The 288,358-nt window shown below is 37.3% G+C and overlaps 1 protein-coding gene and 1 pseudogene across 1 annotated transcript; both read left to right on the forward strand.

Annotated features, from left to right (window-relative positions):
* The first annotated feature begins 31,963 nt into the window (after window positions 1-31,963).
* On the forward strand, window positions 31,964-227,431 carry LOC149180606 (beta-galactosidase 8-like; annotated as a pseudogene).
* Window positions 227,432-242,825: 15,394 nt separating this feature from the next.
* Window positions 242,826-244,945, forward strand: LOC149180607 (NAC domain-containing protein 72-like). The gene is made up of 3 exons (XM_089416200.1): window positions 242,826-243,124; window positions 243,222-243,508; window positions 244,166-244,945. The coding sequence occupies exons 1-3, from the start codon at window positions 242,845-242,847 to the stop codon at window positions 244,652-244,654; spliced, it is 1,056 nt and encodes a 351-aa protein (XP_089272326.1). The 5' UTR covers window positions 242,826-242,844; the 3' UTR covers window positions 244,655-244,945.
* Window positions 244,946-288,358: the final 43,413 nt, after the last annotated feature.

The raw sequence follows: 288,358 nt of genomic DNA on the forward strand, positions 1-288,358 counted from the left end.
CTTCTAACGATGGATCATATGTGTCAAATGAAGATCGTATGCCAATGTTACGACCCTGGGAGGTTGATAAATGAATTTACCCCATCGAGGCCCACAAACTTTTGGCATTTCATCTCCTAGGTTTATGTTTCTTGATGTTTATGGATTTTTGTTGTTTCTCAGATAAAAAATACACCTTTGAGCCTCATTGTAACACATCTCAAAATGCATGTAGTCACCACATCTCTTCTCGCATATAAGCTACCATCTCTTAAGCTAGTTTATTTCCATTTTTCATGTAAACAATTTTCAGTACTTTGTTCATTAATGAATTGAAGTTTTATTTTTGTTGTATCTCTACGTTCTATTTATATTTTTTTTCCATTTTGTTCCTTCATAAATTTGGATCAGTGGTATGAGATTAGTTTTCTCTTTATTTATTTTTCTATGCATGTCCCCAACAAGGTCAGGGTATAAGGATTTGGGAATTGAACTGGTTGAGCCTTTGCAAGACTGTCCCTACCGACACCAAAGGCCTCCCATGGTGTAAGAAAGTAAAATTGAGGGAGCAAGAGATATTATCAAATTTTTGCTCGAAGAAGTCCTTGAGTGACAAAGGAATGAGATGATGGACAACTTTTCCCATATCCTTCGGTGAATGCCCACCAGCGATGCATCTTCCTTTGCATCCACTTCGTAGGCACCGCCTCATTCAAGGTACAAGTGAACTTTAATATCCCATATTCGAAGGTCAAATAAAAGAAAATGTTGTAGGTAAATGGATAAATCTAATGGAAGGTTATTTTTTGGTCCATAGTTTCTCTGATTGGGAAAAGATTACTTTTTCACTACTTAAGGCTGCCCCCCATGTCAAGGACTGGTAGGAAACTTACAATGAGAAAAGGCATAAGGAAACCTCCATGTTTATAGTCTACCTCCATGTTTATAGTCTCCCCATCTTGGAACTCTTTCTGAGATGTTCTTAAGGAACAATACTACCCCGTGGGGAGCTATGAGGACAAGTACATACAATGGACCACACTATGACAGCAAAGGGACCAAGATGTGCATGAGTTCACATATATTTTTCATACTCTGTGCACGAAGTTGGGTGTAAAGACTCTAAGTGACATCTAAGGTTCATGTACCATGATTGTCTCCATAAATACATTCAATAAGAAATGGAGTTCCTAGACATCTCTTTGCTTTGTGTGGCATACCAATATTCAACCCAGATTAAACAAAAAATTAAACAAAATATGTGTGACTTTGGATCTATCAATCAGAAGCAGGGAAAGAATTCCCCCAAACCGCAAAACAAAGGGTAGAGCCAAGGTGGAGTGGCCCAAGACAACCCATCAGCTACAAGAAAACAATGGCACCACGAAGACAAAAAAAAGGACACAAGAAAGTGGTGTGAGTTCCATAAATACCCCACCCACAACACAAATGAGTGTTGTGCCAAGTAGTCATTGGTGGAAGAGCTTGAAGCTTTAGATTTAGATGCATGTTTTGATTCTGATCCAGAACCTGACAAAGGGAATGACAAGGGGAAGAAGATTATTCATGCAGAACCTAGTGCCACTATTTCCACCACTAAGGTCCAAAAGACTAAGCCCGAATATCTAGAGGAGGGGGAGCATATCTTCCACTCACAGATGTGGGTAAATTTTTCTCTGTTGTAGTGCATTGTCGATAGTGAAAGCTAAAATAACCTAATTTCAACAAAGTCCATGAAGAAGTTAGGCCTATTGACCACACCACACCCATAGTTATACACCATCGGGTGGCTCCACCAAGGACAAGATATCTACGTCAACCAGTAGTGTTGCCTTCCCTATAGCATGAAATCCTTCATGTATGAGGTACTTTGTGATGTTTCTCCTCTTGAGGTTTTTGGTTTTATTAGGCCAACCATACTTGTGGAAGAGTCATGGTGTTTCTGAGTCTAGGCATCGCACTGTTATTACTAATTTGTGGAATATGTTATACAGGATATTGGAGGTAGCCCCACCTACTGCCATCTCTTTGATCTCTACTCATTAATGCAGTAATATCATCTTCCATCCGAATAAATTTGTTTTATTTTTTATTCGCACTCAAAGTAAGGGGAAGATAGTGGCCACATCGATGCCCCCCCGGAAGGGTTCCCCCACATAGGAGAAGCAGGTGGATAAGGCTATGGAAGAATACAGGGACATATTCTCCTCACCCACGAGGCTACCTTTGCACTGATAGGTCAAGCATTTGATGGATCTGACTCCTGGAGCACCTCATTGCTCCATTATGGAAAATGAAGAAATAAAGAAGCAGATACAGGAGTTGCTACAAAGAGGGCACATCCGACCATGTTTCTCACGTTGTGGGAGCCCAATTGTACTTGTACAGAAGAAACATGGAACCTGGAGGCTTTGCATTGATTATTTGGAATTAAAAAAAAATCATTGTTAGGAACGGGTATCCAATCCCACATATTCATGACCTTCTTGACCAGCTCAAGAGGGCCAAGTATTTCCTCAAGATTGATTTGAATTTTGGCTATCACTAGGTACCAATAGAACCCACGAATGTATGGACGATAGCCTTCAAATCCAAGGAGGGCATTTTTTTAGTGGTTTTTCATGCCTTTCGGATTGAAAAATGCCTCTGCAACTATAGAAATATGGTGATAGAATTTCAACTGCTCAGGAATTTAATCTAGATCAAGAGACGCAATTCTATTCTATTTCTCTGTGGAAATTAATTCACAATTTAGAAAAATAGTCAAAAACATGCATCAATCACATACACAATTACACAAATTTATTTAGGGGAAACCAACTGGTAAAAACACCTTAAGCCTGCTTATATTAATCAAACAAATAGAGAATATATTACCATTACTTTCTCACACTGATCTTAGGGATGGCCAACACAATTGAGGGCTATGAATTTCAAGGTAATTTTAACTCAGGTTGAACTTCTCCTGAACATATTGGTGACATGACATTTTAACTTGGTAGCATTTGACTCAAACATAAGGCCCAAAACCAGTTTGAAGACTTTCAATGAGGTATGATCAATTCAGAGGCAAATGGATTTCAAACCCAGACACAAAGGTGCTGAAGTGTCATGTTCAATAGCGACCTATTGTCTTCAATCACCTCAACCATCCCCAGTATGGTTGCCAATTTTTTAGACTGAGAAATCCATTCTTGCAAACAAGGGGGATCTCCCTAGATTTCCAACAACACCTAGTAACAAACATCAAAAGAATTTCTACCTTTCCTTAGCTTATAACTAAAACATGAAACATGTAGTATGCGAAGAATCACTTACCTATTAGCAATGTGCTTGTAGAAGGCTTTCCCAATTCTTTCCACATCCATATTTTCCTCAATGCCTTAGAGGATTTCCCAATTCTTTCCACAGCTTCTCCATGATGCTCCAAAAGGGATATGCATAGAAAAAAAATTCAAAGGGATAAAATCATCTCCCATATAAAATCAAAGGTAAATGAAATCCCTAACTTAACATACATCATATAGTTGAATCAATAATCAGTTATAGACCATGTCAGTGATCAAGGAATCTCGCAAATAACGTCAAAATAGACGCAAATAGGAAAGAACAACTACTTTGTATTAAATTCAAAGGAGAATAATCTTACAAATTTTTTTCCTTGATGTCACAAGCCTCTTCCAAGGGTCTTCATTCCTTCCCTTGATGACAAGCTCTTCAGACCCAAAATAAAAAACATAAGTTTAAAAATCCAAGTCTCTCCCCTTCCTCTTGTCTTATGCTCAATTTATAGACAAGAGGAGGAGGTTTCTAGTTCCTCTTCTTAAAGGATATGATGCTTAAGAGGAGGAGATTAGTTCCATGAACCAAGGGATGAGGTGCAGGTATGTAGTAGTTATAATTTTCTAATTTGGATACGATTCATCCATCAAAGCTTCTAGAATTTTATTTTTTATTTTTACTTGAGTGAATAGGATTGTGCAGTTTATAGTGGAAGACAACGCACAGAATTGTGCTTGCCATAATAGTAAAAACTGCACATATGCAGGTAATGGATAGGAAAACTAAGCAGATACTCAAAAATGGTTTTCAAGAAGTGCAACCCAAAATTCCTTTTGTCCCTGGTATTATTTTACTTCAAGCTTCATAGGGGATTCACTTGAGATGCTCATAGCATGGCGAGAGATCTAAATCAACAATCATGGTGACAAAATTTAGTGTAACACCCATAAATGATGATACTAGATATCTATATGCTTGGATCAATCATGAAATACCAGATTCTCAAAGAGATTAATGCAACTACGATTATCATAAAAAATCACAATTGGATCCATCTCTCGACCAAATAGTCCCACAAGTATGTTTCTCATCCATATCACCTCACATATTTCTTGTCTTGCAACCATGTATTTAGCTTCTACTGATTTGAGTGCCACTGACCTCTGCTTCCTATTGTACTAGGAAACTATTGTGGACCCATCACTAAAAATTCCACCTAATGTACTCTTTCAATCGGATGGGTTCCCTACCCAATTTGAATCTGTGAAGCCACACAACTTCACTCCCTCTATCTGTATGTACCATCATCCATACTAGGTAATGCCTTTTAGGTACCATAAAACATTGTTAGCTGCCTTCCAATACAATTTTTTCAGCCTAAACATAGCTTGTCTTAGTTGGTTGACTTAATAGCACATATTTGGTTGTGTGTTCACAAGATAAAAGGGCTTCAAAGGATTAGTTGGTAAACCTTTTTCAGTTCAGTTTTGTAGCTCTCTCATTATCTCTCTCTCTCTCTCTCTCTCTCTCTCTCTCTCTCTCTCTCTCTCTCTCTCTCTCTCACATACTCTTAGAGACTTATAGTTTTCTTGGAGCACTCTTGTAGGGTGTGGAATACTTGGATTTTTGGATCAAGAAGGAAAAGGAAGAGCAGGAAATCACAAGAGGTCATCGAGATCAGTAGCTACATCATATTTTCTTGTAGGTACAGAGTTGCATATATGTTTCCTTCACTGGTTTTGGCATGCATGGCATATGCATGTGTATTTTTGGTTTTGATCTTTCATTGGCATGGAGGATGGACGGTATTAACAGTGGATTTCCTAGCCTTTCCAATTCCTGGATAGCCATGGTGATTGTGGGTTTACTTCCATTGTTTTGTTTTTTCTAGTTCTCATGTTTCATTAGCTTGGGTTGAGTTATTAAACCTCGAAGCCCTGGTTGGCCAAACGCTCTGGAATCCCTGTAACATCTTGGGTTGAGTTACTAGTCCCGGAAGCCTTAGTTGGACAAATGCTCTGGAAGCCCTTGGTGGGTTGAGTTACTAGTCCTGGAAGCCTTGGTTGGACAAACGCTTTGGAAGCCCTGAACAAATTGTGGGTTGAGTTACTATTCCTGGAAGCCTTGGTTGGACAAAGGCTCTGGAAGCCCTGGAAGGCTTAGATGGAGACCAATCTGATGATGGTTTTGTGATGTCTGACCGTGAGGTGGAATCACTATTTGATGGGTTGAGGTGGATGGCCTCTGGAAGCCCTAGATGTTTTTTTATTGATGTGTTCTATGAGATCCCACATTCATCCTTGGAATATGGAATGGGGGTGAATGGTTGAAGAGACATTTCGCTCAGCAATTCTACAGTTGGGTGGAACGTGGAAGTCCCATCCTGGGTTTGGATTTTTCATCATTAATGACAGGTTATTTCTCCTTGTATTTCTATGAGAATTTCGATGGATTGTATGTGGTCTATATTTCTATACTTTCATGAGTATTTACGTTGCTATATTGTTAGTTATGTATGTGTTTTATGACAACAACTAGGTATGGCTTTCACCATGTTTTTACTTGTAAATGAATGGTCAATGTATCTATGACTTAATGGATGGAATGGCAGTTGATGTGTTGAGGCATGAATGGTTTCTTAGTGATTCTCAACTAAATATGGTATCCCTATTCTCAAAATGTAAGATTACACTTATATAATACACATTTGCAATATGTTTGACGAAATTCTTTTCATGGCTAATAGGGGTCCAATCAAGGTCTTGAATAAGTATTTTCTTTAGTACTCTCATTTCCATGCTATTTGACTGATCTGAAGAGATGGTTCAATTCTAGGTAGTGACCTGGGCTCTGGGCCTGAAAATATGGCTCAAATACTAGAGTCGGTGGCATAATACTAATAGATTTGGTCATTGGTCACTGGCAGGCAAGCCTCTAAAAGCGACTTTGGATTGTTGGTCGCAATCATGCCTATAACATGGGAGTGACTGAGCCTTAAATTGTCCAAAAGCTCATGGCAACCCCAAGGCATGTTGTCTAAAGTATTGGATTGGTTCCTAAGGGTCATGCAACTGATGATTAGTCTATGTATGGTGTGCTTCCATCAGTTCCACTTCCTTAGCATGAATTAGGAGGTCAAGTCATATCATAGTGGCCTCTCATCGTATTTTTACCCTGAGAGGCCAGCTTTTTGGGTAGATGTTGGAAGAGGGTGTTGAAGCTAGGTTCTAGGCATCAACTAATTCTAGTTTTGGAATGTTTGTCTTGACATATTCCAGCAATACATTGTGGTCAAGCATTGCCTCCATGCAATCCTTCTAGGAAATTAAGTTCGAGCTGCCTTCCAAGGCATAGTCTAATCTTAGTCCATTGAAGGCCATTCTCCCAACTCTGAAGAAATCCGGCTACATTGAAGCTACAAATTCGAACCTCTTGAGGAACAACTTCAAAATTCTTATTCTAATGTGAATCTTGCTTTGATACCATGTGAACATATGGTGATATTTTTTCAACTTCTTAAGAAATTTAATCTAAATCAAGAGACACAATTCTACTCTACTACTCTGCATAAATTAATTCACAATTTATAATAACATTCATAAACATTCATCAATCACATATACAAGTACACAAATTTATCTATGGGAAACCAATTGGTAAAAAACCCTTAAGCATGCTTGCATTACTCAAATGAATAGAGAATGTATTACAACTTCTTTCTCGTTTTGAGCTCAACCTGTAAGTGAGTAATTATTCTCTCTGCTCAATGAAAAGCTCTGATCCAGACTTAGTAAATTTTTTCCTCCATCTTAGCTCCTATTTAATTGCGTAAATCCTGAGGAAATTGGCCCCTATTATTGAGGAATTTCCTCCAAATTTATTTCGCAATTCCCAAGGATTGATCACTAATTGCATGCAACACTTGTATAGTCAACACTAGTCTACAATTGATGTTACACTGCCTTGGAATATCCAACGCGGCTAAGAAATTTGAATTCCTTGCATGAACGAAATATGTTTGGTTGATTGATTAGTTAACTGGATGATCTCTAAGTTATACTATTATCCCACTACACAACTGACCTCCAACTAGTTATATTAACTCTTCTAGCTAGTTTAACTGAGCACAACTAGAAATAACTGAATTGGATTTCTACAAATTCGAAATCAACACATGAAAACTAAAATCCAAGCCCACTAACTCAAATTTACTGAGCTAATTGAGTGACAAGGGCCATGTCACCTTAGTTAACTACCTCCAAATCGTCTGTTGATGTGGAAATTTCGAATTTACTCAATTTGACCAAGGCTAAATCAAATTGAGCCTTTCTTGATACACTTCTCAACATTTTGTGAGGTTTATGGATGATATCTTATGGCCCTTCACCAACTCATTCGTGGTTTTATATCTGGACGATATCCTCATCTTTAGCAAGAGTTGGGAAGAGCACCTAAAACATATGCAACGGGTCCTTCAAATCCTGTGGCAGCACAAACTTTGTGCCAACTTGGAGAAATTCACCTTTGGCTTGAGCCAGGTCCAATATTTGGGCTACAACATTAATGAGCAAGGTGTGCATGGGGATTCGGCTAAGATCCAAGTCATTCAAGATTGACCAGTCCTGACAACTCTAATAGAGCTTCACAACATTATGGGCCTTTCCCATTTTTATCGGAGGTTTTTGTTGGACTTCTCTCATATGACTTGGCCTCTAAGTCAGGTTACTAAGGGAAAAGCATAAGAAAATATTCTCTGGTCTAAGTCCTAATAGAAGGCATTCGTTGAGCTGAAGCACCACCTCTACTCTTCACTTGTACTCACCTTTCCATACCGACAACAACCATTTGAAATTGAGACAAACAACTCCGACTATGTTATTAGTGTAGTTCTCACGTAGCAAGGGAATTTGATAGCCTATCACACTAAGACACTTTCTGAGACAATTCAGAAATAACCCACATATGATAAATAGATTTATTATATCATTCAGTTCACCGACAATGGAGATATTACATTCTGGGGATGGAGAGGGCCATCCACACAGATCATCGACCTCATTAGTTTATCCAGACACAAGGGAAGTTGCAGAACGATCAACATTAGAAGTGGTCTACATATATGTAACAATTCGACTTCAACATTAAATACAAGGGAGACAACAATCATGCTACAAATTTCCTCAGTCAGCCCCCCATTGCAGCACTAACCACTGTTCTTAATTCTTGTGGCTACAAGACCACTGCAAGGTTGCAACTGTATAAAATGATCTATATTTTTCCACCACATACCAGATGCTACTTGATGGAAAGAAAGTTACATATTTCCACCTCCAAGATGCATTATTATGCTGGCTTGGGCCACCCTTGTGTTCCTTTAAGTGAGCATTCCAACCTAATTTGGGAGGCACACTATAATCGAGTCGCAGGACACTTTGGTGTGGAGAAAATTATGGTCGTAATACATAAGTATTTTTATTGGGAAAAACTCTGACATGACATTGGAAAATATATCATATTTTGTGTTGCTTATGCCATCGCCAGGCCAACCATCAAGAAGCAAGGAATGTATACTCCTCTGCCTACTCCTAGCTAGCCTTGGGAATCCATCTCCATGGACTATCTGTTAGGCATCGTTTCTACCAAGCATGGTAATGACTATGTATTTGTGTTCGTGGACAATTTTTCTAAGATGGCTATATTGGCAGCTTGCAAGAAGATTATCACAGTAGAGGACACTGCCATATGCTTCTTTTAAAGATTATGGGTACATTTTAGGATCACAAAGACCATTATATCATATCAGAATAGCAATTTCTTGAGAACATTTTGGTCGAGCCTCTAGACATTATTGGAAACCAAGCTCACCAAGTTGGCTACAATCCATCCACAGACTAATGGCCAGATAAAGGTAATCAACAGGACGATAGTTCATACACTACGCATGTACAACTCCAAGCATCTACTAACCTAGGATGAGATCCTTCCTTATGTGTATCACAGTTATAAGAGAGCTCTCCATAGCTCAACTGCCCACAATCCTTTTGATATGGGTCTAGGATTTCAACCATTGTGTCTGATTGATGTTTCCAGGCCTCATGCAACTACACAGAAATCAAAGACTCTTAGTTTCCATAGTTTCTTCGATAGGGAAAATATTACCTTTTCACTTGTTAAGGTTGGCCCCCATGTCAAGGGCTAGTGAGAAACTTACTGTGAGAAAAGGGCTGATGAAACCTCTCTGTTTATAGTCACCCCATCTTGGAACTCTTTCCAAGATGTTGTTAACAAACAATACTACCTTGTGGGGAGCTATGAATACAAGTACTAGTGGACCACACTACGACAAAAAAGTGACCAAGATGTGCATGAGTTCACGAATATTTTTCATACTATACACACAAAGTTGGGTATAGAAGACTCTGAGCGACATCTAATGCTCAAGTACCATAGTTGTCTACACAAATACGTTCAAGAAGAAATTGATTTCTTGTACACCTCCTCACTTGGTGTGGCATACCAATATGGTGCAAAGATTGAACAAAAAGTTAAACAAAAGAAGCGCAACTTTGGATATGTGAATTAGAAGTAGGGAAAGAGTTCCCCAAAACCGCAAAACAAATGAAAAATCCTAGGTGGAGCGGCCCAAGATAACCCATCGAAGCTACAAACAAATAATTTCACCATGAAGATGATGAAGGACACAGGAAAGTGGTGTGAGTTCCACAAGATCCCCACTCACAAAAAAAATGAGAGTCGTGCCAAGCAATCATTCGTGATCAAGCTAAAATCTTTAGAATATGATGCATGTTCTAATTCTGAACCAGAACCCGACAACAAGAAGTAGATTATTGGCGTAGATATTAGTGCCATTATTTCCACTACTAAGGTCTAGAACACTGAGCTAGAAGACCCAGAGGAGGGGGGGAGTATCTTTAACTCACAGATGTGGGTAAAGAGTTCTTTGCTACAGTTCATTGTTGACATTGGAAGCCAACAGGACCTCATTGGGCCTAGAAATCACACCACACCCACATTCATACACCATTGGGTGGCTCCACCAAGGACGTGATCTCTGCGTCAGCTAGTAGTGACACCCTCCCTACAACTCCTCTTGAAGATTGCAATTTGTTATTAGGCTAACCATACTTGTGGAAGAGTCATGTTTTGTATGATTCGAAGCCTCACATTATTATTACTAATTTTGGCATTAAGTTATACAGGATACTAGAGGTAGCCCCGCCTACAGTCATCTCTTTGATCTCTGCCAATTAATGTAGCAAGATCATCTCCTAGAACAGGAAATTAGTTTTCTTTCTTATCTGCTCTCAATGTAAAGGGAAGATAATGGCCACATGCATGGCCCCCGAGAAGGGTTCCCCCACCCAATAAAAGTAGGTGGATAAGGTGGTGGAAGAATACAAGGACATATTCTCCTCACCCAGAGGGGTACCTTTGCACTATCAAGTCAAGCAATCAATCTATCTAACTCCCAGAGCACCTCTACCCAATGGATCAATATACCATTGCTCCATTCTGAAAATCAAGAAATCAAGTGGTAGATCCAAGTGTTGCTGTAAAAGGGGCACATCTGACCAACTGCCTCACCTTGTGGTGGCCTGATTGTACTTGTACAAAAAAAGATGGAACTTGGAGGCTCTGCATTGATTATTGGGCATTAAAAATGATCAATGTTAGGAATAGGTATCCAATCCCATGGATTGATTATGTTCTTGACTGGCTCAAGTGGGGCAAGTATTTCAACAATATTTATTTGAATTTTAGTTATCACCAAGTGCCAATAAAACCACGATGTATGGAAGACCACCTTCAAATCCAAGGAGGGCCTTTTCGAGTGGTTGGTGATGCCTTTCGGGTTAAAAAATTCCCCTAAAAGTTTTATGAGGTTTATGGATGACATCTTGTGGCCCTTCACCAAATTGTTTGTGGTTGTATATCTAGATAACATCCTCATATTCAACAAGAGTTGGGAAGAGTACCTACAACACATTCTTTAGGTCCTTCAAATCCTTCGACAACACAAACTATGTGCCAACTTGGAGAAATGCACTTTAGCATGAGCTAGATCCAATATCTGGGCTACATCTTTGATGAGAAAGGCATGCATGTGGATCTAGCTAAGATCAAAGTCATTCGAGATTGGCTAGCCCCAACCACTCTAATAGAGCTTCGCAACTTTTTAGGTCTTGCCAATTTTTATCGGAGGTAAGTGTTGGGATTCTCTCACATCTCTTTGAATCTAAGTTAGGATACCAATGGCAAAGAAAAACCAATTTATTTTTCGTCTAAGTCCCAACAGAAGGTGTTCATCGAGCTAAAACATCACCTCTACTTTGCACCTATACTTACATTGCCAAACCTACAACAACCATTTGAAATTGAGACCGACGCCTCTAACTATGTTATTGGTGCATTTCTCACTAAGTAGGGGCATCTGGTGGCCTATCAGAGTGAGACACTTCCTGATACAATTTTAAAATACTCCACTTATGATAGAGAGATGCATTCTATCATAGAGGCATGTTGGAAATGGAAAAATTACATTCTAGGGAAGGATAAGGTCATCCACACAGATCATCGACCTCTTCGGCTTATCCAGACATAAGGGAAGTTGTAGAATGATTGAAATCATAAGTTGTCTACATATCTACAACAATTCCACTTGAAAATTAAATACAAGAAGGGAAAAATCAATCATGTTGCAGATTGCCTCAGTCTTCCACTAGTTGTAGCACTAACTATTGTTCTCAACTCTTGTTGCCATGAGACCTCCATATGGCAACAACTGTACAAATTGATCCAAAGTATTCCACCAAATACCAAATTCTAGTGCATGGAAAGAAATTTCCATATTTCCACCTATCGGATGCATTATTATGCTACCTAGTCCACCTTTTTGTTCCTTCAAGTGATCATGCCAAGCTAATTTGGGAGGTGCACTACAATTAGGTAGCATGACAATTTGGTGTGAAGAAAATTGTGGTCATACCATAGAAGTATTTTTATTGGCCAAAACTATGATAGTAAATTAGAAATTATATCAAATCCTACATTACTTGTGTCATCACCAAGCCAACCATCAAGAAGAAAGACCTGTACACACCTCTTCCTACACCCATCCAACCTTGGGAATCCATCTTCATGGACTAACTATCAGACCTCCATCTACCAAGAATGGTAATGACTATGTATTTTTGGTCGTGGATATATTTTCTAAGATGGCTATATTGGAAGCTTGAAAGAAGAGTATCGCAGCAGAGGACACTGCCAAACTCTTCTTTGAATGAGCATGGGTACATTTTGGAATACCATAGACCATTATATCATATCAGGATAGTAGGTTCTTGAGCACATTCAGGTCGATCCTATGGATAAGATTGGACACCAAGCACACCAAAACGATTGCATTCTATCCGCGAAATGATGGACAGATAGAGGTTCCCAACATGATGATAGTTCCCATACTATGCATGTACAACTCCAAGCATCCACAAACCTGGGATGAGAGCCTTCCTTATGTTTAGCATAGTTATAACAGATATCTGCATAGCTCAACTAACCACAATCCTTTTTAAGTGGATCTAGGATTTCAACCATTGTGTCTGACTGATGTTGTCATGCCTCATTTGACTACACAGACAAAATCCGTACTTGTAAAGTATGAGGCTGATAAAACAACCCAGTTTATTGAATGCATCAAACACATCTTCTATCATGTGCATAAAATATTTGGTAAGTCCAATGCAAGATACAAGCAACAACATGATCAACATCGGGTACCACACAAATTTCGGTGGGTGACAAAATTCAGTTGTATCTGCTCAAAGAATGCCTTTTCAAATCCCATCAGAAGCTTATACCACTCTCATACAAGCCTTACACCATCATGAAGGTTGTGGGAGACAATGCTTTTGAGCTCAGTGTTCCCCCATTCCTTGACCTGCACCCAATGTTCAACGTGGACTACTTCTGGCCATACTTTCCACCATTTTTGGACACATAAAACATTTCAAAAAAAATAACACCAACATAGCTAAACCCAGAATGCATGTAACATGCCATAATTAATCAAATCAATGACATGCGAATCAAGAATACTCACCAACAAAAGATACAACTGTATCAGGTTTCAAATGTTGGCCAACTCCTGTAAGAAGGAAAGTGGTTCACTAGGAACCAAGTTCAACAAAATTTTCCCCATCTCATGGAGGGACTCAACGGAATGGGGACCATTGCTTCCTAAGGGGGGAGGAATATGCGCATGGGTTCACAAATATTTTTCATTCTCTATGCACAAATTTGGGTATCAAAAAATCTGTGTGACATCTGGTGCTCAAGTACCATGGTTTTCTACACAAATACATTTCAGAATAAATAGAGTTCCTGCACGTCTCGTCGTTTGGTATGGAATACCGATATGCTACCAAGATTGAATGAAAATTTTAACAAAATAAGCATGACTTTGAATCTAGGAATCAGAAGCGGGGTAAGAGGCCCCCCAAACCGCAGAACAAAGGACAGATCCAAGGTGAATTGGCCCAAGACAATCCATTGAAACTGCAAGAAAAGAATGGAACCACGAAGACAAATAAGGATAGAAGAAAGTGGTGTGAGTTCCACATGGGACCAATCCATAACACAAATGAGTGTCGCGCCAAGCAGTCATTAGTGGTCGAGATGAAAGCTTAAGATTCTGGATGGTCGCAGCTGTACAAAAATTATCCAAAGTTCAACACCACAAACCAAATGGTAGTGGATGGCAAGACAGTTCCAAATTTCCACCTCTAATATGCATTATTATGCTACCTAGGTCACCTTTGTGTTCCTTCAAGCGAGGGTGCCAAACTGATTTGAGAGGCACACTAGAGTTGGGTCGTGAGACACTTTGGTGTGGAGAAAACTTTGACTGTACTACAGAATTATTTTTATTGGCCAAAACTTCGACATGACATTTGAAAATATATCAGATCATGCAATTCTTGTGTCATTGCCAAGCCAACCATAAAGAAGCAAGGTCTATACACTCCTCTACCTACTCCCAGCCAACCCTAGGAATCCATCTCCATGGACTATCTATCAGACCTCCCTTCTACCAAGTATGGTAATGACTGTGTATTTGTGGTCATGGGAAGCTTTCCTACGATGGCTATATTGGTGACTTGCAAGAATAGTATCACAACAGAAGGCACTCCAAAAATATTCTTTGAATGAGTATGGGTGCATTTTGGGATCCTAAATACCATTATATCATATCGGGATAGCAAGTTCCTCAGCACTTATGGTCCAGCCTCTAGACATTAATGGACACCAAGCTCACCAAGTCAACTACATTTTATCCCTAGACTGATGACCAGACAGAGGTCATCAACAGGATGATAGTGCACATACTACACATGAACAACTCCAAGCATCCATGAGCCTAGGATGAGAGCCTTCCTTATATACATTATAGTTATAACATAGCTCTCCATAGCTCAACTAGTCGTAGCCCTTTAAAGTGGGTTTGGGATTTCAACCATTATGTCTGATTGATGTTTCCATGCCTCATGTGACTACACAAAAAAATTTGCACATGTACAATTTGAGGCTAATAAAGAAACCTAGTTTATTGAATGCATCTAATACATCCGCCATCATGTGAACAACATATTAGATAATTCCAATGCTAAGTACAAGAAGTGGCATGATCAACATTGGGTACCACACAAGTTTTAAGCAAGTGATGAAGTTTGGTTGCATCTATAGAAAGAATGCTTTGTCAGAGCCCATTGGAAGCTTAGACCACTCTGATATAGGCATTACACCATCACCAAGGTTGTGGGAGATAATTCTTTTTAGCGAAACATTCCCCCATTCATTGGCCTGCACCCAGTGTTCAATGTGGACATCCTTCGACCATACTTTCCACCATTGCTAGACACATTAGACATTGCAAGATAGCTAACACCGACATAGATAAACCCAGACTGCATGGGAAAATCCAGAACTGATCAGATCATAGACACACAAATCAAGAACACTAACCAACAAAATATGCAACTGTATCGGGTAGCTAAAGTTGGCCAACTCCTGCACTAAGGCAAGTGGCTCATAAGAAACCCAGTTCAGTAAAAGTTTACCCATCTCATGTAGGCACTCAATGCAACGGGGACCATTGCTTCCTAAGGGGGTAGGATTGATCCAAGTGGAAATTGGTGGCCACCTTCCTTTTCCACTTGGACCCCCACCACTATATCTTTCAGTTTCCTTAATTGCAGCACAATTTTCTATTTTGGCATTTTTTGGGGTCAACTTTAGAGAGGTTTTGATGCCCTAAATGATGTTTTTTTGGAAAAATGGAAAAAACATAGATTACGTAATGGATTTATAGTCGAAATTTATATTCCTCAGATAAATCTTTCTAATGAAGTATCGTACGTGTCAAACAAAGATCGTTTTTCAATGTTACGACCCTGAGAATTTGATGTACCAATTTTCCCCAATGGAGCCCATAGACTTTTGGCGCTTCATCACCTAGGTTAGGTTTTTGTATGTTTAGGGTTTTCTATTGTTTCTCAATAATAAATAGGCCTCATTGTAACATAATTCAAAAGGCATGTAGTTACAACATCTCTTCTCAGAGATATGCTTCCATTGCATGAGCTAGTTTATTTCTATTTTGCATGTAAATAGTTTTCAGTACTTTGGTATTAATGAATTGAAGTTTTGTTTTCATTTTATCTTTACATTCTATTTATATATGTATTTCATTTCATTCCTTCATAAATATGTATGAATCCTATCAGAGTGGTCTTCTCTTTCTTTATTTTTTATGGATGACCCTAACGACGTCGAGGTATAAGGCGTTGGGACTTGAACTGGTTGAGCCATCGTAAGACCATCCCCTCCAACATTGATGACCTCCCATGGTAGAATAAAAGAAGATGAGGGAGGAGGATATCATATCAAATTTTTGCTCGAAGAAGCCCTCAAGTGGAAAATGAATGAGATGATGGATAACTTTTCTCATATCCTTGAGTGGATTCCCATCAGTGACACATCTTCATCCAATACACTTCGAAGGCACCTCCCCCTTCAAGGTACAGGAGAACCTCGATGCCCCTATATTTGAAAGTAAAATAGATGCAAATGTTGTATATAAATGGATAAATATTTTGGAAGGTTATTTCTCAATCCATAGTTTCTCTTATAGGGAAAGTATTACTTTTGCACTGCTTAACGTCGCCCCCCATGTCAACGACTGGTGGGAAACATACTGTGAGAAAAGGATCGAGTAAAAACCTCTATGTTTATATTCAAACACCCTTGTAACTCTCTCTCAGAAATTGTTAAAGAATAGTATTACCCCATGGGGAGATATGAGGACAAGTACATAGAGTGGACCACACTACTAGAACAAAGGGGCCAAGGTGTGCATGAGTTCACAAATATTTTTCATACTCCACAAAGAAAGTTGTATCAAAGACTCTAAGCAACGTGAGGTGCTCAAGTATCACGATTGTCTACATAACTAAATTTAGGAATAAATGAATTTCTTGGACATATCCTCACTTAGTGCAAAATACTGATATGCTACCAAGATTGAAAAATAAAATAAACAAAAGAAGCGCAACTTTGGATCTGTGAATCAGAAGCAGAATAAGAGCAACCCCAAACCATAGAAAAAAGGACAAAGGCAATATGGAGTGGCTCAGGATAACCCATCGAAGTTGCAAGCAAATAATGGCACCATGAAGGTGTAGAAGGACACAAGAAGGTCATGTGAGTTCCAAAAGAGCCCCACTCACAACAAAAATAAGTGTCGTGTCAAGCAATCATTGGTGGTTGAGCTGAAAGCTTTATAGTATTATGCATGTTCTGATTCTGAGCCAAAACCCGACAAGGAGAGCAATAAGGGGAAGTATATTATTGACGCAGAACCCAGTGCCACTATTTCTACCACCAAAGTCAAGAATACTAAGCTCAAAAATCTAGAGGAGGGGGAGCGTCTCTTCCACTCACAGATGTGGGTGAAGGGTTCTATGCCATAGTACACTATCAGCATCAAATGCCAAAATAACCTCATTTAGTAGAGATTGTGAAGTGCTTGGTCCTATTAACCAAACCACACCCACAATTGTACGCCATTGGGTGGCTCCACCAAGGATGAGATCTTCACGTCAGCTAGCGGTGTCAACCTCCATACAACATGAAGCCCTTCAAGGATGAGTTATCGTGTGATGTTGCTCCTCTTGAATTTTGTGATGTGATATTAGGCCAACCATAATTTTCAAAGCGTCATGTTGTGTATGAGTCCAAGCCTTGCACTGTTATTATTAATTTGATCAATAATTTATACAGGATATTGAAGGCAGCCCCACCTACTGTGATCTCGTTGATCTCTGCTAAACAATGAAGAAAGATTGTCTTCTAGACTGGAAAAATTGTTTTCTTTCTAATTCACTCTCAATGTAATGGGAATATAGTGGCCACATCCATGGCTACTAGGAAAGTTTCCACCATGTAGCAAAAGCAGGTGGATAAGGTTGTGGAAGAATATAGGGACATATTCTCCTCACCCATAGGGATACCTTTGCACTATTATCTCAAGCATTCGATTGGTCTGACTCTTGGAGCACCACTATCAAATGGGATGATATTATGCTACTTCATTATGGAGAATGAAGTAATCAAGAGACAAATCCAAGATGTGCCACAAAAAGGAAACATATAACAAAGTTCCTCACCTTGTGGGAGCTTGATTGTACGTGTACAAAGAAAGATGGAACCTGAAAGCTTTTCATTGATTATAAGGAATTCAACAAAATCATTTTTAGGAACAAGTATCCAATCCCATGGTTTAATGACCTTCTTGACCATCTCAAAGGGGTGAAGTATCTCAGCTAAATCGATTTGAAGTTTAGCTATCAACAGGTGCCAATAGAACCCACTGATGTATGGAAGAATGCCTTCAAATATGAGGGCCTTTTCAAGTGGTTGGAAATGCCTTTCATGTTGAAAAACACCTCAACAAATTTTATGAGGTTGATGGATGACATCTTGGGGCCCTTCACCAACTCATTCATCATTCAACAAGAGTTGTGAAGAGCACCTGTTACGGATTTGGTAGGTCCTTCAAACCCTGCGGCAACACAAACTATGTCCCAACTTGGAGAAATGCACCTTTGGCATGAGTCGGGTCTAACATATGGACTACATCAATGATGATAAAGGCATGAATGTGGATCCAGCTAAGGTATAATTCATTCAATATTGGTCAGCCCTAACAAATCTAACAGAGCTTTGCATCTTTTTGGGCCTTATAAATTTTTATCAGAAGTTCAGGTTGGGATTATGTTATGAAACCAGCTCAAGAAAAGATAGAAAAGATAGATCAACACCTTAGAATTCAGCCTCTTCGAGGGGGAAACCTCCTTTACATTACATAAATGTACAATTCTTGGATGATACAAATGAAAATACCTCCTTTCTATATATAGGAGTCTAAGGGGTCATAACATAATCAGAGCCGACATAACAATAATAATGTAAGGGCACAATAATAACAATAATGGGCTTATATGGGGCACAATAGTAACAATATGGGTACTACATGGGTACATAAATATAATAAGTGGGTTATACTAATACAATAAGGGGTTACACTAGTAGTATAGGGGCCTAACATGCCCCTCTCCTTCAAAAAGCGTTGTCCTCAACGCTTGAGTAGTTCTTGATGCTTCTGTATAAAATCCTTGTCCTCCCATGTGGAATCTTCAACGGGTAAGTTCTTCCACTTGATGAGATACTCTGAAATTGATCGATTCCGTAGCTGTCGGGTTCTTGTTTCTTTGACTGCTCCAGGTTCCAATATTATTTTTCCTTCCTCTTCAATTTTTGGAAATATTGTTTGAATTGGGATGTTTTGCAACTTTTGAATAAGTGGCAACACTTCTTCATCCTTCTTCCATTCATCCCTTGCTTCGTTCATCCAATCTAGTTGGATAATATAAATAGCACAAAACATTGCTTCCACATCCTCATCCTTGAAGAGTCTTCCCATTCGGTAAGGTCGCCATCTCTTAAGTGCATGTATTATTGCCAACATTTCCTTCTCATAAATAGCTTGCTTGAGATGTAGCAGTAAAAATACCCAATCACCTACATCAAAACGTTTTTCACTACGATGTTTAGCTACCTGTTGTTTCGTTTGATTTTTCACCGAAGTGGCGTTATCCTTTAAAAGTTGGATAACTTGTTGTTGATGCTCGATGTGATCTTTCACTACTTGAACCTTTTTCTTCTTGATATGTCCTTCTATCTCTAGAGTTTGAGGAGTGGTAATTTCTTCCAATCCTTTACAAGATATGGTCGGATTCATTTCTTGATGCCCGATGTGATCTTTCACTTCTTGAACATTTTTCTTCTTGATATGTCCTTCTATCTTGATAGTTTGAGGAGTGGTAATTTCGAACAATGAATTACAAGATATGGTTGGATTCATTTCTTCTTTCTCGATGTGATCTTTCACTTCTTGCACATTTTTCTTCTTGATATGTCCTTCTATCTTGAGAGTTTGAGGAGTGGTAATTCTTGCCAATGCTTTACAAGATATGGTCTGATTCATTTCTTCTTTCTCTGGGGTGGGGTCCTAGCGTATATCTTATTGTTTTGATGTTTCTTGATCCTTTTCTTCCTCCTCTTCATATTCTATGTAAAATAATTTCTTCTCAGCACACTTATGACCTTTAGTGCATTTGCTATCACAATTGTAACAAAGCCCTTTTTCTCTTTTTTCTTCCAATTGTTGTGGTGTAACCCTTGTAGGTTGTGGAAGGCTAGGAGAAACAACACTTCCATCTTTATAGTTGTGAGGGGTACGCTTCTTGGTTTCCATAATTTTTCTTTCCGCTATGCCACAAAGCCCTTTTACTCTTTCCAATTGTTGTGGTGTTGCTCTAAAGAAGGTGTTGCTCTTTGTATCCTCATAATGTGCTATCATTTCCTCCGTGAAAATTGACCACGTAACAAGTTGTTTATGAGAACAAAGCCCTTCATACCATAAAAATTGATCTGGTTCTAAATATGAAGATGCAATACATACCTTTTGTAACAGTTGTACACCATGTAGATCAAAATATTGCTCCATCTGAAGTATCCAATTTACCGGATCCTTGCCATCAAACTTCCTCATCTTGCTTTTTCTTGATTTTAGGAGCTCGACTTTGAAACGAATGTAACTCTGTACTTTCAAATCTTTAAGTTCTGAAATTTTGAGCTATAGTAGCCCTCTATGTCCTCTTTCCAATGCCAGAAGTCTGACCCAAATTGGATTCTCCAAGGAAGAGTTATGTGAAATCTCCCACAGTGACTTGCTTATAGACTAGTTCAGTAGAGCGAACTTGTACGACGTGCCATGAGTCACTGTTTCTACCTTTGGATCTGAAACATGCATACAAGAAACTACATCCGTCCTTGTTTTGTACCTTTTTATGAAATTTCAATCCGATCCCCAGAGAGAAGTTATGACGATTTTCCCCAGGTCACCTATTTTGAATGTAATTCAGGAGTCTGCAAAAAGACCAACTTCCTCAGATCATATCTCCGCAAATATTGCGCGAAAAGCTTTGAAATTCGGACCCAAGGTTCAACGTGATCTCTTCTCAAATGGGTTTTTTTTTTAGACTTCTGAAACGTCACAGAAAAAAATTTATAGCAAAAATGCCACGATGACCTTTTTGGAGCAGCGAAACCCTAGAATCCAAAGCTCTGATACCAAATGTTATGAAACCAACTCAAGAAAAGATAGAAAAGATAGATCAACACCTTAGAATTCAGCCTCTTCGAGGGGGAAACCTCCTTTACATTACATAAATGAACAATTCTTGGATGATACAAATGAAAATACCTCCTTTCTATATATAGGAGTCTAAGGGGTCATAACATAATCAGAGCCGACATAACAATAATAATGTAAGGGCACAATAATAACAATAATGGGCTTCTATGGGGCAAAATAGTAACAATATGGGTACTACATGGGTACATCAATATAATAAGTGGGTTATACTAATACAATAAGGGGTTACACTAGTAGTATAGGGGCCTAATAGATTATGTCATATCACTTGGCCTCTGAGTCAGGTTACCAAGGGTGGAGAAAAAGAATGTTTTTTTTGGTCTGAGACCCAACAAAAGGCATTCATTGAACTGAAGTACCACCTCTACTCTACACCTATACTCACATTTACATACCTACAACGACCACTTGAATTTGAGATAGATGCCTCTAACTATTATATTGGTACAGTTCTCACGCCGTAAGGGCATCTCATGGCCTATCATAATCAGACACTTTCTGATACAATTCAAAAATACCCCACCTATGATAAGGAGATGTATTATATCATGTAGACATACTAGTAATTGGGACATTATATTATGGGGAAGGAGTTGGTCCTCCACACAGATCATCGACCTCTTAAGTTTATCCAAACACAAGGGAAGTTGTAGAATGATCAACATTGGAGGTGGTATACATGTATGAAACAATTGCACTTGAATAATAAATGCAAGAATGATACCATTGATCATGTTGCAGATTGCCTCAGTCAGCCCCCAATTGTTGCACTGACTATTTCTCTCAACTCTTGTGGGCATGAGACCTTTAGATTGCTACAATTGTATAAAAATGATCCAAATGTTTCCACCACATACCATATGTTAGTGGACGGCAAGAAAGTTCCATATTTCCACCTCCATGATTCATTATTATGCTACCTAGCCTACCCTTTTGTTCATTCAAACAAGCTTCCAAGTTTATTTGGGAGGTTAACTAGAGTCATGTTACAGGACTCTTTGTTGTTGATAAAATTGTGGTTATATTATAGAAGTATTTTTATTGGCCAGAACTCTAACAGGACAATGGAAAATATATCATATATTACACTACCTGTGCCATCACCAATAAAACCATCAAGAAGAAAGGCTTGTACACTCCTCTTCCTACTTCCAGCTAGCCCTAGGTATCGATATCCATGGACTATCTATGGAGAATCCCTTCTACCAAGCATGGTAACGACAGTGTATTTGTATTCGTGGATAGATTTTCTAATATGGCTATATTGGTGGCTTGCAAGAAGAGTATCACAACAGAGGACACTCCCAAACTCTATTTTTGAACAAGTATGGGTACATTTTGGGATCTCACGGACCATTATATCATATTGGGATACTAGGTTCCTGAGAACATTATAATCAAGCCTCTGGACATTATTGGACTCCAAGCTCACCAAGTAGACTACATTCCATCCCTAGACTGATGACGAGATATAGGTTATCAACATGATGATAGTGCAAATATTATGCAATTACAACTCCAAGCATCCATGAACCTTAGATGAGAACCTTACTTATGTGTAGCACAATTATAACATAGCTCTCCATAACTTGACTAGTCGCAATCCTTTTCAAGTGGGTCTAGGATTTCAACCATTGTGTTTGATTGATGTTTTCATGCCTCATGCAACTACACAGACAAAATCTACAAATGTACAGTCTGAGGTTGATAAATAAAGTTGGTTTATTGAACTCATCCAACACAACCACCAGTAGGTGCACAACATCTTGGATAAGTCCAATGCCAAGTACAACCAATAGCATGATCAACATCGAGTTCCACACAAGTTTCAGGTCGATGACAAACTTTGGTTGCATTTGCAAAAAGAACACTTTTCCAGAGCCCATCAGAAGCTCATACCACTTTGATACAAGACTTACACCATTACCAATGCTATGGGAGGAAATTATTTTGATTTCATCATTCCGCCATTCCTTGGCTTGCACCCAATGTTCAATGTGGACTGCCTTCGACCACACTTTCCACCATTGTTGGATACATAAAACATTGCAGAACAGCTAACACCAACAGAGCTAAACCCATACTGAGTGAAACATCCCACATATAATTGGATCATGGACATATAGATCAAGAACACTTACCATCAAAAGATGCAACTGTATCATGTTGTCAAAGTTTGCCAACTCATGCACCAAGGAAAGTGGCTCACCAGGGACCAAGTTCAACAAACGTTTCCCCATCTCATGGAGGCACTCAACACAATAGGAACCATTACTTCCTAAGGTGGGAGGATTGATCTAGGTGGATATTTTTAGCCTGCACCCACCTGTTCCACTTGAACCTCCACCATTGTTTCTTTTAGCTTCCTTAATTGTAACACAATTTACTATTTTCGGCAGTTTTTTGGGTCATGAAATTCTGGAGTCATTTTGAGGCGCTAAACAACATGTTTCTGGAAAACATGGGATCAAAAACAAAACATGGATTTTCAGTCGAAATTTTTAGACCTTAGATAAATATTTCTAACGAGGCATCATACATGTCAAATGGAGATCGTATGCCAAAGTTACGACACCGATAATTTTATGTAACAATTTACCCCAACGATGCCCATAGACTTTTGGTGCTTCATCTCCTAGGGTTAGGTTATTGGATTTTTAGGATTTTCCATTTTTTCTCAATAATAAATAGGCCTCCAAAACTCATTATAACCCACTTCAGAAGGCATGTAGCCTCCACATCGCTTATTAGAGATAATATACCATCGCCTAAGCTAATTTATTTCCATTATGCATGTAAAAAAATTTCATTACTTTGTAATTAATGAATTGAAGTTTTGTTTTCATTGTATCTTTGCATTATGTTTATATATGTATTTCATTTTGTTCCTTCATAAATCTCGATGAGTGATATCAAAGCAGTCTACTCAGGTTCTGTTTCTCTGTGCATGTCTCCAACGTGGTCATGGTATAAGGAGTTGGAACGTGAACTCGTTGAGCCTTTGCAAGACCATCCCCATTGACAGTGATGGAATCCCATGGCGAAAGAAATGAAATATGAGAAATAATGAGATCCTATCAAGTTGTTTCTTGAAGAATCCCTCGAGCGTCAAAGGAACGAAATGATGGACAACTTTGCCCAGATCCTTCAATGGATGCCCACCAACAACGCATCTTAATCCAATAGTCACTTCAGAGGTGCTGCCCTTCAAGGTAAAAGTGAACTTTGATATCCCTATATCCAAAGGTAAAATATATGCATATGTTGTAGATAAATGGTTGAATCTATTGGAAGGTTATTATTCAATCCATAGATTCTTCAATAGGGAAAATATTACTTTTGCACTGCTTAAAGTTGACCACCATGTCAAGGACTAGTTGGAAACTTATTGTGAGAAAAGGATCAAGGAACCCTGTCTATTTATAGTTTCCCCCTCTTGGAACTCTTTCCGAGACACTGTCAAGGAATAATATTACCCCATGGGGAGTTATGAGGACAAGTACATACAATGGACCACAGTACGACAACAAAGGGATCAAGATGTGAATGATCTCACAAATATTTTTCATACTCTACATACAAATTTAGGAATCAAAGACTCTGAGTGACATTTGGTGCTCAAGTACCGCAACTATCTACAAAATTACATGCAGGAATAAATGGAGTTCCTATAAATCTCCTCGCTTAGTGTGGCATACCAATATGTTGCCAAGGTTGAATAAAAATTTAAGCAAAATAAGCGCGACTTCAAATCTATGAATCAGAAGTAGGGAAAGAGTGCCCTAAAACCACATAAAAAAGGATAGAGCCAAGGTGGAGAGAACCAATACAAGCCATCAAAGCCACAAGAAAATAATGGCACCATGAAGACGAATAAGAACACATGAAAATGGCTTGAGTTCAACAAAATCCCCACTCACAATGCAAATGAGTGTCACGCCAAGCAGTAATTGGTGATCGAGCTGAAAGCTTCAGAGTCTGATGCATGTTCTCATTCTGAGATAGAACCAGACAAGGGGAAGCAGGTTATTGATGTAGAACCCAATGCCAATATTGCCACCACCAAGGTCGAAATGACTAAGCCCGAAGATAGAGAGGAGGGGGAGCATCTCTTCCACTCATAGGTGTGGACGATTGATTCTCTGTTGTAGTTCATTATCGATAGAAAAAGCCAAAAGAACATAATTCTAGTAGAGGTCGAGAAGTGGTTGGTCCTACCAACCACACCACACCTACATCCATACACCATCGATTGGATCCACCAAGGATGAGATTTGTTATTAAGGCAAACATACTTGTGGAATCATCATTTTGTGTATGAATCCAGGCATCGCACTGTTATATTACTTTGGGAAATATGTTATACAGGATACCAGACGTATCCCTCCGTACTACCATATCTTTGATCTATACAAAGAAATGAAGTAAGATCATCTCCCAGATTGAAATTTTTTCTTTTCTTTCCAATTTTCTCTCAAAGTAAGGGAAAGATAGTCGTCACATCCACGGCCCTTAGGAATGGTTCCACCATGCAACAGAAGCAGGTGGATAAGGTCGTAGAAGGATACAAAGGCATATTCTCCTCAATCACAGGGGTACCATTGCACTGGTTGCTCAATCATTCGATTAATATGACTCTCAAAGCACCTATACCCAATAGATTGATATAATACCACTCCATTCCGGAAAATGAAAAAACCAAGTGGTGGTTCGAGGAGTTGTTGCAAAAATGGCACATTCGTCCAAATTTCTCACCTTGTGAGAACCCGATTATACTTGTACAAAAGTAAGATGGAACCTTGATTCTTTGGATTGATGACTTTCTTGACCAACTCAACAGGGACAAGTATTTTAGTAAGATTGATTTGAAGTCTGGCTATCACCAGGTGCCAATAAAACCCAAGGATGTATGGAAGACCTCCTTCAAATACAAGGAGTGCCTTATCGAGTGGTTGATCATGCACTTTGGGTTGCAAAAGGCCCATGCAAATTTTAAGAGGCTGATGGATGACATCTTGTAGCCCTTCACCAACTATTTTGTGGTTTTATATCTAGACAACATCCTTGTCTTCAACAAGAGTTGGGAAGATAACCTACAATACATTCAGCAAGTCCTTCAAAACTTACGACAACACAAACTATGTGCCAACTTGGAGAAATGCAACTTTGGCATGAGTTAGCTCCAATATTTGGGCTACATAATTGATGAGAAAGGTGTGCATGTGGATCTAGATAAGATCAAAGGCATTCGATATTGGCCAACCCCAACCACTCTAATAGAACTTTGTAGCTTTTTGGGCCTTGCCAATTTTTAACATAGGTTCATGTTGTGATTCTCTCATATCACTGGGCCTTTGAGTCAGGTTACCAAGGCTGGAGAAAAGGAAAATTAATTTAGGTCTGAGTCCCAATAGAAGGCGTTTGTTGAGATGAAGCACCACCTCTTCTCTACATCTATACTCACATTTCTAGTTTTGCAAAAAATATTTGAAATTGAGATAGATGCCTATGACTACGTTATTAGTGTAATTCTCACCTAGTAGAGGCATTCAATGGCCTACCATAGGGAGAAAATTTCTGATACAATTCAAAAATACTCCACCTATAATAAAGAGATGTATTCTATCATGGAGGAATTCTGGAAATGGAAACATTACATTATGGGGAAAGATACAGTCATCCATACAGATCATCGACCTCTTCATTTTATCCAAACATAAGGAAAGTTGCAGAACCATAGACATCAGAAGTGGTCTATAAATCTGCAATAATTGCACTTAAACATTAAATACAAGAAGGGAAACACCAATCATCTTTCATATTTCCTTATTCGGTCCCCATTTGTAGCACTCATTACTGTTCTCAACACTTATGACCATGATACCTCCAAATGACTGTAGTTGTAAAAAAATGATGCAGACTTTACCACCACATACCAGATGCTAGTGGATGGGAAGAAAATTCCATATTTCGACCCCCATACTGCATTATTATGCTAACTGGGCCACCTTTGTGTTCCCACAAGTGAGTGTGCCAAGGTGATTTGGGAGACGCACTGGAGTGAATTCGTAGGACAATTTAGTGTGAAGAAAAATGTGGTTGTACTACAAAAGTATTTTCATTGGCCAAAACATTGACAGGATGTTGGAAAATATATCAGATCTTGCACTGCTTGTGCCACCGCCAAGACAACCATCAAGAAGAATGACCTATACACTCTTCTACCTACTCATAACCAGCCCTGGGAATCCATCTCCATAGACTATCTATCGTGCCTCCCTTCTACCAAGCATGGTAATTATTGTGTGTTTGTGGTCATGGATAGATTTTCTAAGATGGTTATATTGGCGACTTGCAAGAATAGTATCACAACAAAGGACACTGCAAAACTCTTATTTGACCAAGCATGGGTACATTTTTGGATCTTGTAGACCATTATATCAGATAGGAATAACAATTTCTTGAGCACATTTTGGTCGAGCCTCTAGACATTATTGGACACCATGCTCACCAAGTTGACTGCACTCCATCCCGAGAATGACGACCACATAGAGGTCATCAATAGGATGATAGTGCACATAATACACATTTACAACTACAATCATCCACAAACCCAACATAATATCCTTCCTTATGTGAAGCACAGTTATAACAGATCTCTCCATAGCTTGACTAGTCGCAGTCCTTTTCAAGTGGTTCTGGGATTTCAACAATTTTGTTTGATTGATGTTGCCATGCCTCCTATGACTACACATACATAATCCAAACATATATAGTTCGAGGTTAATAAAGTAACCTAGTTTATTGAATTCATCCAACACATCTTCCAGCAGGTGCACAGCATCTTGGATAAGTCCAATTCCAAGTACAAGAAGTGGCATGGTCAGCATTGGATGCCATAAAAGTTTCAGGTGGGCGAAAAAGTTTGGTTGCATCTGTAGAAAGAACGCCTTGTTGGATCCCATTGAAATCTTAGACCACTACCTTATGAGCCTTACACCATCGCCAAGGTTGTGGGAGATAATGTTTTTGATCTTAGCATTCCTCCATTCCTTGGCCTGCACCTAGTGTTTAATGTGGACAACCTTCGATCATACTTTCCATAATTGTTGGACACATGAAACATTGTAGAATAGCTAACACCAACAGAGCTAAACCTGGAATCCACTGAATAGGCCAAAATTGATCAGATCATAGACACACATATCAAGAACACTCACCAACAAAAGGTCCAACTGTATCGCGTTGTCAGATTTGGCCAACTCCTGCACCAAGGCAAGTGGCTCACAATTGACCAAGTTCAACAAAGGTTTCCCCATGTCATGGAGGCACTCAGTGAAATGGGGACCATTGCTTCCTAAAGGGGGAGGATTGATCTAGTTTGATATTGGTTACCACTCGTCTATTTTACTTAGAAACCCACCTTTTTTTCTTTTAGCTTCCTTAATTGTCGCACAATTTACTATTTTTGGCAGTTTTTTGGGTCCTGAACTTCCAGAGCTGTTCTCAAGCCCTAAATGACATTTTTTTTGGAAAATGGCCAAGTTAAAATCTCATGGCATTAGTTTTTCGTCGAAAGTTGTATTCCTTTGATAGATATTTATAACAAGATTACGTACCTGCAAAATGGATATCGTATGCCAAAGTTATGACCTCGGGATGTCGATGTACCAATTTACCCCAACGGGGCCCATAGACTTTTGTCGTTTCATCTCCTACGGTTAGGCTTTTGGATGTTTATGTTTTCCCCTTATTTCTCAATAATAAATATGCCTTTGAGCCTAATTCTAGCATAGTTCAAAAGGCATGTAGCAGCTACATATTTTCTTAGAGATAAGCTACCATTGCCTAAGCTAGTTTCTTTCCATTCTACATGTAAACAATTTTCAGTACTTTTTTATTAATGAAATGAAAATTTGTTTCCATTTTATCTCTGCAGTTTATATTTGTTTTTCATTTTGTTCCTTCATAAATCTATATTAGTGGTATCATAGTGGTTTTCTCTTTCTCTATTTTTTTGTGCATGTCCCCCATGACATCGGGATATAAGGAGTTGAGACCTGAACTAGTTGAGACTTTGCAAGACCGTCCCTGTTAACACCAATGGCCTCACATGAAAGAATAAAGGAAAGATAAGGGAGTAATTGATCCTATCAAATTTTTACACAGAGAAGCCCTCGAGCACAAAGGAATGAGATGATGGACAACTTTTCCCAAATCCTTTGGTGAATTCCCATCGATGACACATCTTCATCCAGTAGCCACTTTGGAGGTGTCGCCCCCTTCAATGTACAAGTGAACTTCAACACCCCTATATTTCAATGTCAAATATATGCACGTATTGTAGATAAATGGTTGAATCTATGTTGGCTTGAAGGGGCCTAACCCAGGTTTGGAGTTATTTTTCCAAACAAATCCCTATGCTACTGACCCTTTCAGCAACATCCCGCGGAGCGCGGACTAAAGTCTCACCCGAAGTAGTATGGGGGGATGTTGGAACCAAGTTTCCGCACCCTTGAGATGTCTAAGGGGTCGGTTTAATACAACTGTGAATACCTTCACGTAGGACACTTCGCGCACTTTCCTGACCTGCGAGGCCTTCGCGATCTGTTATAATCGCCTTCACGCAGCCCTAACCAAGCGTTGAGGTGCTTCCACATTGCTAAGACAGCGATCTGCGCTCTTTTCCTAAGTTACACTGTGGATATTACTTATATTCTTATAAATGTTAGTTAACTTCGCATAAACAGATGTTTATCTTATATTCACTTTTCAACACATTCATATAAGTTCGTGCAACAAATAAACAGTAAACTTGCAATTCATACCCAATATACTTTAATGCATAAAATAGGAAAAAGACACATAGAATGATAAGAAACTTCTCTTTATTATTACTTCAATCAATTATAGACTCAACCCGCCCTACGCACTTAGCTGCAGGGGCCCACGCACTCACTTGAAGACTACTAGGCCTCTGCGCACTCAGCTGCAAAGCCTTCTCCTACTCTACAACCCAAAGACTCAACTTTACACTTCAACTTAGACTCAATGCTTCATCTTCCCTTATATTGTTCGATTAGATTAGATTTACACTTAGAGCCTCACTCTATTTATACAATCCCATGGTCCGCGAACCATGGGTAGAACTCTTAAGCTGACACTACATTACAAAAGTAAGGGCAGACAACCCTATGACTCAATTACAACTTCGCGCTCCACGCCCACAAATCATGGATTCTTTACATCAGACTTAGTCAAAAGTTGGGCTTTAAGCCCCAAAACGTGTCTTGGGGGATCCCGCACCCAACAGGCCCCCAACACAAACATCATGACTCACCCTCGAGTCACTCTGTCAGTGCAGAGATCTTCATGTGGAGACCTCCCAACTCTGCTCGAACTGTTGCAAGGTCAGCAGCGCACTGAGCGGTTGCCTGCTGTATCTCCTAGATGCGTTGTTCAGAGACTGCGGTATCTGAACTACTTCCCTGTATCTACTCCTGCGTCCCCTACATCTATGCGAGCTTGCCTTCAATTGTTGTTGTGATGACGAAGGCCTCGTCGATCCATGGTTGGATGCATGCCTTTAGAACTGCTTCTTTGTGTCACAATGTGTCTACTTGCTCCTTAAGCGCTTTTTCCTATTGCATTCGTGCGAGCCTCTATGTAAGGGCCACCATTTGTGCAGTCCCTTTGACATCGTCATACTATTTTTGTAGCTTACGCACCTCTATTTCTAAGCGTTGTATGTTCGAGTCCTCCTGTAGAGTTGTGAGGACCTCAAACGAATCTTCCAACATTTTGGTGCAGTCCTTCATTGCACTATTGATCTCTTCTATTCCCACCGTGATGGCGCTGGCACGATGTTCCCTTACCTTTGGAGGAGTTTAAGTCTGCGCCTTCAACCATAGTTCTACTATCTAAAGGTTCAACTCTAGCTGAACCTTGGCCGTCTCTTCTTGCACCTCGCACACTCCTACTGCTAACCTTTGGATGTACACCTCTGTTGGTGCCTCTGTTGGGATGGTCAACTCAGGGACCATCTGGCAGGCCTCCTCAACAACCTGCACCATCTGTCGGTTCTGCACGATGACCTCATCACGTTGTAGGCTCAGTTTCTCTATGTTGATTCTTTGTTTGCTTAACAACTGTAGCGCGCGGCCCTCCCTGACCTGCAGTTCTGCATTCACTCCGTCTAGCAGGACATAGAGTGTCTCCCGAGGGAGCGCAGCCATGTTGATTCCTACTCCTTTCAACGCACTGACCATAGGCCTTTCGGCCTCATTTTCTATAACCAGTGTCCTCTCTGGCAGCACTATTGTGTTGATCATGTGGGCGCGCAGCATTTCCTCAGCCGCGATCGTTCCTACTGCGAGGTTGGTCGAGAGAGTACTAGCCTAGAGAGTGCACAGCTACAACTCCTAAATCTATCCCCGAAGGACCCCCAACACAATATGATTCTCCTCTGCCAACTGCTGGAGGGTAGCCACGGTGACGTCGCACATCATCTCCCCTATATCGTGCAGATCTCCCTCAGTGAAGGTGATCGGGTTGAAAGAAGTCTTAGACGCTTTCAACTTCTTTCACGGCCCCACCTACTCTCTCGGGCGCTGGCACTTTAACAATGTCGTCGTTGTTTGTAGGTTTGCGCCACCCTCCTATGTCTTTGTCTCTATCTCTTTTTCCTGCTCATGCGAAGGCGACTTCCAGTCCTCGCACTACCACTCTGCTACCTTCTGTGCCTCTACTATTGCTGCCTCTTTTCTTCTCTTCTCTGCCAACTACGCCATTTGTAGTTTCACCTCCTCCTTCTACTTTTGTGCAGTCGTTGTTTTTGTCGCGGTAATGGCTGGAGCACGCCACTCCAGCGGCCATGACTCTAGCATTATGAATATGACATCATCCGTGGCCAGGTATGGTAGTTCATTCCACTTCTTCGCAGGGTCCTTACGCGCCCTGATGTAGACGTGATGGAAGTCTACCTTAAACTCCGCGAAGCTTTGTAAGTTGTTATAGACAGTGGGAGATAACCACAACTTGCGGTTAATCCCCATTCTGATGTTCATCTCCATGAACACTCTTAATATTTTACTGTCTCAGATCCTACGTGCGTCTTTAGTGTCCCACAGTGAAGCGTACTTCGCGGCCTCCAAGAGATCCCTCTCAATTGGGGGGAACTGGCTGTCCGCAGGAAATTTCCCAGCCACCAAAACTATGGATAGCAGAAGCCATGCATAGTGGAAGGTCTTCCCCTGTTCCTGTGCCTCGTAGCAATTCTCCAGGAATTCCTTGCACAAGTACTCTGACCAGTTAAACTGGACGCCCTCTGCACACTACGTGGCAAGTGCTATCACCGGCGCGGGCACCTAAACCACGTGGCACTTCTGCATAACCTTGTCAGCTAGTATCTGGGTCACAACTTTGACTACATTATTGTTGATATTGGAGATCGTGTACCCTCTCTTGTTCTTCTCCAGCTTTAATTTTTCCTTCATGGCCTCCGCGATGGCCAAGTCGGTGCTCTTTCCCTCTGAAATATTTGTTGGGTCCTCCGCCTAACAAGGGAGTTGGGTAATTCTATGAATCAGGTGGTATGTGATGGGGATGGGGTCCTCTAGCCACAAGCATCCACCATGCACCAAGAAAACAACTACCTAATGACAAAGATATTTACTGGGGTGTGATGGTAATGCGGCACCTAGAGCAGGTCCAACAACCCTGCTTTCTCTACCCCTCACAACCACTTGTGCGGCTCCAAATCTACAACTCCTGCCATAGTGTTTTTCTTCAACTTCATGAGCTGCGTGGTTTCCAAGTGTGGGAAATTTTCATGGTCTGCGAGATCCCAGTATTCAAACTTTAGACTCGTCACCCGTCCCAAGTGCGCTCCTTCAAAAATGATATCGTCAGGTAGCAGCGGAGTATGTAAAGAGCTCTTTCTCTCATATATGTCCTTGGGCACCTTTGCCTTGCCCTTCCACTGAGGAACATACATGGGCAATGTGGTCAGAGGATCCATACCCTCAGTTTCTTCCTCCATTTCTTCATCCTCCTCCTCTTCCACTAGGATTTCCTCAAGGTCTTCCTCCTCCTCATCGGTTTCCACATTAATCGCTTTCCCCTTTCTTCCGTGGTTAGTTTAGTTCTCAGCGCGTTTCAAGTGGACATGTGCACCAGAATCATAGGCTACTTATCCTTCTTGGGCCTCAGCGTGCACAGATATTTAGCGATTTCCACAACTATCCCAGTGCTTTCAGGGGCATCTCCTACTGTTATGGCCTATGCGGCCCCTTCAGTGGTCATTTCGTTGATATTCATGGCTTCCTCTGACGTGGTCATACTGTTGCTCCACAACTAAGTGCTTAAAGAATGCCTTCGATTTCAACAAATTGAATAGATCTGGGTTCATAGATCTCTATGTGCGCAATAGCTCAATTCTCAAATGACCAAGTGTTGTTTTCTAGGCAGGCCTTTGCAATTTATAGTGCCTTTTGATTTCAAATTCAACCATTCCCCCCAAATCTAGTTCATTAATGCTCCCTTGGCGGCAAATTTTCCCAAATCTTGCCCATAAAGCTTGCCTTAAATGCCTACCACCCACTCCATTTGGTCTCAAACCAAGCATCACATTGTGAATAGTGACAATAATGAACACTTTCCAGTTAACCCGCATGGCAGCGCAGCTACCCTTGCACTATTGTGGACCCTATGACACTTCGCTCTTGCATGCAGCCTTGACATCGCGCAACTCTCGGGTAGAGTAGTTTATAGTCCTGTGCATCCTTTCAATTGCCTGGAGCGCTAATACTGTGCTTCCCATGGCTAGTCAGGTGGTCGGGCCACCTATATACAGCTTCAATCAACCTTCAATCGCTTTTTTTGGGAAAAGTCTACCTTTTAACTTTACTATCTGCATCGCACACTTTACCATATGCATCACGCCACCATCGGTGATCCCTTTAGTAATATACGGTCCAATCCAAGGCATCAAGTTGATCAACTCTTAGCAGTAGTCCCAAAATTTGTCAGCGTAATCGTGCGCATCCTGTTTTATCACCACTGCCTTTTTATCAAGAAAATCCCTTTTTATTCCTTCCTCCAACTCTTTTACTTCTTCTTCTGCCATGGCGCTTTCCTCCCTCAAGCAAACCTTTTCCTTCAGAAGTTTTTGAAGCCTAAGATCAACCTACTAGATCTCTTCATTAGGTCCCAAGCGTTCCTCTTCTTTCAAGGCTCTGCGATCCGTCATATCCGCGGGCGTTTCTATTCGTGGACTAGGCATGATATATTTCATCGGTATTTCAGTGTTTGCTTCATAAACCAGCCTAGAAGACGTCTATTCCATCAGTTTCTTGCACGTCACCCTATAAGCCCATAGGACCGCTAGTATGCACAGGCCCCAATCACTTCACTGTGTATTACATACCTTGTTCAGTGCTTCGCACACTTTATTAAAGGCTTCCACATGGATAACCTTCTGCACACTTGTTCTTTCCACATTCTGTCGTTCCAATTTGAGGGACCGTTCACGCAATTGCCCCATCAACACATGCTTATTGATTGTGTTCCCCAACGCGAAGTCCATGTGCATCCGCATAGATTGTTTAGCATATGCATGTACCCACCTGGACAAATGCGCTCGTGGACCATCCCGCACATTGTATTTATCTATTAGTCGCATCTTAGGCTTCCCAAAACGCATGCACATCATTCTCCTGCATTAGCACTAGTCCTCAAAGTTTCCTTGGTGCATGCCCCACCACCTCGAAGGCGTAGCGCGCAGTACCCACTTCAAAGCCTGGAAACGTTGCTTTTCCGACAACTCCCTTTCAAATTTTTCCAAGAAAGCATCTACCTCACCTAATCCATCATAAGTAGGCAGATCCCTACTTCTGTCGATACACAGCGCAGCGATCTTTTCATCATATAACAGTTCAGTGTGGTTACCTCATGTAATCGGTTCTGCCATCGCTCTATTGCTTCATCCGAATCTGACATACAGTAGCTTTCGCGCTCCCATGAGATTCGCCCATCCATGGTGGGATTTAACTAGTCTTTCTCTGGTGCAGTTATCTTGTAGATGCAGTCCAAATCGTCGTCGCTTTCATAGTCGTGCATCGGCTCTGTATAGTGCAATCACTCAGCAGGGTCCAAAGGTATAACTACTTGTAGATACTTCTTCTAAAAAATCATCTTGTGCTTCTTCAGATTAATCACCCCATTCCTGTCACTGGCCCAATCGATTCCTAAGAGTGCGAGGTAGGGATTGTTGTCATCAACAATCTCTATTACTTCAAAGTCTGCTAGCACGCTTGCTCCTTCAATATCCATGGTGATTTCCTACAATCTCCCCATAGGTATTATTTTTTTTTGGTTCGCCATTCGCAGTTGGATAGGAGACCATTGCAACGTAGGTCTTCCCATGCACTCCCATGTCTGCTTTGGCAGAATGTTGGCATCTAATCCTAAATCCAAATTTACCTGGTCTATCTCATATTCTCCAATCTGCACGGTTAACCTCATTTCTCTTCCTGTCCTCGTCGCATGCTTTCCAATCTTCCGGACTACATGTGGTTCTCTTGATGCAGTCCCAGCGCATCTGTTAATGAGTCCTTACAATCCCTTTACAGCCTTACTATTGCACAGTAGCTTCATGCATGTTTCTAGGAATGTCATAAGAATAGATGGGTCCATTTCCCACTTCGTTCTATCCTTGATTCCTAAAGTGGAGGCATCAGCGAAGCTCTTCTTAGCTTCGATGAAGGTTTCCTTAGCACACTCCAAATCAAAATCTACTTCTTTCTTTGGAGCTTTGCGAACCCAAGTCTTATCTTCAGGTTGTTCTCCCTTATCATCTCCTATCGTAATTCCACTTCAAAGCACAATGTTCACATTTGGATCTTCCTCGCGAGGCTCAGACCTCATCATCTGTAGGTTCTGAGTCGGGGGAGGTGGTAGTGCTCCCTTGTTTCGTATCCTAGCTATCAGCGTACGACAATCCTCTGTCTCGTGATCAAACAAGGTACAACATAGAAATGATGGATGCGTTGGATTCGAACAATCACAGGAATAATGTCCTGGCCCTTCGCAATTATAGCACACCAGCTGTCCATGACCTCTTCCAGGTCCTCCTCCACCTCAGCCTCGCTCACACCCCTGAAATCTGGTTTGCGCCACTTCTGCGTTCTGGTCAAGGGGCCGCAATTTAGCCTAAACTCTATAGGTGGGAGTTCTATCCATCATCAACTCACAGCTTCTACAAAAATTACAGAACAACTGTTGTGAATTCTGTGTGTACTTTTGCAACAAATGGCAGTTGTCCATAGCATGCTTTCCTCCTATTTGACAAATCGTGCACCACAAAGTAGGCGCCGTGCTAGGTCCTGCTTGTGCCTCTAGTCTTAACAGCATCAGTCCTCCTCCCACGAGATAATTTGCGAATACGGGCAATGGTCCTTGTCATGACCCTGACCCTTACATTTAATGCACCATACCTCTTCGCACACTTCCGGTCGGGCTGTCCTGTCCTGTTTTAGACTCTGCATCTCAAGGCATAATTTTTTCAACTGCGCATGGATCTACTTAACTCCCAAGTTAGGATCCTGTATCAGGGTCTCATGCAGGCTCATCACAATCTCTAAGGCCTCTTCCTAGGTCGTTAACCTCTGTTGCGACAGCACATTCCTCAAATGCAGCGTTAGCGATGCTACAAACCATTCGCAGCGTTGTACATCCATCAAAGTCATATTAGCTTCACGAATCATGCAGTTCAGCCTCTAATACATCTCCCAAGGAGTCTCACCTAGTAGCATTGTGATCTCTTTGAATCCAATGATCTACTATGCCTCTAACTTCGGCCTGCTAAATTCTTTGTTTAGTGCAATTTGAATATCCGCGATCCCCACATCGGATTGTCATTAGAATGCTTAATATACCGGGTCAGTGCGCGATCCTGCAGATTTTTTACCAGCATCATGTTCTTTATATTATCATCTATAACTCCCTGCGCTTCCCATACATCCCTTATCATGAACCAAAATTGGTCTGGATCTTCATTTCCTAATCCCTTGAACACAGGAAATTTTATCGCACTTTCCATATTGACTCGCGAAGGTAGTACGGGTTAAGATAGAGGTGAAGACGACGAAGCTGGTGGTGGTGTGGGTGGGGGTGGTATGCACGGAATCCTCTGCCTTATCAAATTGATCGCACTTCGCGGCGAGACCTTCCCGAGCGTTTCCTCGTCCCCTCATGGAGGTGAAATCAAAGGGCTATTCTCTGGTCCCTTACTTCCTTCGTTTCTGTAGGTTTTTCCACTTTGCGTAGCTCCGGACATCAAGCTAATTGCATAACCCTCTTTTCACGCAATAACATTTTAATCCAAGTATTCAGAGACTTTACATACTTACCTCATAGTCCTTTGAGAAAGCGTCTCTCTGCCTCACTATAGCTAACTTAAGTATCCACCACGAACTCAGTAATGAATCCTCCTATAATTCGATCGAGCCAGTCATCAACAACGCGTGCAATATTATCCTCTGATGTTTCCAATATGTGCACCAACTCTTGGGTCCACACAATAGGATTGTCAATATTCCACCTTCCTTGGCTATCGGCTTCGCGATCCACTTGTACAACTCAGTAGGGAAATATGCAAAGAAAATTTTGTGGATCTCTGTGTACAGGTAGCAGTCTAACCACTCTTCCTTTGATAGTCGCGGATTCCTGTTCTCTTGCGCCACGAACTCGTGAATCCTCTTGTCCAACCAATCATCAATTTCATTTTTAGTTGGATTCCAGTGATACGACATCAGACATCTCTATGCAGATTCTGGTCCCGGCAACAGAGCCATTTGTTGGCTCGAGGGGGCCTAACCCAAGTTTGGAGTTATTTAGCCAAACAACGCCCTGTACTACTGGCCCTTTCGGCAACAGCCCGTGAAGTGCAGATTGAGGTCTCACCCAAAGTAGTATGGGGGGATGCTGGAACCAAGTTTCCGCACCCTTGAGATTTCTAAGGGGTCAGTTTAGTCCAACTGTGAATACCTTCGCATAGGTCACTTCGTGCACTTTCCTAACCAGTGAGACCTTCACGAACTGTTAGAATCTCCTTCGTGCAGCCCTAAGCAGGGTTTGAGGTGCTTCCGCACTGCTAAGGCAGTGATCTACGCTCTTTTCCTAAGTTACACTATGGATATTACTTATCCTCTTATAACTGTCAGTTAACTTCGCATAAATAGATGCTTATCTTATATTCACTTATTCAACACATTCATATAAGTTCGCGCAACAAATAAACAGTAAACTTGCAATTCATACCCAATATACTTCAATGCATAAAACAGGAAAAAGACACAAAGAATGATAAGAAACTTCTATTTATTATTACTTCAATCAGTTACATACTCAACCCACCCTGTGCACTTAGCTACAGTGATCTGCACACTTAGCTACGAACTACTAGGCCTCTGGTCACTTAACTGCAGAGCCTTCTCCTACTCTACAACCCAAAGACTCAACTTTACACTTCAACTTAGACTTAATGCTTCATCTTCCCTTATATTGTTCTATTAGATTAGATTTACACTTAGAGCCTCACTCTATCTATACAATCACATGGTCTGTGGACCATGGGTAGAACTCTCAAGTCGACACTTCATTACAAAATTAAGGGTGAACAATCCTATGACTCAATTACAACTTCGTGCTCCACGCCAACAAATCGCAGAGTCTTTACATCGGACTTAGTCAAAACTTGGGCTTTAAGCCCCAAAACCTGTCATGGGGTATCCCGCACCCAACAATCTATTGGAATCATATTTTTCAGTTTATAGCTTCTCAAATAAGGAAAATATTACTTTTTCACTGCTCAAGGCCGCCCCCTGTGTCAAGGATTGGTGGGAAGCATACAATGAAAAAACGACTGAACAACCCTCTCTATTTATAGCCATCCCCTCTTGGAACTCTTTTAGAGGCACCATCAAGGAATAGTATTACCCCATGGCAAGCTATGAGGACAAGTACATATAGTTTACCACACTATGACAACAAAGGGACCAAGATGTGCATGTGTTCACAAATATTTTTCATACTCTGCGCCCAAAGTTGGGTATCAAATAATCTAAGTGACATCTAGTTCTCAAGTACTGCAAATGCCTACACAAATACATTCAAGAAGAAATGGAGTTATTGGACATATGCTCACTTGGTGTGGCATTCCAATATGTTTCCAAGGTTAAACAAAAAATGAAACAAAAGAAGCACGACTTTGGATCTGTGAATTAGAAGAAGGTGGAGTGGCCCAGGACATCCCATCGATGCCACAAGCAAAAAATGCCACCATGGAGAGAAATAAGGACACATGAAAGTGGTGTGAGTTACACAAGAGCCCCACTCACAACAAAAATGAGCATCACACCAAGTAGTCACCGGTGTTAGAAAATTATATATTACGGAGCAATGGAACACATAAAATATTGCAGAAATATAAAAACAGAGAACGCACAAAACAAGAGAGACACAGATATACGTGGTTCACCCAGTTTGGGCTACGTCCACCACGAACAGCCAGTCCTTCCTTTCTATTATCCAGCAAAATGAAGAGACACAACCTACAACAAATCCGCTGTACTATCCTCTTTTTCTCTCACAGTCTCACCTCTCTGTTTCTCGCTCACAGAATACACATCTCAAATATAGTACCCTCATACAAAGAGAGGGGTTGCCTTCAAGGGCAAAAAACCCTAAACTAAACATAAGTTCTACCGTCAGATCATCCGCCTAATGAACGGCCTAGATTGACTAGAAATTACTATACTTTTACAGGGAAATTTTACATTTGTTTTTTAGCTTCGGGGTGCTGCCCCCGAGCCCCCACGGGGGACCGCTAGCCCCCGGACCCCCCAGCCGTGGGGGATCGGCCCCCGCGGGGGGGACAAGTCCCCCCCGCACCCCCCCGTGTGGAGGGGTGTACAAACTTCCTGGGGTATACATCCGACTGAAACAAAGACCTCTGAACAATCATGTTCCACACACAACAATCTCCCACTTGGAGAATGATTGTAGAAACTCCACCGCTGCTTCATTTGATGGACAATGACTCCTCTTTGGACCTGGTTGTTTCTCATCTTCATCATCATCCTTGAAGACGAATTGAAATTGAGCATATTCTCAGTTTCTCCCTGGTTACAACTTTTGTTAGCATATCTGCAGGATTCTGGCTAGTGTGTATCTTTTCCAGCTTCAACTCTCCATCCTTCAACACTGATCGTATGAAATGGTACTTGAGTTGTATGTGTTTAGTCCTAGAATGAAATGTTGAGTTCTTTGCAAGATGAATGGCATTTTGAATATCACTGTATAACGTGCCCATATCATGCTCCTTACCCAATTAAGCCATAAACCTTTGTAACCAAATCATTTCTTTACTAGCCTCTGTAGCAGCAACATACTCTACTTCTATTGTTGAACGTGAAACAACACTTTGGATTTTTGAAACCCAATTGACAGTTGTTCCTCCAACAATAAATACATATCTTGTAGTGCTCCTCCTGTTATCTCTGTCACCGGCCATATCTGCATCAACATATCCTTGTAGGGAGATGTTTGAACCACCAAAGCATAATGCTTTATTTGTGGTACCTTTCAAATATCTGAGAATCCATTTCACTGCCATCCAATGTTCCTTTCATGGATTGTTCATGTATCTGCTTACAACTCCCACTGCATGTGCAATATCAGGCCTTGTGCAGACCATTGCATACATTAAGCTTCCAACTACTGATGCATATGGAACTTTAGATATATAATCCATGTCTTCTTGGGTCTTTCGGCACATTTCCTTGCTAAGTTTGAAATGGCTAGCAAAAGGTGTACTAACTGGTTTTGCATTGTGCATGTTAAATCTTTTCAACACCTTTTGTATGTACTCATTCTGAGACAATGTTAATTTACGATTTTTCCTGTCTCTAGTTATTCTCATACCAAGGATTTGTTTTGCAGCTCCAAAATCCTACATTGCAAATGAATTTGCCAATTTTCTTTTGAGCACATTTATTTCCTGCATGTTAGATCCTCCAACAAGCATGCCATCTACATACAATAACAATATAATATAGCTGCCATCATTTTGCTTTTTCAAATAAACAAAATGATCAGAGTGACATCTAGTATAACCTTGTTCTGACATAAACTTGTCAAATTTTAGATACCACTGCCTTGGAGCCTGTTTTAAGCCATACAAGCTCTTCTTCAACCTGCACACTAGTTTCCCCAATTCAGCCATAAAATGGTTCTGATTGAAGTCATTTTAACAACAGGAGAAAACATTTCATCAAAATCAATACCTTTCTTCTGTGCAAACCCCTTCACCACAAGTCTAGCTTTATACCTCTGTTTTCCTCCATCTGCTTCCTTAAGCCTGTAAACCCATTTATTCTTCAATGTAGTTTTTCCTACAGGCAACCTGACTAAATCCCAAGTCTGGTTATGCATTAAGGAGTCCATCTCTTCTTCAATGGCTACCTCCCACTTCTTCCTGCTTTCAACCTGCATTGCTTCTTCATAACATTCGAGTTCACCGGAATCAGTCAACAATAAATAATATAATGAAGGAGAGTATCGTTCAGGGGGTCTACTTATCCTGGTAGATCTTCTAACACCACTTTCCGGGTGTTTGGGGTGCCTGTTGTTGTTGTGGTGGTTGCTGTTGTTGTGGTTGTTGATTATTATTATTTTTAGGCACCTTTCCTTTTTCAATGATTTCATCAAGAACTGCGTATTCCTTGTTTTCCTTTTCCTGTTTCTTTTCCTGCAACTCATTCTTATACAAGACCTTTTCATTGAATATTACATATCTGCTCCTAATGATTTTGTGATTTTCGTAATCATATAAGTAATAACCAAAATCATTAACACCATATCCAATAAAGGTACATTTCTTTGACTTTGCCTCAAGCTTTGTTCTATTTTCTTTATCAATATGGACAAAGGCCTCACAACCAAAAGGCTTTAAAAAGGCATAGTTTACCTTTTTACCTGTCCATACTTCCTCTGGAACACCACCATCCAAGGAACTTGAAGGCCCTCTGTTTATTAGATAAACAGTAGTATCTACAACATCTGCCCAAAACTGTAAAGGAAATCCTGCATCCAATCTCATGCACCTTGCATGCTTCATGTTTATTCTGTTCATCCTTTCTGACACACCATTTTCTTGTGGTGTTCTTGGAACTGTCTTCTCTCTATGAATTCCATGCTCTGAACAATACCTATCAAACTCTTTGCTACAATATTCACCTCCATTGTCTGATCTAAGACACTTCAATTTCTTTCCTGTCTCAATCTCAACCAAAGCTTTCCATTTCTTGAAAGTATAAAATACATCAGATTTATTCTTAATACAATAAATCCAAGTTTTTCTAGTTGCATCATTAATAAAAGTAACATAATAACGAGAGCCGTCGAGAAATGATACCTGAGCAGGTCCCCATACATCTGTATGCACAAGCTCTAATTTTTCATTCTTCTTTTCTTTCCCAACTCTGAGAAATCTGACTCTCTTCTGTTTTCCATAAATGCAATTCTCACAGAAGTCCAAATCAACATTCTTCAAACCTGGCAACAATTTCCTTGAGTGAAGAATCTTCATTCCCTTTTCACTCATGTGTCCGAGCCTATGATGCCATAATGTTGCATCTGCTCCTTTGGAAGTTAAAGCATTAACAAAGTTAGAAATACCATTGCATAAATACAATGTACCAACCTTTTCGCCTTTTGCTATTACCAGGGCTCCTTTGGTGACCTTCCAAGTTTTATATGTGAAAGTTGTCACACAACCTTCACTACCTAACTGCCCTGTTGAAATCAGATTTTTCTTTAGATCTGGAACATGCCTTACCTCCTTTAATAGCCATTGGTTTCTATTCTGCTGTTTTACAAGAACCTTACCCATTCCAACGATTTTACAGGGTTTATCATCACCCAGACGAACTTGTCCAAAATCTCCTTGAACATAGTCATGAAAGTATTTCTTATTAGGTGTGGCATGGAATGAAGCCCCTGAATCTACCACCCAGGAATCAGTAACATTTTCGAAAGAAAGAATCAAAGCATCTTGTAACACCTCACCTGTCACATTTGCTTCATGATTGTTTTCTTGTTGTGCATCTCCTTCTTTTCCCTTCCGAGATCTACAGTCTTTCTTTAGTTGTCCTTTCTTTCCACATTTCCAGCACACTATCCCCGATCTGGACTTGGATCTGCCTTTCCTTGATTTACTGTGATATCCTGAGCTCTTTCCTCTTTCCATTTTTCTTCCTCTAGACTCTGCACTCAAAGCATTTCCCGATGTCTCACCGGAGCTTTTCCGTCGCATTTCCTTGCTAAGGATAGCACCGACAACATCATCAAACTTTAAAGTACTAGATCCAGAAACGGAGTTACTAATGGCCATTACCAAACCATTCCAACTTTCTGGTAATGAGCACAAGAATAACAGAGCTCTAACTTCATCATCAAAGTTTACCCCTACAGAACTTAACTGACTTATAACTGTATTAAAATCATTTAAATGGTTTGCAACAGACCCACCTTCCGACATATTCATATTAAATAACCGTTTCATAAGAAATACCTTGTTTGAGGCCGAGGGTTTTACATATAGTTTCGACAACGTCTGCATCAAACCCTCTGTCGTGGTTTCCTTCGAAATGTTGAAGGCGACTGACGCAGCAAGGCACAACCGTATTGTTCCGAGTGCCTTTCGATCGAGAAGGTTCCATTCTTCGTCTTTCATACCCGTCGGCATCTTTGTTTTTCCACCCAATGGTAGGTATAGATATTTCTGATACAGATAATCTTCCATCTGCATCTTCCACAGCGAGAAGTTTTGGCCGTTAAATTTCTCGACCCTAAACTTACCATCTTCCGCCATTGCTCCCACTCGAACCAAGAACCCTTGTTTCCTGCGAGTTTATCAGCCAAATAGACCTTCGGCTCTGATACCAGTTGTTAGAAAATTATATATTACGAAGCAATGGAACACATAAAATATTGCAGAAATATAAACACAGAGAACGCACAAAACAAGAGAGACACAGATATACGTGGTTCACCCAGTTTGGGCTACGTCCACCCCGAACAGCCAGTCCTTCCTTTCTATTATCCAGCAAAATGAAGAGACACAACCTACAACAAATCCATTGTAATATCCTCTATTTTCTCTCACAGCCTCACCTCTCTGTTTCTTGCTCACAGAATACACATCTCAAACACAGTACCCTCATACAAAGAGAGGGGTTGCCTTCTAGGGCAAAAAACCCTAAACTAAACATAAGTTCTACCGTCAGATCATCCGCCTAATGAACGGCCCAGATTGACTAGAAATTACTATACTTTTACAAGGCAATTTTACATTTGTTTTTTAGCTTCGGGGGCGCTTCCCCCGAGCCCCCGCCAGGGGACCACTGGCCCCAGGACCCCCCAGTCGGGGGGATCGGCCCCCCCGGACCCCCGTGGGGGGGACAAGTCCCCCCCGCATCCCACCCTCCCGTGGAGGGGTGTACAAACTTCCTGGGGTATACATCCGGCTGAAACAAAGACCTCTGAACAATCATGCTCCACACACAACAACCGGGTGGTCGAGTTGAACGCTTCATAGTCTGATGCATCTTTTTGATTTTGAGCTAGAACCTAAGAAGGGGAATAAAAGGGGAAGCAGATTATTGGTACATAACCTAGTGTCATTGTTTCCACCACCAAGGTCTAGAAGACAAACCTTGAAAATCCAGAGGAGAGGGGGAGTCTCTTCCACTCACATATGTAGGTGAAGGGTTCTATTTTATAGTTCATTGTCGATAGTGAAAGGCAAAAGAACCTAACTTTAGTAAAGGTCATGAACCATTTTAGCCTACTGATGGGCCTCTAAATTAGACATAAATTAAGGCTCGTGCTTCTAAATTAAACATAAATTAAGGCCTATGACCATCCTTCACCACATTAAACCTCTATTTTTGCAATAGATAATGTATTTTTAACTTTAATATATTCATTAGGAAGGTTTATGAATAATTTCATATTTGTGCCTAATATTATTTTTTTTGTGGAATATTATGAGAATATTGGGCAGATTATGAGGATTTGGAGGAGGAAATAATTTAGGGACTTGCTCCCTACTACAGGAGCATCAATATTAAATAATAAATCAACAATATATTAAGGAATTATGGCACAAATTTTGGAACTCCGATGATTGAGAAAATCTAGGAATGTGTTCCCTGACATTTAATGCAGATTCCCAGTATTGGGAACCAATTCCACTAATCAAGGGATTTTGGTGGGGAAAGCTTCCTCCTTTCATGGGGAATTATTCCTAATCATTTTGTATAAGTACCCAGTTGAATTTTCATCTATGGATAGATTTTTATTAGTGTTCTTGTGGACAGAACTCATATTTTTGCAGCTCCATTGTATTTTCTTGCAGGGATGTAATTGTATTGAAGAAAATAATGAAGATTGGTGTCATGTTCAGCTTCTAAATCTTGTTCTCCTCCATATTTCTTTGAGTTTCCTTGGACTTTTCCATCCCACAAGTCTCATATCCCTTTTGTAGCATTTTCTTTCCTTCTTTTCACTTCTTATTCACATGCATCTCTTGTTTTTATTTCTTTCCCTTTCTGCATTTAGTATTAATGATTTATTGTTGTAAGATTAGGTTAAATGGTTGATGTAAGTTCTTTTGCAGGATCGCACGCATAATTTAATCCTTGGAGAATATTCGGAAGGTCACAATAATCATTAAGCTACTTGGATTAGTCTCCGTATTCCCAAATCTAGATTTCTAGAACTCCTTTGTAGCGAAGAACAATATTTTTCCTCTACTTTTTAGAGCATGCTAACGAGCTTAAAACGAGTTGGTTCCACTTGCATTATATAAAAAAAAAATTCTATTTAATTAAAAAAATTACTCCATTGCATTTGCACTTGATTAGGTTAGGCATTTGATAGATTTACTAGCTCACTAGTTCTCGAATTTCTGATTTTTAGACTAGTAATTTTCCGTTATTTAATATATATTTCCCATGTATAGATAAATTCGTGGACAAATGTAGAAAATAGTGTGTGTTGTTTCATGGGGACCTCACCCCGTTCGCCTCATCCACCCATGTCGCCAAAATCCACTAAAGTCTCAATCGGAATTCTTGTTTTATAAGCAAAAATTATCATTTCCATTGAGCAAATCTACCCATATTGAAGCCCTTGCTTGAGTTCTGGGTAGTGTCCACTATCTCCATGCCTTATTCTTCCATTATCTACCTTTTCCAAGCTCCATTCCACCTTCTAGACCACTTCCTAAGCTTTTGGCTTGCTTTTTGTAATAAAACACGGGATCCTGTAGACATCATGTAGGAACTAGTACTTCCTATAGACATCGTGTAGGAAAACCTGTAGCGGCCTATTTTGAGCCCGAATTGAGAAAAATCATCACTAGAAGCCAAGATTAAGCCCCTACTTTCCCTCCAATACATCTGAACCATTCTACTCCTTTTCCTCCACACTTGTCTCCCTTGCCAAAGAACCAAGCAAGATTAGCATTTACATATTTCAAGCAAAAAGATAAAAGGGAAAAAGTTATTTTATATTTATTCATGCACACAACAGTTAGCACTCTCTAGATCAGATTCCATGATCAGTTAGTTTAAATCATCACATATGAGAAATAGGGTTAAGTTATGTGTCTTTGAAATTTAGATCATGATCTTTATGCAATTAGAATATGTTTCTTTCCTTGTACTTTATTTCTTGCAACAGGTTAAGGTTTCCATTTCAGTTCATTTTCTGCAATTAGTTTAGTGTTTGATTTCAATACATGCACTCCATTACATCATGACAGCAAAGGAAGGACACATTATATGTTGCACATATAGTGCTAGTACTTATTAAGTTTGTACAAACCCCGGGTTGATAATTAAAAGTCGGTAGGCTAGGGAGTTGCAGCATTCTTGTTGCAATAATGAGGCTCATCACTTTTTGGCACCATTGCCGAGGAGGTGTCAAAGTATGCATTTTTTTCTTCCCTAGTTGATTCATTTACTTTTACTTTTTTCAAAAACAAAAAATAATTGCATTAGTCATATCTCATTTCAAAAATAGAAAAGTGCATTGCATTAGTGTTTTCATTCAATCATAAAAACAAAAAATCTCCAACACCAACCCACCCCCCATTTGATCACGTGGTGCAGTAAGAACCACATCACCATTCACTTTTGAAGGTCGAAGAAGAAGATGCCAAATAATGTAGAAGAAATGGATGGAGATGATGACAATGAGGAATACCCTCTCGGATTTGCCATTCACGATACTGATGGTAGTGTTCACATGAAGAACATCCCTCCTTCTTTTCTTCCAAAATTTCATGGTCTAAGGTCAGAGGATCCGGAAACCTTTCTCTTTGAATTTGAAATTATGTAGATCTTATGGTTACTTATTAAAAACTCAGAAACTGAGATTTTTTCCATCAACATTGAAAGATAGAGCTCTTAAATGGTTCATGAGTTTAGGGACTAATTCAATAAGATCATGGAATGATATACAAAAGAAATGTCTTGAAAAATATAAAGATCGTGATCTCAATGAAGAAATCTTTAGAATGAATCAAAGAGAAGATGAGAGATTTGAGGATCTAGTAGAGAGGTTCATGTATAATCTTAAGAGGGGAAAACTACATCATTTAGGATCTAACACACTAAAAACCCTCTTACTTACAAAAATTAGGGATGAGTGGATTTATCTCCTTGATATCATGAGTAGAGGTGATGTATACCAATTATCATTTGAAGAAATTTGCGAAACAAGCAAACACATATAAAGAGGAAGGGAAAGGGTAGGTAAATTATCATCAATATCGGTAACTCAAGCTAAACTTGGAAATTTGTTTGATGACTTTGAAACATAAATTCTTCGCAATATAACCAAACAAGTAGAAATGTTAAGAATTCAAAATGAGAAAAACGAAGATGTTGATATTTGTGTCATTCATGCAGAATCACATTATATTAAATATCTCCCCTCATTATGAAGGTTGAAGAAAATTTACCAAGAGTACAATGGAGCAAGTCAATTGCCAATGCAACTATGTTATGTAGCTCCAATAGGGCCATGGCAGCCTATTCAACATGATATGATACAAGAGCCTAATTCACAATTTCAAGCTTATGCACATCCATATCAAAGTAATTGGAGCACACCCTTTCCTTTGCAACATTGGCCATCTCAACCCCAAATCCAATCTTGGCAATAAGGTTGGTAAGGAACTTATGGGATTCATCCACAATATCTTCAATATTTTCCTCAATATCCTCCATACCCAACTCCATGTTATCCTTACCATTCACCTCCACCACAACCACAAACACAACCACATCCATCTCAAATATACACTCCCACTCAACTACCTGTACCACCATTTCCAAACCCACACATAGAAGTAGCTTAGCCCACTTACAATGTTTAGGTACAACACTTCCAAACATCTCCTCTAGAGCTAAATGGTATTTACCATAGCTCAGGAAGGACATTACAAAAAATTTATTCTCTTAATGCCATTGAGGGAAAACATGCAGAAAGAGAAGATTCGAAAGAGAAGATCAAATAATCATGGGTTGCACTTGATGTAGAGCAGACTCAAAATTAGAGATTAAGAAAGCTCCCTCATGGTTACCATCAAATCCTCCATGTGTTCAAGAGAACAATCAGCAAAAAGAGGAAGATTTGAAGGTCATGGTAGAAGAAGACATGAAGAATGATATAGATAAGCAAGTGGACTTGGGAATCAAAACTATATTCAAATATGGTTCCAGACAGTCATTAAGTTGCAGCAATACCCTCTTCTTAAAATGTGCTTGATATCATCAAATTCAAATCATTTGGTATCTAAAATCTAGGTACATGTCAAATCATATATTGTAAGCCTACAAATCATTGTATCTATCATCTTGATGTGCACATGACTCCATTGGAAGTATTGAGTTTGTTTTTCAAGTAGAGTAGGGTAAAAAAACAAATGAAAAATAAGATAAAAGAAGTAAAATCTCATGTGAAAACCTCCCTTGAGGCACTTGAAATTGGCTCATTGATTGAAAACCTCCACGAAGCAGTCAATGGGTTGGGCAAAAAAAAGATCCTAGGTGAAAACCTCCTTTGAGGTGCCTAGGTAGACCTACTAGTTGAAAACCTCCTTGAGGTGGCTAGTAGGCCTAAAAGAAAAAAATTAAAAGGGAAAAAATTAAAAAGAAACTCTGCCCTGTGTGTCTCTCTAATGAATGCATGTACTCTCCAACATCTACAAACAACAAAAACAAGTTGGCACCAAAAAAGAAAAGATTGGTCAAGCCTAGTCAAAATAAGTCAAATTGTGACTTTCTCCTCCTTTGCTCAAATGCTCCAGCAAGGCCAAGGCCAAACCAATCCATCACCCTCATCTATTTCCACCATCCACCCATCATTCTCAAGTCTTTCCCATTCAATTTGATTTTTGTCGAAAAAACTACAGGAATGCTCTGTTTTACTACAGGAAACAAAAATACATAGAGCAGAAATTTATTTTTGCCATAACTTGAAACCCATACATCAATTTGCCAAGTTGTTTCATGTGGAGATGCATATGGATTATGGTAACATGTTCAAGTAATTTTAACAAATTCCAGTACATGGTTTCCAAGAAATCGGCCTCCATCACCTACAACCATTTTTTAATTTTATCGATATCCATGCATCCAGTTAAAAACATGTTTCATGGGAAGATGCATATGGATGATGGTAATATGACCAAGCAATTTCAGCAAATTCCAGTGCACAGTTTCCAAGAAATCGACCTCCATCACCTTCAACCATTTTTAGTTTTTCTCGAGATTTGTGCATCCATTGGCCAAATTGTTTTTATGGGGAGGTGCATAATGATGATGGCAACATGCTTCAAAAGTTTTAGGTCAATCCATTCTACCATTTGGAGATTATATGGACAAAACAAGTTTGTTACAAGAGGTTGTCCTAAATTACTATAGGATCTCTACAAGGAGTTATGAACTACTACAAGGTTTCTACAAGAAGGTCGAGATGAAGCTACAAGATGTAATATGATGGAGAAATGGGTCAAAAGGTCAGGTATTCTTTAGGGAAGATTGATATAGGTCCCCCAACACTTGCACATCAACATCAACTCAGCAGTAGCATGCATGTCTCTCCAATAACCATAAAGTAGGTACAAGTATGAAATATTCTTGACCTCTTCTCTTGAGCATATTATAGTTAGAAAATTTTTTTCAATGCATAAGAGATGAGGTTTTATAAGCGAAATATGGGTCAGCAGTCTCAGCTACCTTCAACTAGTTAATTACAACTCACTCCTTCACTCATGCAATGTTGAAAAGTCAAATTATGAAGGGCGATGATTTCAAGGAATGAGGACAACAGTTAAAAGAAGAAATTTTTGCAAAGGCCAAGTAACCAAGCACTCCAAGCCATCCATACACTTCATATTCACTATCTATCCATCATTCATCCATCCCATTTCATAATTTCGAAAACAAACCCTACACTCTGAGCCCTAGCATCATCCTCCAAACCCTCTAAATCATTTTTCATCACTCCCATACATTTAAAAGACTCTGAAAGAGAAATAATGATTGTTACAGGAAGACATAATCTTGCTATAAGAAGGAAGAAAGGAACAAATGGTGCTAAAACACCAAAAGAAAAAGGCAGTGCCTAAGAGAGACCTAATCAAAACAGAAAACTCCAAGGCTATTAGCCAATCATCTAGGCCACAAAAGAGCTAATGGTCTCAAGAAACAATGATTTTTCTTTGCACAAATATGTTTCTGGGCTTGTCCTTGCAAAAATTACAGCCAAGTTTCTTAATGCACAAGAGAGAGGCCACTAGGGCCATGAATGAGGCACAATGAGGTCACTAAGTTGCTCAGAGGATGAGCAACACTTTCAATAGGGGGTATGATGGGCCTCTAAATTAGACATAAATTAAGGTCCATGCTTCTAAATTAAACAAAAATTAAGGCCTATGACCATCCTTCAACACATTAAACCTCTCTTTTTGCATTAGATAATGTATTTTTAACTTTAATATATTCATTATGATGGTTTATGAATAATTGCATATTTGTGCCTAATATTATTTATTTTTGTGGAATATTATGAGAATATTGGGCATATTATGAAGATTTGGAGGAGGAGACAATTTACGGACTTTCTCCCTACTACAGGAGGATCAATATTAAATAATAAATCAATAAGATATTATGGAATTATGGCACAGATTGTGGAATTCCAATGATTGAGAAAATCTAGGAACGTGTTCCCTGACATTTAATACAGATTCCTAGTATTGGTAACCAAATCCACTAATTATGGTGGTGAAAACTTCCTCCTTTCATGGGGAATGATTCCTAATCATTTTGTATAAGTAACCAAATCCACTAATTATGGTGGGGAAAACTTCCTCCTTTCATGGGGAATGATTCCTAATCATTTTGTATAAGTAACCAGTCAAATTTTCCTCTAGGGATAGATTTTTATTAGTGTTCTTGTGGAGAGAACTCATATTTCTGCAGCAGCATTGTATTTTCTTGCAGGGATGTAATTGTATTGATGAAAATAATGAATATTGGTGTCATTTTTAGTTTCTAAATCTTGTTATCCTCCATAGGTATTTGAGTTTCCTTGGGCTTGGCCATCCCAGGAGCCTCAAAGCCATTTTGTATCATTTTCTTTCCTTCTTTTCACTTCTTATTCGCATGCATCTCTTGTTTTTATTTATTTCTATTTATGCATTTAGTATTAATGATTTCTTGTTGTAGGATTGGGTTAATGGTTTATATAAGTTCTTTTGCAGGATCACAAGAATCATTTCATCCTTGGAAAATATTTGGAAGGTCAAAATAATCATTGAGCTACTTGGATTAGTCTCTTTATTCCCAAATCTAGATTTCTGGAACTCCTTTGTAGTGAAGAACAATAAATTTCAGCGATTTTTTAGAGTTGCTAACAAGCTTCAAACAATTTGGTTCCACTTTCATTAGATCACAAAAACATTCTATTTAATAGCAAAATTTACTCCATTTCGTTTGCACTTAATTAGTTTAGGCATTTGATAGATTTACTAGCTCACTAGTTCTCAAATTTCATTTTTTTATACTAGTAATTTTCCATTATTTAATAAATGTTTCACATGTATAGATAAATTTTTGGATATATGTAGAACATAATGCGTATTTTTGCATGGATACCTCACCTCGTTTGCCTCATCCACCCATGTCGCCAAAATCCACTAAAGTCTTAAACTAAATTCTTGTTTTATAAGAAAAAATTGCCATTTCCATTGAGCAAATCTACCCATATTGAAGCCCTTGCTTCAGTTATGGGTAGTGTCCACAACCTCCATGCCTTATTCTTCCATTATCCACCTTTTCCAAACTTCTTTCCACCTTCTAGACCAATTCCTAATATTTTGGCTTGTTTTTTTGTAATAAAACAGGGGATGTTGTAGACATCCTGTAGGAACTAGTACTTCCTGTAGACATCATGTAGGAAAACCTGTAGTTGCCTGTTTTGAGCCCGAATTGAGAAAACTCATCACTAGAAGCCAAGATTAGGCCACTATTTCCCCCCCAAGCCATCTGAACCATTCTACACCTTTTCCTCCACACCTGTCTCCCTTGCCAAAGAACCAAGCAAGATTATCATTTACATTTTTCAAACAAAAGGATGAAAAGCAAAAAGTTATTTTATATTTATTCATGCACACAGCAGTTAGCACTCTCTAGATCAGATTCCATGCTCAGTTAGTTTAAATCATCACATATGATAAATAGGGTTAAGTTAGGTGTCTTTTACATTTAGTTCATGATCTTTATGCAATTATAATATGTTTCTTTCCTTGTATTTTATTTCTTGCAATAGGTTAGGGTTTCCATTTCAGTTTATTTTTTGCAATTAGTTTAGGGTTTGATTTCAGTACATGCACTCCATTACATCTGTTATCAGGAAATCTAGTGTCCATGTAGAGCTGCTAGTCCCACTAAGACTAGTAGCTATCTTAGAAACAAACAAACTAAAACTACTTTCGTTTTCCTTTGTGAGAAGTAGATAAGAGGGGAACAAAGGAGACCAACCTCTATCTTGTGCTTGGTTCCTTGCTTGATTCCTCTCCCTTCTGATAGATCTTTGCCACTCGCTTCCTCGTCTACCCAGCTTCAAAGAGCACCTACAAAATCAAAGCAGCATAACACTATCCAAGAACAGAGATCTACTATCACAAACAATATAGGACCAGATATATATTGAGCACACAAATGCATATATCATCAATCATACAAGAATGTGGAGGAAAACTTGAATAGCTTTATTAATATCAAGAATATCAAAGAGGATTACAACCAATTGTTCTGACCCAGCGTCATCCTCTCAGCAAGAAATCCCTTCTTCACCTCATGAAAAGCTTAGATCACCCAACACTATGATGTTACACCAAGAAACCAGTAGCACTTCCTTACAAGATACAAAATTCCTGCCTCTGGATCTCTGGGATGAGGGATCCATATATAGATGATTGCAAGGGGGTGAGTCAGCTTCTGGGATTTTGATTAGTGTCCTCTCTCTGATAGTTCTTCATTCCACTTGGAGATTGATGATCTCTTACTCATCCCTGGGCAAATTCAGAGAGGCAAGTGTCACAGGAGAAGTTTCTGGAAGATTCCATGATCATCCACCTCGCAAACTATCTCTGCCATTTGTCCACTCTCACCCATCGCACCTCCTGTGTGTATTTAGGTAGGATGCATCGCACCTCCCGTGTGCATTTAGGTGGGATGCATAGCACTTTGACCATGGAGCAGGTGAGATGGTCCAATTTTGACCCGTTCTGAGTAGTTTTTCATGGAGAACTTGTGGGAGATGATGTAATCAGCTGACTTTGTTCTTTTAGGGGATGGAACAACACCTTTAGGGACTTAGGAGCCCTTGGTTTATGGACATGTTTGATTGGGGTTGCAGTGCCCAAAAATGTCTATAACAACATCATGACAACAAAGGAAGGACACATTGTATGTTGCACATATAGTGCTGATACCTCTTAAGTTTGTACAAACCCCGAGTTGATAATTAAAAGTCGGTAGCCTTGGGAATTGCAGCATTCTAGTTGCAATACCGAGGCTCGTCACTTTTTCGCACCATTGTGGGTAGGTGTCAAAGTATGCATTGTTTTCATCCCTAGTTGATTCATTTCTTTTTTATTTTTGCAAAAACAAAAAAATAATTGCATTAGGCATATTTCATTTCAAAAATAGAAAAGTTCATTGCATTAGTGTTTTCATTCAATCATAAAAACAAAAAATATCCAACACCAACCCACCCCCCATTTGATCACGTGGTGCAATAAGAGCCACAACATCATTCACTTTTGTCGGTAGAAGAAGAAAGTGGCAAAGGATGTAGAATAAATGGATGGAGATGATGACAATGAGGAAGATCCTCTCAGATTTTTCATTCAAGATACTGATGGTAGCGTGCACATGAAGAACATCCCTCCATATTTTCTTCCAAAATTTCATGGTCTAAGGTCAGAGGATCCGGAAACCTTTCTCTTTGAATTTGAAATTATTTGTAGATCTTATGGTTACTTATTAAAAACCCAAAAACTTAGACTGTTTCCAGAAACATTGAAGAATAGAGATCTTAAATGGTTCATGAGTTTAAGGACTAATTCAATAAGATCATGGAATGATATGAAAAAAGATATTTCTAAAAAAAGTATAAAGATCATGATCTTAAGAAAGAAATCTTTAGAATGAATCAAGGAGAATATGAGAGATTTTAGGATCCAATAGAGAGGTTCATGTATAATGTTAAGAGGGAAAAACTACATCATTTAGGATCTGACACACTAAAAACCCTCTTGCATACAAAAATTAGGGATGAGTGGATTGATCTCCTTGATATCATGAGTAAAGGTGATGTATACTAATTATCATTTGAAGAAATTTTTGAAACATGAAAACACATATAAAGAGCAAGGGAAAGAGTAGGTAAATTAGCATCAATATCGGTAACTCAAGCTAAACTTGGAAATTTGTTTGATGACTTTAAAACGGAAATTCTTAGCAATCTAACCAAAGAAGTAGAAATGTTAAGAATTCAAAATGAGAAAAAAGAAGATGTTGATATTTTTGTCATTCATGCAAAATCACATTATATTAAATATTTCCCCTCATTATGAAGGTTGAAGGAAATTTACCAAGAGGACAATGGAGCAAGTCAATTGCCAATGTAGCTATGTTATGTAGCTCCAAGAGGGCCATGGCAGCCTATTCAACATGATATGATACAAGATCCTAATTCACAATTTCAAGCTTATGCACATCCATCTCAAAGTAATTGGAGCACACCCTTTCCTTTGCAACATTGGTCATCTCAACCCCAAAACCAATCTCGTCAACAAGGTTTGCAAGGAAATTATTGGAGCCATCCACAATATCCTCAGTATTTTCCCCAATATCCTCCATACCCAACTCCATGTTATTCTTACCGTTCACCTCCACCACAACCACAACCCCAACTACATCTATCTCAAATATACACTCCCACTCAACTACCTGTACCACCATTTCCAAACCCACACATTGAAGTAGCTTAGCCCACTTACAATGTTTAGGTACAAAACTTCCAAACATCTCCTCTTGAGCTAAATGGTATTTACCATATCTCAGGAAGGACATTACAAAAAAATGATTCTCTTGATGCCATTGAGGGACAACATGCAAAAAAAGAAGATTCAAAAGAGAAGATCAAATAATCATGGGATGCACTTGATGAAGAGAAGACATCAAAATCAGACATTGAGAAAGATCCCTCATGGTTACCATCAAATCCTCCATGTATTCAAGAGAACAATCAGAAAAAAGAGGAAGCTTTGAAGGTCATGGTAGAAGAAGACATGAAGAATGATCCAAATAAGAAAGTGGACCATGGGCATCACAACTATATTGAAATATGGTTCCAGACATTCATTAAGTTGCAGCAATACCCTCTTCTTCAAAGTGCTTGATATCATCAAAGTCAAACCATTTGGTCTCTGAAATCCAGGTACATGTCAAATAATATATTGCAAGTCTACACATCATTTTATCTGTCATCTTGATGTGCACATGGCTCCATTGGAAGTATTGATATACTTGAAAGTCAGTTTTTTTTTCAAGTAGAGTAGGGTTAAAAAAAAAAAACTCAAGTGAAAACCTCCTTTGAGGCGCTTCAAATTGTCTCATTGATTGAAAACCCCCATGAAGTGGTCAATGGGTTGGAAAAATAAAAATAAAAATAAAATAAAATAAAAAAATTCCTAGTTGAAAACCTCCTTTGAGGCACCTAGGTAGACCTACTAGTTGAAAACCTCTTGGAGGCGGCTAGTAGGCCTAGAAGAAAAAAAAAATCTTTGCCCCATGTGTCTCTCTGATGAATACATGTACTCTCCAACATCTGCAAGCAACAAATACAATTTGGCACCAAGAAAGAAAAAATTGGTCAAGCCTAGCCAAAAGAAGTCAAATTTTGTTTTTTCCTCCTTTGCTCAAATGCTCCAACAAGGCCAAGGCCATGCCAATCCATCACCCTCATCTATTTCTACCACCCATCCATTATTCTCAAGTCTTTCCCATTCATTTTTCTTGTTGTCCAAAAAACTATAGGAATGCTCTGTTTTACTACAGGAAACAAAAATACATAGAGAATAAATTTATTTTTGCCATAAGTTGAAAACCATGAATCCATTTTTCAAATTATTTCATGGGGAGATGCATCTGGATGATGGTAACATGCTAAAGAAACTTAAGCAAATTCCAGTACATGGTTTCCGAGAAATCGGCCTCCATCACCTACAACCATTTTTGAATTTTCTCGATATCCATGCATCCATTTACAAAGTTGTTTCATGGGGAGAAGCATATGGATGATGGTAATATCCCCAAGCAATTTCAGCAAATTACAGTGCACGTTCCATGAAATCGGCCTCCATCACCTTCAGCCGTTTTTCATTTTTCTCGAGATTCGTGCATCCATTGGCTAAATTTTTTTATGGGGAGGTGCATAATGATGATGGAAACATGCTCAGAAAGTTTTAAGTCAATCCATTCTACCGCTTGGGAGATATGGACAAAACAAGTCTACTACAAGTGGTCCTGAATTTCTATAGGAAGTTTTGAACTACTACACGATCTCTACAAGAAGGATGAGAAGAAGCTACAAGAGGAAATATGATGGAGAAATGGATCAAAAGGTCAGGTATTCTTTAGGGAAGGTTGATATAGGTCCCCCAACACCTACACATCATAATCAACTCAACAACAACATTCATGTCTCTCTAATAGTCATAAGGTAGGTATAGGTATGCAATATTCTTGACCTCTTCTCTTGAGCATATTATAGTTAGAAATGTTTTGTCAATGCATAAGAGATGAGGATTTATAAGCTAAAGATGGGTCAACAATCTCAGCGGCCTTCAACTAGTTAATTGCAGCTGATCAAAAATGGATCCTAAAAACGCTCTAAAGCCTTCAAAATCTTCTAAAAGATCAAAACTATCGCAAAAGAAAACCTTCACAAAGTGGTGGAAAACACTATCGGGACCCAAAAATATGAAGAAATAGTAGAAAACTGAGTATCGACGTTTTAAAACTACTTTGCATGAGAGCCATCGGATCTGGTCGATCAACGATCCAGATCCAATTGGCATAACACAATCGGTGAAGGCTATCGGAGGCGGCTATATGGGAAGCGCGATAGTGATCAGCACAATCAAAGGAGAATTGTTGATCTATGTGCGCAGATCAACGGTCTAGATTCAATCATGCTATCACATCGCTAATATGTATATATATATATATATATATATATATATATATATATATATATATGGACTCAACCACAGCCCAAGGATCGGGGATATGCGATTGCAATATCGCAATATCGCATCAGAGCTATGCAAAGGAGTGGGGCCAATAAAACTATGATTGCGATAGCCAGACCCGAAAAAATTATGAATGATATTTGATAAATTTCAAGTCCGGTAAAAGGGCTTTTTCAATGTAAATCACATTTTCGTTAAATGAACAAAAAACGAAAGAAATGTGAATAAAGCGATAAACTGGACCTGAAAGGGTTTATATATGTAGGTGTATATGTTTTGAGATCTAAAACAAGCGGGATTTCGGGTGGGCCATAGGCAGTAAGTGGTTTTGACAAGGCTCTTCCCGATCCCATCCACTGGCCGACACGTGGCATGAGAAAACCGCCTTTTCGGGCAGGTAATCTCTGTACGCCTGAAATGAATCTCAGCCGTTGGATCAAGATTACTCAAATCAATAGTGGAGATGAGATCACGATATAAAGGCAGAACCGATAGGAATATAGTGCGGATTTATGAATATTTGAAGTCTGATGAGCAGTGTTTTGGTGGATTTTTCCCGTGTTTTATACTGTTTCTCTGTGTAAATAGAAAATGTTGTTTTTGGGGATTTCAAAGGCATGATGGTCCCTTCCGTTGTAGAACAGGTGGCCACCTTCCCTGAAGACATTATGAAATGATTGCTAACACTCAGAAGGGTATTCGAGTGGACAGAGGCTGGGAGCCAGAGAGCCTGAGAAGAGGAAACGAACAGACAGTGCTAATTGGCTTTAAAGCCACAGAAGACAGAGACAAGCAGTGCTGACACATAGAGCAAACAGAGACAGAGAGTCAGTGAGGAGAGTTTGTGTACTCATAAAGACTTGGGGATCCAGGTAAAGACTTTTTGTTTTGTATCTATTGTGTGAGACTCAAATTGAGCTCACTTTTGTAAAAACTCTGCTTCTGAAGACATAATAGAGAGGTCACCATTGAAGGCTGGACCAGGAGACATAGCCCAGGAGTGTTGGGTGAACTCCTTATTAAACTTGTTGTGTTTATGTGTGTTTGTCTATTATGTTCTTTAACTGCTTCATTGTCTATGTATTTCACAATCTTATCGATCCATTGCACAAAGTAACATAGGAAAATCCATGCACATGAGTCTATAATACCTTAATAATTGTCTAAGATCTCATTACCAAATCAAGTGGTATCAAAGCTTTAGGTTTGATAAGGTTAGACAAGCTTGTGCTGGATTGTTGAATGCTAACTAGGTCAAAGCTCAAACTAGGAGAAGGAGAGCTTGTTGAGACTAATCCAGAAATTGGAAGAGTCTATCCTCGGAGGAAAATGGTAGAAGAGATTCCATTGGAATCAGACTCTCAGTTCATGGACAGTTTCATGACCATGAGAGCCATGGTGGAAGAAATGTATCGGGAATTTAAGAAGGATCGAGGTGCAAGCACCTCAACACCTGAACGAAGCAAAGGAGTAGAGGAACCTCTTCTATTTTCCCATTTAGAAGGCAAAGGGAAAGGGGAAGAGCCTCCTCCATCAACTCCTCCTTCTAGCCCTGAAAAGAAAAAGAAGAAAACATCTTTGATTAAATTAGATGTAAAATTTGATTTGCCAATCTATGATGGAGAATTAAATGCAGAAAATCTAGATAGCTGGATTAGACATACTGATGTGTATTACAGGGTGTAGAACATTGATTCAGAAAGGAGTAAAATTCAGCTGGCTAGCCTTCGCCTTGGAGGAACTGCCCTAGTGTGGTGGGAAGGCAGGACCCAAGCTGATTTGAAGAAGCATGGTAAAATTCTTTCTACCTGGAGTGAATTTGTTTCTGCCCTTAAAAAATAGTTCTATCCACTAGCTTATATGTAGCAAGCGATGATGAGTTGGCAAACTCTTCGCCAATTAAAGGGCCAAAGTGTACAAAGCTATACCCAGGAATTTAGAAAAAGAGCTTTAATTCTAGGCATTTCTCTAGACTCACTTGAAACTTTGTTGAAGTATATAGGTGGTCTGCATAGCTATTTGAGGCACACCATTCTCATGTTTAACCCCACTAGCATAGATGAGGTATCCGTTCAGGCTACACATCTAGAGGCTAGAGGCAAGAATGTGAACCCAGATATTGGGGGATCATCAAAACCCACTGCAAGCAAAAACAAGGAAAAGAAGAAGCTGAGATGGAAAGAGAGGAAGGCAAACGTTGTACAGAAAGACAAACCTTCATGCACTCATTGCAAGAAGGGTGGACATGATGATGAACACTACTGGTCTTTACATCCAGAGCTGAAACCCAAGAAGTTTGATGGCAAGAAGAAGAAGACTGTTGCTGCTATTCAGAAAGATTTGGGGTCAGACTCAGGTGATGAAACAACAGTCACAGCTACAGGTATAAAAGGTAAAAATTCTGAAGCATCTACTAGTAATTCTACACAATCTATTGATAATGAAGAAAATGAGAGGAAAAGACATGACCTTTTTCATATTAGAGTTATTTCCAAGCACCAAAAGATTGATACTTTATTTGATAGTGGTTCACAAGTAAACTTGATTTCTGAAGCAATTGTAGAGAAGTTGGGATTACTAACAACACCTCACAAGAAGCCATACCCATTAGGTTGGGTATGTGATAAGGCAAAGTTACAAGTGACTAGACAATGTAAACTTAGGTTTTCATTTGGGTCAACATTTGTAGATGAGGTTGAGTTAGATATAGTTCCCTTGGATATATGTGGTATTATTTTAGGAAGTCCTTACTTGTATGATAGAAAAGCCATTTTCTATAGAACTGAAAATACGTATCAACTCACAAAAGATGGAATAGAATATATTTTAAGAGCTCATCAACTCAAAAATAACTACACTCTCATTAACTCAGGGCAGATGAAAGGAATTGTAAACTCATGCAAGCAATTTTTACTAATGGTTGTAAAGGAAAAGAACCCTGATAAAACCAATGTATTTGCAGGCTGTGATGCTAAACAAAAAGCTGATTTAGAAAAAGTTGTTTCAGAATATGATATCCTAATTCAAGAACCTAAAGGTCTGCCACCCAAAAAGGAAATAGTACATGATATTCATTTGCAGCAAGATGCTCCATTGCCTAACATAGGAATGTAACAGGTTATCCGCTTTAGAGAATGCAGAGATCAAGAAGCAGGTACATGAGCTACTCGAAAAAGGGTTCATAAGACCAAGCACATCACCATGCGGATCTCCAATTGTGTTGGTGAGAAAGAAAGATGGTTGGTGGAGGATGTGCATTGATTATAGAGCACTGAATAAAATAACGATCAAGAATCGTTATCCTCTTCCTCGCATTGATGATATATTAGATCAGCTGAAAGAAGCTATTTACCTTTCCAATTTGGACTTGTGTAGAGGCTACCATCAGGTCAGAGTTGCAGAACAAGATGCATGGAAGACTACTTTTAAAACAAAGCAAGGGTTGTATGAATGCCTAGTTATGCCTTTTGGCTTAACTAATGCTCCTGCCACTTTCATGAGAGTTATGAATGATGCACTTAGACCATTTATTGATGATTTTGTAATTGTATATTTAGATGAAATTCTTATTTTGAGTAAAACATGGGAAGAACATTTGAAGAATGTAAAGCAGACTCTAGATGTTTTGAAAAGAGAAAATCTCTATGTTAAGTTATCAAAATGTGAATTCGGAAAAGCATCTTTAAATTATTTGGGTCATATTGTAGGGGGTGGTGAATTGAAGATAGATCCCTCTAAGGTTGAATTCATTGTGAACTGGCCTAAACCCAAATCTGCTACAGAAGTTAGGAGCTTCCTAGGAGCAACACAATATTGGAGAAAGTTTATTGCTAAATTTTCCTTGATTGCAGCTCCCTTACATGCTTTAACAGGAATGAACAAGGTGTTTCAGTGGGGAGGCAAACAGCAGAAAACCTTCGACACCTTGAAAGAAAAAATTAGTACAGCACCAGTACTAGCATTGCCAGATCTTCAAAGACCATTTGAGATTGAAACAAATGCCAGTGACTATCCCATTGGAATAGTTTTGATGCAACACGGTAAACCCATATGTTATCATTCTGAGACATTTAATTTTGTAGTAGTTAATTATCCCACATATGATAAAGAATTGTATGCATTAGTACAGAGTGTGAAAAAGTAGAAACATTACCTAATGGGCAAAGAAACAATTATACATACTGATCATCAACCACTTCAATATTTACACTCACAAACTAAATTGCAGCAATCAAGACACTATAGGTGGATGGGTTTTCTAAAACATTTTCATCTACTCATCAGGTATAAGGAAGGCATACACAATAAGGTTGCAGATATGTTATCAAGACCAATCATAAATGCATCTACTATACTTAAGCATAACTCAGTATTGCATGAAAGCTACATTGAATAATATGCTCAAGATGTAGATTTTAAAGATGTATATGCAACTTTAAGTCATGGAAAACAAGTAGAAGAATTGGATTATCATGTCAAGGACCAAATCTTGTATCATTTGGGAAAGTTATGGATTCCTCAAACTGAAAGAGTTCACATAATCCGAGAAGCACACACTTCTCTAATATTAGGTCATTTTGGTGTGAGTAAAACAGTTGTACAACTGTAAAGGTTCTGTTATTGGCCAAGAATGCATGAAACGGTTTCTAGATATATTAAAGGGTGTACCATGTGTGCTAAAAGCAAGCCCAGCAATAGAAAATTAGGCTTGTACACTCCGCTTCCAGTTCCTTCTCGTCCTTGGGAAAGTGTTTCCATGGACTTCGTTGGGGGATTGCCAAAATCTAGAAAAAGTCATCACTATTTATATGTTATTGTGGATAGGTTCAGCAAAATGTGTATTTTAATACCTTGTAACAAGTAGATTACAGCTGAAAAAATAGTGAAGTTGTTCTTTCGGCATGTGTGGGTTCATTTTGGGTTACCCACTTCCATTGTATCTGATCAAGGTTCAAGGTTTGCTGGGAAATTTTGGTCAAGTCTATGGGAATTGATGGACACCAAACTAAAGAAGAGTACAGTCTTTCATCCACAAACAGATGGCCAAACAAAGGTGGTCAACCAGACAGTGATCCAGTTGCTCAGGGATTATTGCAGCAAGCATCCCAAGCTTTGGGATGAACATTTATGTTATGTGCAACATGCTTACAACCATGCTAAACACTCTTCTACACAAAGATCTCCTTTTGAGACTTGCTTTGGTTTTACACCAAGGTTTCCCTTGTATTTTGTCTTTAGAAAGACATAGAAGTTGATGGACACAGTGATGTGGACAAAGCAACCAAGTTCAAAAAACAAATCCAAGAAATTCACCAGGTAGTGTAGGAACAGCTGGAAAGAAGCCAGACCAAGTATAAGGCAAGGCATGATAAGCATCGAATTGAGCATAGCTTCCAAGTTGGTGATCAAGTCTGGATGTACATCAACAAAGATAGAATGCAAGGTGAAGGTAAGAAGTTGAAGCCAATAAGGTATGGACCTTTCAAGATACTTGAGAAAATTGGTGAGAACACTTTTCGCCTTGATTTGCCAGCTTACATGCACATCTATTCAGTAGTTAATGAAAAGAACTTGAGACTATTTGAACCTTCATTGATTGAAGCTCCCAAAGAGCAAAGTCAGTTGCCTTCTATTGATGATCTGTTGCCTGAATATCTCAATGAGTTGTAGGAAGATACAGTTCTGGACAGGAAGGTGAGAACTACATGCAAAGGAGATGTTGAGTACCTGAGAATTGGACTCAAAGGTTCAAAACCAAGCAATGGAAGATGGATAGAGATTGGACAAGTGAGGAAGTTGTATCCTCACTTGATTGATGCTTAAAAACCAACTTTTGGTGGTCCAAAAGCTTTTTCAGTGGGAAGGCTTGATCCAAAATGGATCCTAAAAACCCTCTAAAGTCTTCAAAATCTTCTAAAAGATCAAAACTATCGCAAAATAAAACCTTCACAAAGTGGCGGAAAACACTATCGGGGCCCAAAAATATGAAGAAATAGTGGAAAACAGAGTATCGGCAGTTTAAAACTACTTTGCATGAGAGCCATCAGATTTTGCCAATCAACGGTCTAGATCTGATCAGCATATCGCAATCGGAAAAGGCTATTAGAGGTGGCTCTATGGGAAGCGCGATAGCGATCAACACGATCAAATGAGAGTCTTTGATCTATGCGCGCAAATCAATGGTCCAAATTCAATTGTGCTATCGCATCGCTAATATAGATATATATATATATATATATATATATATATATATATATATATATATATATATATATATATATATATATATATATATATATATGGACTTAACCGCAGCCCGAGGATCGGCGATATGCGATTGCGATATCGCAATATCGCATCGGAGCTATGCAAAGGAGCGGGCCGATAATAACTATGACTGCGATAGCCAGACCCGATAAAATTATGAATGATATTTGATAATATTTCAAGTCCGGTAAAAGGGCTTTTTCAATGTAAATCGCATTTTCGTTAAATGAATGAAAAACGAAAGAAATGTGAATAAAGCGATAAACCGGACCCGAAAGGGTTTATACATGTAGGTGTATATGTTTTGAGATTTGAAACAAGCGAGATTTTGGGCTGGCCATAGGCGGTAAGTGGTTTTCACAGGGCTTCGCCCGATCCCATCCACTGGCCAACACGTGGTGTGAGAAAACCACCTTTTCGAGCGGGTAATCTTCGTATGCCTTCAACGCCCGAAATGAATCTCAGTTGTTGGATCAAGATCCCTCAAATCAACAGTGGAGATGCGTTCATGCTATAAAGGTGGACCCGATAGTAATATAGTGTGGATTTATGAATATTTGAAGTTCAATGAACAGTGTTTTGGCAGATTTTTCCCATGTTTTACAGTGTTTCTCTCTGTAAATGGAAAATGTTGTTTTTGGGGATTTCAATGGCCCAATGGTCCCTTCCATTGCAAAACAAGTGGCCACCTTCCCTAAAGACATTATGAAATGATTGCTAACGCTCAGAAGGGGATTCGAGCAGACAAAGGTCGACAGCCAGAGAGCCCGAGAAGAGGAAACAAACAGAAAGTGCCAATTGGCTTTAAAGCCACAAAAGACAGAAGACAGAGACAAGAAATGTTGAGACAGAGAGCAAACAGAGACAGAGAGTCAATGAGGAGAGTCTATGTGCTCAAAAAGACTTGGGGGATCCAAGTAAAGCCTTGTTGTTTTGTATCTGTTATGTGAGACTCAAATTGAGCTAACTTTTGTAAAAACTCTGCTTCTAAAGACATAATAGAGAGGTCATCACTGAAGGCTATACAAGGAGACGTAGGCCAGGAGTGTTGGGTGAAGTCCTTATTAAACTTGTTGTGTTTATGTGTGTTTGTCTATTATGTTCTTTAACTACTTCATTGTTTATGTATTTCGCAATCTTATCGATCGATTGCACAAAGTAGCATAGGCAAATCCATGCACATGAGTCTATAATACCTTAATAATTGTCTAAGATCTCATTATCAGATCAACCTCTCACTCCTTCACTCATGCAATGTTGAAAATTCAAATTATGAAGGGTGATGATTTCAAGGAATGAGGACAACAGTTAAAAAAAGAAATTTTTGCAAAGGCCAAGTCACCAAAGCACTCCAATCCCTCCATACACTTCATATTCACTATCTATGCATCATTCATCCATCCCATTTCATAATTTCAAAAACAAACCCTACACTCTGTCTCACCCTGAAAATTTCTTGAAAAACAAATAGATCATCCTCTCCATTTTCAAAAACCTACACTACTCCCTCTGAGCCCTAGCATCATACTCCAAACCCTCTACATCATTTTTCATCACTCCCATGCATTTAAAAGACTTTGAAAGAGAAGGAATGACTTCTATAGGAAGACAAAATGTTGCTACAAGAAGGAAGAAAGGAACAAATGGTGTTAAAACCAAAAAAAAATGGTACCTAATAGAGACCTAATCAAAACAAAAAAACTCCAAGGCCATTATTCAATCATCTAGGCCACAAAAGAAAATAAGAAGGCAAGTTGATGGTCTCAAGAAACAATGATTTTTCTTTTCACAAATATGTTTTTAGGCTTGTCCTTGCAGAACTTACAGCCAAGATTATTAATGCACAAGAGAGAGGCCACTAGGGCCATGAATGAGGCACAATGAGGTCACTAAGTTGCTCACACGATGAGCAACACTTTCAGCAAGGGGTAAGATGGGCTTCTAAATTAGACATAAATTAAGGCTCATGCTTCTAAATTAAACATAAATTAAGGCCTATGACCATCCTTTCGCACAATAAACCTCTCTTTTTGCATTAGATAATGTATTCTTAACTTTAATATACTCATTAGAAAGGTTTATGAATAATTGCATGTTTACAGTGCCTAATATTATTTATTTTTGTGGAATATTATGAGAATATTGATCAGATTATGAAGATTTGGAGGAGGAGACAATTTAGGGGCTTTCTCCCTACTATAGGAGGATCAATATTAAATAATAAATCAACAAGATATTATGGAATTATGGCACAGATTGTGGAACTCCAATGATTGAGAAAATCTAGGAATGTATTCCCTGACATTTAATGCAAATTCCTAGTATTAGGAACCAGATCCACTAATCAAGGGATTCTGGTGGGGAAAGCTTCCTCCTTTCATGGGGAATGGTTCCTAATCATTTTTTATGAGTAACTAGTCATATTTTCCTCTAGGGATAGATTTGTATTAGTGTTCTTGTGGAGAAAACTTGTTTTTCTGCAACTCCATTGTATTTTCTTGCATGGATGTAATTGTATTGATGTAAATAATGAAGATTGGTGTCATTTTCAGCTTCTAAATCTTGTTCTCCTCTATAGGTCTCTGAGTTTCCTTGGGCTTGGGCATCCCAGGAGCCTGATAGCACTTTTGTATCATTTTCTTTCCTTCTTTTCACTTCTTATTCCCATGTATCTCTTGTTTTCATTTCTTTCTATTTCTACATTTAGTATTAATGATTTCTTGTTGTGGATTGGGTTAAATGATTAATGTAAGTTCTTATTCAGGATCACAAGCATCATTTCATCCTTGGAAAATCTTTGGAAGGTCACAATCATCATTGAGCTACTTGGATTAGTCTCCTTATTCCCAAATCTAGATTTTTGGAACTCCTTTGTAGCGAAGAACAGTAAATTTATGCTATTTTTAAGAGCATGCTAATGAGCTTCAAACGAGTTGGTTCCATTTGCATTATATCACAAAAACATTCTATTTAATAACAAAATTTACTTCATTTCATTTTCACTTGATTAAGTTAGGCATTTGATAGATTTACTAGCTCACTAGTTCTCGAATTTCTTATTTTTAGACTAGTAATTTTCCGTTATTTAATAAATCTTTCCCATGTATAGATAAATATGTGGATATATGTAGACAATAATGTGCGTTGTTGCATGGAGACCTCACCTCGTTCACCTCATCCACCCATGTCGCCAAAATCCACTAAAGTCTCAATCCGAATTCTTGTTTTATAAGAAAAGATTGTCATTTCCATTGAGCAAATCTACCCATCTTGAAGCCCATGCTTGAGTTCTGTGTAGTGTCCACCATCTCCATGCCTTATTCTTCCATTATACACCTTTTCCAAGCTCCATTCCACCTTCTAGACCACTTCCTAATATTTTGGCTTGCTTTTTGTAGGGATCCTGTAGACATCCTGTAAGAACTAGTACTTCTTGTAGACATCCTGTAGGAAAACCTGTAGTGGCCTGTTTTGAGCGTAAATTGAGAAAAATCATCACTAGAAGATAGGATTAGGCCCCTACTTGCCCTCCAAGCCATCTGAACCATTGTACTCCTTTTCCTCCACACTTGTCTCCCTTGCCAAAGAACCAAGCAAGATTAGCATTTACATTTTTCAAGAAAAAAGATAAAAAGGAAAAAGTTATTTTATATTTATTCATGCACACAGCAGTTAGTACTCTCTAGATCAGATTCCATGCTCAGTTAGTTTAAATAATCACATATGATAAATAGGGTTAAGTTAAGTATTTTTTAAATTTAGTTCATGATCTTTATGAAATTAGAATATGTTTCTTTCCTTGTACTTTATTTCTTGCAATAGGTTATGGTTTCCATTTTAGTTCATTTTCTACAATTAGTTTAGGGTTTGATTTCAGTACATGCACTCCATTACATCATGACAGTAAAGGAATGACACATTGTATGCTGAACATATAGTGCTAATACCTCTTAAGTTTGTACGAACCCTGCGTTGATAATTAAAATTCGGTAGCCTTGGAAGTTGCAGCATTCTTGCTGCAATACTGAGGCTCATCACCTACTGACCACATCACACCTATAGCCATACACCATCAAGTGGCTCCACTAAGGATAAGACTGCTAGCAGTGCCACCTTCCTTACAACATCAAACCCTTCACAGAAGAGTTACTATGTGATGTTGCTCCTCTTGAAGTTTGTGATTTGTTATTAGGCCAACCATACTTGTGGAAGCATCATGTTGTGTATGTGTCGAGGCCTCACACTGTTATTATTAATTTCGGAAATAGTTTATACTAGATACCAGAGGTAACCCCACTTATTATCATCTCTTTGATCTCTGCTAATCAATGTAGTAAGATCATCTCCCAGACTAGGAAATTTGTTTTCTTTCTGATTACTCTCAAAGGGAAAGATAGTAGCCATATCCATGGCCCTCAAGAAGGTTTTCCCATGCACCAGAAGTAGGTGGTTAATTTTGTGGAAGAATACAGGTACATCTTCTCCTCACCCACAGGGTTACCTTTGCACTATCAGGTCAAGAATTCGATCGATCTGAATCTTGAAGCACATTCGACCAATTTCCTCACCTCATGGCAACCTGATTGTACTTGTACAGAAGTAAGATAGAACCATGGAAAATTTTAAGGATGGAAATTTATCTTAAAGTTTAGAAACCTTGGCGAATCCCACTAGTCCATCATATGGAATCTATAAAATGTTTGGAGATATTTTTGTAAAAATATTCAAATTTATAATATTTTTATATAGTCTATATATAATTTTTTGGCTATTTTTAGGTAAAATAATTTCACTCTATAAAATTTGGGCGAATCATTTTTACAAAAAAATGGAAATTAGCGAATCTTTTTTTTTTTTAAAAGTATAGAAAATTAGCCCATGGGCGAATATTGGCCCCTAAAATTTTCCTTGGATGGAACCTAGAGGTTCTGAATTTATTATAGAGAATTAAACAAAATCAGTGTCAGAAATAGGTATCCAATCACATGGATTTATGACCTTCTTGACCAGCTCAAGGAGGCCAAGTATTTCAACAAGATAGATCTAAAGTCTGGTTATCATTGCGTGCCAATAGAACCCAATGATATATGTAAGACTGCCTTCAAATTGAAGGAGGTCCTTTTCGAGTGGCTGGTCATACCTTTCAGGTTGACAAATTCCCCTAAACCTTTTATGAGTCTGATGGATGACAGATTTCAGCCCTGCACTAACTCGTTATTGGTTGTATATCTAGACAACATGCTCATATTTAGCAAGATTTTGGAAGAGCACCTTCAACACATTCGACATGTCCTTTAAACCCTATGGCAGCACAAACTATGTGTCATCTTGGAGAAATGCACATTTGGCATGAACTAGGTCCAATATCTTGGCTACATCATTGATGACCAAGGCATGCATGTGGATCCAACTAAGATCCAACTCATTCGAGATTGGCTAGCCCCCACTACTCTAACAAAGCTTCACAACTTTTTGGGCCTTTCCAATTTTTATCAAAGGTTCATGTTGGGATTCTCTCATATCTCTTAGCCTCTTAGTTAGGTTACCAAGCGCAGAGAAAAAGAAACTTATTTTTGGCCCGAGTCCCAACATAAGGAGTTCGTTGAGCTGAAGCATCGCCTTTGCTCTGCACTTTTACTCACATCGTCATACCTTCAACAACCATCTCAAATTGAGACAGACGCCTCCAACTATGCTATTGGTGTCATTCTCACCTAGTAAGGGCATCGAATAGGCCTATCACAGTGAGACATTTTCCGATACAATTAGACATACCCCACCTATGATAGAGAGATATATTTTATCCTACACGCGTGATGGCAATGGAAACATTACATCTTGGGAAGGAGATGACCATCCACACAGATCACCGACCTCTTCAGTTTATCTAGACATAAGGGAAGTTTTAGAACTATCAGCATTAGAAGTGGTCTAAATATATACAACAATTGCACTTGCACATAAAATACAATAAGGGAAACATAAATAATGTCGTAAATTGCCTCAGTTGGCCCCTAGTTGCAGCACTGACTACTGTTCTCAACTATTGTGGCCACGAGACCTCTGAATGGCTAAAAATGTACAAAAAAGATCTAGATTTCTCCACCACATACCATATGCTAGTGGATGACAAGAAAGTTCCAAATTTTCACCTCTAGGATGCATTATTATGCTACCTAGGCCACCTCTTTGTTCCTTCAAGCGAGCGTTCCAAGCTGATTTGGGAGGCGCAATACAATCAAGTCACAGGACACTTTGGTCTAGAGAAAATTGTGGTCGTACTACAAAATTAATTTTATTGGCCAAAACTCCATTAGGACATTGGAAAATATATCAGATCCTGCACTTCCTGTGTCATCACCAAGCTAACCATTAAGAAGAAAGGCTTGTACACTCCTATTCCTACTCCCAGCGAGCACTAGGAATCCATCTACATGGATTATCTTTTGGGCCTCTCTTCTACCAAGCATAGTAATGACTATGCATTTGTGGTAGTGGACACATTTTCTAAGATAGCTATATTGGCAAATTGCAAGAAGATTCTCACAGCATAGGACACTCCCAAACTCTTCTTTAAGTGAGTATGGATACATTTTTGGATCCCATGGATAATTATACATTCTAGTCGAGCCTCTGGACATTATTGGACACCAATCTCACCAAGTCAACGACATTCCATCCCTAGACTAATGGTTAGATAGAGGTCGTCAATAGGATGATAGTGCACATACCAGGCATGTACAAAACCATCATCCATGAAACTAGGATGAGAGGCTTCCTTATGTGCAACACAGTTATAACATATTTCTCCATAGATTGGCTAGCCTCATTTCTCTTCAAGGTGGTCTTAGATTTAAACCATTTTGTTTTATTTTTGTTTCCATGCCTCATGCGACTACACAAACAGAATATGAACATGTATAGTCTGGGTTTATAAAGCAATCCATTTTAATGAATGCATCCAAAACATCCACTAGCAAGTGCAGGACATATTGGATAATTCCAATGCCAAGTACAAAAAGCAACATGATCATCATCGGGTGCCACACAAGTTTCAGGTGGGCGATAAAGTTTGGTTGCATTTGCAGAAAGAACACCTTGCTGAAGCCCATCAAAAGCTCAAACCACTCTGATATCACCTTACACCATCACCAAGGTTGTGGGAGACAATTATTTTGAGCTCAACATCGCTCTATTCCTTGGCCTACACCCATTGTTCAATGTGGACTGCCTTCAGCCATACTTTCCAGCATTGCTAGACACATCAAACATTATAGAACAACTAAGACAAACATAAATAAACCTAGACTACATGGAATAGACCAAAAATGATCAGATCATGGAAATAGAGATCAAGAACACTCTCTAATAGAATATCCAATTGTATCATATTTTCAAAGTTTGCCAACTCCTGCACCAAGGCAAGTGGCTCACCAGGGACTAAGTACATCAAAATTTTCCCCATCTCATGGAGGCATTCAATGAAATGGGGAACATTGCTTTGACCTAAGGGGGGAGGATTGATCCAGGTGGATATTGGTGGCCACCCGCCTTTTCCACTTGGATGCCCACCATTGTGTCTTTCAATTTTCTTAATTGTAGAACAATTTACTATTTTTAGCATTTTTTTAGGTCCTTAACTTCCAAAACCATTTTGAGGCGATAAATGACATTTTTTTGGAAACGAGGAAAACCCATAGCTAGTACATGGGTTTGCAATTGAAAGTTGTGTTCCTCATATAGATCTTTCTAACAATGTATCCTACGCATAAAACAAAGATCATATGCCAAACTTAGTAAGTAGATGTACCAATTTACCTCAACGAGGCCCACATGCTTTTGGCACTTCATCTCCTAGGTTTAGGTTTTTGGATTTTTAGCATTTTCCATTGTTTCTCAATCATAAATAGGCCTCAAAGCCTCATTGTAACATAGTTCAGAAGGCATGTAGCCACCACATCTCTTCTGAGAGATAAGCTATCATCGTTTGAGCTAGTTTATTTCCATTCTGCATGTAAACAATTTTCAATACTTTGTTATTAATGAATTGAAGTTATATTTTTTTTTGTATATGTTTGTTCTATTTATATTTGTATTTCATTTATTTCCTTCACAAATATGGATCACCGGTACTAGAGCGGTCAAATGTTTCTTTTTTTTTCTATGCATGTCCCCAACAAGGTCGGGGTATAAGGAGTTGGGACTTGAACTGGTTGAGATTTTGCAAGACTATCCCCACTGACACCAACAACCTCCCATGTCAGAAGAAAAGAAAGATAAGGGATAAAGAGATCCTATCAAATTGTTGCTCGTAGAAGCCCTTGAGCAACAAAGGAACGAGATGATGAGAAACTTTTCATAGATCCTTCGGTGAATGACCACCAGTGACACATCCTCATCCATTAGTCACTTCAGAAGCATCACCCCATTCAAGGTACAAGTGAAATTTAATATCCCTATATTAAAAGGTCAAATACATTCATATGTTCTAGATAAATGATTGAATCTATTGGAAGGTTTTTTTTCAGTCCACAGTTTCTTCTATAGGGAAAATATTACTTTTACATTGCTTAAGGTTTCCCCCCATGTCAAGGACTAGTGGGAAAAATACTATGAGAAAAGGGTCGAGGAACCCTCTTTGTTTATAGCTGCCCCCTCTCGGAACTCTTTTCGAGACTTTGTCAAGGAACAGTATTACCCCATGGGTAGTTATGAGGACAAGTACATATAGTGGACTACACTACGGAAACAAAGGGATAAAGATGTGCATGAGTTCCCAAATATTTTTTATACTCTATGCACAAAGTTTGGAATCAAAGACTCTTAGCGACATTTGGTGCTCAAGTACCGTGATTGTCTGCACAAATACATTCAGGAAGAAATGGAGTTCTTAGACATCTCCTCACTTGGTGTGGCATAACAATATGCTGCGAAGGTTGAAAAAAAAATTAAACAAAAGAATCATGACTTTCTATTTGTGAATCAAAAGCAAGGCAAGAGCACCCCCAAACCACAGAACAAAGGAAAGAGCCAAGGTGGAGTGGCCCAGGACAACCCATCAAAGCCACAAGAAAATAATGACACCATGAAGATGAAGAAGGACACATGAAAGTTATGTGAGTTCAACAAGAGCCCCACTCACAACAGAAATGAGTGTCATGCGAAGTAGTCATTGGTGGTCAAGATGAAAGCTTCAGAGTCCAATGAATTTTCTCATTCTCAGCTAGAAAGCAATAAGGGGAACAACAAGGGGAAGCATATTATTGACACATAACCTAGTGCCATTGTTGCCACCACGAAGGTCTAGAAGGCTGAGCCTAAATATCCAAAGGAGGGGGAGTGTCTCTTCCGCTGGAAAATGTGGGTAAAGGGTTCTCTATTACAAATCATTGTCGATAACGAAAACCAAAAGAACCTCAGTTCAGTAAAGGTCATGAAGCGGTTGAGCCTCCCAACCACACCACACCCATATCCATAGACGATCGAGTGGCTCCACCTAGGACAATATCTCTGCGTCAGCTAGTAGTCGCATCCCCTACAGCATCAAGCCCTTCACATATGAGGTATTGTGTGATGTTTCTCCTCTTGAAATTTGTGATATGTTATTAGGCCAACCATACTTGTGGAAGTTTAAAGTTGTGTATGAGTCTAGGCCTCGCACTATTATTATTACTTTGGGAAATAACTTATACATCATACAAAAGGTAGCCTAGCCTACCACCATATATTTGATATCTACTAAGAGATGTAGTAAGATCATCACCCAGACTAGGAATTTTTTTTCTTTATGATTCGCTCTCAAAGTAATGGAAGATAGTGGCCACATCCATGTCCCCTATGAAGGGTTCCCTCACGTAGCATAAGTAGGTGGATAGAATTGTGGAATAATATAGGGACATCGTCTCCTCACCCACAGGGGTACCTTTGCAATATTAGCTCAAACATTCAATTGATTTGACTCCTAGATAACCTCTACCCAGTGGGCCAATATACCATCGCTCTATTCTTAAAAATGAAGAAATCAAGCGGTAGATCCAAGATTTTCTACAAAAAGGGCATATCCGACCAAGTTCCTCACCTTATGGGAGGCCGATTGTACCTGTATAGAAGAAATATGGAACCTAGAGGTTGTGCATTGATTGTTAGGCATTAAACAAAATAATTGTGAGGAATATGTGTCCAAACCCATGGATCAATGACCTTATTGACTAGATCAAGGGGGGAAAGTATTTTAGAAATATAGATTTGAATTCTGGCTATCACCAAGTGCCAATAGAACCCATGGATGTATGGAAGACTTCATTCAAATCCAAGGATCACCTTTTCAAGTGGTGGATCATGAATTTTGGATTGGCGAAGTCTCCTACAAACTTTATGATGCTGATGGATGACATCCTTCATCCCTTCACCAACTAATTTGTGGTTGTATATTTGGACATCATCCTCATCTTTAGAAAGAGTTGGGAAGAGCACTTGCAACACATTTGGTAGGTCCTTCAACTCTGTGGCAACACAAACTATGTGCCAACTTGCAGAAATTCACCTTTCGAATGAACTAGGTCCAATATATCGGCTACATCATTGATGAGTATGTGTGTATGTGGATCTGGCTAAGATCCAAGTCATTCGAGATTGGTCAACCCCAACTACTCTAATAGAGCTTCATAGCTTTCTGGGCCTTGCTAATTTTTATCAGAGGTTCATGTTGGGATTCTCTCACATCACTTGGCCTTTGAGTCAAGTTCCCAAGGGAAGAGAAAAAACAAAGTCTTTTTGGTTCAAGCCCCAACAAAAGGAATTCATTGAGTTGAAGCACCAACTCTGCTCGACACCTATACTCACATTTCCAGACCTCCAACAACCATTTGAAATTGAGACAAACGACTTTGACCATGCTATTGGTGTAGTTCTCACCGATTTGGTGGCCTATCATAGTGAGATATTTTCTGAGACAATTCAAAAATACCCAAAATATGATAAATAGATGTATTCTATTGTGCAAGTGTGTTGAAAATGGAAACATTACATTCTAGGGAAGGATATGGTATTCTACATAGATCACTAACCTCTTCATTTTATCTAGACACAAGGGAAGTTCTAGAACGATCAACGTCAAAAGTGGTCTACATATCTACAACAATTTAACTTGAACATTAAATACAAAAATGGCAGCGCCAATCATGTTGCAAATTTCCTCAGTTGGCCCCCAATTGCATCATTGAATATTGTTCTCAACTCTTATGGCCACGAGACCTCAGGATAGTTGCAACTATACAAAAATAGTCCAGAACTCACTACCATATACCAAATGCTAGTGGATGGTAATAAATTCACATATTTCCATCTCTAGTATGCATTATTATGCTACCTAGGCCACCTTTGTGTTCCTTCAAGAAATTTTGCCAAGATGATTTGGGAGGCACACTACAGTTGGATCGCGAGACACTTTGGTGTGGAGAAAATTATTGTGGTCATACTACAAGGTTTTTATTGGCCAAAACTTTGACAGGATGTTGGAAAATATATCAGATATTACACTGTCTATTCCATCGCCAAGCTAACCATCAAGAAGTAAGGGTTGTACACTCATGTGCCTACTTCCAGCAAAACATAGGAATCCACCTCCATGGTCTATTTTTCTAGCCTCCCTTCTACCAAGAATGGTAATGACTATGTATTTGTGGTCGTGGATATATTTTCTAAGATTATTATATTCCCAGCTTGCAAGAAGAGTATCACAGTAAAGGACACTACCAAACTCTTCCTTGAATTAGTATGGGTACATTTTGGGATCCCATAGACCATTATATCATATCAGGATATCAGGTTCCTGAGCACATTCTAGTCGAGCCTCCAGACAATATTGGACACCAGGCTCACCAAGTTGACTCCATTCCATCCCAAAACTAATGGTCATACATAGGTCATTATTAGGATGATAGTTCATATACTATGCATGTAAAACTATAGGCATCCACAAACCTAGGATGAGAGCCTTCCTTGTGTGCAACACATTTATAACACGGCTCTCCAAAGTTCTACTAGTTGCAATCCTTTTCAAGTGGGTATGGGATTTCAACCATTGTGTCTAATTGATGTTTCCATGCCTCATGCAACTACATAGACATAATATAAACATGTATAGTCTGAGGTTGATAAAGAAACCCAGTTTATTGAACGCATCCAACACATCCTCTAGCAGGTGCACAATATCTTAGATAAATGCAATTCCATGTACAAGCACTAACATGATCAACATCTGGTTCCACACAAGTTTTAGGTGGCCGACAAAATTTGGTTGCATATGTAAAAATAACACCTTCCCCATGCTTATCAAAAGCTTAAAGCACTTTGATATGGGCCTTACACCATCACCAAGGCTATGGGATACAATTCTTTTGATCTCAGCACTCCCCCATGCTTTGGCCTACACCTAGTTTTCAATGTGGACCACCCTCGGTCATACTTTCCACCATTGTTGGACACATCAAACATTGTAGAACAACTAAAACTAACCATACTACATAGACCAAGCCACAACTGATCGGATCATGGACACGTAGATCAAGAACACTCACTAATAGAAGATCCAACTATATCAGGTTATCAAATCTGGCCAACCCCTGCACCAAGGAAAGTGCCTTACCAGGGACCAATTTTAGCAAAAGTTTCCCCATCTCATGGAGGAACTCAACAAAATGGTGACCAATTCTTCCTAAGGGGGGAGGATTAATCTAGGTGGATATTTGTGGCCACCTACCTATTCCACTTGGACCTCCACCATTGCTTCTTTCAATTTCCTTAATTGTAGCACAATTTACTATTTTTGGTAGTTTTTCAGGTCTTGAAGTTCTAGAGCCATTTTGAGTCCCTAAATGACGGTTTTTGGAAAAACATGAAAAAAATTGCTAGAAGCATGGGTTTGTAATTGAAATTTGTAGTCCTCAAATAGATATTTCTAATGAGGTATCGTACGTGTCAAACAGAGATCGTATGCCAAAGTTACAACCCCCAGAAGTTGATGTAATAATTTGCCCCAACGAGACCAGAGACTTTTAGCGCTTCAGCCCCAAGGGTTAGATGTTTGGATGTTTATGGCTTTCCATTATTTCTCAATAATGAATAGGCCTCTGAGCCTCATTGTAATACAGTTCATAAGGCATGTAGCCGTGACATCTCTTCTCAAAGATAAGCTACCAATCACCTAAGCTAGTTTATCTCCATTCTGAATGTAAACATTTTTCAGTACTTTGCTATTAATGAATTGAAGTTTTTTTCACTGTATCTCTGTGAAATTTTTATGTTTGTATGTCATTTCATTCCTTCATAAGTTTGGATCAATATTGGTAGTGTCTTTGCCTCAATCTCCTTAGAACCTGAAGATTTGAACTTCCATAGGGCATCTCCATCTTAAGCTAGACTCTCTTCGACATTGCTACTGAACTTGTGTCCTGCCAAGGTAAGTTTGATTTGTGGTCAAACATTGGGCCTCATCACCACCACAACCTAGCTCAACAAACAATCTCATCCTTCTATGTCAAACACCACATGTGCACATGGCTCCAATCTCTAATGTGCAACATGACAACCCAAAGAAGAAACTATCCTTTCACCATCTCATCTGTCACATAGAGCTAAGTCACATGGTGTCTAGACTCTCTTTGACATTGCTATTGAACTTGTGTCCTGCCAAGGTAATTCTAGTTTTTCATAAAACATTCGGCCTCAACACCTCCACAACCTAGCTCAACAAACAATCTCATCCTCCTGCGTCAAACACCACATGTGCACATGGCTCCTATCTCTAATATGCAACATGACAACCCAAAGAAGAAACTAGCTTTTCACCATCTCATCTGTCACACAGAGCCAAGTCACACAATGTCTAGACTCTCTTTGAAACTGCTACTGAACTTGTGTCCTGCCAAGGTAAGTCTGATTTGTGGTCAAACATTGGGCCTTATTACCACCACAACCTAGCTCAACAAACAATCTCATCCTCCTGGGTCAAACACCACATGTGCACATGGTTCCAATCTCTAATGTGCAAAGTGACAACCCAAAGAAGAAACTAGCCTTTCACCATCTCATATGTCACACAGAGCCAAGTCATCCAATCCAAAGCAACCCTTGAGTAGTCACAATGATCCATGAGAAGTCATCAGAAGTCCATGATCTGTAACCTTCCACACAACAAACTATTGTTCACTAGGTTCTCCACCAATCCACTAGAATTCCTAGCCTATCTCTCCACCTAACTAGTCAAGACCACATCTCCATGTCCTTAGTTGAACCTTCTGCTCCATTAGTTGAAACTTCTGCTCCGTGCTCTAGGAAATATAAACTCCCTCTAAGATTCTTTGTTTTTCACACTATGATCCATTGGCCCTTCAAAGGAGCTCTGATACCATGTTTATTTTTCCATGGAACTTAAGAACTAGGTTTATGTCTAAGATCACGATCACAAACACACTCAATTTTCTTAACATAAGAAATTTGCACAACGAAAAACATATAGCAGTGAATCAATCTCATGCACAAGACAATTTTTAACCCATAACTTGTTATATAATTACAAACTTTAATAAAAAAACTTAGATCTCCCATGTTAGCTCTTTGAATCCATGTTAGCTCCTAGGAGCACTCTAAGTTTTTATATGGATTCAAATATAGCTCATCTTTTACAAGTTACATGGATTCAAAGAGCTAAGTAGAGTACTCCTTCACTAAGTATGTCAAGTGTATCTTGTTCAAGGAAAGATTAACCTATTACTGTCTTGTATCAGGGTTGTATGTAAGTGTCATGATCCCTGGTACGAGAGCCCTAATTTTTTTGTATTAATGTTTGTAATATAACAACTTTTAGGTTAAAATGTGTCTTGTGCAAGAGATTGATTAATTACTATGTGATTTCCATTGTGCAATGTGCTTGTGTTTTGGCATTTGGGTGTTTTGTGATCGTGATATTAGGATCAAACCTAATTCTTAAGTGTTGTGGAAAATTCAACATGGTATTACAGCTAATTTGAGAGGCCAATGGATGAAAGTGTGCACAAAGAAGGATCTGAGACGGAACTAATATTTCCTAGAGCATGGAGCAAAAGGTTCAATTGAGGACATGTAGATATGGTCTTGACTAGCCAGTCTCATCGATGATGACGAGATACTTCCAAGTGGTGGAAGTACCTTCGTTGATAAGATGGAGTGTTCATTTGTGTAGCCTTTGAAGTACTCCCTAACCCTAGGGTATGAGGTTTGAGATAATTTGACCCACAAGGGATTTGTGGGTAAGTGTACCCAAGACATGGTTTTTCCACCCAAAGTTGTGGGTGTGAAACCAAGTGAAGAAACAATTGTTTAATCATCTAAATAAAGTGGTTCACCCTTGAAGCACTAAGGGGCACCTAAGGGCTTGATTATGTGGTGAAATCAAATGAAATAAACCTCTTTCCTTATGTTAGTTGGGGATTTTACAAATAAAGTTAAGTTGGCTAGGCTTGAATGGTGCCCCTTGAAGGCTAGAGGTTGCCTTCATAGGAAACTATAAGAAGGCAAGAGGAGAGGTCATTTGGAACACATCCAAGGAGAATTCTCTCAAGTGAATTATATCCAAAGAAGAGGATGAATACCTCAGGGACCACAAAACATTAAAGGAGGGACAAGTGGGCATGTGTGGTCTATCTCATAGCTATGAAGGAGGCCAAGAATTCTCAGAACTAAGGACAAGGTAAGTATTTCTTTACGTTCCCTTGTGTAGGTTTTTTTAGCGAGGTTTTGGAGGATCGTTTCCTATGGTTTATGCCCTGGTGAAGGGCTACTTCTATGAATGCTCAGCCACATTACATGTATGTCTAAGAATTTTATAATTTTGACATCAAATCTGGTCATGTTGGAGATGGATTGAGACCTTAAGGAGCTATGACAAGTGTTGGAACAACACTATGTCAAGGGGCTACAAATCTGGATACCCCTATTCAAGGGTTTTGGGCTTTGTCTCATCATTAAAATAAGTTTGTATCATATCATGAGTGTCAACAATCGTGCAAGTTAAGGAACAAAGTAAAGGGTTGGTATGGTGTGAAGTGTAACAACTGCGATATGGAAGATCTATTCATGGTTTGATTGGACAACACTGATGTGGAGCGATAAAAAGGTGTCTTTTTAACTCCTAATTACCTTCACATTAATTATCAACCCAGGGACGACTTTTTATTTCAAGAGTGTACTCAAACTGAGGCGGCTATTTACTCAAGAGTAATGTTTTGCAGTATAGTGCTTAAAATGCAAAAGTAAATGAAAGCTGGAAACAAAATCTAATTGGAACAGCAAGAAATTGAAATGTTCTAAACTAAATCAGTCACTCAAACAACCATCAATCGAGGATACAGTAGCAATAACTCATTCCTCTGGATATTGATGCAATTGAAATCAAAACGGAACAAGATAATCAATCTGGGAATGAGGAAGCAATAACCAATGTTCTCTACAGTTGACAGTCCTGCTTTAAAGCAATCAAAAGGAAATCGAAATTGAACTAAAGCTGCCATTGAAATTAAACTAGGAAAACTCTTTAAAAGCAAACTATTGCAATTAATCAACAGAAATGAACAACAAAGTAAATGGGTAGCAAACTATAATTAAAGGAATCTTAACAGCAAACTCTAATTAATGGAAATCACCAACAAAATACCTTGAAGCATAAATCGTTCATTCGGAAAAATAAGCAATGTATCAGTCAAGGGTTCGACAGCAATAGCCCATCCCTTTGGAAACTGATGGAAAGGAAATTAGAGCATGGACCACGGGTCTGGGAGCTAGGCAGTAAATGCCAAGTCTCACTACAGCCACAGATCGTCTCTCACACCAAAATAAAGATAATGCGAATAACAGGAAATGGAACAGTAGATTAAATATGAATGTACAACAATCCAAATCAAGCACGCAACACACTTATCATTAAAAGGGATAGTAATACGAGCTTCGATACAATATGCATGAATCACAGCTATAAAGTAACAACAAGTGTAACGGAACAACAATCTTGAATAAACAACAATCACAATTTAAGAATACATCATACAGTTGTACCGATTTAGGAACATACAGCGTGGTTAATCTGTAATCGAATGACAATCTGTAAGGAACAACAATGTTATATCAATTATCAAAAGAAGCAACAATGCGATACAAAGTTAAAATGGTAACATAGCATTCCTATTGCAGATAACGATAGTATCCAATCAAGTATATCTAATAGCGCTGATATGTAAAACAGTAAAGTGCGTCAGATTACTGAACAGAGTAAAAGAAAGAGATCAAACCACACATGAAGCATAAAGATATAATACAACAGCAGCGTACTCCACCAGAGGCTGGGCCCTTAGCCGCTAGTGGATGCTGCTGGGTTACTTCAGGATCAAAGATGGAATGGCAACTAGATTTATATTAAAATATCAAAGCAGAGTTACAGTGGACTACAACAAGAAGTCTCTCAATCTCTTATCCATTATCCATTCTCTCTGCCATCCTCAATTCTGAAGCTCTAATTCATCCTCAATTCCATCTTTGGAATCCCTTCCCCAAATCATCCCATCTCTGATCTCTGTTTTCATTTAAATAGAGAGAGATCAGAGAGCAATTACAATAGAGATAACTACAACATGATTTCTATTACAAAATTGGATTGTTTCTAACCAATTGATAAACAAGAAGATATATTTCCATCCAGCTTTCAACAAGAGCAAGACGAATTTGGCTTTGCATCTAAGATTTGGAGGACGGCCGCAACAACAAATCTGAGAAAATCGTGCTCAAAGAACCCTGTGTTTCTCTCAGTACAAGCCGAATTTGGGCAAACCATTCATCACTAAAGTTAATTGGGTCCGTTCTGGACAAAACCCATGTTCCGGATTTTCCAGATTCTGCTTCATTTGCTCAGAATCGCAACCACAAAAACGTCACTTCTTATTCCAGCGAATTTCTGAGTTGACAATTTTAATGATCAAATCTTCAATCTGGAAATTATCTTGGAGGCCAAAAATGGTGAATAATGTTACAACTGGTTTATTAAAACTATCAATGGTAAAATCATGCATAATCATCAATTTATTAGAAATAAAGGAGAATAAATAATATTCATTCATAGAAGCATAAATCATCATAAAATGGATTTATATAATAAATTATAATAAATGACATGATGAAGAATAGTAGAAATGGGTGGAATAAGTGTTCAAAAGTGATCATAATAATGACATATTAATGGCCCAACATACCCCCACACTCAATATGTTGCATGTCCTCATGCAACGAAAACTGAATATATTGCATGTCCTCATGCAACCCAAAGACAAAAACCCATGTGTTAACCAAGCAATAAAAAATGTGTTCATCTCAGCTCAAGAAATGGATAGAGCAAATGAATTCTTCCTTAATTAATGAATATTCACTTTTAGTAATCTTGATGAAGACATAACAAATTTTACATTGACATTCAACTATATGTATATATGAAGTTGCAACAAAATATGATATAAGTAACAACAAACTTCATTAACCATTTTCTCAAAAACTACAAACCAGCTTTTGTTGAAATTTGACAAGTAAATTTATAACATATGAATGCCTTTATGATCCAAAAATCAGACTGTTTTGATGCATGGATCATGAGATATAAACAAAATGGCTGTAGGTGAGAGTGCATGATTTCTGAAATTTTATGAACCAATTTATCTTGAAATTGTCTGGGTTTGTATTAATGATACGTCTGTGTTTTCCAAAAATCACAAGAATTGAGTTCATAGCTTTAAAAATATTATGGAAATCAATTTCTACACTGAAATTGTATGCCTTAAATGAGAAAGAAAATAGAAAACATCCATCATGCGTAGCAATTCCTCCCCCTCTTTGAAAAATTAGCATGCCCTCATGCGATGCTAGAAAACAAATAGAGGTGGTTGCTACTATCTGTTGAAGTCTATGCTTGGTGTAAAACAACATGGAATAAGGGAGGTGTTGAGAATGAATAAGAATAGCAATGGATGATAAAGAATATGAATGGCATGGTCATAAGAAATAAATGAATGAAAGCAACACTCCCCCAAACTGAAAGATGATATGCCACTGAAAAAGGGGAAGTGGCAAAGATGTGGAATGAAGGATGATAAATAATGCTCAAAATGGATTTCAGTAAATTCTCCTAAATTCATAATAAATCAGAAAATTATGTTATTTTACCTCAAGTTTTACCTCCAAAAAGAAAAATGTGGAATGACATATATGTACTGGCATTTGTTGAAACTGATGTAGGCAGAGTTGGCACTGAAAGTGATGCAAAAGGTGGAATCTAGGTAAGCACATCATGTCTGAAGAATTGTTCACGTTCACGAGTTGCTCAAGCCTCTTCTGTTAGTTGCAATAGTGTGGTCATGCTGTGAATAGAATTCTGCCCATACTTATTGTTCTCCTGTAAACAAAGCACTATTTTGCATACAATGTTCTTGAATCCATAGTGTTAGCTTTGAATAGAAATAGATAAGATGCATGCAAAACTTTCAGTCAGAAAAACTTTTGTCAAATCAACAAGTTATGGCAGGGTGTAGTAATCATATCGCATGCAATCCCATAATGCATACATTCCCCCCTCCAATTGGAAAAGGAATTCCATGACCATAAAGCATATGAGAGGTGTTGTGCTGATGGCAAGGCAAGGGAATGAACAATATAGCAGTGAATGAAGCAGAGTACACATATAATGATAGGATAGTGGGAGTTATGGTTATAATGAGAGCAGAGTGTGTAAAGATAGTTATGAATAAGAGATAGGACGCTCTGAATTGATGATAGGTGATGAAAAGGAGAAAAAGAACAACAATATGCCAAAAAGATGCTTTACTGATAGTATGCTAGCTGAAAATGATGCGATTGATCATAAAACAATTTATCATGCATAAAGGTTCAAAACAGGGAAAAAGTTAAGGAAATAACTTCTCTAATAAAAAGAAAAAAAAATAAGAAAAGGGTATTATAATAATAATTGACGATAAGATATAACTTCAATACCATAAGCAGAGCCGCTGCTGCCAGCAGGCGTCCATAGCCTCGGTAGGGTTGCTTTTTTTAAGGGAAACTTATCATTGTTTTGTGGGTCATCCTTGATGCCCTAGATAACATTTCATTTATGAATAGAAAAACAACCAGAATAACCCTAAAAGTATGTTCTAATATTTTGAAGAAATGCACTATTGTTCTGAGTACAAGTGGAGAGGGATGAGACCATAAGGGACCTCAATTATCCTTGGTTTGAGGTTCAATGTGCTTATTTTTATGTGAACGGGTATATGGGAGATCAGATCCAAGAAAAGGGGTGGAATACTCTCAAAGTGTGGACATATGGGTGTGCAGGTGTGGACAAAAGTAGGGCAACATGTTGAGGGTTGTACAAATGTTATGAAGTAAAGTGATATGGGTAGAATCAAGGAGAAAAGTGTAATGACACAAGCCCTAATTTTTGTGTTTGGTGTTGCAGACGTGTGGGTGGTTTGAAAATGGGATCGTTTTCTGACGCTTTGCAAGGAAAAATGGGTCTTAACACAAAACAAGTTTTCCAAAAGGTCTCTTCAAGTTATGAGTTAGTTTTCCATGTAAACTTAAGAATAAGCAACACGACATCACATAACACATACAGGCATTCATGAAGAGTAGAACAAAGTATTTGGTGATGGATTTCACCTCTCCTAGGCTACATCTTCGGGCCTGTCAACATAGCTAGACCGCTCCATATATTCAGTGGAAAAGGAGTACATAAAGTTTTGTTCATAAAACATGTGGCTATTTCCCCTTCAAGGAAATTTTTTCTTGCAAATAAATCTCACATAAACATTATGAGATCCTATAGTCAGTCATGAAAACATCAACAACACAAGGTATCTCCTACAAAGACCCTGTACTCCATCTGAAAATGAGCATACATGAACATATAAGCACTTCAATTCCACATTGAAAGACAAATATAAAACTTTCCTCAAAGAGACATAGTGAGAAAAGTATAGATGAGTTGAACCCTGCAAGTAATAGCTGCTACATTAAACATATGAAGGTAATAAAACCCCTACAATGTTGGAAAATACTGGGGGGTGGTGAATCAGTGTTTCTTAGCAATTAGCACTTTTAAATCTTTTCATAGCATTAGTTAATCTTCAATTATTATCAATGTTTATGCAGTAAAAATAGTAAATAAAATAACACAAGAGGCACGAAAATTTTAGGTGGAAAACCCCCTTCAGGTCAAAAACCACCGAACTCTTTTCTAATAATTCTTTAATCTTCAACTCCAATTGAAAAGAAAGCTCCAACTTCCTAGAATCTAGAAAATCATTCTTCTCCAGCTCCCACTGGATGGACACTCCAACGCCCGAGATTCTTCAGTAGTCAACTGAATGGATGCCCCAACACCCAATGAGCTACAACTCACCCTAGCACCACCCTACCACCCTATAGAAGAATAAAAGAAGAATGGACTCTCGTACCAGGGAAAATGGTCCACTTTACAATGATATAGAATGATGTAGAAGAATAAGACACACTAGACCATAACCCCAACTATGACTCAACCACCTAATGATGATCCTAGACCTCCCAACATTGCCTCTTCAACTCTTGGTAGATAGAAACTTGCACAACTTTTACAAAGATGCTTTTACAATGACTCTATACAATGATTGTATGCAGTGCTTCCCACTTGAAGACTTCATGTGGTGAAATTCTTGTTGTTGTTATGCACCTTGATTGCTGCTCTTTTCATGCTACCTTTTCTCACTCTTCAGAACAATAGATTATGCATTGAGTCTTCTCTTGATGAATATATAATACCTGGAAAAAGTCTTCTAGGAAATACCCATGACATGATAATAGAAAAACTTACCTCATCTTGCAGGGCATATGTTAGTTCTAAACAAAAACAACAAATTAGAATACAAAGAACCTAATGCAATTAAGAGATGAACATACATATACAGAAGATACTTACTTGTATCTTACCTCTGCTGCATCATTTTACTGCACCTTGCTCTTTGCTACCCTAGAAAGTCTAGTTCTTTGCATCCATTGACAACACTTGATCTATTTTTTTCTTGCCTTCTAGGAGCACGATATTTAATCTGATGTATCTCTGTGATTTCAGATCCCCCATATTTGATCTTCGGTCCTGTAGTATCCATGTGAGTCTTCTTTCCAATGCCACAGGTCTGACCCAATTTGGACTCTTCAATACCAAGTTATGCCCAATCGCTCACAGTGACCTAATCATGGACTAGTTCAGTAGAGCGAACTTGTACGACGCCTCATGTTTCATTATTTTCTACTGTTAGTGTTAGTCTTGTTAGCCTGTCACCTAGATCAAAAAATGCTTTTACCATGATCTTTTCAGGCTTTCATCATCAAATTTTTCTGTTACTAGGTTTACACAGCAAATTTGGTCATTGTATGGTCAGTCCAAGATGGAGTCATTGTCTGAAATTTCACTCATGCTGGTTTCTTATCATACACCATGAAAATGGGTCAAGTCATCATCATCATTCCATTAGGTCTTAGGTCATCCATTAGGTCACAAGGGTCCCCAAGGTCCACCATTTCCATAAAAAAATCAGAAATAAGTCAAACATGACAAAGCAAAGAGTTCAAGAATTGAAACATGATTTATTCACATTTTCATGACATCAAAAGTTTCAGGAGAAGGAATCACTAGCACTCAGGAGATGCAAAAAGCACATTTACAATGGTAAAGGTAAAATTTTCCTTCAGAAAAGTGAAATCGGTTCACAAAAAAGGATTAGCTTCTTTTCTCCTTTTGAAAAAGTGAATAAAATACCCCTATATAAACTCAAAAAGACTCAATACCTTTTCACTCATGTCTCATTCACTCCTCATCATCGATCTCACTCACCTAAAAAAGCAAAAAATATCTTTCCCTAGGAGAAATTGGCCAAAAATTGAACGCGTTGTGCGTAGATACACTGCATGGCGCTTTGGAGGCAGGCGCTGCGTATAGGTGAACTGCGCTGCACGTAGGACAAAGTGCCTGAAACTCATCCAAATTTTCCCAAAATTCAAAATTTTTGCTTTCAAACTCAGTCAAATTGCTTTCTAAGGCTGAGGAGCAAGTAAGTGCATCATTTCCCTCTATTTTTGCTTTCCCATTTGCATTCCATGTCAATAATTTCTCAAGCTAGGGTTTGTAGCAAAAGTTCCATGGGAAATGCTAGGGTAGAAATGGTCATCACAATTTTTCATCTCCTAAACATGTAAAATGACATTCTACACCTGCACACATGTATGATGATTCATTCTGACCAGTCCATCCAAACCAAGTTTAAACACTAAAAAAACAAACTACATTCCTAGAGTTATTTTAATCACATCATAAACCTTCTTGGTCTCATTTACAAGCAGCTACATTTGTTCACTATTTTCCTCACTCATTTCCATCAATTTTTCAAAGCCATCTCATCTTTCACAAAACCCCTCCCATCATTTTGTCAAAATCTCTCACATATCACTTCATTTTCATACTCACCTCACATCTATTTTCACTTCCTGCTGCTAGGACTTTGTGTCATCATGGAGATTGATTCTTCGCCAAACATAGAGAGACAACACAAAGGAGGGAGGATTCTCATATATGAACCATCATATTGCAACCAAATCAACTCCTATCCTTTCATCAAGCAATGCTTTGAGGATGTTCACTATTTGGAGTTTTGTAAAAGAGTAAGTGAAGCAGGGTTTTATGAGCAGCTGACAGATTGGGTAGCTACACACTTGAAAGGGGAGACTGTTGTCATTGCTGGTATTGATTTTAGCTTCTCAATGGCCTCCATCTCACTAGCAACTGGTTTACCAGACAATGGCGAATACTGGTTCAAGGGAATGAGTCTAGATCTTGAAAACTATAAGCCCTTCTTAAAGACTCCATACAGAGACACACATACTCACCTTATGCCTTTTAGATATTTGCTTGAGAAGTATGCCCCTTTAATGAAGACCATCATGAGGTTCTTTACCTGTGAAGGTAGATTCTCAAGGTTGTATGCCTATCATATTCACCTCTTGATGCACTTCACATCTCAAAATCCACTCAACATGTGCAATTACCTATTCAGGAGTATTTCAAAAATGTTTGAAAAGATACAGTTGAAGGACAAAGAGCACTCTCCAAGCTTGTTCCATCACAATCTCATCAAAGCCATTGTCCTTCATCAATTGGCAGAGAGGGGTATGGCTTGGGAAGCCTTTTTAGAAACAGCTCTAAAATGGCATGAGGAAAATGCAGCATCTCAGTCCCCAAGTGCACCAAAACAACAAACAGAGATGGGTTCATCTAGCAAAACAGCAGAGAAGATTCAGCTACCTAGGCCAGAGGTCACCAAAGTGTATAAGAAAGGGCAGAGGCTTGTGTTTTCTTCTCACAAAGAGAAAGGGGCCAAGCCTTCTTCATCGACAAAGAAGGCATCGACAGCAAAGGACAAGAAGACAGTTGAGCATGAATTAGAGATTATTGATTTAGAAGAGGAAGATGAGACTTCAATTATGAAGTAGACTATCAGGGACAAGGACTACCAAATCAAGGAGCTGGAAATAAATATGGAAAGAGCAAAGTTCATTATATCATTCCTTGAACAAGAAAACAGTCAACTCAAAGAAAAAGATTTGATCCTAGAAAAGGAGAAAGCTAAGCTAATCCATCAAGTCATCAAAGGTAAGGAGATAATGACATCAAGCGATCTTGAAGAATCACAGGTGAAAGGGAAAAGGAAAATACCAAGAACTAGAGGTCTCAAGGAAGCTTTGCAAGAGGAACAAAAACAAATATTACTTAATGAAGACCTTGACCTAGAAGAAAGAATTGCCCTAGAGGTTCATCGAGATAAAGAATATTGGCTTAATAGGGTGAATGAAAACTTGGAGAAGCTCCTTGAGAAGGAAAACAGAGACAATCAATTGCTCAGACACATGGCGCATCACTATCAAGCTCAAAACATGATTGCCAAGTAAAACAACTTGAAAACAAGCCCAAGGAGGCCAAGAAAGACCAAAAGGATGAGTGAAACTTGGAGATTCTTTCTGAAACCTCCATGAAACTATAAAAAACCTATTTTTACACCTTCCCTCCAATTTTGAGCTAATTCTGAGCATTTTGATTTTTTTGGCAAATTTTGGTCTAAATTCATAAATTTAGCCTTTCCAAGGCGCTGCGCTTTTTCCTCAAGCCTCCATTTGAGGAAAGGTATACATTTTTGGAAAGGTATTTCCATCCTCTAAAAACCCATTTTCCCAGATTTTGCAGAGGTGGCTTAGTTTTTTCAGAAAATGCAAAAAAGTGGCAAAAAACTAGCATTCTGGACCATTTTATGACAGACGCTGCGCTTCTCGAGCAACCTTGGGAGAATGGATTTTTGAAGGTCTTCCCTTGCTCCAAATTCATAAATTCAAATTGTTATGGAAACTAGGATTGAAGAGCTAGTTGACCGTTTCCTCAAATTTTCATTTTGACCCCTAGAAGGCACCTCAAAATCAGCTCAAAGTAAGTGTTGCGCTTCTACACTTTTTGTGTTTTTATTTGCAAAATTTCACTGTGTAAAATTACTAGTTTCTAGTATAACTTGGTCGAAGTCAAGATTCTTTATGTAATGGCACTAGTTACGAGGCTAGGTGATGTAGGCATGAATAAATGTATATCATAGGTTGTTTTTTATGTTTATTAGGCCTCATAAAAGAAGAAAACTCCTAAACAAACTCTTCATGAGGTGTTTGAGTTTCACCTTCTCACTCTCACCTGTTGGTTGAGAGAATCTTCGAGTCAGTTCCTCCACCAAGGAATTCAACTCCTGAAGGAGGGAAAGTGGTCTAGGAAAGTCTATAAGTACTATTTCACTTTAGGAGAAGAGGGTTGTGTTGGAATTATGATGCATGTGTTGTACTTGATGGCAACACACTTGTAGCAGAACAACTCACTTGTATATGGTAACTAGATGAATCTACAGAAGAGATATCAGATGTGATAGAATGCATGACAGTAGTGTTTACATATGTGATGAAATGCAAGTCAGTTTCAAGGAATCAGTTCAGAAGGCACCTCACTCCGATGAAAGATCACAGTACATCATGACCACAGCAAAGAATTACAGTTTATACTACAAAGATTGAAGAAAGAGAGGTATACGCAGATTCACCTTGACCAAGCTGCATATACATGCAGGTTAATAGAACAAAAGGAGCGTATAACGTACACACGCACTTTCACGGAAGGAAAAGTGCATATACCTTGGAAAACTAGGTTTTTTGGTCCATAGTATTTGGTCCATGGTATTTTGATCCATGGTATTTGGTCCGAGGTATTGACCTTAGTATTTGGTCCAAGGTATTGGTCCTAATTGGTTTTGGTCCATTGTATTGAGAAAGGCCTAAAAATATAAAAGGAGGAGAAGATCATTAGGCTAGGTGTGAAAGTAACGAATATCTGATAAAGTGTGAGATCCAGTATCCAGGTTATGGGTTTATGATGCTTTGCTTGATCTGAACCAAGGAGGAACCTTAGTGGTTGATTGAAGATAAGATCCAATGACGGATCGGGATCTTAAGGCTTGAAATGAACTATCTTTATATGGTTTGCTCATGTATATTCTAGATCTTAATACTAACGCACATATATTATTCTGTAAATGATATGATCTGGGTATAACTGAAGTCTGGAATAGTTGCTGAATTCTGAATTAACATTTGCAGATGTATACGTTGGTTGGATTTGAGAAAAGTGTGCATACCTTATGAAGCATGTTTCAGTTGTTTCTGTTTGTTTCTGCAAAGTTCTAAGTTCTGGTGACTGTATTCAGGTGACTGTATTCTGGTGACTGTATTCTAAATGTTCAAATTTATTGAGTGTGATTTGCTTCTGTGATGATGGATGAGATCTACTAACTTATCATTATGTGATCTGATAATGGATAGGCTAGATCTAATTGTTAACACATGTTGTATCCTTTATATGTGATGATCTGGGTATGTCAGAAGTCAGGAAATGCAGCGAAGTTATAAGTAAGTATTTGATGACATATAGGCTGGTTCGCTTTGGTGAAGCTGTGTATACTCGCTGTTTCGGCTCTTCCAAGTAGTGTATACACTCTGATGCATGGTTTTGAGATTACAACTGGTTCTGAATGATAAAGCAGTGTTTTGGGTACAAATCTGCATACTCGTTATAGTGATCTCTCTATTCCAATTGAAATGTTGAAGTTGATTAAAGTTTGAATGAATGGATGATTCAGTTGTGTCAGAGGTTCAGAGGTTGTTAGTGATTGATTAAGTTTGGTTGATTCAGAAAGTAATGATTGAGTTTAAGTTATTTGTTGATGTAGATGTATTTGATAGTTGTATTGCAGTGGTGATTGATTTTGAGCTTCAATGTTGTTGATGGGTCTAGTCTGAAAATTTATGAAATGTGGTCCTTGGAGGAAGAGAGAAGGTTGTAGCCTTCTGTAGGTCGGCACCTACGTGCTAGTAAACATATCAGTTAGTACAAGAGCTAGGGGGTTGTAGCTCCTTTCCAGTAGAAGCTGGAGAATGAGAGAAGGTTGTAAACTTTTGCAGGTAGAAGCCTACGTAGTGGTATGAGTCTACACCAGTACAATGTTGTAAACAGATTTTCTTAGTATTAAAAGAAGACAGAGACGACAACAGCAGGTGGTTTTCACCCACATTGGGTTTCCACCTTAAATCTTGGTGTTCATCTATGTTGCTTATGTGTCATGGTTCACTCTGTTATTAACTGCATATGGTTGTTGTTTAATGTTTAATAAACTATTGATGCAAAGATTAAAGATCAACATATGATGAATTAACTGAATCATTAGTTTGTTGGATATACGCTTGTTTCCTTAGACACAATTGCGTGTACATGTGGGTTACCCACATGGAAGTAGTGTATATAAATTTGAGTATGAAAAGAAAAATATTACTGACTTGACTAATACTGATTCACCCCCCCCCCCCCCTCTCAATATTATTTCCAACAGGTTGAACTTTTTGTAAAGGAGGCTTGCATTGTAATCATCTTTCAGCTAATACAGATACAGGTTGCAACTATTTTCAAGGAACTCTAGCCCAGTGAGTTCATGGTGCTTGTACTTCATTCTCCTTGTTTTCTAATGGTCTAAACATCTTTATATACATTATATATTTTCTTTCTATGAATGCCTTGTGATAAAATACTCAGAATTCTTGTTTTTCAAGCTATGTTATCTCGTTTCATAGTTATGTGTTTTGTCTTCCTAAGCTAATGAAATCATGTTTATTTATGCTCATTAGTTTCTTTCACACTATATCCTCTATAAAACACTAAAAAATACTCAAATTACACCATAGTTTCTGACATCTAGCTCCTTCTTATGCTTTCTCCTGTATTCCCACATCCTAGACCTACTTGTGGCTCCAAACCCTAAGTTCAACAAACCCTTTAAAAACCAAATTTTCACAAACAACTACTCATATCTAGTCTAAAATTCATTTGCTTTAAAGTCATATCACTGATAAGAAACTTAGAGAGATCCCTCTCATGCTCAGTAGGGCTAGCTACCAAGCTGAAGTGGTTTGAGGTTACCCTTGTCGATTTCCTTTTCAGCCTAGCAGATTGTAAGGACTAACATTTTTGGCACCGTTGCCAAGGAAAGATTGTTAAATTATCCCTGGGAAAAATATTGAGAGCTTCGAAGAACTGATTCTATACCTCTCAGTTTCCAGTATCCGAAGATAGGTTGAATTCATAAATCTCATCAGTTTAGGGTGTATAAATTCTGGATTCCAAAAGCCATACCAGGTCAAATCCTGACCCAAATCCACCCTTCATTGTTGAATACCCTGAAAGACTGCTCAAAAAACTTAGACTACCTATGACTAAAAGTGCAGTTCAAAAAATTAAAAGAACAACTTCTCTGCCTAAAAAGCTATTCGCCTTTGAGCAAATTCCAATCGAATAGTAGATAGAATTATCACTTACAAGGTCTAAGTCTGACTCCTGCATCTGTAATACAACACTAGAACCTTTAAAGGTTGAAACTCACTCTCTTTCTTCAGAATCTTTGTCTGCTAAGACTGATCATGAACTGTGGTTAAACTTTGATAAGCTTCAAAGCCTTGCTGACCAACTCCAAATCACAACCGAAAAAGCTTTTGTTCAATACCAACTTGAATACTTAGCCACAACTTCATCCTCTTTTTCACCTCCAAGCTCATCTACCACATCTCCTAAAGCTTTAGTTTCATCATCTTTCTTGCCTCCTCTGTTCGTTCCATCCTTGCCTCTACAACCCATTTTAGTAGTTCCATCATCCTCATCACAACCTATACTTACACAACCCATTGTAACACCTTCACTTTCTCCAGCAGTCATGGCAAGATTTGCGCCTCTTTTACTGCCTGCTCAACTTACTGCTTTGCCTCAAAACTATGGTCAAAGACTTCCTTTGTTTGATGGAAGTGCAGAAATTACAGCTCAGTAGCATGTTGACAAGTTAATAGACTTCATTGATTTAGAAGAAATTGATGAGGAGAATGCTAAAATGAGGATTATTGCTTAGAGTTTCTTAGGAGATGTTAAGAAATGGTTTCGAACTCTGGCTGCAAATTCCATTAACAGTTCTCAAAGACTGATTGAATTATTTCTAGCTCGTTGGCAAGAGAAGAAAAATCCATTACAAATATTGGCTGAATATAATTCAATGAAAAGGAACCCCAATGAAACAGTTCAAGAATTCACTTCAAGATTTAATACAGTGTACAATTCTATACCTGATGATATGAAACCTCCTCCTGGTTTGGCTCTTCTTCATTATCTTGATGCTTTCGATCCAGAGATGGCCTATCAGCTCAGAGAAAGAGACCCAACTACTCTTGAAGAGATGCAGCGGAATGCAATCAGTGTTGAAGCCAATTTTCTCATTAAGAAGTCAAAATCAAAGCTAGAGAGGGCAGAAAAGAGAGTTGTTTTCAGAGAAGAACCTGCATCATCTTCTGATGCAAAGCTTGATAGCCTGATAAAAACTATGGAAAGGATGATGGATAAAATATCTGTAATTGATCGACAAGATGAACCATCAGTGAGGAATCCTAACTTTCGCGGACAGCAGCAACAACAGTTCAGAAATCGACAGAGAGAGCAGCGAAATCAAGATCCTCAAGGTCAAGTAAAAGCTCCATTTCAGCAAAACTATATTGAAGGCCAAGAAGAAGATGAAGAAGAAATTGTAGAAGAAAATCACTTCTTTCAAGAAGATGAACTTCCTACTTTCCTAATAGAAGAAGATCAGTTTTCTAAAGACTCTTTTATACCAAATGACCAGCAATTTGTGCTTGCAAGCGAAGATATGTGGGCTGATAAGACATAATAGTACCAAAGAGGATATCAGAATGCCCCCATTCATCTCCAAAAGCAATACAACTTAAGAAATAGAAATGTGTCTGTTACTATAATTCAGAAATGACAAATATGTTGAAGAAGGATAGCGGGTAAAGTGGTCATTAGAGGCTAAGAAATCATTTGATGCGGTAAATTTTGCATTATCTACTGCTCCTATTCTAATTAGCCCAGATTATACCTCAGATTTCATCATTTTTTCTTTTGCTTCTGAGCACACATTAGCAGCAATCCTAATGTAGAAAAAAGATCAGAAAAATGAGCAACCTATAGCATTCTTCAATCGCACTATAAGAGATGCAGCATTGAGATACAATATTATTGAAAAACAGGTGTTGGCATTGGTAAAAGCCCTCAAAGATTTCCAAGTTTATATTCTACATTCACATACTATTGCTTATGTCCCTACTGCAGTGGTAAAAGAAATTCTTGTACAAACAGATCCAGAAGGCAGAAGAGGAAAATGGATTGCAGCAATGCTAGAATATGACCTAGAGATCAAACCTACAAAGCTCATCAAAGGACAAGGGTTAGCCAAGCTTATGGTAGAATCAAATCTACATGCACTGGATATTAATTTGATGGTTGCACTATCAAAAGAAATAGAAGACAAAGACCCTTTCTTGCAAGTGTCTGATACGTTCATGTCTTCTCCTTGGTACGCCGACAATGTCTATGTCCTACAACACTTGAATCCTCCTCTGGAATTTCCCAAAGGCAAAGTTAGATCACTGAAACTCAAAGCTTCAAAATATTGTATTCTGGATGGTGTTTTATTTTGGAAAGATCCTGGAGGTGTGTTGCTGAATTGTTTAATAGAAAATGAAGCTAAAGATATAATGAAGGATTTTCATAAGGGAGATTGTGGAGGTCATCATTTTTGGAAAACTACAACAAACAAGATCTTAAGAGCTGGTTTCTATTGGCCCACCCTCTTTTCTGATACATACAAAATAGTCATGAGCTGCCATGAATGTCAGATTTTTCAAGGAAAGAGGAAACTTCTGCCATTACCACTACAACCAATTTTGATTTCAGCTCCTTTCCAGCAGTGGGGTCTTGATTTCATTGGCAAAATCCATCCATCATCTTCAGCACAACACAAATGGATATTAACAGCCACCGACTACTTTACAAAGTGGATTGAAGCTATCCCAACCAGGCAAGCTACTGATTCTGTCATCATTCAATTTCTGGAGTCTAATATCTTGTCTAGATTTGGCTGCCCATAGAAAATAATAACAGACAATGCTGTTGCTTTCAAATAAAAAAGAATGGTGGATTTCTGTGCCAAATATCATATTGTGCAAGGAAATTCCACTGTATATCATCCGCAAGGGAACGGCCTGGCCGAATCTTCCAACAAATCTCTGCTTAACATCATCAAGAAGGTCCTGGAGGCAAACAAGAAGAATTGGTATAAAAAACTCACCAATGCTTTGTGGGTGAACAGGGTCAGCACCAAAAAGTCAATAGGTATGTCTCCTTTCCAACTGGTATATGGATTTGACACTGTATTTCCTTCATCTCTTGTTGTCCCAGTAATGAAAATCCTACAGGAATTGGATAGTGAAACTAATGACATACAAAGGAGAATAAACCAGATGATTCATTTATAGCAGACAAGAGAAGAAGTTTTTCATAACACATCCAAACTCCAAGAGAAAATCAAAAATATTTATGATCGCAAAACCAAGGAGGACAATTTCAATTTGGGAGATGTAATCCTTCGATGGGATGCTAGAAATGAAGACAAAGGAAAATATGGTAAGTTTGAGAACTTATGGAAGGGACCATACAAATTTTCTATATTCAGAGGAAAGAATGCTTTCTTGTTGGAAGAGATGGATGGAAAAGACTATTCAGGAGGGGCGACCAATGGTAGGCTTCTCAAGCACTACTATGTCTAAAATCCAGAAAAGTCATCATCATTGTACATACCGGTGTGTATTTTACTTCTAGCATTTTAGATAGCTAACATTAAAGTTTGAAGCCTGAAGTGAAAGCCCTAAGGCTCTTTGAGTCGGTATTGTTTTCATTTTTTTTAGTTCTTTTGTCAGCCAAAAAATTACTTTTTATGCATGTTGACTCCATTGCCCAATGAATAAGGTTGCTTGGTCTACGATGTTCTTGACACCTCCAAGGAGTTGCCATCCCCAGTTGGAGCCAATGTTAGTGTCAGTCTTGTTAGCCTATCACCTGGATAAAAAAATGCTTTTACCATGATCTTTTCAGGCTTTCATCATCAAATTTTTATGTTACTAGGTTTACACAACAAATTTGGTCATTGTATGGTCAATCCAAGACGGAGTCATTATTTGAAATTTCACTCATGCTGGTTGCTTATCATACACCTTGAAAATGGGTTAAGTCATCATCATCATTCCATTAGGTCTTAGGTCATCCGTTAGGTCACAAGGGTCCCCAAGGTCCACCATTTCCATAAAAAAATCATAAATAAGTGAAACATGACAAAGCAAGATTATGGTAGTAAGAATCCTGTTGATGGTAAAGAAGCAGAATCTTCTCATTCTAATCCATCAACCTCAGCTCCCGGTTCCGATCCACTACAAATCGAGAAACCTAACCCGGACTTGGTAATTAAACCGCCCGCCAAGGGTATACTTCGAAAGTCTGCTTTCAATCCACATGCGACAGCAGCTCAGAATTATAACATTGTTGAGGATTTAGCTGTTTCACCCTCAGCAATTTCGGCTTTGGAAGTGTTGCAATCATGCCCAGCACAACGAAAATTACTCTTGTCGGCTATAGGAGCTGTTGATATTCAGGACCCGAACCTGATAATCTTTGATCTAGAAAATAGTACACCGCGCCTCCCTCATCAAATGGCTTTCCAGATTCCGGTGATAGTCAAAAACAGGCCTATTCATCGGACTGTAATTGATGAAGGAGCTTCTACGTGTATTATGTCGATTCAGTGTTGGAGATCGCTTGGTTCTCCTTCACGGAACCAATCCCCGATGATTCTTAAGGCCTTTGATGGCCGTGGGTTCCATCCATTTGGCATTCTATAGGATTTGCCTATAGGGGTTGAAGGAAAAACCGTTAGTCTGGATGTGGAGGTGGTTGATGCCCCTCTAGACTACAACCTTCTTTTGGGTCGCAGTTGGTCTTATGCTATGACAGCGGTCGTGTCATCGGTCTTCAGATTTATAAAGTTTCCACATAATGGTAAGATCGTGACGATAGACCAGATGGATTACTTTTCATCCGACCCAACCTCTTCAGAGAGTATCCAGCATGTCGGTAAAATGACTATCCCTTACAAGGATGTTGGTGTAGGATTAGTTAAAGATTCCGGTTTGCTAGGAACTTTTCCTTTTCCTTCGATCAATGCAGACCCTTCATTCACATCCATTCATATGATTACTTCAGACACTGTTATTTACGATGATCCTTGGATTGTCCCATCTGAATCTGAGATAGACTCATTCGGTAATGCAATGCCTTTGAGTCCATATGAAATTGCTTATGAGGCTGTGCAGTCTTTTCCCGACTCCAGTTCAACCCAATTCGACCAAATGAATGTGGTCCGTGAGGAATCACTTTTCACATCAACCTCAGAACGGATAATGTTTCCTGAAGTCGTGTCATCTGAGGAACAACTTCGCGAAATCCTAAGTGTAGACGATCTACCATGGGAAGATCTTCATCATAGATCTTCATTTTTACCTGAGGGTGATGACTTTGAAAATGATTTTTCATCAATTATTACAGCTGAATATGTCAGGGACGCTCAGAATCCTATGAAACATCCTGATTCAGAGTTGAATTTGGGAAACATTTCCCAAACTATTGCCATTGACATTTCAGTCAAAACCGGAGTTATTGAAAACATTCATATAGGTGCCTCGTGTACAGATAATGAAATTCAAACATATAAGGTCCTATTTCAAGAATTCCGCGACGTGTTTGCCTGGTCCTATGAGGAAATGCCAGGAATTGATCCCTCTATTGTTGTTCATGAAATCAAAACTTACCCGGACGCTAAACCCGTTCGGCAACGTCTGCGTCAGATACACCCTAGGAAAGCGGCTGCGATTAAAGCAGAAGTCGAGAAGCTATCGAACCCGTTAACGGATTGGGTATCGAATATCGTTCCGGTTAACAAGAAACAAGGAACAATAAGAATATGTATCGATTATAGGGATATAAATCGTGCTTGTCCAAAAGACAACTATCCCACACCCTATATCGATCAAATAATTGATGATTGTGCCGGCAGTGAAATATTTTCCTTTATGGACGGTTTTTCCGGTTACAACCAAATAATATTCTACCTGCCGATCAACCAAAAACGGCTTTCATTTGTCCTTGGGGGAAATTTGCTTACTGCAAATTACCTTTCGGACTTAAGAATGCCGGAGCCACTTTCCAACGGGCAATGTCTTACGCGTTTCACGACATCAAGCACATTTTGCAACCGTATCTCGATGATTTCCCTGCTCATTCTTTACATCGAGTTGATCACCTTGTCCACTTACGCACTATTTTTATGAGGTGTTGGCATTATCGAATTCGGTTGAACCCACACTATTTACAGTTAGTATGGCTCCATCCACTGTCATACTATCCTCCTTGGCAAGTCTCATGCCTCTGCTCTCCATGTCAAACTTCAAGAAAAAGAGAAAAGTCATTTAAAGTCAATTATCTCTGGTACGCAGTTTCTCTTAGCCTTACCTGCGTGTACGCAACCCAAGTTCACAATACCTGCGTACTTGTACGCTCTGTATGTAAAGGGGTGGGTGCGTACTCCTGTAAAGGTCAAAAGGCACAAGTTTCACTCCAAAAATGTTACTTGTGGTCATTTCTAGAGTCTTCTAGAAGCTTGTTTGACGTGTATGAAGCGCCTCCAGATGGTTCATGTATCCCTACCTAAGAGGAACTTATCCCATCAAGAGGGGAGCTGTCCCATCCAAAGAGGGGTTTATCCCATTGATGGTGGACCTGAATAACTTCCTCTAGAGCACTATAAATACAGGCATTGGGCCAAAGGGAGGAGAGGCTGAAAGCTGAACATTCCTAAGGGTAGATGCTGCTGGAATTAGGACTTCCTTGTAGAAGCTTGTGAGGAGAGATTACCATCTTTACTTGTTTCCATTGGGAGGTGGGTGAGTTGATCAGAGTAAGGGAGAACTCTTGTGGACCCTGGGAGGAGCTTGCACAACACGAAGGCTCAAGTTGTAATGGTTCCTTTTGTTACCTTTTAATACAAATTAGTCCATTCTTCTCAACAATTTGTTATTAATGAGTTGTTTCATATACTCCTTGGTCTATATGTTAAATATGTTTTATTTTATGTGATATTCAGGTGCTATTTAATCGTTTGATTGTTAGTGAATGCAGGTTTCGAAGGGAAGGAGGAGCTCATCCGGATCAACGAAGCTGGACTACTACAACAACGTTGGATTACAGGTAGGATCTAAACACTTGATTTCTCATATTGTAAAAACATATTTAGGGAAGGATTGCTCTTATTTGTCTTGTTTGTCATTAGAAAGTCTTAGCTTCTAGGAAGGTCGGTTATGTCCGCACTAACGACTCTTTCCACGTGACAAAATGGCGACTCCGTTGGGGAATCCATGAATGTGTTTGAGTTCTTTTTGATTTGATATTTTGGTCTGAGAAAAATTGCTTGTTTTCTGATTTTTGGTTGTCTAGCTGTGTATTTGGGTGGGTTAGCTTAGAGTCAATTTAGTTTTTTATTTTTATTAGCTTTGCCAGCAGTACGTAGTCTCTGGGTTTGACACAGTGCGTACTTGTGCGCACTGCGTCTTTGTGCACAGGGCGTCCCCACACCTGTGTCAACAGATCACCTGCGTACCCCTGTCAAACTTGAGAAAATTTCATTTTTCATCTTTTTGCTCTTTAGATTTTGTTTTTAATTTGTTTTTACTGCCCAGATCCATCAGTTTACTGTCAAATATCTTCACCTGAACTTGTCCCGTTAGTGTCGAGGGTTTTGGTGGAATTCATAGGGATTTTTCCTTAGGGTTTGATTTTTAACTGGTCCTGTAGTGACTTTGGCGTTAGAGGTTGTCAAACTTTGGATCTCCCTGGTTTTGATCAGTCCTCTTAGGAGTCGGGCCTGTCATAGAAGTCACCCTAGTGAGAGACCTACCTTTGTGTCTTCTCTTTGCGAATCTCGAAAAGTTTGTTTGTTAAAGCCTTGAATTCCATTCTTGAGAAAAAAGAACAAAAAGATTTTGATTTTGTTTTTTGGTTAGTTTATGATTCTGCATGAACTGATCCTTAGTTTCATTTTGACTAAGTAAAACATCCGGGAATCATCCTTGTAGGCTTTTTTCCTCATTATTTTTTCCTTTTAGGTAAATTTCCTTTTAATTTTCTTTTGAGTGAATTTGATTTGATTGTCTTAGATTCGTTAAATTCGATTTGATAAAATAGTTTTACATGCTTTATTAATATAGAAAAAACACAAAAATTCTTTTGGAAAAAGTTTTCTTTGGTAGCATTTGTAGACTTTTGGGAGAAAAAGGAAATTTCGTAGAGTAATTAGTGGTCATGACTTGTGTGTGTTGAAAAGATAAAGAGAATTGTTTCTTTGATTGTCTTTACTAAGAAAGTTGTTTTCTATAAAATTTGCATTTTCCAACTCTCTTAGTTAAGAGATTCATTGAAAAAAGAAAAGTAGTGTAAATCATCTTAAGTGCATCTTTGTATTGGTTGCGAGTCGAGTCTACACACCACCAGTTTCATCTCCACTACCTTTTGTCTTTAAGAAAAACCGTAAAATTAACGCTTAAAGTAAAATCAACTTAGTAACTTTTATTTACTAGGGCTCTGAAACACCAATTTAGATCAGGCTAGTGTCTTGGAGTAGGAGAATAATTAACTCTCCAAGACAACAAAACCAAACAAATAGCTTATCTTGTGATAGAATAAATCCAATTGTCTCATTTGTACTCTGGGAAAGCTCCTCTTAAAGGAGAAGCACGAGCTCGTGTCCGAACCAGTGAGGGGATCAATCCTCCCTCATTGGGAACGACGCCAGACACGCACGTATTACAAACGATAAACCTCGGATTAACCATTTTCGAGGAGCCAGGGGTCACTTGTCAGTAAACCTTGGATTATTGTCAAGGAGCCGGCAAGGGGATTGAGCTTGATACTCTGCCCTTGTGTGCTGTCGGAGTGTAGACTGTTCCCCCAGGTGCATTTGTTATGGTTGGTAACCTTAGTGACCATTATCTTTAGGATTCTACCGAGGTGACGGTGGAGGGAAGATCCCACTGTACCTGGAGCAGACGTCGGCTAGACTCACTTGGATTTTCCGGGGGGTTCACTTCACTCGAGACGGTTAAAGTGGAGGAACTTGTGCCGGTCTATTCATTAAGCAGGTTGCTGGGGTAACTGTTCCACCCGCCACTTCTGTACTGAATCCGGCGATGTTGGGTTTCATCTCAAACTAGCGTTTTCGGTCTGGAAGGCTACTGTTTGTGCTTGGTTTGACGCCCTAGATTCTTTAGGCGTATGGTTCAAATTTGTTTGGTTCTTTAGATACTTTAGGTGGTTTTCTTTGAGATTTTACTTTGTTTGCGTGTGCAGTAGTTAAAAGTTTTTAACTGTGGCGGAATTACCGAGACAGTCCCGTAGACTTCGGGGCAAGTCTCCTGAGGTTGTTTCTGTGGCCGAATTGTTGAGGAAATCCCGTAGACTTCGGGGTGAACCTCCTCAAGACGTCCCAAGTCATTACGAAGGTTTAAAGGTCCTTGTAACTCCTCCTAGCGGCAGTAGAGTAGGTTCACCAGAAGAAGGAGAGTCTTCGTTGGTAGTCCATCAAGATTACCAAAGTCTAGAAACAGGTTATAATCCTGAAGCAGTTGAAGTTTCTGAGCTTGCTGGTAGTTTTTCATCTACTAGTGATATAGGTGAAGAACCTGAAATATCTGAACCTATTACTCCAACTTCTAGTGTACCAGATTCACCTAGGGTAGAAAGAGTCATCACCGAAAATCTTCCTACTGGTTTGATAGCTATTGAAGGACTTGCTCCAGAGGAAGAATTAGGCGTATCTATTCTTGAAGATCAACCTACTATTGATCTAAGGGAGCGTGAATCTATCTTTTACAGTCCTCCTAGAAGTACTACTTGGTACCTTTCGTTAACCAATTATTTAAACAACTCAGGGGTAGGTTTTTCTCCACCTCGTACTCCTTTTCCACCTGGAGCTATTTATACTCCTGTAAATATGTCTGGTCAGTCGTCCGTGTTCACTCAATCTCCTGAATCTTTCTTACACGGCGGTCCTTCTGTTCCCACCGGGTATCAGTCACTTTCTGGTACCTTTGCGGGGGCATCTCCTCAACCCATTGATCATGGGTTATTAGCTGGAAACAATGGTAATAAACCGTTGGGTGTAGGGGACATTTACATGATGTCAGGTTCAGTTCCCATTTCTCAACCTCAAGGGGTCAATTACAGCCTGGGGGGGCAGCCTCAATTAACGCCTGGGGGGCAACCTCAAGGTACACAAATTGTGTTTGGGGGGCAACCTCAAGGCCAGTATGTACCCATAGTACAATACATGCCTCAAGGTCAACCCCAGCCTCAATATGTACCCCAGGGTCAACCTCAGTATCAATATTTACCTCAAGGGTATCAACCCCAAGGGTATCAACCTCAAGGGTATCAACCTCAAGGTCAAGGTCGACCCTAGTATCAGTATTTACCCCAAGGTTATCAACCTCAAGGTCAACACTCGAGTCAAGGTTATCAACCACCTCAAGGTCAGTCATATGTTCAAGGTATGGGAACCATGCCTGTCAGTTATCAATCCTATCCTCAATCCGGTTATGGATCTCAGTATCCTCAACCTGTTACGGGTCAATACCCCGGAATGATAGTGTGGGATCCATCACAGGGTCAACAGGTGTTGCAGCCAAGTATACAGTTGGTACCTCAAACTAGACAACCCGTAGTTTCTGGTTCACCCCAGCAACCGCAACCTGTCCAGTCAAATGTTCAAACTTCTGTAACTTCGGTAGTTACTCAGCCGCCAATTGCACCTAATACTCCATCTCAAACGACTGCTGCAACTACCGCAACATCTACCGCACTTACTTCTGGAGTATCGACAGCTCCGGTTTCTACTGTCTCTGCAACCACTCCTCAGACATATTTACCATTGTCTGGATCTACGATTCAAACTACGGTCCAGATGCCTGTAGGGCAACCTGGTTTAAGTACTGTTGTAACAAGTCAACCTCAATTTACCTACCAACAGTACCAGGGACAGTACCAATCAAGGATAATTTTAGGGGCGAATGTTCGCCCTTTGGGGAAATTAAGGGGTTTTAAATTTTTAGTGGGCGAATATTTTGTATCATAGTACATTTTTACAAATCACCTCAAATAGCCCACCTTATTTTAAGGGAGAGGGTAAAAAAGGTAAAATTAGCCCTTAAAATTAGGACTTAAAACCTTCCATTCGCCCATTTTCAAGAATAGGTTTTATTTAAGTGAATCCATTCGCCCATTTTCAAGAATAGGTTTTATTTAAGTGAATCCTATGGGCCAAATACCATATTTAGAAAAGAGGTATGGTAAATTAATAAAAATATAAATAAATGAGAGGTATCGTAAATAAATAAAACATTTTTTATATTTACTCCATAAGTCACCTTATATACATGTAAGGGTGTAAACAAATAAAAATATAAGTAAAGTGGAGGTATGGTAAATAAATAAAACGTCTTTTTATACTTACTCAAAAGGTATGGTAGATAAATAAAAATATAAATAAAATAGACATCGTAAATAAATAAAACCTCTTTTTATATTTAGTCCATAACCCTCGTTCTATTTATGAAGCCTCAAGAAAGAGGTTTTATTTAAGTGAATCCTATGGGCCAAATACCATATTTGTAAAAGAGGTATGGTAAATTAATAAAAAATATAAATAAAGGAGAGGTATGGTAAACAAATAAAACATTTTTTTATATTTACTCCATAAGTCACCTTATATTTACGAACACTCAAAAAATGGGTTATATTTAGGTGAAACCTATGGCCAAAATACTATGGGACAAATACCATGGACTAGATTGTTATTAATACCATGCAAAAAATCATTATTAACCCTAATATTAGAATTAACAAAAATAAAAATGGCACATGGTATTGACCCATGGTATTCACCAAAATGGCACATGGTATTGACCCATGGTATTCACCCAGAATGTAGCCTATTTAAATGAGGGAATTAAACCAACATGTAGCCTATGCTAAGATTCACTAGGACTTTACAAAGTTTTATTATTTAGTGAAAGAGTCGCCAAGATCTTACAAGATTTTATAATTGAGTAAAATATTCGCCATGCCTGGTGAGAGATTCGCCAAAAAATTATATATACATATTATATTATTGATAAAATCGCCTTCCATTTTTCCTATATACCATGGAGATTCGCCCATTTATTATATTTATAAATTTAGGGGGGGTTCTTAAAATTTTCCCTGGTACCAATTCGGTCCTGCTGTTCAACAACCGGTTTACCAGTATCAACCGTATCCTGGGTACACTTATCAACAACCCCAGTACGGTCCGGTTAATCCTGGTTTTCCAGGAGGATATAATATCCCTAATGCGATTCCTGTCCCTAGTTATCCTGGATATCCTCCTCCTGGGACTGGTCTTGTGACCCAGAGTTTTAGAGATCCTAACCGGCAGTTACCGTTTATCGCGACTTTGGATTTACCCGACTTGACGCGCCTAACGAACGATCCAATTCAATATCTTCCGTTCTGGCCGCCAATGCCAAATAAGTTGCCCAGTGATATACCCAAGTTCGAAGGTAAGTCTGGAGAGGATCCGTCCAATCACGTGATGACTTACCACCTTTGGTGTGCTTCAAATTCTATCTCGGATGATTCGATCCGCTTACGTCTTTTCCAGCGTACGCTCATTGGTCTCGCGGCCAAGTGGTACATTGAGTTACCACGGGCCTCTTTTTACAATTTTAGCCAGTTAGCTACCTCGTTCCTAACTCATTTTCAGTTGCCGCTCAGATACGATAACGGCACGGAGATATTAACTTCATTAAACAGTCGACCTCCACCTATATTTCCGATCATATTCATGAATGGAGACGTCGAAGACGTTTAGTGAAAGTTTTTATCCCGGACCAAATCTTAGCTGAATGGTTTGTAAAATCATTATTACCGAAGATTACTGAAGATGTAGCTAAGGCCGGAGTAGTTACTGAGGAGCAAGTCATTGCTCAAGCCCAGTACCTTGACTTAGTTTACACTCAGTCGGGTACGTTGCACGAGAAGATCCCAGATCTTCCTAAGTCGAATCAAATTGTTGTTGCTCCTTCGGGGTCTCATGCTGCTGATGGCATGATTGGTATGGTGAATACTAAAAGTAAGAAGAAATCCTCAAAGAATTCTTCTCCAATAATAACCTTACCAAACTCCCCGACACAGGAGAGTCTTTTCCTGAAATTACTGCCGATATTCACGCTGTAGAGTCATCTACGGCTAAATCAAAAAACGGTGGTAAGAAGAAAGGCAAGAAGAAGGATAAAGCAGACAAGGCTCCAAAGGAGAAAAAAGAGAAGTCGGAATCTAACGACGAAAAGCACAAACCTCGCTATCCTTGTTTAATTTGTGAAGAAGATCATTTCACAAGAGATTGCCCTCATCGGGAAGAGGTTGTGAAAATCGTTAAAGGTTCCCCAACTCTGCTGTTTTGAAAGATCCATTTCCGAAGCAGGAGAGTAAAATGATAGGTTCTTCCTCGAGTGCCAGTCAAGAACCCATATTGATGATGTCTCATGTACAGATTGCGACTCGATCGCAAGATTATGGTAGTAAGAATCCTGTTGATGGTAAAGAAGCAGAATCTTCTCATTCTAATCCATCAACCTCAGCTCCCGGTTCTGATCCACTACAGATCGAGAAACCTAACCCGGACTTGGTAATTAAACCGCCCGCCAAGGGTATACTTCGAAAGTCTTCTTTCAATCCACATGCGAGAGCAGCTCAGAATTATAACATTGTTGAGGATTTAGCTGTTCCACCCTTAGCAATTTCGGCTTTGGAAGTGTTGCAATCATGCCCAGCACAACGAAAATTACTCTTGTCGGCTATAGGAGCTGTTGATATTCAGTACCCGAACCTGATAATCTTTGATCTAGAAAATAGTACACCGCGCCTCCCTCATCAAATGGCTTTCCAGATTCCAGTGATAGTCAAAAACAGGCCTATTCATCGGACTGTAATTGATGAAGGAGCTTCTACGTGTATTATGTCGATTCAGTGTTGGAGATCGCTTGGTTCTCCTTCACTGAACCAATCCCCGACGATTCTTAAGGCCTTTGATGGCCGTGGGTTCCATCCATTTGGCATTCTACAGGATTTGCCTATAGGGGTTGAAGGAAAAATCGTTAGTCTGGATGTGGAGGTGGTTGATGCCCCTCTAGACTACAACCTTCTTTTGGGTCGCAGTTGGTCTTACGCTATGACAGCGGTCGTGTCATCGGTCTTCAGAGTTATAAAGTTTCCACATAATGGTAAGATCGTGACGATAGACCAGATGGCTTACTTTTCATCCGACCCAGCATCTTCAGAGAGTATCCAGCATGTCGGTAAAATGACTATCCCTTACAAGGATGTTGGTGTAGGATTAGTTAAAGATTCCGGTTTGCTGGGAACTTTTCCTTTTCCTTCGATCAATGTAGACCCTTCATTCGCAACCATTCATATGATTACTTCAGACACTGTTATTTACGATGATCCTTGGATTGTACCATCTGAATCTGAGATAGACTCATTCGGTAATGCAATGCCTTTGAGTCCATATGAAATTGCTTATGAGGCCGTGCAGTCTTTTCCCGACTCCAGTTCAACCCAATTCGACCAAATGAATGTGGTTCGTGAGAAATCACTTTTCACATCAACCTCAGAACGGATAATGTTTCCTGAAGTCGTGTCATCTGACGAACAACTTCGCGAAATCCTAAGTGTAGACGATCTACCATGGGAAGATCTTCATCATAGATCTTCGTTTTTACCTGAGGGTGATGACTTTGAAAATGATTTTTCATCAATTATTACAGCTGAATATGTCAGGGACGCTCAGAATCCTATGAAACATCCTGATTCAGAGTTGAATTTGGGAAACATTTCCCAAACTATTGCCATTGACATTTCAGTCAAAACTGGAGTTATTGAAAACATTCATATAGGTGCCTCGTGTACAGATAACGAAATTCAAACATACAAGGTCCTATTTCAAGAATTCCGCGACGTGTTTGCCTGCTCCTATGAGGAAATGCCAGGAATTGATCCCTCTATTGTTGTTCATGAAATCAAAACTTACCCGGACGCTAAACCCGTTCGACAACGTCTGCGTCAGATACACCCTAGGAAAGCGGCTGCGATTAAAGCAGAAGTCGAGAAGCTACCGATCCCGTTAACAGATTGGGTATCGAATATTGTTCCGGTTAACAAGAGACAAGGAACAATAAGAATATGTATCGATTATAGGGATATAAATCGTGCTTGTCCAAAAGACAACTATCCCACGCCCTATATTGATCAAATAATTGATGATTGTGCCGGCAGTGAAATATTTTCCTTTATGGACGGTTTTTCCGGTTACAACCAAATTAATATTCTACCTGCCGATCAACCAAAAACGGCTTTCATTTGTCCTTGGGGGACATTTGCTTACTACAAATTACCTTTCGGACTTAAGAATGCCGAAGCCACTTTCCAACGGGCAATGTCTTACGCGTTTCACGACATCAAGCACATTGTGCAACCGTATCTCGATGATTTCCCTGCTCATTCTTTACATCGAGTTGATCACCTTGTCCACTTACGCACTATTTTTATGAGGTGTCGGCATTATCGAATTCGGTTGAACCCACACAAATGTGTCTTCTGCATAGAAGTGGGACGATTGCTAGGATTTGTCGTTTCAAAAGTCGGTATCCGCGTCGATCCCTCGAAGGTCGAAGCTATCATTAAATTGCCTCCTCCTTCGAGTTTGCGCCAACTCCAAAGTTTGCAGGGGAAAGCAAACTTTTTACGTCGATTCATTCCTAACTACGCCGAGGTTACAGAGGGTTTCACCCAGTTGTTGAAACAAAACGCTCAATTTTCTTGGGATGAGATAGCTCAGAAATCTTTTGATGCGCTTAAGCACGCGTTGACCCATGCACCGTTGTTGCATCCTCCCAACTACAACCAGGACTACTTTTTGTATCTCGCCGCCTCCCACTCCACCATTGGAATGGTCTTAGTTCAGGAAGACGAATTCGGAATGGAACATGTGATATATTATCTTAGTAGGACGTTAAATCCCACTGAGCTAAAATATTCGCATGTGGAGAAATTGGCCCTGGCAGCTGTTCAGGCTGTCCAGCGTTTTCGTCATTACATTCTCCTCCGTAAAACTACAGTGATTTCGGATTGCAACCCTACGATCTATATTTTAACAAAACAATTGCTAGGGGGCAAGTACTCCAAATGGATTGTTATCCTGCAAGAGTTCGATTTGGAGTTCGAGAAGTCCAAGTCTAAGAAATCCTTAGTTTTTGCGGAATTGATGTGTGACTTCCCGCGTGCTGACACGGAAACTGTGGCAGAGCAACCCATTGCAGACGAATCTCTATTTCTTATCAGCACTTTAGATCCGTGGTATAGGGATATAATCGTCTATCTCCAAACCCAATCCTTTCGGCCCAAAGCTTCAAAGTTGGAACGCCGGAAAATTCGATTCCAGTCCCAACAATACAGAATTATTGGAGATACTCTTTATCGTTGTGGGGCGGACTTGGTTTTCCGTCGTTGCTTAACTCATGAAGAGGCGGAAAGGGTTTTGAATGACTGTCATTCTGGAGCATGTGGCGGTCATATGTCTCGGTATGCCACAGCTCAGAAGGTGTTGCGTGCTGGCTATTTCTAGCCATCCATGTTTAAAGACTGTATCATTGCGGTCCGAAAATGCCACAACTGTCAAGTGTTTGATCGCAAGATGCGCGCACCACCTACTCCTCTCCACCCTATAATTTCCGTTGGCCCTTTTGCTAAATGGGGTATCGATTTTATTACTTGTAACCCTCACTCAGCCGGGGGGCATGCGTATATCATCCTTGCGATTGATTATTTTACTAAGTGGGCCAAGGCGATGCCTACATTCGAGGCAAGCGGCAAAACAGCAGCGATTTTCGTATTCAATCATATTATTGCTAGGTTTGGTGTCCCACAAGTGATAATCACTGACCATGGACACCATTTTCGAAACATTATGATGACAGAACTTACAAGCCAGCTTGGTTTACGCCATGATAGCTCTACTCCTTATTATCCTCAAGCAAACGGTTTGGTTGAATCCATCAACAAAGTTCTAGTTATCATGATCCGACGAATCATTGGTATTCATCGGTCGAATTGGCACAACATGTTATTTTCAGCGCTTTGGCCGTATCGAACCTCAGTAAAAACATCAACAGGTTTCACTCCTTTCCAACTAGTTTATGGTTTGGAAGCAGTGTTGCCCATTGAATGCGAAATCCCATCACTTCAAATGGCTATCGAATTACTCCCAGCTACTTCCGAAGAGGAGAAGCGTCTGTTATACTTAGCTAAATTAGATGAGACTTGACGTGACGCTGCTTTAGCAATCGAGACTCACGCAAAAAGGATGAAAGCTCAGTATGATAGTAACGTAACCCCTCGTAATTTTTCGAAAGGAGACCTAGTGCTATTATATGATCAAGCTAACGATAAATTAGGTGCTGGAAAATTCGTTCCCATGTGGCATGGGCCCTACATTGTCAAGAGAAAGCTAGCAAAAGGGGCCTATGAGCTGGTAGATTTTGATGGGGACTCTTTGGGTAAGCCCAGAAATGGACTTTACCTAAAGAGGTATTATGCTTAAATGGTGGATATGGAGATTTAGTTAGTTCTAGTTGGGTTAATTTTTCTTTCTAGCTAGTATGTGTGTTTAGTTTAGACTGTGTGCTTAGTGTAGAGAGTGTGTTTTTCGTCGTTATTCTGGCTTATCTTGGTTTTACTCTTGATATTGCAGATGTCGACGCCTCTCCAAACGTACATTGGATTTGCTGATGGTGCTTGTCGTAGTACACGGAATATCTCTTCCGCAGCTTGGGTTATTTATTCACCCTGTGACGAGTTAGTTTCTATGCATGGGGTGAGCCTCGGTCAAACAACAAACAACATTGCAGAATACAGTGCAGTGATTGAACTATTATCTGAATCTATTTCATTTGGGATTCAAAGTTTGATAGTGAGGTTAGATTCTGAACTCATTGTATTACAGCTTAATAGAGTCTATGCCATTAGAAATCCAGTGTTATTAAGATTGTTTTTGAGGGTGCGTCTCTTGGAACGTGAATTTGATTACATTGAATATCAGCATATTCCAAGGTCTTTAAATACATTATCAGATGCAATGGCGTCTCGAATGTTAAATAGACATTTTTAACAATCATAAATGCAAATTTATAAACATTTCATCACACATGTTTAACAAAATAAGCCGGTAATAATGATATATATATATAGATAGGAGTGTGTCAAAAATATACATCGTCTTCGATCATAGGTTGAAAAACACCTTATGATCGGCAAAAATGATAAGTACAAAAAACCAAAAATGTCGCATGTGTCTACAAAAGTGACTAGCCAATCACTGGTGGTGCTCTCTATACGAGACCACTGCCCGCGCTACCCTACACAGGAACCTCCTGAAAGGTCCTGGGACTGCGACCACGTAGCGCTGAAGTCGGATAGGAATTTCATCTAGAGTGGTCTCTGGTATACCCGCCATCAGACGCTCTAGATCCTGTTCCAGCTCGGCTAAGGTCTCTGTGGCCGCATCCTGTGGGGCCGGTGCTGGTACAGCTGGTACTCTTCTCTCAAAAGCCCGGAGATTGCCCAGACGCCGTGGACCTACATCTGCATTTTAAAAATTTGTGCTGTCAGTTTTGAGACGATATATAAAAAACAAAAAAATAGATAATTTAAAAAAACTTGGAAAAATGAAATACCTCTGTCGTCCCATTGTTCTCCCTGTGGAAGAACCATGTCCGGATCATTGCGAAAATCCATTCCGGCATAAGGAAAATCCTGAATCGCAAAGACCTGGCCCTCCAGCCAGTGAAAGTAACCATCAAGAAATCGAACAACTGTTGCTCCCTCATCAGGATGCCGGGCCATTACCACAACCCATCTCGTCAACTTAGGCTCCCGAGGAGCCCCAACTAGAACTGTAAGATGCTGGGGGATCAGCATTGGAACTCTCTCTAGGGAAAAGCTCACAACTAAACGCCCATATCCAAAAGTCTTCAGTTGTCCGTTCTTTGCCCTGGTTAGTTGGCCCTTCATATTGGCCAACACAGCATCGCACCAGCTGAAAATGGTGCCTTGGAAGCAATCTATAGCCATCCGCATTTGGGAACCAGTGGCTATGTGCAAAGCGGCAACGCCGCAAAGTCTGGTAACAGTAAAGGCAATTACCATAAGTTCAGGTTGGGATATGTATTTGATTTCTATCCCCTTATCCTGGTTTTGATTGTTGCACCACTCTAGCCGGAGACTAGCAAGGGATTGGCCACCCGGCCTAGTCCCGAATAGAGAGAGTTGCTCGCCCCTGTTAGGCAAGCCAGTGAGAAAGTATATGTCGGAGGACTCTATCTCGAGCTGGTGTTCTCCGATGTAAAAACATTGATCCTGAATGTTCCACCTTTCAACCAGCCACTCTAAGAATGGCACCTGGGCCCTCATGCCAGGTATGGCCCAGTACTTGTAGAGACTGCATGCCTTTAACGCATCAATAGAAGGTTGATGACCTATTGCGTCCAAATCAACGTCTTCGTGTTCTTTTTCACGCCAATCTAGCATGGTGAGTGACCTACACACCAAAAAACAATGATTAGAATTCATTAAACAAAATTTGGTTGGTTAAATTTGGGTTTTGGGGTTTGGGGTTTGAAAATCTGCGTTTCACGGGGTACGCACCCTGCGTTCAGAAAACAGAGCGGCGGTACGCAGCTGTTCTGAAGGTGGGCTGCGTACTCCGACCTTTTTCCCATATACGAAAAAGTCGGGGTACGCAGGTCACCCATGGGGCACCTGCGTCCCCCGAGAAACGGACTCTAAAACCCTAAACCCTCCAAAAAATCAAACTAGAACTTGAAATGAAATTCTAAACGGATGAAATTGAAGAGGAGGATGTTGTGAAATACCTAAAAGAGACGGTGCTTGATTCTGACGGTCGGATTCTCCGCAAAGTCCACGGGAAGTTTCTTGTCAAAAGCCCTTTTCTCAACCTCAACAGTAAAATCGTAAAATGACATGGTAAAAAGTCTTTTTATAGGTTTTTTGGATGAATGAATGCTAAGTTTGTTTATTTTTCACCATGAAAAGATATTTTTCAATGTATTTTTGCCCATCTTAAACAGGTATGAGTAATGTGTCGTTTTTGTGTAGGACAAAAGGACTTTAGGGTAAAATCATCATTTTTCACAAACCAAGACATCAGAGTCATCTTTTAAGCCCTTTTCTGACTCCTAAAAAATGAAAAGATTGCTGAGCGTTTCTTTTACACTCGTTAAAACGGAATTAAAAGACGGTCCCCTTATAGCTCTTTTCTGACCATAAAAACAGGAAAACATTGCCGGGTTTTTGTCGTTTCAAACTCGATACGGAAATAAAACGACGTGTCCTTGATCGCTTTTTACTTTTCAGGTCAGAGACACTAATCATGAAAGTACTCCTTGGTCGCAAGATCAAGCGGTTCTCTCAGGTATTATTTTATACGTTTTCGGGCTTGGGAGACACAAATTTACGAAAAAGTTCACCTTGGAGTCTTCTTTAGTTTTTTCAGACTCTCTAAAAATGAAAAACGCCGAGTTTCTCCTATACTGGACTCGTTAAAATTTCACAGTAGAGAACCTGTTCAATTACAAACAGGAACGGACCACTCCTTCTTAGGGTCCGAATCTAAACTAAGTTGGACTCATCTGAAGGATGAGCTTATAATCAAGCATATGTTATCCTCCTCAAGCTTGTAAAAAATAAAGAGGTACTTGCCAGAAATGGTGGGGGAAAAGAGAGAAGAATGAACCGATTTTTTATCCTTTGTTACAGAAGAACCTTATCACCGCTCTTGAACATGACACTTTCCATTCACCTGGGTTGGGAAATCCTTCGCCTTAAAGTTGATCAAACCACTTTGAAAGTCTTCAACCATTTCTGGGTATTAACTTTGGGTCAATCGTCACCAAGCCATCTGTCGTGTCGTTATGTGTTCAAGAGGTCTCTGCAAATAAACCATTCATATGCAAAATACTTGTCATCCATTTGACCATCCCTGAGTCAGTCCTTACAGCAACATTTCTTCAACTTGAACAATGATTTCGTGTTGTGGGCTTGCCTACAACGGGTCGCTTTCTATCGACATCAGCACATTATCTAGAAAGATGACTTAGAAATCGTCAGTACCTTGAAGTCTGCATGCATCAATGGCAGGTTTCTCACCTTTGACGATAGTTTACATCATTGACTTTCGATCGAAGGATTCCGTGACGTGTTCGACATCAACCCATTCATTCACATTTCATGGATTGTACTGGGTACTTTGAGAACCATTGACATTACTGGTGGTCTCTCTCACACTTGTTAACGATTTACATCATTGACTGGTAATCAAGTGGTTTCTACCATGCTCGACATCAACTCATTTATTCGCATGGATAGAATCGTACCAATTCAGGAAGTAGAAATGAAGACCCTGGATTTAGTTTCCACCATCCAGGCTGCGAGGAGTTTTGTATTCATTATATAGTAGACTAATCATAAACAGATGGCTGCGTCCATACTGTGTCTACAAAATTCTATGATTGTGATGTACTGCAAAATCATTCTTGTATCAGAGCAGTAGTTAGATTGTTAGTTAAAGTTTTCAATCTGAGTATGGGAATGCCTACCTCAGTGATGATATCATCTTATATATGTATTTTGTGTTGAATATTTGCAGGTTCTGACCGGGTCCTCCGCAAGATACTCCTTGAAATGATAAAGTACTTCACCCTTCCTAGATCATAAAAACCCTAATCTACTACAGGCTTCGCACTTTAGGGAGCAATCTGTTACACTAAAAAATGTCACCATGACTATTTACAGTTAGTATGGCTCCATCCACTGTCATACTATCCTCCTTGGCAAGTCTCATGCCTCTGCTCTCCATGTCAAACTTCAAGAAAAAGAGAAAAGTCATTTAAAGTCAATTATCTCTGGTACGCAGTTTCTCTTAGCCTTACCTGCGTGTACGCAACCCAAGTTCACAATACCTGCGTACTTGTATGCTCTGTATGTAAAGGGGTGGGTGCGTACTCCTGTAAAGGTCAAAAGGCGCAAGTTTCACTCCAAAAAAGTTACTTGTGGTCATTTCTAGAGTCTTCTAGAAGCTTGTTTGACGTGTATGAAGCGCCTCCAGATGGTTCATGTATCCCTACCTAAGAGGAACTTATCCCATCAAGAGGGGAGCTATCCCATCCAAAGAGGGGATTATCCCATTGATGGTGGACCTGAATAACTTCCTCTAGAGCACTATAAATACAGGCATTGGGCCAAAGGGAGGAGAGGCTGAAAGCTGAACATTCCTAAGGGTAGATGCTGCTGGAATTAGGACTTCCTTGTAGAAGCTTGTGAGGAGAGATTACCATCTTTACTTGTTTCCATTGGGAGGTGGGTGAGCTGATCAGAGTAAGGGAGAACTCTTGTGGACCCTGGGAGGAGCTTGCACAACACCAAGGCTCAGGTTGTAATGGTTCCTTTTGTTACCTTTTAATACAAATTAGTCCATTCTTCTCAACAATTTGTTATTAATGAGTTGTTTCATATACTCCTTGGTCTATATGTTAAATATGTTTTATTTTATGTGATATTCAGGTGCTATTTAATCGTTTGATTGTTAGTGAATGCAGGTTTCGAAGGGAAGGAGGAGCTCATCCGGATCAACGAAGCTGGACTACTACAACAGCGTTGGATTACAGCTAGGATCTAAACACTTGATTTCTCATATTATAAAAACATATTTAGGGAAGGATTGCTCTTATTTGTCTTGTTTGTCATTAGAAATTCTTAGGCTTCTAGGAAGGTCGGTTGTGTCCGCACTAACGACTCTTTCCGCGTGACACTGCTGCTAGGACTTTCTGTCATCATGGAGATTGATTTTTCACCAGAAAGAGAGAGACAACACAAAGGAGGGAGGATTCTCATATATGAACCATCATATTGCAACCAAATCAACTCCTATCCTTTCATCAAGCAATGCTTTGAGGATGTTCACTATTTGAGTTTTGCAAAAGAGTAAGTGAAGCAGGGTTTTATGAGCAGCTGACAGATTGGGTAGCTACACACTTGAAAGGGGAGACTGTTGTCATTGTTGGTATTGAGTTTAGCTTCTCAATGGCCGCCATCTCACTAGCAACTAGTTTACCAGACAATGGCGAATACGGGTTCAAGGGAATGAGTCTAGATCTTGAAAACTATAAGCCATTCCTAAAGACTCCATACAGAGACACACAAACTCACCTTATGCCTTTCAGATATTTTCTTGAGAAGTATTCCCCTTTAATGAAGACCATCATGAGGTTCTTTGCCTGTGAAGGTAGAATCTCAAGATTGTATGCCTATCATATTCGCCTCTTGATGCACTTCACATCTCAAAATCCACTCAACATGTGCAATTACCTATTCGGGAGTATTTCAAAAATGTCTGAAAAGATACAGTTGAAGGACAAAGAGCACTCTCCAAGCTTGTTCCATCACAATCTCATCAAAACCATTGTCCTTCATCAGTTGGCAGAGAGGGGTATGGCTTGGGAAGCCTTTTTAGAAACAGATCTAAAATGGCATGAGGAAAATGCAGCATCTCAGTCCCCAAGTACACCAAAACAAAAAACAGAGATGGGGTCATCTAGCAAACCAGCAGAGAAGATTCAGCTACCTAGGCCAGAGGTCACCAAAGTGTATAAGAAAGGGCAGAGGCTTGTGTTTTCTTCTCACAAAGAGAAAGGGGCCAAGCCTTCTTCATTGACAAAGCAGGCATCGACAGTAAAGGACAAGAAGACAGTTGAGCATGAATTAGAGATTATTGATTTAGAAGAGGAAGATGAGACTTCAATTATGAAGTAGACTATCAGGGACAAGGACTACCAAATCAAGGAGCTGGAAATAAATATGGAAAGAGAAAAGTTCATTATATCATTCCTTGAACAAGAAAACAGTCAACTCAAAGCAAAAGAGTTGATCCTAGAAAAGGAGAAAGCTAAGCTAATGCAACAAGTCGGAAAAGATAAGGAGATAATGACATCAAGTGATCCTGAAGCATCATAGGTGAAAGGGAAAAGGAAAAGACCAAGAACCATAGGTCTCAAGGAAGCTTTTCAAGAGGAACAAAAACAAATATTACTTAATGAAGACCTTGACCTAAAAGAAAGAATTTCCCTAGAGGTTCATCCAGATAAAAAATATTGGCTTAATAGGTTGAATGAACACTTGGAGAATCTCCTTAGAAGGAAAATAGAGACAATCAATTTCTCAGACACATGGCGTATCATTATCAAGCTCAAAACATGATCGCTAATGTTAAGGTAAAACAACTTGAAAACAAGCCCAATGAAGCCAAAAAAGACCAAAAGGATGAGGGAAATGTGGAGATGCTTTCTGAAACCTCCATGAAGCTATAAAAACACTATTTTTACACCTTCCCTCCAATTTTGAGCTAATTCTGAGCATTTTGAGTTTTTTGGCAAATTTTGGTCTAAATTCATAAATTTAGCCTTTCTATAAGCACGCTGCGATTTTTCCTCAAGCCTCCATTTGAGGAAAGATCTACATTTTTTGAAAGGTCTTTCCATCCTCTAAAAACCGATTTTCCCAGATTTTGCAGAGGTGGCTTAGTTTTGGAGAAAAATGCAAAAAAGTGGCAAAAAACTAGCATTCTGGACCATTTTTTGACAAGCGATGTGCTTCTGGAGTGACCTTGGGAGAATGTATTTTTGAAAGTCTTACCATGCTCCAAATTCTAAAATTAAAACTTTTATAGAAACTAGAATTGAAGGGATAGTTGACCGTTCTCTCAGATTTTAATTTTGACCCCTGGAAGGCACCGCAAAAGCAGCTCAAAGTCAGTGTTACGCTTCTACACTGTCTGTGTTTTTATTTGGAAAATTTCACTGTGTAAAATTTCTAGTTTCTAGTCTGACTTGGTCAAAGTCAAGATTCTCTATGTAATGGAGCTATTTACGAGGCTAGGTGATGTAGGAATGAATAAATGTATATCATAGGTTGTTTTTGATTTTTATTAGGCCTGATAAAAGAAGCAAACTCCTAAACAAACTCTTCATGAGGTGTTTGAGTTTCACCTTCTCACTCTCACCTGTTGGTTGAGAGAATCTTGGATTCAGTTCCTCCACCAAGGAATTTAACTCTTGAAGGTGGGAAATTGGTCTAGGAAAGTCTATAAGTACTATTTCACTTCAGGAGAAGAGGGTTGAACCTTTTGTAAAGGAGGCTTGCATTGCAATCATCTTTCAGCAAATACAGATACAGGTTGTAGCTATTTTCAAGGAACTATAGCCCAGTGAGTTCATGGTGCTTGTACTTCATTCTCCTTATTTTCTCAAGGTCTAAACATCTTTATATACATTATATCTCTTCTTTCTATGAATTCCTTGTGATAAAATACTCAGAATTCTTGTTTTTCAAGCTCTGTTATCTAGCTTCATAGTTATGTGTTTTGTCTTCCTAAGCTAATGAAATCATGTTTATTTATGCTCATTAGTTTCTTTCACACTATATCCTCTATACTACACTGACAAATACTCAAATTACACCATGGTTTCTGACATCTAACTCCTTCTTATGCTTGCTCCTGTATTCCCACAGCCTGACCTACTTGTGGCTCCAAACCCTAAGTTCAGAAAACCCTTTAAGAACCAAATTTTCACAAACAACTACTCCTATCTAGTCTAAAATTCATTTTCTTTAAAGTTATATCACTGATAAAAGACTTAGAGAGATCCCTCTCATGCTTAGTAGGGCTAGCTACTGAGCTGAAGTGGTTTGAGGTTACCCTTGTGGATTTCCTTTTCAGCCTAGGAGATTGTAAGGACTAACACCTCCTTCAGCTCTAAACTTGATATATAGAAAACTACAGTCCGTGCACTATCCGTCACTTTTTACAGAATTCCAATCATCTTCTCAGAGGGATAGTTATGACAATGTTCCCAAGGTCACTTCTTTGCAATGAAATTCGGGAGCCTGCAAAAACCCTAACTTCCACAGATCATATCCTTGAAAATATAGCGAACCAAGATCTTGAATTTGGTCACGACATTCATCAAGATTTCAAATCAAATGGGTTTTAATTTCAAAATCTAAGACTTCGAAAAAATGAAGTTATAGCGCAAATTCCATTATCACTATTTTTGGAGGATATATGAGATTTTTTTTATAGAGTTGAGAGGGGCTTCTATAGAGAATGTTGGAGGGATTTTAGGAGCTTAAAAAATTATTAATTATTGACTATTCAATGACCAAAACCAATTATGAGTGCCATGCCATAACCCCATAGGGTTTTAGCCCACTAACTGGGGATACTAACTTCAAACATGAATATCTCTCAAACCGTGAAGAATTACTTGGTGTGCCATATATCAATGGAAACATCTCGACAAGTAGAATCCATCTACAAGATCCTTGACTCAAAATAGAGTAAGTTGTCAAGTAAAAATTCCTTGCAAGATTAGGGTAGCCCCTGTTGCTTCTTGGGTTGACATCAATGACAACCTCATATCATCTTTAGATCAACATACAAGGCCTTCTCGATGCTCAAACACCTTCAAGAACTACTCCAAAACGCTGATTGGCACATACACCCAACGACTTGAACCTACAAAAAGTTCCTTTAGATATGCTCAAATCAGAAAATAGAGGTCACAATTGGATCTATAATGTGAAAAAACCCCTAAGTAGAGTCTTCTTGAGCTCCAAAAGGCTAAAATCTCACAAATATATGACTCTACAAGCTCTCCATGTAGTTTTGTTGTTATCCATCCTATAAATTATACCAATGGTATAACTTTCCTACAAATCAAAGGAGACAAATTCTCTCACCGAAGGCGTAATTTTTTGGATACTTAAATTTTCCAATAACCCTTAAAGGCAGAAATTTTGGCCACATGGGCCATGCGGTTGGGGGCCAAGTCCAAAAACCCGACCCCGTCAGCTTATCCCCTTAAAATTCAGGCACGTGGTCATGATTGATTTAATATGGTCGGGGACCGGGGCTAACCACCATCCCCTACCACCGGAGCACCTGTCAACACTCCACCAGAATCTTGTGGGCATAATGAAACCAGGGGTTGGTCTCCAAACTTCGCCCCCTCCACCAAACACCTTCAGGTTAGTGTCGAGGTCATGTGCAAGTCCATATGCCCATAACCCAAGGCTAAACTCTTGTCATTGCTCCCAAACATTCGACGCTTGGTCTCATGAACGATGATAGGACTAGGGGTTGGGTTGGTCCCAAGACCCCCTCTGTTTGTGCCTTCCAATCTTCCGCTTGTGCTCCCATCAAAGGTATGGTGACCAGGGGCTAGGCTAGATCCCAAGCCCCACTTCCATGCGCCCAAGGTTACATGGAGTAGCGGTGACTGGGGGTTAGGGCTGACCGCCCGGCCCCTCCTCCCAAAACGTCCCGAATGCAAATTCAAATAGCATTCATGACATATAGTGTTAAGAAACACCATGAGGACATAGTGTTAAGGCATTGGAGCATTATACTAGAGATCGGGGGTTCAATCCCACCCGAGGTTGTTTGACCCTTACCAAAATTTTAATTAATCGTTGGGTTCCACGTGGCATCCTCTAGTTGGGCCATGTGACACACCCTAATTGGTCCACCACACAAAAATATGAACCAATAAAAAATGAGCTAATTCGACCATTAAGAGGCTGCCACTTGGAAGAAACTCATTTTCCCGTACTTTCACACTGGCTTGATGATGTCAGCAGTACGGTAGCCCAATTAGCAACCCTGATCATGTTTTAGTTGTTGGGCCAAATGATCAGAACACAATAACTTGAGCATACAGTGTTAGATTGAGGTGAAATGAACATTATTGGATTTACAATGACGAGCACCTCAAATTGACATTAGTTTCAACACTTTTTGGGCACTTTCATTTTTAAGCTAAAATTTGATCACCTAATAACACCTCCCCACTAGGAACTTTTGGACTCCAAAAGTTTACTTCTACTAGTAAATAAAATGAGGTTGAAACTCAAAATTACCCAAAAAATCAATCCATATGTTATCTTTCAATTGGTGCCCTTCAGGCTCCATTCAAGGCACTTCACCTATCTTCTTCGTGAAGACCTACTGTCCTGTTAAGAATTGAGCCAAAACTTCTTATCACTGACGCAGGAACAAGAACAATAATGAGTGGAATATAAACATTCCCTATAATCTCATCTTTGCACGGATAAAAAAAACTTCATCTTGAAGTTCAACTATTCAAGGCAAACTTGACTCCATCTTGGAAATCAAAAGAAATATAAACTTGCTTTATAATCCTCAAACTGGGCTTGTACACAAAATTACATTGCTGCAAAAATTCAATGACATAATTGGCTTTGCCTACAAAAACATAGTCATCTTGTACAATCTTAAACAAATATTCTATTCATAACAAGTTTCACCTTGAATACTTGCATCGATGAGTACATGAAAACTTGTATACAAACATGGATGACAACTTGTACATTCCAAAATTCCTTACACATATGGACTTGTAAAAAAGCCAATAACATAACGCCAATTAAACATACTTGTTTCACATAGTGACTATTATTGTTCACTTTACAAAATTACCCAAATAGGTAAACAACAACAAGTAATTACAAATTTATAAAGCAACTTTACAAACAATCTACCCAATATTTGCCTCTCCTAGGCTTATGGGTTCTCTTTTTGCATCAAATTTTCCTTGAAGGTTGCTTTAGGATTGTTGCGAGTCCTCTTTTCCACCTCTTTCTTCCCTTGCATTAGGTTGCACAATCTCTTTTCCCTTCTTGGAATGAAGCTCTGGATGTAATTTCCAACATTATTCATTTCCATGCCCATGCATCTTGCAATGGGTACAAAAGAACTTTCTCTTGCTTGCCGACAAGGAAGTCCTCTCATGCAAAGGAGATTCATCATGATTGATGCCTACAATCTGATCCATCATTTTAACCATTATCGTGCGTTGCTCACATAAAGTCACACAACCGTCAACCGCATCACATAAAGTACAAGGATACATATTCCACAAATAGTGAAAATTACCAGCATTTGGAAAACACCCACGAGATTTATGCTTATCCCTTGAGCTGCAACTGAAGGCACATATGCCTCTTTTCCTCTTCAGCCATTTCTAGCATTCTTATCAACTCAATGTTCTCCATACGAAGAGCCAAATCCATCTCCTCTAGCTCTTGGGGAATCTTCTTGCCCATTATTGCAACTTGGTCAGATGAGACTCTGATACCAATTGATCTAAAAATGGAGGAGTAGGTCAATTTCCTCTTCCTAAAAACAGGGATCATTCTCCAACACTTTGCAAGGAAAAATGGGTCTTAACACAAAATAGGTTTTCTAAAAGGTCTCTTCAAGTTATGAGTTAGTTTTCACATGTAAACTTAAGTGTAAGCAACACAACATCACATAATTCATATAGGCATTCATTAAGAGTAGAACAAATGATTTGATGGTGGAGTTCATCCCTCCTGGGCTACATCTATCGACCTACCAACGTAGCTAGACCGCTCCATATATTTAGTGGAAAAGGAGTACATAAAAGTTTGTTGATAAAACATGTGGCTATTTCTCCTTCAAGGAAATATTCTCCTGCAAATAACTCTCACATAAACATCATGGCAACCTTTAGTCAATGATGAAAACATCAACAACACAAGGTGTCTCCTACAAAGGCCTTGTACTCCATCAGAAAATGAGCATACATGAGCATATAAGCACTTCAATTCCACATTGAAGGATAAATATAAAACTTTCCTCAACAAGGAATAGTGAGAAAAGTATAGATGAGTTGAACCCTACAAGTAACAATTGTTGTAGTAAACTTCTAAAGCTAATAAAACCCCTACAAGGCCTTCTCTATGCTCAAACACCTTCAAGAACTTCTATAAAACATTGATTGATCCATACACACATGGACTTGAACCTACAAAAAGTTCCTTTAGATGTGCTCAAAACAACAAATAGTGGTACCCATTACATAAAGAATGTCTAAAAACCCCTAGGTAGACTCTTATTAAGCTCCAAAAGGCCAAAAACGCACAAATATGTGGCTCTACTATCTCTCCATGTAGTTTTGATGTTAGTTGTCCAACAAATCGGACCAACAGTCTAAATTTCCTATGAATCTACCCTATTTTCCACTGCAAAGGAGACAAATTCTCTCGTCGAAGGTGTAATTTTTTGGATACTTAAATTTCCCAATAACCCTTAAAGGCGGAAATTTTGGCCACATAGGCCATGCCGTCGAGCGTCAAGGCCAATGGCCTGCCCCCGCTGGCTTAGCCCCTTAAAATTCAGGCATGTGGTCATGTTTGAGTTAATATGGCCAAGGGAAAGGACTAACCACCCACCCCCGTCATTGGAGCATCTGTCAACACTACGCCAGGGTCTTGTGGGCATAATAAAACCAGGGGATGAACTATCTTCGATGCTCCCAAACATTCGGTGTTTAGTCTCATGAACGATGATAAGACAAGGGGTTGGGCTGGTCCTAAACCCACACATTGTTGGTGACTTCCGGTATTGTACCTGTGGTCCCATCGGAGGTATGGTGGCTAAGGGATGGGCTAGATCTGAAGCCCCACTTCAATGCACCTAGGGTTCCATGGAGTAGCAGTGACCAGGGGTCGGGGCTGACTGCCTGGCCCCTCCTCCCAAAATGCGTCGAACGCAAATTCAAATAGTACTCACGCCAATAGTGTTAAGAAATTCCATGAGGGCATAGTGGTAAGGCGTTGAAGCATTAGACGAGAGGTTAGGGGTTCGATCCCTCCCGAGGTTGTTTGACCCTTACCAAAATTTTAACCAACCGTAGGGTGCCATGTAGCGACCTCTAATTGGGCCACGTGGCACACCCTAATTGGTCCACCACATAAAAACATGAACCAATAAAAAGCAATCTAATTTGACCAATACGAGGTTGCCACTTGAAACAACCTCATTGGTTTGTACCTGCAAAATGGCCTGATGATGTGAGTACTATGATATCCCATTCCACTGCCTAGTCAACAACCCTGCTCATTTTTTAGCTGTTGGGCCAAATGAACAGAATGTGATAACTTGAGCATATTGTGTCGAATTGGGGTGAAACAAATGTCATTGGATTCAAAGCGATGAGCACTTCGACTTGATGTCAGTTTCAAACTTTTTTGGGCACCTTAATTTTTGAGCTAAAATTTGATCACCTGTTGAATGGGTTGTACCAAGAGCCCTAGATCATTCAATTTTTGGACTAAGTGAGGGTAGATATGTGTGTCATATGAACTGATCTTGTGGAGTACCAAAAGACAATTAGTGGGAATTTTTTTCAAGCCCTATTTTAGGGATTTGATGGTGAAAATATCTAATAAGATAGAATATCTGGAATTCCCTAGGAGAAGTGATGCAGATGAGCCATATCAATGCTAGATTTGTTGAATTCCCTATGGGAAGACATCTTAGTGGATTAAGAGTGTTTCTAGATCAAAATTTGATGAACCTATGATCAGTCATCTTTGGAGCAACCAAGAGTATTGATAGTTTTGATAGTTGTAGTATTGTAGTTTTGATGTTACCTATCGTTGATACCAAGCCCTAGTTCTGTCTTGTATCAGGGTTGTATGTAAGGGCCATGATCCCTAGTACAAGAGGCCTAAGTTTGTTTTATTAAAGATTGTAATATAAAAATTTGTGGGTTAACGATTTTCATGTACACGATATTTATTCACTACTATCTAATTTTCATTGTGCAAAGTGCTTGTGTTGAGGCATTTGAGTATGTTTGTGATCGTGATTTTAGACTTAAACCTAATTCTTAAGTGTCATTGAAAATCAATATAGCCTTATTACTTTCTTGTAACTTCTTTAGTATCTCCTATACTTGCAAGTGGATATGCTCGGTCTTTTTAATAAATTTTCTTCTCTCAATGCTTCTCATGTGATTTCTTCCATCACTCCTCCCTACTATCCAAATACAATTCCCAAGGGTGAAGGTGGCCAATTCCCAAAACAAGTTTCATAGGGGGACTTACCAATAGAAGTGTGGACTAGTTTAATATAAGAGTGTTGAATATAGCTCAAACATTCATCCTTAGCATTTGTATACTTATTATTGTAACCTCTCAAAAGCTACAGCAAATTTCTATTTATTGCTTTTGTTTTCCCGTCTATCTGTACATGGAATGTTGTAGATTTCTCAAATTGATGTCCATCTTCTTCCAAATAGTAGTCTAAAAGGAATTGAGAAATACGGTATCCCTATTTGAGATTATTATCCCTATTATCTCAAAGTACACCCACACCTATTCAAAGAACATTTTGTTGTTTTTTTTCGTTTTATGGTATTTTACAAGGAATTAGTATCCACATCTTGGTTAACCTATCAACTACCAAAAATAAATAGTCATGTCCCTTCTATGTTATCAGTAAACCACCCACAAAACCCATGGAAATACTTTCTCAAGAATATGTGGGTACAGGCAAGGAATGGTATATACTTTTCTTTCTATTACCTGGCTTGTTGACACAACAAAGTATGCATCCTCTAATATATTTTGCTACATATGTTTGCATTTTAGGCAAACAAATACCTTTGCGAGTTAGCAAATTCCTTCCCAACACTAAAATGCCATGCAACCTTGTAGGTGTAATCCTCTTTGATAAGTTATAATATTTCACCTTAGGAACATATAACTTATCTATCTCATAGAGAAACACTTGCTAGAGATGATTTTCGATGTCACTTTCAACTTCTTCTACATGAATTTGGCCCTATAACCGTTGAAACACCTCTTTGAATTCCTGACCTTATGTATTCCTCTTTGTATGCATAATGAATAAAAGGCTCCATGTACAAAGTGTTCTTAAAGTTGTAATATTATATGTGTGTTCCCTTCATAACATGTTTATCAACCTATTAATGCCACCCTTCCTCTACTTTATGACTAGATGAAATTGTTGTAAAAACTCGAACTATTGGGAATGTCTATTTTATTGACGTTTACCATAGGTTTTTAAATATTGCAGTGGTTGGTGATTTGTGTGGGTGATGATCTCCTTTCCCATCAAATAATTCTCCCACTTCTTAACAACTTGTATCAAGGCATAGAGTTCCTCATTATAGGTAGGGTAGTTTAAGGCTTCCCAATGAAACTTTTCTAAATGATAGCATATCAACTTACCTCCTTGAATGAAGAATACTCCCATGGAATACACACTTTCATATATCTCCACTTTGAAAGGCTTCTCCAAGTTTGGAAATGCAAGAAATAATGCTTGAATAATCTTTAATTTTAGTGCATTAAAAGCATTCCACTGATTATTTCCTAATTGAAAACTCTTATTATTGTTGTTATGGCATGGAGTGGTTCAAGTACCATTTAAAATGATGTTATGAACATTTTTAGGTATTGAGATACCCCAACAAATCTCCTAACTTCTATGACATTAGTAGGAACTCATTATTTCATGATGGCCCTTCTTTTTAGGATCTATCTTGAGTTCCCCTCTATTGGTCACATACCCCAAATACACCAATAAATATTGAGAAAAATCACATTTATTGAGGTTGGTGGAAATCAATGCTTCTTTAGAGACTCTAACACCTACATGAGATGTGAGATGTGCTCGTCCTAAGTAAATCTATAAATCAATATATACAAATGAAACTAAATATGGGTGTAATACATCATTCATCAATCTCATAATTGTAACTAGTATCTTACATAAATCAAGTGGAATGAACAACCACTCATACAAAACTTACCTTGTCTTTAAGGAAATATTATAGGTGTCTTCTTCTTTGACATGCACCTAGTGGTATCCTAATTTGAGATTCAACTTAGTGAAGTACTTGACATGCTACAACTAGTCTAACAAATTGTGGATCTTGGGTAGAGGGTATTAATTCTTCAGTTAATATTTTTTACCACCCTATAATCAATTCACACTTGCCAAGCACCATCCTTCTTCGATATATTTATGATAGTTGACCTGTAAGGTAATATTCTTGGTTAGATCACTCCCTACTCCAACAACTACTACAATTAATTGTACACTTCATATGCTTTCAGCACAAACTATTTATACATTTGAATGTTTGGCAATAGGAAGTCACAAAATAATTGTATCATGTGCTCCAATTCCCCCTTAAGTTGCATCCCTTTAGGCTCCCAAAACGCTTCTTTATTTGCTTGTATCAACCCATCTAACTATTATTTTTTCCTCTTTAATACATCCCTCCAAGGATGCCTTTGTAGTTATTTACCCATCACCTAGTCAATTCTCTGTTAAAAAAAGCAACACATATTTCTCGCTATAACTAATTAATTTTTTATCTTGGTCGGCACTTTCTAATGATATCTTCAATTTAGCTTTCTATGCATTGATGATGTAGGACTTCTCGTCCTTGATCAATTAGTAGTAGTTGGCTCTCAACATGAATATTTCATCCCTCGTATATATGTATTGGCTTCCAAACACTACATTGCACATGTTAAGAGGTACTATGTCTAATTCAACTTCATCAATAAACTCTGCTCTTGAGAATTCAATTCAATTTATTATTATAAGTTATATTTGTAATTTTTTGTTCTTCAATATTTTTTTTATAATGAATCCTTTTAAAAAGTTCTTTAATACATATTATGTTATGTAGTTGTTTTTTTTTTTTATGTGAATCACTAATCAGGAGAAGATAACATTATTCTACATTCCAATGTGAAGGAGATGTGTACTTCCTTACATACTTAACTTAAAATTGGCATGTGTCCCTTTTAAAACAAAACAAAATATTATTTGAATAAAAAACAATCTCATCTATAATAAAAAACAAAAATGAATATACACATTTTGTTAGTTTTAACTAAAATCATTATAAAGCAATTATAATCTCACTTTCATTATGCTCACTTGGTTCATTGTTGATATTACAATACATAATGAAGGAGATGTGATAAAAATAATACATTCTCATTGTCAACTATAAATAAAATACTTAGATAGCTATGTGAGGAAACAAAATTTTATATCAACCTTAAAGAAAAACTAATTAAAGTAAATTAAATATTATAATGTAAGTAAGATGTATAAATTTTATATATTTAGAAGTATTTCAATACAGGATTTACTATTTGAATATTCGTGTTAACTGATTTATTTCAATATCAACTTCATATATATGAATTTGATATTGAAATAAATTAGTTAATATAATATTCAAATAGTTATGAAATAAATTAGTTAACACGAATATTCAAATAGTTTATAGCTATTTGAATATTCGTGTAACTAATTACGCCGTAAGGCATTTCCCTTTGAAAACAATTGTTAGGTCCCTATTGTCACACGAAATAAGTCGATCTTGCGGACAAGATAGACCTTCCTAGAATCTAAAGAAGACCTAATGACAAGCAAACCAACCAGACACTATCTTTCTCTAAATATGCTTTGATAAACAATAGCAAACAAGTGTTTTTAGGGCCTATCTTAGGTCCAACGCAAGCTTGTGGATTCCCTCGCTCCTTTGATCCAAATGAGCTCCTTTTTGCGAATCTGAAAACACAAAAAAGGCAAACAAATTAAATAGCACCTGAAAAGCCAATTGCATAAAACATATTTAACATGAAAGTCAAGGACTCCATGAAACAAATAACATAAGATACTTGTTGAGAAAAATGAGTTTGATTGTATTAATTCAAAAGAAGAAGAACTTTACAACCTTTGCCTTGATGCTGTACAAGCTCCTCCCAGGGTTCAACAAGAAGTCTCCTCTACTTTGACAAGTTTCACTCACTCCGCAATGAAGCCAAAAAGATGTGTGATATCTCCTCTTAAGCTCAACTAGGAAGTCTTGATTTCACCAGCATTTACCCTCAAAAATGTTCAGCATCTAACCTCTCCAGCAACTAGCCCAATGCTTGTATTTATAGTGCAATGGAGGGAGGTTACTAGGTCCTCCTTCAAAGGGATAAAGCCCTCCTTCAAAGGGATAGCTCCTCTCATCAAGGGATTAGCTCCTTCTCTTTTGGGATGCATGAACCACCTCAGAGCAAACAATCCACATCAAAATTCCTTCTAGAAACCTCTAGAAATAACCCAAAGTGAGTTTTTTAAGATAAAACTTGTGCCTTTTGACTTTCACAGGCGTCCGCACCTACACCGTTAGGGACAGAGTGGGCAGGTCCGCATTTTTTGTACACAGAAGGTGCGGGACCGCAGGTGACCATGAGAGAAAGTGCGGAACCAGAGTTACATTGATTTTTAATGTCTTTCTCTCATTTCCAAAGCTTGATTTGAAGAACTGAGGTCTTAGACTTACTTAGGAGGATAGTACAAGTGATGATAGACCCATACTGACTGCAAATAATCATGGTGACGATATTTTTGTGTAACAGATTTCCCCCTAAAGTGTGAAGTCTGTAGTAGATGAGGATTTCTTATCATTTAGGAAGAGTGAAGTACTTTATCATTTTGAGGATCATCTTGTGGAGAGCCCAGTTGGAACCCGTAAAAAAATTCACTGCAAGATATATATATGAGATCATATCATCGTTGAGATAGGCATTCCCATACTCAGATCAAAACTGACTAGAAAAATTAACTACTGCTCTGATATAGGAATGATCTTGTAAAACATCACAAGTATAGACTCATGTGGACACAGCATGGACGCAGCCATCTGTTTATGAATAGTCCATTATATAATGAATACAAAATTCCTCGCAGCCTGGATTGTGGAAACTAGATCCAGGGTCTTCATTTCTACTTCCCGAAACAGTACGATTCTATCCATGCGAATGAATGTGTAGATGTCGAACATGGTAGAAACCACTTGATTACCAGTCAATGATGTAAACTGTTAGCAAGTGTGAGAGAAACCACCAATGATGTCAATGGCTCTCAAAGTACCTAGTACAATCCATGAGATGCGAATAAATGTGTTAATGTCGAACATGTCACAGAATCCTTTGATCGAAAGTCAATGATGTAAACTATCGTCAAAGGCGAGAAACCTGCCATTGAGGCATGCAGACTTCAAGGTACTGACGATTCCTAGATCATCTTTCTAGATAATCAGCTGATGTCGATAGAAAGCGATCCGTCGTAGGCAAGCCCACAACACGAAATCATAGATCAAGTGGAAGAAATTTAGTTGCAAGGACTAACTCAGGGATAGTCAAGATGGATGACAGATATTTTGCAGATGAATGGCTTATTGGCAGTGACCTCTTGAACACATAACGACACGACAGATGGCTTGGTGACAATAGACCCAAAGTTAATACCCAGAAACCAGCTGAAGACTTTCAATGTGGTTTGATCAACTGTTAGGCAAAGGATTTCCCAACCCAGGTGAATAAAAGTGTCGTGTTCAAGAGTGGCTACAAAGTATGACAAACAGGCTCATTTTTCTCTCTTTTCCCCCACCATTCCTGGCAAGTACCTCTTTATTTTTGACAAGCTTGAGGAGTATAACATTCGCTTGATTATAAGCTCATCCTTCGGATGAGTCCAACTTAGTTTAAATTCGAACCCTAAGAAGGAGTGGTTCGTTCTTGTTTGTAATTGAACAGGTCCTTTACTATGAAATTTTTAACGAGTCCAGTATAGAAGAAACTCAGCGTTTTTCAATTTTAGAGAGTCTGAAAAAACTTAAGAAGACTCCAGGGTTGACCTTTTTCGTAAATTTGTGTCTCCCAAGCCTGAAAAAGTATAAAATAATACTTGAGAGAACCGCTTGATCTTTTACGACCAAGGAGTACTTTTCGTCATTAGTTCCCTTGACCCAAAAAAGTAAAAAAGCAATCAATGACACGTCGTTTTATAACCAATATCGAATTTGAAATGACAAAAATCTGGCAATATTTTCATGTTTTTACGATCGGAAAAGAGTTGTAAGTGGACCGTCTTTTAATTCCATTTTAACAAGTCTAAAAGAAACACTCGGCAATCTTTTCATGTTTTAGGAGTCAGAAAAGAGCTTAAAGATGACTCTACATGTTTTTTCGTCGAAAATGATAGATTTCGCCTGAATAATCCTTTATTCTGCGCAAAAACACAAACATTACTCATACCTGTTTGAAATGGATAAAAATGTTGCAAAATACCTTTTCAAAGTGAAACATAAACAAATTTGCAATTTATTTACTCAAAAAACTTATAAAAAGGGCCTTTGTCAATTCATTTTTACCGTTTGAGTTTGGGTGAGAAAATAGTGCTTTTGCTCAAAAAACTTCCCGTGAAGATTGCGGAAAATCCAACTGTCGGAATCGAATGTCGTCTTCTCCAGGTAATCCACATCATCCCACTCTTCATTTTTAACCGTTTAATTTTTTGTTTTAGTCCTTTATTTCATTTTTGGGAGGGTTTTTAGGCGCAAAACCCGCACGCAGGGGCCCGCAGGTTTACCATTGCGGGCCTGTAGCCCCCGACTTTTTCTCCATTGGGAAAAAGCTCGGGGTTCGCACCTTCCGTGTAGACAAAGTGCGGTCCCATGCACTGTGTCTAACCTGGAGGGTGCGGTCCCCACCGCAAGGGTTTTGAACCCAAAAATTCTCAAAAATGGACCACACAAAATATTTACTAGCATTTTAATTTGTCTTTATACTTGATGCAGAGAGTACATCATGCTAGATTGGCACGAACGAGAGCATGAGGACGTGGATGCTGCCGCATGGAATCATCAGCCTTCACTTGATGCTTTGAGGGCATGTGGATTGTACAAATTTTGGGCCATTCCTGGCATGAGGGCTCAGGTTGATTTCTTATAGTGGCTGGTTGACAGATGGAGCATACAGGACCAGTGCTTTTTCATCGGCGGCCACCGGCTTGAAATCGAGCCGGCGGACATTTATTTCTTGACTGGTTTGCCTAAGAGAGGTGAAGACTTGACTCTGCACGGGACTAGGCCAGGTGGCCAGTCTGTCGATAGCCTCCGGCTAGAGTACTGCAACAGCCAGGCTAGAGACAAAGGGATAGACATAAAGACGATATCCCGTCCTGAGCTCATGGTGATTGCATTCACTGTCACCAGACTTTGCGGAGCTGTCACATTACATATTTCCACCGGATCCCAGATGTGTATGGCAGTTGATTGCTTTCGAGGCACCATCTTCAACTGGTGCGATGCTATGTTGGCCAATGTGAAAGGCCAACTGACCAGGGCCAAGAACGGACGATTAAAGACCTTTGGTTATGGGGCTTTGGTCGTGAGTTTTGGCCTGGAGAGGGTTCCTATGCTGATCCCACAGCACCTTACTGTTGGAGCTAGGCTTCCTCGAGAGCCCAAACTGATGCGATGGGTTGCAGACATGGCCCGTCAACCGGACGAGAGGACAGAGGTTGCTCGATTCAAAACTGAGTATTTCCAATGGTTGGAAAACCAGGTCTTTTCTATTCAGGACTTCCCTTACGCTGGGATAGATTTTCGTGGTGACCCAGACATGGTTCTTCCACCAGGAGAGCAGTGGGACGAGTCAGGTAAAATCCTTTTCAACATTTTTCTATTTTAATTTTTTTGTTATTTTTCCATCGTCTCAAAACTGATAGTAAAAATTTTAAAATGCAGATGTGGGTCCACAGCGACCATCCGCTCTCCGGCCTTTCGAGAGGAAACAACCAGTTGCACCCGCACCAGCCCCACAGGACGAATCAACAAAGGTTTTGGCCAAGTTGGAGGGTCATCTCGAGCGCTTGACAGGAGATATTCCCGAGACCACTATAGACGACATTCCTCGTCGACTTCAGCGCTATGTGATTTGGGTCCCAGGACCTTTTAGGAGGTTCCTTTGCAAGGTGGCCCATGCAGTGGTTTCTTATAGAGATCATCACCAGTGATAGGATGATCGCCTATTGTGGGCACATATGACATTTTTGTTTTTTGTACTTATCATTTTTGCCGATCATAAGGTGTTTTTCAACCTATGATCGAGGACGATGTATTTTTTGACACACTCTATCTATATATATATATATATATATATATATATATATATATATATATATATATATATATATATATATATATATATCACTATTACTGGATTATCTTGTAAATCATGTTATGGAATGGTTTTAAATTTACATGTATGATTATTGCAAATGTCTATTTAACATTCGAGAGGCAATTGCATCTGCTAATGTATTTAAAGACCTTGGAATATGCTGATATTCAATATAATCAAATTCACGTTCCAAGAGACGCACTCTCAAAAATAATCTTAATAACACTGGATTTCTAATGGCATACACTTTATTAAGCTGTAATACAATGAGTTCAGAATCTAACCTCACTATCAAACTCTGAATCCCAAATGAAATAGATTCAGACAATACTCAATCACTGCACTATACTCGGCAATGTTGTTCGTTGTTTGACCGAGGCTTACCCCATGCATAGATACTAACTCGTCAGAGGGCGAATAGATAACCCAAGCTGCGGAAGAGATGTTCCATGTATTACAACAAGCACCATCAGCGAAACCAATTTATGTTTGGAGAGGCATCGACATCTGCAATTTCAAGAGTAAAACCAAGATAAGCAGGAATAATGACGAAAAACACTCTCTAAGCTAAGCACACTGTTTAAACTAAAACACACCAGCTAGAAAGAAAAAACTATCCTAACTAAAAATCTCCATACCCATTCTTTTAAGCATAATACCTCTTCAAGTAAAGGCCATTTCTGGGTTTACCCAAAGAGTCCCCGTCAAAGTCTACCAATTCATAAGCCCCTTTGGCTAGCTTTCGCTTGACAACATAGGGACCATGCCACATAGGAACGAATTTTCCAGCGCCTAATTTATCATTAGCTTGATCGTAAACTAAGACTAGATCTCCTTCCGAAAAATTTCGAGGGGTCACATTTCGATCATACTGAGCTTTCATTCGTTTTGCGTGAGTCTCGATCGCCAATGCAACATCACGTCGATTCTCATCTAATTGAGCCAAGTATAACAAACGCTTTTCCTCTTCGGAAGTGGCTGGAAGTAACTCGATGGCCATTTTCAGTGACGGGATTTTGCATTCAATGGGTAACATGGCTTCCAAACCATAGACTAGTTGTAAAGGAGTGAACCCTGTTGAGGTTTTTACTGAAGTTCGGTATGCCCAAAGCACTGAAAATAGCATGTTGTGCTAATTCGACCGATGAATCCCAATGATTCGTCGGATCATGATAACTAAAACTTTGTTGATGGACTCAACCAGACCATTCGCTTGTGGATAATAAGGGGTTGAACTATCGTGACGTAAACCAAGCTGGCCTGTAAGTTCGATCATCATAACGTTTCGAAAATGACGCCCATGATCAGTGATTATCACTTGTGGGACACCAAACCTAGCAATTATATGATTGAACATGAAAATTGCAGTTGTCTTGTCGTCTACCTCGAATGTAGGCATCGCCTCAGCCCACTTAGTAAAATAATCTACCGCAAGGATGATATATGCATGCCCCCTGGTCGAGTGAGGATTACATGTAATAAAATCGATACCCCATTTGGAAAAAGGAGCAATGGCAATTATAGGGTGGAGAGGAGCAGGTGGAGCGCGCATTTTACAATCAAAAATCTGGCAGTTGTGGCATTTTCGGACCGTCGTAATACAATCTTTAAATAAAGACGGCCAGAAGTAGCCAGCGCGCAATATCTTTTGGGCTGTGGAAAACCCAGACATATGACCGCCACACGCTCTAGAGTGACAGTCATTTAGAACCCTTTCAGCTTCCTCGTGAGTTAAGCAACGTCGAAAAACAGAATCCGCCCCACGGCGATAAAGAGTATCTCCAATAATCCTGAATTGTTGGGACTGGAATCGAATTTTTTGACGTTCCGACTTTGAAATTTCTGGCCGAAAGGATTGGGTCTGGAGATAAACGATGATATCCCCATACCACGGATCTAAAGTGCTAATTAGAAACAAGGATTCGTCCACAATGGGCTCCTCCACCACAGTTCCCGTGTCAGCACGCGGGAAGTCACACAATAACTCCGCAAAAACTAAAGATTTCTTAGACTTAGATTTCTCAAATTCCAAGTCGAACTCTTGCAGGATAACGATCCATTTAGAGTACTTGCCCCCTAGAAATTGCTTGGTCAAAATGTAGATCATAGGGTTGCAATCCTAAATTACCGTAGTTTTATGTAGTAGAATGTAGTGACGAAAACGTTGGACAGCTTGAATGGCTGCCAATGCCAATTTCTCCACATGTGAGTATTTTAGCTCAGTTGGATTTAACGTTCGACTAAGGTAATATATCACATGTTCCGTTCCTGATTCATCTTCTTGAACTAAGACCATTCCAATGGTGGAATGAGAAGCGGCGAGATACAAGAAGTAATCCTAGTTGTAATTGGGAGGACGCAACAACGGTGCATGGGTCAATGCGTGTTTGAGTGCATCAAAAAATTTCTGAGCTATCTCATCCCAATAGAATGGAGTATTTTGTTTCAACAACCGGGTAAAACCCTTTGTAACCTCGGCGTAGTTAGGAATGAATCATCGTAAAAAGTTTGCGTTCCCCTGCAAACTTTGGAGTTTGCGAAGACTCGAAGGAGGAGGCAATTTGACGATAGATTCGACCTTTGAGGGATCAACGCGAATGTCGGCTTTCGAAAATACAAACCCCAGCAATCGACCCGTTTCTATACAGAATACACATTTGTGTGGGTTCAACCGAATACGATAATGCCTACACCTCATAAAGATTGCTCGTAAATGGACGAGGTGCTCAGCTCGATGTAATGAATGAGCAGGCAAGTCATCGAGATAGGGTTGCACAATGTGCTTGATGTCATGAAATGCATAAGACATCGCCCTTTGAAAAGTTGCTCCAGTATTCTTAAGCCCAAAAGGTAATTTGCAATAAGCAAATGTCCCCCATGGACAAATGAAAGCCGTTTTTGGTTGATCGGCAGGTAGAATGTTGATTTGATTGTATCCGGAAAAACCGTCCATAAAGGAAAATATTTCGCTGCCGGCACAATCATCAATGATTTGATCGATATAGGGAGTTGGGTAATTGTCCTTTGGACAGGCTCAATTAATGTCCCTATAGTCGATGCATATTCTTATTGTTCCCTGCTTTTTGTTAACCAGAACAATATTCGATACCCAATCCGTTAATGGGATCGGATAAATGAAACCTGCTTTCAATAATTTTTCAACTTCTACTTTAATTGCAGCAGCTTTTCGTGGGTGAATCTGACGCAAACGTTGCCGGATGGGTTTAGCGTCCGGGTAAGTCTTAATCTCATGAACAATAATCGCGGGATCAATTCCTGGCATTTCCTCATAGGACCAGGCAAACACGTCGTGGAATTCTTGAAATAGGGCCTTCTATAATTGAATTTCGTCATCTGTACACGAGGCACCTATATGAATGTTCTCAACAATTCCGGGCTTAACCGAAATGTCAATAGGAATAGTTCGAGAGATGTTTCCCAAATTTAACTCTAAATCGGGATGTTTCATTGGATTCTGAGGTTCCTTGACATATTCAGTTGTAAAAATTTATGAGAAATCATTTTCAAAACGATCATCCTCAGGTAAAAACGAAGATCTGTGATGGAGATCTTCCCATGGTAAATCATCTACACATAGGATTTCAAGAATTTTCTCATCAGAGTGAACAAGTTCAGAAAACGTTGTTAAATCCGAGGTTGATGTGAAAAGTGATTCCTCACGGACCACATTCATTAAGTCATTTTCGGTTGAACATGGGTCGGCAAAAGACTACACGGCTTCATAGGCAATTTCATATGGACTCAAAGGCATGGAATTACCAAACGAGTCTATCTCAGATTCAGAAGGGACGATCCAAGGATCATCATAAATAATGGTGTCTGATGTAATCATATGAATGGTTGCAAATAAATATGATGCATTGATTGGAGGAAAAGGAAAAGTTCCCAGTAAACCGGCATCTTTAACTAATCCTACTCCAACATCCTTATATGGGATAGTCGTTTTACCAACATGCTGAATACTCTCCGAAGAGGCTGGGTCGGATGAAAAGTAAGCCAGCTGGTCTATTGTTACGATCTTTCCATTGTGTGGAAACTTGATTACTCGAAAGACCGATGAAACGACCGCTGTCATAGCGTAAGACCAACTTCGACCCAAGAGAAGGTTGTAATCTAGAGGGGCCTCAACCACCTCCACATCTAGACTAACGTTTTTTCCTTCAACCCCTATAGGCAAATCCTATAGAATCCCAAAAGGATGAAACCCATAGCCATCAAAGGCCTTTAGAATTGTCAAGGATTGATTTAGCGAAGGAGAACCAGGTGATCTCCAACACTGTATCGACATAATACACGTTGAGGCTCCCTCATCAATTACAGTCCGATGAATAGGCCTGTTTTTGACTATCACTGGAATCTGGAAAGCCATTTGATGAGGCAACCGCAGTGTACTATTTTCTAGATCGAAAATTATTAGGTTCGGGTCCTGAACATCAACAGCTCCTATAGCCGACAAAAGTAACTTACGTTGTGTTGGGCATGATTGCAGCACTTCCAAAGCCAACATTGCTGAGGGTGAAACAGCTAAATCCTCAACAATGTTATAATTTTGAGCCGCTCTCGCATGTGGATTGAAAGCTGACTTTCGAATTATACCCTTAACGGGCGGTTTGATTACCAAGTCTGGATTAGGTTTCTCGATCTATAGTGGATCAGAACCGGGAGCTGAGGTTGATGGATTAGAATGAGAAGATTATGCTTCTTTACCATCAACAGGACTCTTACTACCATAATCTTACGATCGAGTCGCAATCCTAACATGGGACATCATCAGTATGGGTTCTTCATTGGCACTCGAGGATGAACCTATCATCTTACTGTCTTGAGCCGGAAAAGGATCCTTCAAAACAGCAGGAGGTTGGGAACCCTTGACAATTTTCGCAACCTCTGCATGATGAGGGCAGTCTCTTGTAAAATGTTCATCGTCACAAATGAGACAAGGATAACGAGGTTTGTGCTTTTCATCATTGGATTCCACCTTTTCAGGTTTCTCCTTTAAACTTTTTTCCGTTTTATTCTTCTTCTTTCCTTTCTTCTTCCCACCGGATTTTGATTTGGCTGTAGATGACTCTACAACGTGAATATTGGTGGAAATCTCTGCAGAAGAATCTCTTGTTGGGGAATCAGGCAAGGTTATAATGGGAGAAGAATTCTTGGAAGACTTCTTCTTACTTTTAGTGTTAATCGTGCCAATCATACCATCAGCGGCATGAGATCCTGAAGGAGCTGCAGTGATTTGATTTTTCTTGGGAAGATCGGGGATTTTTTCGTGTAACGTACCCGACTGAGTATAGACCAAGTCAAGGTACAGTGCTTGAGCAATGACTTGCTCCTCAGTAATAACTCCGGCTTTAGCAACATCTTCAGTGATCTTTGGCAACAAAGATTTTACAAACCACTCAGCCAAGATTTGATCCGGAATAAATACCTTCACTAAACGACGTCAACGTCTCCACTCATGAATATGATCTGAAATGTAAGTGGATGTCAATTGTTTTAGCGAAGTTAACAATTCCGTGCCATTGTCATATCGGCTGGCAACTGAAAATGAGTTAAAAACGAGGTAGCTAACTGACTAAAATTATAAAAAGTGCCTTGTGGTAACTCAATGTACCACTTGGCCGCAAGACCAATTAGAGTGCGCTGGAAAAGTCTAAGACAGATTGAATCATCTGTGATGGAGTTAGACGCACGCTAGAGGGGGTAAGTCATCACATGGTTCGACGGGTCCTCTCCTGATTTACCTTCGAACTTGGGAATGTCACTGGGCAACTTATTCGGCATTGGCGGCCAAAACGGAAGATAATTAATGGGATCGTTCGTTAGGCGCGACAAGTTAGGTAAGTCCAAAGTTGCGATAAACGGTAACTACCGATTAGGATCCCTAAAACTCTGGGTCATGAGACCAGCCCCGGGAGGAGGATATCTAGGATAACTAGGAATGGGAATGGCGTTCGGGATATTGTATCCTCCCGGAAAACCAGGATTAACCGGACCGTATTGGGGTTGTTGAGGTTGTTGATAAGTGTACCCAGGATACGGTTGATACTGATAGACTGGCTGCTGGACAGCAGGACCGAATTGGTACTGTCCCTGGTACGGTTGATAGGTGAATTGTGGTTGACTTGTGACAACCGTACTTAAACCAGGTTGTCCTACAGGCATCTAAACCGAAGTTTGAATCATAGATCCAGACGGTGGTAAAGATGTCTGAGGAGTAGATACAGGAACAGTAGAAACCAGAGCTGTCGATACTCCAGAAGTAGGTGGGGTAGATTGAACAGATGTTGCGGCAGTTGTAGCAGTCGTTTGAGGCGGAGTACGAGGTGTACTAGGCCCAGGCTGAGAAACTACCGAAGGTACAGAAGTTTGAATGTTAGACTGGACTGGTTGTTGGGGTGAACCAGAAACTAAGGGTTGTCCAGTTTGAGATGACAACTGTACACTTGGCTGCAACACCTGTTGGGTTTGCGATGGATCCCACACTATATTCATTCCAGGGTACTGACCCATAACTGGTTGAGAATACTGAGGACCATAACCGGATTGAGGGTAGGATTGATAATTGAAAGGTACACTTCCCGTTCCTTGAACAAACATTTGACCTTGGGGTGGTTGGAAACCTTGGTTCGAGTATTGACCTTGGGGTTGATACCCTTGAGGCACATACTGATACTAGGGTTGACCTTGAGGTATAAATTGATACTGGGGTTGACCTTGGGGTACATATTGAGTCTGGGGTTGTCCTTGAGGAACGTACTGTCCCATAGGTATGTACTGTCCTTGAGGTTGCCCCCCAGATGCAAATTGTGTACCTTGAGGTTGCCCCCCAGGCGTTAATTGAGGCTTCCCCCCAGGCGGTAACTGGCCACCTTGAGTTTGAGAATTGGGAATAGAACCTGACATCATAAGAATGTCTTCTAGGCTCAACGGCTTAGTACCATTGTTTCCAGTTAATAACCCTTGCTCAATTGGTTGAGGAGATGCTCCCAAAAAAGTACCAGAAAGTGACTAATACCCGGAGGGAACAGAAGGACCGCCATACAAAAAATATTTGGGCGATTGAGTAAACATGGATGATTTTCCTGCCATATTTACAGGAGTATCAAAACCTCTAGGTGTTGGGTGATAAGGAGCACGAGGTGGTGAAAACCTTAACCCTGATTTTTCTAGAAAATTAGTCAAAGAAAGATACCAAGAACTACTCCTAGGTGGACTGTAAAAAATTGATTCACGCTCCCTTAGTTCAATAACAGGTTGATTTTTAGGGATAGGGATGCCTACTTCTTCTTCTGGAGCAAGTTCTTCAATAGCAATAAGTCCAGAAGGAAGATCTTGGGTGATTACTCTTTCTACCCTAGGTGAACCAGGACCACTAAAAGTTGGAGAAACTAACCCCGATGTCGGAGTAGCAGCAAATTCACTTTCAGGCTCGGATATTTCAGCTTCTTCACCTATATCACTAGTAGATGAAAAGCTACCAGCAATTTCGGAAACAGACACTGACTGTGGATTATAATCTGCTACTAATGGTTGAAAATCAGGATGTACTATCAAAGAAGATTCTCCTTCTTCAGGTGACCCAACTCTACTGTCTCTAGGAGTTATGAGGACTTTTAAGCCTTCGAGTTGGCTCGGTACTTCCTCAGGAGGTTGGCCCCGAAGTCTACGGGACTTCCTCAGTAACTCAGCCACGTTTACTAACTAGGGACACTGGCCCCGAAGTCTACGGGACTCTCTTGGTAATTCAGCCACAGTTGAAAAGTTTTAACTACTTCACACGCAAACAAAGTAAAATATCAGTGAAAAGCACCTAAAGTATCTAAAGAACCAAACAAATTTGAATCACACGCCTAAAGAATCTAGGAGATCAAACACACACAAACAGTAACTTTCCGGACTGAAAACACTGGTTGGTGATGAAATCCAACGTCGCAGAGTTCAATACAGAAATGGCGGTTGGAACAGTTACCCCGGCAACCTGCTTAATGAATAGACTGGCACAAGTTTCTCCACTTAACCGTCTCGAGTGAAGTGAACCCCCCAGAAAATCCAAGTGAGTCTAGCCAACGTCTGCTCCAAGTACAGTGGGATCTTCCCACCACTGTCACCTCAGGAAGAGTCCTAAAGAATATGGCCACTAAGGTTACCAACTGAGACAAATACACCTACGGGAACATTCTACGAACCGATACGCACGCAAGGGCACAGTAGCAAGCTCAATCCCCTTGAAGGCTCCTTGACATAATCCAAGGTTTACCAACAAGTGACCCCAGGCTCCTCGACAATGGTTAATCCGAGGTTTACCGTTTTTAATACGTGAATATCTGGCGTCATTCCCAATGAGGAAGGATTGATTTGCACACTGGTTCAGACATGATCTCATGCTTCTCCTTTAAGAGGAGCTTTCCCAGAGCATAAATGCAACAATTGGATTTCTTCCCTACCACAAGATACAGCTACTTGTTTGTTTTTACTGTCTTGGAGAGTTAATTACTCTCCTACTCCAAGACACTAGCCTAAGCTAAGTTGGTGTATCAGAGCCCTAGAAATAAAAATGTTAATAGGTAAATTTTACTTTAAGCGTTAATTTTAGTGGTTTTTGTTTAAGTCCAAAGGTGTGGAGATGAAACTCGTGGTATGAAGACTCGACTCAAAATCACTAAAAATGCACCTAAGATGATCTAAACAATCTTTTCTCTTCGATGAACTTCTAAACTAAGAAAGAGTTTGAGAATGCAAATACTTTGCAAGCACAAATTTTTCTCAATTAAACAAATTAAAAGAAGAGCTTTTCCTTTCCAAAGCACTCAAAACGAGACAACTAGTTATTTCACAAAAAATTCCCTTTTTCGTTTCAAAGCACTCAAACACTACAAAAAACAAACTTTTTTCAAAAAGAGATTTTTTTATATTTTTTAATAAAACACTCAAAACTAATGAAAATGACTAACTTTGAGATCTACAAACTATAAAAAACCTATTTGAAGTCAAAGCCTACTAAAAGTATTTTTTAAGGATGTTTTACTTAGCTAGATGCAAGCTAAGGACTAATTTATGCAGAATCACAAATCAGTCAAGAACAACCAATTTTGTTTTCTTTTTGAAAATGAAAAACCAAACTTTTAAACACAAGCTTTTCGAAGTTTTGTAAAGAGAAAACTCAAAGCAGATTCCTCAAACAAGGGGAGATTTCATAAATGGTCAGACTCATAAGAAGGCTGGTAGACACTAAGGTGATCTGAAGTCCCTACAGCTTCTAAGCTCAGAGCCACTACATAACCAAAATGAAAAACAAACCCAACAAGCAAAACTCCTAGGAATTTCACCTAAAACCCTAACACTAACGAAATCAATCCAAGGAAAGCTTCTGACAAGTTATATGCAAGTCTGGGCAGTGGATAACAATTTGTAAAGACAAACTAAGCTGACTAACAGAGGAAATCTTAGGGTTTTCAAAATTTTGACAGGGTCCGCAGGCCCTCAGTTGGCACAGGTGCGGTCCCGCTCTGTGCTAAAAGCCAAGCTGCGGGTAAGTACGCACTGTGTCAAATAGCTAGGGTGCGGTCCTCTCCTAAAGCTATGAAAAACGAAAAATAACCCTGGATCTACAAACTCTACCCACTTTTACACACAACAAGCCAAAAACAGAAACAAAAATAGAGTTTCTCAGGTCAAAGTAAAAACAAGGAAAACAATCAAGTCCCCAGCGGAGTCACCATTTTGTCACACGAAATAAGTCGATCTTGCGGACAAGATAGACCTTCCTAGAATTTAAACAAGACCTAATGACAAGCAAACCAACCAGACACTATCTTTCTCTAAATATGCTTTGATAAACAATAGCAAACAAGTGTTTTTAGGGCCTACCTTAGGTCCAACACAAGCTTGTGGATTCTCTCGCTCCTTTGATCCAAATGAGCTCCTTTTCGCGAATCTGCAAACACAAACAAGGCAAACAAATTAAATAGCACCTGAAAAGCCAATTGCATAAAACATATTTAACATGAAAGTCAAGGAGTCTATGAAACAAATAACATAAGATACTTGTTGAGAAAAATGAGTTTGATTGTATTAATTCAAAAGAAGAAGAACTTTACAACCTTTGCCTTGACGCTATACAAGCTCCTCCCAGGGTTCAGCAAGAAGTCTCCTCTAGTTTGACAAGTTTCACTCACTCCCCAATGAAGCCAAAAAGATGTGTGATCTCTCCTCTTAAGCTCAACTAGGAAGTCTTGATTTCACCAGCATTTACCCTAAAAAATGTTCAGCTTCTAATCTCTCCAGCAACCATCCCAATGCCTGTATTTATAGTGCAATGGAGGGAGGTTACTAGGTCCTCCTTCAAAGCGATAAAGCCCTCCTTCAAAGGGATAGCTCCTCTCATCAAGGGATTAGCTCCTTCTCTTTTGGGATGCATGAACCACCTCAGAGCGAACAATACACGTCAAAATTCCTTCTAGAAACCTCTAGAATTAACCCAAAGTGAGTTTTTTAAGATAAAACTTGCGCCTTTTGACTTTCACAGGGTCCGCACCTACACCGTTAGGGACAGAGCCGGCAGGTCCGCAGTTTTTGTACACAGAAGGTGCGGGACTGCAAGTGACCATGAGAGAAAGCGCGGAACCAGAGTTACATTGATTTTTAATGTCTTTCTCTCATTTCCAAAGCTTGATTTGAAGAACTGAGGTCTTAGACTTGCTTAGGAGGACAGTACAAGTGATGATAGACCCATACTGATTGCAAATAATCATGGTGACGATATTTTTGTGTAACACCTATAATACTAGTGATTACCCCATTACTATTGTTACTTGTAGTTATATCCCTTATTAATATTGTTGTGCCCCTATTGTCCCCATATTGTTATTATTGTGCCCCATAGAATCCCTCTATTGTTATTTTTGTGCCTCTATATTATTATTGTTAGGTCAGCTGGGCTATATTGTGACTCCTTAGACTCCTATATATAGAAAGGAGGTTTTGTCATTTGAATCATCAAAGAATCATTCATTTGTGTAATGTAAAGGAGGTTGGCCCCTCAAAGAGGCGGAATTCTAAGGCGTTGATCTATCTTTTCTATCTTTTTGTGAGCTGGTTTCATAACATTTGGGATCAGAGCTTTGGATTCTAGGGTTTCGCTGCTCCAAATAGGTCATCGTGGCATTTTCGCTATAAATTTTTTCTTCAACATTTCAGAAGCAAAAAAAAAAAAACCCATTTGAGATTAAATCGCACTAAACCTTGGGTCCGAGTTTCAGAGCTTTTCGTGCTATATTTGCGGAGATATGATCTGAGGAAGTTGGTCTTTTTGCAGACTCCTGAATTACATTCCAAACAGGTGACCTAGGGAAAATTGTCATAACATTCTCTCTAAGCATCGGATTGAAGTTTCACAAGAAGGTACAGAAAGATGACAGACTGTAGTTTCTTTCATATATTTTTCATAGCCAAAGGTCGAAACAGGGACGCATGGTATGTCGTACAAGTTCGCTCTACTGAACTAGTCTATAATCAAGTCACTGTGGGAGATTGGGAATAACTCCTCCTTCGAGAATCCAACTTGGATCAGACTGGTGGCATTGGAAAGAGGACATAGATGGCTACTGCAGGTCATGATTTCAGAACTAGATGATACGAAATTACAGAGATACATCAGAGACAATATCGAGCTCCTACAAAGTGAAAAATAGGTGTGTAGATTTTTTTTAAATTTTTCTTAAGCTTGGTTTGAAAAATTATTTTGAAGGAATTCAAAGGGCATAGTAGAGAATTATTATCGGTAACTGATGCCCCGAGGAAAGAAAATGCAAACACCAAGTAAGCAACCTGAAAGATCTAGCATGACTCATGATGAAGAGGAAGAAATGCTACATGATATATCAAAATTACAAGACCAAGTGCAACAAATGTCACTCTCACAAAAGCTAACAGAAGCTAAGATAAATGGCATGGCATCTAAGATAAAGGGCATGGAAGCTAAGATGGACGATTTGAAGATAGATTTGAAGACAGATTTGAAGAGAGACATGGATGATTTGAAGACAGATTTGAAGATAGACATGGCAGATTTGAAGACAGATTTGACAAATTTTCTACAAGAAATACTTACAAATGGTGAAATGGTAGTAAAGGAAACTCATGATGTGAACAAAAGAAATGTCAATCATTATTCCATAGAATCTAATTTTGGATCGAAGACCCACCATATTCCAAAAATCGATATGAGGAAGTTTGACGGCAAGGATCCTGCAACATGGATATTACAGATGGAGCAATTTTTCGATCTCAATAATGTGAAAAACACACAAAAGGTACGTATTGCAACTTTATATCTGGAACCAAATCAGTTTGTATGGTATCAATGGCTTTTCTCTCGTAAACAAATTATCACTTGGGAAATTTTTACGGAAGAATTGACGACACATTATGAGGATACAAAAAGCAACACTTTTTTTAGCCAATTGATAAGTCTCAAACAAAAGGGTTCAATAATGGAGCACATTGAAGAGTTCCAAAAATTGAACATAAGGGTAAAAAATATTCCAGAGGAGGATAGGATTGATGTGTTCATAGGGACTTTAAAGGATAATATCCAACATGATGTTCACCTTTGGGAACCTGATTCATTAGAGAAGGCATTCAAGTTAGCAAGAAAAATGGAAAGCAAAATTATGGCAACCAGGAAGCATACCACTCACAACTATAAAGATGGAAGTGTTGTTGCCCCTAGTCTTCCACAACCTATAAGGTTGACACCACGACAATTGGAAGAAAAAAGAGCAAAAGGGCTTTGTTACAGTTGTGATAGCAAATACACTAAAGGTCATAAGTGTGCTGAGAAAAAATTATTCTACATAGATTGTGAAGAGGAAGAAGAAAAGGAGCAAGAAAGGTCAAAAGAAGAGGATATACTCCAGGAACAAAGCCTAGATAAAGAAGAAATGAATCCAACCATATCTTGTAATGCATTGGCAGGAGTTACCATTCCTCAAACCATTAAGATAGAAGGACAAATCAAGAAGAAAAAGGTAATAGTGTTAATTGATTCAGGAAGTACCCACAATTTTATTCATTGTAAGGTAGCAAAAGAATTGAATTGCTTCCTATATCCAGCACCAGCGTGTCAAGTGATGGTTGCAAATGAAGGAACAATAAATTGCTCTGCAAAGTGCCATAATATCAAGCTATCCATGGGAGAATATGTATTGACTAGCCCAATTCTTTCCATTCCAATGGGAGGTGCTGATGTTGTACTAGGAGTTCAATGGCTACAATCCTTGGGTACAATAACTTTTAATTTTCAAGAACTTTTCATGAAATTTTCTGTGGAATGAAAGGAAGTTGAACTAAGGGGTATTGCAAGGAAACCGGGAAATATAATCAGCTCTAACGGTATGAAAAAGCTTCTAAAAAAGGAACAAAGAGGTGTAATTGCACAATTATGTTCGCTAGATGTTTCCACATCGAAATCATCTATTTCTCCGGATCTCCAAAAAGTATTGGACAATCATTCCAAGGTATTTGAGACTCCAAAAGGTCTCCCACCTATTCGTGATCATGATCATGCTATTCATCTGATTCCAGGAAGTGTTCCTCCAAACATCAGGCCATACAGATATCCTTTTTCCCAAAAGAGTGAAATTGAACATATGGTTGCAGAAATGCTAGAGGCTGGTATAATTAAAATTAGTCAAAGTTCTTTCTCTGCTCCAGTAGTATTGGTGCACAAGAAGGATGGATCATGGCGCATGTGTCCGGATATAGGGAGCTAAACAAGTTCATTGTTAAAGATAAGTTTCCCATTCCCGTTATTGATGAATTACTAGATGAATTGGATGGATCAATTTACTTCACCAAGTTGGATCTTCGTTCAAGATATCATCAAATCATAATGAAGACTGAAGACATTCCAAAAACAGCTTTTAGAACTCATGAGGGTCATTATGAATTTTTGGTCATGCCTTTTGGCCTTACCAATGCACCTTCTACATTTCAATGTTTGATGAATTCGATTTTCAAACCCTTCCTTAGAAAATTTGTGTTAGTATTTTTTGATGATATACTAATCTACAACAAGTCTTGGAAGGATCATGTTGAACAAGTTGACAGGGTGCTACCACTATTAGAGGAGAAACAATTATATGCAAAAAGATCCAAATGTTTCTTTGGAGTACAAGAGGTGGAATATCTGGGTCATATTGTATCTCATGAAGGAGTTAAGGTAGACCCTAGCAAAATTAAAGCCATTAAGGAATGGAAAATCCCCACATCCATAAAGCATCTGCAAGGATTTCTCGGGTTGACAGGGTATTATCGCAATTTTGTTAAAAATTATGGGAGAATAGCAGCACCTCTAACAACATTATTGAAGAAACATGCATTTTCATGGAGTCCAGAAGTAAAAAAAGCCTTCGAACATCTTAAAGAGGCAATGTGCCAAGCACCGAACTTAGCTACACCGGACTTCACAAAAACCTTTATTGTGGAATGTGATGCTCCGGGAAATGGAATTGGTGTTGTTTTAATGCAAGATGAAAGACCCATTTCTTTTGAAAGTCGTCCAATCAAGGGAAAGTTTTTACACAAAGACATTTATGAGAAGGAAATGTTGGCAATACTACATGCACTTAAGAAATGGCGACCCTACCTAATGGGAAGACACTTCAAGGTAAAAACGGATCATGATAGCCTTAAATACTTTTTAGAACAAAGATTATCCTCTGAAGAGCAACAAAAGTGGGTCACAAAGATGTTGGGTTATGACTTTGAAATCATCTAAAAAAAAGGGAAGCAAAATGTGGTGGCAGATGCACTCTCAAGAAAGGATGAGGATGTGGAAGCATTGTTGTGTGCCATTTCTATTATCCAACCAGATTGGATAAACGAAGCAAGGGAGGAATGGAAGAATGATGAAGAAGTGTGGGCACTTATTCAAAAGTTACAACAAGATTCCAATACATCTGATACATTTAGCTGGAAAAATTATTCGTTATGGTACAAAGATCGCTTATACCTCTGTAAGAATTCCCAACTCAAACAAAAGATTCTTATGGAATTGCACACTTCTCCCTTAGATGGGCACTCAGGATTTTTAAAAGCTTACCACAAGGTTAAGAAGGAATTTTTTTGGGATGGCCTTAAATCGGATATTCAAAAGTTTGTGGCAGAATGTTTGGTTTGCCAACAAAATAAAGTTGAAACAATTAAGACCCTGGGTCTATTACAACCTTTATCCATTCCAAGCCAACGTTGGGAGGAGGTTTCAATGGATTTTATCACAGGTTTACCCAAGTCTAAGGGAAAGAGTGTCATCATGGTGGTAGTTGACATACTTACCAAGCATGCACACTTTTGTGCATTATCACATCCGTTTAAAGCCAGTACCATTTCTACTGCATTTATGGAAATAATTCAAAAGCTACATGGAAACCCAGAGATTATTATAAGTGACAGAGATCCCATTTTCACTGGAAATTTTTGGACAGAATTATTTTCTTGTCTCGGTACTCAGTTAGCTCATAGCTCATCTTATCATCCTCAATCTGATGGGCAAACTGAGATAGTAAACAAATGTTTGGAAGGATATCTTCGTTGCTTTGTATCTGATAAACAGACACAATGGGTCAAATGGTTGCCACTGGCTGAATGTTGGTATAACACTTCCTTCCATACAACAACAAAAATGACCCCATTTATGGCACTTTATGGATATCATCCACCATCCATCACATCATATTTAAGAGAAAATTCTAAGGTTCAAGCAGTGGAACATCACATCGAGCATCAACAAGTCCTCCAACTCTTAAAGGATAACCTCGTGTTGGCGCAGAATAGAATGAAACAACAGGCAAATCAACATCGCAGGGAAAGAATTTTTGATGTAGGTGATTGGGTATTCCTACAGCTACAACCATATAAACAAATGTCCCTCAAGCAAGCTAAGAAGGATAATAAATTATCACCAAAGTATTACGATCCGTACAAGGTGTTGCAAAAGATTGGTACTATGGCATACAAATTGGAGCTTCCTGCAACTTCTCGAGTGTACCCAGTTTTCCATGTTTCATGTTTAAAAAAGGTTATAGGCGACAAGCTCCCAGTTCAAACAATATTGCCAGAACTTGACGAGGAAGGAAAAATTATATTGGAACCAGAAGCAGTCACAGAAATAAGAGCTCGACAGCTAAGAAATCGATCAATTACAGAGTATCTCATCAAGTGGAGGAAATTATCCGCTGAAGATTACACATGGGAGGATGAGAATTTTATACAGAAGCATCCAGAACTACTCAAGCGTTGAGGACAACAATTTTTTGAAGGAGAGGGGCATGTTAGGTCCCTATAATACTAGTGATTACCCCATTAGTATTGTAGTTATATCCCTTATTAATATTTTTGTGCCCCTATTGTCCCCATATTGTTATTATTGTGCCCCATAGAATCCCTCTATTGTTATTTTTGTGCCTTTATATTATTATTGTTAGGTCGGCTGGGTTATATTGTGACTCCTTAGACTCCTATATATAGAAAGGAGGTGTTGTCATTTGAATCATCAAAGAATCATTCATTTGTGTAATGTAAAGGAGGTTTCCCCCTCGAAGAGGCTGAATTATAAGTCGTTGATCTATATTTTCTATCTTTTTGTGAGCTAGTTTCATAACAACAATCCCCCAAACTGCCACGATTTGCTCATTTGCAACGTAGCTCTCTGAGTGGCTCAAGCACTTGGTTTAGCTTTCATAGGTTGAGTTTAGTTTAGGTATTGTATCCCATCTCCAGCACGACCAAAGCTCCATCTCCCACTTCTCTCATCCTTTGCAATTCAATGAGCCAAGCTAAGTAGCCATTCTTGATATTCCATCATCACACTCATGAGCATCATGGGCTAACATGAAAATGAATCCCCCCTATAGAAGCATGCCCGCAGACAGCGGAAATATATGGTAACTTCAATTCCATGAGGAAGGTAACGAGCTACATGAATTTGAGGGTGAGGATCTCAAATCGAATATCTCTGCTGCAAGTTTCAATCCTCTCTGTTGCGATCTTTCCATGTTGTGTGATGAAAATTTTCCACTTATCATCTTCTCCAACTGAGGAATCTTGTTATAACTATTTCAATCTAATGGCAGAGGATTCTTTGATCATCTAACATAAAATCCTATGCTGCAAACAAGTACACCGTGGCAGTTTGGGGGATTGTTTTCAAAAGGAAATGCCTTACAACGTAATTAGTTAACACGAATATTCAAATAGCTATAAACTATTTGAATATTTGTGTTAACCAATGTATTTCATAACTATTTGAATATTTGTATTAACTAATTTATTTCAATATCAACTTCATATATATTCCCGTTAGCCCATGATGCTCATGAGTGTGATGACGGAATATCAGGCCTGGCTACTTAGCTCGGCTCATTGAATTGCAAAGGATGAGAGAAGTGGGAGATGGAGCTTTGGTCATGCTAGAGATTGGATACAATACCTAAACTAACCTCACCCTATGAAAACTAAACCAAGTGCCCAAGCTGCTTAGAGACCGAGACATTGCCGGCAGCGTTGAGGAGGTCAGTTTGCCATCTCACCCTTACCCATGATCTCGCCAAAATAGGGACAAATTTGCTGGTATTGTTGCTTGTTGGTTGTTACTAAAGGAGGGATTATTTGAGCCACATCCAGCCCAGGAACATCCATCCATACCTCCCACCCAAAATATTTACCGCTACCATCCACCCATCTGACACTAGTTGCACAGCTACCGACCCTAAGCGAGATATCATTTCCAAATGACCTACAAATCTTTCAACCAATGCCAAACCAATAAATTGATCCATCTATTCGCATGCAATATCCATCATTATTTGGAAGGAACGCTATCGCTTGATACCCGGGAGCAAGGAAGGAACCTGCCGATAGCCGAGTGGGAACCTAGCTGGTTTCTTGCTTGCTTTTACTAACTTTTCGTTACTTGAAGATTGGTCGAAGAAATCACTCAAAGTAAGTGGTGGTAGTTCACTACAGTCCAATGGGATGATTCTTTGTGAAAAGAAATATGGATTTCCTGGTCTCCCTGAAGATACAACAAACCAGCTTCTTGATTGGGGTTTCCCTGCGACACCAAATATTGCACAGTCTCCATCGTAGCATAAAAAACCTTCCATGTAAGGCTTAGGAAATCCTTTGGAAACCCTATGCCATCACAAGGCCAAAAAACATTATTTCACGCCTCAAAAATGTGGGGAAAATAGAGCACTTTTTCCCTTCTCTAATGCGGGAAAGTGTGTTAACCACCATAACGAACTCAAAGTTAGCAGTAATGAAAAGCCAATAAGTAGTCGGCTTGTTCTAGAATTTGAAGAAATTTTCCAGAAGCTTAAAGAATTGCTTACTAGTGCACCTATTCTAAAAATTACAAAAAATTCATGAGAAATGATATAGGACTTCTCTATATGAGCGAGGTAGACGTGGGTTTCATCATTCCTCCCAGTGGAATGTCCATCATCAGGAGTAAGGTTGATTCCTATTACTGGACAGAAATTATGTTGGGCGAATGCAAGGGACATTTCACTATAAAGTGGATGCAATTACCATTTTTAGCTATGATGGTATAGCTTTTCTGATCAATGGACCGTGGTAGGTTTTAATCTCTGGATCCATACATTACCCACGAAGCATGCTAGAGGTTTCTAATTTATTGGGTTTTGTTTTCATTATTATATATCTGTTATTGTAAAATGTATGTTGAAATTTGTTTATGTGGTATTCAACAGATGTGGCCTGATCTTATTGCCAATTCTAAGGATGGGGGAATCAATTTTATTGAGACTTATGTCTTTTGGAATGGGCATGAACCTGAGAAATGCTAGGTAATAATCATTTTAAATATTTATAAAGTTTTTCATGTCTATAATGTATTTTCAGATGGAACTATGAATTGTTGATGAATTTATAGTGGTTTTGGCTTATAATTTTATTAGAGTATAATTTTGAGGGAAGATTCGACTTTGTCAGATTTTTGAAGACAGTACAACAAGTCAACCTTTATGCTCACTTTAGAATAGGACCTTATGCTTGTGCAAAGTGGAATTATGGGTGTTTTCTTTTCCAATAAAAAAATCATTATATTTAAAATGGAGAATATATATGTTATGGTTATAGTAAGACTGGACTGGAAGGGTAGCGACCCTTAAAATTTGACTATATGCCAACTGGGAATCACCATAAAACAAAATAAAATTGTATTGTAGTGACATCACCCTGAAAGGAGAGGAAGAAAAAGCAAAGCAAAACTGAACCTACATTTTCTGATCCATACTGATCGAAGATCTCTTACTTATAGATGCATCAAAATTACATGAAACATAGCTTATTAACCATGCAACTTAAAAGCACATAAAACAATGTGGAAATAACATGATAAGCAATAAACCATGACACAAATATTTTATTACGGAAATCGTCCAATTTGGACTACGTCTCTGGGCCCTGTTCAATAGTGGGGAGGCCTTCTTTCATTAAGTGGCATAAAAAAGAGATAAAAGTATAAGAAACATTAAATTACAACCTTTATACCTTCAATCTGGAGTATGGACAAAGAATGGAGAGCCTAGATTCATAAATAGACAGTACCACCAAAACCTTGGGGAAAAATCTTGCAAAAATGCCTATTTGAACACCCAATTCGGATAATCGGGCTTTCCGCACCTTCTCGGAAGCTCCATGCTACTCAAGGTGAGGTCCCAGCTTGCTGCTAGGTTAGTTTATTATTATACGCACTGATCTTCTAAACTCTTGTGTCATTCTCCTCCCTTTTTCCTGTACTGTTAGTCTAATATATATACTTGGTGGCTAACCCCTCATTTTCTGAGCAGTTCCCAACAGATGACAAGTATTATATGGAAGGTTTATTTCAGGCAGAGATTCTCGGGCCCCTGAATAGTACGTGGTAACAACCCTTGTCAAACTTATAAAAAAAGTCCACGAACTATTTTTGCATTAACCCTGAAACAACAGAATAATCCATCAGCGCAGTTAGCGTCATCGCAAATCACAATCGGTGTTTTCCATTGGCGTACATACCCAAGCCTTTACAACAAGTGCCCTACGATAATAGTGGAGCTGACGGGCTTATTAAAAATAGTTCATAATATATCAGGTCTGAAGCCTCATCGCAAATCGCAATCGATGGGAACCGGGGTTGGTACTCTATATGACTGCTCCCCTTTTGCGAACAGAAATTGTGATATATCACATCACCGCCTGACTCTGCCAGGGGCCGATTCATAAACACCTTCCTTTTGTGATTGCGACATGTGATTATTGCATCACAACTTTTCTTGCCTAGGGTCGATTTGACCCTGCTGACCTCTACCTTCTATGATAAGAGAAATGTGGGACCAATGGCGGCCTACCACTTAGCGATTCCCCATTCGCTGAAGTGTTCTGCAACATCATCTTCTCCTTCCACCTGTCCAAGTCAAACCTAACTTTGAATTTCTCTAACTTCTTCATATGATCCCGGATTTGAGTGTCGTTCAAACCATTGGAATCGGGATGACGAGCACTTCGATGCGCTGCTAATTTTATAGAGTTTCTACCACTTTGAGTTTTGAGCCTTCTTACCATGCCACTGGTACCTTTTAGAGATCCACCTAGATCAATCCTCCCCACTAAGAGCTTTTGGACCGCCAAAAGCCTTTTCAGTCAATTGGGAAGTGAGGAAATCGCTCCCTTGCTTTCTCTTTCTCCATCCACCGAGCATTACTCAGATGCATTCCTTTGAATCCAACATGAATGTACTCCACAGATCCCCATCATGAAGTTCTGGTTTTCCTGTCGAGAATGATATCTTCAGGCTACTTGTCTAGATACTCTGGTGAAAAATTATCCACTGTAGGAATCTGTGCAAACTATTCAGTATCCATAATCAATGAAGGTTCATAAAGCTTTAGATTTTCAACATTCACTATTGAGTATATTTTCATATAAGTGAGCAAGTCAAGACGAAAAGCATTGTCTCCAATCTTTTCCAATATGTTTAAGGGACCATATCGAATGGGTCTCCATTTCTTCCCTTCTCCATTCATTTTATCACTGTTGATGTGGAGCCATGCCTTGTCCCCAACTTGAAACTGATGGTCAAATCAGTTCTTATCATGTCGAGCTTTATACCGATCCTGATTCTTCTATAATTGCTCCTGTACTTCCTGATGAATCACCTGTATCTGTTGAATAAACTTTCATGCTTTGTCCCTATCATCTCGTCCATTTCCATCCTCATCTTTCCCAAAGACCATGTTTAATGGATCCCTTGGTAGATAACCAAAACATGTCTCGAACTGTGAGCTCCATGTCGATGAATGTGTTACTCGATTATATGAATGTTGCACATAAGGAATTTTCTCATCCCACAACTTGGGATGTTTTCCACAATAGCCTCGTAACAAGTGTACCATGGTGTGGTTGACAACCTCTATCTTCCCATTGGTCTATGGATGAAATGATGTACCTTTTTTTAGCTTGGTGTCCATCATTCTCCACAAGATGGTCCAAAACTCTCCAAGAAAGTGAGAGTCTCAATATGACACAATAGATTTGGGCAACCCAAAATGGACCCAAACATGCTGAAAGAAAAGATAAGCAATGGCCTACTTTTTACAAGGCATTAAAATGCACATTTTACTAAAACAATCCACGACGACATACAAAAAGTCGTGACCTTTCCTAGACATAGGAAAACCACCTACAAAATCCATGGACACACTTTCCCATGGTCGACTTGGAATAAGGAGTGGTGTGTAGAGCCCAAGTTTTCTATTAGAGGGATTTTAAACAAAACACAACACACAACCCTTTACAAAACGAGTCACAATGTTTTTCATAGGAGGCCAAAAACAAAACCTTTGTAAATGACAAAGTTTTTTCAACCCCAAAATGACCAGACAAAAGAGAGGTATGAGCCTCTCGGATTACATGTACCCTTTCATCAATGGGTATGCATAGTTTTCCAAGGTGATACAAAAGTTTTCAAATAATAATTGTCCCCATGCGATCCATTAGTAAGTTTTGCATAGATCTCTTTAAAATCATCACCATTAGCATAACTTTCTAACGATAAAGAAGCATTTTTCAAAACTACAGATGCAAAAATAGGAGGGTGAGAAAGCATATCTGCTACTTTGTTGTTGGCGCCCTTCTTGTATTTTATTACCAGATGAAACTACTGGAGGAATCCCATCCATCTGAAATGATGGGCTTGTTGAAGCTTGGTCTGTGACTGAAGGTACTGCAAGGGCTGATGATCTGTATGGATGATGGTCTCCTTGCCAATCAGGTAGTGTTTCCACTTCTTTACACTCTGAACCAAGGCGTACAACTCCCTATCATACGTGGGATAATTCACAATAGCCTAGGAGAAAGTCTCTGAATGGTAACATATAGACTTCCTTTGCTGCATCAATACAACGCCCATGGCATATCCATTGGCATCTATTTCAATCTCAAAAGGTTGTTGAAGGTTTGGTAAGGCTAGCACTGGTGTTGTGTTGATCTTCTCTTTCAACATTTCGAAGGATTTATGTTTCTTTCCTCCCGATTGAAAGGCTTGCTTCACACTTATCAATGCATGTAAGGAAGTTGTGATAACAGAGAAGTTCGCAGTGAGCCTTATACAATACTGTACCATGCCCAAAAATATCCAGACCTTTGTAACATTTGGGGGGCTCAGGCCATTTCAAAATCATATCTACCTTAGAGGGATCTATTTTGAATTTCCCATTACCAACTATGTGACCTAAATAAACTAGAGAGGTCTTCCCAAACTCACACTTTGACATCTTTACATATAGTTTTTCATTTTTCATAAGATCAAGCACTTTATTCACATGACATACATGTTCATCCCATGTCCTAATATAAACAAGAATATCATCCAGATATACAAGAAAAAAAATCTCAATAAAATGCCTAAACAGATCATTCATTACCCTCATAAACATGGTCGAGGCATTGCATGGTCTAAATGGGATCACCATCCATTCGAACAACCCCTGTTTAGTTTTAAATGCAGGCTTCCAAATGTATCTTTCTGCAACTCTAACCTGGTGATATCCACTACGCAAATCCAGTTTTGTAAAATAGACAGCATTTTTCAATTGATCTAATAATGCATCAATGTGAGGGAAAGGGTATCGATTCTTCACCGTGATTTTGTTTAGCGCCCTATAGTCTATGCACATTCTCCATGTGTAGTATTTCTTTGGCACCAACATGATTAGTGAGCCGCATAGAGAAGAACTCGGTTTGATGACCCCTTGATTTAGCAACTCCTACACCTGTTTCTTGATCTCCTCCATCTCGATAGAAGCCATCCTGTACATGCTACTATTTAATAAAGGAGCATCCTATTGTAAATGGATCTCATGTTGGATTTTCTGTTTTGGGGGAAATCCTCTCAGTTCCTTAAACAATCCATTATAGTCAGAAATAATTTTCAACAAATATTTTTTATGATCAGGATCACAACCCTTGAAAGCGTCATCCATATCAACCTCTTTCACTCTCACTACCATGATCATGCACCCTTTGCTACAATTAAACAGTCTCTTAATCTATCCTACACTTACAAGGTTAGCACAAACTTTCATATGATGAGCTATGACTATATATTCTACCCCGTCCTTCGTGAGGTGCTATTTATTTTCGTGCCAAAAGAAAACTGCCTTTTTATCATATAAATATGGACTTCCCAAAATAATTCCAAACATATTCAAAGGCACAACATCTGACTCTACCTTATCTACTAATTTCGAAGATATAACAAATTTTTCCCTACACTTCTTGGTTACTTTTAATTTTGCTTTATCGCTTACCCAACCAAGTCGGTATGGACTCGGATGAGGCTTGGTTTCAAGGCCTAAATTTTTCACTAAGGACTCTGAGATTAAATTTTCTTGGGAACCTGAATCAAACAGAGTTTCCACCTTTGTGTGTTTTATAATAACTCTAATGCGGAATAATTCAATTCTCTTCTCCTTATTACTTACAAGCTCATTTAAATAACTAGTACTTGCCATTGAATCAGAATTATTACTAATAGAAGGAGTAACTTTTGTGCCCACAGCCGTGATCAATGTCTCATTGCTAGAATCTAACCTAAGGTCTTGCTGCGTTATTGCCATTGTCTTTTGCTTTCCCTTACCGCTGAATCTCTTTGGTCTTGGCTCTGGATGTAGCTTCCAACAGTGGTCCTCGCCATGACCTTCTCTCTTGAAATGCGTGCAAGATGGTGTTGCTCCATCCTCTTTCTTGGCTACGATGGTCTTCTTAGCCTTCCCCTTGCCTTTCTTCTTGAATCTTCCATGCTGAGGGTTTAACAGTGTTTTCTTGTCTTTATCATCTCTATCATTCTTGCCTCGGGTTTCAATATGAATCACCTTTACGATGGCCGCATCAATCATAGTAGGCTCGAACAATAACAGTAAGTGTCTTATGTAACTATGTAGCGCACCAACATACTTAGTTACAATCTCGGGTGAATCTAATGAGATGCCCAAATTCAATGCTTGTTTCCGAAATTCTTCAGTGAAGCTTTGAATATTTTGGCCTTTACCTTGCCTTAGATATTGCCATTCCATTAGCGCCTTTTGTTTATAACCCAAAGGGTAAAATTGTTCTTTCAATGCATAAATAAAACTAGATTAGGAGGAAAGAAGGTTACCCAACTTTTTGTTTCCCTTGTGCAACTTTCTCTCCCACCAAACAAGCATTGTGCCAGTCAACCGAAGAGATGCTAACTACACCTTTGCCTTATCTTCTCCAATCTGCTAAATCAAACAATAGACCTCTATCTGTCTTATCCAATTATTAATTTTTTTCTGCACTACACTCTCCATTATACATGGGCAGGTCAAACTTTACATCTAGCTTGAAGAATGGTTTCTTAGATGTATGTTTGAAATCGTGATTAGAGTGATGAGAACTATCACTTGAAGAAGGGGAGGGAGGAGGCTCTTCTCCACCACCTTCATGATTTGTTGATCTATTGTCATCGACATCTTGCTTCTCATGCCTAAGTGCCTTCTCATACTCTGAAAACAACTTTTCCACTTTCTCTGCCATATTGTAGAATACCTTGTGGAAATTATGTTCCTCTTCCCAACGAGGTTCTTCATTTTCCATGTTTTTTCTTTATTGTTCACATCCTTCTTCGGACCAAAGGACTTAAGCATTCCTTCTCTTTTTCACAGCTTTTTCTAGGTTAGCATATACTCATGCAATTTGCATCGACAAAGACCTGATCTGATACCAAACTTGATCCAAGATCGTTTACTTATAGATGCATCAGAATTACATGAAACAAGGCCTATTAACCATGGAAATTAAAAGCACATAAAACAATGTGAAAATAACATGATAAGAAAGAAACCATGACACAAAGATTTGATTACGGAGTTTGTCCAATTTGGACTACGTCTTCACGCCCTTCTCAATAGTGGGGAGGCCTTCTTTCATTATGTATCATAAAAAAGAGATAAAAGTACAAGAAACATTCAATTACAATCGTTATACCTCAAATCAGGAAGATGGATGAAGAAAGGAGAGCCCAACTTCAGAAACAGACAGTACCACTGAAACTTTGGTAAAATATCGTGCAAAAATGCCTATCCGAACACCTAATTCGGATAACCAGGCTTTCTACACCTTCTCGGAACCTCCCTGTTGCTCAAGGCGAGGTTCCAGCTTGCTGCCAGGTCAGGTTAATATTGTACAGACTGATCTTCTGAACTATTGTGTTAGTCTCCTCCCTTTTTCCTGTACTATTAGTCCAATATATATACTTGGTGGCTAACCCCTCATTTCCCAGGTAATTCCAAACAGATGATGAGTATTAGATGCCTGTTTTAGTTCAGGCAGAGATTCTCGAGCCCCTGAATAGTACGTGGTAACAACCCTGTCAAACATAGAAAAATAATCCATGGACGTTTTTCACATTAACCCTCAAACAGAGGAATAATCCATCAGCGCAGTTAGCCTCATCGTAAATCGCAATCGGCATTTTCCACCAGCATGCAGACCCAAGCCTTTACAACAGGCACCCTATGATAACAGTAGACCTGATGGTCTTATTAAACACAGTTCATAATATATCGGGTCTGAATCCTGATCATAAATCGCAATCGACGGGAACTAGGGTTGGTACTTCATATGACTGCTCCCCTTTTGTGAACTATGATTGCGATATATTGCATCGCCACCTGACTCTGTCAAGGGTCGATTCATAAACACTTGCCTTTTGTGATTGCGATATGAGATTATCGCATCGCAAGTTTTCATGCCTAGGGCCGATTTGACCCCACTGACCTCTGCCTTCTTCGATAAGAGAAATTCAGGACCAATGGCGGTATGCCACTTGGCGCTTCCCTCTTGGCCGAAGAGTTCTTCCATGTCATCTTCTCCTGCCACCTGTCCAAGTCAAACCTAACTTTGACTTGCTCTAACTTCTTCATATGAGCTTGGATTTGAGTGTCATTCACACCATTGGAATTAGGATGACGATCACTTCGATCCAATGCTAATTTTATAGATTTTCTGCCACTTTAAGTTTTAAGCCTTCTTACCATGCCACTAGTACTTTTTAGAGATCCACCTAGATCACATACAATGCCTTAAACTTATATAGCATATTGTATTTTGTTATGAGTGTAGATATCCAATTTTAGATGTAATATATTAATTTTGAATAAGGAAATGCCTCACAATCACCGTACCAATTGTTGGAAATAATACTGAGAGGGGGGGTGAATCAGTATTATCAAGCAATTTAATAGATCTTCCTTATTTGATCTTTGAATTATTTTTGCATGTCAGTACCATAAAATAATGAGCATGAAAAACAGATAGTCACACCAAAGAACACAAGATGTAAGGTGGAAACCCAATGTGGGTGAAAACCACCTGCTGCAATATGTCTCTATCTTCTTTCAATTTAGAAACTTCTTTTACAATGATTTTGTACTGGTGCAGTCCTTTACCAGTACGCAGGCTGCAACCTGCAGAGAGCTACAACTCTCTCTCTTTCTCGTTTTCCAGTCTACTCCTGGAAGGGAGCTACAACCCCCTACTTCTTTTCATAAAGCATCAGATGATCAACAAGTACATAACAGATATAGACCACTACAGATATCAGATCAGCAATAACAGAACTAACCCAGAACACCTTATCAACAGAGAAATTCAATCAACAGAACATCTTAAAACAGAGACGCAGTTTTTCTTTCTGTGGCCTGCGACTAGACGCAGTTAACCTTCTGCTACTCTGCGTCCATACGCAGATATCCTTCTGCTGTGCTGCGTGCCCACGCACTCTTCCTTTGACTTCTCTGCGTTCTGTTGCTTCAGGGACGCACCCAAAGATACTATCGCGCCGCGTCTTTTGCTACAGAGACGCACCTGAAAACACTATCGCGCCGCGTCCTTCTGCTTCAGAGACGCACCTGAACCTTGATCGCCCTGCGTCCCCACGCCGGTCTCTCTCTACTGTACTGCGTCCCGGCGCACTTGCCCTTTAGAGTACCTGCGTCCCGGCGCACTTTCCCTTCACTGAACCTGCGTCCTTTCAGATATAAATGATATGAAGACTTCAGGACTAACCCAAACAGTCAGATCTACAGATCTGATCATGCGCCATAGAGATCACAGTCCATTAGAAGATTCGCCCTCTTAGATCTGGACTAGATCTCACCAAATAAGATATTCAACCAAAGACAATGAATAATCCAAATGAACTCCTTTGCTTTATATAGGCAAGCTCCTCCCCAAAACATGGAACAATACCACGAGCCGACACCATAGAAACACAAAACCGTCGGCTAGATACCACACAAGAAACCCCCACGTGCTTTTCTCTGCCTTGAAATGTGTGCACTGGGTAGACGCACCCCCTGAACGGCTGGCCGGCATCCCTGGACGCGGGTTCTGCATGGTATACCTGCGGGGACGCACTTTCTGAACCGATTGCCTGCGTCCTTCTTAATTTTCAACAAACTGAGAGCCTTACCACTGGAGTTGCCATCAAGTACAACATCTGTAACATACAGTCATACCAGAAAACATAATGCCAACAATCTCCCCCTTTGGACTTGATGGCAACCTCACAAACTTCAGCTTCATTCTCCCCCTTTGACATCAAGGGCAAAGGGTATGCTCCCCCTAAGCTCATGCTCCCCCTGAATATGAACCAGATCTGCAGCAACGCACCACCATGAAAGAGATAGAGACATATTGCAGCTATTTCCAAGATCTCCTTCTCCATAATGCCAACAATGCATTATGTGCTCCCCCTGAGCCTGTACCACCAATAAGAAGAGGTTCAACAAGATGATGCATCAACAACCCCCAGCTTTTGCCTGAGGTATTCAAACGTGTCCCTGGGCAATGGTTTGGTAAGAATATCAGCAACTTGTTCCTTGGAAGGAACATACTCCAACTTGACTTTCTGTTCAAGCACTTGTTCCCGGAGAAAATGGTACTTGATTGGTATGTGCTTGGTTTTTGAATGCATAACCGGATTCTTTGAGATGCTGATTGCACTTGTGTTATCACATAAGATGGGAATAGGTGGTGTACAAGTGATTTGAAAATCCTGCAAAGTCTGCATCATCCAAAGGAGTTGAGTGCAACAAGATGTAGCAGCAACATATTCCGCTTCAGCTGTAGACAAGGCAATCGAACTCTGTTTCTTGCTGAACCAAGATACCAGTCTGGAACCCATAAAGAACGCACCACCACTTGTGCTTTTCCTGTCATCCACGCTTCCGGCCCAATCTGCATCTGTATAAGCATGAAGAGTAAGATCTGTATCTCTAGGATACCATAAGCCATAATTTTGAGTCCCTTGAAGATATTTGAAAATTCTCTTTACTGCCTGAAGATGAGTCTCCTTCGAATTTGCCTGAAATCTTCCAACTATTCCAACTGCATGCATGATGTCCGGTTGGGTACCTGTCAAATATAGTAAACTTCCAATCATAGATCTGTAGGTTGGTTGATGTACTGCTGCAGATTCATCATTTGCACTGAGACTACATCCTGTGACCATGGGTGTACATACTGGTTTTGCATCTTCCATGCCATATTTCTTCAAAATCTGCTTGAGATACTTGGTTTGAGATAAAAAGATTCCTCCTTCCTTTTGTTGGATTTGTAAACCAAGGAAATATGTCAGTTCTCCTAGCAAGGACATTTCAAATTCTTTCTGCATGACCGAGGCAAAGCTTTGACTCATAGCTTCTTCATTGCTGCCAAAAATAATGTCATCTACATACACAACAAGTATTAGCAATTTGTCATTTTCAACTTTTATATACAGATTGCTATCTGCTGAACCTTTTGAGAAACCTTGTTGATGAAGATATTTGTCCAACCGGTAGTACCAAGCCCTTGGAGCTTGTTTGAGACCATAGAGAGCCTTTTTCAATCGGCATACAAGATTTGGATCATTTCCAAGAATGAACCCATCTGGCTGTTCAATGTACACTTCTTCTTCCAAGTCTCCATTCAGAAAGGCTGATTTCACGTCCATTTGAAATACTTTGAAGTTTTGGAAACTTGAGAGAGCAAGGAACATTCGAATGGCCTCAAGTCTTGCAACAGGAGCAAAAGTTTCTTCAAAGTCTATTCCTTCTTGCTGCGCATACCCTTTACAAACAAGTCTGGCTTTGTTTCTAATTACTTCTCCATTTTCATTCAATTTATTTTTGAAGACCCATTTTGTTCCGATAACATTCTTATCCTTTGGTCTAGGAACCAGCTCCCAAGTGTTGTTCTTTTCGATTTGCTCAAGTTCTTCATTCATTGCTTTCACCCAACATTCATCTTTGCATGCTTCTTTCACATTTTGTGGTTCAGTAGAGGAGAGTAATGCCAAATAGCTTGAGGCTTCTGCAACTGTTCTTCTTGTTTGTACACCTGCTTCTTTCTGCCCCACAATCTGAGATTCTGGATGATTCTTCTGAACATATCTGGATGGAGTTTTCTCTTCTATTCTTGTCTGCTCCTCTGGTTCTTCTTGAGGTTCTCCTTGGGTTTCTTCTTCTTCATCATTCTGTCTTTGAGGGTAGCCTTCATCTTCTTCTATATCTTCATGATGTACTTGCCTAGGAATATATCCCTTCTCATCAACCACTACATCAATGCTGTCAACAATTCTGCCAAGTCTTTTATTGTAGCATTTGTATGCTTTGCTATGTGGAGAATAGCCAAGAAGAATGCCTTCATCTGCTCTAGGTTCAAGTTTGCCAAGCTGCTCATCAGTATTCTTGATATAGCATTTGCTCCCAAAGATTTTGAAGTGCTTTACCGAAGGAGTTTTACCACTCCAGAGCTCATGAGGAGTTTGAGTGCTGTTCACCCGGACATTTGTCTTGTTGAGAATAATAACCGCAGCATGTGCAGCTTCACCCCAGAAAGTTGCGGGAGTTCCTGATTCATCAAGCATAGCACGAGCCATTTGTTGGATTGTTCTGTTCATTCTTTCAACAACTCCATTTTGCTGAGGAGTTCTAGCTGTAGAGAATTCTCTCCTTATCCCATGTTCATCACAGAAATCGAAAAATTCATTTGAAGTAAATTCCCCACCTCTGTCGGATCTGAGGCACTTAATTTTGTGACCTGATTCATTTTCAACCAAGGCTTTGAAGGACTTGAATTTTTCGAATGCTTCATCTTTGTGCTTCATAAGTCCTAACCAGACAAACCTGGAGAAATCGTCAATAAATAATATCAAGTATTCCTCTCCTCTAGGTGTTCTTTTCCTGAATGGACCACATGTATCTGTATGTACTAGCTCAAGAGGCATGCTAGCTGATCCTTCTTTCTCTGGAAAGTTAGTCCTGGTTTGTTTTCCAAATTGACATGATCTGCATATGGTGTTGTCAGGAATTTTGATATCTGGAAGATCGCGAACTGCCTGATATTTGCATGCTTTCCTTATTTGTGAGAAGCTTAGATGTCCCAACCTTCGATGCCATAACCAGTGCTCTTCATCCTTGCTTAGATAGCATTGTTGTTGTCCTTCTTCAAATATGTACAGATTATTTGGAGTTCTTTTGCCTTTGAGTACTGTTTTACCTGTATCAAGATCACGAACAAGACATCCATTCGATCTGAAAATAACCTCGGTTCTTTGATCACACATCTGGCTGACACTTAGTAGATTATGCTTCAATCCATCAACATACAAAACATTTCCAGCCTTGACCTTTTCTTTTAAAGGAGCAATACCTTTTCCTTTTATAGTTGCAGGAGTATCATTTCCAAAAGAAACTTTCTTTCCTTTTTCTAAAGTAGAATAAGATTCAAGTTTTTCTTTATCACCTGTCATATGTTTCGAACATCCACTGTCAATGTACCATAGATTTTCCTGTCCTTCTGCATAAAATGCTATCCCACATCTTTCTGTTTGAGGTTCCTTTATTCTCCATGTTTTGGTGCTTGTGGCTTGTTCCTTTTTCCCTTCTTGTTCCTTTTTCTCCTGAAACCTGCTCCTGCATTCAGAGTCTTCATGACCAAAATTATTGCAAATAGAACATTCAACTTCATTTTCAAGAGCCGAAAAGTTGTTATAGGTCCTTTTTGTAATCATACTTCTTTGTTTTTGAGCTTCCCTAGTCATGATTGTTTTATATGCAACACATTGAGCTGCTTTGTGACCAAAGTTATGGCAAGAAAAGCATTGTCCATTGAAGAAGCTTCTGCGGTTATTGAATCTACCAGCCAACTGATTGTAATTTCTATTTTCATCTATTCTTGAACCAAACTGAGAAGATTTTACCTGTGGCTGGTTGTAGCTTTTGTTCACCCTTAAGATGGATTGCCCCTGATAATTTCTGTTTGTAATTCGTCCCTGCTTTACCTGATTATCTTCATTGTTCTTTTGCTCATTTCTTCTTGCTGCATCAAGATAACTTTTTGAGGTGGATGCTTGAGAGGTTTCTCCATTATAGCCCAAACCTGTCTTGTTTAGAGGAGACCGCTGCACATTGATAATCTCATCCAAAGTTTCAGATCCTTTGACAAACTTAAGATTAATAGCTTTTGTTTTCTCAATTTCTTTTCTGAGACCAACAATTTCACCTTCTAGTTTTTCAAGATGTTTTTCCTTTTCATCAATTTGAAATTGTAGAGTATCAATGATCACATTCTTTTCTTCTATACATCTCTTGAGTCTAGTAATTTCATCATAGAGATTATCCACATCTACAGCATCCTCATAATCATCATCTTCAAATGCCATTAACAGCGTATATTTATTACCTTGTTCATCTTCATCACTGTTTGATAAGCCATCACTATCTTCATGGGTGTAGTAGCTTTTCTTATTTGCACTTTGTTTCTTGTTCCATCTAGCAGGTTCCTTTCCTTTATCTTTATAAGGACATTTTGCAGCATAATGACCTACTCTTCCACAAGCAAAGCATTTGAAAGGTAGCTTACCTCTGAACCTTCCAGAACCCCTTTGAAGATTTCTGACAAAATTTGATTCTTCTTCCTCTTCTTCTGGAACATGGCTTGCTTCATAGTAATCTTCTTTGCCTGATGCCTTAAAAGCAGCTTCCCTTCTGTCTGATGGACCTCCCTTTCTCATTTCATAAGCAGTTAGAATTCCATGTAGCTGAGACATAGTGAGAACACGGAGATTTTCTTTTTCTTCTATTGCAGATACTTTAGATTCAAACTTGGGGGATAAAGATCTTAGAATCTTTTGAACTACTATAGCCTCTTTTATTTCTTCACCCAAATTTTTCATACAATTAACAATCTCATCTACCCGAAGAAAATAATTAGCCACACTTTCATCATTATACATCTTGAGAGTCTCATATTGAATCCTGAGAGTTTGAAGTTTAGCTTGTTTTACCTGTTCATCTCCTTCATAGCTCGTGACCATTTTGTCCCATATCTCTTTTGCTGATTTGAAGTGCATTACCTTCATGAATTCTGTTTGGGATATACTTCCTAATAAAGTACTGACTACTTTTGCATTTGTTTCATACTTCTTTTTCTCAGCTGGATCTGTAGGAGTAGCTGAAGGAAAAGCATAGCCTGTTTCTACAATGTCCCAAACTTCTGTACCAAGAGATTGAAGATATGCAGTAACTCTTACCTTCCAATAATTGAAGTTTGTCCCATCAAAAATCGGTGGCCTGATTGATGCTTCTCTCTCGTAGTTGCTCATGATGAACGATCTACCTTCAAGCGATCAAGCTTCTCTGAAGGACCTGCTCTGATACCAATTGTCGGAAATAATACTGAGAGGGGGGGTGAATCAGTATTATCAAGCAATTTAATAGATCTTCCTTATTTGATCTTTGAATTATTTTTGCATGTCAGTACCATAAAATGATGAGCATGAAAAACAGATAGTCACACCAAAGAACACAAGATGTAAGGTGGAAACCCAATGTGGGTGAAAACCACCTGCTGCAATATGTCTCTATCTTCTTTCAATTTAGAAACTTCTTTTACAATGATTTTGTACTGGTGCAGTCCTTTACCAGTACGCAGGCTGCAACCTGCAGAGAGCTACAACTCTCTCTCTTTCTCGTTTTCCAGTCTACTCCTGGAAGGGAGCTACAACCCCCTACTTCTTTTCATAAAGCATCAGATGATCAACAAGTACATAACAGATATAGACCACTACAGATATCAGATCAGCAATAACAGAACTAACCCAGAACACCTTATCAACAGAGAAATTCAATCAACAGAACATCTTAAAACAGAGACGCAGTTTTTCTTTCTGTGGCCTGCGACTAGACGCAGTTAACCTTCTGCTACTCTGCGTCCATACGCAGATATCCTTCTGCTGTGCTGCGTGCCCACGCACTCTTCCTTTGACTTCTCTGCGTTCTGTTGCTTCAGGGACGCACCCAAAGATACTATCGCGCCGCGTCTTTTGCTACAGAGACGCACCTGAAAACACTATCGCGCCGCGTCCTTCTGCTTCAGAGACGCACCTGAACCTTGATCGCCCTGCGTCCCCACGCCGGTCTCTCTCTACTGTACTGCGTCCCGGCGCACTTTCCCTTCACTGAACCTGCGTCCTTTCAGATATAAATGATATGAAGACTTCAGGACTAACCCAAACAGTCAGATCTACAGATCTGATCATGTGCCATAGAGATCACAGTCCATTAGAAGATTCGCCCTCTTAGATCTGGACTAGATCTCACCAAATAAGATATTCAACCAAAGACAATGAATAATCCAAATGAACTCCTTTTCTTTATATAGGCAAGCTCCTCCCCAAAACATGGAACAATACCACGAGCCGACACCATAGAAACACAAAACCGTCGGCTAGATACCACACAAGAAACCCCCACGTGCTTTTCTCTGCCTTGAAATGTGTGCACTGGGTAGACGCACCCCCTGAACGGCTGGCCGGCGTCCCTGGACGCGGGTTCTGCATGGTATACCTGCGGGGACGCACTTTCTGAACCGATTGCCTGCGTCCTTCTTAATTTTCAACAAACTGAGAGCCTTACCACTGGAGTTGCCATCAAGTACAACATCTGTAACATACAGTCATACCAGAAAACATAATGCCAACACCAATCAAGTTTGATTCATTAGTGTTAGTTTTAATTTTATCTACTAATGTAAGGAGATTTTGTAGAATTTTGCAATGTAAACAGGCTCTAAAAATACTCTCTGAATACTCACTGCTTAAAAGTTTCATCACATCTTCAATACAACTATGTACTTGTTTATGGGCTAACTTAATAAGAAAGTCATGTGTTATTAATCCTCTTAACTAGAGTTTTTGTATCTTTTCTTTCACATCTGTGGAAGGAGATTATTCCTCACTAAAATGTTTGAATTGTTGCGACATTGCAGAGGTTTCCCTGTTTGATTGCATGCCATACTAGGAATCAAGATGAGAACAGACAATGAACCATTTAAGGTGATTTTAGCTTGTATTTGGCTCAGTAATATATGCTGTAGGTATATGCTTATTTTATATTTACATGATTTCATATTAATCAGCAATGAACTTTTCGGGGTTTTAGGGCATGGTTAGTAATATATGTGATAGTTACAAAAAAATTGTGCATACTTCAATAATTCAAATTAATTAACTAAATAGACTAAAAATGGGAGAAAAAATCAACTTGTCAAGATTTTTATATTAATTAACTAAATAGATGAAAAATAGGAAAAAATGGCCTTGTCTAACTATTCTAAGTTTTGGAGAGATTTTGTGTTATTTAAAATGGTTTTTGAATGCATAAATGGATTCAAGGGCACTAGGATTGTGTAGAGTTCAAAAATCAAACATGTGTTTCCAACTAATCTAATACTAATTTCCAGTAAATTTCACTGTGAAATATAGCCAAAAAAGAAAACTTGTGTTTCCAACAAATCCGTAACTAATTTCCAGTAAATTTCACCTTGAAATATAGCCAAAGAGGCAAACTTGTGTTTCCAACAAATCCGTAACTGATTTCTAGTAAATTCCACTGTGAAATATAACCAAAAAAAGATCCAAAACATAAAACCTAGACTACTACCAAAAACAAATAAAACAACCTGTCAAGATTTAGAAAAAAAAATTAGTGTAAAACAAATTCTTATTTGATTTATCGTGCGTAAAATTGGTTGTTTTTTTTTCAATAACGAAAGAGTACCATTGTTTCAAGCTTAGTTAAAAGATAAAATAGTTGAACAAATTGTAAGTTCAATGTTTAAGCTTTTGTTTACCTTTAAACGTCTCTGCTAATTTTAAAGGCTTTTATCTATTTTCCTTAGTATGAGATGGATACATTTACAACAAAGATAGTGAAGATGATGAAACAAGAAAATCTTTTTGCATGGCAAGGTGGACCTATTATATTGACACCGGTAAGTCCTTTTTGTTGTGATATTTATTTACAACATTTTGTGTATAATAAAGTATGGCTTTCTGATTTGATTTAGTTATATGCAGATTGAAAATCAATACCAACAAGTAGAACAATATTATGGAGAGAAGGGAAATTCATATGTGACATAGGAAGTAAACATGGCAATATCATTAAATACAAGTATTCCATGGGTGATGTGCAAACAAACTAATGCTCCAGACCCAATTGAGAGTATATTGTGTGTAATAATAAAAATCTATCTTTCCACATATCCCTTCTATTTCCTTAGCAATTTTCTATAATATAATGACATACTGATGTATGAATCAATTCTTATATTGGTATATTAATCAATTCTTTTATAGATCAATACTTGCAATAATTTCTACTATGACTATTTCCAACCTAATTCTCCAAAAAAGCCAAAGATGTGGACTGAGAACTGGGTTGGATGTTAATGATTTGTAACCGCCATCATAACCATTATAATGTGTAATCTTCTCCTTCACATACAATAATTGTAAGAGAGTAAAACATATATGCAACAATGGAGAGATCCATGCTTTCAGGGAAGAGTTTCCTGCTTATATATTGACCCTACACCTGGTTGAAAGGGCCTATATCATTCTTTATTCATGATTATTTAAATCCTCTATTTAAATCAGCTACAACCTAATGCAAAGTAGAGCTTGAGTATTTCCAAGTATAACGCCTTCTTATTCATCTTTCTTAAATATTGTTTTTGTTTTACAGGTTTCAGACATTCAAAGGGAGGACCCCTCACAGGCCTAATTTTAAAGGCTTTTATCTATTTTCCTTAGTATGAGACGAAAACCTTTACAACAAAGATAGTGAAGATGATGAAACAGGAAAATATTTTTACATGGCAAGGTGGACTTATTATCTTGACACAGGGAAGTCCTTTTTGTTGTTATAGTTATTTACAACGTTTTGTGTATAATAAAATATGTCTTTCTAATTTAATTTAGTTGTGTGCAGATAGAAAATGGATACCAACAAGTAGAACAATATTATGGAGAGAAGGGCAAGTCATATGTTACCTAGGCAGTAAACATGGCATTATCATTAAATACAAGTATTCCATGGGTGATGTGCAAACAAACAACTGCTCCAGACCCAATTGTGAGTATACTGTGTGTAATAATTAAAAATGATCTTTCCACATATCCCTTCTATTTCCTTAGAAAGTTTCTATAATCTAATTCCATACTAATGTATGAATCAATTCTTATATTTATATATGAATCAATTGTTTTATAGATCAATACCTTCAACGATTTCTACTATGACTATTTCCAACCTAATTCTCCAAAAAATCCAAAGATATGGACTAAGAACTGGGTTGGATGGTAATGATTTGTAACTACCATCATAATCATTATAATGTGTAATATTCTCCTTCACATACAATAATTGTAAGAGATTAAAACATATATGCAACAATGGAGAGATCCATGCTTTCAGGGAAGAGTTTCCTGCTTATATATTGACCCCGCACCAGGTTGAAAGGGCCTAAATCATTATTTATTCATGATTATTTAAATCCTATGTTGTTTGGTATTAATAAAAATTTCCTCTATTTACTCAAATTAAAAAAAAAATCATCTACAACCTATGTAGGTTTTAACCCCGTATAGAAATTACCTGCATACGAATTCTAAAAAACAGAAAATAAACAATAGTGAGAGCATAACACATAAAAAAAAATATACACAAATATTTTCCCTTGGATCCCAAAACCAGGGCTACCAGCTTGATTTTTTCATTATGTTCCTTTCAATGTTACAATACATATTTATACATGTTGAAGCATCCAGTACCATGGACCGAAAACCATCGCGCCCAAAACCATGTGCAAAAACCATGCACAAAACCATAGGTAGGTTCAACCCACCTAATATAGGGTCCAAAAAAAAATTCCTCGAGGTACTACCCCAAACCCCGTAGAGGAGGGCTACCCACCCCCTCACTGCACAATCGACCCAACGAAGCGGGGGCTCCACCCCCCCCTCTAACCCCCCGGTTAACTAAGGGAGCTAGTTGTGGAAAGAATATAACACAACCCAACATTCTCCCACCTGTTGTTTTCTTTCCACAGGGGGGCACAGGAGAGCTTAGCCATTTATCCAGCCCTGCAATGCCCATTGGTTCTCTACACCAAGAAAACTTCTCAGAGCTCACAAATTTTGTCAATGCATATGCAGTATTCTTCAAAGTGTCCACCTTTACCAGCAACACATTTTTGTCTTCTATCATATCCCTCATAAAGTGATACTGAACATCAATGTGCTTTGTCTTTGAATGATAAGCAGGGTTATTTTCCAAGAAAATTTCATTTTGGCTGTCACAGTCTATCATTATAGCTCCCTTTACTAACCCCATACTTGAACACAAGATCTACAATCAAACTGCTTCCTTGCTTGCACGAGTGGCTGCCATGTACTCTTCCTCTATAGTTGATAGTGCCACTACAGATTGTTTCTTACTCGTCCAAATGACTGCACCTCCTAATAGTTTAAACGCATACCCACTTGTAGATCTTCTATGATCTAGATCTCCAGCCCAGTCTGCATCAACAAAGCCACGAATATCCATAACTCTGTCCAATCATGGTCTTCCTTGGTAGCACAAACCATAATCACTAGTGCCATGCAAATACCTGAAAACCCGCTTCACTGATGTCCAATGCTCCTTCCCTGGTTTTGACATAAACCTGCTCAATACTCCCACTGCATATGCAATGTTTGATCTAGTACATACCATCGCATACATCAGGCTACTGACTACAATTTCATATGGAACACTGGACATGTCCTCTTCCTCTTCTTTTGTCTTGGGACACTGATCAACAAATAAATTTACACCTACAGGAATAGGGACCTTCACTCAATTACTATCCTACATATTAAACCTCTGTAGTATTTTCTCGACATACTTCCTCTGGTTTAACCAGAGCTTCGTCTTTGCCCGATCTCTTTTAATTTCCATGCCCAAAATATAGTTTGCAGTACCAATATCTTTCATGTCGAATTTGCGGACAATTGGGTCTTCAAATCCTAGATAACTTCTTTCTCATTTCCAACCAGCAACATATCATCCACATACAAAACCAGATAAATAACACGGTCACCAATTAATTTAAAATACACATAGTGATCCTCTTTGCCTTTGGTGAAGCCAAGTCCTGATATAATGTATCAAATTTCTGATACCACATCCTTGGTGACTTTTTTAACCCATACAGAGACTTTTTTAACTTGCATACTAGTTCTTTCTTACCCTTCACCACAAAGCCTTCAGGTTGCTTCATGTAGATCTCTTCTTCCAAATCCCCATGAAGAAATGTTGTCTTCACATCCATCTGTTCTACCTCAAAATCAAAAGCAGCAGCAACAGATAAAAATAATCTAATAGAAACTACCTTGGCAACAGGAGAAAAAATATCACCAAAATCAATTCTCAGCACCTGGGAATAACCTTTTGCTACCAACTGAGCTTTGTATTTCTCCACCTTTCCTTCTGCATTTGTCTTCTTCTTGAATACCCATTTTCTACCAATGGGTTTCCTTCCAGCCAGCAACTCCACCAGATCCCAAGCCTCTTTTTTGTGCAAAGATATCATCTCATCATCCAGGGCCTCTTTCCAGAGTTTTCCATCCTCTAAATCTACTTCTTCTTTTATAGTTTTGGGATCATCATCAGTAATAGATAAAGCAAAATTTGAATAGAAAGCAAATGGACTATACCTTTCTGGCTACCTTCTTTCTCAAACTAATCTTCTCACAATTGGAGTTTGTGGCTCTTCTTCTTCTGATTCCTCTTCTATTATAGAGTCTGATTCTTCCTCCTTTAGCTCAAACTCTATCTTCTCAGGTTCCTTTGATAGCACTTCATGTTTAATAACATCGTTCACCTCTCTGAACTACACATCTCAGTTGTACACAACCTTCCTTGTTACTGGGTTCCAAAGCTTATAACCCTTTAAACCATCCTTATACCCAATAAAGATGCACTTTTCAGATTTACTATCCAACTTGGTTCTTTTCTCCTTTGGAACATGTACATATGCATCACATCCAAATACCCTCAAATGTGAAAGAGAGGGTTTCTTACCAGTCCATACCTCTTGTGGAGTCTTATCCTCCAACGCTAATGAAGGTGATCTATTGACCAGGTAACATGCTATCTCCACCGCCCCTGCCCAGAATTCTTGTCCTAACCCGACACCACTAAGCATGCTTCTTGCCCTTTCCATCAACGTCTTGTTCATTATTTTTGCAACTCCATTTTTCTTAGGTGTCTATGGAGTAGTCTTCTTTTGTGCTATACCACACTTCTTACAGAATTCTTAAAATTCCTTGTTGCAAAATTCTCCACCGTTATCTGTCCTCAGCACCTTCATCTTCTTCTCTGTCTGGTTTTCCTCCTGAGCCTTAAATTGTTTAAACCTATCAAAGACTTCAAATTTTTTCTTGAGGAAATACATCCATGAATTCCTTGAGAATTCATCTATAAATGATACATAGTACCCAGACTTACCTAGTGATGGAACCTTCACAGGTCCAAACACATCACTGTGCACAAGCTCTAATATCTCTTTTGCCCTCTTACCACCAGAGGGGAAACTCACCCAATTCTGCTTCCCATATACACAATTTTCACAGAAATCAAAATCCAGAGAGCTATTAGTAATACCTTCTACCATACATTTACCATGAAGTATTTGAAGGCCCTTCTCTCCAATATTCCCAAGCCTTTGATGCCATAGCATGGTATTTTCTCCAAAGACCACTAGATTTTCTGCTCCACTTTTAGGAACCACAGAACTATTGCACCCATCAATAACAGTGCTACCTTGCAGCTTGTACAGAGTTCAAATCCTAACTCCCCGCATCAATACTAGTGCTCCCCAAACCATCTTACAGGTATCTTTCTCGAACATTGTTTTTACACCTGCATCATCCAGCTTGCTTACAAAAATCAAATTTCTTCCAATGCAGGAATATGCAGAACACCCAAAAGTGTCCTAACCCTTCCACCTTGCAACTTCAACTTTAATTTTTCCCCTAATAAGACATCACCACCATCATATTTCTCATACTTGCAGAACCACTTTCTATGGGGAGTGAAGTGAAAGGATGCACCTAAGTCAATCAACCAGGCCTCATCATCTACATGTGTACTTGAAGAAGCCAAGTATACATCTCCACCTTCATCTGAGGTGGTTTTCACCTCTACAGAAGGAGCATCATCAGATCCCTTTCCTTTGTCAGGAGCTTTAGATTTACAGTCCCTTTTGTAGTGCCCTTCCTTTCCGCATTTCCAGGACACCTTTATAGGTTTTCCTGAAGATTTAGATCTCCCTTTAGATTTAGATCTCCCACTCGATGACTTATTTTTATTTCTATTCTGGGACCTTCCTCGTACAGACAAGGCATCACCATTCTGGCTCTCCATATTTTTCTATCTCATCAACTCCGTCAACGAGGATGAGACTATTTCATAAAACTGCAAGGCAGTTGCATTGCTACCTATTGCAATAACCAGACTATCCCAAGAATTTGGTAGAGAACACAACAAACTGATGCACTTATCTTCACCTGAAATTTTAATATCAACAGATAATAATTGACTTACCACAGTGGTAAATGCGTTCAGATTCTCTGTCAACGAGTCTCCATCTTTCATCCTCATGTTATACATCTTTTTTTGTAGGAGCAATTTATTCACCAGAGACTTAGATTCGTACAAAGTCCCTAACTTGACCCACAAAACCTTAGTTGTAGCTTCCCCTGATACATTCAGCAATACTAAATCTGAGACACACAATCGTATTGTGCTCTTTGCCTTCTTATCCAACTTCTTCCATTCTTCATTGGACACTCCCATTGGTTTAGTAACCGGATCTACTGCAATCCACTGATCTTTATCTACCAACAGATCCTCCATCTTGAGTTTCCATAACTCAAAACTCTGATTGTTAAATTTCTCAATCTCTATCTTTCCACTGCTCGCCATCTTCTTTCACCACCAAAATCAATCCCGCAGATCTCCCATTGAACAGGGTCTACCACAGGCCCGAGCGAAACCCCTTAGCAACAAAGGTGTCCCCTTGAAGCCAAAACAACTCTGATACCAAATGTAGGTTTTAACCCCGTACAAAAATTACCTGCATACAAATTCTAAAAAACAGAAAATAAACAATAGCGAGAGCATAACACCTAAAACAAATATACAAAGAGATTTTCCCCTGGATCCCAAAAATGGGACTACGAGCTTGATTTGTCATTATGTTTGTTTTAATGTTACAATACATATTTATACATGCCGAAGCATCCAATACCATGGACCAAAAACCATCGCGCCCAAAACTATGTGTGAAAACCATGCAGAAAACCATAGGTAGGTTCAGCCCACCTAATATAGGGTCCAAAAAAAATTTCATCGATGTGTTGCCCCAGACCCCGTAGAGGGGGGCTACCCACCCCCCTCAAACCCCCTGGACAGGTGGGGCTTCCGCCCCCCCCTCTACGTAATCGGCGGAATGAAGGCCCCCCCCCCCCCCTCTAACCCCTCGATTAACTAGGGGAGCTAGTCATGGAAAGAATATAACACAACCCAACAACCTATTGCCAAGTAGAGCTTGAGTATTTATAAGTATAACACCTTCTTATTCATCTTGCTTAAATATTTTTTTTGTTTTACAGGTTTCAGACATTTGGAGGGAGGACCCGTCATAGGCCTACTTAGGATATTGTGTTTGCAGTAGCGTGATGTTTCCAGAGAGGACAAACATTTCAAAACTTTTACATGGTTGATTTCATCTTCTTTCATCATGAGATCACGCTCATATGCATTTATAATTATGTCCCTAATCTAAACCATTGCTTTAATGTTTTTTATGTTGCAATACCATGGAGGCACAAATTTTGGCCAGACAAGCAGAGGTCCATACATTACCACTAGTTATGACTATGATGCGCCTATTGACAAATATGGTATGCAAGAGTTGGTGATGAAAAATTTTGTTCTACAATTAAAGAGTCTATGGGGGTCTAGGTTCCCCCCCATCCCCCACTTTTTTTTAATTTTTTTGTCACTTTCCTTGAAAAATTTGCCCCACTGGGTTGCAATTAGCATTGCAAAAGAAGTATTCTTCAATTATCCTTCCACAATCAGAAACTTAGGAACTTTTGTAAGTCCATATTTCTATTTTTTCCTTTTATTTGAAACAATTTCGTACTTCATAACCATTTCGTGGAATATAAGACAACCAAAGTGGTGGCACCTGAAAGAGTTGTACAAAGCTATAAAACAATGTGAACGTGTTCTAGTCTATGGAGACATGAGTACCATTTCACTGGGAAAAAACCTTAAGGTTCGTGTTCTTTAAATGAAGAAATGTTTTGTAGAAGGTTTATAAAATTGATAAATATTCCATTAAATACAAGTGTTTACTTCTTTCAAGGGATTGTTGTTTTAAAATTTGTTGAGAGGGAAATGAATCATTGAACACTAGGCATCCAACTTACATTGAATATGTAGGCAACAATATCTTCTATAAATAATTCTAGCGTGCGTGGCATTTCAATGGGGAATCTTACAATCTACCTACTTGATCTATCAGTGTCTTGCTCAACTGTAAAAGCATGGTCTATAACACTGCACAGGTTAGTGATTATTCTATTTATTGTCATCACAATAGTTGAGGTGATGATGACATTTAGTATTATTATAAAGGATCTCTAACTAGATATGTGCATATAATGATACAAATTAGTGTACAATCTTCTCTAATGGGAATGGAGTGGGTCAGCATGGAGTCTCTTGATCCTGTTGCACTTGCAACATCAAGCGCAAATACAGGAAAAAGATTTGTTAACTTGTCATGGCACAAAGAAGATGTTGGAATTTGGGGACAAGACAAATTCTTTGCCAAGGGCTTGTTAGAGAAGCTAAACATAGTTCTAGATAAAAGTGATTATCTATGGTATACAATCAGCTATTTCAATTTAGCTAGCTCGATATGAACCTATTCTTAACTTATGGCAAAGGGCGATTTATGAGTTGTCCTTCCAAATACTTTTCCAATTAGGAAGTGGGTTATAGTGCAAGTCCATGGATTCTGGTACTAATCTTTTCAATAATATTAGTTTCTTGTCTTGTGAGCGTTGTCTAGTTTATGGCTTCTATCTAGACATTTTTCTATGATGGGATTTGGTTTCCACATTAATCTCAACTCTAAATACTTTGAAGATATGATATGATTGTTACTTCTCAAATTTGCTAGGATTTTGATTTTGATTTTATCAACTCTGGTACTAATATTCTCAGGAATATTTGTTTAATGTATTGTGAGATATTTTTAGCTTGTTGTTAGCTTCTTGTTGTCATCCAAATAAATTTCTCTATGATGGGATTTCGTTCCACAATATTATCTTAATAAATACTCAACTCTAAGTTCTCTGAAGATATTCTACAACTTGTCACTTCTCAAATTTGTTAGGATTTTGATTCTGTAATTTATCAGCACTGGTATTCACATTCCTAGAAATCTCAGTTTCATTTCTTGTGGGCTCTCTCGCTTGTACTTCTTATCCACTCATATTTCTATGATGGCATTGAGTTCCAAATTAATAAGTACTCTACTCTAAGTACTCTGAAGATATGAGATCACCTCTCAACTTTGCTAGGACTTTGATTCTATATATGATACCACATCTCAACTTTGCGAGGACTCTGATTCTGTGTTTTATCAATACAGTGTAAACATCGATGAAGATGATCTATTAGACAATAGAACTCAATTTATCTTAGACGTGGATACTCGAGGACATACACTTCATGTGTTTATCAATGGGAATTTTGCAGGCAAGTAAGGTATTCAACATTTCTATATAAAAAGGATATAGAATGCTACTATTTTGTTAGACTTGTGTTAAGTCTCTTTGTTGAGTGGGAGACTACATCTCAAATGTCAAACACTAAGTCATCGATCCACTCAAACTGTTTTTGTTGAAATGACTTGAATCATCAACAACATAACCACAAGTTTAAGATAACAAGGTATAAAATGCATATTCTTGTACGCAGGTGTTGATGGTGATGGACCTGCCAACATGTCAGGGGATCTCCTTGGTAAGAAGTCCCAACTAGACCTCAGACCATTTGGTGTAGGAGTCCTAGTAGTGGGTCGTACGGTATTGCCTTGGCCTTGATTTCGTGCAGAGGAAAGTAAGATGTCCTTGTTGGTAGCAAGGGTGTGACATGCGCAGCAAGCCAAGGTAGGTGTATGAATGGTTCTAACACATGGAAGGTGGAATGAGTGTGCCCCTTGGAAATCTATGTAAAAACGCAGCTTGGAAGGGAACAAACAAGCAAATATGCATCAGAAACTAGAAGGAAGGTGAACCAACAATACAAAGTGATGGTGAAACCAACAACACATCTCAGTAAGATTCATACATACATATACAGAAAGAGTCTATATATACATGCATAAAAAATCAGATACATATATCACTAGAGTAACCAAGTTAACTAAAATGCAATAACAACATATGCATGAAACGTGTTGGCTCTGTTATATTAAGAAGTGAAAGTTCCAATCATACAATACAACCATGACCAACCACTAGTCCTGATAACGGAACATTACAGTCACTGTCACCTACTCCTCCAAAGAGATGTACTAGCTCTGCACTGTGGAGAGGCCAAGGCTTGTTACAATACTCTCCAAGCTTTCTCTAAGATACTCTTATTCAAAGCTTGGCTTCCCAAAAGCCCTTACAATGAGTTATGAGGTTCTATAAATAGCAAAGGATGGGGTGACCCTTGACATTCTCCTTTGTGACTCTTCACCTAACCTCATGACTCTTCACCTACTACATGACTGTTACATTCAACTATCAACACTTGGACTTCCACTTTACAAGATGTTACATACAATCTGCACATGTACCCATGTGAGACAAAATAGGCTTGAGCAAGCCATGCAATCTATCACTAAGATTCAGATAGTTGTGGGAAGACCAACTCTTCGACATCCTCGCGATGATCAATAGTGGCGAACCAATGCCAAGCTTGGTCGTTTGTGATGGTGCCCACGTGCTCAATGGTGACATCCTGTTGAAACTGAACTCTTGCCTCCATTGCATCCAACTACACTGATATGGCTCCTCTATCCAACTCATCTGATAACATGTGCATCATCATCTTGAGTGCAGATGGACCAACAACATTCTGATGCATAGTGGCTATGTTGATCTTCAAGTGTGTGCTGGTGACTATGCGCATCAACCGAAATACATGTTCAGTTTCGGTCGAACTTGGTTCTTATCTTCACCTCGGTGAGTGTGCCCACTGGTGGGATAGCATGTGTGCGAATAATGACATTCATGCCCCTAAACACCCTTACATGTGATCGACAGCACTGCTCACCCTCTCTGCTCCATGCTAGCTACTAGGCTGGGTCTATAACTTGTATGGGTGCAGTTTCATCAGTCTGTGTATGTTGCACCTCCTGTTGTACCTGTTCCTGCTGCAAATCCTTCTCTCGTCTATGAAACTCCTATTCTTCCTTGAGTTACCACTTCAGCACTTGCAACTCCTTCTCTGTTTATCTCTCTACCTTTGCGTGATCGTCTTGTCGTGTTGTCACCTCATACCCTCAATATCCAAAGTTTCTTTCATCACAAGTGGACCTTCTTGAACTTGCAATTTTTCTCTGCCTCTGCGTTTTCAACAACCTTCCTCTTGCATTTGTTGCATGCAGGTCTACTACCTTCTATTGCTGCTAATGGTACTGCTTGTTGTGATGCCATTGCCATTTCATCTTGATATCCTTGTTCATGAATAAATTGATGTCTTCATAGATAGGGAATTTCATAGACACATGATCGACTATATCCCCAATTACAATCTCAACAGTGTCTTTGACTTTTCTCTCCTAGAAGCCATTGTACATGTGCCGCTGAGAAGCAGATGAACATCTGTGATACCTAGAGACATAGCAACACTCATGGCAAGGAATCTGTGAGTTGAAAACCAAAACAAATTGGAGGACTAACATGCAACATACATGTGCGACTATTTATAAAGATTGCGTTAACCGGGAGGCTGGGAGACTGCCTACCAAAATTGTGCAAGGCGCAGTCTAGGCTGTCAGGAGGCTGACTGACTTTTGGAACTAGGAAATTCATAGTCCAACCTAGCCTGCTGAGGACTGAAAATGTGCAATGCGCAATTTCAGTCAGTAGTGGCATGCAAACCAGAAAACTGCATTGCACAATTTTTAGGGCTAGCAAGGCACTGGCTTTCAGAATTGCGCAATACAGGCTTGGAGGTCAGTGTTGGTCTAGACTTGCAAAATTTCTAGAGGGGAAGTAGAGCCTTCACTTCCATAAATGTTCAATGCTAGCGGGCAGGGAAAGGTCCGGGCTAAGGCAACCTAGACCCGCCGACGGGTGACTGAAAACATGACAAGTCTGAATTCATGGTTAAACTGAGTGTAAAAAGAGTGAATGGTCATGCATGCAAACAGTAAGTGAAGGATTCAGAAAATGGGGAAACATGCATGTGTGTGAAGCGGGTCACCGCAATGGCGACTGTCGATGCAAAAACAATGTCATGCATGCAACAGCAGTGAGGTACAAACGAAAACTTAAATAGTGCTTCTACAAGATAGCATACTTTAAAACGATAGCAAGCACTCATTGAAATCAAGCAGACAACACTTACACAAATCGAGACACAAAAAGTGACAGAAATGAAACACAAAACTTTGAGAAGCAGACTTACCCTGAAACAGCTAAGATGAAAGTTTCGAAGACTTCTTGATGTGATGTGGGATATCATAGTTGTAAGATCGATGTGAAGAATGAGCTTTACAGCATTTGGTTCATAAGTTTTTATAAGATCGATTTTATCACACACATGCCACAAATCTAGTAAAAAGTGAACTTAGTGAGAGGTTTCTAAAATGATCTATGCATGTAACGTCCAGCTACTAAAAATAGATCCCTAAAATCTAGGGATCCTTTTGCATGCTTACTTTTGTTATTTCGGGAAAAGAAACTCATGCATGAAAATCAGTTTTGCTTACTCCCGGAGGGAACCGGTCAACCTGAAGACACATGCATCGGTCTGCGAGCTTGGGATGAAACTTTTCGCAGTTTCTAGACTAGGTTGGGTTGGTTGTCCCTGAGGGATTGTGCAATTTATGGGGTTAGAAGGTGACTGTCTCCTAGAATTGCACAATTTTTGGGTTGAACTATAGTGTCAGGATAGATTGTGCATTTTTCTAAAGGAGAACTGCCTGATAGTTCTACGCAATTCTAGAGCCCAACTGTTTTCCACAATTTCTGGAGGGAAGACTCATTCCCTCCAAAATTGCGCAATTTTCTGGGGGAGTGTCTCAACGAACAAATAGCCTAAGTCTGGAATGTCAGCCTATGGGAGTGAATCAAACTGACATGCATATGTTGGCAAGCCACTAAAAACCAACTGAAGCCTATGTACTTGATAGTGCAAGACATGCTGCTAAGGATGGTTGGTAGGGAGGCTCCAAAACAAAGCTAAGGAAAAATTTTGGAGGGTGGTTGTAGCCACTAAAGCACTTGGTGACACAATGGTAGAACTCCAACTCTTTGAATGGACCTTGTTTAGTGAAAAGCAAGTCTAACACCTCAGGAAGTAATGTTCATTTCTCAGTTCTTCTTGGTTTCCACACTTGCTTGATTATAAGATGTAGCAGCTGCCAAGCTCTTGGTCGGTCGACACACGTTGCAAGCCAAGCCAACACAATTGTTTCGATTGGGATGAGGGGTATATTGGTGCACAAGCTTTATGATTGTCATAGTTTTAGTTTCATCTCTAGTGTTTCTCTGCTACTAGCAGGCCTAGACAGTACCCCGACGGAGTCACATAGGAACACAAGCATCGCTCCGCTGCCAGCGAGCCTGTTAGTAACTTGGCAGAGTTACTTGCATCACCTCTTTGCATATGAATCCTTTCTCTTCTTTCACCTTATTCATTTTCATCTTTTCGAAATTTTTCACATTTTCATTTTCGTAACTATACATAATGCTTATTCATTTCAAAGGTGAAAGAGGGATCCCGACTTATTGAGAGAAGAAGAGGTTGTTCCTTCAGAGAAGTAGTTTGTATATACCTATGATGTGCTTGTTAAGGTTTTCCCCCTCACCTTACTCTACTTGACTAAGTTGACAAGGATTAACTAAAAAACAACCGGCTAGAGTAGGTGACACTAGTTAGCGCACAAGTGTTGTGTTTTCACCAAGGTTCACTTCGAACAGTACGTATTTTCCATTGATGTATCATGGACTGAAGACAACAAGTTCTTCATACATAGGCAAGATGACAGATAACCAAGTATTGATAACTACACAAGTCCTCTTGTACTTTACCTAGCTTGTTTCAAGAGTCACACACGGCTTCATGCGAGACTAACCTACGAACATAAACAAGCAAATGAACAACAAAGCAAAGAAAAAGAATAATTAAATGCATAAGCAAAGTGAGTAAGCAAACAAGCAGACAAGCAAGCAAATGAAAAAAGTAAGAAGCAAACATGCATGCAAGCAAACAAACCAAAAGCAAACACTACTCCTACTCCTAATCTAATGATGCATGGGTTTTCTCACGTGAAGTGATACCTCCAATGCAACCACCGGTGCATTGGTCAACCCATGTTGGTGAAGGCATGGTTCGCGACCAACACAGCTTTGCAAACCAGCAAACATGAAAGATATAACAATGAAGACAAAAACACACTGAGTTTAAAAGCATCCACAGAACATAAGTGAGTGCAAGTGCATGATATGCAATCCGTGGACTTACCATGATGTTGTGTGACACTACGTACAGATGTTAACCATGCGCATACTCGTGATTGTGTCATGCAAGAAAACGAAAGAAACAAATACAACTTTTGTCGGGCACGTGTGCTTGCTATGTAACATTCCTCCAATGCATGAGCAATGAGATCATGTAGTTCGAGTGGAGGAAGCCAAATCTGAGTGTTAGATTGATCTTCAGTGCATATAGATGAGTGATGAGGAGCGTTAGGTGTTTGAGAAATTTCCTAATCGAAAGTGAAACCTACCTCAGCACAGCGAGCGCCTAACATAACCATCAGCTCGAGCTCAAGTGCCTCGACAGTCTGTAGGGTTTTGACTTTGTCGATAGATAGATCATCATAGACTAGGGTCTTAGACATATTAGCAATGATTGAATCAACATCGTGATTGGATGAAGAAGTAGAGAGATAACAAAAATCAAGATCAAAAAATTCAGGATATTTGTCGACGTCCTCATGATTTGATGAATCACACAGAGGGGTGGATCAGAAGCAAGAATATTCACCCTCTTCGTTTCTGTAAAAAGCAGATGAAAAATCAAGTGGATCTTCAATGAATGATTTTTCCTCTCCATTTTCGTATGATGGACTAACATCCGGTGTGCTCCGCTGGTGATCAAAAATAGGTGCATCCGTAGATGGTGATACATGAGAAAAATCAGGGATGGCAAAATCATCGAAGATGTCAAGGAAAAGTGAAGGAGGCACGGACGGAATCCTTCGTTGCGGGTTGATGGTCAGGCTCCCAGCCATACTCTTCATGAATGACAGCTTCAGTTGATTGTGAAACACCAACTCCGTTGATAGCTGAACCTTGTTCACAACGGGTGTAGAGTTTGGAATGGAAGAACACAAGACAGTGCAATCTGGAGGATCAACAGAAAATGAAGTTGAAGGTTGAGGTAAGACATGCATGTGACAACCAATGGGCTTCGCAACCAAGTCTGCGCAAAAATTGATAGAAGTGATGTTGGGAGGATGTGACAGTCGAACTAATGTGTGTGCATGTTCTCCCACATCACTCTGTGGTGGTGGAGTTGTCTAATGAGGGGACGATGAACAGTCACTTGTGACAGTGACTGTGTCCATCTGTGATTACACAGCTCCATCACCGAAGCATGCTGAGCAGGGTTTGAGCTTAAAATTCTTCTTGGGATTGACATATTTGTTAAGACAATATTCAAATATTTCCATGAGATACTAGAATTTCATCTGAATTCTCGGAGCTTCAAACTACAATACACAGAAGTGGTCCCAAAAATCCTAAGGTGATTCTTGAGGAGTCTTCCGTTGTTTTAACCGTTTTTGGAAAAGCGGTTCTCGATAAAAATGATGGAAAGTAGATTCAATTAGATCACATAAATGCTCAAGTGATTTCACACTGCTAGGTGGCAGACTCCAACACCACCATTGTGGGGATTCGTGAAGTGTGTATGCAAGCAGCACATTGGCATCTTCTGCATAGAACTCATGTGTAAGAAATGCATAGAAGTCTTATAAGTACTCAAGCCAGGCTACTTCACCTTCACCATCATACATGAATTTAGAAAAGAGATCACAAAACTCCCTCATGATGTCGAGAGGTTTGACATGCGAAAAACATCGTGGAGGGATGAGTTTGACAGTATCCATGATAGATGCACAAAGATTGAAAACAAGATGAGAGGACACAACTTGTCATCTATCCCTCCTTCTAGCACTAGAAATGTTGATGGTGTTGGACCTGCCAACATGTTAGGGGATCTCCCTCGTAAGAAGTACCAACTAGACCTAAGACCGTTTGGTGTAAGAGTCCCAGCAGTGGGTCGTACAGTATCGCCTTGACCGCAGTTCCTGGGAACAATATTTTATAGTCTTGTGCCTCCTTTCAGCTATCTAGAGTGCTAAAATTGTGCCACTTTCATATAGTCCCATCACCAAATCTCTGGTGTATGGCTTCAAGAGACTTCCATTCACCTTTCCTGGGAAGTGTTCTCCATTTAACTTGACCAGCTATACTGCACCTTCGTCGGTAATCTCCTTAATAATATACGACCCTAACCAGTGCATCCTGAACTTTCCTGGGAATTTATAAAACTTACCATCATACAACAACACCATATCATTTACCTTGAATGTGAGTAGCTTGATTTTTCAGTCGTGCCATGCCTTTTCATGCTACTTTTGGACCTGCTGGTGAAATCCAGCAAAAATCATTCTTCTTCAAGCTCATCCAACTGCGCGAGCCTACCTACAGGTGCGCAGTGCCTTTTGGTAGAACACTTTTGGAGGCCTTACCAGAGTCCAAATTGGGTGTAGGATAGCTAGCTGGAAAGCTTAGTGAATCTACTTTCGAAAACATCTTTAATTTTTCAATTTTGAGTTTATTTGGCTTATCAAAAGTCAAATATCCCAAGACTGGTCAAAATGTGGAAAATGAGGCTGCCTAAATGCAGAGTGTTGTTGCAGTCAACTTTTGAAGGTCTTACTCAACTCAAAATTGAGCTCATGATAGATAATTGGAAAGCTATTTGTGTCTAGTTATCATTTGACTCATCAAAAAAGTCATTTGGCCAACCAAGTTAGGGTAAATCTTGATTTTCCCAAGGTCACTACAGAAGTGCATCAATCCTCATGAGGCCAATGATGTTTTCAACATTTCTCCCAAACCATGAAACCTGTGTAAAAAATGAAAGAGGTTTTTCCGCTTGGATCATTGATGGACAAAAACCTCTCTCACTTTTGCTAAATTCATCTTTTCTTTCTCAAAAACATAGTTTGAAGAAAACCTATCCCGATATGTGGAATAGGGGATTTGTAGAAATGAATGGAAATGAAGGGGATGAGGAACTTCTAAATTCTTGAGGAAATTTTAGGAAGTAAGGAGGGATGTTAGGAAGCAAGGGAAAGTGTAATTCCAAATATTGAGTGAGGGGAAGGGGTCCAAAAGGGAAAAACACAGGCCTATCCTAAAAAATTGTCAAATTGTAGCAACAAGCTAGGGTTTGTGGGAAAATGATGAATTTGAGGGATATCAGTGATGGGAAGTGTTTAATAAGGTACATTAAGGATAGGGGAAGGTGTATGGGCATCATAATACAATTTTTGTTGATGATTTTACCATCCAAGAGAAATTACCTTCAAAACCCTAGGAGAGGGAAATGAATCTTACCTAGGCACAACTGGAGCACGAACAAGGTGTAAAATGACCCATTTGAACCTGAAATGATGATGACAACTCTTTGAATTATGGTACATTCAGCTAAATGGTGACATGGACTAACACTTGGAAAACTTTGGAAGGAGTAAAAACAAACCCTAGACCTAATACCTAGTGACCAAATTTTATTTGAAGACTCACTGAAATGACAAAATTTGACCTTGACACCCTAAGACCACTTTGTAAGAGCATGTTTGATCACTGGTGGAAGGCTTCAAAGACTGACACTAACATTGGCTCCAATGGGGATGGTAGCTCCTTGGAGGTGCCAAGAACCGCAGATCTTTGGGAGAGCAGACCAGTGCCTTATCCATTGGGAAATATGGAATCAATATCTTGGCAGAAAAAACATAAAAAATCAAGGCTAAAAACTCATAACTGAAATGACTAAGAACTGACTAACTCAAAACTAAAAGAAGATCTTTGGGAGAGCAGACCAGTGCCTTATCCATTGGCAAATATGGAATCAATATCTTGGCAGCAAAAACATCAAAACTCAAGACTCAAGACTCAAAAGTCATAACTGAAATGACTAAGAACTGACTAACTCAAAACTGAAACAAGACTCTCAAAAGCTAAAACTAAACACTCAGCTGAAACTAGACACTCAGCTAAAACTATCTCAAAACTAACGAAAACAAAAAGTGACTCAAGACTTACTTAACTGAAACAAGTACTTACAAATATTTTTAATGGCAGTAGTCCATCGATATTTGAGGGCTTCAAATCATGATGACAACCACCTGCTTACTGATGAAATATGTACAATTATGTGAAGTGGGCCTTCCAATGTAACCAATCCAGCAAATGGCTACTTACTGAAATCCTGCTCTCACTTTCCCTGAGCAAATAGAACGATGTACATGTAGGAAAATCACAATAACAACTAAAACCAAGGCTTATTCTAATGAACCAGGCAACATTCATCTTTTCTAAAGCTTGCAAAATAATGCCGAAGGGATCTTGAAAATCCTGAAGCACTAGCTTGTCTTGAGATCCAGCAGCAAAAATACAAGTACTCCCTTCATTCTGATATGAAAGAACAACTGGTTGCTGATTGATAGGAAGACCTAGAAAAGTATAAGCTTTTGCTATCTGAGTGTTCGCTGTAAATTCCTCGACCATGAGAAATTCTGACTTGAATTCTGGCATATTGTCTCTTTCAAGCTCATACTCCTCATTTTCATAGTCTAAGTCATTATTAAACAGAAAATATTCTTCAATATTCTCAAACATGACCGCCCCATCATTTTCATGAAGGAAAACAATATCTATTCGTTGATCTATAAATCTAATTTCAAGACTATCATCATTTTCAAAAGTGGAAGAAGTTTCACCAACACCTTCTTGACCATGTGCACACTGCAGACCTGCATTAGCTTGGGCTGTAACCTGACCTTTAAGGAGTTTATCTATCTCATCTTTAGACAGAGGAGATAATAATTTTTGTTTTCTTTTGCTCAAGCAATTATTGTCTTCTTGAAATAACATTTCAAAACATGAAAAACCTGAATGACAGTCCTCAATTCCCTGGTCTTCTGAAATTTGAAAACATTGTTGATCATCTTCATATGACATGGCAATCAAATTGTCATCGCACTCATCAGTCATACGAGGGAAAAGTTCAAATAGTTCTTGAAACTCAAAAATAACACTTCTATCATTTACCATTGAGTTATCCAAAGAATATTTTTCACTTACATGAACAAAGATCTCATCTTGTTTGTCATAAAAGGATTGGATTACCTCCTTGTGAAGACTTTGTTTTAATGAAATGGGAATACTTGGATCAATAACTTTGTCTTCTTCTTTCCAGATGATCTCAACAACAGAGCTCTCCTTCATGGGATTCAGAACAAGGTACTCTTCATCATCACAATCTGAAATTGAAACTTGATTTCCCTGCATAGTGTCTTCTGCTATGAGCAGATCTGAAATAAGACCTTCTCTTTCATCATTTTCCATTGTACTAAGATCTTGATCCTGCTACAAATTTTCCTGAGCATCTTGATAAGTATCCTCTAAGTTGTCTTTATGCTGCTGAAATGGATTTTCGTATAGGGTTTCCAAGATCTCATCATCCATGAAGTCATCATCTTCATAAATTCTTTCAATATTTTCAACAAAACTATAAAATTTTTGCAACAGTTCTGAACTAATATTAATGATGGATAAGATTCTTTATACCTTTCAAAGAACATAATATGAAAATCCTTCAAATAGTAAATAAAAGCAGGCGGCAAACTTTCATACCAAGATCGGGCTTGACCTTCCATAGGGCATGATTATCTTCATCAAGCAGTCTTCAGGAAAAATCAACCTTCAACTTGTGAATATGCATCTGAAATCTAACTAGATGTAAAGCGACATCATTCCTATCATCTTTAAACATGGGCAAATTCCTTTGCCAATCTATCTTAGGAATTTTATTTGGGAAACCTAGAATGTGATCTCGGCTCATGGGAGCATACCCTCGATCCAACAAATCCGTTTTGATAACAATGAATTCACCAAGAAATTCTTCAGGCTACTGTTTATTGCAAAGTGGAGTTGCCATAAAAATTCTAAACCTTGGGATTTTTTGACACTGGAGTTGCCAGGGGAATGATTTCAACCTTCCGGTGTCTGATCATTGTCCACCATCAATAATCAGATCTAAACTTGATACATTTTGTTGAGGAACATAAAACTACTTTCCCCAATATGGTTGCCACTATGTTAGAGCCTAGATCAACCTCAGGCTGAAGGGAGGCAATCCTAGGGTAACTATAAACCACGCTTAACCTGGTAGCTAGCCCTACTAGGTCGGGAGAGGGCTTTCACCTTGTCAATCTCAGTGAGGATGGTTGCAATTATGTCTTGAGATGACTGAAATGAATGCTGATTTTAGGCTAGGTATAGTAGATTAGGGTTTCTGATTTGATTTTTAGGTTTTGGTTGCTGGATCAATTGGAGAAGGCAGATTGGGTCCAGGAAATCAACTCAAGGATACAGTCATGTTCTGTGGGGCGAGGTAGACAATGGTTTATGTACTAGAAAAGGATTTAGATGGTAGTTTAAGATAGCTGAGGAGTTGAGGAGGGCATAAAGAAACTATGATTCCTCTTCAAATAGTTGAAAACATTGAAAACCAAATGCATTCCCAAGACAAAGCACAGCAGTGTATTTTGCCTATTCACCTTGATTCATTTAGTTTTAGAAGAGAAAGATAGATGTGGATATATATAAAACATCAGAAAAACTCATTACAAAGAAGAAACAATACATAAACTCAATATCACAAGAATCCCACAAAAATAGTTGTGAAACCTGGTTTTATTCCTTGCCAACTGCTGTAGGGATATACAATAGAGCTCAGAGCTTCCACAAGAGTCCAACCTTTACAAATGAATCAAAGAGTACATGATATAGGCAAGGAAACTACTCAAGCTAGCTATCAGGGGTCGAAACCATGAGAAGAGGAGTGGTTTCAACCATATCTAAACTAAGAACACAAAAGTAGGCAGTGGAACAGCTTGCCTCTAAAACTTAGGAAACCAATTCATTCATCATCAAAACCACTTGAAACTTGATGTATCTACCCTATAAGGTATTTTTCATCCATATTTACATCAATTTCATCATTTACCATGCATACATTTACCAAGGAATGAGGAAAAAGTCGATTTCCAAGAAAACTAGGAAAAAACTGGAAATTTAGGCAAAACTAGCAAAATTAGTTTAATGTGGAGTGCCAAAATTTTAATGCGTAGCACCATTTCAAGGCCAGTTTTGGAGGCCTTCCGTTGTCCAAATCAGGTGCAAGTTGGCTTGTTGGAAATCCTTGCCTATCTAGTTTCTAGAACAATTTTATTTTTCTAATTTGGAGCTCATTTGCGCCTCCAAAATTTGATTCTCCTAACACTACTTCCTGTGTAGCAAAAAAGTGGCAAAGAGTGCACTTTTTGGGTGTATTTTTCCCTTTTGGTGACCAAGACCTTGTCCAAAATTTCTCACTAATTATGGGTTTACCTATTCTTCCATGCTGATTCTAGATATGTAAGCCATTTTGCAAGAGGATGTCCCCATCAAAAGCGCACCACCAATGGCTCTGCACACCTATTGGAAAAGCCTGTTTTTCAATTTCAAAAATTCAAAAATGTCAAAAATTTCTCCAAATTTCTTGAAATTTGGTATGAGTGATCCTTGTTAGGTGCTTTGTTGAGCCAATGATGCTTTAGCCAATATTTTGAGTTTATCTTGCTCTTTCTTGTTCCTCAAAACTCTTCTTAGCTTGGCTTTTAGCCTCTTTGTCCTTGCATTGCAAATCTTGTTCCGGGTTAGGTAGTGGTAGGCCATGTGGCGAAGCATTTTCTTCTCTTTATTGGCCTTCTCTAGCAACTTCTCAAGGTGAATGTTCACCCTCTCTAAGCAAGTTTCTCGTTCATTTTCAATTTCTTTCTCAAGGGAGGTCATCGTGACCTTTGCCTTCTTTGCCTCTTGCCTCTCTTCTCTAATCATTTGCAACTCCATGATAACCTGCTTGTTAGTTAATTTCTTGTTTTCTTACTCAAGGTAATTGATGATCCACTTTGCTCTCTCAAGGTTAACTGACAAGGCTCTTATTTCAGCCTCCTTCTCTTTGATAATCATGTCCTTGATTCTTGAGCCTTGAGAGCCCAAGTTAGTGACATCCTCCTCAATCAAAGTAAACTCTCTGTCTTTCCCTTCAGTAGGGCTCTCCTCATGCATCTTTTGCTTCCCTTTGTCTCTGCTCTTTGACTATTGGCCAACTTGTATAGCTGGAGAAGAAGGCAAAGCCCCTTCCACCCCCAGTAGAGATAGCATTTGTTTGTAATCTGGTGAAGAAGGCGAGACCCCTTCCACTCCTGGTGGAGATAGTACTCACCTGGCAGCAGCAAAAAGACTCATTGTGCCTCTCTCATAAGTAACAAATACTGGCACACCTGTAGTCTCGGTCTCATGGACACCTAGCTGTCCTGATGGTCCTCCTTCCTCCTGAGGCACTGACAAAACCTGAGGGCCTTTGAACATCTCATGGGCAATAAAGGTCTCCCATGGTATGTTCAGCAAGTTTAACTGGTGCAACACAACAATCTTAATCAATGAGAAGTGATAAATGTTGTTGAGTTGCTAAGGAAAATGTTTTCTTTGAACATAATGGGCCATCTTCTCAATGTTCCTATATATAAAGTAAGGGAGGTTCATCATCCTCACCCTAGTAAAGTGCATCAACAACCTGATATGATATGCATACAAGTGGGAAAACCTTCCTTCACAAATGATATATTTAATGATAAGCTTCATAAGAGGAACAAAAATATTCTCCAAGTATTTGAAAGGAAATACTCTGCTGATTTGGTTGTGATATGGCTCATAATGTTCTCTGTCCACATACTACCCTTTATTCCATTGCTCACCTACATTAGGGATGCTTGTTGCTTCTGAGATGGTGGTAGGTGACAAGGTGAAGGAGACACCAGCAAGATTCACTTGGCCATTATGTAGATGGGTGACAAACAATCGGGCAAGCTCATGATGAAACTTTACCCTCTCCACCATTTCACAAAACTCATAGCAAGACTGATGTCTGAAACTAGATATAGCAAGAGGACAAGCAAGCAATTCTGTCAGACTGATAGGTTCCTCTCGGATGATCTTTCCCCCTTTGTGTGGCTTTCTTGACACATGTGCTTCTCTGGAAGTATCACTGAAAGTTTCCTCCTCCCTCTCATAGTCTGAGTCTCTCTCCATGGTCTTTTGGTGATGTGATAAGTGATGAGAAATGAAAGTTTGTAGTGAGAACAGATGAGTATGAAGAGATTTTAAAATATAGGGTAAGGGAGATGTATGGGGAATGTGACTGCTTGAGGGAATGTTGGGGTTTTAGGGAATGAAGGGAATGAGGGGAATGAGGAGAATGGGTAGGTTTTAGAATGTGGAATAGGGATTTAGTAATGAAGTGGGTGTAGTGAAGATGTATTTGGGAGTTTAGGGTTTAGGGAATAGTGTAATAGGGCTAGGGTTTTGTAAATGAGAGTGGGGTTTTTAGGGAGTGAACTTTGATGATTGTGGGATAGGGAATAGGATTTGGAAAACTCACTGTGAATGGAGTATGAGAGAACAGCAACAACCTTTGATAACTTATGAGAGGTGGTTTAGTAATTATTTAGGGTTTGGTTTTGACAATTTGTTAGGGTTTGTTCTAAAGGAAACCAAACACAACCCTAGCAACCAAACATTACTCTTCAAGGCAAGGAAGAATGATGTACTTACTTGGAACAAGCATCAAAAAGATTTTAAGGAAGTTTGAAGGTGATTTGAGGCAATTTTGGGCTTCTCCAACAAGTGCGTAGCGCTCACTAATAGGTGCGCAGTGCCAGTTTAATGCGCAGCGCCAAACCAAATTAACACTGTGAAACTGCAATAGGTGTGTAGCACCAATTTAATGCGTAGCGCTAGGGAAATAATGCGCAGCGCCAGCAACTCTTTGCCAAATTTCCTCTCTTTTCCTCCCTTGGCTCAAAATCGTGTTTTCAATTCTCCTTAGCTCTTCAATAAACAAGGAATGAATAAAATATATGAATTGGCCCTTTATACTTTTCCTCTTTTGATTTTTCATAAACCAAAACCCACTTTTCTATAGTTTTGTCACTTTTGAAAAATACTCTGTTTTTCTGAATTTTGGACTTTTTTGACTTCTTGCAGGTGGACTTACTCTCTTCATGGACGTTTTGTAGTGGCAAGAGCTGGCATTGTTACCAGGTTACCAGGAACACTTATGAAGAATTATTACATATAGGAACTATAAAATTACATAATTTACATGAAATGAAACCATGAAGTACAAATGCTCTGTTTCACCTCAAAACATAGTTTGGAGGTGAAAGAGCTTTATTTCAGCATATCAGAAGTAAAATCATGACTATATGAACCTTTTTATGTGCAGCTAGAATGTAAAAGACTGCAAGCTTTTGATCAAGTGAGATTGTTCAATATTGAAAAATGGTCAAAAACAACTAGGAGAGGAGAAATAAATATGCACCAAAACTGTGTGGAAGGAAACAATTTTAGCATCAAGTGTACACTTCGTATCCTTTTCCACTTTTTGGGAATAGAGTCTACTTTCTGAGGCATAAAAATCCTTTTTCGTTTATTTATAGGCCCTTTCCTCATCAAATACATAGCCAAGTCTCGCATAATATCATGTTGAATAAAGGAAAGCTCATGGCTGCTACCATAAGAGTTCACCATGGTACCTTTGAATAGTGAATTAAAGTTGTTATGTTAGCTAGAAGAATTATTTAATCAATGCTCAACAAAAGATCCACTTCTCTTCTATCAAACAATGTAAAGTTGTTATGTGAGTGATTGGCTTTATTGATATATCTATTTCGTAGATTTGCTTTAAACTAGTTCATCTAATGGTAAATTTTGAATTTTTCATTTTGGAAAAAATATTTGAATAAACCTCCTATGTCACAAACGAGTCCAAATGCCCAAAATAATTTAAGCAAGGACAAGCAAAGCCAAATCCAATCACCTTAAGAGAAAGTGGTAAAAGACTATAAGCTTTTGATCAAGTGAGACAATTCAATATTGAAAATAAATGCATCTTTTTGATCAAATATTTTCTATTAGAACTTGAAAGAGCATCTTTGAAGATTGCAAGGCAATCTATGTTGGAAAGGGTATAGAATCTGTAAATTTGGCATAATGTAAGCGACTTATCTTTATCTTCTAGCTTTGAATGGAATTTTGTTCACTAATTTTTATATTCAGTGATCAAATATGTCACAATTCTTCTCAAATTTATGCCTTACGATGTTTCCTTTGCAACTATAGTTTTTAAAAGCTATGTTTTCATAGGCATTGAAATCAAGGCCTTGCTCTTTAATTGCATAGATCAGGACTTTACCAATCAATAAAACTTAAATTGATGGAATTCTAAACCTTAACACTAATTTGAATTCAACGTTTTTATTGTAATTTAGCCATATTTAAACTAAGCGGCAGGACTAGCTACTATGTAGTGCTTGTTTATATGTATGCATGTGTATGTGTGAAAAGCAATTGAAAGTAAAAAAAAAAAAATCATCATGGTTATTTCAATGGTGTGCCACTTAGTATGGGGGGGTGTAATTCCTTCAATGCTCACACACATTAGAGTTATAGATTAGATGCAGACACACACACCCACACACATTAGAGTTATAGATTAGATGTTTTAACTTGAAATGGTTAGCAATATATTTCTATGGGATTCAAAACTAGATGAAGACATATAGGAATATTAGAAACAAATACTATTGAGCTAATTTGATGGGCCAAAATAGAAAGTAAACATTAGTCAGTTGAGGATGGAATGATAACGATGTAGGGTCTCATGCAACAATGTCAATGTTTCACCATTGCAATTTAAGGGTTGTGACTAGTTCATCTTCATCAAGCTATCAAGATTCATATTTTATTCCTTGACTTATTTTAGCGGTTCTACCTCATGGCTCAATTATACTTACTCCCCTCAGAACATTTTGCTCCAAAATATTAAGATAATCATTTAGACTCTAGTTTGAAAAGATGTGGCTATGAATATGAACAACTCATTTTTTCCCTACCCTGTTTTTATTAAAATTAAAACAATACCCAGGGATAGATTAGTTCAGCTTCATTGAGGTATGAATAAGAAGTAATGAGTTCAGTTGCTTTACCATTTTAGGGAGCTATGTGGGTAGACCAATTAAGTGGAATGAGAAGTAATTTACAAAGTGAGAATGTGAAATCAGAGTTCTAATGTAGGATCATGGTGTTTAGGGTTACCATAAGAAATAAGTTTTCAATTAAGTGCTTCTATCCAAGGGTTTAGCATTGTTATCCACATTCCATTTTTTATGGAGGATGATTTGGTTGACTTTTTGAATGGCTCATTGGAAGACCAACATATTTAGTTCAATCTGATGGATATACATATTTTCCTTAACCCACTCCCATACTCATGTCCAATGGTAGGGACCAAATCAATTGAGGTAGACAAAAAGGAACTTTTATATGAGTTAGAAATGGTTCAGATCAGATGTCATGATATCAATCTTTCCTCCTTAAGTGAAGAAATGACAACTATAGTGGCATCACCTTGGCCAGAGTATCAAGCTCCCAACTGGAAGGTTTTTAGATCGTGTACCTTAGGTAATCTGTTGAGTCGAGGAAGCATTGCATACAAATCTATTAAGGGACATAACTTTATCACAATAAGTTACTCCCCATGCATTTGGTTCAACTGGCTCAACACCTTTGTATTTGATATTTGGTGCATTTGGCTTTAGGTATGATGGAGGAAGTTTTGATGAATGCCATAATCAGGCTCAAGGTTTTGTTGGTAATGGCTTAACAAGTAGCCTCATCAAGGCATTTCTTCCATTGATCCCAACGCCTCAGCTCAAAAAGGAATGGGATAGGGAGGACTAGGGAATCCCCAAAACCACATAAAGTGTATCAAACATAAGACAAAGGTCAATAGACACAAGTTTTACCATGCAAAATCCAATCCAATTAGGATGTTGCCATCAACACAATTATGCTCTTACCATCAACCTTACCTCTTTCTTAGTTAGAAATTTTGATGCCATGAATAGTTAAAATGAGAACACCCATTAAAATGACCACACCCATTTTTTCCAAGTATGTTGATAGAAACTTAACATGATTAGACCATTAACATCTACCTAGCCCCTTTGTTAACTAGAAATTTTGATGCCATAGAAAGTGAAAATGAGAATATCCATTTCCTTTGCATATTATGAAGCTTTGTCATTACATTTTTACATATATCTTGGAACATAAAGAAGTAATACATTAAGTACTTTCTTGAGAGAAAAAGTAGGGACCTATAGTGAAATATAATGGATAGCTCTATGGTTCTTATGTATAGACTGTGGTTGCATTTATCTATGCATAAATTGAGCCTAATAATAATTTGAGAGTAAAAGTGTGAATGATAGATAGGTGATCAAGAACAAAACAAGTATAGTAATAAAAATCTAACGCAACACCCTTCCTTTACTTGAATGTGTAACAAGTACATTATTAACAATCTCAAATAGCGTAATTCTGATAAATGATAAAGTGTATTACAATGCGTTATGTTGCATGTGTTTATAAGGGTCTATAACGTATCACATCACTCTTCATCTATGCTCTTTTTTCATATTCTATCGACTTACAGCATTTCCTTTGCAACATTTGGTGCAATTGTGTTTCCAACAAATACGTAACTTATTTCTAGTAAATTTCACCGTGAAATATAGCCAAAAAAGAAAACTTGTGTTTCCAACAAATCCGTAACTGATTTCCAGTAAATTTCACCGCGAAATATAGCCAAAAAAACAAACCTATGTTTCCAACAAATTCGTAACTGATTTCCAGTCAATTTCACCGTGAAATATAACAAAAAAAGCTCCAAAACATAAAACCCTCGACTACTGCCAAAAACAAGAAAACAACCTATCAATATTTAGAAAAAATGTTTTTTTTAAATGTTTAGTTAAAAAAATTCTTATTTGATTTGTGGTTTGTAAAATTGTTTTTTTTTTTCAATAACAAAAGAGTATCATTGTTTCAAGCTTAGTTAAAATACAAAATAGTTGAACAAATTGTAAGTTTGATGTTTAAGCTTTTGTTTACGTTTAAATGTCTTTGTTAATTTTAAAGGCTTTTATCTATTTTCCTTAGTATGAGATGGAAACCTTTACAACAAAGATAGTGAAGATGATGAAATAGGAAAAGATTTTTGAATGGCAAGGTGGACCTATTATCTTGACACAGGTAAGTCCTTTTTATTGTGATAGTTATTTACAACGTTTTGTGTATAATAAAATATGGCTTTTTTATTTAATTTAGTTATGTGCAGATAGAAAATGAATGCCAACAAGTAGAACAATATTATGGAGAGAAGGGAAAGTCATATGTGACCTGGGCAATAAACATGGCATTATCATTAAATAAAAGCATTCCATGGGTGATGTGCAAACAAACTGATGCTCCAGACCCAATTGTGAATATACTATGTAAAATAATAAAAATCTATCTTTCCACATATCCCTTCTATTTCCTTAGAAAGTTTCTATACTATAATGCCATACTGGTGTGTGAATCAATTCTTATATTGATATATGAATCAATTCTTTTACAGATCAATACCTGAAACAATTTCTACTGTGACTATTTCCAAACAAATTCTCCAAAAAAGCCAAAGATGTGGATTGAGAATTGGGCTGGATGGTAATGATTTGTAACCACCATAATAACCATTATAATGTGTAATTTTCTCCTTCACATACAATAATTGTAAGAGAGTAAACATATATGGAACAATGGAGAGATCCATGCTTTTAGGGAAGAGTTTCCAACTTATATATTGACCCCGCACCAGGTTGAAAGGGCCTAAATCATTCTTTATTCACGATTATTTAAATCCTCTGTTTTTGGTATTAATAAAATTTTCCTCTATTTACTTGAATTAAAAAATTCAGCTACAACCTATTGCCAAGTAAAGATTGAGTATTTCCAAGTATAACATCTTCTTATTCATCTTGCTTAAATATTGTTTTTGTTTTACAAGTTTCAGACATTCGGAGGGAGGACCCCTCATAGGCCTAATTTTAAAGGATTTTATCTATTTACCTTACTATGAGATGGAAACCTTTACAACAAAGATAGTGAAGATGATGAAACAAGAAAAGATTTTTGCATGGCAAGGTGGACCTATTATCTTGACACAAGTAAGTCCTTTTTGTTCTGATAGTTATTTACAATGTTTTGTGTATAATAAAATATGGCTTTCTGATTTAGTTTAGTTGTGTGTGGATAGAAAATGAATACCAACAAGTAGAACAATATTATGGAGAGAAGGGAAATTCATATGTGACATGGGCAGTAAACATGGCATTATCATTAAATACAAGCATTCAATGGGTGATGTGCAAACACATTGATGCTCCATACCCAATTGTGAGTATATTGTGTGTAATAATAAAAATCTATCTTTCCACATATCCCTTCTATTTCCTTAGCAAGTTTCTATAATATAATGCCATACTAATTTATGAATCAATTCTTAGGTTGATATATGAATCAATTATTTTATAGATCAATACCTGCAACGATTTCTATTATGACTATTTCCAACCTAATTCTCCAAAAAAGCCAAAGATGTGGACTAAGAACTGGGCTGGATGGTAATGATTTGTAACCACCATCATAACCATTATAATGTGTAATCTTCTCCTTCACATACAATAATTTTAAGAGAGTAAAACATATATGCAACAATGGAGAGATCCATGATTTTAGGGAAGAGTTTCATGCTTATATATTGACCTCGCACTAGGTTGAAAGGTCCTAAATCATTCTTTATTCATGATTATTTAAATCCTCTATTTTTGGTATTAGTAAACTTTCCTTTGTTTACTCAAATTAAAAAAATAAGCTACAACCTATTGCCAAGTAGAGCTTGAGTATTTCTAAGTATAACGCCTTCTTATTCATCTTGCTTAAATATTGTTTTTGTTTTACAGGTTTCAGACATTCAAAGGGAGGACCCCTCATAGGCCTACTGAGGATATTGTGTTCGTAGTAGCGCAATTTTTCTAGAGAGGAGGAACATTTCAAAACTATTACATGGTGGATTTTTACTTCTTTCATCGTGAGATCGAGCTCATATGCATTTATAATTATGTCTCTAATATGAACCATTACTTTAATGTTTTTTGTGTTGCAGTACCATGGAGGTACAAATTTTGGCCGGACAAGCGGAATCCATACATTACCACCAGTTATGACTATGGTGCACCTATTGATGAATATGGTATGCAATATTTTGTGATGCCAACTTTTGTTCTTTAATTAAAGAGTGTGTGGGGGTCTAGGTTCCCCCCCATCCCCCACTTTTTTTTATTTTTTATTTTTTATTTATAACTTTTCTTGAATAATCTGCCCCCCTGGGTTGCAATTAGCATTGAAAAAGAAGTATGCTTCAATTATCCTTCCACAATTAGAAATTTAGGAACTTTTCTAAGTCCATATTTGTATTTTCTCCTTTTATTTGAAACAAATTCATACTCTGTAACCATTACAGAGAATATAAGATAGCCAAAGTGGGGGCGTCTGAAAGAGTTGCACAAAGCTATAAAACAATGTGAACCTCTTCTAGTTTATGGAGACATGAGTACCATTTCACTGGGCAAAAACCTTGAGGTTTGTGTTCTTCAAATGAAGAAATTTTCTGTAGAAGGTTTATAAAATTGATAAAAAATCCATTAAATACAAGTGTTTACTTCTTGCAAGGGAGTGTTGTTCTAAAAGTTGTTGAGAGGGGAATGAATCACTGAACGCTAAGCATCCAACTTACACTGAATATACAAGCAACAATATATTCTATAAATAATTATGGCGTGTGTGGTGCCTTTCTTAGAAACGTAGACAACAAGAAGGATGCATCCATGCAATTCAATGGGGAATCTTACAATCTACCTGCTTGGTCTATCAGTGTCTTGCTCGACTGTAAAAACGTGGTCTATAACACTACATAGGCTAGTGATTTTTCTATTTATTGTCATCACAATAGTTGAGGTGATGATGAAATTTAGTAGGATTATAAAGGATCTCTAACTAGATATGTCATATAATGATAAGATTAGTGTACAGACTTCTCTAATGGGAATGGAGTGAGTCAGCATGGAGTCCCTTCATCCTGTTGCACTTGTAACATCATGTGGAAATATAGGAAAAAGATTTGTTAACCAGTCATGGAACAAAGAAGATGTTGGAATTTGGGGACAAGACAAATTATTTGCCAAGGGCTTGTTAGAGAAGCTAAACATAGTTCTAGATAAAAGTGATTATCTATGGTATACAATCAGGTACTTTAAGTTAGCTAGCTCGATATGAACCTATTCTTAACTTCTGACAAAGGGCGATTTATGAGCTTTCCTTCCAAATTCTTTGCCAATTAGGAAGGGGGTTATAGTGCAAGTCCATGGATTTTGGTACTAATGTTTTCAATAATATCAGTTTCTTGCCTTGTGGGTTTTGTCTAGTTTATGGCTGCTATCTAGACATTTCTCTATGATGAGATTTGGTTTCCACATTAATCTCAACTCTAAATACTTTGAAGATATGATATGATTGTTACTTCTTAAATTTGCTAGGATTTTGATTTTGATTTTATCAACTCTGGTACTAATATTCTCAGGAATATCAGTTTAATGTCTTGTGAGATCTTTTTAGCGTGTTGTTAGCTTCTTGTTGTCATCCAAACATATCTCTCTATGATGGGATTTCTTTCCTCAATAGTAACTTAATAAGTACTCAACTCTAAGTTCTCTGAATATATTCTACGACTTGTCACTTCTCAAATTTGTCAGGATTTTAATTCTGTAATTTATCAGCACTCTGTTGAAGCCTCGGATTTCTGCTGCTCCAACATGGGGGATAACCAAACGGTCCATACCTTAAAGACAACTCCTTTTCTGTTTGAAGTGGTGGCTCTGACTAGGGATGATGGGACCAGTTTCCCAATGTGGGTTTTAAAATGAGAGTGGGTGGTTTTCAAGCAATTGAAGTAAGAATAATGATAACTAAATGGCCTATTCTATCATGCAAATCTCTAGCTAACTTAATCTAATATAAACCCGAGTATTCTGTGTGATATCCGACCTAAAAAGATATATGTTTGACATGTGATAATAAAGATCAATCATGCATTAAACAGAGATGATAACGTGTAAAGATAATTTCTTTGACTAAATAGTTAGTCAAATAAATGTATAAACTATATCGCATATATCTGATGGTTATATCTGAAGATAAACAATTTCAGCTAGGTATCATACAGTAGTGCAATTAACGCATAACAGAAAGAACATATTTCATATAAAATTCATGAAATTGATATGTTATCACTAATTAAACAGAAACAAAACTAATCATACAATATAAAAGTACCATATGCGTGAAGTTCTACTCATTTGACAAATGACATATATCAGCTCCTTCCTTCCAATCAAATTATCTTCCAAGTATACAATAGTGCATCAACAAAGGAAAGTAGTCTGATATGTAAAAGAAACGACCATGTTCCATAATTTCATCAAGGCATTCACAAACTTACAGAAGTGAATTCTTTGCAAATGTTTTTGATAAAATTATGGACCCTTCTCTAAATGCATGAGAAGGGTATAAATATTATTCTAACCAATGTTCAAAAATAGATTATACAAAAATTTGAGGAGGTTTCAAACAAACTTCCTCCTAACTAGCAACTAACTCTAAAAATAAAAGTGCCTTGACGAGCAGAGGTTATGAAGATGACTTGTTGTCTGCCAGTTTCTCCTTTAGATCGCATATATCGGACATCGATTTCACTTAAGGAGGTGCCCCAAATTGTGTTCTAACCTGTCCTGCAAAGATATCATCTGTGAGAGGTGGAAACATCCTCTGATTTGAATGGAGTGAGCAATTGAGCGTCATGATTTGGTTGTGTGGCTTGACAAGGTATTGCCAATATGCCTCCTAGTCAGTCTTTGCTAACTTTGTGATCACCTCCCTTTGGATTTCCACTCTTTCCTTCCAAATTTTATGCAAGTCATTTAAATCTGGCAATGATTTCGGGTTACCTTCTTTCACCAGGTTGGTGGCGTGTAAAGTGTGGTTTACTGCTTTTACTATGTTCTTTGACACCCCTACTGCTCTTCCCACCACTAATTCAGCTTGCTTGATCCGTGCATCCCAATCCGTGAATAGAATGTCCTTATGTGTGTTACACAGCATTTTGTCACTATCCTTGTACTCCCCATTCCTTGATCCTGGAGGACCTCTACAGTGAACCCCGCATGATTTTCCTTCATGGAGAAACTCCCATTATGTCCCTCTTCATGAGCAGATCATTTCCCTTTTGCACCATTTCCCTTGAAACTTTTATTTTTCTCAGTTTACAAAGCTAGTGCTAATGACCTTTGTCTTCCCCATGCCGATGTGTAGAGATTAGCACTATTCCCTGTGCCGATCGGTGCGACTGAGCTGTGTTCTAGTCACGTCGATCCTGTTATGGAAAGTTTTTTAAATTATAGATGAAGCTTCCAGCTCTAGAATCTTCGTAACGGAAGTCTAGTAAATGGTTTGGCCGGATGGGGTCGAGGATGATAGTTTGGGCTCCTTTCCCCTATAATTATGGAACTATCTCAAGGGATAAGTCCTTCTCCCATGAGAAGAGGATCCATCTCCCATCCATATTTCCTATATAAGCCTCCCTTCTTCCCAAGCACAAACTAGTTGCAGTTAGAGTGTTGGCTAAGTGTGAGTATACTATTTTGATTAGACAAGCAAGCTATTACTAGTTGTAGGCATCTAGTTGTGTGAGGGAGAAGTGTGTTTGGTTTGGAGTGAAGCCTAAAGGGAAGAGCCTTTAAAATATTGTTGTTTGAAGCTATCATATAGTGCTAGCAGAAGTGTGTGGGAACTCGATCTTGTTAGAGGAAGACTGCAACGTCAAGACGAATGGTTGTAATCTCTCTTTGATATTAATATATGCAACTATCGATTAATTTCCTACATGTTTTGTAATATTACATATTCGTGTCTTAATGCTTCTTGACTCACTACGTAGGTTGAATTACAATTTGTCTATTATTATGTTTGTGTTGTTGTTGTTTACTTGTTTCAGGAACTTGAAGAAGGAAGCGAGAGATTGCTGAAATGATCAAGCGAGGACACCATCAAGCAAGATAAGTGACCAAGAGGTAGGCTCTTGATTGATTCTAGCCTAAGGATATCTTCCATAGAATGTATCTGTTGTGGTTAGACCCATTATCAAGCTAGAGGAATTCATTTGTGTTCGCATTTATAATTTTACTTCACCACAAATTGGCGACTCCGCTGGGGAGATCCCATCTTTTGTTTGTTTTGGATTTCATGATTTGTGAGAACTTTGCTAGTTTTACGTTTTCCGTTTGGTTCTATTTCTTTTCTCCTGCTTACTGGCCTAAGTCTAAAATTCATAGTAGCAGATCTGGTCCCTATTTTGAATTTTTTTATTTTTCCTTAGTTCCCTCGATCGGCACATTTAATCGGCTAACAGTCGCGCTGACCAACGCAAATTGTGGATGAACAATCGCGCCAACCCGCCTCTGGCGCTTGGTTTCAGTTAGGCAGTCATGCCAATCTCTGTAAGTGAAGATTTGGGCCTGACCCCAATCTTGGCCAGTGTGTTCTACTCTTGTGATTTTGACCCTGTAGGCCTTTTAGATTGTTTTCTCCCTAACTAGAAAGCTTCATTTAGCTTGGTTTGTGTGCTTGCTTCGTTTAGCCCACCCTCTCATGTGTTAAGTCTGGCCCTATGTGAAGTTATTTTTTATTTTTTCTTTGACTACCTCAATCAGTGCTAGTTGTCAATTAGGCAACCGCACCGATCAGCCATCATCGCTAGTTGTAATATTGGTCAATCGTGTTAGTCGTGCCGATCGGTGCTAGTTGTAGTACTGTTCACTCACTCCGGTCTTAGGGGTAAGAAAAAATCAGAATTTCTCCCATTCCAGGGCTAGTGTGTCTTGACCCTCGGACTCTCTTCTTCCTCCAAGAAGTGACTAGGATGCTTTGTTTTCAATTGAATGAGTGAAAGAGTCTCGCTTGTTCTCTCATTCGAGTGTCTTTTTTCTCTTTCCAAGCATAGATTACATTGCTTGGTTTGTCAATTGAAGCATTTATGTGTTTGGTTTGTTCGATTCAAGGAAGAAGTTTCTTTTAGTTTCATTTATAATGCTTTGGATTTGGTTTATGCTTGTTTGTTCGGAATTGTGAAAATATTCATTAAAGTGCTTTATGTGAAAGATTCATTTTTCATTTTATGAAAAGAAGAACATCATTCTAGTTCACTTAAGCGAAAATATTGCATTAGTAGCATCATTAAGAAGCTAGAATTGCATCATCATAAGCATTGGAAATGAAATGGAACTTATTTTGTTGTTAAGGGAAGATTAAGTGCTTTTACGACATGCGTTAGAGAAACATTTCATTCTTTGATTGTTGCATTGATTTTGTATTCCCTATCTCTCAATTAGTGTTAACTTTCATCGAAGACAAAGATCTCTTTTCTCATATAGCTACATGTAGGAGTTTTTTCAAATGACAGCGGTAGGGCCTTGCAACTGAAATCTAATTCAAGATAAACCATTAAAATTTATTGAATTAACCTAAGGAAGCATTGAAACTTAATGCTCACATTTAGTGGTCTAGGCTCGTGACATGTTCCAGCGTCTTTAAGCCTAGTAGCTGTTGTTAGCTTCGGCATTAGATAGCGCTAGTATGGATTTGTGTTCCCCGTACCGTCGAGTATATAACAAGAGACCCCTCTAGGCTGCAATCCTTTATCCATATGAAGCTGAGTCGGCCGCCTTGCAAACGTGATACACCGAACACAACATTCGGGAAGATTGCCTACCCGTACTTCTCGGTTCGTCGAGAGGTATTCTGCAATTCACGGTTGCCTAATAATCATTTCTACCTAGATCATCCAGAGCAGTCATTCAATCTTTTTGACTCATTAAATTTAAAATATCATTCGAGCACTTGTCCTTTCGACTCTTAAAACATGAAAAGGTAAAGTTTTGTTTTAGTGTCTTAAAATTAACTGCCCACGAAATATTCCTGGTTAAATTTATCTTCCTTAGTGTTTCTTTAGGGTTGTTTCCAATGGCAACATTTCCAAAGTCTACCAATCAAGGGTTCCCCTCGGATGGGAATCCTGGTCCTTTTCCTTCTTTTGGGAATGTTGGTGCTCCTTTTTATGGCAACGTTGTCCCTCCCTAGGTTAACCATTGGTTTACCTGTCTGGTTATTTTCGACCTCGGTGGTCCTGAGTGTCCCAAATCCTACCCCGCCATCTCCTTCATTCGAATCACGTCACTGTAGAGCCTCTAACTTGCACTTGATTATCCATCATTACCTACAGCTTTTCCTCACTTATCCCTCTCTTTTGCTCTATTTTCCGCATAAACTTACCCATATCATTACATTTGATGTCTTTAAGCATAATCAGTTAAATTTGCTTATGTTTTACTGTTGGTTTAGATTTTTGACATATAAACAGAGTTTCCGCAGCTGTTCAGTGATTCCGCAGTTGTTCAGCAATTCCGCAGCTGATCAGAGATTCCGCAGCCTTTTTGTTGTTTGATATGCTCCACGTGTCTTCTCAAGGAACAAGCCACATGGGCATGTTGGGTTGGATGTACACATGGATCGTATGCTATTGGTTGAGCCAAACCAGTCACGCATGCCCTTGGTCAACGCAGGTATTCCCTCGGTCAAACGGTCAAGTTCTGAACGGTGGCACGGGAGCCGTGAGCAGTTGGGACACGAAACTGTAGCTGGCACCTCCTCCATGCCACGAGGACAGCTAAAGACATGATCCAAGCATATATTTGTCTCCCATGATGACCGTTTCCCTCAAAAGTGCACGGGGTTACCTACGTGTTTGCTGCACAAGTTAATTAGCTATGACTGCGTGTTGCTGCGTAGTTAATAGGTTAAGCTGTAGTTGCTTAGTTCACGCAGAGAGTAGTTTCCTCTGTGCTTGTAAATAAGCGTGTTCCAACGCTTGTAGATTAGCTTTTGGATTATTGTAATTGCTGCGCTGATTTTGTATAAAAAACTCTGTTTTAGAAGGTTGTTCCTACAACACTTTTCACTGTATTTTTGACATGCTGGTTTTATAAAAAGAAGACTGTTCTGTTCACCTTTTAGTAGCTGATCTTTCAAATTGGCTGCGTGGATGGAGGGCCCCCATCTGTGACAGCCCGTGTACATAGTGTTTGATTTCATTTTCATGCTTTCAGCAATCTTTATTTCTTTTATCATGTATAATAGTATACCATTTGATTTCATGTCATTTTATTTCCAGCATTCATTTTAAACTGATCAATATTGTTTTTGCAGGTTTTTAACCCGGGATTGTTTTGTCTTTGTGTATTTGCTTTATATCTGATGGTATTTTCAGTTGACAGATTCAAAGTTGCTGCCTTTACTCTATTTTCATAGTTTATTTCTAGTTTAGTTTCTCAAAGTTGTATGTTAACATATTGATGGTCTCTTTATCATAAATTGTTCATCTTTTAGAGATCAGAATACTAATAAATTACAGCTGGCTTTGAGTACTTTTTAGACTAATCTTTAACTACTTTCTAATCGTGCTTTACATAGTACCATATGTTAGAAGCAGAGAGTTAGGAAGAGCTGAACATTATAACTAGTCTTTAAAGTAGATTTTTCTCATTTTTGATCACTTTTTAAACTCATCTCTAACTACTTCCTAATCGTGTTTTACATAGTACCATATGTTGGAAGCAGAGAGTTAGGAAGAGATAAATATTATCATTGGTTTTTAAAGTGGTTTTCTTACCTTTTTATTTGCAGCAGCATGAATGGTGTCTAGTGCCATTAGAAAGTGGTTCTTTGCTTTCAGTTCATTTCAAGTTATTTATTTCTTTCAAGCTTTTTCTTTGCAAGTTTAGAAGGTAGTTAGAAATCACCTGTAACACACACTCACTCATCTAGAAATCACCTTACACACACACTCACTCATCTGTTTATAAAATCTCCATTCCATCTTAGGAAGATAAATTGACCACAAACAACACCCCCAAAACGACAAAAAGATCTAAGAGGTTGCTTAAGTACATATAGTACACCTTCACTTCATCAGCTTACGAGCCCCGGGTTGACAATTAATGACATCAATTTAGAAACACTAAATTGACTAAACAGTCACGATGATTCTAAGGTTGACCCCTCACCTTCTTCCCCCATTTATTCACCCTCTTCTTCTACTTTGCTTGGTGAAAGTTTGAAATCCAGTAACCAGGAGGCTAGGAAGAAGAAGAAGAAGAATACAAAGAAGAAGAAGTCAAATAAGCGAGAGGCCAACCATGCAGCTATTACTCCAAATGAAACCCCCATTGAAAAACCTTCTTCTCCTTCTCGGAAGATAAAATTCCCTTGCAGGCTATGTAACACTGACCATCTCCTTCAAGACTATCCTGGCATTCCCATAGTCTTAGAGGTATGGTCCCAAAAGTTGAACCGACCATCCTCGTCGACCTCTGGAGATCATGTCAATGCTACACCTTCAGCTAGCAATGGTAAGAAGAAAGGGAAGATTATATTCCCCTATAATTTATGTGAAGGAGAGCATCTTCTTCAACTTTGTCGTCTTATGGATAAAGCTTCCAAAGTTTTGGAAAACCTTGCAACTCCTCAACCCTGACTTCCTATTGGTTACCAGAGGCTTTCTTATGACCCTCTCCTAGTTGGTAAAGAGATTGAATTGGATTCATATCTTTCCCATCCTGCTCTTCCTGAGTGTGACACTCTTGTGTCTATTCCCAACCAACCATTGGTCGAAAAGAGTGTCAACTTGGTTCCGCCACCAGTTGCTCACTTTGTTCTAGAAGAGAGTGGTGATCATACTACTCATGTTCTTCTCGTCTCCTTGTATTCTCATGAATCGAAGAACGACCCTCCCATCCTATTTTTTCAGGAGAGTCCTTCTCCTATTCCAGTACAACATGGGGGCAATCATATGATACCCCCACCAAGTAGTTTTGTCGTCTCTTTCGATTGGGGGCCATTGACTACTTTTCGCCTCCCATCTTATGTGTCTTTCCAGATTACAATACAAGCCTATAATATGGTAGTACCTGGCACTATATTAGATGATGGCACACATGTCTTCTACTACTTGGCAAGCTTTGGGTTCCCCACAGCTTGTGCCTGTCACCCAGAATCTGTTGGCTTTCAATGGAGGAACCAATCAACCTTTAGCGAAAATTTTGAAGTTACCTATTACTTTGGGAGGAAATATCATCTATATATATGTGATGGTAGTCCAAGGTCCATTAGATTTAAATCTTCTCCTTATACGCGACTATGTTTATGTCCTGGGAGCTCTTGTTTCTTCGCTTTTCCATGTGGTTTTTTTTCCACACAAAGGGAGAATTGTGACTATTGATCAACTGTCATTCATTGGTCACCGGGAACCTCCTTTGCAACCATTGTCCCCTATCGGATCTTGTTTGCAAGTAGTGCCTTCCTCACCACAGGTCAATTATGTGGCTACCAGTTCTGTCTCCACATCTGCTGATGATCACACAGGTGGTATAGTACGTCATGTACTGGGGGCATTGAAACCCGATCTGTCTATGGTACCAATTGACATGTATTCCTCCCAGAGTGTGGTTCTTCCATCTAGTGAAGACCTCTTGGGAGCCATGTTCTTGTATGGTTCATGAACAGATGCCACGAGGATAGTTCTTTTTCTTGTGTCAACCTTGTTAAAAAATTAAACAACGTATAAGGATAGTTCTTGGTCTTGTGTCAACCTCGTTAAAAAATGAAACAAAGGGTGTGAGCATAGTTCTTTGTCTTGTGTCAAGCTCGTTAAAAAATGAAACAAGGGTCTCGAGGATAGTTCTTTTACTATGTCAACCTCATTAAAAAATGAAGCACCTCCCTTTTCCAAATCGAGTCTTTGATTAAGATCTCGTAAAATCCCAATCGAGTCTTTCCAGGATCTCAAAAGTGAACCTTCATTCCATCCATCTAGTTGATTGAAATGAAGCTTGGGGGGCATGTACCTCGATTGAGTCATTATGCCAGGGGCATGCAAACTTATAGCAAGCATAGTTTTTCATTTCAAGCTTGTGTAAACATGAAACTGAATCCAAGCAGAGTTCTCCATGGTTCAAGCTTGTGTAAAAGTAAATCCATGCCCAATTTACATCTCGTGATTGTCGTTTTAATCAGCTGATTTCTGCCAGATGAGCCTCGGTTGTTTCATTCCATCGCAACCATCTCTTTGGCCGATCATATGCTTTCACTTAGTTGTTTTTCCTTTCCTAAGGGACCATAGCGATGAGTGGTTTTATTAGCCAGCCTCTTAACCATTACATGTTTTGAGCAGTTCCTCCATTGTCGAAACTCATTTCTACCCCTTATACCACTCGTTCCTCCAAGACGATTCACCTTTAAGCTCTTTTATAACTCGTAAAAGATGAAATGATTGCCAAGTATTTTTTCCCTTTTGACTCGTTAAAGAGAATAAGAATGAGGGGTCCACTTTCAGCTCTTTTCCGACCCTTTAAAAGCGAAAATATGGTCGAGCCCTTATCGTTTTGAACTTGTTAATGGATATGAAACGTCATGCGCCCAGTATAAGTTTATCCCTTTTTCAGGCTGGGAGGCACTATTTATGAAAATGGTACTCCTTGACTGAAATGGTCAAGAGGTTCTCTCAAGTATTGTTTTCTACCTTTTCAAGCTCGAGAGACACAAATGTACGAAAAGGGACCATGTGGAGTTTTTTTTTACTTGTCTTTTCAAACTCTCTAAACATGAAAAAGATACCGAGTTACACCTTTGTCAGACTCGTTAAACTATTAAGACGACATCACATTCGTCACCATGATGAACATAAGCTTCTCCTTCCTAGGGCTCTTTAAACTTACTAGGTCGGATTCATCCGAAGGATGAACTTACAATGCAAGCATATGTTGTCCCTTTCAATCTTGCGATTAAAAAATAGTTGGGTACTCGCCAGAAATGGTGGGGGGGGAATTTGGAAATCTATCAGTCGTGTCAGTAGCTTACTCTTGAAAATGACACTCTTTGCTTTGTGTCAAGTTGGGACATCGTCCTCTGCATCGTTGACCTTCCTGGGTTTGGGTCATTCATTTTTTCCTTCCATTTGATCTCTGCCACATCATCATGACCACTGATCATATGGATCCAAAAGCTGCCAAACTCCTATTTGTGTCGCCAATATGTTCAAGAGTTGTCCTTCTGCAGTTACACATACTTCTGATTCTCTGTATCATCCAAAATCATTTTACATGCTCTCGTCTCACGTCGATGATGTGGGATTCATTATGGCCCTCCTTCGACACGGTCGCTTTCCATCGACTTCGACTCATTATTCGGGAAGTTGACCGAGAGACTCCCTTCCAGTACCTTAGAGCTTGCATGCCCTAATGGCAATTTCTTCGCACTCGACAACAAGTTCACATCATTGGCTTTCGATCGAGTGATTTCACGGGTGTTTGACTTCAGTTCCTGTATTCACATTCCGTGAATTGTGCTGATAGTACCTTGAGGGCCATTGTCATTATTGGTGGTTTCTCTCGCACTTGTTAATAGTTTACATCATTGACTGGTAATCAAGCGACTTTCTAGCATGTTCGACGTCAACACATCTATTCGCATGCTAGGATATGTACTTTGATCGGGTCGTGTTGGAGCGCAAGACCCTAGACTCAGATCACAAAAGTCCAGGTTACGAAGTGATGTGACATGGTTATGATGATATGCATGTCTCTTTCAGATGGTTGGCTACGACCAAACCATGAGTTATCATATGTGATCCTTCTCATTATTGGATGGCTGCAACCATACCTTGGTTTCATTATGATCCTCTTTGATGGATGGTTACGCCCATACCTGGATCCATTTACATGATCATTCTCTGGATGGCTACGTCCATGCCACGATTCATGTATCATTTGACAGAGATCTTATTTTATGTATATGTATCTATACTTGCTTGCAGGTTTTCCAATGGCAGACTGGTTCCCCGCACTGATTTATAAAGCATTTCATCCCTTACTCTGGTTCAGCCTTCACGCTTTAGGGGGCATTTGTTACATAGAATTTTGTCATAGTCCCTATACTCCCCATTCCTTGATCCTAAAGGACCTCTACATTGAACCCTACATGCTTTTCCTTCATGGAGAAACTCCCAATATGTCCCTTCATGAGCAGATCATTTCCCTTTTGCACCATTTCCCCTAAAACTTTTGTTTTGCCCAGTTTACAAGGCTAGCACTAATGACCTTTGTCTCCCCCATGTTGATGTGCAGAGATTAGCACTATTCCCGACACCAATCAGTGTGACTAAGTTGTGTTCCAGTCACATCAATCCTATTATGGAATTTTTTGTAAATTAGAGCCGAAGCTTCCATCTCTCGAAGCTTCGTAACAAAATTATGGTAAATGGTTTGGCTGGATGGGATCGAGGATGACAGTTTAGGCTCCTTTCCCCTATAATGATGGAACTATCTCAAGGGATAATTCCTTCTCCCATGAGAAGAGGATCCATCTCCCATCCATATTTCCTATATAAACCTCCCTTCTTCCCAAGCAAAAACTAGTTGCAGTTAGAGTGTTGGTTGAGTGTGAGTATACTATTTTTATTAGACAAGCAATCTATTACTAGTTGTAGCCATCTATTTGTGTGAGGGAGAAGTGTGTTTGGTTTGGAGTGAAGCATAAAGGGAAGAGCCTTTAAACTATTGTTGTTTGAAGTTATCATGGAGTGCTAGCAGAAGTTTGTGGGAACCCGGACTTGTTAGAGGAAGACTGCAACGTCAAGACGAATGGTTGTAATCTCTCTTTGATATTAATATATGCAACTATCGATTGATTTCCTACATGTTTTTTAATATTACATTTTCGTGTCTTAATGCTTCTTGACTCATTAAGTAGGTTGAATTACAATTTTTCTATTATTATGTTTGTGTTCTGTTGTTGTTTACTTGTTTCAAGAACTTGAAGAAGGAAGCAAGAGATTGTTGGAGCAAGCAAGCGAGGACACCATCAAGCAAGATAAGCGACCAAGAGGTAGGCCCTCTTGATTGATTCTAACCTAAGGAAAGCTTCCATAGAATGTATTTGTTGTGGCTAGACCCATTATCGGGCTAGAGGAATTCATTCGTGTCCGCACTTATAATTTTACTTCACCACAATGTGTCTCCTCAATATCGTGTAGATTAGCTCTCCTTCCTTCTTTTGTTTCTTGCCATTCAATGAATTTAGAGATCCTTGTATTTAAATCATTAAATTCAATTCTCTGGTTAATCACCTTATCCGTTAACTGATCATTGGTGATCAGATAAGGAGCGATATGTGACATTCTTTGGAAAAATAGCTCTTGCTGTTTTGATAAAAGGGAATTTAGCTCTAGTGCCTCTTTGATGAATTCATTGACAGTAGGGACATCTTCGTATTTTTCCATGGCTTCTTGCAACTCTTGAATTTGCATGTTCTTTGCAGAGATGTCTACTTCATGGCTTATCTTTAACACTTCCATATTCTGTTGCAATTGAGTGATTTGTTCAGCAGCTTGTTGATTCACATTTGATTTTTCAATTTCAAGCTGCTGCTCGAGTTGTGCTATCTTTTCCTCCCTTTCCTTTAACAAAATAGATATGTCCTTCGCTTTATCCATGGTGGCAGTTGCATATTCCGCTGTAAACTGTGACAGTCTGGTCAAGTTTGCAGTTGGATTGGAAGGAATATCCTTCCAGACTATGTCCATCAGCTCATTCCTAGGTGGGATCTCGGGTGTCTCTACCCTCCATCTTTTCCTCTGTCTCCTTACTACAGCCTTATGAAGTTAGCTGTAGAACACATCTAAAGGAGGAATTTCATTCACCTTTAGGACAATTTCCGATGTGGGCAAAGCAAGAACGATTTCTGTCTGTTGTGAACTTGTCCCTTGCTCATCCATCGGCTCAGACTCTGTAATTTTCTGAGGATGCAGAGGAGTGTGATATTCCGTGGTTTCCTAGGCATCTGTTGTCCTAGGAGTGTCTTGTAGTTTTTTATTAAATAGGTCCCACTCCTTCTCCAAACTATTGCTTTTGATATAAGAATCGGTATCTTTAGTCAGGTCACTTATGACCTGCTTTTCAGCTGACCTCCTGCTGGATTCCGTTGTATTCCCAGTCTCCTGGGCTCCTTGTATCCTGTGCTTTCCCTGTAGCAACTTAAGAATCTAAGCTAGAATTTGGTCCCTCACTGTCGATAGTTACATTGGGTGTAGGTTTGTCCTCGACTCTTAACAAATGTAATGGAATTATTTCAAGCCTTTTGTTTCTGAATTCCTGAAAGCTTTCAAAATGTTTAGGACTCAAATTGGCCCTTGCCCGCTAGAACGATTGTTCGAATGATTCAGCTGGCTGTAAAAGGTCTTCAAAATTATTAGCCTCATGGTTAAAGGGCTTAATCTTCACTACAGTAGTAATATTATGTGCTATTTTGTGTGGATCAAATTGCCTTTTCGACAGAGTATGGAGCCTGAGGCTCTCTAGGCTTAGTGATTCCTTGGTTGCATGGTTAAAATTTGCTAACGAAAAGGAACCACAACGAATCAGAAAATATGGCCACAATGACTTTTTGTTATCTTTTAGGGTCTTGGTTAAGCATTTTCCCACAGTCTGGAGAGCTATTTCTCTTGCTAATAGTTTATTAGAGACATACAAATGGCGGACATGCGGGTCCGCTGTACTGCTAGAAACCCTGATGTATGTAAACCTTTCTTCAACAAAATACTTGCCTACTACGAGAATGTATGTAGCGGCTTCTCTAGAAAAACTGGGGGCTTTCTTATTAAAAATCAATTGATGCAATGGTAAAATAACAACATGGCATGCTTTATAAAAATGGGGTATATAATGGGATTCCCAAATCTGTTTATGGCTGATATGGATGGGTTAGGGGTCCTGCAAAGTCCATTTCCAACCCATGATTGGAAATTTAGTGCAGAAACAGATGGCATCCATGATATAGACACTAAAATAAAATGGAGGAAGGTTCTCTATGGAGGAGGATCTCTTCTAACGATACTCGGAGATGGCAGTGGCTAGATTATCAGATAGGATAGTGGCCCAATTCATTATGTGGGAATTGACACAAGCATCAATTAAAGGAATCCATTCTATGGAAAACTTGGTATTATTAGGTAATCCATATAGCCTACATAACATAGAAGCTGCATAGTTGTAGGGGTTTTCCAAAGAAGCTATGGGATACATACCCGTTTTATCATATTTGAACTTGTTCTCGAGTACCCTCCAACCCTGGATCATCTTGAAAGGTTCTTCATTTTTCTTTGCGAAGTTGGCTAGGTATGATTTGTCATATATGTCTTGAGGGTCAGGTATATGATACATTTGCTTCAAGTCTTTAGATTTGAATGAACCCATGAGCTCCATCCTCAAGTTACTGAATTGTATGTCTTCAATACTGAGATTTTCCACCACCCATCTAATCATATCAGTGTATGGGAGTATTTTCACTCTTGATCCTATTCTGTGAAGGAAGGAACAAGCAACATATTTGAATTGGACTCCCGGAGGTTTTATTGAGTCAGGCATCGCCTTTCTGACAGTAATATTAGGATGCTCATCTTTAATCCTATTTTATATGACTTCCCATGTTGTCACTCCTCCATTGGCATTGCAAACTATATCAACGAATATAGGCGACATTTCTGATACCTCAGACTCTGAAATTCTTTGTTTCTTTTACTTTTTCATTACCTTTCATAATGACATGTCTTTTGAAGCTTGCCTGAAATGAAAGAGATATATCAGTGCAGAAGATATAGGGCAATTAAGGTTGAAAGCTCTCTAAAATGACTTTGAATCATGGGAAGATTTTGAATGAGATTTCAGTGTTAACTAGCCATAACTTGAAAAATCATTACCTCTCCTCAAGCTGCTAAACATCAATTACCCTGCCAAACCACTCATTATTATATTAAAACAAATTAAATTCCCATGCTTCATGCTTTATTCACGCATCGCAACTTTTAAACATTGTAATATAGCGTTAGCTATAGATAATGCGAAATGCGATTGCGAAAATCACAATATCACATTTCGCAAATCATTAAAGGATGACACAATGGCATGCATTATTTATTTGCGACTTTTTGAAGTGCGATCACGTGTTCTGAAGGCGTTCTGATCGTAATATCGCAACGGGGGGCTTCATCACATATCCCGTTTCGGGATTTTCTTAAAAATGTTTATAATTATCACATGGAAAACTGTGAAATGTGATTTGTAATAAAGGTCCTAAGCATGGGTTGTTTTCTAAGGGTTTCAAGGCAATTTATTAGAGTTAGCATTTATTTTTGAAAGGCTAAAAATTTAAAAAAGGGTCCCCATTTATATGTCAAATATTAAATATTACTCGTATAAATGGGGGGGTTGTTACATAGTATAACAATTAGCAATTCACTTGGGAGAACTAGCTATCTCTGATTGATCTTTTGAAATCTCTAAAACCTTCAAAATAAGAAAAGTTATAGGAATAAAAATTACATGAGTTATAACCTAAACCACATTCCTCGGAAATCATAATCCCTCACTGAATCTATCTATTCAACTACTTTACACTTGTAGTGATAAGAATACAAATGTTTGCATCAGTCAATACTAAGATTTTAAAGAGATATAGCATGTGTCTTCTACAGATTAGTTTTTTGGTTTTCTCATTTATCATAGATAGAGCCTCTGCTGCCAGCAGGCATTCATAGCCTCGACAGGGTTATCATTTAACCAACAATGGTTCATTGTCCCATCCGAAGAAATTTTCAGAATTAAAAATGACATTCTTTTGCTTTTTTCTCATTTGGACCTTGTTTTTCTTTTCATGTAATTTTATTTTCAAATATCTTAAAAGACATTGTCTAGGCTTGGTAATCCAATAATGACGATGCCACTCACCAGTTGTAACTAAACTGAACAAGATGGCTCTTGATGAGACCCCTTTTCCTTTGATTGATTAGATCATTGGCTATTACCCTGTTTTGATATGCAGTTTTGGTAATATCAGTTTAATTATTCCCCTATGATCATGGTAAACAAGCTCGTAATGAGACTTATTATCTTTTAAGTTTTGTATATTTTAGAATTACACTGTGAAAAAAGAAATTTTATCAGATGGGGTGAATCATTGGCCCTTTTAAAGAGTTTTGGATGATAATAATAGAGTTTTGAGATACTCATCTGTAGAAAGTCCTTACTAGGTTAAAGATTCTTTTCTTGACTAATAACAAGACATCTATACTTTATAAAGATAAGAGCTTGTTCATTGAACAAGTGTTTTTAGCAAGGTCAAGTTTTTCCAAATAAATAAGGTTCATTTTGATACTCAAATTCTCTAATTATTTCTTTAACTTTCCTACTTATAGAAGCGAAAAATCAAAATATTATCAGAGATTTTTGTGTTGAGAAGCCAAAAGTAAATACTACTTTAACATTTATTTTCTTAAGAATCTTAAAGACAATATGATACAAAATTAGAAGAGGTTGTCTTCTAGGGAAAGTATTTTTTCATAATTTTCCCATTAACGGGCAAGGAATCCATCTTACTTGACAAGTCTTGTAAAATAAATGTTGATTTACCAATTTTCTCAATGATTTGGAATGGTCTCATCCATAGTCTTTGGAACTTGGTATGCTTACCTTTTTCCTCATGTGCTTTGTCCCATTTCAAAACCAGATCACCTACTTCAAAAAATTTATGACTGGAAGAGGTTGTATCTAAAGAGGCTTTGACTGAATGTTGATGATGGGAATGGGTAGCTTTAGCCTTTCTCTTTCTTCTTCAAGCTTAAAGATCTGAAATTGTCTTGCTTGAAGAGAATAGGAAGGATTTTCATTGATAAATTGCACTAGGGCAAGAGATGGGATTGCTATGTTTGTGGGGAGAACTAATTCTTTTCCATAAAATAAAGCAAAAGGAGAAGAACCTATTGAGGTCTTCTGTGTTATTTTATTTGCCCAAAGAGAAAATGTCAATGCTTTATGTCAATTCCTATGATTTTGGTTTATAGCCCTCTTAATGATTCTGATAAGGTTTTTGTTGTTGATTCAGCTAATCCATTACCTTGTGGATAATAGTTGGCTGAATACTTCAATTTGAAGCCTCTTTTCAAAGCAAATTCTACCACAGTATTTCCATAAAAATCAGATGCATTATCAAACATTGAAGTTGTGGATAGGCCAAACCTGGTGATTATGTACTGATCAATAAAGTCTATAATACTTTATGTATTAGCTACCTTTAGTGGGATAGCACTACCCACTTTGTGAAATAATCAGTAGTTGTAAGGATGTACTTGTGTTGTTTAGAAGAGTTAGGAACGATCTCACCAGTTATATCTAATCCCCATTGTTCAAATGGTTGTTGGATATTCACTGGCTGCAAAGGGAATGTTGGCTTCTTTTCTCTTCCAACTGCAGTTTGACAAGTTTTACATTTCCTTGCACAGTCATGTGCATCCTTAAATAGTGTTGGCCAATAATAACCTGCATGCAAGATTTTGTGAGATGTGGTGTGTTCTCTGAAATGACCTCTAGCTGGTCCATCTTGTAAGTCATGCATAACCTTTTCAGCTTTAGGTTTTTCAAGGCATCTTAATAATACTTAATCATAATTTTTTCTAAATAATACATCATCAATCAATTCATACTGATTTGATTTCAACCTTAAAGCGTGTTTTGTTTTGTAATTGAGATGCATAGGAGCATATCCATTATTTAAATAAAACTTCAAATCATCATACTGTGATTGTGCGTCAATGAGGCTTACCTCTAATATTTGTACTTGATTACCTTGGTCTTCTTCTGTTGATAAGTGGGAAGATCCAATTAGCATCCTGCAAAAACCTTGGCCCCTAACAATTTTGGTTGGCTGGATTTCTACATCGTACTCTTGAAGTGCAGTGACCCAATTGGCCCTTTTCTCCCCCACTTCTCTTTGAATCAATAGTTGCCTTACTGCAAGGTAAGGTACTATTATTTTTGTATGATTTTTGAGGAGAAAAGGGGTGAAATGTTTCAAGGTTTTAAAGACAACAAAAGCTTGTTTCTCAACAACTGAGTAGTTTAACTCGGCACCTTGTAAATTGGAACTAAAAAAGGAGATAGGTGCCTCTATGTTTTGATCATTCAGTTGTGTTAAAACTGTTGCATATGATGTATCAAATGAAAAAGTATACAACACAAAAGGTTTGAGAAAGTTTGGAGTTGTTAAAGAAGGAGCATTGATGATGGATTTTTTTATTAACTCAAATGACTCTCTTTCATCTTTACCCCATTTGAAGACTGCATTCTTTCTTATCATTGATTGAAGGGGTAAAACAATCTGTGAGAAATCTGGAACAAATCTTTTTACAAAATTGATTTGGCCTAGGAATGATTGCATGGTCTTTTTGTTATGTGGGAGAGGAATCTTTTCAATTTCTTGGATTCTATCAGGATCAATATAAATTCCTTTCTTGGATACTATGAATCCAAGAAGCTTGCCTTCTGCTAAAGAAAAGTATGACTTTTTTGGATTCAAAGAAATGCCATATTTCTTGCATCTTTCAAAGATATGCTTTAGGTCATTCAAATGATTGTTTCTGTTCCTAGAGTAGACTGTAATTTCATCTAGGTAAATAACAACTGATTTATTAATTAGACCTTTAAAAGCCATATCCATGGCAGGTTGGAATATAGCACTTGCATTGATAAGCCCCCGCTTGGTCTTGAATGTTGTCTTTAATATGTCATCTGGATGTACCATAATCTGATTGTATCCTGAAAATCCATCCAAAAAAGACATTAACTCAGAACCTTCAACTGATTGCAATATTTGCTCCATGTTGGGAAAAGGAAATTTATCCTTTTGACAAGCTCTATTTAGGTTTCTAAAATCAATACAAATCCTAATATCACCATTCTTTTTCCTAACAGGAACCATATTTTATACCCATTTTGAGTGTCTAACAAGAAAGATTATATTTTCTTTCAGAAGTTTGTTCAACTCAGATTTGATTTGACTTTCAAGGTTTGGATGAATCCTTCTAAGCTTCTATTGAACTGGTTTCTCATTAGAAGTCATTGGTATGGTATGTTGAATTACAGAGGTATCATAGGTCTTGAGATCTGAATAATCCCAGGCTAAGACATCTTTATATGTTTTCAACAACTTAATGAATGATATTCTTTCTTCAGATGATAAACCAAGACCTAGGTTGACATTTTGAGGTTTTCTGGTTGTACCTAGGTTTACCACTTCAAATCTCAAAGTAGAACTCTAAGTCTTGGAGTTGGTAATCTTCTTAAATCTGTCTTTCAAATCATAGAGATCTTCCATTTTGACTACAGACTTCAGAATTGGGTTTTGATCTTGTTTATGGTTGATTTGCAAGTCATGCTCATGTTCATCTATGATTTGTTCCTCATAAGATCCTTCTGATGTAAGGAAATCGATTATATCAGCATCATTATTAAACACTCTCCAATTTGTTACATTATCAGGAATGGATGGTCTAAAAACTAACTCTATGGAAAATATATCTGGACTAAATTCCTCTGAAGGTATAAGCCTAGATGCTACATTGGCAAGTAAGTTAGCACTTGCATTTTGTAATCTGGGGACTGAAGAAATGTTAAAAGCAATGAAATGAGAAGTAAGATTCTGGGCTAAAGATTGATAATGTTTGAGATGCCCAAACACACAATGGATTATGTTTCTTACCTATTTAATAACTATTTCAGAGGCTCCACATACTTGCAAATACTTGACATTAAGGTCAATGGCTTTGTACAACCCCTGAATCAATGCTTCATATTCTGCAATATTGTTAGTGCATTGAAATTCAAGCCTACAGGATAACATGGTTTTCTCTCCTTGCGGGCTGATTAAGATACATCCTGCACCTGCACCATCTTCATACTTGGAACCATCAAAATAAAGAGTCTAGAATAGTGAATTATTTACAACTTTATCAACTACATCTACAAACTTGGAAGGATCTGTTTATGAAAAAATTTCTATCTGAGATATTACAGCGTTATCTGGAAAGGGAGATTTTTTAGCATTAAAGGATCCCAAGAATGACTAAGCCGAGTAATTTCCAATGATGTTAATGGTGAAAGCTACAGGTTCATTGCTTCCCTCGAGATCAATGGGTGTGTACTTCATGAATTTTTCACAGTCTACTCTGATTTGGTTAGGTATACCATTGTGTGGCAACCATATGTGAGACCAATCAGTTGCAAAGTATCCGTGTAACTTTTCAGACCAATCCCTACTTAGAATTAAACCATAAAATTCAGGGATATCAGCCACTAGAATATCGATTATCTGCGAAAATTTTGGATTAGAAGAAAGCCTTATTGAAATTGATGTTATTTCTCCAAGTACCTCTACTTTGGTTCTATCCAGTTGAACTATGTGTAAAACAGATTTTTGAGGTGTAATATTCAATTTGGTGCACACATTTATTGGCATAATATTTGAAGAGGCTCTTGAATCAACAAGGCAATTATGGACATTTCTGTTAAAAATCTCATAAGTAAGAAAAATGGAGGTGTGTGAGAAATAGACCTATCACCTATCATAACTAAATCTGAGGGATTTACTTTGTTTGAAGATGAAGGAGGTTTTCCCATATCATAAGCATCTTGAGTGACTACGACAGATGGTAGAGGGGCTACAGGAACTATTTTTGACTATCTTAATATATTTTTCTGTTGTTGCTTGAGTTTAGTCAGTTCATGCAATAAAATATTTTCTTTCATCTTTTTCATATCTTTGACTATGTTGTATTCTATTGTATCCAAGATTACTAATGTTTTGGAAGAAGTTGGAGGATCTAGTGGAATAGAATCAGTTTGAGTAGTCTTAGATTTCTTACTTACTGTCTTCTCCTTTACAGGAGTAGAAATTTTTTGTTTCTGAATTGTTGTAGACGTATCAGGAGAGTTTTTACTTCTCGTAGTCACTGGCATAGCTTGTGCTTCCTCTTCAGTTGGAAGAATGAAGTCCCACATTCCATTTAACTCAACTTCTTCTTCAGTTTCAGCTTCTTCTTCGGTTGGTGAGTCTTCTTCCAGCTCTTGATCAGATTCAACATTTGAAATGGTATTTGGTGGCTGAGATGTGGAAGAAGGATTTCTTTTAAATGAGCGAAAAGGTTTCTTGGGAGTAGATGATTCTGCAACTTGTTTCTTGATTTCGACCATTTCATTTGACATGGTCTTTAACACCTTCTGAAGGCCTTCAAGGTCAAAAGGGTCCTTTGGAGTTTTCTTTTTTGAATCATCCTTGAATGTTACTTTCTTTGATTTCCTTTTGTCTATCTGTGACCTCTTTTCTAAGGCAATAATTCTTCTTTCTACAAACAGAGCTTCTTTCATGTTTTCTATGAGGGTAGCCTTATTGGCTCTATCTACAAAAATTGTGATATTAGAAGGAAGGGAGGATATGTACCATTCTATTTGTACATCTATTGCAGGTTTAGAGGTAGCTAGGATTTTGTTTAGTAACTTGTTAAATCTGGAGCTATATTCTTTGATCCTTTCATCTGAATTTTCTTTTAAGTTGGAAAGATCATTGATTAAGGATGCTATAGTCCTGTCATCACCAAATTTTGCAAGAAATATTTCTTGAAAAGTATCCCAGTTTCTTATTGAGCCTACTGGAAGGGAAAAATACCAAGATCCTACAGATCCCTGGAAAGTATAAGGAAACAGTTTGATTACAACATCTTCATGTGCAACTCCATTAAGATTCATGGCTAACATAAAGTTATTTAGATGTTCTTCAATTGGAAGACCATCATCAGGATTGTACTTAGGTAACCATTTTTCTGGGTTTTCTGGGAGAGCATTTGGATAGCAACCAGAACAGTGCCAAGATTTGTCCAAGGTTGAGCGGGTTGATTGGCCATAGCTTGAGTTGGATACTGGAAAGATGGAAAGGTCAGTCTAGAAGTAGGTATAGATGGTGAAGAACTTACTACTGGGTTAGTACTACTAGTAGTAGTACTAGTTGAAGGAATGAATAGTTGAGAGGAGGTGAATTGAGTAGAAGTGAATGGAGAAGTGAATGGATGGAAAGGTGAAGTGATCTCACTAGTATCCGATTCAGATCTTGATGTGATAACTTTCTTATGTCGTGAATGAATGGGAAACTCAAAAGGAGTTACTCCAAGCCTTTCACTTTGTAATCGAGTTAATACACCAGTTTCTCGTAATAAGGAAGTAACACTTTCTTCAGAGGCTTCGGGTCTCTCGGGTTTCTCAGCAGAAATGGATATCTGTTCCAATTTCTGTATCAAGGAGTAAACTTCAGGATACTCTGGAGTGTAATCTGGAGAAGGTGGTGTCTTAATACTTTAGGAGACGAGGGATATGTTTCTACAACTTCAGATTTCTAATCTGAAGATTTTGAATGAGATCTAGAAGAAGTAGAAGTTGTGGAGGGGTTTTAACTCTTATGAACATTTTTTAATTGATCTTTAGGTTTATATGACATTCATAGTCGTATGGCCCTCCTTCTAGTGCCAAAATGTTGAAGCCTCATATTTTTGCTACTCCAACATGGGGGATAACCACCCGGTCCGGACCTTAAAGACAACTCCTTTTCCATTTGAAGTGGTGGCTCCGACTGGGGATGATGGGACCAATTTCCCAATGTGGGTTTTAAAATGAGAGTGGGTGGTTTTCAAGTGATTGCAGTAAGAATAATGATAACTAAATGGCCTATTCTATCATGCAAATCTCTAGCTAACTTAATCTAATATAAACCTGGGTATTCTGTGTGATATGCAATCTAAAAAGATATATGTTTGACATGTGATAATAAAGATCAATCACGCATTAAACAGAGATGATAATGTGTAAAGATAATTTCTTTGACTAAATAGTTAGTCAAAGAAATGTATAAAATATATCGCATATATATGATGATTATATATGAAAATAAACAATTTCAACTAGGCATCATACAGTAATGCAATTAACGCATAATAGAAAGAACATATTTCATATACAATTCATGAAATTGAAATTTTATCTCTAATGAAACAGAAACAGAACTAATCATACAAGATAAAAGTACCATATGTGTGAAGTTATGCTCATTTGACTAATGACATAGATCAGCTCCTTTCTTCAAATCAAATTATCTTCCAAGTATACAATAGTGCATCAACAAAGAAAAGTAGTCTGATATTTAAAAGAAACGACCATGTTCCATAATTTCATCAAGGCATTCACAAACTTACAGAAGTGCATTCTTTGCAAATGTTTTTGATAAAATTATGGACCCTTCTCTAAATGCATGAGAAGGGTATAAATATTATTCTAACTAATTTTCAAAAATAGATTATACAAAAATTTGAGGAGGTTTCAAACAACCTTCCTCCTAACTAGCAAATAACTCTAAAAATAAAAATGTCTTGATGAGTAGAGGTTATGAAGATGACTTGATGTCTACCAGCTTCTCCTTTAGATCACATATATCAAACATTAGTTTCACTTGAGGAGGTGCCCCAAACTGCGTTCTGACCTATCCTGCGAAGATAGCATCTGTGAGAGGTGGAAGCATCCTCTGAGTTGAATGGAGTGATAAATTGAGCGTCATGATTTGGCTGTGTGGGTTGACAAGGTATTGTCAATACGCCTCCCGGTCAGTCTTTGCTAACTTTGTGATCGCCTCCCTTTGTATTTCGCTCTTTCCTTCCAACTTTTATGCAAGTCATTTAAATCTGGCAGTGATTTTGAGTTACCTTATTTCACCAGGTTGGTGGAGTGCAAGTGTGGTTTACTTCTTTTACTATGCTCTTTGACACCCCTTATGCTCTTTCCACTACTAATTTAGCTTGCTTGATCTGCGCATCCCAATCCGTGAATAGAATGTCCTTATGTGTCTCCTTAATCTCGGGCAGATTAGCTCTCCTTCCTTCTTATGTTTCCTACCATTTAATGAATTCAGATATCCTTGTATTTAAATCATTAAATTCAGTTCTCTGGTCAATCGCCTTATCCATTAACTGATCATTGGTGATTAGATAAGGAGCGATATGCGACATTCTTTGGCAAAATAGCTCTTGCTGTTTTGATAGAAGGGAATTTAGCTCTAGTGCCTCTTTGATGAATTCATTGACAGTAGGGACATCTTCATATTTTTCCATGGCTTCTTGCAACTCTTGAATTTGCATGTTCTTCACAGAGATGTCTGCTTCATGGCTTATCTTTAACACTTCCATATTCTGCTGCAATTGAGCGATTTTTTCAACAGCTTGTTGATTCACATTTGATTTTTAAATTTCAAGTTGTTGTTCGAGCTGCACTATCTTTTTCTCCCTTTCCTTTAACAAAATAGATATCTTTGTAGATTTATCCATGGTGGTAGTTGCATATGCCCCTGTAAACTGCAACATTTTGGTCAAGTTTTCAGCTGAATTGGAAGGAATATCCTTCCAGACTATGTCCATCAGCTCATTCCTAGGTGGGATCTCAGGTGTCTCTACCCTCCTTCTTTTCCTCTGTCTCCTTACTACAACCTTGTGAAGTGGGCTGTAGAACACATCTAAAGGAGGAATTCCAGTCACCTTTAAGGCAATTTCTGATGTGGGAAAATCAGGAATGGTTTCTGTCTGCTGGGAACTTGTCCCTTGCTCATCCATCGGCTCAGACTCTGTAATTTTCTGAGTATTTAGAGGAGTGTGATATTTCGTGGTTTCCTGGGCATCTGTTGTCTTAGGAATGTCTTGTAGTTTTTTATTGAATTGGTCCCACTCCTGCTTCAAACTGTTGCTTTTGATATCAGAACTAATATCTTTAGTTAGGTCACTTATGACCTATTTTTCGACTGACCTCCTGTTGGATTCCATTGTATTCTTGGTGTCCTATGCTTTCCCTGTATCCTGTGCTTTCCCTGTATCCACTCGAGACTCTATGCGAGAATTTGGTCCCTCGGTGTTGATAGTTACACTGGGTGTAGGTTTGTCCTCGGCTCTTAACAAATGCAATGGAATTATTTCCAGCCTTTTGTTTCTGAATTCCTGAAAGCTTTCAAAATCTTTAGGACTCAAATTGGCCCTTGCCCACTCGAATGCTTATTCGAAAGATTCAGCTGACTGTAAAAGGCCTTCAGAATTATTAGCCTCATGGTTAAAGGGCTTAATATTCATTGCAGTAGTAATATTATGTGTTATTTTGTCTGGATCAATTGCCTTTTCGACAAAGTATGGAGCTTGAGGCTCTCTAGGCTTAATGATTCCTTGGTTGCATGGTTAAAATTTGCTAATGAAAAGGAACCAAACCGAATGGGAAAAGATGGCCATAATGACTTTTTGTTATCTTTTAGGGTCTTGTTTAATCCTTTTCCCACAGTCTAGTGGGTTATTTCTCTTGCTAATAGTTTATCATAGACATACAAAAAGAGAACATGCGGGTCCACTGTACTGCCAAAAACCCTTATGTATGTAAACCATTCTTCAACAAAATACTTGCCTAGTACGAGAAGGTCTGTAGTGAATTCTTTGGAAAACCTGGGGGCTTTCTTATTAAAAATCAATGATGCAATGGTAAAATAATAGCATGGCATACTTTATAAAAATGGGGTATATAATGGGATTCCTAAATCTGTTTATGACTGAGATGGATGGGGTAGGGGTCTTGCAAAGTCCATTTCCAACCCATGATCGGAAATTTAGTGCAGAAACAGATGGCATCCATGATATAGGCACTGAAATAAAATGGAGGAAGGTTCTCTGTGGAGGAGGATCTCTTCTGATGATCCTTGGAGATGGCAGTGGCTAGATTATCAGGTAGGATAGTAGCCCAATTCATTATGTGGGAATTGACACAAGCATCAATTAAAGGAATCCATTCTAGGGAAAACTTGGTATTATTAGGTAATCCATATAGCCTACATAACATAGAAGTTGCATAGTTGTAGGGTTTTTCCAAAGAATCTACGAGATAGTACCCATTTTATCATATTTCAACTTGTTCTCGAGTACCCTCCAGCTCTGGATCATCTTGAAAGGTTCTTCATTTTTCTTTGCGAAGTTGGTCAGGTATGACTCGTCATATATGTCCTAAGGGTCAGGTATATGATACATTTTCTTCAGGTCTTCAGCTTTGAATGAACCCATGAGCTCCATCTTCGAGTTCCTAAATTTCCAGTATTCAATACTGAGATTTTCCACCACCCATCTAATCATATCAGTGTATGGGAGTATTTTTGATCTTGCTCCTATTCTATGAAGGAAGGAATAGACAGCATCTTTGAATTGGAGTCCCGAAGGATTTATTGAGTCATTTTTCACCTTTATGACAGTAATTTTAGGATGCTCATCTTCAAGCCTGTTGTATATGACTTCCCATGTTGTCGCTCCTCCATCCGTGCTCCAAACTGTATCAATGAATATAGGCGACATTTTTGATACCTCAGACTCTGAAATGCTCCGTTTCTTTTGCTTTTGCATTACCTTTCGTAATGACATGTCTTTTGAAGCTTACCTGAAATGAAAGACATATATCAGTGCAAACGATATAAGGAAATTAAGGCTGAAAAATCTCTGAAATGACTTTGAATCGTGGGAAGATTTTGAACGAGATTTCAGTGTTAACTAGCCATAACTTGAAACATCATTACCTCTCCTCGGGCTGCTAAACATTAATTACCATGTCAAACCACTCATTATTATATTAAAATACAGTAACTTCCCATGCTTCATGCTTTATTCATGCATTGCAACTTGTAAATGTTGTAATATAACGTTGCCTGGAGATAATGTGAAATGCGATTGCGAAAATCGCAATATCACATTTCGCAAATTGTTAAAGGATGACACAATGGCATGCATTATTTATTTGCGACTTTGCGAAGTGCGATCACGTGTTCTCAAGGCATTCTTATCGGAATATCGCAATGGCTGGCTTCATCGAATATTGCATTTCAGGATTTTATTAAATATGTTTATAATTATCACATGGAAAACTGTGAAATGCGATTTGCGATAAAGGTCCTAAACTTGGGTTGTTTTCTAAGGGTTTCAAGGCAATTTCTTAGAGTTGGCATTTATTTTTGAAAGGCTAAAAATTTAAAAAAGGGTCCCCATTTATATGTCAAATATTAACTATTACTCGTATAAATGGGGGGTTTGTTACATAGTACAATACACTGGTATTGACATTCCTAGAAATCTCAGTTTCATTTCTTGTGGGCTCTCTCACTTGTACTTCTTATCCACTTAATATTTCTATGATGGGATTGAGTTCCAAAGTAATAAGTACTCTACTCTAAGTTCTTTGAAGATATGATATCACCTCTCAACTTTGATAGGACTCTGATTATATATATGATACCACCTATCAACTTTGTGAGGACTCTGATTGTGTACTTTATCAATACAGTGTAAACATCGATGAAGATGATCTATTAGACAATAGAAGCCAATTTATCTTGCATGTGGATTCTCGAGGACATACACTTCATGTGTTTGTCAATGGAAATTTAGCAGGTAAGTAAGATATTTAATATTTATATATAAAAAGGATATATAATGCTATTAGTTTGTTAGACTTGTGTTAAGTCCCTTTGTTGAATGGGAGACTACATCTCAAAGGTCAAACACTAAGTCATTGATCCACTCAAAAAAAATTTGTTGAAATGGCTTGAATCATCAACAACATAACCACAAGTTTAAGATAACAAGGTATAAAATGCATATTCTTGTACGCAGGTAAAATTTTTCCCATATAAAAATGTAATACTTACAAGTGACCGCAATTAACAAGCTCCTTCAACTCGACAGACAGTTATTCTCCACTGATGGTATTGTTGGACAAATCGCAATAAAAATGGGGGAGTTCAGAAAAATTAGCTCTACTTCATAACCTCAATATTCATTGGAGAAATGGGTTTGGATGGTATCAACTCTGTGGTACCCTTACGATTACTTCATCAATCAACTTACAGAACTTGTAGTGTTGAAAGCCACCCAATTTCAATCGGCAGTTTTCCATTGAGATCCATTGAAGATAGATTCATGTAAAATTTTATCCATGGAAAGATTCAATCAGAAGAAACTCCCAACATTTTCTATAGCACTCAAGCAATTTCCATGAATGATAGGGATATTCATTTAGAAGACGAAATGTTGTCATGATTTGAAACCAAGAAGCACAAAATACTTACAAATAAGTTATTTGGTTACCGATGCAAGAAACACCATCCCATTTTAAACCACACGGATCTCATCCTTTCCATGTGGATAGTGTATTTCGCAATTGCTTTTTTATCAACAACAATGTGTCCACTTAACACATTGAAATGCATAATTGCCCACTTACATCAACATTAACACTGTTAAAAATTTTCATAAATAAATGTACTTATTAGGTGCCCATTGACCAATATCGATAGAGCTCACCATCATCGGAGTGTGTAAATCATGCAGTAAACACAAAGGCATGACATGGAGTAGCAAAATAGATGCAGAGAGATGAGACATGGCTGACGTAGATACCAGTGAAACAAAAACAGGAAACATAAATGTATCAAATATCATCTATATGTTTTGAGCTTTATGTCATGTGAAATTATGTTGGGGTTAATTTCCACATCTTTCCAATCAACATCAGTTCCAATTATATGGGAAATATGATGGTGGGATGGTATGTCATGATGATGGCTCCCTCTCAGTATAGTTGATTCTTGTAAAGTCTTGATTAGACTCCTTAATGGTAGACACTAGAGTTTTTCTCACTACAAGTTTAGCGACTATTAGAAAGACCACTTTATGATGTAGGTGTGTAGGTTTCTAGATTATTTTCTTTGAAAAAAGGTTTAAGATGGTTTAAGAGGCAATCTTAGTTGCCATCTAAGTGTTGGGAATGAGTTTCATCATCCAACATAAACAATTTTTAATAACTTCATAGTTATAATCATGGATACATTACTAGAGTTCATATCTATTTGCACATTAATAAAAGAATGTATCTCACTCACTATAAATTTCAATACAACCTCCATTTGACTAACTCTAATTTTAACCAATCCTCTCTAACTATCTACATCCAAACATTCTATGTAGATTCTAGGAAGAAAGATTTTACATAGTGGAAATTGTTTTTCCTCTGAAAATTCCCTAGCCATGATCTCATGTTTGCCTCTGTGGATTCCCTCACCTAGATCTAAATCAGCCTGACAGGAACAAACATATATGGATTTATATATACATATGAATAAGAGGTAGATTGGTTCTAAATGTTCTCCAGTGATTTATAGCATGCTAAATTTTGCACCATCATGTAGGCTCAATATAGTTTCATTCAAGGCCAATATACATTGACCTTAAACAAAAGTACCCACATGTTTGCCATGTAAAGTATTAATGTATTAATATTAGGCTTAGGCATCACTGGTGAAGCTACCAACAACATGGAGATGACATCTTGGATGAATAGATGATTAATGAGCTACCTCCTAGCTTTCATGATGAGGATTCATCTATAGTTTTTAGGGATATTTTCCTTCTATAACAAAAATGGAATGCAGGCATGAAATTTTCAATTGAAACTACAAACTTAGTTGTGCTTCATATCAAGCAAGCAACCAACTGCTAAGATAGAAATAACATAGGTTATTGGAGAAACATTTTTTTGAGATCACACATTAAAACAACAAAAGGAGAGGATTCAAAATTTCATGAATGAAGACTCTTAGGTATAATATTTTCAAACATAATGCGAATGAATTTGTCCTCTACTTTCACAATTGTGAGGAAACAATTGTGCCACTTATCATTGACTTCCTAAATGATATTCTCATGAACAAGGATTATGATGCCAATATCATCATGGTCAAATAACAATTAGAATGGGGAATTTCACAATTGTGAGGAACCAATTGTGCCACTTATCATTGACTTCTTAAATGATATTCTCACGAACAAGGATTATGATGCCAATATCATCATGGTCAAACAACAATTAGAATCGGGAATTTCATAAGTGGTGAGAAAGATTCAAGATTTAGATGATATCATCACATGGTAAGAGCAATACAATTTCATCCCAACCAATGTACACTACTTACAAAGTGAAATATATTGGTTTTCCACCAACATTTATTAAACCAAATATATGAAATGCATTTGAAGACATTGAGTTAATATGGAAAGAAAATGATGGGCACCTAGTTGAGGCTATGGAAATGATTGAGTTAGATAAAATACAATGGTCCAGAGACACAACGAATAATATCATTCTTTTATAGTTTGGACATTTTACATGAGTGAAATAAGGATAAGAAGCAACACGTAACTAAATTAACAACATAAAATAAATGACGATGGACTTTATTAATTTTCTCCTTATTAAGCTTTCTTCATAAAATTAGACCAATTTCTAATTAACAAAAACTATTATCCATTTCATTGTGAATTAAGGTGATATGAGATTACTTTGTTATGAAATGTTTGATTTAAATCATTTACTTATAAAGGTTCCAGAATCTTAATGAAGAGCATTTTCATAAATCCTTTCAAGTGAAGTGTTGTGCATTACCTTCACTTTGAACATATCCTAGTTGGAGTCTCCCTTAAACACAACATATGATAAAAAAAAGAAACACCAGTAAAGAAACAAAATTGCACAAAATTTTGACTTATTTCTTCTATGCTATTGTTTCTTATGCCATTGCCTTATGGCGTTTCCTTTGCAACATGTGGTGCACATGCTATTTTATTTCAATATCAACTTCATATATATGAAGTTGATATTGAAATAATTTAGTTAGCACAAATATTCAAATAGTTTATAGCTTATTTAAGCTCTATATTGAAATACTTCTAAATATATAAAATTTATACATCTTACTTACATTATAATATTTCTTTTACTTTAATTATTTTATATTTTAATTTGTACATTTTAAATACATTATATTTCAATGCCTAAAAATGATAAGTATTTGAAAGTAATAAGAGGGTATTTATACTTCATTCAATACTTAATATAAAATTAAGATGTGATATTTAAAAGATATTATTGAAAAAAATTGGTTAATGTAAATCATAAATAAAAAAAATCAATGTTAAGTATGGGTGCAAACTTTTTTCCAGATTTTGCACTTTAAAGGAAGTTTGCACCTCAAGAGATTTGATCCACTTGACGCTGCTAAATCAGTGATTAAGATGGATCTATACTAGATTTTATATATGAAGTCTATAAAAATATGTAAAACAAATGGTTTTGTTTTTCTCTTTTATTTTTTCCAATTTTGATCGTAAAAATATTTTATTTGGGAATAAAGTTACCAACTTAGTAAGAACCATTTAATGTTTTATTTTTTTAAAGGTTACATTAGTCATTGTCTTTATCCTCATTTTGCCAAAAAGAAAATAAAAAACACAACCCCAAATTGAAAAGTGGTGCTAAGAGTAGCACCATTTTTGGGGGTTATCTTTTGCATCCATGTGAAACACACACACAAACACACATATATACTCTTTAAACACAAACTTATTTATTTTTATATTTTTTATATGGCACACCAGCGCCCTCTTTTACTTTTAATTTTTAGAATCCCTAATATTTTATTTGAAAAGGGGGGGAATATACAGATCTAAAACTAAGCACATACATATATGACAATGATGATGATGATGAATGTCTAGTAAAACCAAATTTGGTATGTCATACCTTAGGAAAGGTAAGGAAATTACACGGGTTTCTTTAGAATTCTATTTATCTGCTCAAGATGCTTTAAGAGAAGTATTCCTAAATCACCATAGCTGGTCTATAAACTATTGTGTATTTCCCACTTGAATCATTTCTGATAATAAATCTTATAGTATTATGAAATATTAGATTTTGTAGGTTTATTGCCTTATCTTATAACTTGAATTTAAGAAATAATAGAATACAAAAATTAAAGAGCAAACACAAGTGTACACCATCCACACAAATGAACACAAGATTTACCTTAGGAAGCCCAACGTGGGAGAAGACCCAGCTAGAATATGAGGTCTATGCTCTTCTCTCTTTTCTTCAATTATAAAATCAAACACAAAGGAATTATAACTATGGAGTTTCCTTTTAACACTAACGTCTAAATGATTACTACATAATCTTCCTCCTCATAAAATTCCACTCTCATGTTTTTCTCAACTATGGGACAAGATACAATGCCAAATAATGGAACCCCTTCTCCTACTAGTGGTCAGTAGCCCAATAACCATATACATGTGGCTAGCCCCACATGTCTAAGAAATGGGGGGGTGACATGGCATCCACTCATACCACAGTGATCAATAAGGTAGGTCAATTGTAGGAGTCATAAATTTCATATCATGAGCTCCAACTGATATAATTTTCACATTTTTGTAAATTTCTCAGTGTGTCAATCGACATCAAGGAAATGTGCACAAATTCTAGAGACTACAACCCAAAAAATGTTATTTTATTCCTCATAATAGTTTTAGACCTAAATTTTCTAAACTAAGACCTGCCACCAAAATGGGCCCTCCATGCCAATTTCTCTAATTTTCCACCCAAAGAATACCAAGATAGTTGAATTTTTTTATCATGGTCCAATCCAAATCACACATCTCCATTTAGGGAGGCTTTTGGTCACCAAACTATTTATTAAATGAGGCGAGGAAAATTTTCCTTTACCTTCTACCTTCAGTACCAATTTTCTTTGTGTAGAAGTTGTCTTTTCAACCCAATCTATGAAATGTCATGCTAACCCTATCATGTTGTTCTATACTTGTTCTATAAAATTGTGTCTTCTACCAGCACTGCTTGAGAATCTAGTGTTAGTTCCTTTATGGTATATAGGACCTTCTCCTTCTGATCCAACATGGAAAACTCATCAAGTTTCAAATTCTCCACATTCACCACTGAGTAAATGTGCATGCATGGAGGTAGACTGAGTTTGTAGGAATTATCTCCCACCTTCTTTAATACATCAAAAAGGTCATACCATAAAGCCTTGATCTTTTTACCAAGACCATTTTTCCTTTCCTTGTTGAATTATATCCAAATATTATCTTGTGTAGCCTTATTCTTTTCCTGTGACTTCTTTAGTGTACCCCATACTTGCAAATGGATATCCTTAATCTTAAAAAAAAAATCTCCCAATTCTTCTCTTATGATGCCTTCCCTCACTCCTTCCTACAGTGCAGATGCAATATCAAAGGGTGAAGGTGGCCAGTTTACAAAACAAGCTTTCTAAGGGAACTTACCAATAGAAGTGTGGACTGATTTATTATAAAAGTGTTGAATAGATCAAATTTTCAACCTAGACCTTTGGATATTTCTTATTATCTTTAGATGCTACTTATTGTAAACCCTCAAAAGATGCACCAAAGTTGTATTGACTACTTTTGTTTTTCCATATATCTATGGATGGAATGTTGTAGATTTCTTCAACTCAGTGTCCATCTTCTACCAAAGTGTAGTCTAAAAGGCACTTAGAGATTTGGTATCCTTGTCTTTGATGATGCTCCTTAGTATCCGAAAATGGATCGATACCTATTCAAAAAACATGTTTGTTGTTTCTTTCTTTTGATGATATTTTTACAAGGAATAAGAATGCACATATTACTTCACCTATCAACTACCACAAATAAATAGTCATGTCCCTTCTGATTTGTTGGTAAACTACCCATAAAATCCATGGAAATGATTTCTTAGGGTCATGTGGGTATATGTAAGGAATGGCATATACCTTTATTTATATTATATATCTTGTTGTACAACAAAGTATGCATCCTCTCATATATTGTGTTACATCTTCTTGTATTCTAGGCCAATACACATACCTTTACAAGTTAGAAACTACCTTCCCAACACAAAAATTTCCTACAAACTTGGAGGTGTAAGCCTCTCTAATAAGCTACAATATTTCACCTTTGGGAACATAGAGCTAATATATCTCATAGAGTAACATTTTCTAGAGATCATTGTTAGCATCACTTTCACATTTTTATACATTATAATTATTGAAACGCCTATTTGAAGTCCTCATCATATGTATTACTCTTTGTATGCATAATGGATAAGAGTATCCATGTGCATAAGAGTTCCAAAATTTGTAATCTTAGATATGGATTATTTTAATAACATGATTATCAACCTATTAGTGCTACCCTTCTACTTGATTACTAGATGAAATTGTTGTAAAAACCCCATCCACTTGTAATTTATGGTTTGTTGAAGCTTACTGTAGGCCTACAAATATTTCCTATGATTGGTGATCTACGTGGATGATGGTTTCCTTTCCCATCAAATAGTGCTTCCACTTCTTAACAACCTGTACGAAGGCATAGAGTTCATCATCACAGGGAGGGCAGTTTAAGGCTCCCTCATGCAACATTTATGAATGATAGCATATCAGTCGACCCCCTTACATCAAGACTACTCCCATGACATACGCACTTCCATCTATCTCCACTTTGAAAGGATTCTACAAGTTTGAAAATGAAAGAACTAAAATTTAACTAATTTTTTAATTTCAGTGCATCAAAATCCTTCTATTGATTCTTCCCTATTGGAAAATCTTGCCACTTGTTATTATGGCATGAAGTGGTGTAGCTACCACCATAAATGATTCTATGAATTTCAGTGCATCAAAATCATTTTATTGGTTCTTTCCCTATTGGAAAATCTTTCCACTTGTTGTTATGGCATGGAGTGGTGTAGCTACCACCATAAATGATTCTATGAATTTATGTAGGTACTTTGTTACTCCAACAAAGCTCTTAATTCCTTAACATTTGTAGGAACTCACCATTTTATGATGGCCCCTTCTTTTTGGGATCTACCTTGAGTTCCCCTTCGTTGATCACATACTCCAAATACACCAATGAATTATGAGTAAACTCACATTTCTTGAGGATAGTAATCAACTCATGCTTATTTAAGTGTCTAACACTTACATGAGATGTGAGATGTGCTCCTCCTAAGTAGAGATATAAATCAATATATCGTCCAAATATACTATGACAAATGAATCTAATTATGGGTGTAATGCATCATTCATCAATCTCATAAATATAGTTGATGTATTACATAAACCAAATCACATGACCAACTCTTCATGATGATGATGATGATGATGATAGTGGTTAATGTCCACTGAGACCAAATTGGTCTATCGGACCTATAATTTTCTTAGTTTTTAATTGTCTAGCTTCTCGTCTTTCTTGGCGAGATTGACGTTGTAGATTTATTTTTTTTGCCTATGGTCTTCCAACTTCATGTATCTTGTATCTCCTTCATCTCTTCTAGTTCTTGGGACATTGGTGTCTTAGCTTTGTGATATATTGTGTTCGTCCTCTTGAAGATAGATGGAGAAGAAGTTTGGTCTAGGAGATCTACTTTGCTGCTAAATGAAGATTTCATTTGTGCGGTATCCGAATCCAAATAATTGTTGATGCTTGAGGGGTTGTCGAGTTCACTTTTTTGTTGCTGGGCGGGGCTTTCTCCCTGCTTGTCTTGAGAGTTGTTTCTTTCTTGTGATTCAGAGTTTTCTCTAGAGTATTCTTCTTTGATGACAGTGTAGTGTTCTTTTTGTGCTCCTTCCCACCATGTAGATCTGTGGTGGTTTTTTCTAGCAGAATTTTTCTGGGAGGCTTTTGGGCAATTTTTGGCTAGATGGCCCATCTCAAAGCAGGATCGACATCTGAAGAGGACACTTTCATAATCGAGTTTCTGGTTCCACACATAGTCTTTACTTGTTAGGTTTATTTCAGCTGGGAATCCGGCGCTGAAGTCCATTTCCACACAGATCCGTGCATAGGTGGTTCTGGAATATTCCTCTGTTTCTAGGCACCTGCAGTAAAATTTCCCAATTGCATGTCCAATGGCTTTTAGCGAGGAGAGATTCTAGAGATGAAAGGGTAGGCTTGGTAATCTCACCCAAACTGGTTCTGAAGTTATGACTGTTGTTGAGGGATTGAATGATGGGTTCCATGGCTTCATGAATAGGCCTGAGTTTTCCCAAAACTAAGGGTCGGAATCTAGAATACATTGTCTATTTTCAAGATTTTCAAAATCTACTGTAAAGAAACCCCTAGCACAGGGGTAGATATTAATTTCATCAGAAATGACAGGCTTCCATACCTTCGAGATCCAATTGTGGAGAGCTGTCATCCGCGGCCAAAAGCCATTGAACCGGCAGATTAGGGCACTTTCGGAAAACTTCAAAGCCTCATCGAGTGAGGCCTGGACCACCTGGACCGTGGGAGCTGGGGCTTCACTGACGATATGGGCAGGAGCTTGCCCTCCAGAAGCGGACGGAACTGAGCCAGCAGCTATTTTCGTGAAGCTGGGAGCCATACAAACCTTACCTTGTCTTAAAGGCAACCTTCCAAGTGTCTTCTTCTTTGCCATGTACCTGGTGATATCATGATTTGAGATCCAACTTAATGAAGTACTTAACATGCTAAAAATAGTCTAACAAACCGTCGATCCCAGGTAGAGGGTACCAATTCTTAAGTTTAATATTATTCAAAACCCTATAGTCAGTGCACATCTACCAAGTCCCATCTTTCTTGGGTGTAATTATCATAGGTTACCTAGAAGGTGAGGTTCTTGGTTAGATCACTCCCTAATCCAACAACTACTACAACTACTTTCTTCACTTCATCCACTTTCAACACAAACTATTTACACATGCCAATGTTTGGTAATGGGGATTCACACAACAAATGTATCTTATACTCCAATTCCCTCTTAGATGGCATCCCTTTAGGCTCATAGAATGCTCATTTATTTGATTGTAACAACTCCTCCAACTATTGTTTTTTCTCTTAAATACATCCCTCTAAGGATGCCTTCACCCTTATCGATCCATCACCTGGTTGATTTTGTCTTAAGGAAAGTAATGCATGTTTCTTACTAGAACTAATAAATTTTTAAAATATTGGTTGACACTTTCTAATGAGATACTAAATTTAGATTTGTTTGCATTGATGATGCAGGACTTCCCATCCTTGTTCATATAGAATATTGCATCCCTCATATATATGTATGGGATTCCAAGCACTACATTGCACATGTAAAGGGGTACTACATATAATTCCACTTCATGAATAAACTATGCACTTGCGAACAAATTGGTCTTGCACTATTTCTTGACCTTGATTTTGCATTCTTGTTCACCCACCCTAATGGGTATGGAATTGGATGATCATGAACCTCCAAACCAAGCTTGCAACCAATTGGATACTATGATATTGGCCTATAAATCTAAATTGAATAAAGTGTCTACCTCAGCCTTCTTGGCCTATATCTTGGTATGGAAGAGCTTTTTCATCTCTTTCTTTTCTTGGTGAAAATGGCTACTTAGATTCACCTCCTTTATGCACTGAAGAGTAGGAAATATTCTCATCTGCATCTGATTTTTTCTCTACCTAATTTCTTGAATAACTGGTTAAAAGGTTCTTCTTCTTGGCATCCTTTTGGAGATTCTTAAAGTTCAATTCTATATGTAGTTTCCAACACTTTTCTTTAATGTGACTATCATATTGCAATGGTTGTAATAGTTACTTGGATCCTTGTATTTATGTGCATTGACATCATCTTCTTTTCTTTCACTTTAAATTTTTATTTCCCTCCTTAGAAGCATCTTGATGTTCTTTCTGCTTGGAAGCATTTGGATATCATTTTTTGTGACCTATTTATTCTAGATATTGTGCTTGTGCATAGGCTTCATCCATTGTCCATAGCTTGAAAAGCATCACTTGCTTTTAGAAATGACTACGTAATCCCCCTAAATACTTGAAGAGTACATCTGGTTTCTTAGGATAAATACCTAGCATGATAGTTATCTTCCTGAAGTTTGTGGTGTACTAATGCACATTCTACCCCTACCTTTGCTTGAGGTAATGCAAATGGATTCATTAGTCCTCTAAATATCTAATAGGGTAGAATTGGGACTTAATGAGGGTTTTGAAATATTCCCACCATGCTAATGCATGGCAAGGGCAAGGGAAAAGCCCCCTCCCTCCCCTTCATTCCCATACCCTGCAACTCAAATAAGTAGCGTAGCAAGGGGGCCAGTTGGTAGGAGGGAGTAATATTGGGGATGATTCCACGAATCCCCTTCCCTGACACCCACCCAAACTTCAAAGTAATATTAGGGAATATTCCATGAATCCCTCTTCTCTACCCCCATCCAAAATTTTCTTTTTAGGTAGTTAGGCATGTATTTTAGAATAGGGCTTCCAAGATTTTAATTTAGTTATCAATAATTATTAGATGGATGGGAGAGATTTAACCTCCACAAAATATTCTAGAATATTTTTAGTAATAGTCACATATCAAATGTTGAGATTTATTTGAAAAGTAATATCATTTCTACCATTTTAATTAAATTGATTAATTAAAAAAATTATATGAAGTTATGAGTTTTGGGCATGTGTTATTAGTAAGCCATGATATTGTAACAAATTCTATTTACATGTTAAGTATATCCGTGGTAAAGTGAGGGTCAATATCCATAATTAATAATCTTGTTACATGTATTTTTAAATGTATATATTTTTAACTCATATATTAATTCTTTTTATAATTAATAACAATAACAATTTAAAATAAAATTTAAATATAGTTAATTTTTATTATTTCTTTTTAATTTTGGCAATGTGTGATATCTCATGGCATAAGTATTTTGATGTCTATTAGCTTTTATTAACCCTTTAATTTATATAGTTGTGCTAGTTATATGATTTTCATAAACTTTTTAATTTTTTTTGTTTTGATTTAATTTAATTTCTTTAATATTTTTTATTTTTTTAATTGTTTTAAATGCTTATATTTTTTATTTAAAAACTAAATCAACTTTAGGGTTTTGAAAAAATAAAAATAGAGGCTTTGTATATTATCTTTTTAAAGAATCTATTAAAAAATTGTTTTAAGTATATGTATTTTTTAATAATTGCAAAAAGTAATACTAGGGAAAAAATGGTGTTATTGTAGGATTACTTTTTAATTTGGGGTTTTATTTTAATTTTTTGTTGGCAATATTATGAGGCATTAGGAAAAGAAAGAACTATAGTCACACCACTTTTTAATTTGATTTGAGAGTTTTTTGAGATTTTATTTTAAATTTCTATTAACAAAAAATAATAAATTGAACTTTTAAAAAATAGTGTTATCATAACATTACTTTTTAATAAATTTTTAAAATTTAAATCATTATTAAAACTAGAAATATTTTTAAATTACAATTAAAATTTCCATTTCAAACTTACAATTATCACCCCATTAATGACCATGTTTCACATGGTATTCTAAAGAAAAATGGCCAAACAAAAAAAACCACTTTAAAGGCTTAAAAACAACTCACATGACATTTTTAAGAAAAATATATATGAAAATTGTTAAATTTAAAAAATATATTAAAAAACATTAAAAATAATACCACCTTTTGAATATAGCATAAAAACAACTGCTTTACAGAATAAAAACAACCTTTAAATAGATTTTTGGAGAAAATAGCTGAAAAAAGCTACAAAGTGATAAAAACTATGTAAACTTACAAATCCAAACAAACCTAAATGAAATTATGAATTTAAAAATCACATCCCTTTCCAAAAACCAAAACTGTCCACCTTTTCAGACGAGGAAGCCGAAGCCCTTGAATTGTCTCTGCACAATGTGGAGTGCAACTTTCTTTCGACTTGTGTATCTTTCCATGGCTTATTTTCGAGAACATACCCTCTAGGGGTGTCACTTAGAAAAAAATATACCTCTAAATTTCGACTTGTGTATCTTTCCATGGCTTATTTTCGAGAACATACCCTCTAGGGGTGTCACTTAGAAAAAAGTATATACCTCTAATAGCGAATTTAGTAATAACATGTGAGCAAGAAAGCTCTTAATCAACGTGGTACCGCTCCATTGGCAGAATCCTGACCATATGACATTTTTACCCATAAATGGAAAATGGGGAGTGAAATGTGTTCCACAAAACATTGGCTACTCATACCGTCACTTTCTAGATTAAGCAAATGGTGGGAACTTATTAAAAATCATGGTAGGCCAGGCTCCAGAGAAGTGAGAATGTGGAATCTCAGAGCTCTGTAGTTCGTTAAAAAGCTTACCCTAATCATCCAATCAATCAACAAATTTGTTCGCACCCATGTTGAACCGGTGGTGATGTGATTATTCTGTGATTTGCATTGGAGGCAGAGCCATTAGAAAGATGCAATGCGAACTGTAAAGCTAGCTATAATGGCAGCCGGACAGCAATAACACATGGGATGCCCTCAGGATAAGATAAGCTTCATGAAATCACACAGCTGTTACTGTGGAGCACCCCGGGGTTGTTGCTTTCGGGTGCACTGTGGAACCATTCCCAATGTCTCTGCCGGCTCGCCCGTTTTTTATGGCGGAGAGGGGTCCGCTTGCTGCCACCTGTCCGTTGCTCTCTGCGCGTGCGCGCTTAATAAATGCGTTATGGGCTTCTATTTTGACAGCAGAGGTCTCCCGGGACCGGTTTCTCTAGGGTTTTCCCAGTCCCCACACGTCTGTCCTGGCGTGCTGTGTTGTCATTGCTCCTCGTAGTCTGTACCTACTCTGTAGGCCTCGGGACCGTAGGATAAGGAACAAATTTCTCTCTGGCACCACTTTCCACGGGATAAGAAGTCAAAGTTTTCAATTTTTTTTGGAACTTTGCTCGCAATGTTTTTTCAAAGCCAGGTGTTTCGTCCAGGCCCTAGGGTTTATCTTTTCCAATTGATCCAAATCTTTAAAAACCCATTAAATTTAGTTATCGATCAAATCATTCAAATCCAACGAAGTGCTCGATAGAAAGAATATATACGATGTTTCTGTTTTAAAGTTTTGTTGGAGGGCAAATCAAGTCCTTTTCTTTATCTGGGTGAATTGCAATTTGTTAAAGTAATTTGAGCAAAGCTTAAAAATCAAATTTCTCCGCTGCCACTATAAAATAAAGATGGTATCCAGCGATTTTCCAGACCTAAATCAAAATTTTGAGTTACTTGCAAGCCAAATATACTAGGAATATATAACTTATGAAAACTTAAGATCAAACTTTCCAACTACCACTATATATGATTTAGACGTCCTATATTGACAGCTAATCTAGTAAATTATTCTGTGCCCCGTATTATACCAGGAATATATGACTTATCAAGACCCAAGATCAAACCTTCCAATTACCACTATATATGACTTAGACGTCCCATATTGACAACGAATCTAGTAAATTCCATGGCCCTGTTTTCCTCTAGCCTCAAGACAGATGGTGAGGGAGTTAAGAGTGGACCTCAACCACTAGGTCTACCCTTACTTAACAAACTAGCTTTCTCTTTAAAAACCCTAATCAATCCTAATCATGGGAACCATTCCAAAATAGTTTTCTAGTTAAAAAGAGTTAACGACCATTTGGTCTACCCTTACTTAACAAACTAGCTTTCTCCTTAAAAACCCTAATCAATCATAATCATGGGAACCATTCAAATTAGTTTTCTCTTTAAAAATCCTAATCATCGGCACCATTCTAAACTAGGTTTCTCTTAAAAGCTCTAAATTTGATCCTTTTGCTTGGTAACTCCGGAGTTATGGATCTAAGTTGATTTAATTTCCCTCTTTAAATAAGTTATATTCCACATGAATACCATGAATCAATACATCAGTTTTCATAAACCTGGAGCTCAAAAACCATTGGTAATAATTTATTTGTATTTTTGTTTTTTATTTTATTTTATTTTGACCCAGTTAAAAATGTTTATTAGACATTACATTACATTACAACATGTCTACCATATCGACAAAGGGATAAAATCTCTTTTCACTTTAAAAGAGATTTGCACCTCAAGAGATAGAGAGTTACAATGTATCTATCAAATATTTTTTCACTCTAAAATAAGTTTACACCTCAGGAGATTAGATCCCTCCCATCCCTTGGTAGATCTGGAATAGATGGATCTAGGCTACTTTAATTTCACCCTTTAAGACATAGAGCAGATGGATCTAGGCTACTTTAATTTCACCCTTTAACCAAGTTTTTTTTTTCCAAAGAAAATAGAGTTCATAATTTCTATTAAAGAAAAATAATAGAAATTACATGCTGTTGATGCCGAGGCATATGCTGTAGTGTGGTTGTTCACCACTGTTCAAATTTTTTTACAAAATTACATACCTTTAACCAAGTTATATTCCAATTAGTCAATATTATGGGTTCTTATACCACTGTTGAATACTATGAAGTTATTTTTATCTTAAAATTATTTTTTTTGTTTTAATTTAGTAAAAATATTTTTCAAATAAAATTATTTTAACATTATTGTTTTATTATTTTTATTTTCTTTTGATCTAGTAAAAATGTTTTTATTATTTTTATTTATAGAATTAAATAAAACATTATATTAGATTAGATGACCAAAAAAATATACACTTCAATATTTCGACTATATTAAACTAAAAAGCACATCTAAACGATCACCATTCCAAACTAGGTTTCTCCTCAAAACCCCTAATCATGGTCACCATTCCAAACTAGCGTTCTCACTAAAGTCAGGTCAAAAATGTTAACAGAAATCATAAATTTGTTCTAACGTCGAAGTCCAGTGCATGAATGGATTCTTATCTCCGGGTTTGGCCTACTCAATATTGACCCGGATTCTTAAAATTCAGGTAATCAATGGAAAGTATGCCTGTAACCTTTCACGCGATTCAGACATGGACTCTAGTGCTGTTACTTATCAACAACACACCTTCATCGCTGTGGACTTGACACGTGTATAGTAGAATTTGATGTCGTGATCAAAATAATGAGGATGATCTAAGGATATGTACTTTAGTCCATGTGCGCCTATTGTCTGGTCTGTGAGGGAAGTTTGCGTGTCCTCCCGTGGTGAGGCCACCATATTCTCCCAGGATCACCCCCTCTCTATATATATGTTGAGATTGCGTGCTCATGCCTACAAATTCCGAGATTCTGTCTTTGGTTTTTGCAATTTCGGACTGGTATATACATGTATGCGAGAGATTGGAAGAATGGGCTGCAAATCAGGACCAAACTCTGAGCAGATCAATCTGCCCCCAGGTTTCAGGTTCTACCCTACGGACGAGGAGTTGATGGTGCACTACTTGTGTAAAAGAGTGGCTTCACAGCCCTTTCCAATTCCTATTATTGCAGAGATTGATTTGTACAAGTTTGATCCATGGCAGCTACCTGGTATACAGTAATATTCATATAATAACTCCATAACTCCATTGCCTTTTTGTATATTAAATTCTACTTTTCTGATGGGGGATTTGGGATTCTTGTGCAGAGAAGGCATTATTTGGGGAGAAAGAATGGTACTTCTTCAGTCCACGAGACAGAAAATACCCAAATGGATCCCGTCCCAACCGAGCTGCAGGATCTGGGTATTGGAAAGCTACTGGGACAGACAAACCTGTTACAGCTGGAGCTAACAAGATTAAGGTTGGGGTGAAAAAGGCTCTGGTGTTTTACAAGGGGAAGGCTCCTAGAGGTGTCAAGACCAATTGGATAATGCATGAATATCGTCTGGCCGATAGTGCCAGTAAGGCTGCAAAGAGAAAAGGAAGTATAAGGGTAAGTAGATTGATTCTTAATATTCAAAGTTTCAAATATATCATGATCTTTATTTTCGATATTATTTTGAAGGATACTTTTCAAATGAATGAATGAAGTAATTATAAGTTTTCATATAAAATAAAATGATTTTTTTTTGTATGATTATGTAATTTAGTCCATATACCAAATTAATTTATGAATTTTTTTATAAATTTTAATTTATCTATTAACCATGAAATATAAAAAACAATTTAAATTATAAAAAAACCCAATTATAAAATTAATAAGCCAAATCTCTAACCAAATTAAGTTCAAGCTACATAAGTTAATACATCTTTTTTCTTTATTTTTAACTCAAATTAAGTTCAAGCTATATGAATTAATACATCTTTTTTCTTTATTTTTATTTTAATGCATAAAGAAATTCTCTATCATTTATCTCTGGTTGATGTTGAGAAAATGCTGGAATCAAACAAACTGAAAGCGAAATCAAGTTTTTTCCCTCATTTCATTACTTCCCTTTTAAATCCAAAATATTCCCAAAATCGACACTATCTTTTTATATTGAAACATTTTGAAATAACTTATAACCAGGAAATTTCCCTGGCCATTGCTTTGTTTTTACCATTAAATTTCCCCCCTACATTGATGTTGAAATTCTTGGACTTGTTGCAGCTGGATGACTGGGTACTGTGTCGAATATATGAAAAGCACTACGCCGCCCAGAAGAACGGGCCTAAAGAAAGCAATGAGTTATCATCCTGTGTGGATCAAGAAGAAGATCAATATATGGTGGCCGCTGCATCCACATCCCCTGCAGACATGGACGACAGCAAGTTGCTCATCAATCTGCCGCGAATCAATTCCCTGAACAGAATAAACTCTCTTCTGAAATTCCCCACCAGGGAGGTCATGAAGATGCCAGACCCCAATTATAACCAGAGAGAGCAACAATATTCCAGAGGAGAAACAGATGCTGGTTCTAATTCCGGATGCCAAGCGATAGAGTATGATCAGAATTCACCATACTGGAGAAACCAGCAATTCGGATACAACTATGATCAGATGGTGCAGAACCCGTTTCCTAATCAGTTAGAGAATGTTACATCCTTCGGAGGCAATTCTAGTGTTTATTTTGCAAACCTGGCTGCAGAGCTCCTTTAGTATTCATTCTGCTCTTCTTTGAATTACCCATGGAGCTTCCGCCTTTGGCAACGCAAACTACCTAACAGTGGCGATTCTAACTCGATTTAATCTCCTCCTTCCCTGCAATAACTTAACCTGCACGGGCCATGGTTTCCGGCTGCTTAAATTTTATATTTCCAATCCTTTTGTCTACATTTTGTAAGCTTGTTACTTATTGTATTCTCCAATGGCATGAGATTCTTGGCTTTGTATTATACACCTAAAATTATTTTTGAAGGTATTCCTTAAATACCTCCTTTATTTAGCAGACATGAAGTTTTGTCCTTGCCTTTCTATATTTTGAGATATAAAAAAAATTTAAAGAAATTTAAAATAGTTATTTAATTAATTTTCTTTTTACTAAAAGATAAAAGAATTATTTGCATTTTTTCAAAATTTTATTTTTAGGTACAAAAAGTTGTGCGGTTATTAAAGTATCATAAAATCTAAGAGAAAGTGTTTTTATAGTATATTTAGAAATTGCAAATTAATGTTGGTGTATATTAAAAATTTAAGAGAGTGTTTTTTATTTTTAATATACAAATTCTTTTATTCCATGATGTTTTAGGATTTATTATGAAGCTCATGAGGTCCTTTTTTTTCCTTTGTTGGACAAAATTGCTTGTGTTAGTTGATTTAGATTATTATTAGTTTAGCATTAACCAATGCTCATACTCAAATAAATAATATATTTACTATCAATGACTACTTATCATAATTTAAGCAACTATTTGAATAAGGAATAGATAAGAATAAGATCTTCATAAATATACTTACCAAAAGAGTGAAAATATATATGTGAAGAGGATACTAGCCATTAAAATTTATTCAAGTTTTTCTATTTTTGTAATCAATTAATATTTCCATTTCATATATATCAATTTGCAACTTTTCTAAAAACATAATTTCCACTTGAATGACAGCAACTAAGCTGCCCTACAACACTTATTTTATAAATCTTTATCACACCAAAACTACTCAAATTTAAATATAGTAATATACTTAATATCATCATTATAATAATATGCTTAATATTAACGTTATTTCTTAGAATAACTTCTTATTTGATATCTAAATAATTTAATCAAAACTTAGAGTCTTTATACAACATTATTTAATCTACAAATAATTTTTATTACATTTAAAATTAATTTTTTAAAAATTTATATGGTTTAGTTTAAACTATGCATTGAATAATTAATAAGTCATATTCTTGATAAAATAAAGACTCATGATTGATTTTAAATTTAAACTTATTAATATTAATAAAAAATAAATTCTTGAAATTAAATTTTAATTAAATTTGAAAGGTTCTGCCATATATGTGAGAATAGGAACATCGAGGATGAAAACCACATCCTCTTAGACTGCCCCACGTACAACCACATTAGATCTCAATTTCACAATCTTTGTTACAACACTGACCTTCCTAGCCTTTCACAATGTCAAAATTATAGTGAGCTAGGGAAGCTGCTCTCCAAAATTTTTGAACATAGGAATAAAATCTTAAAACAAAATAAATAATTTGTTTCTTTAAATCCGACACACCAATATTTAGTCTGAACAGACATTAACCACCATCAAAACATTTATAATCATCATCAAATATTATTAGTTTATAACACACTGCTCGCGTATTATCATTTTCCCGTGTGGCTTTAAAATTAATAATATTATCCTTTCAATATATCTCGCACTAAGCAATGTTCTCAAGACCACAAAATTCCAATTATTCTTTTTATTTTTTAAATTTCAAAATTTAAAATTTAAAAGTAAGTTGAAAAACCTTTTACATTTGGTATTCAACGGCGTGTGAGGTGGAAATATTTACGAGATGCATTGAATGCATTTAGATCATGCAGTAAAGTATTTTAAGGAGTTACAGAGATATTAACAAAGCTCGTCAATATTGTTCATGAGGAATGAAATTTTGACAGGCAAATTACTTATTATTAGTTAAGTATTTTTTTAATTAGTATTTTTATTGAAAAATGGTTGGAATTGATATTAGAGTATTCAAAATTATTAAATTTATCAAATTTAATAAGCACTCTGGTTTTGAAATTCTTTATATTAATATATAAGTGAATCTTAACAAAATATTTTTTATTAGTAATATTAATATACATACAATTTAAATATTTATTTATTATTTGTTAATAATATTAATATATATATATATATAATATATAAAAATTAAAATGATGAAATGATTAAAATAAAGGTAGTTTAGGGATCTTTATAAAAAAAAAAATTATTTTATTATAATATGAAGTGGCAATTTTGAAGTGCACATATTTTAAATGAATTTTTTTTTAATTAAAATAGTAAAATCGAGATAAGTTTTAGAAAGTTAAGTTGGAATATAATTTTATTAACTTTTTGATGCTATTTATTAGGGCCATAAATAATACACAGTAATTTTGATTTCTTTTTATGTGATATCTTGTTGGAGAGAATTTGTTTGATTCCATATATTCAAGAAAAAACAAGTAATTAATCTAAAACATTGTAAGATAAATGCAATATTAAACTTGTTATAGATAAATGCAATATTAAACTTATATAACAATCATTATGTCACCACTACAAAGTTATACACTTTTAAGTAACACTTAACATTTATACCATATAAAATATCAAATACTAATTTTGATAGCAATTTAATCTTTTCTTTATTAAGATTTGAACACTTAAATAAAAATTATTTGAATTCTGAAAATTCAACCACTATAAAAATGTCTAACCCATTTTTAAGTAAAATCGATTAAAAACTCTATTTTAGAAAACAAATATTATTATAATATTATTATATTATAAAATTACATTAACAATTTTGTTTGTCTTTTAATGTTTTGTCAATAAATAACTAGATAGCTACTGCACTTTTTATTTTTTTTCGGTGTACCTACTCCCTCAAGCATTTGCATTTTAAATGTAATGAAAGACTTGTCGTTTTCTTAGTTTCTTTAAAGTACCAAGTACTTTTTTGAGAAAAAGAAAAAGAAATGATTCCGATAGATAAATATGTGGCATGTATACAATCACTGTCCTTGCCATTGATATGATAATTAATATTTACAACAATCATGCGATGTATATATACTCAATCAATCCACATGTAAAACAACAACAAAAAGTACGAGGATTTACGAGGTCGAACTTGTGGAGCATGAAAGATGTACCTATATGATAAATGCATGCATGTTAACAATGCCTTTACACCTCACCTTATTCTCGTGGAAGGAACATGTAAGTTAGTAAATATGGTTAGGTTATTTTTCACATTTTCTAACACTACTTTATCAAAATTGTCGCTATCTTCTTTTCCTAATTTAGCTTAATACTCTTCATTCCAATTTTGTAGTAGAATAGTTAGCGCTAGCCTGAATAATTAATAATTAATAACGAGGTATCTCTTTCGTGATAGAAAGCACACCTTCAATTTTCAAAAGGTGTACTCCCTCGTTCAACAATTTAGTGACAATGGTGTACTGCCTCGTTGAACTATTTAATTATATATGGAATTCATTTTGTTATAATAGAGTAAGCTTTTTACATTTGTCTTCATAAGAAATTTATTTAATCATAATAAAATGACGAAATTTTCTAATTTTTATTTTATTTTGAAAGATGATAATATATAATATTTATTTGATGATAATAGAATAAGATGTCGTATCTAATTTTTATTTATATCAAAATTCATTAATATAGTATATTCATTTATTTTAAGATACGATGTTAGATTTTGGAATAATTTTTTTTAATTATTTAAACTTTAATTTTTGAGAAGATTTTTCAACGAAAATCACATAGAGATACTGTTGTCGACGCGTTTCGAACCAACCAGTGTGGTTCATTGACTTGTCCTGACGATGAACCACACTGGTTGGTTCGAAACGCGTCGACAAAAGTATCTCTATGTGGTTTTCGCCGAAAAATCTTCTCAAAAATTGATATGGATCACAAAGCCTAAATTCAGTATTTAAATTTTAGTTTAAAATGTTTGATAAAATTGATATTTAAATAGTAATTTATAAATTATTGTATTAATTAATTTAATTTAATTAAATGGTTGCATTTAAATGAAATGGTTAATAATTTGTATTTTTTAAATATAAACTTTATATTAAAGTTATCAATTTTAATGTAATTTGTTATTCATAGTTTTTTTCGGTATTTAAGAGCAATTCTATAATAAAAAATGTAGATTTCAGTTTCATGTATGAAAGCAGTACAGGTTTAAAAAACTATTTATCTCACCTTGTTCATTGTATCTCACCGCAGAAACATAGCTGTTGCGCTTCGGCTTCATCCAGCGATCATGTAATCCAGTCGCCATCCCCAGAACTCGAACCAGAGCCACCGACAAGAAGCCAAGGGCCGGACTCTGCTGAGCGGTGGGCCTACTTCGGGTGGACAGCTAGAAGTTAACAGTTTGAATACTACTACAGTCAAGGGAATATGGATCCCTCTGGAATTCAGATGTCATATCACAGTACACAGTTCAGACAAAAGAGAAGAGACAGCGAAGGTTTCTCTAGCATACAGTTTGGATCTCCATATTGAAAGAAGCTCAGATATGTCTCTCTGTAATCTCGGGTAAACAGTGACAGTATGAAGTTCGGATCTCTGGGTAAAAGGTCTCATTGCTATAGCAGAAAGATAGGGTTCGGATGAATGAACGGGGTTTTGCGCAGAGAGGTGTTGATATTGGGGACTCTGCTGAGCGGGTAGGCGGACACCTCCCGCCATGCACAGACACCTGCACAACATGCACAACAGCCGTTATGGCGGACACCTGCACAACAGCAACCTTAGCATATGCTTGTTCGGATATAATACGAAACCTGTAACGAATTAATGCTAGCATTAACGCTAACGGTTGACGGTCAGGGATACTGAAACTAGCCATAATTTCCAACTTAACCTATGTTCGGCCTCTTCCGCCTCGGGAAGAGGCCAAATAAGATGGCAATGATTCAAGGCGAAATAGAACTTTGGCTATGTGCGCACATGACCGCACAGCACATTTCCAAACTTTGGACTAATGACGGAATAACCCTCGCCAGCGACTACAAACTAATGCTAAATCGCACCCTAACGATTACTATAGTCCCTGCCGAATGCCAGATGGCAGGGACTAATAAAAAATTTGCAAAACAAAAGCTTTATTATGAACTTATCTATATATTTGTAGAAATTAATGAAATATCACTACATACTCAAACATTATATTATTGGTAAGATTAGTTTAATTAAATTTGGAAAAAAATATGAATTCATAAAACACATGATTGTCACAAGAGCATGGGTGAAATATCAAATCTAATAGTTAATTGAGATGATTATACAACAATATTGTGATTAAGCTGGTCACAACCCTATCACATTCAAATGGCTAGTGTAAATAATATTACAATGCAAGGGAATAGAAAGAAACATAATAATTCACATCCCAATTGTTTATATCTTAATTTAGTATACGCATGGTTGGAAGATGAAGAGATAAAGAGGAATTTAAATGGTTTCTTAATATAGTTTTTATTCCTTACAACAACCTTTAACAAGAGTACATTCTTAATTACGCACATTAACATTGGCTATATGCAAAAACATCCAATTAACCACACCATACTTGTATTGTATTTAACCATGGGTTTTGAGCACATACACAGATAAATTAATTTGTCACTCTAAGTGTGTAATATAAATTTATTACTATGTACACTCCAATACTCTAAGATGAACATATCTTTGTGTGCAACTCTCCAAATATTATTTGACCATTGAACCTTAATTATGAATCAATGAGAGATTTTTTCTGTTTATTCTCACTCCAATATTCTAAGATGAAGATATATTTGTGTGCAACTATCCAAATATTATTTGACCATTGGATCTTAATTATGAATCAATGAGAGATTTTTTGCATTGTTGTTTATTCTTAACCATAAGTGCTTCATAAAATTTCTTCCACTTTACATTGGACAATTTAGTTATACTTAATAAAGGAGGTAGATTTGTTCATTGCTCTTTATGCAGTGATGAAAGTGCCTTTAGAGACATGACCTAAATAAGTAACGTGTAACACCCATCATTGTTATAAATCTCGAAAACCAAAGAAAATCTCAAAGGGGATACAATATGTTGTGTTCTATTATGCATGGTTGTAGTTATGTTGCAAAAAGGAAAGATTATCATGGTAGATAGATGACTTTTTATTATTGTATATTTAAAGGGGCTGGACATGAGTTCTATCAACAATTTAAGTGTCTTTTAATATAAGGTTGAAGCATTATGAGTGTATTTAGATATGTGTCAAAAAGAGTAAAAATACTTTCAATTGGTATAATTGTAATTATGATTTTTGTCATTAAGTATAGATGTGGGAAAGTTGATATTATGCATTTAGATAAATTGATATTTTGACAAAGGGTCATGATTTCCATCCTAAAGCATTAGTTGACTATTAAAAAACCTATATGATGGTTATGATGTGTGGTTAACAACCTTATTAGAGAATCCATGGATATAGATTCTCGTGGATGCAAAAGAATGGGAGGGGACTATAGATACCCTAATTCTTACTGTCTAATATAGAAATGGCATGAGTTACACAAACTTGAATAGAAATTTTGTTGTCGTGTGAAAAAGTCTTTTATATGAAAACTAGTTTCATGTATTAAGGTGAAGATATTCTTAGATAATAGTGTCACACTTAAGACTAATTGGGGGACATAGTTTGCATAAGTTGGAACAAAAAAATATCATGCAAATGGAACTCTATATATTAGAGAAAATATGAGATTTGGGTGATACCAATGATGAATATCAAAAGTGGGATTAATCACCCTAGATGCACAATCCTTTAAAGTTGTGGCAACGTTAGTAATTTTTTCTTATGTTACACTCAAGAAGGCTAAAAACAAATAGTTTATCACTGATAGTTATGATAGGGTGATGTGCCACTATAAACAACAAAACAATCAATAAAACATAATAGGGGAATGAAAAAGAATTGGACTAAAAATTGAATGCATTGATTGTTAACTAATATTTACATCCAATGCATTAACACATAAGAAACAAGACTATAAAAATCTATAGATATTACCCCAAATAGACAATGAGATTATGTGAGGATTGGCTCAACTATAAATATGTTATTGACACAAAAGAACGAGCTATAAAGAATGGTGTATATCAAAGTGATTTTAGAGAATTGTTGTGATATAGTTAGAGAGTTGTGGTAGTGATTGATGTCTCTAAAAATTTTACAACATATTTATATATGAAAACATATAAGGTTATCATTCATAAGGCATTTACAAAGTCTCATAATGCTCAAGTGAATCCTCAAAATAATTGAGTAAATCCAAAATAATCATTAAAGCTAACACCACATCGATCAACTTTGATACCTATAAGGATAGACACACTAAAAGTATCAATAACAATATTGTCTTGACTAAGCCTAAAAATATAAAACTAATGAACTAAAATTGAATATAGGATAATCTATTATAGTTATATGGAGACTTTACTACTAAAAGTCAAGAAGCATACTCTAAATTGAGCACATGGTGAGCTGTAACAGTCCAAAGTAAATATAATATTAATTTCCTAATTAAAATCAGAATCAACAAATAAGTACATACCTATATTATCTGTGATCAATGTTTGCCAGATGACAACAAGGTTTTGGGGACAACTCTCCACCTAACCGTAGGCTCAATTGTGCAAGGATTTGCTACAACTGGCCACCCCCGAGCCCTCAATCAACGTACTACTGCCAGTGACTCCTAAGTCTTAGAACTCCATTCTCCCAAGAGAATGTAAGATAGAATCTCGGAATGATGGAATGCAAGAATGCCTCTCATCTTCCTCACCATCTATTAAATAGAACAACATTGGAAGGGGAACCGCATGCACACACTCCATGTGTCTACATGCAACTTTCTTTTGATTTTTAGCTTTCTTGTTTTATTTCTTTACTTTTCTTTTGATTTTTAGCTTTTCTTGTTTTATGTCCTTCTTTTTGATAGTTTTCTTGTTTTATTTCTATTTATTCTTATTTAGAGTTTTAGTATGGTTATTACTATTTTTTTTTTTTTTTTTTTTTTTGTATATATTTTTAATATCATTTATTATTTAACATTTATGATTTATTATTTTTATTATTTATTGTTAAGTGATTTATTTATTATTATTTCTATTATTAGTTATTAATTATTAATTATTAATTATTTTATTATTTATTATTTATTATTATATTATTATTTATTATTCTTATTATTTATTATTTATTATTAAGGGGAGGGATATTACATACTCTCCCCCTTTAAGGAACTTCGTCCCGAAGTTATGTTGAATTATGTATTATGCATTATTTTTATTATTTATTATTTATTATTTTATTTACTTCCTGTTGCCAACACCCTCTACTGAACTAGTATAACCAGCAGGCATCGAAAGTCCCCAACACCCCGGGAAATCTCAAGGAATCTCTGTCCTTTTTCCCACTTTCGGCACCAAGCTAAGCCTGACCCGGTCTGTATCCTAGTCCAAGGCTGGCCCCAAGGCTCGCGCCTGACTCAAACCTCATCTGCCCCAAGGCAGGCATCCGGTCTGGTACTCAATGACCCCGGGCATCTCGCAAGGCTGACCCACTCCCTCCACAACTACGAAGGTGCACAACCCTAGGCATCGAAGTCCTTTACATCCCTTCCAGACTTCGGCATCCCAATCCAATAACAGGCAGGCAGTTGGCCTCCTCAAGATGGTGCCATAGCTCTTCAAGAGCTATCCATCAAGAGCGATACATAAGACAAAGGAACCACTGGCATATGTAATGTTGATTGAGTTTTGTCCCCAGCCCATATGGTGTTACTTATTCTCCCTCGTGCGTATGGGCTCGCACGAGATCATCAAATAAACTGGCCCGCTCAACCCATTTGTGGAGTCCTGTGAATCATATGCATCCAATGCATTAACCATACCATCATAGTATCATAGGAAATAATCCACATGCCAACTCTTGCATGTCATCATAAGAACGTTCATCTTTGTTAATTGCAACATTATGAATAATAAGGAATTGCATGCTCATGCATGTCATAGAGTTGTACGGAACTATCACATGCTTCAGTTATACCATCAACATAATTATATTAAAGACATATCAAGAATTCTCATAAATGAACCACATGTCAATAATCCTCATATTATAGCATCATAATTCCTATGCCACGTTATGCATATCATATCCATCATGAGTATTGAACATTAAATACCTATCATCACTTAGTAAATGAATATGTCAATATATCTTGACATAACATCATAATACCTCTGCATATCGCTACTATCGTATGGATACCTTATCACTATAAGAACCATATGTACATCATTATCTTCCTACCATGATAGCATGAAACATCGTCAATATGGTTTCATCAAGTTGTCAATTGCTTTTCAATAATCAGTTCGACTTCTTTCTACTAGGTAGTTGATTATTTACACCAATGGTATAATCATCTAAGTACATCGTTAAATTTCACATGAGCCTCATCATCTTGAGTCTTAATCTCTCGTCATATATTCTTCCTAGTGATAGAATCATTATTTAAATCATCTATCTCAAAATTAAAATCCTTTGAGTTTACATCCATTTACCCTTTGGCTTACTGATTCCAATACCGCTATATGCAATTGCATATAAACATTTTTTCATCATGATTTAATTTTATATCATGCTTAATTTACTTGCAAGGATTTGTTAATCCATGTTGACTTATTTAACAATCAGCACTTTATCCACAAAAATATTTTCTGATCTCTTCGAGTTCGTAAAGTTCGTATCTCAATACCACTTGATTGCTTTCTCATAAATTCAGTTTCATCAAGTTGGGCAAAAGACTCTTTCTTATTAAATAGTATCATTATTTTAGATTTTGAAACAGTTGGAAACACTACTACCATCATTGTCCATGAGAAACTTAAATGTGGAAACGACCTCTTTTAACGTTATGGAAAGTCCTACTCATGAAACAATGTGTCAAGTACAATCTCTATTAATTGACTTTCACTTCTTTTGTCACTATGTACACAATCCTTCTCAAGGTATCCGTCTAAAATTTCTAGCAACATTCCTTCCTATATCTTCCTCGTTTATTATCATTTGGTCATCATGCAACTTCACACCTTCACATTTTTAAAATATGTAGATCATCATTATGACCATTACCAATGGTGTTTCTAGCTCTACTCATTAATACCTTTAAAAGAACTTTCTTCTTGATAGAATATCCCTTCATTTTCTCCTATCCGATATTCATAGATATATTTTTCTTTTTCTCCCTGTCTTGATTTCCTACTATTCCATGTCTATTGGCTTCAAAAATGGAAGTTTCTTCACTTCATTCTATTTTATTAAATTGACTTGAATTTCTCACCTCCAATCATTGTGGTTTTTCCTCCTCTCCTATAGCACTGATATACCTTGGAAATGTTGTTACTATTTCCAACTTGGGTAAGACCTGATAAATAAATTCATTAAGATAGCTACCAAGTGTAATCCACTTATCTTTTCCTGTTTTAAGACATCAACATAATAAAATCTCCTTATCATGCGTCTTGTTATCCATAATTCATTCATATAGTTAGTCACCTATGAAAAAATTTACAATGTGGCTCTCCCATTGTTATAGATGTTGTTATGCACACAACTTATCTTCTCCAATCATTCTATTTATCATACCTTACAGGTTCCTTAAAATAACCTTCATTATTACCCTGATTTTTCAAGTTCATTAGTTGATTGCCAATATTTTCTTCTTTATGTGCATCATCCTTAGATAGACCTTATAGTGATACCTTTAGAGTACCAAGTCATGATTATACCAACTCTTCCATTATGTTCTAAAATCGGTTGTTTCTTCTTATTGATTTCTTACCCCTGTTGTGATACTTCTTCTCTATGATCCAAGTTGGCCATAATCACATGAACTATCATTAGCAAGTTTCTCCTTTCCATTTCTCTTTCGACATCTTTATCCACTATATGTAATTAAACTTGAATCACGAAATCTCATGTAACATTATACTCAACATCTAAACTGAAATCCAAGTCTGTACGATTTTCCATTGAGAATATAGTAGTAATTGAGCAGATACATGTAATCTGAATGGCAATGGCAGTGTAAAATTAAATTTATTAGAAGATCATATTGAGAGATTTGTGTTCTTGCAATAATAGACCAGAGAAATGCCAAGCAACTGCTATTGCTAAAGGACAATGAGAAAAACAATCCAACCCAAATAATTAGTGATAGTATGATCAACATTCAAGGAATGTTATCTCTGTGTTTTTAGATCAGATTGAACAATGAAATAATGAACAGATGCTAGTGAACAATGATCATCTAAAGGTAATAAGATATCAGAGTTTATCCATTGTCAATTGGAACAGATTTCACTATTTTAGAGCACTTTAATTGGTGACAAATTTTAACTTCAAGTATCCAAATACTTCAAAAACTATGTTGTAAAATGAACTAGTGGTGAGTGGTTACACCAGCATTAGAGATTTGTTACAAAAAACATGCCAGCAATTAGACATCGTTAATTATGGGTAGATTATCACCATCCAAGATTACAAGATTTTTTCCAATGAATCAATGAGTCATAACAAAACTATATACCTTTAATTAGGTGACTCATTTAGAATTTCACTTTTTTATGTGGTTGTAATGGAGAGAACCATTGTAGCACTTTTCTTTTTATGAAATAGTGTTTAGAAAGTGATAAGAGAATGCAAGCACAAACAACTCAAGAAAATGAGATAGTAGTTTTACCATGTAATGAGGTTCTAATGAGAGCAGAGAACCAAAGAATCTGCTGTCTATAATGATGCATGGGAAAACCAATGAGGAACTAATGAGTGCACCAAACTTATACCAGCCAAACATTTTTAGTTGATCTTCCAAAATAAATGGTGGTACCCCTAGAATTTTAGGTCTCACTTCCATAATTTAATATCCTACTTTTGTAATGATTTTAGAGAAATAAGTTGGTTGTAGCTAGTTTAACAAGTATATCAGAGTCTAATAATAACAAAGTTAAAAAGTTATTATCAGAGTTTATGAATTTAATAAGATATATTTTATCATAAATTATCAATAATCACAATACTTAAACCACAAATTACCATAAATTATCAACAATCACAAATTTGTAGTATAAAACCATGGAAAACATGAGTTAGAAGGTCATAATGATTTCAGAATAAATCTTAGAGAATTGTCTCAATGTATAATCCAAATTCGAATGACTAAAGCTTAAGAATATTGGTGGCATTATTGTGCTAAGAAGGTACTTTGATCTTCGAAAGAAATTTATTCATCATTATATGTCACACCAATATTAATTCCACAGATTCATGATTTTTAAGGATCGAAATTTTGTGCTGTAGAGTGAAATATTTAAGTATCTGTTTAAGCAATCATAACTTGTGTTAGAAGAACTAAATGGACTGCTTTTAACAAAATAAATCGTTAAACAAATTTATTGAATGTATCTTGAGATTTTTATGGCTATTAAATAATTACTCCTAGGAAATTTAAGAAATCAAACCATCAAAGAAATATTCCACACCATAATAAGAAGAGACACTGCCACCCGACCCAGAACCAGATCGGATGACTGGGAAGGTTATTCCTCCCCAACACCAAAATAAAATCATTTTATTAATTATATGGCCTGCCTGCAAGCGCACCCGCGAAGGCAACACCATATCGAATACCTAAATTACAATACATTTAACCATATTAATTGCAAGGATAAGACATAAATTGCCTACATAAGACATAAGACTGTAAGTTTGCGGCCATGGATATGCGTGTTCCTGCAAATTCCATTGTTCCTTTCGACAAAAATGTCGAGAAATATGCACACACAATAAGATCAATAGTACCATTTCCTCATCATAGCCCGATCACATAATCTCCACCCACTCAAATACCCAACTGCATACTTGGTGGCTCTCCAGCTCACAAATGCAAAAGTTGTTGGCGCTTGGACCACGGTGTTTAACAACTAGCAGCAATCATTGTAGAAGGGTGAGAAATTGTTTTCGTTCATATTAGAAGGAATGCAAATAGATTAGTGGACCTCCTTGCCAATAAAGGGGTGGAAGATAATCTGGCTTTGTGTTGGCTCACACAGAGTTCTCTCTCAATTGTCACGAGGTTCTCTCAATGTCAAACCCTCATCTCTCAAAACAAGATGCTTCAAAAAAAGAAATACCAATTCACTTGTAATCAAGATTTATGACAAGATTATTAGCTTACAACAATGATTCAATGAAGCATGTAAGGATTAATCAATAAAGCAAGTAAAGGAAATGACAATTAGATGAAAATGTTAGAACAATAACTCAAATGCCTTAATAGAAAGTGCTCTTAAAAATATTCACTTATAATATGTTATGACAAACGGAGCAAGTGAGAATTATGCAAATGAAAGCACAAGTAAATGGTCGTAGATGAGATTACTAATTAGGAAATTAAAGATATACTACTTCAATCTAAAACACAAGTGAGATAAAGACGAATTACTCAATGTAATTTAGACCAAATAGCCAATGAGATCAAACAATTAGCAATGAAGTCTAGATTTATTAGTGACCAAGTGAAGCAATCCAATAAATTAGATATAAATACAATGAAATGAAAATTAAATTAAAGAGTTAGTCACTTCCGCAAGAAATCCTCCCTTTTAAATAAGGAGATGGGATACAATAGAAATAAATCTGAAACTCACTCAAGAAAATGTATTTTTATTATGAGATTACAAAGGAATAATCCCTTAAATAGTAAAAGAGAATTTTCAAATGAACGTTTAAATACCCCTCCTGAAAATATTAATGAGAGAAAATACAAGGACTAATATAAACTTTAAGAAAATGAATTTCCAGCATATATTCTACTGGCAAGGAACGAAAAGAGGAATAACGCATTCCCGCATCGTGATTAGTAAAACTAATAATCCCACTTTGGAGATTAAAAATATGGGGCATAATAACTGAAAACGTTGAGTAACTCCAAAATTTAATACCAAAATAGCTTCAGCAAAATAATAGTCAAAATTCACTTGTATTTGGGTTCGATAAAGTCAAAATAATCTGACTCAATAACAGCTGGACAATCGAGTTAACTCAGAGACAACTCGAGTTATTAAATAATAAAGAAAAATAGACTTCGTCGTTTATGACAAAGCTTGATAACCAAAACTGCTAAGTAGACTGATTGTATTAATTTTAACCATGACTGAACTAGGCCATGGTGGGCACATGAAACTATATTCGAAGTAACAATTTAAAACAACATGAGCTTTCTCGAAATTTAACTTCCTTCGCAATTGCATCAATTGAGGGGTGGATCACATAAGGATAGAAATTTGAAAATTAAATTATTTGACTATCTTTTGAAGGACCCAAAATTTAATAATCCATAACTCCGTTCCCTCTGCGTGGAGCCACCCAAAAATTATTGACAGTACCAAAAGTTACCATTAAATAAATCTTATTGCATTTCATTCTTTCACGGAAGAGAATCGAGTATTGTAAATTTGTTTTCATTAAAATTCACATAATATATTAGGAGGAAACTCCCTAAGGAATAATTTATGGGCTATCACGCAAGGGCTTTAATAATCAAGGAAAGAGGGGCTTTACAAGAATAGAGAAAATCTGGGGTTATGGACAACTACTACTTGCATTTTTTTTTTTTTTTAAATTAAATTATTTCACTTCATTAAAAAAAATATGGATTAATTTAATTAAGGTAAAATAAAAAATTTCTCTTTTAAAACCCCACGTTGTGTACAATTACAAAGCTTTCCATGCCTCCATGGGCTCTACTTGAGAATCCCAACAATTCCCAAGAAATTTGATTATAAATAATTAGGTGGTCTCTGGATTAAGAAAATTGGAATAAACAACCAGTAAAGATGCAGGGGACAACAAGAAGGAGTCCGGATATGAAAATATGTACATGATAAGATTAGCTGTGGAGATTACTCATAGGAATGACTTTAAAAATGAACACCATCAAAATATAACTATGCAGTAAGTATGCACTGAATAAAAATTTACATGTATAGCGAGGGTTTGTAGAAAAAATATGCGGCCTCCTGGAAGTAACCATCCTGTAACTTCAAAACAAGTCAAGTTAAAAATTCCAACAATTTTTTTTTTTTCTAAGATGCCCATAGGCCCTAAGCGTTGAGCCAAAGCTCTGATACCATATGTAACAGTCCAAAGTAAATATAATATTAATTTCCTAATTAAAATCAGAATCAACAAATAAGTACATACCTATATTATCTGTGATCAATGTCTGCCAGATGACAACAAGGTTTTGGGGATGACTCTCCACCCAACCGTAGGCTCAATTGTGCAAGGATTTGCTACAACTGGCCACCCCCGAGCCCTCAATCAAAGTACTACTGCCAGTGACTCCTAAGTCTTAGAACTCCATTCTCCCAAGAGAATGCAAGATAGAATCTCGGAATGATGGAATGCAAGAATGTCTCTCATCTTCCTCACCATCTATTAAATAGAACAACATTGGAAGGGGAACCACATGCACACATTCCATGTGTCTACATGCAACTTTCTTTTGATTTTTAGCTTTCTTGTTTTATTTCTTTACTTTTCTTTTGATTTTTAGCTTTTCTTGTTTTATTTCCTTCTTTTTGATAGTTTTCTTGTTTTATTTCTATTTATTCTTATTTAGAGTTTTAGTATGGTTTTTATTATTTTTATTTTTATTATTTTTATTTATTTTCTTTGTATATATTTTTAATATCATTTATTATTTAACATTTATGATTTATTATTTTTATTATTTATTATTAAGTGATTTATTTATTATTATTTCTATTATTAATTATTAATTATTATTTATTTTTATTATTTATTATTTATTATTCTTATTATTTATTATTTATTATTAAGGGGAGGGATATTACATGAGCACATGTTAGAATGAATGCAATAAGAAATAAGTGGGCTTCTTGAAAATGGAATATTAATAAAACTTATTAGGGTTTTTGTAATATTCCTAATGGAAAATTAATAGTGATAAACAAAGGATTTATATGTAAATGCAATACAAAAACCACAAATGAAATTAAACACCCATAAATACACCAAAAATTACGCCAAGCTGAGCCATTTTCATTATAAATCAAATGGGATACAATATGAGCATGGAGTGAGTGCGCCTGGGCTTGCCAAAGGCAAGCTAACAAGCCCCAGGTGATGTAAACATCGGCCTAGATACTGGAAAGATAGTCCCCAAAAGGTTATTCCCCAGCCCTAGAAAAACTGCACTGCTGGCTAGAAGAATATGTTGTTTGGACCTCCTTTGGTGCTTAGAAAAATTCAAGAAATTAACCCTAGTTTCCTCTCAAATAACCCACCCAAAACCATAAAGGGTTTGGCCTACTCCTAACCCCCAAATTTACCCCTAATTTCCATGTCCTCCTCCAATAATTGGGAAATTCATCCCACCTGAAGAAATCATTGCTCAACCCTCCAAAAATGATGACAAATTATAGCAAAACTCCCCTTTGTATGCCTCCACCAAATTCAGCTCCAAATGCCCATCCTCTCAACTCCCACATGTGGCTTGGGAAAAGTCTCTCTACAGGCCCACGTAGTCCCTGAAAGGGTGAAGAAGCTATAATAAAAATCTCCCAGAAATATGCCCAATCAGTACCCCAAAACTTCAACAATTTGTCATTCAATCCTCTTCCTGAAAGTCTGGCAAGAACGGTGCTCCACAACTATTATTCCCAGGAAGTGTGTACTCCCTTACTGCACCCAATCCGCTGAAGAAAACTCATGAATTGGCTCTAATGATCACTAGAATAGCTTTGCAATGTGAAATGGAACTCCTCCTAGGGATGGAACTCAAAGTCCACCGAAGGTAGGGTGAGATTTCCTCTTGGAAATCTCGTGTGTTGAAAAACACTCTATTGAATCATGTAAACAGTGAGAGAAAACAATGGTTTGGTTGTCAAATGAGCAAAAAATCCCAAAATGAGTGCCTCTCCTCCTATTTGTAATTCTTGCTCCTTATTCCCTTGTGGGCTCCACCCCATCAAACTTCCTTCTTCCCTCTTCTCTCTCCAAGTCGAATTCTCCAAGGGGGTGTGTATTCCCTCATGGAGTGGCCCCCACCTCCCACTAGCTCCACGATTTTCCCTTTTTCTCTATAGTGGGGTCCCTTCTTTACCAAAAATTAATTCTTCTTTGGTTTTGCTCACTTTTCCTAAATTGTGAACCAAAAGTTAATATACCTAAGCTAAATTGCAAAATAGTGTAATTTCTTGGTAATTTTAAGTGGAAGGGATATCACAATTGTTTTTATAGATAATGCACTAATCTATATAAAAGTGTTATTCTAATATTATATAATAAGAAATAATATTTATATTTCAATTATTTAATAAATAATTTAAATAGAAAATTAAAAAATTACATATTTTCTACTTAAAACTAAATCAACGATATTTTCATTATTATTATTATGGTGGTTTTTAATGTATTATATCAATGTTTGTTTTATTATTACAACAACAAATATGAAATACTTAAGGTTAAAAAATTCTTTTAAAATAGAGAATAAAAAAAGTTTGCAATACCACTTATGTGTGAAGATATGATTGATAATTTTATAGAAATTACATTGATTGAATTTAGAAAAAGATTAATATATGTTTTTAAATTACATTAAATAAAATTTTAATATTTTTTAATGAATATTTTTAATTATTGTTATTTTTTAAAAATATTTGTTTTTTAAATATATAATTAGACATCAATACTTTATAATGTTATTTTAATTGACCAAATGTTAGATTAATATTATTGGGTAAGTATTAATGTACACCAAATATATCTATATGCATATTTTCAATGAAGTTTAAATTTTAGTTAAAAATTTAGCATTACTTTTATTATTGATTTGACTAATCATTATTTTTCATTGAACGTTAAGTTTTTCTAATTTTTAAAATGCATTTATTTTTTGTATGAATGTTTCACTTATTATTTTTCATATAAAATAAGTATATATATTTTATTGAATGGATGAAATTACATTACATTCTGTATATATTAAATACCATATGGATTTAAAGGAAGGTTAAAGCCTCCTACTAACAACCGCAATCACCAAATGGCTACATACCAAGTTCTTAAAAAAATGATAAGCAAACAAATCCTATAACAAAAAGACTACAATATTAATGAAAAAGCAAACCATAAACATAATATTAACTTCCAAGCCCCCATATATATATATATATATATATATATAAATAAAAAAGAAAGCCCACATATATATATATATATATATATAAAAGAACTCATATGCCAATGAGAAGAAATAATATGAAAGAGACATGATGGTGTCACCCTATTTCTCCTAAATATTCATAATGCTTACCTTATACACACCATTCTATGAAAGTTGATCAATTCTAATTTTATGTTAATAGGAGACATGCATAAAAGATATCACAATACACTTGTGACTCATAACATAAATATGCCCTGTGATAGACAAAAATTCAACATTTTAAAAGGGAATTACACCATTCCTTCAATCCGTTGATAATTTGGAGTCACTAGATATCGAAAGACTCTTGACTTGTTTCTTGATCTATAAATTCCCATAATCGCAAATAAGGCTCAAAGTTTAACCTAATTATTTTTTCCAACTCCAAGAACTAAGGAGAAGAAAATGAAATCAATTGAAAAAAACAACAACAACAACATCCTATAACTCCACACTTTCCCATATTGTCTTTTAATGCTCCATCACAAAATCATCATGGCAAGGATTCATAAATCACTAGAGATCTTAGTTGATGTTGCAATTTCTCTTCCACACTAGCCTTATAAAACATAAAAGAATTCTAAGATGTTGCAATTTCTCTTCCACACTAGCCTTATAAAACATAAAAGAATTCTATAAAAGACTTGTTTAGGCATGAAAGTTGCATTCTAAAAAATGATCTCATTGGTAAATGTACCCTATGGCCCAACTTATACAATTAAGAAAGAATTGTATTCATTAACTATTCCATTTTTGGACCAAGATTTAAAATCATTTTGGTAGAAATCTCCATCCCATCTATCTACTCAATTGAATAATGTCCTAGATATTATTTCATTATTATCTATATTAAGCATTACTATACCTACTTTTATTGACATGGGAAGCCATTATTCATTATCAACTAAAAAATATGTTCTCCAATCCTTTAAATCCATTTATTATTATATTTAATGCTTCACTATTATTAGTCCCCGCCCACCTTCAACATGGACTATAGTGATCAATTTATATCACATATAAGATTTTAATGTTAACATTATATAATTTACTTTTTATTTATATGAAAATCTCAAAAGTTAAACTTAGGGATCAAATGTTTCATTTGCTACGTGAATCAATACTTTACCTTATTAGTGTTGAGTTATTATTATTATTTTCAATTAGAATGAATACATTATTATTTTCATATAGAAATCCTTAGGTCAAAATTTGGCCTGTGAATTGAGTTGAGTGAGAAAGGGTTTCAATAGTAAGGTAAGAGATATGGTTAGTCAAGATATCGAGATCAAAACCAGTTAATAAAGATATTCTAAATGACTAAATCCTTAGGTCAAAATTTGGCCTGTGAATTGAGTCGAGTGAGAAAGGGGTTCAATAGTAAGGTAAGAGATATGTTTAGTCAAGATATCGAGATCAAAACCAGTTAATAAAAGATATTCTAAATGACTAAACATGTGTATGACAAATTTAAATATTTGAAAACATTTTCCAGCATCTTAATTTTTGTGGAATTTATAATATCTTTAGTGTAATATTATCTTAATTTAATGTCAAAATGCAAATTAATATTGTATTCATCATACTATTCTACTTGATTCCTTCATTGCACATTTAATCACCATGACCTTCTCTAAATTTTCTCAATTATACTTTTGGTTACATTATTTAAATAACTTCATAATTATAAATAAAAAATATCCAATAAAAATATTCAAAATATTAAATCTTTGAATATATTCCAATTTTTTTTTATTTTTTTCCCTAAATTAAAACAGCATATATAAAACAATAAACTCCATAACTAATATTAAGATAAAAGTGCCACTATAATATTTCAATTGAATGTCCTTTATTCAAGTATCCTCTAGGCAAATATCCTTGAATCTCCATAGTTTTTCCTTGAATATGAAGTTTTATAAGCATCGCAACAAATACAAACCCAAAATCAATATTCAACTCCAACCATTCCATAAATAAAGGGCACAATCATGGTAAAATAAATTCCATTACTACCCATAAGCATACGGTACATATTGTGATTTTAGTTAAACATGGGCTCTCTTGGCTCATTTTAATTTTATACAATCAATTGACAATTCTATGATGAGTAGATAAGAGGAGGACAAATTATTTATGCCACAACGACTATGCACGCATGAACAAACCCACTATGTCCACTTGTGCATATGGAGCCTTCTAGTAACATTATGATAAATATACTTAATACTTGAGCTTTTGCAAGCCATGGCAAAGAGGAAGAAATAATGTGTGAAGTTAAATCGAAGCAAATAATTGATTCGAACATGTAATCATGGAGTTTTGTGGAAAAAAGGAAGAGAAAAAAACAAAATAAATGCAAAAGTTTTGATTTAGATTTAGAATTAGAATTTTATATATATTATTGAAATTTTAATGATTTTCATTTTTTTTAATACATAACAACAAAATTTATTTATCTTAATTTATTCGTTTAAGAGGTTTTTAAAGTTATTTTTGGAGTAACATTATGTTAATATTTAGAAAAATATAATATTGATTATTTTGTATTAGAGATATATATTCAATTATTTTATTTTAAATAAAATGGATATAATTTTATATATTAAGAGGTTGTAGTATAATTCAAACTATAAAGCCAAGTTACAATGTTAAGAGTTATAATAGATTTTTTGATATTTATTTTTCAATTTCTAATTGAACTTTATTTCTTCCAATATGAACTAAGAAAAGTGCCATGTGACAAAAAACAAAAAGCTAAACATTTTCTATTTTGGACATGTTTTATTGGGATTTAAGTACCTTTTCTCTTATCAAAGTGTTTTTTTATCATATTGATTCATCTAATTGTAGGTCAAACTCTTTCCAACATTTTCTTCTTTCATGTGTTCCTTGTTGGTAGTGGCATCAATTTATTTAGGGTAATTTGGATACACCTCATCTTTGTTTTAATTTTCTTTCCCTTCAACCTCAATGGAGGTTTTAATAGAGTGACTTCTTGACCTCCCTCAAGGGATGGGGATTCCACTACCTGCATATCATACTTGATAGTCTTTGAGATCTCATTAAGTTTCTCAAAGGCTAGATTTTCTAGGGCATTTTGAGGCTTTACTTCCTTAATGAGGGAACTCATTAGAAATGGGGCCATTATAGGTGGATTAGACACTTGTGCCCCCTTTTTGGTCCTCTTTTTTGCCTTATTTTGACACTTGGAAAGGGGCCTATGTATCTTTTTGAATCCGGGGTTTTCCCCTATCACTAGACACTTTCCCAAGTCCTCATTGTTCTTTGGGTAAGTAGAAATTCTAGGGTTTTGTTCTCTACAGATTTAACATCATAACAAAGTCTTCTCATATAAAAGTTCTTAAATCCCTTGTGATTCTTCTAACTTTAGTAAGAATATATTGAGAAGTCCCTTACTTAGATTTGTCTTTATGTAAATTCAAGGGATATAGAACAAACACTCTTCATATTTGTTGCAACGATAGTTGATAAACTCTCCCAATGTTTTCCTAATTCGGGATAACACCTTATCCTTCCAAAAATGCACGAGTAAGTTCACAAGTCTTACCCATACCAACGTTAAAGATATTGACAACATTTCGAGGTCAAAATTTTAGATTCTAGGGAGCAAGGAAAAACCACTCTTCCTTAGAATTAGCGATTTTGTTTTTAAATCCTATGCTTCTGTTCATTACTTGAGCATACCATTGCAAAACAACCTCTTTTAAACATTATTACCCATATCACAAGACCAACTTTTTTTAATAAATTCCATAAGTGCTTTAATAGAGGGGCACAACCCATTGAACATATAGGTCATGACCTTGTTTAACCAACCTTTTATTATCATTGTTTTAGGTTAAATGGTTCTTGATTGTGGGGGTTTTAGAGGCATTCTCAATTATGAAATATGTTATTTCTCTCTAATAAAGACAAATTTGACTCCTACACTTGTCAAGGAACATACCTCTAGTTCTTTTGAGCTACCAAAGGAGGCCACAACAACATTCTTGTAAGAGAAACTTGGTTATGGCTCCATTGGATGATACATTGGCCCCACTTTTCCTCTTAAAATATAGATCCAATTCCTCATGATATGCAACTCAATATTAGTATAGATCATAATCTATGGGCTCAAATTCATATATAGGAAACCCTACAAACTTCCCATTGGTGCTCCCCATGGGTATTGTATTTTTCAAAGGTTATGACATAATTATTACTACAACTAAGCTAGAATATTCAGAGATACAATGGAACTCTAAGATATATTATGGTCACTAACTCCAAAGAAACGAGGGCTAGTTATAGATTCCCAATTGAAGTTCATTTCCTCCAAAATGAAATGAATAAATTCCATGAAAAGCACCACATAAGATAATCCAAAATGAAACATTCTTACTTTGGGCTTTCTTTCTTAGGGATTTAAGTACTTTTCCATGATTGTGGTGCTTTTAATATTATGAATTCCTCCATCCATAGGTCAAAATATTTTTTTTCATTTGACCTCCCTAATGTTTTATTTTCTCATGCATTTGCAATACATCTTTCATATGTATCGCATGAAAATTTTCCTACATGCATTCCTTGCTAGCAATGCTAGCAGTATCATTGATTTCTTTGGTCTAATTTTGATGTAGCCCATCTTTGTTCCAAAATTATTTCTTTTCCCTGATGGGGATTTGGGGATTCCAATATTTTGTTAGCATACTCAATAATCTTCAAGAATTTATCAAAGTTCCCAAAGGATAGATTCTTTGTGGGATTTTTATGCTTTTCTTCCTCAATGTGAAGAGCAAGCACAACTAGGTCCAATAAAGGTGGATTAAAATTGAGTGTCCCCTAATTTTTAGTTGTCTTCTCCACTTTCTTTTGATGGGATAGAAAGAGGCCTTAGCCTCCTTTTGATTTGGGGCTTTCTCCTTAATATTGGATTCTTACCCAAGCCTTTATTGTTCCTTGGGAAGGCATCGATTCTCCCTAGCCAACTTCAATTGATGCTCCTCACAAAGGAAACCACCACTACCTTCTCAATGCTTTGCCCTATGCTCTTTTCCATTTTGTAACATTACACAAATGTGCGATCATATGAACATTAATGCATTGGATCCCATCAAAACTCCATAGTTAAGCATGCTTGGGAAAAAGTAATATTGGGATGAGGGACTTCCTAAGAAGTTCTAGTGTTGTGCCCTCCTCTCTTTTGGAACTATAACATTTAGAAATGCATAAATGGAGGGTGGAAAGTGTTGAGAATCGTACAGTTTCGGTCTTCATAATTGTTGTACTCATTTCAATATGTATCCTATGTAACAAATAAGAAAAGAAGAAAGAAAGTTATGATTGTTAAACCATGGGTTTCATGCTCATTATTGATGGTCTTCTCAGTAAAATCATGTTCTTCATGCTTCTAGGGTTTGTTAGGTCTTAGGATTTATTATCATGAGTCAATGGATTCAACGTCATGCTTATAAGAGCTTTCCTGGCAATTTATAATTGTAAAAAGAATTATTTTTGAGTCTAAAAAGTCCCGAAGTCTCCAAGAGTACAATTTGGCCCTCATATCATCAAGTCAACCTAAAGGAGAGAATTTGACCCTTTGAGAAGGCTATATAAAGGATAAGCTCGACATCATTTGGGACACACACTCATAAGTTCAGTCTACAAGAAATAGTTCAATCTGCAGTTGGGAAGGATAGAGAAGGAGAGTGAAAGTTAAGGAGAAGGAATAAGGATGAAATTTCTTGGTTTTTGGGCTCTATCTCTCTCACACGTATGAAATCCTAAGGTTTCTGGGTTGCAGAAAGAGGCCGAAGTTGCAGGACTGAGTTGTAGTAGGATGAAGTGCAACATATTGTAGTTGGGAGGAGGGAAACTTTGTCTAGACCTTGCTGACCTTAGGAAGAGTTGTATTTCTCTTGTAAGGTCCCAGGAGGACGTTGATTTAGGGTTTTTTCAGGTGTTGCAGGGCCAAAATTGCAGGGTTGAAGTTGAAGATTGAGTAGCATTATTGTAGTTGGCAAGTCGAAGTTGCAGTGTCTAACAGTTTGGCATAAATTCAAGGAAGGAATTGAAGAAGGGATAACTTGGTACTGGGAGAAGGACTTGATCTAGGGATTGGGTCTTTGTATCTTATTTGAAGCAAATTCTAAGAAGAGAAGAGTTTTTGGGTTTTCCCCTTGGAGGGTTTTTTTTCCTGGTTGAGAACCTATATTTGTGTCTTATGTTGTTGCATTTACTATTCTTGATATTGTTTGATGATAAGATCTAACTAAAGAAATCAAAAAAGATAATTAAAATTCACAAGCAAGTATCAAGGTTAAATAAAATTAGATTAATAGCCGTCACTTTACATTTTCTAACAAAAAGCTTATTATTGACTTGAAAAAAATGTAGATCAATAAACCTTTGGCTATATGATAAGAAGAAACTCTTCTTTGAGATTCTCATCAAGTTTGGGGTTGTGGCATCTCTATAGTCTAGAGAATCGTGGAGAAATATAAAACAAATCAACAAGTGTTTTCCAACTTCTAATCTCAATACAACCTATTCTATCATCCTTATAGAAGCGAGTCATTACTCCATTCAAAATCACCACCAACTTAAGCAAGGGTGGTATAATGATTACATATCTCGGTTAAATCATTGGGGAATAAAGGAAGAGATCACTATACAAAATAATGATGATATTAAAAATAATATTATATCTAAATTTAAGAAGAAATTGTGGTGTAATAAATAATTAGATTATAAAATAAAATTAAGATCTATAATGAGGTGATCAACCATAATTTAGAAGATTAAAAGTACCTCTATATTGTGACTTAGTGGAAAGATGAAAATCATGATTGCTCAAATAAGTACATACTCTTATGAGCTTCATAGTGAAATAGGCTTTTGGGCAATTCTCAAAATATCATGGGTTGAAAGAATTTATCACCTTTGTCGCACAATGATAATGACAGGTTAAAGATGAAAAATATTTTGTCTTAAAATGTCATATGTAGATCTAGATTAGATCATAATTTCAAAATATTTGGTACAGTAACGACCTTCGTCACCTCTTGCTTTATTAAATCTGTAGAGATTTCATAAAACTTGTCTTAAATATTTTTGAACATAAATATAAATTTTTAAATAAAACCAAATAGTTCTTTACTTTTTAAAGGTTTGATAACTCATAGTAGACATAAGAAAACTATTGTTATACATAATGATTCTTTAGCATTACATGCACATATCAGTTATTAAAATGAATAAAATGTTATTAAAATGAATAAAATATTCATTATTAACAATGAAAATATAAATTTTACTATTATAAAAAAATGGCAAACAATTCCTACTTGGACATAGTTTGAGTTTAGTTTGAAATTCAGATTACGGCAAATAAATTTAACACATTATTTTAAATTTAAATGATTAAACATCAATTTTATAGCATCATTAAGGGTAAAATAATGTGTTATTAAAAAAATCTAAATTCTTTAATATATATATATATAGATATTTTACCGTTATAAATATATACGGATGATAATGATTCTGTTATGAACAAGAAATTTGTGTATCATTTTGCTATTACCATGTTTGTGTTTGATATTTGTTATTTCAACATTATAATTTGAAATTCAAAATTCAAAATAAATATTAAACTTTAAAAAGTAATTTTGAGTTTGAATTGTTAAATAGTAATTTTGTAAACTAAACTTTCATGTGAAACGTGATTACTCACAGTAGTAATGATAGGAAATAAATATAATATAATGTTTTCATCGAAAAATGGAAACTTGTTTCAACCGCAAATCCTTCTATCCCTCTACTAAATTCCAATTTTCAGATTTAAAGATAATGAAGTATCATTCCTTAGTAAGATCAAATATATACCAAATAACAGAGAATACGTTCAGATATTTTTAAGAAAGATACCAAGAACATGATCTACTTCTACTTGGAATAATAGTGAAAAATTTCTCATGTACAACTACGAAGTCAACAATAAACATAAACCTATGGTATTTATTTATATATTTTTATTAGGATAAATGGGTAATAATAAATATTAATGTTTTTAGGGAAAGATTAAAAATTTATTTATTAGGGCAAATTTAATGGGATAAAGAATTAAATATGGGCGTTGTCTAGGTTTTATAACTTTTAACTAGAATTTAGTAAAAATTATTTTTTAGCTAAATTATGAGTTTTTGTTATTTAAAATGTGTTTTTAAATACACAAATGGATTTAGCATTTTGAAAAGTCTTTGAGACACTTAGATTGTGGAGAGTTCACAACACAAATTTGTAATTCCAACAAATCTTTATTGGATTCTCCAAAATGTAAAACAAATAGACTATGACATTAATTATTGTAAGAGATATCAAAATAATTATTTTATGATACATCTCACATTACCTAAATTTCAAAAACCATAATAATTCACCAATTATAACTTTATTTTAAATTATTATTATTATTAATTATAAAATGAATTAATGTATGAATTAAATATATACACATTTAAAAAACATGTCATAATATTCTTAATAGATTCACTTTTATTTTACCATGGAGATTCTTAACTTGTAAATAGGCTTTGTTACCATACTATGGCCTAATACTATGGTTTATCAATATCACATGCCCAAAAAAACACAATAACACTTTCCATAGTCAAAATATTTTATATATAATTTAATTTCATAACATTTTTTAATTAAATTGAAAAGGAAAAATGGTATAACTACTTTTAAAATAAATCTCAACCTTTATTTCCCCATGGTGGATGCCAATCCACTTTATAAGTCTGATATGGCAGGACTATGGTTTAAAAAAGGGCGGTAGGTGCCTCCACTTGGCAGCCTTCATGACCACCCCATTGCCTAGATCTATGACCCAAACATTTCAACGCTGTCATCATGCTGCAACCGATCGTTCAAGAGCTCCAACGAGTACAATGACTTCAAGGTATATTTGATATGTAGTTCAGGGAGGCTATTATGGTTATGAGAGGGTGAGGTTGTAATTATTATGTAGAGAAGTGGGTGAAAGCTTGTCGAGTAGTTGAATGCTAGAATTTGGTTAACACTCCTACTCTTAAATCATGGGCTCTACCCCCGTGCTGGAGCAATTTTGGGCTAATAAGTCAAGTAGTTCGTCAACATGCAAGGCCAAACCTTCATGCTAGCGATTTATCTTAGTGGTGTGAGGCCATTTGTCAACATTTAAACTACTCCTTTGTGTGGTTCTCTAGTGATCAAGTTTGGTCTTCTATTTATTGTTTTGAGGACCTCTTGTTTAGATTGGCATCAACTTATGCTTTTAGTCTTTACACTAGATTGACACTATGGTTTTTGGTTTTCAATTCCCCTCCTTGGCCCTGCTTTCTTGGGGGGTTTTTATTCTTCCAAACTTCCAACTTTGGGTGATCAGGCTCCATCCACCTTGCAGCCATCACAATCTCATCAACTCTTTGCAATTTTTCATAGCATCCTGGCCTCTCTCCATTGGGCGTTATCCACCCGCTTGCACGTACCCTCATTGTTCCACTCGCTTTGTTTTAGCTCCCAAGTCATCTGTGGTTTGTCATTGTCTCACTAGCCCTTCAAGGTGTGGTCACTGTGGTAGAGTTAAACTGACTTCCTCTCATGTGCCCAACTCTCCCTCCTTGCATAGTCATGTGCCCAAGCCTCTGCTAGGGTTGCCATGCAAAGGTACAAGCGCATTATTGCCAAAGTTGTGCAAAGAACCATTTTAGAAATTGAAGACCAAGTTAGATAAGCACATAGATTTGTTTCTGATTCTCATGTAGAGAGGGAGACTAGAGTCTGGATTCTCGAGGTTGACAATTCAACTAGGGCCAAGGCATCAACATACATGCAACTGTAAACTTGCATTAGCATGTCAAAATGCTCATGGGAAGGGTTCTCACTAACAGAGCAGATGTTGAGTAGGAGCTCATTATCTGCATGGGAGAACTTATGGAGAAAATGGACACAACCAACAGTAATATAAATATGATATTCAAGCACCTCGTTGGCACTAAACCCCCACGTCAGACATCAATGCAAATCCCCAATAGCCTAATAAGTCACACATTCTAGGAACAAGACAACATTCAAAATATAGTCTGAGTCTTGCATTTTGTTTAATGATTGTTTTTATTTATTAGTACTTGCATTACGATCTATGTAATATGGTCTTTTTATTAATGGAGAATAACTTAAGATCAATACATTATAAACACTGAAGACAATTTGAAACTTTTTAATTTATGTTAATGGTTTGGTCTCTCCCATGACAAAACAATGACAAACATCCATGATATAATTTTGTTTTTTCATGAACTAATATAATACTTACAAAAAGAATCTCAACTCTTTATTCGTGACTATTATTATATCGGGGAGTTGTCTATAATGCGACTTTTTGGAGATTCCGGTGACGGAATCCAGTGGAAGAAATTGAGGTTAAATCTTGATTTGTTGCAGTTAAAATGGTTTTTTAACTGCATATTTGGATTCATCACCCTGAAAAACCCCTGGGACGCTTTCATTGTGCAGAAACTAGCTACCAAACTTCGATTCCAATAAATTCATGCCGGATCGACCGGAAAAACCCGTCGAAAAAGCTTTCAAAAAATCGCGTTATAAACAACTGCTTATTATATCATGAACTAACATAATACTTAAAAAAGAATCTCCACTCTTTATTCGTGACTATTATTAAAAATATTCTGTGAATATTTTATTATTTTTTATCTCATTAATTATCGATAAATAAATTTTATTATGTACTATTTTTAAATTCATATAAATATAAAATTAGATTTATGAAATTCCGGTTGAAAAGAACAATTAAAAAAATCTAAAAACGTCATAGATTTTGTATTTTACATTGAAAAAACGACATTCTCGATAACCTCGGTGTTCCAGCCCTTTTGTAAGGCAAGAGCTAACCAGCCATACATAGGATATTAAATGCCCTATGCAGGCTGGCCCATCCATGTATGTGAACAACCCATACTTTACTTCATGTTATACATACCATCTACGCATAGGGATTTTCCGCGACTACACCGCACCGGCTGCAGCATGGTTCACTGCTCAGACTTCCCGCTCTCCGATGTAGTTAATGACGTGTACCCACAGGTATTTAATGTCAAATTCTGTGTGGAGGAGTTCAAACTCCACAGTTGGGCGCGCAAATTTCATATCAAATTGCACAGATGGGCGCGAACATTTTTTGAATTGGCCCACCTGATACCAGAAAATCCAAACCTCCCTCTCGAGTGTGGTTATGGTGAATGTAGCATAAGCAACGACACTATGTCGTATGCAAAATATACGCTGCAGAGTGTGCGTAGAGGATGTTATGAAGTAGAATTGGTAGGTGATCATCGACTGGTTCTGAAATGGGGTTCCACCCCTTTGGTGTGGCTGTCTTCGTGGAAATCAACCTCAACATCATCCTGCATATAGCAGCAAGGTAGAGCTATATCAACGAATCCGTCACCACAGTTTGGTTATTTGGATGTGGACCTTCAACTCTGTCTTATTCCCACAGTCAAAAAAATCGCTATGTACGTAATTCTTCTGGAAATATATGTTGTGTTTTGGAAACTTAATTTGCAAGATTGAACAGTTTCTAAAGAATATACAAAAGTACGACGTGGGTATATCTGATGAAGCATTCATAGATAGAAATTCTTAAATTGAGACGTATGTTTTGGTATTTGTGATTAAAATCCAGGATATAGGTAAGAGTGGTTTTGTATTTAAATAAGCATCAAGGAAACGAAAGAGGGAGCTACAATGGAGATAGGGAAGGAAAGAGGGAGCTACAATGAAGATATTCAGTTACGGAGGGAATTGCTTAAGATGTAATGTCATAAATATATTAAAAATATATAGTTTAGATGCTGTTTTTTTATTTAGAGTTTGAGGATGATGAGATGAGGGAAAAAATAATTCAGTTTTATATATATATATATAGATTTTATATTTTTTTATTTAGAGTTTGAGGATGATGAGATGAGGGAAAAAATAATTCAGTTTTATATATATATATATAGATTTTATATTTTATTGCCTAAGTTAAATATTTGATTGAGCAGATTGTTATATTTTTGCATTTGATATTAAATCTATTTATGTTACAGTGTCAATTTTAAGTTTATATGGACTTTGTTCCTGTTTGTGCAAAGAAGCCAAGAGAATTGCTATTTTTTCCTTGAATGATTTGGTTACATTGAACATTTCAGCTGCATGACTACTGGTTGTAATTTAATTTTAACTTCATAATTAATATATGTATTTTATCATTCTATCTGGAATTATTTCCATATTATTATTTTTATTTTTTAGTTGCATGCAGGTTAGATTAGTTGTGTGCTGTGAATAGTTTTACATTTTCAGAAATTAAGATATAAATAAATGAGATTAATAGCAATTTGTATAGATTAAAGATTTAGAAAACTAAATTTAAAATTAAAAAAAATAAAATAAAATTATTTCATTATAATAAAATTCTCCTACCAAAATAAGATACATATTCAAAATAAATAAATATATATATAAACCTTTAAAAATAATTGAAACCATTGTAAATCTTCTTCTCTTGGTTAGATGAAGATGGTTTAAAACTAAATGAACGGTTTGAAGCTAGAAAAAGAAAGTTACATATAGGTAAAATTTTGGGGGTTGTAAAACACAAATTTTAGTCACAAAAGAGTTTTTACTAAAAATATTATACTTCTATATGTGAAATGTTTCGGGTCCAATGCCTATGACATGATTAATGGCGTTCAAGAGGGAGCTTAAAAAATTAAAAATCTTAAATTAACAATTTTTTTTAATGATGTAATAGTGGCCTACAACATAGTGCTAAAATTGGTGTAGTATAATTTTTATTTTGGATATATTAGCGTAAGTAATTTAATTATTAAAAATATGATAAAATTAATATATTTAAGATGTGAAATGTGATATAAAATGTATACAAATGTATAATTGTATTGCAATATGCTTTTTAACTTAGTATAAAAGAGATGTTGTAAATTCATGTAATGTAATGTATTGTTGGATCAATAACTAAAATTATAAAAATGAAAAAATAAAATTAATAATTATAATTATAATTATTAATTATTAATATCTACTAGATAATCAAAATTAAGAATTAAAAATTAAAGTTGTAGATGTCAAATTATTTAAAATAATATCAAAAAGCTATAACAAACTAATGCTTATAAATATTGTTATGGTAATTGAAGCAAAATTGACCTCATAGAGCCAATTTTAAGTTTTGACAACACATGATTTTTCCAATGGTACTACAATATAGTATAGCATGTTTAAAGGCATCGAGACTCCTTTGTAGTTTTCCTTTGGGATATGAATGATACTTGAAATAAAATGGTGTCATTGACCAAGAAAAATATTTGTGTGTGTGTGTGTTTAAACTAGCCTAGATCGATTTTAACTTTGGATCTATCAAACACTGATAGGCAAGATTTGATCTCTCTCGGCACTTTATAGATATGGAGTTAATATCAACCTAGGATGATTTTTATTTTTAATTTTTTTATATAAAAAATATTTTTTTAAAAATAGAATGTAATGATACATGAATAAGTTAATGAAGTTTAATATTATTAAGAAAAAAAGATTGTTTTTAAAACAAAATTATTACACGGATAAAATAAAAATTGCAGAGAGGTGGGTTCTTGACATATTTATCCAAGTTATGTGACAAAATAATGATAGATCATTCAGAAATATCTCTCTGGAAGTAACTTCTTAACTATTTTGAAAACTTAAGAAAGGGAAATGGGAAACGAGATCACATAATTTACCCACATATTTATCCAAGTTAAATGAAAAAATAAGATAGATCATTCATAAATTTCTCTATAGATTTAATTTTTTAACCTTTTTGAAAATTAAGAATGAAGAATGGGACAATAGGTAACATAACTTGAACATAAAGTTGTAGGTGGTCCTCATTAATGTGCATGTGCATCTAGAAGATATTGCTTGAACATTCTAGAGATCTCATTCCCACTCCAAGCACTTGTATCTCATACTACAAAACAGGGAGTTACTCCATATTTATCCTTGCAAGCAAAGATATGATTAAATATTTACTAAATCTAGCCTAGATTAGTCAAGATAATTCAAATCCATTTAATATATGCAATGAAGAATATGAAATAGAGAAGAAATAATGAAATATATATTGAAAAAAAAAATTATACAATTTTTAATTTTGAGTGTATGAATATGCTTAGTGGCTCGTTAGCTATAACTCCTTGGTTTACGCTCATAAGTATGGAAACCTTGTAACAATAAGGAGCATCTCTGAGAATTTAAACAACATATACTTAAATATTTTTCTCTTTTCTTTTCTCCCTTAGGAATGGATTCATTAAGAAGAGTTGTTAAGGAAAAAAGAATATGAATATAGACCCCAAGGTCCTAGAGCATTAAGAGTTTGGAGCAAATTCCTACACCATTAGATGAGGCAATTCAAACCCTCTCAAACTAATCTTCTTTCACTTGTAGTGGGACAAGATGTAATGTTTCACTTCTTTCCATTATGCAAGGAGCAATGAAGCTACTGGTTATTGACTCCCAAGGTAGAAAACTAATGTTTGACCATAGTAGGTGAATGGGTGTCCAAAGATAGTAACGAAGGTCATGCAATCCCCACAATCTACACATCATTATTCCAGCGTAGCAATAAGGAGAAGCCAGGGAATCAACCGAGTACTTACCGGAAGATTCATGTTTGTGCTTTGCCGGATTTTGTCTCCAATCCCGGATGGGTTCGGATTCAAATTCGTTCTCATTTCGGAATTTCTCCAAGAACGCCTTATTGTACTTCTTCTCTGGTTCAGGCAAATGATACATTTGCCTTAAATCTTCAGCCTTGAATGACCCGAAATTCGGAATTTCTCCAAGAACGCCTTATTGTACTTCTTCTCTGGTTCAGGCAAATGATACATTTGCCTTAAATCATCAGCCTTGAATGACCCGAAAATTCTCCCATCTCTGGTGCTGAAGGTTCCGTCCATGATTGGGATTTCTTCAATTGCCCACCGCACTACATCTATATATGGGAGGATTTGTTCCCTAGATGCTATCCGATGAAGGAAGGAGTCAGCTAAGTCCTTTAGAGTACCCTCAGATTTCCGAGTTGAATCCGCAGTAGCTTGTACTGTTGTCACTTCAGGTTCTTCGGCTTCAATCAAGTTGTAGGTACTTTGCCAAGTAGTTTTGCCGAGACCAGAGCATGTCGTATCAGATATCAGTCCCTTCTTTTTATTTGTTGGATCAACGATGGCTTGTGCTATGGCTGGCACAGCAGCAGCGACTGTGGTTTTCTTGGACTTCTTCCCCATTTTGTTTGAGTTTTCTGCTTTGGAAGAATTCTGCACAGGAGCGAAAATAAACGTAACACATAGAAATGATAATGAAAATCCAATATGGGAAAGATATATTGATCAATGCGTGGTGAGAGATTAACTCTAAAAATGGCCGCGGATACAATCCATGGGAAGATTTTAGGACTTACAATTACATTAAATGGCCGTTTAAAACCTGTCAATCCTTAAATGCCCATTATATCATTAATCGGCCGAATGACCTGTTTAAGCGTGTTGTGGATGTTTTGGCGGTTGAGCGCAGGTGAATCATTGTTTAACAGATCAAGCTTTAAATATGAATCGATCGTAATATCCCTCCACTTTAACGGCTTTTTGAAATCTGTGCTTTATCGCAATTGGGGCATCGGGAAAGTTTAACTTCTTAGATTGTCACCATTTGAAACCCCGATCGCTGATAGTGATATCGCATCGCATCGGGAGTATTGGCATTATATGAGACATGGATAGTATATCGCCGATTACTGATTGCGATATCGCATCGCATCGGGGTGAATGGCCTGGGGGCGCTTTAAGAATGCGTATAGATCATTGCCGATAGCCGATAGCGATATCGCATCAGCGGAAACCAATGTGCCATTTACTTATGCTCCTTATATCATTGCGATATGCGATTTTGTGATCGCTTTATTACAATGATAAAAGATTGATTTATTTGATCAAAGATCAAAATGGGTTTATTGAAAAAGGTTTTTATAATGTTTTCATTTGGTTTTCGGACCTTTTTGAATAATACAATGTTGATACCAATCAAAATCTAAAGGGACCCATTTCATATGATAGTTTTGTGAATAAGAATGATATGAAATGGGGGGTTGTTGTAGAGCACAACAGAACCCCACAATGCGAATAGTGCCTAGCCTCCCTTGGCCTCTAGAAGTACGCATATTTATCCTCCAGTGTCCTTCCCTCAAGCAGATCTCACTACCCTCAAGAACTCCGCAGATTTGTCCTCGAGGCGTCTCTATTGTCCAATCCACCTTGCCTCTAAAAAATGCACATAAATGACCTATTAAGGCCTCATCCTGTATCAACCATTTTTGGCTTAAGATGCACAATCTTGACTCCCAGTGGCCACTATGAAATTTCCCTCCCCAGTGGGGACTATGCTGAAAACTTCCTCAGTGAAGCCTGAGCTATGCTCAATGCAGTCTCAGTTATCAATCTCTCTCCTTGTCACCTAGAATTACATCTTGCACAGTTACTGGGCCCCCTCTCCAAGTCTGTCACTTGTCTCAAGATCATTTCATGGATAATAATGCATCATCTTAGACTAGGGAGTTTTTAGATTGATGTTATCCCGTTATGATTGAATTGCAAGAACATGTACACTATCAAGTCATGGTGAGAATATGAAGAAGGAGAAGAAGGAGGGAAGCATGTCTAAAGAATCACTTGTAGCTGAAGGAACAAGGGGACCTACCAAGACCAAGCAAAGGAATAAAGTGTGCAACCACCTATCAAGACCGAAGATCATTGAAGACCCTGTACTACCAAGCTATCTGGAGGAGAAGAGAAAGCATATCCAAGAACACATATAGCACTCAGCAGCAACAATGACTTGAAATTACAACATCATCAAGCCAATCAATGTCAATAGTGTCATGAGTTTTCATACACCACATCATTGTTGTGGGCTAGGTACATTGTAAATCAAATGTATTGTAAAGTGTAAGTCCAATGGAAAAACATGAATATGAAGAGTCATGTAAGTTGAAAATCCATAGGAAGTTGAATAGTCATGAGGGGAGTCAAAGAGTCACAAGGGGTAAGCATCACCCCTTGGTTATATATACCCCTTCATTGTATGAGAAAAGAAATTTTCACCTTGGCTCCTCCCACAAGGCATTAGAGAGACTAGCTAGTTCTTTGAGGAACAAGGAATAGCTCCAGTGCCCCACTATTCGGGCTAGTTATGTAAAATCTAAATATGTGTATTGGAAATTTTTCTTAATATCATAAGCCTTTGAAGAAGAGCATGTTCTTCATGCATGACTTATGAATGTTTGTAAGACCTTTCTGTGGACATTTGTATTTCATATTTTCTTTCACATGTATTAAGATAGTTTAAGTATTTCAGTTATTTTAGTGTTTCTCTTGTCGAGAATGTGTTATAATGGTTTTTATTGTTGTCCCATCCTTGTGGACTATTTGGTAGGACACTAGACATATCTTGCTTTACTTATTGGTTATAATGACTGTCACATCCATCATGGACTATTCCGCTAGATGTTAGATGGACCTTCCCTTGTTTGTTGGTTGTAATGATTGTTGCGTCCACTATGGACTATTCCGTTGGATGCTAGAGAAGTCCTTCTAGTTCACATGTGTGTATCTTCCTAGGTGGTACTATTACCTCCCACTTATAGGGTCACTTTTCTCCCCTTTTGTAGTAGGAGAAACTAGACACAGTTGTGTTGCACACTCACAAGACACACTCACCTTGCTTTTCGGATATACCATTACATCACTCTCTTGTGATGAAAGCTAGAGCCAAGGAAATATTTAACGATTCGCAAACCAGGCCTTTATACTGGATGGGACTCCTACACCGAATTGTGTGAGGTCTTATTGGGACTTCACATTGTGGAGATCCCCTTGGTTGATGAATTTTCAGCATCGTCAATAGATTCTACCATATATATGTGTTATTTATCCCTACAGTTGATTACACTTAGAGCCATTATGGAGCATGATTAAGTTCCTAATGAGTTTTTACACAATATTGCATGGTTCACTTGCGTTAATTTTGTTGACACATTCTTGTGTCATGCCAAAAATGTTCAAGGGTAGTCTAATCTTGAGTCGACCATTTGCAATTTCGTTAACATTCCATGTCAGCCATCCCTATATTAATTATACTACGTGAATCGATCCCTTCACATCATCAATTGATGTATGTTTCATTTTGATTAGTATGTCTAAGTCAAGGCCCTCCTTCAAAGGATGTATTCATATCTATGTTAACTCAATATCTAGGAAGTCCACCTAGAAACTATTTAGTACCCTATAATTTGTAGTCATCAATGGTAGGTTTCCTAGTGTATAATAGTGGCTTTACTTAATTTACTCATGAGTTGTGATTAATCAAATCTACAATTTTTTTACTTCAAATACTCTATTCACACATAGTAGATTATACTAGGTACCTTGGAGTCCATTTTCCACATTGGCATGTCTCCTCACATCAATTAATGGTATACCTCAATAAATAGTAATTAAATAGTTTATACCATTCTTGACATCAAGACATCTATTTGCATGATGTAGATTCATAATATTAGGTTTGTGACAATGTCCATGGGCTTATGGGTATCTCACTTATTCATGTTACCCCTTCAGAGATTGATGGGGTATTTCCTTATATTATGTACTTTGAAGACCACTTGGGGCATTCTTATTCATGTCTAATGTCTTTCGGGTGTATATTGTGATATATTGTATTTTCTCATGGCCATAATCTCTTATTGATAACATGGATCCACAATGTATTCATTCATGGCCATGTCTTTGCATTTCACATCATGGATATGCAATGTATTTTGTTGGTGGCCATGCTTTATTATCTCTTTTATCGAGAATTGGTATGCCTACCTCAGCGATGATCTATAGGATTGGTTCAAGAGTGTTGCAAGCTTTGATTAGTTTGTTATGATTTGGCTCCTTCCTTCTGCCACCATGAGAGTTGTAATAGTAATAAACAGTTTGTTGAATTAATGTAAGTTCAATTAGTTAATGTTTGCATGCATGTAACTACTGCACTTCCGATAACTGAGTATTCTCTTATAAATAACTCATGCATGTCAGTTCAGACAGAGACCCAGTTGAGATCAGATGGAGGGGCAGTTTACTATCAGTTGCTAGAATATTCCATTGCGAATATTCCTTACATGCAGAAGGAATTATTTCCTTGAGGATTGCGCAGTTACTTCTTCAGGTTTTGTGAGTGTTATGAGGCCAGTTCACACATGTGGCTTCACTGGACCCCAAGAAAAACTGCACAAGGAAATAGGAGGCTTGGAGGGCTTGAGGAGGACATATACTATGTCTATTCAGTTTGTGAGTTGTATTGTTTGATATTATTTGTTTCAACCATTAGTTTCTCTTCTAATATCATACATTAGGGGGAATTTTTTACAGTCTTATATTCAACCTTCGTTACTATCTTTGGACACCCATTCACCTACTATGGTCAAACATTAGTTTTCTACCTTGCGAGTCAATAACTAGTAGCTTCATTGCTCCTTGCATAATGGAAAGAAGTGAAACATTACATCTTGTCCCACTACAAGTGAACATAATCTTTTGTCACCCCTTAGCACAAAGAGATGACCTATCTAGGCTTCCAGATTCACTCATTCATGAGAAGATTAGTTTGAGAGGGTTTGAATTGCCTCATCTAATGGTGTAGGAATTTGCTCCAAACTCTTAATGCTCTAGGACCTTGGGGTCTATATTCATATTCTCTTTTCCTTAACAACTCTTCTTAATGAATCCATTCCTAAGGGAGAAAAGAAAAGAGAAAAATATTTAAGTATATGTTGTTTAAATTCTCAGAGATCCTCCTTATTGTTATAAGGTTTCCATACTTATGAGCGTAAACCAAGGAGTTATAGCTAAGGAGCCACTAAGGATATTCATACACCCAAAATTAAAAATTGTATAATTTTTTTTTTCAATATATATTTCATTATTTCTTCTCTATTTCATATTCTTCATTGCATATATTAAATGGATTTGAATTATCTTGACTAATCTAGGCTAGATTTAGTAAATATTTAATCATATCTTTGCTTGCAAGGATAAATATGGAGTAACTCCATGTTTTGTAGTATGAGATACAAGTGCTTGGAGTGGGAATGAGATCTCTAGAATGTTAAAGCAATATCTTCTAGATGCACATGCACTTTAATGAGGACCACCTACAACTTTATGTTCAAGTTATGTTACCTATTGTCCCATTTTTCATTCTTAATTTTCAAAAAGGTTAAAAAATTAAATCTATAGAGAAATTTATGAATGATCTATCTTATTTTTTCATTTAACTTGGATAAATATGTGGGTAAATTATGTGATCTCGTTTCCCATTTCCCTTTCTTAAGTTTTCAAAATAGTTAAGAAGTTACTTCCAGAGAGATATTTCTGAATGATCTATCATTATTTTGTCACATAACTTGGATAAATATGTCAAGAACCCACCTCTCTGCAATTTTTCTTTTATCCGTGTAATAATTTTGTTTTAAAAACAATATTTTTTTCTTAATAATATTAAACTTCATTAACTTATTCATGTATCATTACATTCTATTTTTAAAAAAATATTTTTTATATAAAAAAATTAAAAATAAAAATCTTCTATCAGTGTTTGATAGATCCAAAGTTAAAATGGATCTAGGCTAGTTTAAACACACACACACAAATATTTTTCTTGGTCAATGACACCATTTTATTTCAAGTATCATTCATATCCTAAAGGAAAATTACAAAGGAGTCTCGATGCCTTTAAACATGCTATACTATATTGTAGTACCATTAGAAAAATCATGTGTTGTCAAAACTTAAAATTGGCTCTATGAGGTCAATTTTGCTTCAATTACCATAACAATATTTATAAGCATTAGTTTGTTATAGCTTTTTGATATTATTTTAAATAATTTGACATCTACAACTTTAATTCTTAATTCTTAATTTTGATTATCTAGTAGATATTAATAATTAATAATTAATAATTATAATTATAATTATTAATTTTATTTTTTCATTTTTTTTAGTTATTTATCCAACAATACATTACATTACATGAATTTACAACATCTCTTTTATACTAAGTTAAAAAGCATATTGCAATACAATTATACATTTGTATACATTTTATATCACATTTCACATCTTAAATATATTAATTTTATCATATTTTTAATAATTAAATTACTTACGCTAATATATCCAAAATAAAAATTATACTACACCAATTTTAGCACTATGTTATAGGCCACTATTACATCATTAAAAAAATTGTTAATTTAAGATTTTTAATTTTTTAAGCTCCCTCTTGAACGCCATTAATCATGTCATAGGCATTGGACCCGAAACATTTCACATATAGAAGTATAATATTTTTAGTAAAAACTCTTTTGTGACTAAAATTTGTGTTTTACAACCCCCAGAATTTTACCTATATGTAACTTTCTTTTTCTAGCTTCAAACCGTTCATTTAGTTTTAAACCATCTTCATCTAACCAAGAGAAGAAGATTTACAATGGTTTCAATTATTTTTAAAGGTTTATATATATATATTTATTTATTTTGAATATGTATCTTATTTTGGTAGGAGAATTTTATTATAATGAAATAATTTTATTTTATTTTTTTTAATTTTAAATTTAGTTTTCTAAATCTTTAATCTATACAAATTGATATTAATCTCATTTATTTATATCTTAATTTCTGAAAATGTAAAACTATTCACAGCACACAACTAATCTAACCTGCATGCAACTAAAAAATAAAAATAATAATATGGAAATAATTCCAGATAGAATGATAAAATACATATATTAATTATGAAGTTAAAATTAAATTACAACCAGTAGTCCTGCAGCTGAAATGTTCAATGTAACAATCATTCAAGGAAAAAATAGCAATTCTCTTGGCTTCTTTGCACAAACAGGAACAAAGTCCATATAAACTTAAAATTGACACTGTAACATAAATAGATTTAATATCAAATCAAATATTTAACTTAGGCAATAAAATATAAAATCTATATATATATATATATATATAACTGAATTATTTTTTCCCTCATCTCATCATCCTCAAACTCTAAATAAAAAAACAGCATCTAAACTATATATTTTTAATATATTTATGACATTACATCTTAATATATTTTTAATATATTTATGACATTACATCTTAAGCAATTCCCTCCGTAACTAGAATATCTTCATTGTAGCTCCCTGTTTCCTTCCCTATCTCCATTGTAGCTCCCTCTTTCGTTTCCTTGATGCTTATTTAAATACAAAACCACTCTTACCTATATCCTGGATTTTAATCACAAATACCAAAACATACGTCTCAATTTAAGAATTTCTATCTATGAATGCTTCATCAGATATACCCACGTCGTACTTTTGTATATTCTTTAGAAACTGTTCAATCTTGCAAATTAAGTTTCCAAAACACAACATATATTTCCAGAAGAATTACGTACATAGCGATTTTTTTGACGGTGGGAATAAGACAGAGTTGAAAGTCCACATCCAAATAACCAAACTGTGGTGACGGATTCGTTGATATAGCTCTACCTTGCTGCTATATGCAGGATGATGTTGAGGTTGATTTCCACGAAGACAGCCACACCAAAGGGGTGGAACCCCATTTCAGAACCAGTCGATGATCACCTACCAATTCTACTTCATAACATCCTCTACGCACACTCTGCAGCGTATATTTTGCATACGACATAGTGTCGTTGCTTATGCTACATTCACCATAACCACACTCGAGAGGAAGGTTTGGATTTTCTGGTATCAGGTGGGCCAATTCAAAAAATGTTCGCGCCCATCTGTGCAATTTGATGAAATTTGCGCGCCCAACTGTGGAGTTTGAACTCCTCCACACAGAATTTGACATTAAATACATGTGGGTACACGTCATTAACTACATCGGAGAGCGGGAAGTCTGAGCAGTGAACCATGCTGCAGCCGGTGCGGTGTAGTCGCCGGAAAATCCCTATGCGTAGATGGTATGTATAACATGAAGTAAAGTATGGGTTGTTCACATACATGGATGGGCCAGCCTGCATAGGGCATTTAATACCCTATGTATGGCTGGTTAGCTCTTGCCCTTTTGTAAAGGTCACCCACGTTCTATGTATTTATTCTTCTGACGTGAGAGGTGGGCGGCGGTGGCGGTGGCGGTGGCGTACGAATTAGCGGGGGCCCCAAATCCAACACCAATTTTTTTTATCTCCATGTGACACCAACGTGTCGAATTCGTATGACTGTGACAAGTCAATTTCGTCTCCATTTTAGCGGCTACGGTCCACCTCCTACTAAAACTAGAATGTCTTCAACTACTGCTTTAACAGGTGGTACTGCACCTGTAGCGTAGCGTCTCATCTACGCATGACAACTACGTAGCGCTCACTGGCGGCTTTTATTAGACTATAGCCACCCACGTTGCAAGTCTGTGGTACACTAGAAGTTGAACACGTTAGGGCCAGAGATAAGAAATATATGCATTGAAAACGTTAACAGACGACGACTGATTTGTGTTTTGAGTCTTGACATGACCAAACCTTTCATTTATTCATTCAATCCCCTCATTCTGCTGCTTTTGTTTTTGACATGACATGACCCACTCCACTCCACTCTTCTTTACAGATCACCCTCACATCCTTCTCACAGACCCTAAATTGGTGCGAGAATACTAACAGGCAGTGTACCATGAAAGAACGTTCAGACAAATATGTTCCATGGAATACCTAAAACTTTTCATGAATCCACGAGGCCCAATGATGTATGGCCAGAATTTTAGTGTGAAGCTGGGGAAAAGTGATTTGGTTTGATATGATACTTCACATGGAAATCTCAACTTTTATGGCTCATGTGCGTTTTCTTTTATGTGACAAAGAAAGAAGTCATGGAATAGGTAATCAAACATATATATATATATGTTAGGTATGCTGAAGTGATTAGTTTTCGTTTTGGAATTTTATAAAAATATAAAATTGGTGTTACTTAAATGTTTTAAGTAAAATTTATGAGAATTGCATATTTTTTTTGTAAGTTTCGGTAGGACCCTTTCATTTTTCCAATTTTTTTTACAACCTCGCAGGATTCAAACTTGGGTGGGGGGTGTGAAAGCCATCCGCCCCAGCCATTACATCATGCACGTCATGTGCATGAAAATTGCATATTAGATGGTTGGTTTTAATTAATTAAATTTTATTGGTTAAATTTCATAAAATAAATCATTTGTGATATGAGTAGGTAAACTAATGATTAATCACTGTGAAAATATAATTAAAAAATAGTGGGTTTTGGTTTGATTTTAGTTTATTCAGCATTTTATTTCATTAGATTTAAATGCTTATTTATCATTTTAATATTAATGCAACAATGGTGTAGCCGTTAAATTTTAATTTATGTAATAATATATTAGTTTTGAATACTTATTAATTTAATATTATCATTATTATTTTCCAATTTCACAAGTATATTTTATTTTGATAAAGTCATAGGAACATTAATATATTTGGAATATATTATTGTATTAAAATTAGATATTTATGGAAAGTAATGAAAGATACTATCTCATTTTTCTTGGGATGCTTATCAATACATGTAGATTCGTCTTAATATTGGTTAAAAAATAACTAAGAGGAATCTAAAAAGAAAAGAAAATTTAAATATTTTAAAAATTTCAAAATAAAATTAATTTATATATTTTTATTTATAAAAATAAATATTAAAAATGTTTTGTGATTATATAATTAATGATTTATTTTAATATTGGTTAAAAAAAATTAATGAGATTTTTTGGAAGCTTTTCTAGTGGATTTTTCCGGTCTAATTTCTCTAAAATCTAGTCAAAATTCGTTGAAATCACAAGCTTGATGGGTAAACCCTGCACAATAGAAGTGCCTTATGGGTTTTTCATGGTGCTGAATCTATATATATATAATCAAAAAACTAGTTTAAATAACACAAATCAAAATTTCACCTCAATTTTTTCCACCAAAACTCTAAAAAATAGTACTATAGACAACTCCAAAAAAACTAAAGAAAACCTTAAAAAAATAAAATATAAAT

Source organism: Pinus tabuliformis, chromosome 3_2 (assembly GCF_031772625.1).
Source record: "Pinus tabuliformis cultivar Carrire ecotype Pingquan chromosome 3_2, CPIR1, whole genome shotgun sequence".
In the NCBI taxonomy this organism is placed as follows: Eukaryota; Viridiplantae; Streptophyta; class Pinopsida; order Pinales; family Pinaceae; genus Pinus; species Pinus tabuliformis.

Coding starts and splice junctions, on each gene's coding strand:
- LOC149180607 (XM_089416200.1), top strand. CDS start 242,845: ATGTTGAGATTGCGTGCTCATGCCTACAAATTCCGAGATTCTGTCTTT. Junction 243,125..243,221: donor TGATCCATGGCAGCTACCTG/GTATACAGTAAT, acceptor ATTCTTGTGCAG/AGAAGGCATTATTTGGGGAG. Junction 243,509..244,165: donor AGAGAAAAGGAAGTATAAGG/GTAAGTAGATTG, acceptor GACTTGTTGCAG/CTGGATGACTGGGTACTGTG.